We start from the raw sequence: 259,509 nt of genomic DNA, 5'->3' as shown, positions 1-259,509 counted from the left end.
GGATTGGTGTACGGCTTCGAATAACTAGCCAGGTTGTTCCTAACCTAGTTCATGTCCAGTCGGAGGAGGCGACTTCCGGCTACGTATCTCCTCACTATCAAACAAACAGAGAACAAAAGCCTAAAGTTCTACTTAGTCCGGTTCAACAAAGAGCGTATGACCATTGAAGACCAAGATGAAAAGATAACCTTGGCGACTCTCCTTGGGGGGGGGGGTCTAGCCACACTCCCAGTTGATGGCAGAGCTAGCTAGACGAACTCTTGCGACATTGTGAGAGTTCATGGACCAGGCCAACAACTTCATTCACGACGAAGACACTCTCTGGGCGTTGACGAAACCACGAAGGAAGGAAGTGGAGCACGCAGAGAAGAAGGAGAATGTCCCAACCAAGGCCAAGCCCTATGAAAAATGGGAGAAGGGCTCCCAATAGAAGCAAAGAGAGGAAGTCTTGGCATAGGGATACAGACCACGATACGACCGGCCACATTCGCCATTCAAAAGGAAGATGACCGGGGAACAATGCACCGTTACTGCATGTACCAGCGATCCACCTCACATAATACCAAAGATGCTTTTCCTCAAAAGGGTGGAAGGAATATGCAAAACAGCAGAAGCAACGTCACTCCCTGACCAGGAGGTAAGAGCGAGAGAAGAGTGAAAGATTGAGAGAAAGGAATCGAGACCGAGGTGACTGGAATAGGCGGGCGAACAGCCCTCAATGGCAACTAGCGATAAGAGAACCACCTCCAGGTCGCCCCCGTTCACCACCAAAAGAACCCCTAGGGAAATTTGAACCATAGTTGGAGGATTCACAGGCGGTTGTGTTACCTCATTAAGTAGAAAAGCACACGCCAGACGGGCTCGATACCCCGAGGTGTACTCGGCTGAGTATCATCCCGTCAAACAACGGAGGGGTGACCCTACTCCGATAATCTCATTCATGGAGGTCGATGAAGAAAGGGTCATGTACCCCCACGACGACGCCCTAGTGGTCACTATGCCTATCGCCAACTTCACCACCCGAATAATCCTCATCGATAACAGGAGCTCTGCGAACATCTTGTTCTAGGGAGCCTTCGCCAGGATGGGTATTGAGGTCGTCCGATTACAACCCGCCTTTATGCCTTTGAAAGGTTTCTTCGGAAGCATTGTCCAGCCTGTGGGAACCGTCACGCTATCCGTCCTTGTGAAGAGTAGCCCTTGCACAACCCATGTTATGGTTGATTTCCTGGTAGTGAAGACTCTGTCGGCATACAACGCCATCATCAGGAGGCTCATCCTCAACAGCCTAAGGGTCATCACATCAATCTATCACCTCAAAATGAAGTTCCCAACTCCCTAGGGAGTAAGGGAAGTCCGACAAGAGCAGGTCTCAATAAGAGAATATTACGTTCAGGAGCTAAAACAAAAAAATGAAGGGTGCGCCTCCAACAACAGTAACAGAACAAAGTAGGCCGGGCACCACTGAAGAAACTGCGGCGGGCCGCCGTCTACAACTGTCAGTTTTGAGGGGAGAAAAGGACGGTGCACGGCTTTGAAAGGAAGGATGGGCAACGACCTCCCTGAACCGGGATTCCGTGTCCCATAATTTTGTAACACCTTTTCGTCTAGCTTGTACTTTCCCTTTTATTTAATGAAAATGCAATTTTCAGGACAATGCAAAACATATGCTCTACACTTTCATATTACCAGTAAGGCACCAACAATAAAATGCGCGGCTAACAAAATCTACGGCAACAAGGTCATCAACAGATTACCTCCCTGCGGGATACCATAGGGAAAGGCGGCCTAAGGGTTGCCTTATCCCTCTTATGGTGGAGTGTGGGTCAGCCTTTGGTGGCCTGAAGATGAAAACTTACATTCCTTGTAGACGTCAATAGGCGGGTGCGGGTCCAATCACAAACTATCCGAAATTACCTCCCTACGGGACACTATAGGGAAAGGTCAACCCAAGGGTGGCCTTATCCTTTCCGTAGAGGAGAGTGGGATTGGCTTCACGCCCCCTGAATAAATTACCCTAACCTCCATCGCAACAAAGAGTGGGATCAGCACCAGCTTGACTTAACACTTACCTTTCCTGTGATGTCAATGAAAGGGAGCGAGTCTAGTAACAGACTGCCCGAACTACCTACCTTCTTACAGGACTCAATAGGGAAAGACCGACCTAAAGGCGGCTTTATCCAGAGGAAAACGGGTCTTACCTTCAAGGCAGTCCGAAGAACTTACCCTGGCTCCTATCACGATGAACAGCGGTCAGCCAACTCATTTTCCGAACTTATCTCCTCATGGGATACCACATGGAAATGTAAGCTTTAAGGTTACCTTGTCCCTCCCGCAACTAAGTGCAAGTTAGTCCTCAGCTACCCGAAATTAGAATCTATACCTTCCTCGTAAGTGTCAACAAACAGGAGTGGGTACAGTGACAAACTGCCGAATAACTTACTTCCACTTGGGATACAAGGGGAAATGTAGGCCTAAAAGGTTACCTTATCCCCCCTGCGGAGGAGAGCGGGTTTGACTTTGTGGTAACTTGGAAACTTACCCCAACCTCCACTACGAGCGAAGAGTGGGTCTAGAACCAGTCTGGCCCAAAATGTTACATTTCCTTGTGATGCCAACGAGCAGGAACGGATCCAGTAACAGACTGTCCAAACGACTTACCTCCTTGCGGGACTCAACAGGGAAAGGCTGGCTTAAAGGTGGACTTATCCCTCCCACAGAGGAGAGCCGGTCCTCCCTTTTCCAGGCGGCCTAAAGAACTTACCCTGACTCTTATCATAACGAAAGAACAGACTGTCCTAACGACGGCCTGAATAAGTTACCTCTTTGGAGAACCAAAAGGGGCGGGCTAATTTGAGGTAGCCTGACCTCTCCCAGATGGAGTTCAGGTTTTAAGTCCTACGACTGTTTGAAGTAAGAAAAATCTCCAGAACGGAAGTAAGGTCTCGCAAAAAGGCCGCACAAGCATCAACAAGCAAGAAACAGATCGAGGTTGTAAACTCCCCAAATACCGAGACAAAAGATACAAGCAAGAGCAACAACGGCACACAACAGAGGGCAATAAGTGCGGAACAATGCAAAAATGAAAAAAGAAGGAAGAAAAAAGAAATACACGAGAAAAATGTGGAAACCATATTGCCGAGTACAATCAACGAAAAATCATTTTATTAATTATGCAAGATTACAAGGAGCAAGCTACATCATAAAGCTGCATGATTACAAATAATAAGTTACACCGTGAAGCTAATATATTCAACAAAACAAGTTTCAACACCTGACCCTAGACCTAGACCGTAAAACGACTAGGGAACCTAGACCATAAAATGACCAGGGATAATCTAAAAGGTCCAGAAGACCTCACTGTTCTCGGACCCATCTGAAACAGGATACCTCGAAGAATTAGAACATCTTGGAGTTGATTTCAATGTTGAGAACTGCTAATCGGACGAAAGTCATTCACCACCGCAACGAAAGCCATTCACCACTGCAACCAAACCCGATGTGAAATGTTTCATGAGATCAAATATTCCATAGAATTTGCATGATTGGACCACTCCTGAAAGAAAAAGAGTTTCAAAGTACATGTCACATGCATTTTTGGTTGTGTATCATTTTTAAAAGAAAATATCATTATATGTTTTGCGACGACCCCGAATGCTAGGACGGATGAATGTCCTAGTAGAACTCCTCTGTCCATTCTGGAGTGCGTAAATTGGAGTGGTAACCCATGAGTTGACGAAGTACAGTCTTTGAATGGGTCATTTTTAAAGGTTTCCAGAGCGAAGTAGTATCTAATGCTAGTGGGTCCCACATGTGTAAGGTGCGGTGAAGGCATTACGGATTGTCGTACGATAAGATGTATGTAGTGATGGCGAAAGGCAAACTACCGCATAATAAGTACTCTGACATAGTCACCCCCGATCAAATGGGTCGGGTAAGTGATGCGATAACTAGCAGGGAGCCCATGGTGCATAGGGGAGCCGTGAGGTGTCCACCCATATGTGATCAGGATTTAAATGGCTATAAGTGTAAAATGTGAAATGGAAAAAAGAAAATGTTATTTAAATTTCAAACATGATTTTCTATCAAATCAATACACTGTCACTGATTTATGAAAAGTACATGTATGTGTTGAGTTTTTGGGTCAAGTACATGTCCATACATTCATCCTCATGGTTTGCCTCTACATGCTCATGTTATCTGTTTGTGTATTATTAGTTAACTTGTTGAAACTTTCCAAAATCTCACTGTGGTAGTTTCCACTACCATTCTCCCACCCTGAATGGTAGAAATTGTAACAGGACTTAAGACTGAACATGGAGAAACGCAAGAGGGAGGATCCCCTGACCATTAAGGGGGACCAAGGAGTTCTAAGTACTCAGCAGAGCCAACCGTAGAAGAAAGATTAGAGGCAACCGACCAATTTATTTGTGAAATGCTTAATTTATTTGAGGATATGTAGAAAATCATCAACAAGGATAAAGTAAATTAGGTTTTGGTGAAACCAATGTCAAAGTTGTAGACATGGTTAATTGAGAGTCATGGTTTAGAGCCATCTTGTATTTTGGAGATTTGAACACTTATGTTTTATTACGAGATGAGAATGGGGATGTACTTCTTGCAGCAAACAAGAAAGAAATGTCAATTAATGACCTTTTTGAGATTGAATTGTTGGCCATTCTTAGAGGTTTACAACTATGCTTGCATAAAGGTATACCCAACTTGAAGATAGAGACAAATTCATTGATTATGGCTACTAACATTCAAAGTTATAATGATGCATGCTTTTTCCAAGTCTCTGTTGGGTAGTGTCATCAAGGATATTCAAGAGTTGATGAAACGTTTTAACCAGTGTAGCATCCAACATGTTGGCCGTAGCTAACAAGATATGCATGGCATGTTGAAGAGATATGTGTATGGGAATTAAGGTTCTTTCCCTCAATTTATTGAGCCTATTATATGGGTTGAAAAACTTTGTCTGTAATGTCTTTGTTTGATGAATGAAATTCTGGTTATAGATAATATATATATATATATATATATATATATATATATTATCTTGCTAAGGGATCAATGAATAAAGAATTTGATAATGATCTTCCAATTAATCCTCAAGATCGACACTGTCCAATTGCATGCAGTACTATGGGCAAGATCACAAGGCTAGCTTGATTTTATATTATTATATAAAATCAAGTCTTGAATATCTTATAAACAGTCCGGTGTTAAGATAAATATAAATGATTAAATTTATATCATATTATCATCCCACCAATTTAAATTTTTAAGATAAGTGGTGATTTCACATCTAATATAATCAAATACATGCTGCTCAGTCCGGTATTAAGATAAATATTAATAATGAAAAAAAAGATAATGTTATAAATTAAAGGGCCAGCCCTTGCAAAGGCATATGTAACACAAGTATTTTCCTAATGAGTAATGCTACATATAATTGTGAAGTGTGCAAGTGTCGTATAAATACTTTCGAAAATAGTGGGATCTACTATAGTTCCTGAAAAAGCAGTGGTTCTATCCCATACAATACCTAGAGGGGGGTGAATAGGTGCAGTTCAAATTTTCTGATCTAATAAAATTTAATGACAAGAAGCAATTAAAAGATGACACAAATCATACAAATAATCAATACAGAGATTTGGTCACGAAGTGGAAACTCATTTGAAGAACGTCTTCAAAATCTAAAATCACTCTGGGTGTAAGCCACCACATAAAATCTACTATAGAAAAAGTTTATTACAACCAATTTAGAGACACTCACAAAACCTTTGTAGTTCCTAAACTTGGCTTGCAACATCACGAGTGATCCACTCGATCTCTACACGCATGTAGTGTCGGAACTTCGACCTTTCTATAGCATCTCACAAGAACCTCTCGATCTCTGCATCAACAGCAGCTCTGGAAACCTTCCGGTCACAAAACGTCCACTTCAATGGACTTTGAATAAGATTTGATCTTGAGTGTGGTGTGGTGGAGATGTGTTTGTCCAAGAGAGATTCAACAATGTGGAAAAGTTTCTCTCTATGACTCTTGAAGCAACTAGGGTTTTTGCTCTGTTTCTCCACACCAAAGAACAGAAATAACTTGTTCTATTTATAGTCCCAGCAAGACACGGCGCTCAAAATCATGAATTTTAGGTTGTCTTGAGCATTGGCTAGAGCGAGGTGTCGAGCGAAGGTCGAGCACACGTTGTCTTCTGAAACCGCTCGAGTGAGACATCGAGCGCACATCGAGCGAACTTCTCTGGATGAGTTCTGCTCGAGCGCCAAGTCGAGCGTACATCGAGTGAACCTCTCTGGATGGGTTCTGCTAGAGCGCCATGTCGAGTGCACTTTGAGCGAACCTCTCTGGATGGGTTCTGCTCGAGCGCTGATCGAGCGCCAGTTGAACCATGTTGAGCACACTTCAATCTTTTTCATATCACACTGCTTCAATACTGTTACAACTCAATTTTACACAAGTTTTCACAAGAATATGTCAATTAACTAATTTTTCCCTCAAAAGTTCCTTTTACACATGGGTTTTTTTTTTTTTCCTCTAAGTAAGCAAATTCATAGATAAACTAAGTGGTTACATGATACAAGATTTAATAGGGTGGGAGTTCCCAACAATCATTCCAATACAAACAAATGCAACATCAATGAAATAAAAAAAATAAAAGATCTGGAGCCAAAAATTGGCTCCCACCCATTTCCCACTAATGGGAAACCGCTTGAAGCGGTTTTTGTATTGTCTGATAAATAGACTATTAGATTGAAACTAAAAGTTGTAATGAAACGATGTGTGCTGCAGCTTGTTTGTCTGGATTGGTTGTAGGAGTGTTCCATGACCACTTTGTCTTGGTCATTGGTTAGAGAAAGCAGGAACATAAGAACACACGTAACAATCAGAGGATGCGTTGATACACCGGCATAGGACATTCACAGTCTGTGGTACTGCAATGAATTCATACTAGGCTAGCTAGTATATATGCAGTCTTCTTTGAAATCCACAAAATTGACAAAAACAAAGCAAAAAGTATAGCGAAATATTATGCTTAATTCTTTGATTACCATATGCATATGATCCTACAAACAACGATGACTTTTCTTTTTCTTTCATATATATGGACGTACGTATTTTTACGTTCTAATGAAAATCTGCATGGTTTTTGATGGATTTGAATTATTTTGGCAGGTAATAATGGTTTAATCAAAATCATTGTCCTTGCATGCAGATAGTATTATATAGCTAGCCGGCCGTTAAGACTTTTCATTCCTAGAGCGTCGTTCTTGTTTGGTGCATTTACTCGACCTCGCAGGGAAACATATACATACATATATATATATATATACACATTAATATATATATATATATATATATATATAGATATATAGATAGATGCGCATAAAGGTTGGCAAAGTCGTCATTATACTAGCTCGAAATTAGGAAGGGTACTGGCAGTTGCATGCTATAAAGAAGATAGATTATAGGAGAATGGATACAAACGTCTCTGAATTTTGAGTACTAGACAGTCTAGAACTAAGTAATTTTCAAACAAATCCAACCGCGCCAACGTAAAAAAGACAAAATAAGAGCACAATTACAGAAAAATCGTAGTTTGGAGAAGATCAGACTGCACAAATCAACGAGTACTGCATATATATATACATATATATATTATATAAATAAAAGCACAGCTCTTAATTATTTTGGTACAAGATCCATATATCGATTTTCATGCCAAACTCCCAGCAATCATCAGTATATGATCTGGCCATCCCATGAGATGATTGCCAGACTTCCAATCTTGAGGCTGCCTTTAAGACAATATGCTTGTCAACCCCAAAACTACAATTGTTGGAGCTAGATCGACTATATATTTCATCATGAGAAAGGAGATTTTGGAAGATCATGACTACCATGCTCATTAATTTTCGGACGAAAACCCAGTATTTTAGTATTATAGACAGATTAATGGAGTTTTCAGGACAACAAGATGGGGATCGAAAACAAACTGGAGTTTGAGATTTATAGACGTTTGGGGAAGTTAACAAGTACTGATGCAAAACCCGTACGGATAAGCCAAGTTAAAAAAAACCCGAAAAGCAAGTAGAACTAAGTAATTAATTAAGTAGGATCAAATCTCATGAATGGAGCGCAGTAATTAATAGAATATCTGATTAGATAATATAACTTTTCAGAACGCCATAGCTTCCCACTATGAACAACAAGTAAACTGTTGTTTCATGTCCAGATTATTAGACTAGAAGGAATAGAAAGATAACACATGCATCCCCTTACATTACTGCTGTTGTCAAGATCATGGAGATCTTAAAGACCCTTGCTAGCTAGAAAAATGAAATAGAAAAGCCAGACCACACACACACACACACACACACACACACACACACACACACATATATAAAGGATCTATCCAGAAACCAATTCCATCGATGGAATGTGAGAAAGAACATGCACCATCACCATCACCATCATCATCGTCCTCGTCGTCAACCTATTTAAATTCATAACTAAATTTTCGGATCCTTCATTTAATATACAAACTCTTGATACAGTACTTGGTGTTGCTCTTCCTTCTCTAGAATCTCAACAAAGCTATATATAAAGGTAGCAAGACAAGGAGTAAAAGAGAAACTAAGTACAGAAACATTTACCGAATGGAAGGAACTGAATTATAACTAAAATTGCCTGGCTCCATCCTGTCTGCCTTTCACTGTTGCGGGGATTTGGGTGTTCTGCACAGAGACTCACATATTTGAACTCCTTTCACCTCGAACTTGCACGAAAATGACCTTTGATTTACAAAGTAGGGGAATGTCAAAAAAGGTGCCACTTTCTCTCGGCAAGAGCAATTGGGTCATTTCGTATATATAAGATTAAGCAATGGGTGGTTGGGAAAGACGAGAAGTGCTTGTCCACCAAGAGCCATTTCTGACTTTTTGAGCTAGCTAGCTCTATGCCCAACCCCAGTATACCCCACCACTACTTGTAATTCCCTTCTCTTTCTTCTCTCTTCGCAGAAAGAGAGAGAGACAGACAGAGACAGACTCGTCAGGGAGGACAGAGAGGAGGGTGAAGGAAGGAGAGTATGGGGTTTATAAATATCAGAGAGAGGGTCCTCTTTTCCTCTTGGTTCGGCCAAGCATTTTTGTGTTTTTTGGCTTGGAGTGGATGGTGAAATGCCCTTTTCATCAATTTACTCTTTCGTCAGTTTTCTAGTAAGACTCAAACTCTCCCTTTTCTGGTCCCATTTTAACCCATTGGTAATTATGAAAGGGTCACACTACATTAACCCAACAAGTCATGGACTTCCCATGCAGTCTAAGGTCATTTTATGTGGCTGCTGCTTATCGACCACATGAATATTGGATGGTGCTACTACTTATTTATTTCTTATTTACTTCCCATCTCATTTTTTTGCACCCCCTTCTGTTAGGTCAGATCGATCCGGTGGATTAAATTGTTCACTGACCTAAAAAGGTTCAAAATATAATGCATTCTGTTGTGCCCTTGGCCTTGTTCTTAAAGGTGGTAATTTCAGATCAATGGGTTGGAGCAAGGGTTAGAAATAATAATCATCTTGCCAAATACAAAAAATGAAACAGTACTAATGTGTGTGGTGCTTGACATGCACCCTTTGGATCAAGTGAGAAAAGCTAACGATTTAAAAAGATAACAACAAAATCGATCTGGACCATGTTCAGAAAAATGTCTATCTATATATAGTGTATTATGCTCTTAAGAAGGAATTTTCATTACATATTTTGTGATGAAGATCGAAATCTTTTGGGAAAAGGTAAAAAAAAAAAAAAAACCAAATGCAATAATATATTTTCATCCTCTTAATTGTCTGATTAGATCAGCTGTTGGACGGCTCACAATTACCAATTAAGGATCGAATTATTAGTGCAGCTTCTGTTTATCCTAGGTTATGATATATATGTACATTAATTATTGTCCCCTAAACGATATTATAAATCAATGAAAAGAAGTTTTGAAAGAGAGAGTTTGAAGAATCGAAGCATCACCGGGCCAATATATTATATCGACATGATGTTCTTACATGATCATATGTCTAATAATTTGTAGTTTGGCTGCAAGGAGGGAATATTCCCAGATCACCTAATTTCTGGCCACTGTTAATGGTTATATAGAGAAACTTCTGTTAATCATGGCGGGGACAATATGATGATTAAAGAAATACTTAGGATCTCATTTGGATCATGTGTCGTGGAGTACTACTGCATGCTAAGATACGGGATAAGATAGCAAATATATGGCTGTTTGTGAAACTGTTGACCTGTCTGGTATTTATCTTAAATACTGCCTCAAAATGAGACAGCCACAGCTTTTGACGATAAAGGAACGCGGTGTGCTGTGCCTTATATGTCAATACTTCAATATATATTCAACGAAAACAATCAAAGTCTCTTTGTATTATTTAACACCGAAAGTGACATGCCCTCTTCTGGAAACCGATCAATACTCGAATGCTCATAAGTATATATAGAACGAGAAGGCCGACAAAGTAAAATAGTCTACAATATATATATATATATATATATATACACCCACACACACATCACACACACACACACACACACACACATACTACTTTCTCACTACGCACTCACGATCCACCCACAAGAGTTGCTTCGTTTGAAAAGACATAAAGAATTTTGCATATATAAACATATATATATATATAATATATTATCATTTATCAATCTGTTTTAAGAAGTTATGAGATCCCCGAACAAGTTAAGAGATCAGAAGTATTATTGAGATCAAGATGTACTCCTCGATCGGTCATAATCATATCAAACTTATTTGGCCCATTATTCTTATTACAGTCCAAAAGAAGATTCAAGTAACCGGTGCTGATAGGATTGAGTGGAATTTCCCAGTGGCTATAACGAGGAAGCTCGCTTTGATGAGAAATGGGTTAAATTTGTAATGAAATGTGTTAGATCAGTTACTTATTCTGTACCGGTCAATGGCAAACCAGGAGAATGCTTTTTCCCAAGTAGAGGTTTAAGGCAGGGTGATCTACTTTCTCCCCACCTGTTTATCATTTGTATTGAGGCATTGAGCTGTTTGTTATAACATTCTGAGAGAATGAAATTTCTGGTGTGGCAATGGCAAGAACGGGGCCGAGAACTAGCCATTTATTATTTGCAAATGTTTGATTTTTTGCAAGGCTAAATTACCTGAATGGTCTATGTTGCAAGCCATCTTAAGTACATAAGAAAAGGCTTCCGGACAGGTTCTTAATAAACAAAAGACCTCAGTGTTTTTCAGCACAAATACTGAGTACTCTAATATGAGGGATCATATTATAAAGAGGGCAGGAGTAAAGTGATGTGGAAGTTTTGAAAAATACTTGAGACTTTTAGCACTGGTTGGGAAGTCAAAGGATAATACTTTTCGAAGTATAAAGGATAGAATTTGGTTGAAAATTAACAATTGGAAGAACAACTATCAAAGGTAGGCAAGGAAGTGTTGATAAAGGCTATTTTGCAAGCCATCTCGACTTATTCTATGAGTGTATTTCTAATCCCCAAGAGATTGTGTAATGAAGTCTCTACTATGTTAGCTCGATTTTGGTGGGATAATCAACAAACGGGTTCTGTATTCAGTGGAGGAAGTGGTGCAGGTTAGGGGATTCAAAACTATTCCGAGATCTAGAGAATTTTAACAGAGCTCTTTTTGCTAAACAAAGCTGGAGAATCCTACAAGATCCTCACTCTCTGGTAGCAAGAGTGTTTAAAGGAAAGTATTACAAAAATTCACATATTTTGGTGGCTAAGCTATATACTACTCATTCTTTCTTTTGGAGGAGTATATGGCCTTCTATTGAGTTGTTGAAAGATGGACGGATATGGTGGGTGGAGAATGGGAAGAAAGTCAAGATATAGGGGAACAAATGGCTGCCTAATCCTACCTCATATTGTGTTCAATCCTCTGTTAAAGTCTTAGGACCAAATTCAACAACTACTGGATGACGAAACCAAGGAATGGAATGAGACTTTGGTGGATGAGATATTTGATAAAGAAGAAGTAATACAGATCAAAAGCATTCCGAGAAGTAGGCGAGAGGCAGAGGATAAATTCATTTGAGATGTTTTAAAAGATGGAAGATTCACTGTGAGAAGTGCCCATCATTTGGCACAAGGTATTAGGAGACAAAAGGAGAGTGAAACCTCTAGAGAGGGGAGAAATGAAGATAAATGGAAGAAGCTATGGGGCTTAAACATCCCTAGAGTTGCAAAGCATTTCATCTAGAGGGCTGGGAATGACCTTTCCCAACCAAGTACAATATTTACAAAAGGAAGATGATTGATTGTGATACATGCCTATTTGCTTGACTGGAGTAGAAACAATTACTCCTGTTGTAGAGTTATCTAGTAACTTCTTATGCATGGGGAGAAAGGGACATTCCTCTTCAGAAACGGTCAAGTTATGGGGAGAATTACCTTAATTTGTGGGTGGATCTGTGTAGAGAGTTAAAGAAGGATGAACTTGAAGCTACTGTGGTCATAATGTACGCCCCGTCTCAAGAGGTCCGGAGAGTTAGCTCTTGTAACCTAAAATCATCTCCAATAACGTATTTAAATACTTCAATTTTTCATAAATATAACTCATTTATTCAAAACCAAAATTATATGTTCCTCCATCAAGACACCAAATAAATACCTCAATGAAATAAATTTAAAACTTCACAAAAACTCGAAAATATCCATGACTCAATACTAAAATAATATAAAATCATAAACCTACAAAATTCGACTCTCCAATAAATACTTGTACCCCTTTGGCACTTATTCCTCTACGATCATCAAACCTTGCTAACACTTTCTACTCTTGACTTCCACCTGAGGCATTGAAATTATCTAAAAAAATTGTGAAGATAAGGGGTGAGTTATCAACAACTCAATAAGCAAATAACATAGACTGGTATATAAACATGAGCATTTACAGAGTTCAGAATGCAGAACAACACATTTACTTTCAAAATGCGGAATCAAGATATTTGCTTTAAAAATGCGTAATCAAGACATGTTGTCAAAAATATCAAAGTGAAACTTTCATAAACATTCTTATTAAAAAATAAAATTATTTGGCATATCATAAACTGAGACATAATTTTCAAATCATATCAGATCATCACATCGGGACAAAGACTATGTGTAACCCTCATGGTATGATTATAAATCACCATTATACTTGTGATGAGGCCATAAACCACTATTATCACCTATAGTAGGGCCGTATATCACTATTATCACTCCTAACAGGGCCGTATACTACTATTATCACTTGTGGCAAGGCCTTAACTGAACAGAACTGAAAACAGAATCACAAAGTCACTAAAGGTTTTCAAATGCCACATCATATCACAACAGAGTGCGGAAACAGATTCAGATCATTTTCCATATTCAAAAACATATTCAAAATATCTTTATATCACATGCACAAATTTTCACAAATTTTATATTCACTCTTTTTGCGTAGTTCAGAAACAGAATGTCAAAAATAAGCTCATGTCTACACCAATCATAACGAAAATACTTGTCTCTTTCATACAGATTTCATTAGTAATGCCAAACAAATAACTGAGATTGTTTCAAAATTCTTTTCACAACAAAATATGCATATTTTTCATAAAATCAACCCTAGTTCATTTTATTTTATGCAAAATCTAGTAGAGGAACTCCGTTTACCTAAACTTCTTAACTTTCTAAATATTTTCACCTCATTGCTGAACGAAAATTACTCCTCACCTATAACATTACCACGTAACTTACATAAATATCCGAAAGTAACACATTTTTCAATAGTTAAACTTGAAACACTAAGTAACCTATTTTCTCAAAAATCTAAATTTCTCGAAACCCTAAAATATCGTCACCTTCTAAATTCATCAACATCCACTTGATAAGACAAACCTATCTTATTATAATAAAATATATTACAGTAACAATCAAAACTTCCTTTAATAGAATAGACTTAATCCTATCTAAAACGTTCAAAATCATATTAAACACTTACTACTGAAATTCATTTATAAAAATTCTGATATTAAATAATATAATAATAAGTAATATGCTTTAAAACCCTAACTATCTTCTGTAATAATATTCATACTTAAAACAAAGTCTTCACAGTAAATTAAAAATAAGCTTAACATATAACCAATGGTATTTTTGAGAATTCACCGTAAATGTGTATGGGTTCTTTGGGGAGTTGACCTTACAATTGAATTTCTAAGACTACAAAGATAAAACCGTGCAACATATATTTATGTTCACCTAGAAGGAGTGCAACTCGCGACAGTGAGGGAGGAGATCGGCAGATCTGGGTAGTGAGACGAAGACATTGGCGAGCTGGGCGGCTGGGCACTGAGAGAGATGAGTGATGAGAGGGAGAGAGAAATAACGTGAGCGAGAGAGAGAGAGAGTAGCGTGAAAGGAAAAGAGGCGGAGAGACACAATGGGCTTACCGAGAGGAAAAACAATGGAAGTGACGTTCAGTGCTCGATGGCACCTTCTGTGTAGGTGGAGGTGAAGTGGAGGTGTTGGCGACATCGTTGGGCTTCATCAACGTGTTACAGGGCCGAACACTGAGACGTGAGGGGTGTTTTCTTTCTATCTTTTAGTGCTAGTGAGGCAGCGTTTTTGTGTTGAACAACTGAGGAGTATGGGCCAACAGACGTGGGGATGGCGGCTTGTGGTGGCGTTGCTATGTGTGTGGGTGGATGCGGTTTATGGAAGGTGGCCGAGGTGGTTGTCAGTTTTCACGTGGGGCTAGGCAGTGGGGATGGGCAGGCTAGTCTCTTCCATCTTGCAGGGGTTACATTAGCGTGGCCTAGGCAGTGGCATTGGTTTTAAGTAGAGGGCTCGCTCGTGGTAGCAGGTGGTGGCAACTATGTAGAGGAGGTGCTTCACTGAAGTTTTGCAGCTTGGAGTAGTGCTTAAAGAGGGGAGTAGCGTGCATGGAAAGGAAGGCTTCAAAGGAGATTTGTGGCTTGAGTTTTCTTTTCATGCAAGAGGGATAAACATATATATATATATATATATACACACACACACATATATATAGGTGATTGAGAACCAAAAGAAACCCTAGAGATGAGGGAATGAGAGATGTGTATCAAGTAAGAAGGCTAGGCGTGATCTGTGAAATGAAACTTATGAATATATGGTATTGCCGATAACTATAGCAGGACAAATGTGCATGCGGAGTAAGCGGATGCGATGAAGTCGTGCATGCAATAACCAACAACGTGAACTGTGATCGAAACCATGCATGAAGAGGAGTCCGGCATGGTGAGCAGTTTGGCATGGTTCTCACGGCTTGGGCTTTTTGGCCCATTTCAAGTATTTAGGCTCACATTTGGTAGTGTATAAAAGAACTAAATAAGCTTTTTCTCGAATTTTGGCCCTCAACTCAACTTTGGCTTTTTGGCCCACAAAAAGATTTTTAACTAATTATCCACCTAAAGAAAAAATCATATTCCGCCAAAACAAAGATTTTAGGCCTGGAGTATATAAAAGAAAAAGTACTTGCTAACTCAGTTGAACTTTTCATAAGTATAAATCCAAAAATTTTTAGAACCTACGGTTAGCTTAGGCTTGGTGCTCAGTCTATGTGTTACACATAATGAGAAGCATATGGCATGGAAGAAATTTGTTTATCTTTGAAGACAAGTTCTTGGCTCCTCAAAAAGTGTTGTATGTAGTTATGGATAGTTTAGAAGAATTTCATCAGGCTTGGATGGTACAAGAGGAGAAGCAACATAGAAGGGTGATGGAAAGAATAGCTCAAAGCTGGAAGCGACCTGTGAATGATTGTTGCAAAGAAAACTTTGACGTGGCAATTGACATTAAAAACCAAGTAATGGGAATAGGTTTAAATGAACAAAGATAAGGGATATATAAATCTAATGTGGTAGACTGCATGCATGGTAGTACTCTAAGAAACCTAAAACATGAGGGAATCCTTGTTTAATGTGTGTGGAGATTTATAAACATGCAAGTACCCATCCAATTTGCAACATTGTCCATTTATTGATCTGTATGAGATCACATGGTAGTATTTTATATATATATATATATATATATATATATATTCCATCGTCAGTTTGAAAGTATGAACAATAATTATAGAAAATATGTTTCTAAAATGTATGCTTTAGGTATATAAAGGGATTAGTTTCACATCATAGACCCAACAATTAGACTCGATGGTTTCTGGTAATTGAAAGGAATCTTGGATATAAATAATTTTACAATTCCTAATTCTCTTTATGTAGTTATCTTAAAAAATTGAGGATAATGAGTAAAGCTTCGTACTGAAACTTAAGAATCATATGATTTTACTAAACGTCACAACTATATTGGAGTTTTTTCACTGTTATATTAAGAAATTCATAGAAAAAAAACATATGTTGCCTAGTTCGTCCATCCCAAGGATAAAAAGTTAGAACATGAAAAACATTTATTATAAGTCTGTTCTATCTCTTATAATTTTATTTTCTTTGGTAGAAACATATTTGCAAATATTTCATTTTTTGCAAAACTAAGTTACCTGAATGGTCTAAGCTACAAGCCATCTTAAGTACATATGAGAAGGCTTCCAAACAGGTTTTTAATAAACAAAAGACCTCAGTGCTTTTCAGCTCAAATACTGAGTACTCTAATATAAGGGATCATATTACAAGGAGGGTAGGAGTGTAACGTGACGTGGAAGTTTTGAAAAATACTTGGGACTTCCAGTACTGGTTGGGAAGTCAAAGTATAATACTTTTCAAAGTATAAAGGATAGAATTGGGTTGAAGATTAATAATTGGAAGAACAACTTCCTATCAAAGGCAGGTAAGGAATTGTTGATAAGGGCTGTTTTGCAAACCATCTCGACTTATTCTATGAATATATTTCTAATCCTCTAGAGGTTGTGTAATGAAATCTCTGCTATGTTAGCTTGATTTTGGTGGCATAATCAATAAACGGGGCATGGTATTCACTAGAGGAAGTGGTGCAGGTTAGGGGATTCAACAGTATGTGGGGGTTGGGTTTCCGAGATCTAGAGAATTTTAAGAGAGCTCTTTTCGCTAAACAAAGTTGGAGAATCCTATAAGATCCTCACTCCCTAGTAGCAAGAGTGTTTAAAGGGAAGTATTACAAAAATTCACATATTTTGGTGGCCAACCTAGGTACTACTCATTCTCTCATTTGGAGTAATATATTGTCTTCTATTGAGTTGTTAAAAGAGGGCCTGATATGGTGGGTGGAGAATGGGAAGAAAGCCAAGATATAGGGGAGCAAATGGCTACCTAATCCTACCTCATATTGGGTTCAATCCTCTGTTAAGGCCTTAGGACCAGATTCAATAGTAACTAAACTGTTGGATGAGGAAAAATGAATGGAAGAGCATTCCAAGAAGTAGGCTAGGGGCTGACAATAAACTCATTTGGAGTTTTACAAAAGATGGAAGATTCACTGTCAGAAGTGCCTATCATTTGGCACAAGGTATTAGGAGACAAAAGGAAGGTGAAAAGGAAGATAAATGGAAGAAGTTGTGGAGCTTAAACATCCCTGGAGTTGCAAAGCATTTCATCTAGAGGGCTAGGAATGACCTTCTCCCAACCAAGTATACTATTTACAAAAGGAAGATGATTGATTTTGATACATGCCTATTTACTTGAGTGGAGAAGAAACAATTACTCATGTGTTGTGGAGCTATCCAATAGCTTCTTATGTATGGGGAGAAAGGGGCATTCCTTTACAGAAATGGTCAAGCAATGGGAGGAATTACCTTAATTTGTGGGTGAATCTGTGTTGGGAGTTAAAGAATGATCAACTTGAAGCTACTGTGGTCTTAATGAGAAGCATATTGTATAGAAGAAATTTGCTTCTCTTTTAAGACAAGTTCTTGGCTCCTTAGAAAGTGTTGTCTGCAGCTATGAATAGTTTAGAAGAATTTCATCAAGCCCAAGTGGTACAAGAGGAGAAGCAACATAGAAGGGTGATAGAAAGAACAACTCAAAGCTGGAAGAGACCTGCGAAAGATTGTTGCAAAGCAAACTTTGAAGTGACAATTGATATTAAAAACCAAGTAATGGGAATAGGCGTGATAGTTAGAGATTGTAATGGTGATATATTGGCTACTTTGCATGAACAAAGACATGTAGGACTGTTCATCCGGATCGGATTTTTTTCTAGCCTAGTCCGGAATCCGGGAAACTGGATTCCGGTTCGGGTTCATGCCCAAAACAAATCCAGACCGGAACCCAGGTTACAAAACCCGAGTACACTTTAAACTCAATTTTTTTTTCAGTAGACTTGTTTTAGATCTCGTATGTTGACTTTGCTAAGGTGCGACTCTTTAGCGCGCATTTGGTCTCTTGGCTTGAACTGAGAATGCGACACTTTCAAACTCAAACTACTCCCCAAAAAATACAATTCCTCTAATGTGAAAACCAAGGTAGGAGACGTAGAAAGAATTGATAAATGACTGAAAAAAGAGGAGGCTAGAGATCTAGAAGGAAAAATGGGTTTTTGGGAAACTGATCAAAAGAGAATTTCAGTTTTGCAAGAAATCTTAGGAGCTCAGAAATGGTCAACGTTGTACTCCCTCTTTGTACCGATGGGAAATAAATTATTTGCTCTTGCCATAAAAAACTTGATGGAACAACAGAAAAGGAAAGGAGCAGAAATAGAAACGAAATAGAAGATTACAATAAGAATTTTATAATATAGAAGACAAATACTTTAGCTGCAAAATCACAATATACCGGTATTTGACATTAATTAAATTCGTGAAAATACCGAAAAAAGGGAAAATTCAAAAGATGTAAAGAGTGTGAAGAATGAACACATGAAAAGGAAACTTCTGATGTGCAAGTTTTGTGTACAAGGACCTTAAGAGTATTAGTAGTGAACTAGCTACACTTTAGCTAAAATTGACTAGAAAGTTCAAACATCAAAATATTCAAACTGGAAAAAAAAAAAAAAAAAAAAAAAAAAAAAAAAGGTTCTAGGTTTAAAACCCGGATTCATTTGGGTTTCGGCCTGGGTCTAACCCCGGCTAACCTAGTCCGAGTTTTGGCCCGGGTTTGAAACCCAGATTCTCAGACCGAAACCCAGATGAACAATCCTAAAGACAGGGGATATATAAATCTGATGTGGCAGAGTGCATGCATGGTAGTACTCTAAGAAACCTATAACATAAGGGAATCCTTGTTTAATGTGTGTGGAGCTTTATAAACATGCCAGTACCCATCCAATTTGCAACATTGCCCATTTATTGATCTGTCTGAGATCACATGTAGTATTTTATATATAAATATTATATATATATATATATATATATATATTCCATCGTGAGTTTGAAAGTATGAACTATAATTATAGAAAATATGTTTCTAAAATATATGCGTTGGGTATATAAAGAGATTAGTTTTACGTCATAGACCCAACAGTTAGACTAGATAGTTTCTTGTAATTGAAAGTAATTTTGGATATAAATAATTTTACAATTTCTATTTCTCTTTATAGTTATCTTAAAAAATGAGGATAATGAGTAAAACTTAGTACTGAAATTTAAGAATCCTATGATTTTACTAAAAGTCACAACTATATTGGAGTTTTTTCACTGTTATATTAAGAAATTCATAGGAAAAAAAAAAAAACATCTGTTGCCTAATTCGTCCATTCCAAGGATAAAATTTCGCAACATGAAAAACATATATTGTCCTCTTTCCCCTCACAATCGAGGCCAGCTGGCCCACTTTATAATTTAGAGTCAGCCCAAGAAGCCTATTATCATTCCGAAATGGGCTCTAAATGTAATCTTCAAGAGTTTTTGTGGATTTGTTTTGTAATCCGATCATCTTCGTGTCGTGGACCAGAATATATATAATTATTTTATTATTTATTATTAGTCTTTTTTGTCTCTTGTAATTTAATTTTCTTTGGTAGAAACAATTTGGGGAGATAGGATAAGATTAGCTTTTCCAGGCTTCCCGACTTCTCAGAAAAACTTTTACGTCATACTTTATTTTCTTCCATATATTATACATTTTGCATGAATGAGAGGATCCCCGTAGCAAATTCCTTTACTACATCCCCCTCCCCGACACGGTCCTTTCGCTTCGGTAACTTGGAAAACTAGACAAGAAGATGCAGCCCACTACAGATGTCAACCAACGCGTCGCAAGAATCTCTGCACATCTCCATCCTCCTAGTTTCCAGGTTTAACTTTCTTTTTCTCAAGTTTTTTTTGTTTTTTTTTTCTTCTTTTAATTTTACCAGGCACAGCGAACTCTTCCATACAAGTTTATGCTTTCTGGTTTCTAATAATGATTTTGGTGATGTTGGAAACGTATGTGAACTTGTGGACTAAAAGATGGGGGAGACTTCGGGCTTGAGAGCAGCGAATTGCCGGGGCAAAGCTGGGAAACACGGATTCAAGGTGGCCATTTTGGGTGCTGCGGGGGGGATTGGGCAGCCTCTAGCGCTGTTGATGAAGATTAATCCATTGGTTTCTGTTCTTCATCTCTATGATGTTGTCAACACTCCTGGTGTTGCGGCTGATATCAGTCACATGGACACTGGTGCTGTGGTAGAGTTAATTCTTCTCTTTTTCTTTTTGCATTTCAGTGCTTAAACATATAGGGTAATTTTGAAATTGAGATATGACGATTTATATCTAGCTAATTCTAGTGTGCATATTGGATTGTTTAAATGGTGTCGGCGTAATTGATTTCATGAGAGACCAAAAGAAAAATACAAAATTGCGAAACTATTGACAATGATTAACTGAATGCATGTATACAAATATGTATCCTGAGTTCTTATTTGGAGCTCGAAACCTCTTTTCGTGAATATCCGAATGGGGCCAGTAATTTTTAATAGAATAGTCGTTCACCTCGCTATAGCTTTTATTTTAGGCTCTCCAGCTTTATTAGGCAAAAATTTATATATGGCTCTCGGAATTGACTGTTTTCTTCAATTATATAGGTGCGTGGGTTTTTGGGGCCACAGCAATTGGACAATGCCCTTTCTGGCATGGACCTAGTTATCATCCCTGCCGGAGTGCCCCGCAAACCAGGAATGACAAGGGATGATCTGTTCAAAATCAATGCTGGAATCGTTAAGACAATTTGTGAAGGCATTGCTAGATGCTGCCCAAATGCTATTGTCAACTTGATCAGTAATCCTGTTAACTCTACAGTACCAATTGCGGCAGAAGTTTTCAAGCAAGCAGGCACTTTTGACCCAAAGCGACTCTTGGGTGTCACAATGCTTGACGTTGTTAGAGCTAATACTTTTGTGGTATGCACAGATAATGTCCCCGTTTCTATATGCTTCTTCATGTTGGGTATGTGAAGTCGTGTTGTTTACCATTTCATGCTAATTTATAGCTGAGCTCTCTGAAAAATGAAGTATCCCCTGTTCCTCCTTTTATTTTGAATTCTTTACATTGACGATTCATGTTATATTTCATCATCACATACGAGTAAGTTGCAAAATCTTTTTGCTGGGATTTAAGGCCCTGTTTGAGTTTACCATAGGGTGGAACTTCTTTCACGTCATTTTTTTGGTCAGTGTTAATAGAATAATTGTGTCTATGTGTGTACCCAAAAATGGGTACTTTGTCATTACATGGCAATGTTCTCAATTGCAAAAGATATAATCTGGTTGATTTATACTCAAAAGAAGACCTTCCATGATATTTGTGACTTGCTAAGTCAGCCAATGGATGGCTATATTCCATTTAAAAAAATAACTAAATCAATAATTGCATGAAAACCCTTGTTGGAAACCACAGAGGAGGACACTCCATAACTTGAAAGGATGACCTTCAATGATATTTGTGACTTACTATCTCAGTCAGTGTATCTATGTTCCATTAAAAAAAAGAATTAAAACATGGATTGTATGACACCCCTTGTTTTTGGAACCTTCTGCCATCCCCGCACCTGGGGGCTAAGGCAACTTTCACATTATGTTTCTAAACCTAACATAAAACTTACTTTATGTTCTTTTGGGTCCACTGCAGGCTGAAGTTCTAGGTCTTGATCCTAGAGAAGTTGATGTTCCAGTTGTTGGGGGTCACTCCGGAGTTACAATTTTACCTCTTCTATCTCAGGTTCAAGAGTAATAGCAATATGTTTGCATTTAGATGCTTCTAGTACTGTGCTCTAGTGCAGGTCCTTTTTTTTATTATTATTATCTTAATTGATTGTTATTTACATTATATAAAGGTTAAGCCTCCCAGCTCTTTTACCCCGAAAGAGGTTGACTCTCTGACAGATCGCATTCAAAATGGTGGAACGGAAGTTGTTGAGGTATAGAAGTACATATCTTTTCCTGTCCTTTCTGTTTTCTTTCCTTAATTACTACTTACATGGACTTGCATCATAACATCTCGCTGTGATTGTGAACACATGCATGGAATTGTTTCTTCCTGTAGGTCCAATACTGTGGCATGCTTCAGAGATGACTTTGTAGTCTTATAGGAGATCAAATGACAAAGACCATATAAACTCATAACAGACATGCATCTACTTACCTATTTGTTCTTTCAATGACGTGATTGGCTTGTATGTGTTAACCTTGATCTAATGAATATCAATTGACATGGATCTTGGTCTCACAGACCTTGATTTTGTGGGTATAAACATATGTTTGCTGTTGAAGTACACCGTTTTGCATTCATTTGAACAATAACTACCTAAATAAGAAACTGAAGGAAATAAACAGAGGGTTAACAATTACAACACTTGATGGGAAAAGACTCCATATAAACTTTCCATTAATAAAAATATTAAATTTACATATAAAAAAGTCAAATAATAAAAATAACTAAATCTGCAGCAACTACAGCACACTTTCCTGACTCAGAAGGTATCCAGAATGGCTTGAGGTCCATTAGGTTGCGTACTGCTGAAATTGTAAGTCAGAACAGTTAACAAAAAAATCTTTGTTCCATAGGAAAGTTGGAGTTTCTTATGACTTTCTGATGCAGAGAGGAAGCTTTATCTCTCTTCAGACTTGGTTCTGTGATACCCCATATGATTATAAGGATAAGAGTAGGTAGTGTATGGGATTCCGCATTACTTGGAAGGTCATGTGGTTTGGGCTTTCCATTGGGGCATTACAGGTTCTGTATTAGAAATTGGCTACCATGGTTTGTAATAGCAGGACAAGTTGTAAATTGGTGTCTACAGATACTGCCCCATCATAGTGTAGCTTTTGTTTGGAGCGGATTTGGAATTCTGGTTGAGATGAATATATGAAGCCAGAAGAAGCCAGTTGGTTGATTCAATAGTCTCATTTTCTAGATGATTTTGCTTTCATATTGTGAAGTATTTGCTGCCAGATTAATGACATTATGGCTTTTTTTTTTTATAAATAAAATTTACTTTCAGTGTGATTTTCGCACGAGTTCTGATTGGTACCACTTTACTGAACTCTTTTGTACTCCCTTTCTATTGCCATTATGTTTAGAGTGAATTATTTCACTCATGATTGCTGACATTGTGTCCAGGCAAAAGCTGGAACTGGTTCTGCAACACTATCAATGGTTAGTTATTTTATCTTTAAAACTAATTTACAAAAGAATTCCATGCTGATTTTATGATTGGACTTGCTTAAAAAATGACAAGAGTTCAACAATTTTTTTTTTTTTAAAAAATGCAGGCATATGCTGCTGTAAAATTTGCAGATGCATGCCTTAGGGGCTTGAGAGGAGATTTGGGTGTTGTCGAATGTGCCTTCGTGGCTTCTCCGGTATGTTTATGGAGTACCATTACCTTGAGCGAATTCCTCTTTTTCTTTTGATTTCTTGCAGTTTCAATGAACTGATGCATTGCTGTTTTAGGTGACGGACCTTCCTTTCTTTGCATCCAAGGTAAGGCTTGGCCGTACCGGAGTTGAGGAAATATATCCTCTTGGCCCTCTGAGTGAGTACGAGAGGTCTGTATTGTTATTTGTTAGTTATCAGAAGTCTTTAATTTAAGTCCTTTGTTCATTCTATATAATAAGTTTTAAAAAGGGCAATAATTATAAACAGCGCTGGCTTGGAGAAGGCAAAGAAGGAGTTGTCAGCAAGCATCCAGAAGGGAGTTTCTTTCATCAGAAAATGAACAGAGGCGCCAATAATCTGGTTTTATTGGATACACATTCCTTGTCTTATGGATCATAACCTGTTTATTCTAACCATACCAGATGGAAGTTGGTGTCATTACCTGTTGCTAGTTTCAAACAATAAAGAAGTTTCGATCATGTGCAGTTGCTTGTTTGGTGCTCAGATGAAATTCCTGTAACAAAAGATGAACAGGGTATCTGTATAGGACTACTGGGTTTTTTTTTTTTTTTTTCCTTCTGTAACCTACAATATTCATCTGAGTCCAAAGTAATACAACCTGAATGCTTTATCCATTGCATGATCTTTTATGGTGTTCTTACTTGGTAGTTGAAGCATATTCCGGGATCAGTATTTCCTTACCTTGGAAAGTGGATTCTTTTAAATGTTTTTAAAGAAATGATAGTTGCAATCGTGAGTGTGTAGATGCCGCGCAATTACTTTGAAAAATTGAATAAATACGGGATCCACATGAAAAGAAAATTAATTTTTTAATAGTGGATCCTACTCTTTTTAAAGCGATTGCACGGTATTTGTGCACTTCACGACATTATGTTGCATTACTTATGTTTTTAAGAGTTCAATAAGTTCACAAAACCATGAATCTATAATTCTCAAGCTTGTGCCAGGATTAACCAGGATTAACTTTGTAACTGTACCTGTACTAAGGCAGGCCGGCTGTTTCGAGCCCAAGACCACAAAGGACAGACCTCAAACCCAAGCCATCGACACAAACAAAGCAAATACTGTTTACTTGAACAGATGAAATAATAATTTATGAAAAGGTTGGGCATAGAGTAGTTCCTTTGGCCATGAGCAATAGCCATTGCTTTTCATTTTATCTATGTATTTTTGTTCCTTTGGAAGGGTACCGATATAAATCATGTTCTTCATTTTATTTTAAGAACATGATCATGTAATAGCTGATGTAGAAGTTGCCATTGTCAAGTGTCAAACTACTTATCATCCTCACAGTTTTTCATGCAAAATCCTTAGCAATAATCCTGCCTGCAATTACTCTGTCCTAGGAGATGATGCAGGGTGTAGTCATGAGCATGCTATATATCTTTGATTTCCAAAGCAACCGAAGGGTTTTTTTTTTTTTTTCCTCAACAAAAAACCATGGAACACAACAAAAAACAAAAAACAACAGCCAAAACAAAATACTATGCAACAGCCCAATTAAAACAACCGAACCCGAGTCTTAGGATCTATTACTTGGGGAGCCCCAACTTGTCCAATCTAATGATTTCCCGTAAAAGTCTCGGCAGACTCTCATCAGTACCAAACCTATAATTCAAACCCTCCTCACTCCTTCTAGTCAAAAAATCAGCTGCTTGGTTACCTTCTTGCCAAAGCATCCGAAGGTTTTCCATGCATGCGTGCATGCATAATACTCTTCCACTGTTGAAATTTGACTTGGAGGAAGGACTAATTAGTTAATCATTGCAACAATCAATGGTACTTGTCTTGACTTCCGCATCGTAAATTTATTGCTTTCTCTTATTGTTGTTCTATCAAATTAGTTCTCATCATCATGAGCAAACAGTTTAATCTAAATTGAGGAATACTAATTTCATATTTTTCACCGCTCAGTTACAATATGTTCGAACAATATATCGACTTTTAGCATATTTTAATTTGGTATATATATATATATATGAGAAAATTTTTTCTCATTAGTTACTATTCACGATCCACATTTCACATATTATGAAAAATATCCACACACTTTATGAAAAAATTATAAATATAAAATATATGAGTGAATAGTAACTGATGCATAGCACTTCTTGTATCTACATAAGCGCCTAGCTATATATCAAAAGGGAAGGAAAATCCATGATCTCTTCGATCCTTTAGTTTGTTTTTCCATGATCTCTTTCGGCGGACATTCATAATGAAAAATCATGATCTTTTTCGTCAATTCTTTTATTATATTTTTCCATTCATGCTTTGATTGCTTTCCTACCTTTTCTTCTTCTTCAATATTAATCAAGCCAAACAAAACCTATATATTCAAGTCTTTTTGTTTGGCTCAAGGCAGACACCACTCAATTGCTATGGAGACCATTATTAATATCATCTTTAAGGATCCAGTTAATGAGTATGCATACACGTGCGCAGGCACATACAACATGTGTCCGTGCAAAGAGATCGAGTGGATGGGTCTGGTCTGCTTTTAGCTGTTAGGTAAATAAATAAACAAAAACATGAACATAAATTAACACGCATCATCTTGAATCATAATAACCTTCTATTGACTATATAGCTCATTATCGATATTCGACAGGATTAATCATATTTAATAATAACATAAATAAGTGGAGGTTTAATAGAGTAGAAACGGTATGATCATGATTTACGGTCGTAAACTTTCTCTTTATGATATGGAACTCATCTTGATGATCCTCCATCCCTATCCATCGGCAGATTGTTGGTGCTTTGCAATACCTTACATTCACGACGTAGCTGCCTGGCCTCTTCACCAGCTTCCTCAATCTTGCCGTAGCTATGTCTCGTTCAGACCCCACAAACCTCTGTATGTGTCTGTACTTGTGCACAACATCAAGTCTAACTTCTGGGGATGGGACCCCTTCTCTCTCTCTCTCTCTCTCTGTAATATTGATTTGTCGTTTTCTCCCATAGACATGATTCATGAACAAATGCAGGATGATGTAAAATTAATCTTGCTTTATATATAAGTCCACAACTTAGAAAGTAATGATTGATTTGGTTAAATATATAATTATATATAGGAAGTCTTACTTTGTAGGCCGCTTAGTGATCCATCCCACTTTTATCCGCGAAAAAGATCGGACACCATCATTTGATCCCTTTTAGCTTCTAAATTTCCATCTCTATCCGCCTTGCATGCATGGCGTGTATCATCAGTACATGTTAGTATTACATGTTGGAAAGATATATAATTACTAAAAAAATTCTTCAACACATCGATATATATATATATATATATATATATATATATATATATATTCTAACACAATGTCTGATCACAATAATCTCGATCATGACTACTATCTTGATAGTATAATAAAATAAAATAAAATTATGGAGTTTAATTCCATAAAACTAATTAATTATAAGCAGTGAGAGTGGAGTAATTAGCTACATTAGAGGTTACTCTAATTCACCTAATCACCAATATTATCTCATTAAAGAAACTTTTATGGTGGGTCTGAATATAAAATCTCGTTTGGATACAGAAACACTCTTAACTCATCTCATCTTATCATTACAATTTTTTCAAATTCTCATATAAAATATAATAAACAATTCAACTTTTTTAAACCTCAAAATAATAATAATATTAAAAAATAATATTCTAACAATATTTTTTTCATATCATCTTATCTCATCTTATCTTATTTGATATATATACAAACGAGCTTAACAGTAGCCTAGTAGGAGTGGACTAATTTAAAGATAAGTAGATAACATTATTAACATCACTCTAGTGCTAGCTTATGATGTTGGTCCCCCATCTTCCAAATTCCTAGCTAATATATGATATATATTATTGTCCACAGAATTTTATCTTTATAACACAATCTTATCGGCTAGAATTAATATTGCACGTTTACTTACTTCCAAGGCCTTAAGTTCAACTCATGAGGGCAAAGGTTTTTGATTCACTTTACAGCTTTTGTTTGTGTCTCCAGCTACCATGCACTTCCTTATATTACTGAAATTTCAAAGGTCATGAACGTGAAAGGGGCAATCACATCTTCCTTTTGCTTTATCCAACATCACCTCAAATGTCTCTCTATTCCCACTCCTATGCCTCGCATGATAATTTGCATTAAATGCGTTTCAACCAAACAAACAGAGGTGGGCCGGCTTGATAAGTAAAGTTTTCAAACATTTTTCCTTTTTCCATGCTGTTTTTAATAAATAAAATCTAATTAATTTTAAAGAGTCTCAATTTCAATAAAATCTTTTAAATAAAGTTTTCGCATGACTACTAGTTTCTATAGTATGTCAAAGTAATTATACCTACCAAAGTCATAATTAGCAATTTAGTCGGTTTTCTAAACTTCTAGTTAAATCCAATAATCTTTCACAATATATACCGATTATAACACAAAAGGGCAGAGGTTAAGAAAAGTGGCCTCATTTGGATAGCAAAGTCCTTCTAAATCATTATGTTAGAAAAATTAGGTTAGAATGCATAGTAGAAATGACATTACCTCGTCAGAATTATCTCAAAAGATTCTGTTGTCGTTATTCATTTAAAATCTTTACGTATCGATGGTAGAATATTATGCTTTGTGGTAAGTCCAGAGTAACAACCACATATTCCATAACCTAAATGTCGGGAGTAGAGAGAATTATACTAAGAGAGAGATATTCACTTTATTACACATATCATATCATATCATATCATATCTTCTCAATATTCAAATACCACAATTAGATATGTGCTAAGTATTGTAAAAGATTTTATTAAAAAGGTTCAATATATACCATGATAGTATATATATTAGTATTTAATGAAATGACAATATTTAAGATTTAATTTAAAATCATGGGAGAGAAGATAAGAATTGCCAGGAAATAGATCGATGCTGACATAATTTAATTTAAGATTTAGTTTAGATTTTTAAATTGATGCCGACTAATTTGATATATCAAATTAATTTACTATTTTACAATAAAAATGTATTTTATAATCTAAGTCACGACATGGAATTATGTCAATTTATAATTAATTACTTTAGTTTTCTAAAATGTGTTTGTGTATTATGAAATAATTGATGAAACCGACATGCATGGCTTAATTTGTAAAAGTACCAAATATTCCAAGGCTTTTTTTTTCCACGCTGAAGGGCGGACATTTTGGACTACATATATATATTTCTGCCTCGATCTCATCTTTTCCTCGATCTGGTAAAATAATACTAGGTGCAGACGCTTTCAAGAAAAAGCCATCCCACTTTCTCGTGGTCTCTACATCACTATATGGCCGTGATGGGTCCTTTGCTCTCAAAAGTTTAAAAAGAGTAATCATAAATGACGAAAAAGAAATATATATATATATATATATATATATATATATATATTCCTACTCTGAAGTGAAGAAAACGATATTATTGGGAGTTGTTGGACAATCATGTCATCTGCACTTTGATAGATCGATTGTTGTCGTTGAATTAAGTTGCAAAAGTGTTTACAATTCAGCAATGACGAGTACGAGATCATACAAATTAGCAAATTAATTACATATAATAGCCATTTAAATGCTCTAAATAGTTTCAAAGTTATACTAATTAATATCCCTTTTAAATCTCAAGTTATCCACAATTAGTGGCCGATCGATAACGATACATGCATGTAAGTCTGGCAACCACACACTCACAGATTGCTAAAGATCATGTTGACAATTCAAAACCAATAATTCTAAGTTTTGAACCAAAGTCTAGGTCGTGGATGCAGAGTTTTGTGTATATTTTTTAAGATATTGGCATAATGTTTTATGTAGCATGTATGCATCGTACGTGTGCATGCATGTTCTAAATTTACTGTTGTATGTTTGTGAAATCATATATATATATATATGTATATACAGTTTTATTTTTTGATCTGTTGCATTTATGAATTTGGGTGCAGTGTTTTACAAGGCAGTTCTTAATATGTATAAACATAGCTGACATTTTTGGGACCAAAACATTTAATGAAGTAAAAGATCAAAGCAAGAGATCATGGCATCATGGCAACATTAAATTTGGTCTCTGATGTGGGTGCGACATCAAAGTTGCATATACCTACATTGCGGACTCGAACCATCGCACCTATTATTTGCCTTTATTGCTCAGACCAATTTCTTTATGATCTAAACATTGTCCTTGAAAATTACCTAAATTTGAAGGTATCAGAGTAAGAAAGAAGCCCATAGAACCGATATTTTATATATATATATATATATATATATATATATATATATATATATATATATATACACACACATACTGGGGAATGACTTAGGTGCGTTAGCCTCGAGATGTACCTGACATAATAATTTAAATAAAAAAAATGAAAAAGTGATTAGTAGTTTATTTATCGGGAAAAAGAAAATACAAGGATAAAGAAAAACAAAAAATAAGATTAAAAAAAAATTTAAACTTCAGCAAAGTACGAGCATTGGTCTGCATCCATATTGGATTATCTATTTACTCTCTATATAATCATAAAATATTATTAATTTAATAATTTTTTTAATTTTTATTTTTATCACAATTTATAGTTCTACTAATTAAAATATTAATAACAATTATATTCTAATCAAATTAATAATAATTATATTCTAATTAAATTAATAATTAATATTATATATTAAGTGTTTTAAGTATTTTATTAGTTAAATTTACTTAAAATTAAATTTTATAATGAGAATGCTCTAAAATGTTTAGGTTCTAAAGAGTAAAGTCATTTTAATTTTTTTATTTAAAAAAAATTGAAACAAAAAGAAAGGAAAATGTGTACACTGTCAGAACAAAAAAGACATAAAAAAGAGACGTCAATTCATGTGCGCCACGAGGCTATTAAGGATCTCTTGGTAAAACATGATCTTTCATTAAATTCTACAATGGAGCTACACGTTAAACGATCAAGGATCTTAAGAACTTTTTGGTAAAAGAAAATCATTCGTTAAATTCTACAAGGGAGTTACACGTCAAATGATAAAGTATTTTAAGGGTCTTTTGGTAAAACAGAATTTAACGAATTTAACGGAAAAATAACAAAAGTTAATGGAAAAATAACAAAAGTTATTATTCACAGTTAAATAGTTACTTATTATTGTAGAATATATATATATATATAATATATATATATATTGTCCATAAAATTCATAGAGTAACATAAATACGTCAAGAGGTCTATTTTATGTTAATATCTTTTTTACTTGAAACTCTCAAGTTCGGACAACAACTTAAAATGATCTTTTCTCAATCCTTCTAACATCTGACATGCATGCTCCTTCTCAATTAGTCTCAACCCCAGTACTCTTCTCTAGATCGATCGCCGTCCAGCTCGCCTTTTTTCAGCTAAATTTATTTTCTTATGGAAGTGTGGAAGTTTTCCTTCGATCAATGAGAACTGGTACTTAGTAGCTGCATATTAAAACGCAACCTTTCTAGTTGTCTTTAATCATGAACGCCAGATCTGCCACTATTATTACGGGAATGGAAAGGAGTGGCAATACTATATATGGGGTAGTAGTACTAGTGAAATTATATCCATTTGTCTCAAAAATTTAAGTTGATGAGAATATGTAAATTTTATTATTTATTTTATATCTTAATACTCTTCCTCACTTGTGGGTCAGACTCTCTCACAATAGATGACCAAACACGTAGAATATTTAATTAAATGAGGATAGAGTGTAGAGTCAGGCCGGGTCAAATTCAAGACATCTGCTCTGATACTATGTAAGATCGCCACTTGTCCAAAAAATTTAAATTAATGAGAAGAGGTAGATTTTATTATTTATTTTATATCTTAATAGTAGTATGCTTGAGAAACTTGCTAGTTCCATGTGTCATGTTTTCTATGCATGCTTTCATTAATATTTTTATTCCTATCTCTTTTGTGTTCTGTCAATATTTCTGAAAAAGATAACAAAAGACAAGTAAATATATATAGTGAAACGAGCTCGATCATCATTCGAATATGAGAAGAAACATGAGGCTATAATTTGATATGGACATGACATAGTTCCAAGCAAAAAGATCATGTTATGTTTCTTTTAGACAGAAGACAGGTTGGAATCCCATGCTTTCATAGATTTTCTGTAAAAAGTTGTTTGTCTGTTGGGAAATATTTTGTTTTCTTTTCCTTTAGTTATCCAATAACTTTTTAACTTTTACCTTATATATATGCTCTTTTACCCCGAAAGTCGAAAACCTCTCAAAAGGAAGTTAATGCAGTCATCTCTTTTACATGATTTGGATCACCTTCTAAAACATGTTGCTCTTTTCTTTTATTTTGGTCATGTTGTATGTAGAGTTCATCAATCACAAATTAAGCAATGATAGATCCATATATGCAGGGGCTGCTATTTTCTCATTCAAATTTAGGTTAATTTAAAAGAGGTTGGACTTTTTGCTCTAATAATTAATTATCAGTGTACGTGAGTCATAAGAGTAGGTCGAGTTAGGTTTTTCTTCTTAGATTCCACTTTTAATTACTAATAAGCCCGCGTTTAAAGGACAAAACCAGACCCCCCAAAATTCAGATCCCAACATGAGATCTAAGGATAAAGCTTAAAATATTATTGTTGTAGTATGTGGCTCATATTGAGTTAAACACATATATAGAAAAAGTAAGCTGATGTCGGTAGTGAAGCGGAGTGGAGTGAAGGGAGCATAGAGTACCGAGTGGAGCGGAGCGGAACGGCTAAGGTTTAATCTAAATACGTATGATGTAACCATAATTTCATGCATAGTAAAAAATTCAACTCCCGCTTCTGTGGATGTAAGCACACTACCGAACCACGTTAAATTCTTTGTTTTTTTCTTATTTTCTATTTTCTGTACTATTTAGCACAACAATTATAATCTAAAAAGTTTCATGTTCGGCCTCTTATATATATTGTGACTCAAGACAGACAAGAAAAGAAAATGCTGCTTAAATACTAAAATGTCCCATGGTTTAACATTAAAAAAATAATAAAATAAAATAAAACATGCTTGGTTTACTATTTTATCAATTCCTTTCCTGTAATTTGCTAATGACAAATTTGTTGCATCATGGTTTTTAAAATCATGATCACTTGTTTTAAAATTTTAAACTGACGAAAGAGATAGATTCATTTATTTATATTATATTCTTAATATAGTTAATAGATATGAAACATGTCAATTTTTTTGGAACATCGCCACAGTATAAAATAAAAATAAAAACAAATAAAACATTAAGTAAAATAAAAGAAAAGGATAAAGAAAACCCCTTTTGAAAGGGGAGGGCCGGTGATCTTTGAGAGAGAGGCCGACCCTTAAGCTAGCTAGGGTAGGGAATGCTCCTTTGCGTGTAAACAAACCCAAAAAAGAAGAAATAAATTGTACGTGAGTTGATCACTCACTGCACCGTCTGCATGTGGTTGAAATTCTGTGAAATATGATTAGAACATTGAAGATTCCCTCCGAACGCAAAGACAGCATCAGTCAGATACACCACAACACTGATGACTGAACCTCAACCCAATTTTCATGAGCAAGTCCCCAAGCAGTCTCAGAGAGATGGGACACGCCATCATCCTTCTAGGCTTCCTCATACCATGAATCAAACATGGACCTTCCATCTTTCAGCTAGCCTTAATTTGTATAAAAAATCCAATTTTTTAATCTAAAAAGACAAAAGCAAAACCATCACTTTAGAATTCTATATATTCTGATTCTAAAATCCTTCTTTCTATATAAAATTTTTCATAATCATGAGAAAAGAAAAATGGCATGGTTTGCGTTTTTGTTTGAGTTGTAAATTCTATTAAAAATATTTTTAGAATGAGAGAAGTGATTGAAGCATGGGTTTTTGGTACGAGCTGTGAAAGCGCACTACAATAAAATTGTTTATTTGTGATCAGTTATTTTCTGTTAAAATAAATTTATTTTCGTTGCAAATAATTATTCGTATTGTAAATAATCCCTTACAAATACTCGTTTTTCTTATAGTAGCAATCCGAGTATCTAAAGTTTTTGTAAATACTTTTGTTGTATATTTGTATAAATATTTTTGAATTTTTATGAAAGTGTTGAGTATACCCATGATTTTCTTTAAAAGAGGAAAAATATTTTCATTTCAAGTAAAACAGTTAAAATATTATTAAATTGGTGTCTGATAATTATATGGATCTTATATGTATAATCTGAATATTTATAATAATATATTAAAAAATGATAGATATTTTTATTTTAAAATTATAATTACTTATCTAAACAATTATTGAAATTTGAAAGAACTCTTATGTCATGGAAATATTCTAAAAATTAAAGAATATAAATTAGAATATACAATTCAAAGAGAGAGACCGTACCTGACCCGTGAGGCTCACTGTATATTCAGTGAGCAAGTTGCTCCAAAATATCGGAATTTCTTCTCATACGTCATTTTCTAGACAGTAATTAATATAGAAAGATTAACAAATGACCTAAACACCCCCATATGAATGTGTAGCCTAGCTGATCTATCTATTAAAATAGATAGGCATTTGTGACATTATTGGAACGGACAAGTTGCCAAGATTCAAAAGAGCGAAGAGGATGGTGGGCCCCTGTCAATCCAAACGTTTTTGCATTGCATGTGAAACACTGTTGGGTATATGCCAAGTCTCATTTGTGGGGTCTACCTTAGAAAACGTCCCGCAATGCCTACAATTCCTTTATCATTGGCGGGTAGAAGGTTAGTTTAAAAGTTCCTAAGAGAATTTCAAAAGAAAATTATGAACTATTTTTGTACATAATAGGAAGAAAAAGTGTAATACTCGACGTATCTTAAAAATTTATCTTTTATCGTTTTAATAAATATATAGTGATTTCATATATCGAAATTTAGATTCTCAAATTCAAGTATATAGTCTTATTTAGTTCTCGTTTATTTTCACAGATGAATTAAGATTAAAGTTTAAACTTAAATAAAATATTATTAGAATATATTTTTTAATATTTTTTTGTTTTAAGATTTATTTTATAAATATTTTATAAAATTTAATTATTTATTTTATTAGATGAGATGAGATAAGCTGAGAAGAATTGTAAAAACAAACTATTCAAGATATAATAGTTTGGACACAAAACACTCTCAACCTATCTCATCTTATCTCATTATTATAATTTTATCAAATTTTTATTTAAAATATAATAAATAATTTAACTTTTTCAAATATCAGAACGATAATAATATTAAAAAATAATATTCTAATAATATTTTATTTAATTTATCTAAAATCATCTTATTTTATCTCACTATTTAAACGAATTTTAAGAGATACATGTATGAAATAATTCACCATTCATGTTCTTTTTTAGATAATATTAAATTATCAATAAATATTTTAAAATTCACTTCTTGATATTCTAACTTCTGACAAGATATTTTACCATATATTAATGACCAATATGAAACTGTGGCTGACGAAAAAATATATAATATACATATGACCCTTTTAATAACTCTTTACACAATTTTATTTTAAATAAAATATTTTTATAATATAAGTTAAAAAATAACATGGTTATAAAATGGTATTTTTTACTGCCATATTTTAATCCAGACCTTTCGTCGTTGTTCACAGAAGGGCCCCTCGAGGACAGAAGCAGTTTGAACTTTTCAGTTTCCACTCGGTATATGCATCAGGAAAACCCCAGTCTCGGCAATTGAAAGGACTGCTTTGACTGCACCCATCTTCCCCCTTGGGGGGGGGTGTGGTGCGGGTTATCAGTTCATCATTCATATCGACAAACACATTTTACTATACCAAATAATACCCAACCCATTTAAATCATCTTCCGTTTCCCCCCATTCCCACGTCACAAGCACCTTCAAAACGCTCTGGCTTCCTCCACTGGCTTCCTCCACTTGATGTTTACAGTGATGGAGGATCAGGCCCAGAACAGTAACAGCTGTTGCCATACACAAAATAGCAGAGGATGAAGCACCAGCCGGCAGCCAGTACTACTACATGATAAGGAGTAGAGAAATAAGAAAAAAAATACCCACCAATTGCTACTATACACAAACTTCTAAACATTTTGTGAAAAAGTGAAAACTCCTTAAAAGTTAAGACCAAACTGGCCAAACCCACCTCCCCCAGATAACAAAAATTAAAGAACCCTGCAAAATAAAAGCTAATAACACAAATCCTTGAATTCAGAACAAAGACTCCCATCATCTCCAATGAACTAAAAGCACTTCAAATGCTTAGCAGATCGGGTGGTGGTGATTGAGGTGGTGCATGTTGGCTGTCGTTCGAGTCTATGGTTGTTGTGGTGGTCGGAGAGTGTAGGGCAGTGCCTGGTGGTGGTGGTGATAATTCTGTGATTATGTTATTATATGTTGACTCTCCCTGTTTAGAGCTCGGTGGTTTTGGAAGCTCGGTTAGGATCTGAACCACTTCGCGCATTGTTGGGCGCTCCACTGCCTGCTCTTCAACACACATCATTGCAACATAGAATACGTGCATCAGTTCTTGTAGAGGAACTGAGGGTAGCCTTGGGTCGAGAATTTTGATGACTCCCTCCTTTTTTGAGTCTGTGATCTTTCGAACCCATTGGACTATGTCCACACCATCCCCGAATTCCCCAACTGGTTTCCTGCCTGTAACCAGTTCTAAGAGAACCACACCAAAGCTGTAGACATCGCTCTTTTCATCGACCTTAAGAGTATAGGCATACTCTGCATGAAGAAACATTGATTTTTGCTTTAAATAAAATACCAAACTTGAGTAATCTACCATTTAAATCTACAAACTTTCAATTTGTTGTAACAGAAACACTAACGACACTATAACTCAATGCAGCCCCAGAACATTAATGATATATGGAATTGTTTTTTTTTTTCTAAAAAATAAAAAATTATTTATGACTGTCGACAATAAACAGTCTCGACAATAAATAAGATGAGAGAATTATGGTTCCGTGGCTTAAAGAGTCAAAACTCGTATGAAACAGACAGCAACTATCACAATAATGCAGAAACTGAATCAAACCACAATATGAGACAAAAAAAAAGAGTCTTGTTTTTCACTAGCCTTAACATAATTAAGACTTTGAAACAAAAACTAGTACGTATCTAAAGAAACACGATCACAAAAAGAAAAAGGAGTGAATCAAAACTTAATTGAAAGCATACCTGGGGCTATGTATCCGTAGGAGCCAGCAATTGCAGACATGCACTCGGAAGTGCCCGAATCTTGCAGAAACTTGGCCAGGCCGAAGTCAGCAACATGTGCTTCGAAACCGGAGTCGAGCAGAATGTTGTTTGATTTCACGTCTCGATGGACGATGAGTGGCGAGCAGTCGTGGTGAAGATAGCAAAGACCCTTTGCAGCCTCCACGGCAATCTTATACCTAGTATCCCAGAGCAAATGACCCCCTTTCTTGCCGTGAAGAACTTCACCCAAGCTCCCATTTGGCATATACTCATAAACCAGAAGATTGGTCTCGTGGTTTGAGCAGAAACCCAGTAATCTCACAATGTGACGGTGCCTAATTTTTCCCAGGGTCTGAATCTCCGCATTGAATCCATGGTCATGGGAAGAACCCCTGCTCATTACCGGTAGTCTTTTCACGGCGACATGTTCACCATTAGGCATCGATCCCTTGTACACGATACCAGCACCACCTTTGCCTATAATGTTATCCTCCTTCAAGCAATCCAAAACATCATCGGCCGTGAAGTCCAACCGTTGGAATGCGGTCAGTTTCCACGCGCGAGCCTCGCTGGCCTTCTTCAACGACCGGGCTTTGAAGATTGCCGCCACTGCGAAGATAATCGAACAAAGAAGCAACCCAATCCCAAGCAGTAGCTTCAAAGAACCAGAGAGGGGACCTTTCCCGTGCGCCTGGCCGGCAGCATTGGTGACCCCTTCCTTGCAAGGACCCAAATAAGGACCGCAGAGGTCAGGGTTGCCCACAAACGACGTGGAGTTGAAGTAGCTGAATTGGCCAGTGGCCGGAACCAAACCAGAGAGGTTGTTATAAGAAAAATCAACAGAGGTCAAGCTTTGCATAGTCGCTATTGAAGCAGGAACGCTACCAACCAGATGGTTTCTCGAAATGTTCAGGTAATTTAGAATCCTCATACCAGTCATCTCGTTCGGTATCTCGCCGGAGAGCTGGTTTCGGCTAAGATCGATGAATGTCAACGACTTGCATTGGCTGAGTTCGGGAGCAATGGGGCCCAAGAATTCGTTGTGGCTGAGGTCCAGCTTCGAAAGTTGCTGTAACCTCCCAATTTGGGGTGGGATTCGACCTGAGAACTTATTACCATCGAGGGAAAGCTTCTGAACACCGGAGAAGTTGCCAATACTTGGAGGTAACGGCCCGGAAAGCCGGTTGTTGGAGAGGCTGATCTGGCCAAGACTCGCCGGGATCGAATCCGTATCCGGAAACTCCCCTGTAAGATAGTTATTCTGCAGCTCCACTTGGGTCAGATTGGGTAACCCGAAAAGCCCTCTTGGTATTGAACCGTTGAGAAAGTTGCCCCCCATTCGGATCCGACTCAGCGATTGGCATTTCCCGAGTGATTCCGGGATTGGACCGAACAAGAAATTCCCCAAAGAAATCAGAGTCTCAAGACGATTCCCAGAACACATATCTGGAGGCAGAGTCCCAGTCAGTTTATTCGTTGAGAGATCGAGAAGCTGAAGCTTCCCGTTCTTTCCCAGCCCCTGAGGAATCATCCTTGTAAAGTTGTTCTCCCACAACTGTAACACCTCCAGCTCCGGCATGTCACCAATAAACTCAGGAATTGCGCCGTGGAGTTTGTTTCTAAACAAGTTCAGCAGCGTCAAGTTCTTTAGCTCGGCAAACGACGCTGGAATCTCTCCTGTAAAAAAGTTATTCGACAAGTCCAAGGATTTCAAGCTCACCAAGTTCCCAAGCTCGACGGTTAAAGGCCCGGAGAGCGCATTTACTTGCAAAAATAGAGTGTCAAGCTTCTGGAGCCTGCTAATCTCTGGTGGTATCTCACCAGATAAGTTACAGCTGGCGGCGTCGAAACGAACTAGTTCCGATAGGTTCCCGATCTCCGGGGGTATGCCACCTTCGTACATATTGTAGTATCCCATGTAGAGCTCCCTGAGGTTGGTCAAGTTTCCGATCTCTCGCGGTATAGGACCTTGGAGCTCGTTACCGGATAAAGCCAAGTATTCCAGGAACTCCCATTGCCCGTACTGGGACGGGATCCCACCCGAGAAGAAGTTACCACCGAGATGCAAATGGCGTAAGTTGGGCATTTGAGTGACGGCCAAGGGCAAGTCACCGGTCATGTTGTTGTTGTAGAGATCCAACACCTGAAGGTTCTTGAGAAGGGAGAGCTGGGATGGGAAGGTGCCGTTGAAGCCATTGCTGGAGAGATTGAGGACGCGGAGGGCGGAGAGAGAAGAGAGCTCGGCGGGGATGGCCCCGGAGAACCGATTGGATGCGATGGAAAGGTTGGAGAGGAAACGGAGGTGAGCCAGGTCCGGGGAAAGACTACCAGAGAGGTTAAGGCCGGAGAGGTCGAGGACGGTCACCCGGCGACGTGAGGGTTGACATGTGACACCCGACCAGGTGCAGTGGCTGGTGGAGGCGTTCCAGGTAGAAAGAGCTGATTGTGGGTCTTCGGTGATGGAGGACTTGACGGAGAGGAGGGCTCTGTATTCCGGGAAGATGCGGTCTCCTGAGAGGGCCGGATGTATGTGGAAGTGGAGCAGAAGGAGAAGCAAAAGGAGGAGTTGCATTTTGTTTTTCCCTTCCTCGGTTTGGTTGAGAGAGAGAGAAGTAGATGGAGTGGGAGTGGGAGTGGGAGAGGGGCTGGAGAGTGAATTTTATTATTCTTTCTGAGAGCAATGGATCTTATCTTTTAAAATAAATCATTTAATTTAATTTTTTTTATTTTATATAATAACTTTTATAATATATCATATATCAATTTATTTATTTTTTCTTCATATTATTTAAATAATAATTTTTATTCATTTTAAACCTTTCCTTTCTACCAATAAATTTTAATATCCATATATATTTTTATATTTAAAATATATTATTATATACAATATAATATAATTCAGTCATATATACACAAAATAAAAATATATAAGTCAAATAAAAATAAAAAATAAAATCAAAATATGAAAAAAATTGGATAAATAATATTTCTAAGATATCGTTTAGAACAAAAACTAAAATAGAGATGTTTTAGATAATTAACAATAAAAAGAATTTGTATTGAAATGTAAAAGTAAAAGCAAATAAGAGAGTAAATGAAGTATAAACAATAATAAAAATAATTTGAAAAATAAACAGTATTCACTGCATGTAATGAATTATTGTAGTAATTTTAATTTTACATAATCAAATATAACTCATTTTATGAACAATTCTTTAAATAATTTTTGAAAATAGACTAAATAGATTGATTGGCTTTTAGTTCAGAGGAGACGTGAGATTAGAATATGTCACTTTATTAGGTATTTTAGATTGTCTTATTTAAAATAAAAAATGCTAAGCATCCCGCTCTCAACTCTATGATTGCACTATTTTTTGTTTTTTTTTGTTTTATATTTTTACTTTTGTTTTTACTTTGTGATTAAAAAAATATTTTTTAATGACATTGTGAACTTTTTAAAAATATATATATATATTTAAAAGTATTAAAAAAACACATGAAAATAACTAGCGGGAACCAAGAAAATGATACTCTTACCATTAATTCTTATAGCTAGATGTAACCGATGATATTTTTTATTTTTATTTTTAATTCTTCTTTTTACTTAGTGATTAAGAAAATATTTTTTTAATAATATTATGATTTTTTTTATTTATTTAAAAAATATTTAAAAGTATAAAAAAATACATATAAAAAAAGTCAACAAAAAGAAGAAGAACAATTATACCAACGGTAGCTCTCAGCAGTAGCTGGGAGCGGTAGACGTATCACTATCCTTTAAATGATAAGTATTTTTATAGAATAATTAATAAAAGTGATATGGTTTTATATAAATATTTTTAATTTAAAATATAATTATATAAAAAATTATAAAAATGATTGTACGTATATTGTCTTTTTTAATTTTTTTATTAGTTTTTATAAATAAATAAAAAAGCACAAACTAATTGAACTCCAATCCAATATAAATATTTTTAGCATGTATGTTTAGTTAGGAAATTAATACTCATTTTCAATTTATAAAAAAAGGAGCATCTAAGTGAAAAAGAGATAAATAATTTTATAATGTTTATTAATCATTTAATAGGATCTAAAATATTTACATATAAAATGAGTTTTAGAAGAATAAATACTCTAAATTCTATTTTTTGTATCTATTTATCTCCACTTAAAGGCTCTCATTTAAATAAGGACGTAAAAAGGTTTCCATTGCTTTTATTTCTAAATTTTTTAGGAACATTGGAATTATTTTAAATTATAAGAGGATGACCAATTTGAGAGATTGTTTAGATTTTGGGGAGTGCCAGAAAATGTTTCTAATTATTTAAAAGGAGTATACATATATAGAAAATTAAGGCTCTGTTTGAATAGTAAGATGAGATGAGATGATTTTAAATAAAAGTTGAAAGTTTGAATATATAAAATATTATTAGAATATTATTATTTTTATATTATTATTGTTTTAAAATTTAAAAAAGTTAAATTATTTATTATATTTTGTATAAAAATTTAAAAAAATTGTAATGATGAAATGAAATCATTTCTGCATCCAAACATAATCTACATAGATTGTATATGTGGATAATGGAGGTAAAAGTATTAGGTGAGTTTGTGAATTGGGGACTACATGTTTGACTGTCATAATCATGTTGCATTCATGATACCAGAATACTCTGCAAAATCTGGAAAATTAACCCCCCAAAACTACTTTAGTTCAACCAAACTTTGGATCCCCTTTCTCTCTTTTTTTTTTTATTAAGAATTTTCTTTACAGCTTCTACTTTAATTATCATTTGATTTTGCTTTTGGTGTTGTGTAGGGTCGTTTGCAGGGTCAAACAAACTATTTACCAGTCTAATTTTCAGGTCACCATGTAGACAATTTTCATTGCAACACAACTAAAAGACACCAAAAGAACATAAAAAGCAATAAAGAAAAACCATTTCTGCTCATTTAGCTTCCTTAATTAACCATCCCGTTAATTAAACACTGTTGGTTATGAATAAAGCTTTGCTTGATTAATCATGATCAAGTGGTCACATATGTTTTTTCTCTCTCCAAATGCTACACATTACCAACTGTACCGGAACGCGCGAAATGGATGGACAACATTGAGGGTTGCCCCACTTCTACCCATATTTCAAAACTCTTAGCTAGGGGTGTACTCGGTCCGATCAGTTTTGAAAGAGAATTTTGAACATAATCAGATTTTTTAGTCTAACAAAACTTCGGACCGGATTAGACTGAGAAAGCCTTTGAATCGGACCGCTTTGGTTTGTCTGGTCTGTCTTATTGAGGTGTTTTAGTCTGACCTTTTTTTTTTATGTTTTTGACAAAAAAAATTATATAAAATGAAAAAAAATGAATTGAATGATTTAATCTAGGTTGTCTAACTAAGTATATACTAAACTAATTAAGTGTTTTAATTAAGTAAAATAAATTAATAATGTTAATAGCATGTGTATTATCAATAATTAATAATTAGTACCCTATGTTAAAGTTCTTAACCTTTAATATTTTGTATAGTCTAAGAATAAATAATTAGGTTAGAAAGAAATTACATATTACTTATTTTCAAGATATATAACTACTTAAAAAAATTATAAAATATCATATAAAAAAATATTTAAAATGTTATATAATAAAAAAACTCCACTTTAAAAGGGGACTAGACCGAATTTCTTACTTTCTTGGATCGAGACTGACCATTCGGCTTAATTTGAATTCAAAATCCATCTCAACTCATCCCATCTCATCATTACGATTTTTTTAAATTCTTATATAAAATATAATAAATAATTTAACTTTTTTAAATATCAAAACAATAATAATATTAAAAAGTAATATTATAATAATATTTTATTCTACTATTCACAAAATATCTCAACTCATCTCTGAATCCAAACGACTCCTAAGCAGTCTCATCGAAACCGTTCCGTCATGTTGATATTTTTTATCCGAACCAAAATTCTTACACCCCTAACCTTAGCAATCGAGTTTTTCTTATTATTACTTTTTTAAACACCCAAGCTTTTTTCCTTTTAAACATATCTCATTTATATATAGTTATTCATTTATTGAAATTTTTTAATTCGTAAGATGTTTAGATAATCCAATATTTAAATTGGGTGATAATAGGGAACATAGGTAGAAGATTCTTTACTCAAGAGTATTGAAAACAGTAATAATAGGGAATTATTAAGCATTATAATTTTGTTTGGGGTTGGATAAAGCTGGTCAAACAATGTTGACTGACATGGAGAGACACGAGACGGAGTGTTTTGGCATTATCACCGTTCGAAATTACCTTATCAACCTCCAAATGTTGTAAGATTTACATATTTTTCCTGGGTTGGACCCAACGTATTGTATCGTATCGCAGTGTAGTGGGATCAGCGGCTCACAGTGATCAGAGCTGGCTAATGAAGAAGGGTGAAGGCAGAGTCACGCGATATGATGGTCCCGACCGGAATAACCAGTGAATACATAGAAAAGTAGATCAGATGGGTAAAATTCAAAATGACGAAGGAGTCCTTTTACCGCTCCCTCCCCAAAAAGAGGTCGACACAACACAATCGATGTCGTAGGAAGGGTTGTCGTTTAATGTGGTAAGACCATAGGACCCTTTAAATGCAAGTGTCTTTTCTGGTGGAAACAGAGAGCATCTTGTCATTTGGAAAGCAAGCATCCAGGTGGCAGGTCTTTATCAACATCAACACCGCTATTCGGCCCCTCTGCTCTACCCCACTCCACACTACTCAAAGCTACCGATTTCAGCATCTTTCATGCACCGCCCATATCATAAAAATTAAATATTGAAGAAAATATTTTTAAAATATTATTTTTATTTAAAAATTTAAAAATTTAAAAATTATAATGATTAGATGAAAATATTTAAAAATTAAAAATTAAAAAATGTTTGTGTTTTAAATAGTATTTATATGTTGAGATACAATGAGATGAGATAGTTTCAAAGGTTTGTAAAACCAAGACAGACCTAAACCTTAGCCTATTACCAGTTATAGACAAAGACCGTATTTTTTTTCCAACATTTATTCAAAATGTTTTAGCTATAAAAAGATTCTATAAAAATAAATTTACAAACTGATATGATTTGATAAGACTCATTAGATTATAAAACTAATTTTATTATAAAGTAGATCTAACAAATCATATCAAAATATATTAATTTATAAATTTATTTTTATAAGATTTTTTTTTGTGTGGTTATAGCACTCCACTTTCAATAAAGGAATTCTGTATTACAATAATTTATAAGAGTGAAAAGAGGTGTATGCTCAACCAACATATGATTACAGTAGGTATGCTAAGTGTAAGACAAAACTTGTCATTTAAGTTATTTCATATGTCATTTATTTACATAAAAGAAATTACTAAAAAATATATAAAAGATATAACTAAAAATGACAAATATAAAATTATTTAGGGATGACTAAAATATCTGTCTTGATTGACGGATTGCAATATCAAGATAGGAAACTGTATGACTTGGTGAGATTCATTGTAGTTCACTAATTTTGAATGTCTGATGTGGCGGTGAACAATGCTGAAAAGAGTTTTCTTTTTTCATTTTTTTTGGGAAGAAAATGGAGAGAAAAGAAGAAGATGATTTCTAAATAAACGACTGAACGGAGTGATGGCTTGATATAAGTAAGAGAAGAAAAAGCAAAACTCTTAAGGAAAATACTACTTTATCTCTCACTTTGACCGCTCAAAGTGACCGCTTGACTTTTTTTTTTTTTTTTTAATAATTAAGAAAGTGATTTTAAGTGTATTGATGTATTTTTTTTTTATTTTTTAAAAATATTTAAATATATTAAAAAAATATAAAAAAAAATAGAAAAAAGAAAAGGCTGGGCGGTAAGCCAAGTGGTAAGGGTGGGGCGTCAGAGTAGCCCCACCCAAACTCTAATATGGTATTGGAGAGGGAGTTTGTTGTGAAAAATGATAAAAGAAAGTAAAGTAATACAAGAAATCAATCACAAGACATAAAAATTTACGTGATTTGACAACATAGTTATCTCTATGGAGTTATATAAATTTTTATTATTTTGAAAACTGTTAAAGTACACAATGGGGTGAAATTACACTACTTAGAATAGTCATACTATTTATAATAAATATATATAGAGGATTGTATGGTGGAAACTCTAATTTCACAATTATCGCATTATTTGCTCTAACGACTTCTCGAGAAAACTATTTACTTGAGTTTCGTTCGAACGAATTTTCTGTATGATGTTTCTCGAAGTCACAAAACAGGCCAAAAATTTCTCGGCTCAAGCCTGCGCTCTATGGCCCAAGTCTCATTGAAACTCTCCCAAAAAATTGTAACAAATTCTTGTCGAGTCATGTTATCAAATTGGATTGCCACAAGAATAAATCAAATTCCATAGAATGTCGCCCCAGCCGACGGAGATGACTTTGTTTGATAGAAACTTTTCAAAGGATAACCTCTTTGATTTGTAAAATGTTTATTACGAATTTGTTTGATAGTTTAAAGATGTTGTGTCATAATGTGGAGAACGATGTATATGGTACAATATTTTTTTCTAATAACCCTAATCCAAGGATCAACATCATCCCATGTATTGACATTTAGAATCAAGGGCCCATATTTGTTTGGACGTACGTAGTTAGGCCGATAGCATTAAGAGTTTGTATGATAGTGAGAGTATGAAATAGGGTGACATAACTAATTTTGGTGTGAGGGAAGAGGGAGGGAATGAGAGGGTTGAAGGTTGTGGAAGGTCGAGGCCAGGGTGTTATTTTTATAATCTCTTATTGTATAGTTTAGTAATATGTTTTTATGGGGAGTGGGGTTAGGAAGTTGGAAAGAGTGAGTTGGGTGGAGACAGATTCGCTGGTTGTATCTACTTACGTACCATAGTTTTTCAAAACAATTTCACTTACAACTAGTAAAAAACAAAAGCTTAAAGGTGGGTTGGGATACGCAAAAATATCTCATCTTATTTTATTTTATTTCATCATTATAATTTTCTTAAAATTTTATATAAAAATATAAAAATTCAACTTTTTCAAATTTAAAATAAAATAATACTAAAAAATTATATTTAACAATATTTTATTTAATTTTCAACAAAACATATCATCTCATCTCATCTGAACTGTTTATCCAAACTCATCCTAAGACTTTTTTTTTTTGTACAGTAAGCTTAAGAATCTTATAAGTTAATAAGAAAAAGGAAATGAGCAAACCCCCAATCTGCATGCCCGAAGCTCTAATTCCCACCCCTTCCCAGAAATCACGTCGCATGAATTACTATTTAATGTATTGGGTGGTGTTCCTTTTATAAGTAATGCGTAGCTTAATTTTAAATACAGTGAGATTTTACATGTTTTCAGGAATCACCGCATGAAGAGTTTTGCTCGAACTAATTTAGATTCTAAGTACTCTTGTGGGATTATAAAATTACTCATATCTATATTCGGATAATGTTGTAGCTGATTTTCTTATTTAAGCAGGATTTTGAAAGTTTAAATACAAACTAGATTGATAATAAGGATACTTTATCTAGTCAGTTAAGATGCCTTATTCGCATAGACATAATTGATTTTTCTTATTTGAGGTTATCAAAGTGAAGTACTAGGTCTTTGCTTCTCGTTTCTTTATTTTTTTTTTTACATGTGTGATTTTGTTTCGCTTCTTACAGGTTGGTTTCTTAGATTTGTTCTTTTTATTTGGTTTGTAATTTTTTAGCTTTCTTAGTTTATAGTTGAGTCTTTTGATTTTTGATACATGAGTCTTTATGTTTATTTGTAACCTTCAAATGTCTGGTTGTAACTATAATTTTCTTTCGCAAAAAATCAGAGCTATTAATAAAATTGGAATACCATCAATTTTTTTTTTTTCTTTTTAAAATGTACTGCTGTGGAAGAGCCCAAACGCTTTACCCCTTACTATTTCATGGCTTTTTATCTTTTCTTTTTTAAGAAAGAATCTAGTTTTTCCTTTACAAATACAAAAGTATTCCTCCTTTGTAATTTTCTTTTTGATTGAATTTTTTTTTTAACTCCGTCTAATCCGAGGATTGATGAACTGCCTTTTTAAATATGCAAGTACCAGATAATGGCTGATCTCGAGGAGCCACCCTATGGCCACGGGCCACCTGATTATGGGCCTCCACAAAGTGGGTCACAGCTATTGTATATAGGCTTCTTTTTTTTTGTTCTGGAATTGGCCAAGCACATGGGAAGAGGCTTGGATGGTGGCCCGGACCTGACCAATATGTATATATACCACATGCCACAATAGACAGAAAAAAATGAGAGAACGATTCGTGAATTTTTATATGGGTTGTTTGTGACTGGACTGGGTACGAGGATCGGCTTATGGTTGTGGCAGTTGATGCTAGCCATAGTCTTAGCGTGGTGAACGTTACAACTTGATAGGCACACCTATATTTATAAATATATAAGATTCATTTATATATTTAATTATTTTATGCTAACCACGTCTACATTTAGTGGTATATTGGCATTGGATTTTATAAAATATTTAGATAGTGAAAGTTTAAAGAATATTATGGATCAAATTTCATTAGCATTGACTTAGGTAAAAGTTAGCTAAAATAACTTTCAGCTAAACCTCCCAACAAATTTAACTAGCACTGTTGCAGAACTAAATAACTAGCACTGTTGCAGAACTAAATTTAACTAGGCCATATTGCTCCCTGATTTTTCTTATTTTCTCAATTAGGACTTCCCAGAACAACTTTGTAATGATCTATACATCCAGTTCAAGCTGGCTAGCCTGCCATGTAGGAGATCATGCCTTATGAATTTCAACAATATTGCTAATTTATAATACATCACTACGGACAACATTTAATTGCATACCAAAAAATCAATTGGAGACATACCTGACGTCATTGAGCATTGCTCCTCGTAACTGTCACTAATCCCTCCCACCTTGATTCCTTCGTGCTTGTCGTCCTTGATTCCTGTGTGCTCGCCTTCGACGATTCTCTATTCTTAAGTATGTCCGAGGGAACATCTTAAAAACAATGTCGTCGACATGTTTATAGTAGCGTTTCCTCCACCTCTTCCAAAATATAAGAGGTCCAATAAAAATCCCAAAGCCGAAAACAAATCCCAATTCAGCACTTAAGAAGTCCCAATCAATTGAATTCCCAGAATACGAGTGAGATTCTTCAGATGGAGGAAGTGACGGTCCCAATTCTTCATGTATGCATTTTTCTTTTAGAGGAAAGTCACACAATCCTATATTTCCTTCGAATGAACTTTCTGGTAATGCAGTAAATTGCTTGATCTGTGGAATCTTTCCCACCAATTGATTGAAGGAAAGGTTAAGGTATGCCAGGAACTTAAGACCATCTGCAACTTGGAGAGGAATCTCTCCGGTGAGCTTGTTGCTCGACAAGTCTAGTGACTCAAGAGCAGTCAAGTTTCCTAAAGCTTGTGGGATTTGACCTGTAAAAGCATTGTGAGATAAGTTGAGGGCATATAGGGCTTTGAATTCCCCTATAACTGCAGGTATATGTCCGTCAAAACTGTTGCATGACAGGTCAAGTGAGGTGTAGATAGTTAGGATCTTCACTAACTCAAATTCGTGATCTTTTAATGTAACTCTTGCCGTAATTTGATAGCCTATATCGAGATTTGGCTCTATATATTTGAGATCTTCAGTCTTACTTTCGGTTCCAATCATTGCCTTCCAGCTAGAAAAGTAACGTATTGGGAACTTACCAACAAAAAGGTTTGAGGCCAGGTCTAAAATTTGAAGGTTGGACCATGTGGTATTAGCGTCTAGACAATTAACAGACTCATAAAATTGGTTAGATCGCAAAATAAGGACTCTCAATGTGTCTATGTTCTTCAAATAACATGGAAAGGTATCCTGAATGCGGTTGTTCCCGACGTCCAAAACCTCCAAATTTGTATTGCACTTGGCTAGGAATTTTGGTAGCTTTCCTTGCAGTTGATTTCCATTCAGAACCAAAGATTGTAAATAACATGGGTAGTCTGAAAAGGAATCAGGAATTACTCCAGTAAGATTGTTTCCCCCTAAATCCATCACGCTTAGATTTTTACTCATTTCAATTAAGCATTGGGGAATTGTGCCAATCAAGTGATTATGGGACAAGTCTAGAGCATCAAATGTAGCATTGCACAGTGACGTAGGAAGAGTCCCCTCGAATTTATTCCTTGAAACAGATAAGAAAACAGAGTTCGGATTTGGATTGTAGTGGTCCAAATTTGGTTTGAAATTTTGAAAATTCAGTAGGAGAGTTGAAAGTTGCCCTTGGAGCTGGTTGGAGTGAAGGTCTAGGATATACAAGTTGGAGATGTTGGGAGAGTTTAAATTCACATCAAGAGTCTCTAGACAATTATGAGAAAGATTCAAAACCAGAAGATCCGGAAGTCTCCAGAGCCAACTAGGTAGCTCACCATGAATCTTGTTGTCAGAAATATCTAACTTAATTAATTGAGAAACGTTTCTCGAGGAAATGGGAAACTTCCCGGTCAGACAGTTATTCTGCAGCTCCACGTAGGTGAGATTGGGCAAACTGAGAAGGTCACTTGGCATTGAACCGTTGAGAAAGTTGTGCCCCATTCGGATCTCAGACAGCGACTCACACCTCCTGAGTGAGTCCGGGATTGGACCGAACAGTAAATTTTCCTCAGTATACAGATGCTCAAGCCGATTCCCAAAACACATATCAGGAGGTAGAGTACCAGTCAGTTTATTCGATGAAAGATCAAGAAACTGAAGCTTCCCATTCTTTCCTAGCCTCTGAGGAATAATCCCGGTAAAGTTGTTCTTCCACAAGTCCAACTCCTCTAGCTCCGGCATGTCGCAAATAAACTCAGGAATAGCGCCGTGGAGTTTGTTTCGAGACAATTGCAGCAGCCTCATGCTCTTCAGCTCGGCAAACGACACTGGAATCTCGCCTGTAAAAAAGTTATACGACAAGTCCAAGGATTTCAATCTCACCAAGTTCCCGATCTCCGGTGGTATCTCGCCGGATAAGTTACAGTAGCTGGCTCCGAAATGAACTAGTTTTGATAGGTTCCCGATCTCCGAGGGTATGCCACCTTCGTGCTTATTTGAGTACAGTCCAATGTAGAGCTCCCTGAGGTTGGTCAAGTTTCCTATCTCCTGCGGTATAGGACCCCAGAGGTTAGGTCCTGATACATCCAAATATTTCAGGAATTTCCATTGCCCGAACTGGGACGTTATCCGACCTGAGAAGTAGTTACCACCTAGATTCAAATGGCGCAAGTCGGACATTTGTGTGACGGCCAAGGGCAAGTCACCTGTCATGCTGTTGTTAAAGAGATCCAAAACCTGAAGGTTCTTGAGGAGGGAGAGCTGGGAGGGGAAGCTGCCGTTGAAGTAATTTTGGGAGAGATTGAGGATGCGGAGGGCGGAGAGGGAAGAGAGCTCGGCAGGGATGGCCCCGGAGAGCTGATTGGAGGCGACGGAGAGGATGGAGAGGAAACGGAGATGAGCCACGTCCGGGGAGAGAGTACCAGAGAGTTGAAGGTCTGAGAGGTCGAGGACGGTCACGCGACGACGGGAAGGGTTGCACGTGATACCCGACCAGGTGCAGTGGCTAGTGGAGGCGTTCCACGTAGAAAGAGCTGATTGTGGGTCATCAGTGATGGAGGATTTGACGGAGAGGAGGGCTCTGTATTCCTGGAGGAGGTATCCGCCAGAAATGGTTGGATGGACATGGAGGAGGCACAGAAGCAGAAGCGAAAGGAGGAATTGCATTTTCATTTTTCTCTTTAATTTCTTGATTTGGTTTGGAGAGGTAATGAAAAAGTAGATATGGGGCGAGAATGAGAAAGATGTTTGTATTAAGTCAAGTGTGAACTTTGAAGCCTTTTATAAAGGTCATTTGGAAAAAAAAAAAAAAAAAAAAAATTAAACGATTTTTTTAAACAAGACTTTTTTGTGGCCTTTTGATTTTGAAGTTAACTAAAAAGATAATCAAAACTCTTCGATTAATATCAACAAAATGCCCTTGTTAATGGTCATTGCACATGAGTATTTATAGTAAATCTTTAATTATAAAAGATTTTAGTTATTAGTGTTTAACTTATTTATAACTTATTTGTATACTAGACTTATTTCTAATTTCTAATTATATGTTATTATATTTTAGTAAATTAGTATTATGTGTTATTAATTTATTAGTTATTTCTATATTAGTGTCTAGTTTATTTATATTCTAGACTTATACTATAATGTCTAATTACATATTTTTATACTGTGTTTAATTTATTTCTAACTTAATTATATACTAGACTTTGTAATATCTAATTACACGTTATTATACTTTAGTAAATTAGTATTATGTGTTATTAACTTATTATATTAGACTTATCTCAATACTAGTGTCTAACTCATTTCTATACTTGATTATGTATGTTAGTAATACTATGATGTTTACAAATACTATTATCAGTCTATTTATATTATAGTATAAATAAATTATTCTATAATAATTCGCTCATACTAATATATTATTAAATTTAACAATATAAGTTCTAGTTATATAATTATAAAACTATACTAGCATATATGATCAATATATAGATAAATACATATTCTTATAGCATTTATTCAATATTGGAGTTAGATTCGGAGTTGGAGTTGATCGGGTGACGCTTCTAACTCTAACTCTGACTTTAACTAAAAAATTAAAAAAAAAATCAGACTCCGACTCATTTTTATCAGAGTTGGTGCAGAGTCAGGTTTTTAAATTTTTTATTTAATCCTATCAAGATCAATAGTTATGATTGTTTTACTCTAGCTGGGTCGATCTCATCAGATTCTGTGAATTTGAAATTTTTAAACCTTTTCTTTTCCAATTACAAGCAAAAACTATACTAAACATATTTACAACTTATTAAGTTTTGTTATAATAATATGCAAACATATTATTTGTACGTCAATACACCCAAATAACGAATAATAAATAAATAAATAGTTACAAGAATCAAACAACAAAAACAAATAAACAATAATTCACATGTATTTTTGTGGAGATTGACACGATTCTCTTTAGACCACACCATTAGGCATTAAAATATCGTAGTTTTAATTTTTCTGTTTTCTCCCTTTCACACTTGTCTTTTTGACTAACTTTGCATTTTTCTACGTTTACAACTTTTTTTTTTTTTTTTGTTAAAAAAGTGTTCTCCCTTTTAGACTTGTCTTTTTTACTAACTTTGCCTTTCTCTACGTTACAATTTTTTTTTTTAAATCTACAAAGTGGTCTCCCTTTCATACTTATCTTTTTGACTAACTTTGCCTTTCTCTTCATTACAATTGTTTTTTTTTTTTTTAAGGGAACATTATCTGATAGCACCCATTAGGACGAAAGCTCACTTTTTTCTTAAATGAAAATAAAATAAAGAATAATCAAAAGTCGTTTTATAAATTTTATATTTATTTATTTTTTTAAAAATAATTAAATGACATTTACACACTCACAAATTATAACTACAATTATTATTTCTTTTAATTATAATATCTAAATTAATTGTGACCCACGCGGATACCGTCTGCCAAAGTTTATTCATTAAAGTTGCTTTATTTGTTGAATCTTTAACATTTATTGATTGGACTTAAAAGTTAAAGCTTGATTGAAAAATAAAACGCGCTTTGGGGAGGAATCTTTCTATCTAGAGTAATTCAAAAGGACAGTTTTGTTGGTTAACATGGAGATACCTTGTTACGATTGGGTCTGAGGTAATATCTGATATTTTATGAATAATAAAAATAAATAAAAAATAAAAAAATATTAAATAGTAATAAATAGTAGTATAAAATAATAAAAAATAAAAAAAATAATAATAAAAAGAATAGTAATAAAGTATGCTGAGAATAACTATTCAAACTGGCAAGATGGATCTCATTCCTATTGGAACTAATCCGAGTCTCACAAATAATGTCGGTTTCATATTATTTTTATTTGGGGATTGAGGAATCTTCTTTCTTGACAAAGTCTAGTGACTCCCAATAGTCAAGACGATAAGCCTGTTGGATGCTGGATTAACTTATAAGATATATTTTTCATTGACGATCCTAATAATGTTGGAAGATAGGTCTAAAGATTCTTTTACTTTTATTTTTTTACCTTGTAATTTTAAAAAATCATTAGATTGGATCTCATTTCTATTGGAACTAAATCCATCATGTCTCATATTCAATGGGTCCAGTTCCAACAGAAAAGTAAACCCAAGCTTATAAAAACATGTGTAAGTTAATCTTACCATAATAAATCACCTCGAGTTCACATTTTTTTTATGAAAAATGATAGTTATAATCTTGAGTGTACAAGCGTCATGTAATTATTTAAAAAAAAAATAAATAAATACAGTACTCATATGAAAAAAATAATAATTTATTAATAATAGACTCCATTATTTTCAAAATAACTGTATGGCGCTTGCACACTCCACAACTGTATGTAGCATTCCTCTTTTATTATTGTTAGACTTTGAATTAAATAATAAAATTCATCATTTCCAATCAACTTAGGCTTTTGTTACATTTTGACCTGGGCTTAAAGTTTGCGAATACGAACAAGAAATAATGTTATGTTGCGCAAATATCTACGACTCTCACATAAGCTCAGCTGAACTTGCAACCAAATTTCAATTTACCACCGATTGGGACTTTTCAATTGCAACAGACATTTTAGCTCTTCCCTCTCTATCTTAAACAGAAGTATGATCGAAGAATGTAAAGGAAACTTGAGATCGACTCGTAAAACTTGATTTAATTTTGCTCGATTCATTTATTAAACGAGTTGTTTGTTAACATAAATTATGACCAGTTATTAATAAAATTAAATAATAAAATATAAATAATCTATTTATCTAAATGAAACAACTCGTAAAAAGTTCAAACTTGTTCAAATATAAAAGAATTATTTAGACGTTATCAAGACGTTCGGTCGAGCGAGTAAAAGTACTATAGCCAAGCCAACGCATGCAACTTGGTTGGAAGTCGGAACCTCATTGCTCATCATCAGTAGCTTCGTCCTTAATTTCCACGATCGAGGATCATCATGTTATATATAATTTTCTAGTTGTATGTCTTTCTTGCACACTCACTCTACTTTATGCTAATTTCTAAGTCAAGCAGTACTCTCTTGAATTAATAATTAACTATCGAATATCTCTACAGCCTAACCTAATAATCAGGGTCGTATATAAGCACTTTCTGCCAAAGTTTATTCATTAAAGTTGCTTTATTTGTTGAATCTTTAACATTTATTGACTGGACTTAAAAGTATGCTTTTTGCTTTACAACTCTAACGACTCCAGACTACTGACTCATATCTTGATAAAGTCTTCTAAACTATGTATTCAACTTAAATTATAAAAAGACTACTTTCACCCATTATAATCAAATAATCATATAAAAAGAATAAAAGTTAAAGCTAGATTGAATAAAAAAGCATTGGATTGGATCTCATTCCAACGACAAACCAAGCCCAACCTTATAAAAATATCTGTAAGTTAAATCATGTCGGGTTCATATTCTCTTTTTTTGTTAGACTGTAAATTAAATAATTAAACTTTGTGAACAGGAACGAGAAATAATGCTATGTTGCGCAAATATCGACGACTCTCACATGGGCTTAGGTGAACTAGAAAGATAGTTTCTATTTACCACTCATTGGGGCTTTTCAATTGCAACTTGAACTTTGCAAATGGAAGGGCATGCAACATACATTTCAGTGCTTCTCTCTCTACCTTAAACATGATAAGTATGAGAGAAGAAAGAAAAGGAAGCTTCAGATCGACTCAGTCATACACGATTAAGCTCGATTCATTTCTTAACAAGTTGTTCGTCAACACAAAATTATGATAATTTATTAATGATACAACTTTTTTTTTTTTTTTCTTAAAAAGAGTAAGGGCCACCTATCTATGAGTGACCCTTCCCCAATTTTATTACTCTCACTTATGACGGAGGAAAGCCGTAGTTACAAATCTAACCAATCCAACCTAAATCCAAAGAAACCAAACAAACAAGACCAAAACAACAAAACAGACCTATTGAACAATTGACACACCAATTAAGCTCTAATGCTGGGGAGGCAATGTTTATCAGATCGAAGGATACCCCTGACATGACGGGGGAGTAGCCCAGCCTCCTCTTATCTACATGTCAAATTTGCTTCACCTTGCCGAGCCAAAAAATCCGCAACCTGATTTACTTCCCGATATTGATGTCGAATCATAAAGTGAACACCCTGAAGCGCTTTAATCATCTCCTCCCAAAACTCCCAAAGATACCAAACAATACAATTTTTTGAAAGAATCTAGTCAACTATTATTTTAGAATCATACTCAATTTCCGGATTAAAAAATCCCAATTCTTTACAAAACACCACTCTCGCATGTAGAGCACGAAACTCGGCCTCATTATTCGTTCCCTGCCCAAAACAAGCTGAGAAAACACCTTTAACATTATCAAAATCATCTCGGATCACACCTCCTCCCCCACAAGAACCCGGATTGCCCTACAACTCCCATCCACATTCAGCTTCACGTATCCACTAGCTGGCTTTTTCCACGCAACCAGACGTGGCCTGCATCTTTGATTCAGAACCGGTGGAATATCAAGCTTAGCGAGCACCCGTTCATCACTAGGTGAAATGGAGCCTCCCTTCGTATGTTCCATAAACAATTTTCTAAGCCAAAATTTGATGGAAAGCCACACTCCTTCCACCGAGCAAGCAACTCCTTCCATTCACACTTGCACCTACAGTGCCACAGACTCCAAGTAATAATAGTGGGCAATAGACCAATCTAAATGCCCCTTGGAGAAGATTTCTTGGCCTACGAAAACCAATAGAGAACACGTCCCCACCAAGTTCCTGCAAACATAAACCGAAGTCCCATCTCCAGTGTCGCTCTCTCCCAAATCTGAGTTGCAAGCTCTCCGGAGCACAGAACATGCTCAAGAGTCTCCACGTTTCTGGCATTGCAATAATCACATCTAGAAGCCAGTTGCACTCCACAGTTCTATACTCTTGAATCCATTGACAAACAGTGAAACCAAGCTTGCCACATGCACATCGAGATTTGTTTTGGTAAAAGTTTATGCCAAATCCACTCCATACCTAAAATTTTCTCTTGTTTTAAACAGATCACCTCCCATGCACTTGCTGAAGAAAAAACTCCATCTGACATCGGCTTCCAAATGAGACAATCAACCCCTTCCCTTTTTGTTGAAACAGAGCTAATAATCTCCCTTAGAACCTCATTACCCACCAACTCCCCCAACAATTCGTAATTCCAACCAGAATTACCCCAGCACTCCTTAATCTAAAGCAAATGATTTATAATTGTGTGAACATGTAAGCATAATGGCCTAGACTCAAGCCTTTGATCAAACCAAAATGACTTCATGCCCTCTTGAATACGCCAACGAATATTATCACAAACGTCCGGCATAACTCTCATCACCGATTTCCAGAACTGTGAGCAAGAAGGTGCATTTTTAGTGAGAGCCAGATGACCATGTTTCACATATTTAGCCTTTAAGAACCGGGTCCATAGATTATCCAACATCAACAAGCGCCATGCAAATTTCATATGGAGGGATCGCTGCACATCCACAAACTCTCTGAGTCCCAAATCCCCTTCCAGAGTCGGCAAACGCATCTTGGACCAAGGGTACCACTTCCTCTTAACCCTGCCATTGCTCTCCCCCCAAAAGAAAGTCGATAAAATGGAGTTTATTTTTTTCAAAGAAACCAGTAGAACACTAAGCATAGCTAATAAATGAGTGGCCATACAAGAAAGCACATGCTTCAGTAAGATCAATCGACCTCCTTGAGATAGCAACCTAACTTTCTAACCTACCACCTTATCATGAATTTTATTAACTAGTGGCTCAATTGACCTAGCCATGAGTCTCCCAGTCACTAAGGGTACTCCAAGGTAAGTAGCCGGGAAGGACCTTTCCACAAATCCTGAAATTCTCAACAATTCACACCTTCGTGCTAAGTTGATCTGCTTTGAAAAATAAATAGCAGATTTTTCCATCCTGAAGAATTGGCCCGACTAGTTTTCTTATTTCTCTAAGGCCCGCAACAACATCCAAAACAACCTTGCATCACCATTAGCGAAAACCAACAAATTGTCTGCATAGCTTAAATGCGAAACCAAAGGAGCACCTCTTGGATGGTAAAACTTGACAATCCATCCTTCCCCAAATTTAGTCGCTAAAAGTCGAGAAAGAATTTCCTCCATAACAATAAAAAGATACGGCAAAAGTGGGTCACCTTGCCGCAAACCTTTAGAAGGATGAAATTAGCCTTTGTAGGTTCCATTAAGCATAATAGAAAACCAAGGAGATTGGACACACTTCGCAATGAACTTGCAAAATTTATCGTTGAAACCAAAGCTACTAAGGACCTACAAAAGAAACTCCAAGTGAACTTTGTCATACGCCTTAGCCATATCGACCTTCAACATAATATTGCCACCTTGGATCTTTTTGTGTAATGACTGAACCATATCCTGAGTAAGTGTAATATTTTCGAAAATACTACGCCCAGGAATGAAAGCTCCATGTTCCTGTGAAATCAGCTTTGACAGCAAACTAGTCATCCTGTTAACCAAAATCTTAGAAAAAATTTTATAAGCCACAAAGCAAAGAGTAATAGGCCTAAATTTGTCGAAACTCTTTGGGTCTGACACTTTTGGGATCTGAACAATAAAAGAAGACGAGTAAAACCTTGTTAACGTCGCACCACTAAAAAAATCTCGCGCTGCTTCAACCACATCATCCTTCACAATCTCCCAAAAAGACATAAAAACCAGATCGGAAATCATCCGGTCTAGGTGAACTATGCTTCGGAATGGAGAAGCCTGCTGCTCTAACTTCATCTACCGTTGGGCTCTCAAAAATCAAAATATTTTCATCAACCAAAATCACAGGACTTACCAACTCCGAAAGGTCCGCAGGCTGCACAGTCGGCCTTGAGGACAAAAATTCTAAAAGAAATCTGTTGCCTCGTTGTGAATAGCCTCCGGCGTTGACAGCACAGTTCCATCCGTAAGTTTGATGCACGACACAAAAGAATTCTTCCAACGTTGGTTAATAGATGCATGAAAAAATCTGGAATTTTGATCCTCCTCTTGTAACCATTTCTTCTTTGCTTTTTGAGCCAGACTGATTTCTTCCCATGCTTCCCATTCTGCCAGCTTCTGTTTAGCAAGCAAAAATTCTACTTCAACATCTGGATCATGTCTATCCTGTAGTTAGAAATTGAGGAACTCCACCTTCTCCTCTGGTGCCTTAATCGAGAGATCCACACGGCCAAAAATATTCCTGTTCCAAAGTTTCAAAGCAGCCTTCACTTTCTTCAGTTTAGCAACGAGTTTATACAAACCACTATGACCTACTTCTGGTTGAGTCCATACGTCCTTCACACACTTAAAAAATGATTCATGTGAGCACCACATATTTTGAAAGTGAAAAGGAGAAGGACCATACGAGTATCTCAGGAGACACATATGAACCACCATGGGACAATGATCGGATGATTTCCTCATCAGATATTCCATATAAGCCATGCCAAATAAATTAGAGAAAGCAATATTCATCTCCGCTCAGTCTAATCGGGCCCAACTTCGAGACCGACCCTCATGGCCATTACACCAAGACATACTTCTTCCTTGAACTCTCATCTCTACAAGTCCACAATTATCCAAGTTTACATTACAATAAGACATTGCCGACAATGGATGTGGATGCCCCCCAATACGTTCTAAATCCGAGCGTATTGCACTAAAATCCCCTATCACCAACCACTGAGATTCTACAGTACAAATACTTTCAAGCTCACCCCATAAACCATGTCGTTCTAACTGAGTACATTTGGCATAAACAAAGGTCACCAAAACTTGTTTAGGACCCAAACAAAACCAACCCGAAAGGGATTGATCAGTCATATGAAGCACCCCAAACTCATAATAATCATTCCAGAAAAGCCACACTTTACCCTTGAACACTCATTACAGCAATACTTCGAAAACTCAAAGAAAACCGCCAGTTGTTGCATTTTTTATTCCTCGTGAAAAGGTTCCAAAATTGCCACAACTGTCGCCCGATACTTTTTAACTAAACTCTTAAGTCTCTTTCTAGACCATCCTAAATCATAAATTAAGCTTAGAGGTGCGGGTAGTCACCCGCTGCGAATGTCGAACAAAATGGGTCAATTGTTCGTTCCATTTGGTTTTACTCCCAAGAGGCTTCGGGTCAGAATCATAAGCCTTTTCCTTCCTCACCTCATGCCCTTACCCACCACCTCACCATCAGAATAGTACTCCAAACCACTAGCACCGTCAAGAGTATTATCAAAATGCCCATCACGACTTTCCATTTCCAGAACCTCCAACACTACATCACACTGTTCTTTGACTTTAGTCCCAATGCAAGGATTTCCCTTCATTATTAATGATACAACTTCTATACAAATCAGCTCCACTTGTATAAGCTCATATAAATTTGAATAATTTCGCATTTATTTTTTATAATATTAATTAACTCCATCATTATAATAAGAATATTTAAAAAAGACGTATAAGAAATCATGTTCCTAATATTAAACATGTTATTTGAGTCTTTATGAATCTAATTGTTAATATTGGTGTATAAAACTTCAGAAAGATATTAGTAGAAACTCAAAGTTTATTTATCAACATTGCAGATAAAATTATCAAATAAAATATAAAAAATCTATTTATTTAAATCAAACAACTCGTTAACAAGTTCGAACTTGCTCGAATATTAAATTAGGAGTCCGATGTAATCAAAGTTTTAAAATTTGTCCAATAAATATTCTTTTTCATCTTTATCTTTTTACCAGTGCCAAGTTTATGGTTAGGCCATTAGGCAGTTGTCTAAGGCCCTCCAAAGAGCAAGGCCCCTAAAAATTATCAATGTCATAGTGTATTTTGAAAATAAATTAAAATAAAGTCTAAAATAGGATAAATAATGTATGTTTACTATAATGATGATGATAGAAAGTTCGATGAGTGAAAAAAAGAAGTCTTCAATTCTTTCAATAAAAAAATGATTGGAAGGGATATTTCTCCCCTTTTTGAGCTCGGGCCTATACCCATAAGGTCTCTTGCCTTGAGGTTCAGGTGTGCCTACCCTGACCCAACCTTTTGTAAGGGAGATCCAGATCATGGCAGGTGCGGGTGGAGCCCTGCCGATATTACATGTGAAGAGGAAATGCCGCATTAAATACACCGACATGGCATGTGTGTAGGAAATCTTGATAGAAGACCCAGTTGCTGAGAAGGGGTTGCCGCATTGAATGCGATAGTATGGTAGTCTGAGTTGATAGGACCCCAATGAGGAGAGAACATGAGGTCGAGAAAAAGGCATGTTACAAACTAGATCACTCTCTCTAACTTCTCACTACTCTCTTTTTCCCTCTCTAGTTCTAGAGATTCTGACTTGGCATCGGCGACGACACATTCGCACCTAAACACTCTTTCTTCCACCCTCGTAGGTACCTAGAATGTCGTCACTGCAAGTGGCTACAAAATATGCATTCAAAGTTGGCATCGTATGTGTGACACAAAATTATTTTGGTCTAACAGCATTAGCCTGCCTTTTATACTCCAACTGCGACTCGCTCCCGAATGGCCCACAACCAAGAAGATGCACCGGCCGGTCGAGGAGACATAACTGCAGAGACCGAGGAGCATGTGGCAAGGCTTGTGCCTGGAGCAGGGAACAAGCTTTGAGGCTATCAGAGAGACCGATGAGTTATTCGATTTGATATCCCTGGACATCGTGCATTCGGAGAGGAGTGTGAGATTAAGGACGAGGATGAGTAGCGGAACGAGGTCCCAATTAATATGGCTCCTCGCTGAACATCAGGATGTATTTGCTTGGTGCCATGCTGATATGTCTAGGATCGATAGGAACGTAATAAAACATCGCCTGAGTGTGAACCTCGACGCAAGGAAGATCTGAAAAAAGAGGCGAAGCTTCATCGCGGAGAAGTACTTCACAATAGCAGAGGAGGTCGACTGACTACTGGCTGCTGGATTCATCTGGGAAGCCCATTACCCGAAATGGCTTTCCAATGTGGTCTTAGTACAAAAGTTGAATGGCAAGTAGAAGATATATGCAGACTTCACCGACTTGAGCAAGGCATGTCAAAGGATAACTTCCCTTTGCCACACATCAACTTGATCGTCGACTCGACAACCATACACAAGATACTGAGCTTCTTGAACGCCTGCTCTGGGTATAATAAAATTCGTATCGGCCTAGAAGATAAGTAGAAGACTGCTTTTAATATGGACAGAGGTGTGTACTACTACCAGGTTATGCCCTTCGGCCTCAAGAATGTCGGAGCCACCTATAAGAGGTTGGTTAACCGAATGTTTAAAGAATAAATCAGTCATAGTGTAGAAGTGTATGTCGATGACCTACTTGTCAAGAGCAAGGAGATAGAGGGGCACGCCGATGACCTAATGGAATCCTTCGTAGTCCTCTAGAAGTACATGATGAAACTCAATTTTGCAAATTGAGCTTTTGGGGTAGGATTGGAAAAGTTCATTTGGTTCATGATCTCAGAAAGGGGCATTGAAGCTAATATGGAGAAAATCCGAGCTATAATCAACATAAAATCTCATTGGGCCGTAAATACCTAGAGTGCGACACATTCACACCCAGACACGTGTTCTTCAACCCTCCCAGGTACCTGGAGCACCGTCACTACGGGTGGCTACAAAACATGCATTAGTAATGATATTAGGGGCTGATATGTTAAAATATAATAGTCTGGTTTTAAACTTTTATCTTTGATCTCAATTCACATTGAGCCGCCTTTGCTTTTCACTACAATGAGTTCTCGCCATAAAATGAAGCAAAATGACCGACACCTTCGAAGAAAACTCAATTGATTGATGCGGTTGTTGTTAATACTCCGAGATTTCAATTTGGGACTCTTTTTTTTTTTTCTTGTACATTCATATGCATGCTACGAAGTGCTACGAGGCATTCCCAAATCGAATGCTGTAAGTTGGGCTTGGTTTTTAACTTGGTTACCATTTATATGTTTGTGAATAACTAGTGCAAATTGTAGTCTATATATAATACGTATAGTAATTTTTTTTTTATCAATATACGTATAGTATTTGAATTGACTAATTATAATAATAAATGTATTATGTGGGATGGGCAACAAATTGTAGATATCTGAATCTTTTGTTCTCTTATATTAAATTTCTTGTGGGAAATTAATTATATTTGTTAATAACTATTTTTAAAGACAAATTAATCATCACGGAAAAATTAACTCCAATTATAAATTGATTCCAAGTTGCATTTATCTTCAACGGAAACTATTTGTGGCACTAAAAATAGTGCAAAAAGTACTGAATAGCACTGCGAAAAACTATCACCTTCAATTTCTTCTCGCCGCTAATTACGCAACATTATCTCAAAAAATTGTTGTAAGGTATCTCAAATATACAATCCTTCCCAGGAAAAGTGGACGCAAATAACGTATCTCAAAAAGTATATTGCGGCAAAATTATTTAGTCGTCATAAATAATTGTACAAAAAATCAAGAATCTTGAATACACGAATCTTGAAGTCCTCTTTCTGCAGTTTCTACTTCCCCTGTCTCTGTTTTCTTTCTCTGTTTTACAACTAATGAAGATAAAAGCGATTGGCGTTTTGATACCAATTGTTTGGAGAATTGCAATATCAAGATAAGAGATTGTGTTATAATCTGTTGAGATTTATAATAGTTCACTAATTTTGAGCGTTTGATGGGGTGAACTATATTGAAAATAGTTTATTTTTTTTCAAGAAAATGAAGATAAAAGGAGAAGAGGATTTTTTTTCCAATTGAAAATTTTCTTGAATAAACAATTGGAAATACACAAGATGATTTGATATAAGTAGAGAAGAAAAATGAAGACTCTAATATGTTTTTGGAGAGGGAATGCCCGCCACCCATCCCAGCCGAGATGACTCTGTTTCATAGAAACTCTTCAAAGGATAAGCTTCTTTGATTTATAAAATGTATATTATAATTTTATTTGATAGCTTAAATTAAGATGTTATTTGTCATAATGTGGAGAACGATATATATGGTACAATATTTTTTTTAATAGCTAGCACCTAATCCAAGGATCAACATCATCCCATGCGTTGACATTTAAAATCAAGGGCCCACATTTTGGTGAGATTATGAAATAGGGTGACACAATTAATTTTGGTGGGAGGGAAGAAAGGGGATGGGAGGGTCGAAGGTTGGGGAAGATTGAGGCCAGGCCGGTTATTTTTATAACCTCTTCTTGTTTAGTTGAGTAATATGTGAGTCTGATGTTAAAACTCATGAGTGTGATTACAGTAGTCATCTTCTTCTTCTACGTGTGATTTTAGAGTGCTAGCTAATAATGGGGCCTGCATGAGGGTGTTGAAGAAGAATGTGGTGACAGGATATATAATTATGCTGCAGGATGCTTACAAAAAGCACTAAAACGGGGGGAGATTGAAAATTTGTTCTAATTTTCGAACTTGAACGCATTTTATAATTCGAAAAAAACGATAAACACAATATGTGGACTTCACGACTAAATTAAATGTTGTTAATGCATAGCTTAATAGTAAATACAATGAGATTTTACATGTTTTCAGGAATCACCACATGAAGAGTTTTGCTCGAACTAATTTAGATTCTAATCACCACATGAAACCTTTTGCCATAAGTCTGGCTTTGAACCAATCAATTGAACCATCTGCATTTCTTTTAATCCGAAAAACCCATTTGCATCCAATTATATTGCACCCTTTTGGGGGTGGAACAAGCTGCCATGTATCATGACTCATGACGGCAGTTAATTCTAAGGACATGGCTTCACGCCATCTGGGATCAGAAATGGCCTTAGAGACTGTGTTGGGTTCCAATGATGAAGGAATGGGATGTTTGGTGATTTTTTGGTCTGTAAATGTTATTCATTGATCGGGTTACCATAGTGTGTGTGCGCAAATCAACAGTCGAGGGCATCACAGACTCGGTTTGGGTAGGAACTGATGGATGAGGTTCAGAAATCGGAATAGATGAAATTTCTTGTTCAATCAATGGAGATGAGGAAGAAATATTTACCTGAGAAGGATTCGGAGCCGAAGAAGACGCAACCAGAGGCGAGCGATCCACGAAGGTATCCATTTTCAGAATTGTGAGAGGCAGAGCCGAAGGGGATGAGATTTTGGGCAAGGAGATCGGAACATGAGACTGTTTTTCTCTTGAGGGCAGAAATGGGTCTGCATGATTTAGAGAGCTGGGCGAAGCAAAGGGAAAGTTCCCTTCATCAAACAGGACATGGTGAGAGTGATAAAGACGCTGCGTTTTGGGCTCCATACATAAATAGGCATTTTGAGACAGAGAGTAACCCACAAACACACACGGCTTCGCTTTGGGTTCCAGCTTATTATTGTTATAGGGCCTGGTAAAAGGGTAGCATAAGCAACCAAACTGTTTGAGTTTCATGTAATTTGGTGCTTGTTTAAATAGATGCTCAAATGGGGATTTATTTTGAGATATGGAACTTGACATCCTGTTGATAAGGTAGGTAGCAGCTTGAAAGGCGTAGGGCCAAAATGATCGAGGCATGTGAGCATCTGCGGGGAGAGTGAGCCCTGTTTCAACAAGATGGCAATGGTGTCTTTCAGACATGCCATTTTGTTGTGGGGTGTGCGGAGCAGTGGTATAGTGAGCAATGCCATGGACAGATAAATAAGATTTTAACCCAATATACTCTTCACCATTGTCCGAGTATAGACTCTTGATTTTGGTGTTAAATCTATTTTCCACAAGATGTCGAAATTGAGGAAAAATAGTTTGACATTGGATTTATTGTGCATAGGATAGAGCCAAATATATTTGGTATAATGATCAACAAAAATAATATAATATTTTTCCCGAGCACGGATGGGTGTTGTAATCTCACGGAATTTTGGTCCAAGGCCATTTAAAATATAGAGTGTGAGATCATCATCTGAAACAGGATGATCTATGCTTGCGAGTTCATCAGCAAGCATTTTTATGCTTTGGAGAAATTCGGTGACAGATCTATTGCCACGGGTGCTCAATGTCAAATCCTCCTTGAGTTGCATTGCACGTGTTCGAGATTTGCCCGCATAAAGTCGAGTAAGAGTAGACCAAGCATGTTGAGACGTTTTGCAAGAGGCAAGAAGTGGGGTGATTGTCATGGAGGTGGAAGCAAGAATGGCATGGAGGAGAAGTTTATCTTGGCGAACCCAGTGGGAGTACGCGGCTTGGGAGGTGGCAGAATTTGTGGCATCAATGGCTGGACATTGATGTTTTCCGATGACAAAATCAATAAGGTCGTAACCTATGAGTAGTGCCTCAAATTGAGCTCTCCATTGGGGAAATGTGGCAGGGGTAAGTTTTTCATTAATGGTGGTGGCTGAGTTGATTGTGATGATGGATGTTTCGGAGGAAGAGGATTGTGCAGGAACAGCGGCCATGATCGAGATAGAGGAAAGAAGAACAATGTAGGGAAACTCGTTAGAGGACTGGCTCTATTGATACCATAAAGAAACAAGGTATTGCACTTGATTTTATTTTTGAACACACAAATATTGCAATTCTTATTAGCCTTAAATACAAGTTTCTAATGAGCTATCTATGAAAATATACAACGTAAAGCATTTACATAGGAAATCAAAGCTGACAGCATTTACAAATAATTTTCAAACAATCCCTTGATTTACTGCTGGACAGATTTGCTGCTGATTTATTGCTTTGCTACTGATTTGTTGCTTCAGTTGGGATTGTGACAGATCTTCATCATCTTCCTTAATACTGTTGTGGGACTATAAAATTACTCATATCTATCGCGAAGGTAATGCTGTAGCTGATTTTCTCTCTAAGCAGAGTGCTGAGAGTTTAAATATGGACAAGGTTGATGATAAAGATACTTTTTCTAGTCAGTTAAGAGGCCTTCTTCGCATAGACATAATTGGTTTTCCTTATTTGAGGTTATTAAAGTGAGGTATTAGGTCTTTGCTTCTCGCTTCTTTATTTTTTTCTTATTTGTGTGATCTATTTGGTTTGTAATTTTTTGGCTTTCTTAATTTGTGGCTGCAGCTATTGTATAGAGGCTTCTTCTTTTTTGTTCTGGAATTGGCCACTTTTAGTGCATGCAGTGAGCACTATAATAGCAATGAACATATGGAAAGGCTTGGATGGTGGCCAGGGACCTGACCAATCCAATCCTCCTTCTTATAGTTCTCTTTTCTTTCAAGAAAATAGTTGACAACAAAAAAGCTCAAATGGGTTGGGATCCATTTGAAGGAGCGAAAGAGCTATAATATTTATTTATTTATTATTTTTTTGTGTCTTAATGCTTAATTGCAGAGGCCGTTAAATATTCGACAAAATAAAGAACAAGATGGAGGTGTTTAGCAATTAGCATATCTGTTGTTAGGTACTACTTCACAGCTGAAGTCATTACACATTTTGTCTTGCATCTTCTTGTTTTTCACAAGTGGCCGTGCTCTCATCCTAATTGTCTTTGCTTCACATTTCCAACTTCTCTCACTGCAGATTACTATTCGCTCCTCCTATGAGCACTTCCCCAATTCACATTGTGAAAGAGTTGGTGGGACCTTGCGTAATTGTAACATACCGATCGTAAATTTGGGACATACATACAAGATAAATTTAATCATCTAGTTATTATTATTAGTTTTAATTTTTTATTAAATATTGTTATAAATATTTTAATTCAAATTAATATTAATTTTATCATTTCACTATTAATATATAAAAGTGATTAAATAGTTAGTTAAAACTTGCAGTGTTTGATCGTAACACTGCTGACCAAGTCTCACTGATAAGTTGCCAAGTCTCCTCTACATGCGTAAAACATACTCATGTTAGTTTCAGCCACACCGAAACTTACTATAAATAAATTGCTTAAGTCACACTCTTCAATTCACGCCACCTTCCTTTGTTATCCCTTCATTCTCGGTCATCATACCGAGTCTTCCTCTGCTAAAATTCACTGAAACACTGGATTGAACACGTCCAAGACAGTTCCCATCTATTTGTTTTTCCTTTGCCAACTCCTCAACACACCTCCACCAATAATAGAGAAACCCAGCCTTTATTCCCTTTATAAACAAATCGAGCCCAACCAACCATTGTGGTCCTCAGCCGCCGCTCCTTAAACTCAGTAAGCCTCATCGTAAGCTCACCTTCATCTCTCCACGTTACTCTTGATCTAATAGTACAAAGAAATTTTCTCTCAGTATTTCACCACCACGTTCAAAGGAGAAATTTTCTCCATATTTGCTCTGTCGTCCTCTGCCGTTTCTCAGTAAGACCACACCGATTCCTCTTCCTCTTTTCTCCACTGCTTTTTTCTTAGCCAAACAATGACAAAAATTGGGCTTTGTTCCATCAAAAGCTGCTGCTGCAATTGATCTCGATTCGGCCACTCAAAACCATCGTCCCACAGCGTCCCTCGCTTTTGGTAAGCCACACACGTCCTCTTTCTCTTCCTCTACTCTGTTGAACTTCAACGGCTAAGAAAACTGTTCATCTTCCTACTATATTCCAGAACCGTTGGAGATCATCTTGTCGTCGGCATCTCCATTGTAGCTCAGACTCCAAGTGCTGTCGCATTGTCCCTGGAAGGATATTGTCTCTAGACGGTCGTGTGTTCTTTGTGACCTTCCAGATATATTTTTTATCTAAATAGCATGCGATGGTTCTTGCAAAACAAAGAAACAAAGTGAGATATAGAGGGAAAGAAAGAGGATGACAATGAGGGAGAGAAATGGAAAGAGATGGGCTTACTGGCATGCAGATGGTAGTGGGTCACCAAATAGAGCACAAACATAGGCCACCGATCTAAAACCAAGAACAAGACATACATCAAAGAGATGGGGACGGTGATGTTCAATAATGGAGAGAGACGGAGGAAAATCTCACCTCGGCATATTTGGGTGGTTTTTGAAGTGAAGGGTAGCAAGTAAGGTGCTGCGGATGACCGTTCCATGGCAGTAGTATTTCGGTTTGCCATGCACGAATATGAGAGATATAAGCCACTTGGCCTCAAGGTCGGTAGACAACGATATATCTAGGTGGAGGAGCATGTGTTTGATCTGTTTTTCAGCTTGTAGAAAACGTGGTTAGCCATGGATGGTGCTGCTCGCGATGGTTGGGTTGTAGATCGGTGATCCCTTGTGATCGAGTGTTGCCCGTGAATAAGGATCATTATGCCGGTTATTGGAAGCGCAAAGAGAGAGAGAGAGAGAGAAGGTGCATGCAGGGAGGTCACGAGTTGTAAAGAGGGAGAGAGGAGCTCGGGGAGGGGTGTGGTGTAGGAAGGAAGAGGGGGAGAATGAGGAAAGAAGAGAAAAGAGAGGGAGGGGTGTAGCGCATTAGGGTTTCATACCCCCCTTTTTTAGTACAAAATGACGTCGTTTTAGGGATGAGGGGTTGGGCCTTATCATTATAAGACAAATGTCCTTTTCCAGCGATTTTATGTTTGACGGAAATAAAATCGCAGCAAAAATTTTTTTTTTCGACGATTTTGTTGTCGTCGCAAAGTTTTTACATCAAAGTTTGAAATTGGTCTTTTACAGCGATTGTTTTATTTTTTATGACGACTATAATTCGCCGCAATAATTAAATTAGTTTTATCCGGCATTTTTTACTTTTTGCGACGGAAGCATTGCTGCAATAATCAAAAACCAAAAAAGAGACCATTTTCCAATGATGTAAATTTAGTTGTAAAAACTCAATTTTAATCACTCGGCGCCAAAAAAATCTCACTTTTTTTCCCTCCCCTTTCTCTTGCCCCCAGTGTCGTTCTGCTTCTCTCCCTCGATCTATACTCTTCACGCCTCCATGCAGCTGCCACTGAACGCCGCCATCGACCCGCTGTCACCGTCCACCTCTATCGTCGCCGGCCAACCGAGCCAAGCTCCTCCCTCGCAGCTTCTCTCTCTCTCTCTCCCGCAAATTTCCCTCTCTCTTCACCCTCGAAGTCCTTTCTCTCTCGGGTTCCCTGTGCTGCCGCATCCTTAGCCGCCGCACCACCTCCAGCTACCAGCGTAGCTACCCCAAACTGTCCCCAGCCCCTCCACAAGCTCTCCCTCTCTCTCACCATCAATCTGCTCTACCCTGTACGGATCTAGCTCAAGCGCCTCGTACAAGCTCTACGCTGCCTTCCTCCACGGCGCAACACCACCGCAAGTCATCCCTCCACGTGGCCGTAATGCGACCCCCATGCTCCACTGCCTCCCCTTCAACACTGTAAGCCAACCCAGAACAAAGTAACCCTCTGCTTTTGTTTACCAACAATAGGAAAGTTGTTTTTATCTCAAATTAAGCGAAATTCTTAGCGCCTTGAAGGTGGGTTTGGTAGATAGTTGTGCATATAACTCATAAATCTAGCAGCTATTTTGGTTTCTCGGATGTTTATACTCATTTTCCTATTTATATATTTTTTGTTTTCCCCTGATTTCGAATTATTGGTATACCAAAATGCTTGCCAGCTGGTCTACTTCTATCATCATCCATCGATCACATTGTGAAATTCTTGTACTTGATTAGGTAAGAATATGGTCCGTAATTTTTATGGGGTTTTATTTCTTTAACTTTGATTGAGTTTCATGACATGTGGAATCTTTGCTAACAGCCTAATTTAAAATTTAGTTTGTAATGTTTTTGCCTTTAGCAACTATATCAGCTTCATTATTTTGTTTATAGAGTTTTTATCTCATTTAGAATGTAAATGACAAATACTTTGATTATGTATTACTTATTCAAAATGAAATCTTTACTGCTTTTGTATTGATACTTGAAACACTCTTATATTGATCTGTCACATTGTAACATAAATACTCTATGAAATTATGATGCTTGCTTGCAATTTTTCCTGTTTTATTATTATTCGTTAGTGGTGTGGTAGATATCACATTGGTATATTGCATTCTTTTTAGCCTATTGCTTGTATATCTTTTGCCATCTTCTTTTGTGTGTTCCTTAGATTTGAAAATGTACTTTTTGAAATGAATAGAAAAGGAAACGATAAATCAATTTTAGGTATTTTCTGTCATTTGTTTTGTAATGAATGTACTTTTTGATAATGTTATATGTGGCTAATGAGATCATGGTATTTGTTGAAGTTTTCCTTCATTTGGTTTCCCTGTTTTATGCTGTTTTGAATCAAGTCTTTTCATTCAATTCCTTTCTGCTGAATTTTTTATGTGCATAAATGTTTGCAATGGATCTTTTGATGATTTATAATTATGTTGTATTATTGCAGTTCTGTCCCCTCAGTTCTTTGGATGAGAAGTGACTGGCTGAGCTAGCTTCCTCTATGTCATTGGTTATTGTTGGGTTCGCTTCACTTAGTTTCTGCTCCTGTCATTAATTGAGTTCCTGTGTCTTATTAATTTATTGTTATCTCCGATAGAATAAAAATGTGAAACCATTTATGTAATTTATTGGCTTGGAAACTCAATCAATACTTCAATACAAAGCCTTTACAGTATACACTACTAATGCTTTCGCATGGGCTTGAATTTCTTGGAGATAATTGGTTATATGGTCTAACTTGCTAGATTACAATGTGAGAATTATAGTTTGCTAATTCTACAATGTTATAAGGTCTAACTTACATACGTAGATGTAAGCATATATATGGAGCAACTTGCACACACTTCCCAACTTCGAATCTAATTGTAAAGGAAGTTTTTCTTATGCTAATTTTCAAAATCTTTTTCTTTTTATTTTCTACTTAGGTGTTTCTAATGTCTTCATGTCTATTGGAGTAGCGCCCCTTTGATTTCTACAAATATCTCAATAACTTTATTAAAAAAAAAAAAACAATCTCAAAATAGTTATCTGTTTAACCCTTACCATGGTTAAACAGATTTTAGCGGCGAATAATCAGCTATTTTCGGCAAAAAATAATTGTGGCAAATAATATTTCCCAACGATTTTAAGAGCAACCGAAGGGTGTTTTTGTGGTGTTTTTATTCACTATTTGCGGCGATTTCATTTCGCCGAAAATAAGTTTATTTCTAGCAAATCGCTGGTAAAAAGATATTGTATCCGATCTTTGGCGTCCAACGTGTAGTGATTATAAAAACACTGCAAATAATTTTTTGTAGCGTTTTTGTTCCTTTTATTCCTTGTAGTGTATTTTTTTTTTTTTTTTGTGGTCTTGTCTTTTACACTGGCCAAGACTTCACACACACAAACAACAACTAAAAGAAAGAATTGGTCTTCATAGTAGTGATTATGTAATGATTAGATAAAAAAGTTTAAAATTTGAAATTGATAATTGAAAATTGTTGTGTTTGAGTGATATTGGGGAAGAATATTATGAAAGTTTTTGAGATGAGTCTCATCCCATCTAGGTGCCCAATCGTAGCCTAAGTGTAAGTACGGTTTTGATTGCGCTCTCTCCTCTCCCAATAAAGAGATGAATTAATAATAAATTAAAAAAAATTAATGGTATAGAGGATAGTCAGCTAATTCAATGCGGATAGTATTACGTATAGGTTATGCAAACCAGAAAAAAATGTTTCATATAATTTGTTAAATTAGACTAAATTCTTACATAAAGTAACGCCAATACTATTAGAAACTTATACAAATGTAATTTCTTATTTTACTTTCTACCTTACCAGTTAAACATCTAATTTCATTCCCATAACGCTTTCTGCTGGTGGGGATCGAGGCCATATTGGGACTTCCCTGAACGACTTTGTAATGATCTATCCAGTTCAATTTGTGTAGCCTGCCATGTAGGAGATCATGCCTTATGAATTTCAACAATATTGCTAATTTATAATACATCACTTCGGACAACATTTAATTGCATACCAAAAAATCAATTGGAGACATACCTGACATCATTGAGCATTGCTCCTCGTATCTATCACTAATCCCTCCCCCCTTGATTTCTTCGTGCTTGACGTCCTTGATTCCTGGATGCTCGCCTTCGTTGATTTTCTATGCTTATGTATGCCCGAGGTAACATCTTAAAAACAATGTCGTCGACATGTTTATAGTAGCGCTTCCTCCACCTCTTCCAAAATATAAGAGGTCCAATAAAAATCCCAAAGCCGAAAACAAATCCCAATTCAACACTTAAGAATTCCCAATCAACTGAATTCCCAGAATACGAGTGAGATTCTTCAGATGGAGGACGTGACAGTCCCAATTCTTCATGTAAGCATTTTTCTTTCAGAGGAAAGTCACACAATCCTATATTTCCTTCGAATGAATTTTCTGGAAATGTATGAAATTGTTTGATCTGTGGAATCTTTCCCGCCAATTGATTGAACGAAAGGTTAAGGGTTGACAGGAACTTAAGACCATCTGCAAGTTGGAGAGGAATCTCTCCAATAAGCTTGTTGCTCGACAAGTCTAGTGACTCAAGAGCAGTCAACTTTCCTAAAGCTTGTGGGATTTTACCTGTAAAAGCATTGTGAGATAAGTTGAGGGCATATAGGGCTTTGAATTCTCCTATTTCTGCAGGTATATGTCCATCAAAACTGTTGCACGACAGGTCAAGTGAGGTGTAGATAGTTCGGATCTTCACTAACTCCAAATCTTGACCTTTTAATGTAACATTTACCGTAATTTGATAGGTGAGAACTGGCGTTATATATTGGAGATCTTCAAACTCAGATCGAGTCTTATTTTCGGTTCCCATCATTGCCTTCCAGCTAGAAAAGTAACGTATTGAAAACTTACCAACAAAATGGTTTGAGGCGAGGTCTAAAATTTGAAGGTTGGACCAGGTGGTATTAGTGTCTAGACAATTAACAGACCCATAAAATTGGTTAGATCGCAAAATAAGGACTCTCAATGTGTCTATGTTCTTCAAATAACATGGGAAGGTATCCTGAATGCGGTTGTTCCCGACGTCCAAAACCTCCAACTCTGTATTGCACTTGGCCAAGGATTTTGGTAGCTCTCCTTCTAGTTGATTTCCATTCAGAACCAAAGCTTTTAAACTACAAAAGTCTGGAAAGGAATTGGGAATTACGCCAGTAAGATTGTTTTTCCCTAAATCCATCACCTTTAGATATTTACTCTTTTCAATTAAGCATTTGGGAATCGTGCCAGTCAAGTGATTATGGGACAAGTCTAGAGCATTAAGATAGGCAGCATTGCACAGTGACGTAGGAATAGTCCCGTCAAATTTATTCCTTGAAACAGAGAAGAAAAAAAGAGGCCTCGCCATACTGTCGTAACCCGAGCGCGGGACTCGGTGTCGAAAACCCAGTGGGATAGTTGAAAGTTGCCCTTTGAGCTGGTTGGAGTGAAGGTCTACGATATTCAACATGGGTTGGGAAGTCTGAGAGTTTAAATTCACATCTAGAGTCTCTAGACAATTATGAGAAAGATTCAAAAACTGAAGATCGGGAAGTCTCCAGATCCAACTAGGTAGCTCCCCATGAATCATGTTTTCAGAAATATCTAGTACCCTCAATTGAGAATCGTTTCTCGAGGAAATTGAAAACTTCCCGGTCAGACGGTTATTCTGCAGCTCCACGTAGGAGAGTTTGGGCAAACCGAAAAGATCTCTTGGCATTGAACCGTTGAGAAAGTTGTGCCCCATTCGGATCTCAGATAGCGACTCGCACCTCCCGAGTGAGTCCGGGATTGGACCGACCAATAAATTTTCCTCAGTATTCAGAGTCTCAAGCCGATTCCCAATACACATATCAAGAGGCAGAGTACCAGTCAATTTATTCCATGAAAGATCAAGTAGCTGAAGCTTCCCATTCTTTCCTTGCCTCTGAGGAATAATCCCGGTAAAGTTGTTCTTCCCCAAGTGCAACTCCTCCAACTCTAGCATGTCGCACAGAAACGCAGGAATAGCGCCGTGGAAGTGATTATATGAGAGATCGAGGACGCGGAGGGCAGAGAGGGAAGAGAGCTCGGTGGGGATGGCCCCAGAGAGCTGATTGAGGGAGACAGAGAGTTCGGACAGGAAAGTGAGATGAGCTAGGTCCGGGGAGAGAGTACCAGAGAGTTGAAGGTAAACCAGCTTGAGGGCGGTCACGCGGCGACGGGAAGGGTGGCACGTGATACCCTCCCAGTTGCAGTGGCTAGTGGAGGCATTCCACGTAGAAAGTGCTGATTGTGGGTCATCAGTGATGGAGGATTTGACGGAGAGGAGGGCTTTGTGTTCCAGGAGGAGGTATCTGCTAGAGAGGGTTGGATGGACGTGGAGGAGGCACAGAATCAGAAGCGAAAGGAGGAATTGCATTTTCATTTTTCTGTTTAATTTCTTGTTTTGGTTTGGAGAGGTAACCAAGAAGTAGATATAGAGCGAGAATGAGAAAGGTGTTTGTAATAAGTCAAGTGTGAAGCAAGACTTTTGTGTGTGTGTCCTGACTCCTTTTGAATTTGAAGTTTACTAAAAAGATAATCAAATCTCTTTGAATAATACCAACAAAATGCCCCTGTTAATGGTCATTGCACATCAGTATTTATAGTAAATCTTTAATTATAAAAGAAATTAGTTATTAGTGTCTAACTTATTTATAACTTATTTGTAATTTGTAATTTGTAATTATATGTTATTATATTTTAGTAAATTAGTATTATGTGTTATTAATTTATTAGTTATTTCTATACTAGTGTCTAATTTATTTATATTCTAGACTTATACTATAATGCCTAATTACATATTTTTATACTATGTTTAATTTATTTCTAACTTAATTATATACTAGACTTTGTAGTGTCTAATTACATGTTATTATACTTTAATAAATTAGTATTATGTTTTATTAACGTATTATATTAGACTTATCTCAATACTAGTGTTTAACTTATTTCTAGACTTGATTATATATGTTAGTAATACTATGATGTTTACAAATACCATTATCAGTCTATTTATATTATAGTACAATTATATTATTTTATAATAATTCACTCATACTAATATATTATTAAATTTAACTATATAAGTTCTAGTTATATAATTATAAAATTATACTAGCATATATGGTCAATATATAGATAAATACATATTTTTATAATATATGTACAATATTATACATATGTACAATAGATAAATACATATTTTCTACTTACAACAGCAAATAATAACTTCTTTTCCCCGCACTCTCCATTTCATACTTGTCTTTTTGACTAATTTTGCCTTTCTCTACGTTACAATTTTTTTTTTTTTTAATTCACAAAGTGGTCTCTCATAGTTGTCTTTTTGACTGACTTTGCCTTTCTCTCTGTTACAACTTTTTTTCTTTTTTCTTTTTAAATCCACATAGTGGAATAAGGGAACGTTATCTGATAGGAACCCATTAGGACAGAAGCTCACTTTTTCCTTTTTCTTAAATGAAAATAAATATTTACATATAATATCTAAAGTAATTATGACCCACCCGGATACTTTCTGACAAAACCTATTCATTAACAGAAATGTTCGGTACCCAAAAAGTGTCCCGAATGTTTTTTTTTTTTTTTTTTTTTTAATTTAATAATTAAATAAATATTTTTTAATAATATTATGAATTTTTATTTATTATAAAATTTATTTTAAAAATATTTATAATTTTTAAAATAATATATAAAAAATATTAAAAAAAATTTATTATTCGGTAAACTGCTTTAAACTACTTTTTCGACAGCCCTAACAAAAATCATTCATTAAAGTTGCTTTATTTGTTGAATCTTTAACATTTATTGATTGGGCTTAAAAAAAAATAATAAAAAATAATGATAAAATATTAAATAATAATTAATTATAATATAAAATAATATTAAAATAATAAAAAATAATAAAATATGCTGAAAATACTCCCAACTGATCTCATTTCTATTGGAGCTAAATCCGAGTCTCACAAATCATGTCGGGTTCACATTCTTTTTATTTGTTAGACTGTAAGTTAAAATCTTGTCGGATTCATATTCTTTTTAAGTAAACTTACAAAGTGGTATACTTCTTGCTTGACTTTGTCAAGTGACTCCCAAGAGTCAAAACGATCAGTCATCTCTTCGTAAAGCTTGTAATTGGATGATGGATTAACTTATAACCAAAACTACTTCACCCCACTACAAGAGATATGGTCTCGAAAAATCTCAATTTCGTCTTAAATTGGTTTTGGAAACGAAAAATTTCATCTCTAAAAGACCGTCTCAAAAGATTTTTAGAAACAAAATTCAATTTTCATCTCAAAAAATCATTTTTAAAGACAAAATTTGGTGGAACTAGTCGAAACTGTTTGAACGAGAGTTTGTTTTAGACAAACCAATTTCGTCTCAAAAAATTATTCGAATGGAATATTTGTCACTTCGAACCAACCCATCCATTCGAACAAATAACCATATTTGATCCTGTTCAAACGAACAGAGTGTTCGAACCAATAAATTTTGTTCGAATGACTTTTGTTCGAATATAAATTATGTCCGTTCGAATAGACATTTTATTTTATGAAATTATGTCTGTTCGAACGGTGTTTTGAAAATTAATATTGTTCGAAGAAATCTTTTATTGTTCGAACGTCCGTATAGACTGTATTTCTAGTTTGTCGTTCGAATTGGCTATTTTTTATTCGAATGTGTCTGTTTTTGTTTGAATGGATTTATAAATGGTAATTTACCGTTCGAACGATATTAATCATATATAACATAATTTAATTAATTAAAAATACCATACTAGTATTACACAAATTTCAAACATCAATTATTCAAATGTTTTGGAACATAAAAATAGAAAAGACAATAAAAGAAAAAATAAATTTTAAGATTGTGGTGGTGGTATAGAGTTTTGGGACATAATTGATTGCAATTGTTCAAGTACAACTTTTTGTACCTCTGCCCCAGTATCCTCTGCATGTTCTCTTCTAATCTCACCTTAAGATCTTCTGCTTGATCTAATCGGGTCAGCAACTCTTTTTCATTGGACCTCAATCGTTCTATCTCAAGTGTTGCTTCCTCCAATTCCTTAGTCTTGTCGTCATTCAATCTGGCTCGAGAAGACGAGGATGATGTTGAGGATGGTTTCACGCAACGTCCTAAACTCCTCAAATATCCAGAATGTGATCCAAGAACTTGAGAAAGGATCTGAGTATCGTTGACAAATGATGCATCAGATGGATCCGCAACAGTTTCCTTAAGAGATATCATCTTGTCCTACAAAAATAAAAACATTAAAGTTAGTATAAGTAACAAAAATAATTACGTGACAATGGAATTAAAGAAACTTAAACTTACATAATTTGCCTCTGCTTCGGAATTGGCCCAAACACCATCACGATTTTTATATGCTTTAGCATGCAATTGGGTCAAATCATAGTCAGCGGGACTTTCTTCTTTCTGCAAAAGGAAAATCTATATTACAACTTAAAATAAAAAAAGTGTATTATATGTTAATATTTAACGGGGACTAAAATAACTTACCATTTTGTTAGACAAACGATGAAAAGATCGAGAACCTGCATGATGGTATATCGTTAAATTTGATCTATTTGATTTGTTCACAATTCTCCGTTGCTAAAAAAAAAAAAATATTAGTCTATATGTTTAATACATCTATCATATATTATTAAAAAAAGATAGCAGCGAAATTACTTGATAAGCAGGATCTTCAAACATATCACAAACCTTCTTCCATTAGTTTGGTGGCATTGCTTGGAATGGATTTTGGCGTGACTCTATTGTAGTACTGAACTTCTTATACTGTGCATGTCATCGACTTTTGTACCTTCGGAATGCATTCAACATCAGTTCCTCAACCGTTAATCGATCCTCTCGTCAGTCAAAATTAAGCTCAAACTCATCATTTCAAAAATTATAAACAATTAGTATAAATACAAAATAACTTGAAAGTAACATGTTATATACTTAGTTGCTTGAGATGTAACTTATTATTGAGCAACGCTTTTTGATGTGGTCTTTCATATCTTGGGGAACTTTAGACTAAGAGGATGTAGCAATCAGTGCATACGTGCGAGCAAGCGTACTGACATAAGAAGCAAGTCACGCTGTCGAGTCTCCAGAGCTACCGGTATGATCATCAGACACCCTTCGTAGTGCCTCTACCTCGGCACTGACTTACAACAACTATATTACAATAATTAAAAACATGTATTTTAATTAAATTATTTTATTTTATAGATGTATTACTTAAATTGAGCATAAAATGTGGTATTTAATTTGATAAAATATCTTGTTCTAGGTCTGGTGATGTTGGCTCACTATTCATGACAGGTGAACCATACGGAGAGTTAGTAATAGATGGGGATGACACACGTGTTAATTTGTATTTGTGAGACATATCTATTTAAAATTATAACAAAATATTATTCAAATAAACATTACGAATATTTATAAGAATAATGTTTACAAAAAATCATGTTTGAAATTAATTCATTAACAAGATGGATCTCATACGTATTGGAACTAAATCCGAGTCTCACAAATATGTCGGGTTCATATTCTTTTTTAGGTAAACTTGAAAAGGTAGTTGGGGATCGAGGAATCTTCTTGATCATGTCCGGATCGTTCCGGAACTCATGACCGAATATCAAGAAAAAGACTTGCAGGCACCAATGTTGACAAGAACTTGGAATGATGGCAAAATGCATGGAAATTCAGCAAGGATGACGTGTTGCATTTTCTAGCTGTTTGCTTGCCCTTTAGCATGCAATTCTTGCTTTGCGTTTTTTTGTTTTTAAATCTACAAAATGGTATAAGGGAATCTTATCTGATGGCACCCGCTAGGACGGAAGCTCACCTTTTTTCTTAAATGAAAACAAATAATATAAATATTTAAATAGAAATCGAGCATCACTTTATATATAATTTTCTAGTTATATGTCTTTCTCGCACACTCACTGTATCTACTTTATGCTAATTTCTAAGTCAAGCACTCTCTTGAATTAATCCAAAGACTTGGTGGGCAACTCTATGTGCAATGGTCAAAAGCTGTTTGGGGGAAAGCTGGAATTTACTACCTCTCTATGCAATGTGGTGGGCCATCTTCCTGGGCATTGTCTAGTTGAACCTACTCGGCTTAGAGTAATACTATATATAATCGTAGAGTGCGTAAGTACTGTACAGTCGCTTTAAAAAAGAGTGAAGTCTATTATTAAAAAATTAATTTATTTCATATGGATCCTGTATTTATTTAATTTTTTTAAAATAACTGCACGACGCTTGTATAATCACGCCTGCAAGTATCATTTCACATGAACTTACTCAATCACATCCGCATGGAGGGAGGGCTAGTTCAGAAATTCCCAATAAACACCAGTGACCCACTGCCGAAAGCAACTTGGAAGAAGAGAACACGTGACCCAGGTAATAAGTCTGTCCCTCACAGTGAGATTTTGAAAAAGAAACGCAACTGGAATAAAGAGAACACTGAATCTGTTTATATAAAGCCTGGAAAAAAACAAAAAATAAGCTGGAATAGTGCTGACGTTCCTATGGAAGCGGATGCACTACAATATAATTATTTTTTAATGACGTTGGAAAATTATGATAGTTTCCAAATCGTCACTAAAAATATAAGAGTTTTTTTTTTATTATTATTTTTTTATTTTTTTTAAACGTTTAAACGGAGAGTAAATTTACATTCGAATACTGTGGCTACCTACGTGCGAATGTGAAATGTTTTAGCACCAACGTTCGAATGTTAATTGTAAATTTAAATTAAATATGACTTTAATTTAAAAATGAAATGGTTTTTATAGTGCATAATTTGTGAACAAATCTAAAAAATTGTAATATATATTTATATACACACAATTTATAAAATATAATTATATATTTATATCTAATATCTATAAATATATTTATGTTTATATATGTTTGGAGTGCAGTGATTTAGTATTAAAGTAAGAAAATCTAACTTTAAAAAAGATTGAGAATTGAAATTAAAAAACTTAAAAATAATATTGTTCCTTACATATATTAAAAGCAAAATATAAAATATGATAGAATTTTGAAACAACACTCATGTGAACGTGCTTTTTACGAAATTCGTACTCTGTATCTCCTCAGTCAAGCTATTAACCTTCTCGTTGAGGATACCTACACGATGGGCTATCTCGGCGACAGATTCCCCTACAGCCACGATCTGTCAATTGATATGTGTAGTCAACTGTGAGATCGCCGCATTAACTCAAGCAGGCCGCTCATCTCCTGCAGATGTACTCGTCGGCTGCTAACTACTACTCCCCACACTGGGCCCGGGCTGCATTGGAGGAGCTAGATTCGCTATAGGGGGTGGCTGACGTCGAGGATACCCCCTCACAGTTCCAATGCTACATTGATGCATGCTCATGTCGAGGGGGCTCATCTGATCTGTGACCTGCTCCTCTAGCTAGAGTGGCACTCTCCGAGCAAGTAATAGCCGGCTAATGATGACACCGTATGGGAGGTTCTCCGTAGAGATAATGCACGCCTCGTAACGTATCCTCTCGAAGATGAACAGTGGCAAATCGATGGGATTTCCATGTGCCACTCGTATAAAAAATTGTGTCCGAGTCCTACTAAATGTGGTCTTATGTGCCACAGGATCCAGGTTTGTTGCAACAATAAGCTGCAACATGCAGAAGAAAGGTAGCATATGTATTTGGTTGAAGGCGTTCTTCCTCTCGATCTGCCTGCGGTCTCTCCTGGTGAGGATGTAGAAATCCTCGTCTCGGTCATCATCCCGAGCCTCATGGTCAGTACCCTTAGCCTCTGACCGGTCTACATCTCTTGCATCATCTACTGTCCCAGTTGGGCCAGCAGATGATGTAAAAGTGCCTACATATGCATCAAGTGTGCTGTGTGCAGATGTAGATGTGTGAACAACAGCTGCGTCACCAGTCTGAGAGTCAGCTGTAGTCGATGTCTCAACTACTCGACGAATCCTAGGTAACTTGGCGATCACATCTGGTGAAATCTCAAAGGACACACGGCGTACAGTCACGGTGTGAGAGGATGCGTCCTGAGACATATAGCACATCCCCATATAGAACTCCCGAACCATTGAGGGGTATACCTTCCCCCTCAATGTGCAGATATTTCCTTAGCCTCTATTGATGAACACATCTCTAAGGTTCGTCTGCTCCCATATGAGCTCGTCGAACTCATTGATCAGGACCTCTCGCTCCACCATAACAGTACGAGCCCCGATCCGAGCAGTGTCCGAAGTGGCTCATTCCCTCCCTAGTTTCCAGGTATGCAAAAGATGAGCCATATCCTAGAAATAAAAAAAGAAAAGAAATTAATAGTACTCTTGATGCATCTTTCGTATTAATTTTAAACTGCTCTGCATTAAAGTTCGAACATAATATAACATATGTTTGAACGTTTTATCTAAAGATACACGTTTATTAAATAAAAATTATATTAACGTTCGAACATAATATAATATACACGTTCGAACATTAAGGGCATAACGGATAAGAATTTTGAAATGTGTTTTGTTCGAACGTTATGCCTTCCAATTCGACCGTATGGTTTTTACGTTCAAACATCAATAACTTACGTTCAAACGTATGTTTTGTACGTTCGCACGTATGTTTTTTAGTTTGAACGTATGTTTTTACGTTCACACGTATGTTTTTTACGTTCAAATGTAAATTATTGACTTCTGCAACGTGAAAGGCAAAACGGCGGATAAATTAAAAAGTTGTACTTTTGAATGTTAAAATTAAACTTTCAAACGTTTGTGCGTCAAAAAGTAATGTTCGAATGTAGAAAAGATACGTTCAAATGTGGAAAGGCTATGCAATTGTAACGTTCTGTCAAAACGTTTGAACGTTTCGACACAGAATGGCTGAGTCGACTCAGCCACTGTCGAAAATCACGTACCATGGGTCTAAGTGGCCAAATGCCACCATAGAAATGAAGTATACATTTCAAGAAACTTTTCTACGGTGACCATTTGGCCAATGACAACCCATGGTGACCGGAAAATAGAGTTGAAAATCCGGCCACCACTAACGTTCGGTTTACACAAAATCCTACTAAATCTTAAAAAATAAAAAAACATGTAAGAGGATAAAAGAGGGATGCCTACCTTTTTGTGACGGTTGTGGTGAAGTTTGACGGCAGAGGCGACGGTTTGACGGTGGCGTGCAACGGTGGAGAGATAATGGTCTAGTTCTGAGAATGACATTTCCCTTTTTGGTTTTGGGCTTAAATACACGAAACGTTCGAACGTTATTCTGAGTCACGTTTGAACTTTTTCTGATTTAATTCCTAAAAATATATTAATAATAGAATACAATGTATTATATATATATATATAATATTTTATATACTATACTATATATATATAGTATTATATATACAATATATATAATGCTATCTACTATATATAGTATATTGTTGTTGTTAGTATAGTAATACTATATAGAAATGCTATTAGTATATAACATATAATATTAAACTAATACTATACTAATATGTTATACGGTATAATGTTATAATATATAACATAATATATTAAGTATTATATATATTATAGTCTAATATAATAATAACTATATATAATAATTCTAATTCATTAAAATGTCTAGATTATAATTTAATGCTTGGATCAAAACATTTGATGAATAATATAAAAGATTTTAAGAGAAAACAACAATTAATGAGACAAGACTATACAATCCAAAATTTCTAAATATCATATATATCAAAGTAGACAAGCGGCAACAGAGGAATGAGAAGCTGATTGAAACTTCTTAAGAAACGATTGTCTTTTCATATCATATATACTAATACTACACACTAATTCAATTAATTATGCCGTTTTTGCCATTAGTATATCCTAATTCTCGGTTAGCTGTCTAACATTAATATTAGTATTACTATATTAGTACATAATAAGTAATTAGTACATAATACTAATATTAATATAGTAATTAGAAATAGTATTACTATATAGGAATATAGTATTACTATATAGTATAGTAATAATATATAGTAATGCTATTAGTATATAACATATAATATTAAACGAATACTATACTGATATATTATATGGTATAATGTTATAATATATAACATTATCCTAATACTATTAGTACTTATCCTAATACTATTAGATAAATACTAATACTATACACTAATACTATATATATAATGGAAAAACAATTCATAGTATAAGTAAAGGATTGTATGCATTTATAACAAGACATACAATCATTCTTATAATCTATTTGTAGACCATATTTTATTGAGTATAAGTTAGAATATTACTAACAACATTAACATATATTAGTATTGCATATGGTCGGTTATACTGCCTGTTTTATATGCTTTCATGCATATGGTTGGTTATATCTCCTATTATTATTATTATTACTATCATCATCATCATATAATATTATTAGTAGCTATTTATTACCTGGGATTTACGTCTTTGGTATCACAGTCATATGCGATTATTTTGTTATATTATTGTTATATCACATATTATTGTTACAGGCTGGCCAATTGGTCAATTAAAAGGCTGGTGGGATCACTACCTTTCAAATGTAGCCTCTCATTCTCAAGATTACTCACCCTGGCACCCACCTCTCATAATCCTGAAAATGAACATTTTTCTACAACATATTCACAAGTGATTGGGGATGATACCCAAATATACACTTTGAGTAAAGAAGAATTTAAAATTAACAAAGAATATCTCAAACAAGATTATATGAAAGAAGAAAATAGTCACAAAAGTTTAGTATTTTTCTCAACTTTTCAAAAATAAAAAGATATTATATTCAAGAGAAATATTATGAGTATCTAGAAAAAAATACATTTATATAACTATTATATTAATAAATACTAACTACTGAATAATGTCCTGAAGTAACGTTCGAACGTACATTATTTACGTTCGAACGTTAAAAAAATGCGGGTATTTTCCCACTCGATTTCTTCAAATCTATGATGATCTTTCCACGTTTGAACGTTTCAAATTAATGTGCAAACATGAATCGAGATATATGAGAGGAAATCAATTGACGTTCGAACGTTACATTATAATACGTTTGAACATGAGAAGAAAAATGCGGGAAATTTTTCGCTTGATTTCGGCACCCCTGTGATGATCTGAAAAGTTCGGGTGTTAAAATTTTTCGTTCAAACGTTATTCAATGAAATTTACTGGGAATTTATAAACGTCCAAACGTCAAATTTCCGTACGTTCGAACATGAAAATAAAAGTACGGGAAATTTCCCGCTAGATTTCAGGCTTTGTTATAGGAAGATACATTTGAAAGTGTATATTTAATGTCTGAACGTTATCTGCAGAAAATTTAGCTGAATTTTTTAACGTTCGAACATCATGTAAAAATTGGGTGGGATATTTTAACGTTTGAACGTACAACTTAAACGTTCGAACGTTACATCTAATGATTTAATTTTTGCATGAATACACGCACGAGAGGAAGCAGACTCATTTCTGCTGCTTCTCTCGTGTGCGCAAATAACAGAGAGAGAGAGATGATGAGAGAGGGTTGTGGGTTAGAGTGAGAGAGGGTTAGAGTGAGAGAGAGTTGAGTGAGAGAGGGTTAATATTTTGGAACTTTAGTTCCATTGATTTTGGTAAGGAAAAACTATTTTTAATTTGTATTTTTTTGAATTTTATGATATTTGTCTTATGTTTTTTTATATATATGCTACTAATAAGTTAGTATTATATTTTTTTTAAGGATTGGTAGTTTTGGTAATTTGAAAGCTTTTGATTTGTAAGAGGATATTGTGAGTGCTAGGTATATTTCTAAACTTTAGTAATATGTTTATACATATTGTTGTGATTTTATGCTTACTCTTAAAATATTGTGATTATTTTTTGTGAACTTTGTGAATAGTTTTTGAGTTTATAGTGTTCATTGATGAATTAATATGTTTAGAAATATTGTTGTGGGAATATTGTGAATATGTTGTGATATGGATTTGAAATATTGTGATTATTGTTTGTGAATTTTTATTGAATATGTTTATATGGTTAGAAACATATTTTGTTTATGTTGTGGATTTATGTGAATTTTTTTATATAATATTTTTTGGTGTTTTTTGAATTTGTGAGTACTAGGTATATTTCTAAAAGTTTAGCAATACGTTTATACATTTTGTTGTGATTTTATGCTTACTCTTGAAATATTGTGATTATTGTTTGTGAATTTTGTGAATAGTTTCTGAGTTTATAGTATTCATCGATGAATTAATATGTGTAGAAATATTGTTGTGGAAATATTGTGAATATGTTATGATATAGATTTGAAATATTATAATTATTTTTTATGAATTTTTATTGAATATGTTTATATGGTTAGAAATATATTGTGTTTAGTTTGTAGATTTATTTCATTTATTTGATATAATATTTTTTTGTGTTTTTTGAATTTGTTCTTTAACAAGAAAATTATAAATTTAGGAACTTAATTTAAGTAAAGATTAAAAGTATTTAATATACATTTAATATGAGAATTAATATTTAATATGTAATAAGTATATATAATATATTTATACTAATTTAATTAGAATATGATTATTATGAAAATTATAAGTATAGTATATAACTTAATTTAAAAAAGAAAAAGAAAAAAAAGTATATGCCTTAACTATATATAAAGTGTAATATACATATAATAACTATAATTAATAATTCCTTATTAAATATTCTTACCATTGTGAGGTTCCAAACCATTATATTATTAAATATATATATAAATAAAGAAAGTAAAATACTCTTCAAGAAAAAAGTATTGATCCTACCAAATATGTAGAGAGTTGTAATAAATAAATATACTTATTTAAAATAAACTAGAGAGAAAATAAATAAGGATAAAATAAATGCTTATATAGAAATTGTATACTTATTGTCTATATAAATAAATAACTCACTCAATTAAATGTAATAATTAAAATTATAATTTAGGAATGATAATAATTAAAATTATATAATAACATTTAAAATTATATAATAACAATTATAATTACATAGGTATCAATTAACAATGTCCTAAGATATATAATAACAATTGAAATTATAATTTAGGAATAATAATATTAAATGATTGACTAAATTTTAGTCTAATTGCTTGACTGTCGCAGTCTCTCCGACCTTGAGAGTTGTCAAGACCAGAGAGTTTATGACAGTTAGTAAGTAGACTAAAATTTAGACATTTCTTCAAGATCATTCTCCCTCGTTATCTACTCATGATAGGAAACTTGTGAACATATTCTTCTATCTCTCTCTAGTTTAACAATATAACATGCACTACTATTTGTTTGACATTGTTAATTCAAACAATATGGAGATATTATTTGTAGTGTTTTTTGATAGATATGGTGTGATATTGTATAAATAACCTTGGACCCATTTGGGAATTAATGTACATTTATTTCTGAATTGTCCAGTATGGACAGTTTGAGATTATATTATTTGTATTGCACATTTTTGTTACTCCTACTCTCCACGTTTAATATGAAGTTTCGGTGTCTTTCTCTACTATTCTTCGGGTATACTGTTTGTACGGTCACAATCCCTCTATTTGAACATATATACTTAGAGAACTATGGGGAGGTGCTGTCGAAATTTCTACTAACGTGAAAAGTAGTAGAGTGACGAGATTTGTGCAATATGGATAATATAATCTCGAATGGAATAGGACCAACTACCTTATCAAAAAAGCAATGAGAATTGGACCATGACATGCATGTGAATTTTCTATGTACGTGTTATTAATATATAGATGTTTTTAGAAATGGACAAAAGTTGGATGCGTCTAGACAATAAACTTGGAAATGATTACGTACCCTATGCGCGTGGAGTAAGAACCTTCATTGATTTTGCATGGGCATCTGTTGATAGTCGTGGTTACATTAAGTGTCCATGTCGAGGGTGTAAAACTTTGTGTGCGATAGGGTTAGATGAAGTTAAAAGTCATATATTTGTGAACGGTATGGATCTGGGGTATACCCTACGGGTACTGCATGGCGAGCCGTATGAACAGTCAGCAGATGTATTGGTCGATTATCCAAATTATTTGCGGCACATGGATGATGATTATGAGCAGGATGAGATGGAAGAGATGTTGGGTGACATTGGAGCTCAGATGTTTATGGATGAGGTTGACGACAATGTCTCAAGTGGCCGAAGGACTCATTGTGAAAATTTCACTGCAATATGGGAAGATGCAAAGCGCGAGCTTTATCTAAACTGTACAAAACATTCCAAAATGTCGTTTATTGTGCGGTTGCTTCACATTAAGTTATTGTGTGGGATGTCGACGAAAGTAATAAACATGGTATTGGACTTATTTAACGAGGTGCTTCCCGAAGGGTTTGCATTGCCGAATAACTTTTATGAAGCGAAATAGTTGAGAAGGGGATTAGGATTTGAGTACAAGTCCATACATGCATGCAAGAATGATTATGTTTTGTTCTGGAAGGAGAACGAAGAGAAACAAGCTTGTCCTGTATGCGGAGAGTCGAGGTGGAAGGATAAGAAAAACTTGCCAGTTAAGGTGTTGTGATATTTTTCCTTGAGATCTAGGTTGCAAAGACTATATACGTGTAAGAAAACAACTCACGATATGAGGTGGCACGAGGAGAAAAGAGTTAAGGATGACGCATATATGAGGCATCCAGTTGACTTACTTACGTGGCAATCTTTCGATAATCAATACCTAGAGTTTGGCCCGTAGTGACTCACAACCGATGGATTCAACCCTTTTGGAAATATGAGTACAAGTTATAACACTTGGCCCGTAGTGTTGATTCCGTATAATCTTCCACCATGGAGGTGCATGAAGGCGCCCAACTTTTTGTTTACTTTACTTATCCCTGGCCCGAGATCACCTTGGATTGACATTGACGTATTCATGTAGCCGTTGATTGAAGAGCTAAAAGAGTTATGGGAAATAGGCGTTAGAACTTATGATGCATCCACGTCGACATCTTTTCAGATGCATGCTGCGGTAATGTGGACGATAAATGACTTTCTGGCATATGAGAATCTTTTCGGCTGGAGTACAAAAGAGAAGTTAGCATGTCCGACGTGTAATAAAGAAACTATTAGTGAGTGGTTAAAATATTCTCAGAAGTTGTGTTTCATGAGTCATCGACTTTATCTACCAGCAAATCATGCATGGAGAAGAAAATATGCTAAGTTTGATGGGAGAGTAGAGGACATAATTGCACCAAACGAGTTGTCTGGGGAAGAGATGATAGAACAACTGGTACATGTTAGAGCGAACAATTTTGGCAAAGGTCGGGGAAAGAACAAGAGAAAACGAGGCGCAACAGAATTGAGTTAGACAAAGCATAGTATTTTTTTTTCTTGCCGTATTGGTCATCTTGCATGTTGCGACATAATTTGGATGTAATGCACATCAAGAAGAATATTTGTGATAATATACTGGGTATATTGATGAGCATTAACACAAAGATGAAGGACGCGATCAAGACGAGGAAAGATCTTGAGAGAATGAGAATTAAACATAATCTACATTTGTGGCTGGAAGGCAATAGGGTGGTCATGCCGCATGCATGTTTTAAGATGAGGAGGGAGGACATGATGGACTTTTGCAAATGGTTGAAGGTGTGAAGTTGCCAGATGGTTATGCTTCAAATATTGGTAGATGCGTAAGCTCTAATGACTGGAAAATCAGTAGATTGAAAAGTCATAACTGCCACGTATTTTCGCAGAAGTTATTACCTGTGGGAATTCGTGGGAAGCTGACATCTAATGTAGGTGTCATCTTATCCAAACTCTGTATGTATTTTAAGGATTTATACGTTTGGGTAGTAAAATCGAGATATGTTGCGGAAACTGGAAGAAGACATTGCTACTATTCTATGTAAATTTGAGCAGATATTTCCACTATGATTTTTTGATGTCATGGTCCATTTAGCAATACATTTACCTCGAGAGGTACTGTTGGGTGGACCGATGCAGTTCCATTAGATGTATCCAGTTGAAAGATATTTGGGTCGACTGAAGTGCACTGTTGGAAATAAAGCCAGAGCAGATGGTTTAATAGCAGAGGCCTATATAGACGATGAATGGTTAACATTTTGCTCTCTATATCTTCGTGGTGTTGAGACACAATTTAATTGTCAAGAGTGAAATGCTGATCTTACTGCTCCGCCTCCTCGTGAGCTATCAATATTTTCCCAGAATGTACGACCCTTGAGTACACAAACGGGCTACGATTTAATTATTGGAGAGTTGGGTAAAGTTCGGTGGTATGTGTTAAATAATTGTCGAGAGATTAATGACTATCTCAGATATGTCGTTACATGTTTTGAATAATTCTAGTTTTCTTGAAGTTTAACTATAACTGTTGTGCTCAAAATATATTTTTTTTGCACTTATATACAGTGAGCACAATGACAAACTTAGGATGGAAGGCGTAGATAATATAGAGGCAAGACACGAGGAAGAATTTCCCAGATGGTTTGAAGAACGTGTATGAACTAAAATTATATATATGTTATATTTTGAAACTTTTAACTCTGGGTAACTTTTAATAAATATATATTATTTCAATTGTTAGATTTTGGAACAATGTGCTGGTGATCCCGGATCAATTTCTCCTTAATTGTATGCATTGGCCCGTGGTCTTTCAAATAGAGCATTTCGATACACTGCATGCACGGTTCGCGATTATAGATTCCATACTCTGGACCCTGAACGTAATAGAAAGACTCAAAACTCTAGTGTGTTAATCGAGGTGTTTCATGGAGCAGATGATATTGACTATTATAATGTCATATGTGATATTATCAGATTGAAATATTTGGGTAGGTCTGTAACATATGTCTTTAAATGTGATTGGTGGGATTTAGGCGATGGTCGGATTTCGATACATAGGGATAATCATTTTACGAGTGTCAATACTGCATCTAAATGGTACGAAAATGATCCATTCGTATTGGCTTGTCAAGCTACCCAAGTCTATTACTTGATTGATCTAATGAAAAACACTGATGAAGATAGTAGAGAGATAATTTGGCGAGTCGTACATAAATTTGTCCCTCGAAATATATATGAACAGGAATGAGTGCACATTACAATAATAGTGGAGATGAAGATGACACTTCAATTGTAGAGGCATACTAGGAAGATGTAGAGGGTATTAACTTGTTTGTTGACCTCGGTGCACTCGAGTTGCTCCCCTTGTATAGAGATGATGTTCCACCCGTCCGTATTAAATGATCATTCAATTCAAGTAAGTGAGGAGGAAGAAGAAAAAGAAGAGTCAGTACATGAAAACGAATCAGAATCCAAGCAGGAGGTGGATAAGGAGGACGAAGAAGAGGTTGATGATGATATGAAGATGTTATTGAGGGTGATTCTGAAACAAGCATGAAAAATGCATCCGAAGATGAAGAATAAAAGTACTAGATTTTTTTATTCATATATATGACTATAAAATATTATACTTTTCATAATTTCTTCTAATTAATTTTCTTTGATATAATTAATCATTTTCAAGGATACTTCCAAAACGACAACGAAGAAATGTGCCTCCGCCAAGTCCAATGCCTGAACCCATTGAGGACTCCCCACCTGAGGAATCTGCTCCTGAAGATCAAGTTAACACGCAAAAGAACAATAGCCAGTCGACACCTACCAGTAAAGAAATATTGTCGTTGATAATTAATTATATAGTTAATACTTTTGTCTCAATAACCATATAACTATAATTATACTATTATCATATAGGTGATGCATTTGCACGTCGCGGTCATGGCTATACACATGGCATCTCTCTTGAGAAAAATAAAAGGCACGGAAAACTCAAGATTACCATTCCTGATAATTCCACAGGAGGAGTGGATGATAGTGCATCAACACTTTCCTCCTATTTTGGCACAGTAGTTTGAGCTTATGCTCCATTTTATGTGAGCTCATGGCGAGATGTTCCGAATAAGATTGAGAAGTACATTCGAAGTCGTGTGCTGGTGAGTTTACTTTAAGAGTACATTTTTTTTACTAAGATTAGTATATCATATTTTTTACCTGATTCACTTATTAGGATGAATTCGACCTCGACTTTGGTCGTAGCGAGAATTTGAGAATCGTGAATGAGTTGATGGCTACACTATTCCGACATCGCAAATTAATAATCTTACCAAAGATTTAGAAGCTGCACAGCGTGAGAATGAATATATGAGGTCGAGACAGCAAGAGTTAGAGTCTCTCTTAGAGCGACAGTCTCATTTAGAGACACGTTTGTAGGACCAACAGAGAGACCAGGAGGAAAGAATACGCAGTGAAGTCCAAGAGTAAGTGCAGCGGGAGATGATGGTGTAAATGGAGCGTGTTATGTCGTTGCAACAGAATCACGGTGGGCAAGGAAAGAATAAGAAATTAATTTTATCAAGGTATATAACTAATTTTAATATCTAATTTTGAAATTTTATTAGACATTGTTAGTTGTTAATTGATGGTGTGTAATATGATACAATTAATATGTTGTTAAATTTTATGAAATTAGTATTTCTAATCTGTACGTTTGAATGTAAATTAAAAACATTTGAACATTGGTTCACATTCGAACCAACGTTCAAACGTGAATACACAAAATTATATAGTAACATTCGAACATAGGCCTCAACGTTCGAACGTACTCACCCTCAAACCAACAAAACGTTCGAATGATTAAAAGATTAATGTTCGAACAAACCTCCAAACGTACCACTTGCGTTCGAACGCTTCTTCGTTAACATTTGAAATAACGTCCGAACGTTAAACCCGTTACGTTTGAACATTGGTCCGTTAACGTTCGAACGAAAATTTGAACGTTTATTGCAATAATGTTCGGATTCATAAACGTTCCAATGTAAATATGATGCGTTCGAACTAGAATCAATGAATGTCAACTTCTGTCATTCGACCTCCAATTGGTCAGGTTGTCGTTCGAACGTTCAATTGGAGTCTGAATGTTACTTTCTCTGTAAACCATCATCACTTGTTTTTTGTGATGCACATTAGGTGACGATCGTGGTGACGGTTTCAAATTGTTACCAAATATCTTTAGTGACAATTTGATAATTTTTTGTGACGGTTTCTTCTGTCACAAAAGATAAATTATATTGTAGTGATGGTAGAGTATTACATGATTTCATGAGATCGGCAGAAGCTGTTAACCAAACCTGCCGGAATCAATGATTCTCCTAAGTTGGAATTCCCGTAGGCTTGGGAACCCATTGGGAATTAAAGTGCTTCGTGATTTAATCCGAAGAGAAGAACATGACATTTTGTTTATTCAAGAAACACGTTTACAGGCTAAAGTAATGGAGAAATATAAGTATTGTTTGGTTTTTGATAGTTGTTTTGCGGTGAATGGTGAAGGTAGAAGAGGGGGCTTAGCTTTGTTTTGGAATAAACATTTCCGACTTACAATTCTTAATTACTCAAAGTTTCACATTCATGCTTCGGTTACTAATGTGGGGAGTAGTGATCATGATGAGGTTGATTGGTTTTTGACTGGGGTCTATGGTCATCCTGAGGTTGCAAAAAGACAGGAAACATGGGACATGCTTAGCTCTCTACAAATTGATGCGGGTAAAGGATGGTTGATGATGGGGGATTTTAATGAAATATTAAGTAACCATGAGAAATGTGGTGGTAGAGTTAGAGCAGAAAGACAAATGAGGGCTTTTAGACAGATGGTAGATGATTGTGAGATGCAGGATATGGGGTTTAATGGCAATCAATTCACTTGGTGGAATGGTCGGGAAATGCAGAAAAGTATTTGTGAAAGACTTGATCGTTTCTTTGCTAACATGCCTTGGCAGTGGCTGAATCCTACAGCTGAAGTTTACCATTGTGTGGCCCCCAACTCCAATCATGTGCCCATCATTCTAAAGCAGCAGGAAAATAGTAGGAATGTTTTAGCAAGAAGCTTTTTCGGTTTCTACCTATACTATGAGCTGTTTTAAATTGCCCTCTACTTTATGCACTGAATTAGAGAGTATGATAGCAAATTTCTGGTGGGGACAAAGGAAAGATGAAAGAAGAATTAGATGGATAAGCTGGAAGAAGATGTGTGAGCCCAAAAGGAAATGGTGGCATGGGATTCAAAGATTTGCAGACTTTTAACATGGCCCTTAGTGCAAAACAAAGCTGGAGAATTATGACAGAGGAGGGCTCCCTGTTACACCAGCTTTTCAAAGCCAGATATTTCCCGAAGACCAGATTCCAAAACTCAAGAATTGGAGCAAACCCCTCCTATGTTTGGAGAGGATTTGGGAGGCTAAAGAACAGTTGTTGAAAGGCTATTGATGGAGAGTGGGTGATGGTAAGTCTATTAATGTTTGGACTGACTATTGGCTGCCAAAGCATAAGCTCATCCCAACACCTGCAGGAACTGGTTTGGTTCATCACAATGCTACAGTCGAGTGCCTAATTGATAGAGACACAAGATGGTGGAATGTTGCTAAGGTTCAAAGGCTAATTCTAGCACAAGAAGCAGAAATCTTCAAAATTCTATTGAGCTTTGAAGCTTTAGCAGATTGCCTAATTTGGGAACATAGTAAGAATGGGGAGTATTGTGTGAAGAGTGGTTACATATTCTTTCACTCGCTTAAGCACGATGAATAGGTGGGGGAATGCTCCGACGCTCAAAACCAGAGGAAATTTTGGCCAAAGCTATAGAAGATGAATTTCCCTAATAGAGTTAAGATATTTGCATGGAGAGCCTACTGAAATGTCTTACCTACCTTGCTGAACCTGAAATTCTGAAAAGTTGTTGGTGGCTACTTGCAGGTGGTGCAATGAGGAGGAAGAGGATACTACTCATGCTCTACTAAATTGTAAAACGGTAAGAGAAGTGTGGTCTGATCAGTTTCCAGAGGTATTTACAGATGCTCTTAGTACGAATTTGCTAGCTCTTGCAATGCTGATCCAGTATAGAGGTAATAATGGAGACTTGGAGAAGCTATTCTTGATAGCATGGGGCATGTGATATAGAAGGAACAAGTTGTTAAGTGAAGTAGTGGCACTTATTGCTATGCAGGCAACAGAGTATGCATTGGTATCTTGTAAGTCCCACTTACAAGCGCATGATCCTCATGGAGAAAAGAAAGTTTGTCGATGGGTGCCTCTTGATCAAGGGATCCTCAAGCTAAATGTGGATGGGGCAGTGTTTGCAAAGCAGCAGAGTGCTGGGGTGGGAGTTGTTCTTAGTGTTGAAAAAGGTGATGTGATCCTATCAACTTGCAAAAAGGAAAATACGATTATTGATCCTATTGAGATTGAAATGCTAGCAATTTTGAGAGGTTTGCAAATATGCGTACCTCTTGGAATATCACCACTTGTTATTGAGAGTGACTCTTTGCTTATGGTGAATGAAATGCAGACAAACAGAGCATCAAGATCACTTCATGGAAACCTTGTGACGGAGATAAAACAACTAATGCAACGATTTCCAAACTGCATTATACAACACAGTGGCCGTTTAGGCAATGGTGCAGCCCATGGGATCGCAAAACATGCATGAAATATTGATGATTTGATAATTTGGTGGGGCTCTTATCCTAGTTGTGTTGCCCAAGTTATTTGGACTGATTCTATGTTGTAATCTTTATTTTAAAGTATTGAACGAAGGTGTTTCAGTTATAAAAAATAAAATAAAATAATAATAATAATTAACTATCGATGATCTCTACAGCCTAACCTTATAACCAGGGTCATATATAAGCACTTTCTGCGAAAGCTTATTCATTAAAGTTGCTTTATTTGTTGAATCTTTAACATTTATTTATTGGACTTAAAAGTTAAAGGTCGATTGAGAAATAAGACGGGATTTGCGAAGGAATCTTTCCAGTATGCTTTTTGCTTGACAAGTCTAACGACTCCAGACTACTGACTCATATCTTCATAAAGTCTTATAAACTATGATGTGGGAGTTGCTAAGAAAAATTGGCAGGAAAAACGGAGAGTCTTGGATGGTGATCGGTGACTTTAATAAAATTTTGGACCACCATGAAAAATGGGGAGGAAGACGACAACTTGAATGGCAAATCACTACTTTCAGGGAGGCGTTAAATGATTGTGAATTAAGGGATATGGGATTCCGAGGCAACAAGTACACATGGAGTAATAGGAGGGGATAGTCTCATTGCATTTGTGAAAGACTAGATAGAGTATTGGGGAATATGCATTGGTGTGGTTTTTTTCCGAATGCCTCATTTACACATGGCTTGGTGGCGTACTCGGATCATGTTCCTATCTAAGTTTCTACTGAGGGAAAGGTGGATTTTGTTCGTTATAGAAGGAAATTCAAGTTCGAAGAAATGTGGGTAGGGGAGACAGAGTGTGAAAGAACTATTAAGACAACCTAGAGGAGGGGGGTGGATGGAAAAAGTATGGTGAATGTAATGGACTTAATAAAGGATTGTGGGTCAAAGCTGGATAGTTGTTATAGGCACTGTTTTGGCAATGTTCATAAGCAAGTACAAATGGCTAGACAAAAAATGGAGGAGTTAAAGGTCTTCGACCCAACGGGGGAATTCCCTACAGACCATAATCAGGCTCGAGAGAAAATGCAAAAATGGATGGAAAGAGAGAGGAAATGTGGAGGCAACGATCGAAAGTTTTTTGGTTAAAAGAAGGAGATAAAAATTCGAAGTATTTCTATATGAAGGCTTCCCAAAGGAGGAGAAAGAATGGGTTGGTGAAGTTAAAGATGAGGAAGGAGTGTGGCAGTTTGGAGAGGGCAGGGACAGGGTTATACTAGATTATTTTGAGAAACTCTTTAAGAGCTCTAATCCTAGAGGGGACACTGATTTTCTAGAATTGTTGGCTGGAAGAGTTACGCCTTCTATGAATGAAGAACTGAGTAAAGATTATATAGGGAATCTTTAACTCCCCTGTTTACCTCAGGTGACTTCTTTTGTGTAACATTAACTCCACATCGATTCCGATTCCACTCCGACTCTGATAAGTCGGAGTCGGAGTCGGAGTTTTTTTAATAAAAAAAGTCAAGAGTCAGAATCGGAGCCAGAGGTAGCGATGTACCGATTCCGACTCCAACTCCTCTCCGACACTTCGACTTCGATTGTCCGACTCCGACTCTGATATTGTACATATTTTATAAAAATATATCGATTTTTTATATATTAATCATATATAACTATACAAGTAACTATAACTTATTACTTAAATTCAATAATATAGTAGTATAACCAAATTATTATAAAATAATATACTTATACTATAATATAAATAGATTAAATTGACTAATAATAGTTTAGTATATATAAACACCTTACCATTAACTATTACTACCATGTAAGACTAATATATAATAGCAACTAATGTATAATAACATACAATACTAATTATATAATAACTAAAGTATTATAAGATTTAATACTAATCTATAATATATAAACACAAATATATAAATTTATAATAACATGTTTTGTCGACTCCGACCTCCGACAAAATACAGTGAGATTTTACATGTTTTCAGAAATCACCGCATGAAGAGTTTTGCTCGAACTAATTTAGATTCTAACTACTGCTGTTGGAGAGCACAAACACTTACCCCTCACTAGTTCATGGCTTTCTGTATTTTCTTTTTTAAGAAAGAATCCGTCTAATCTCTTGACTGTCTTTTTACTTATGCAAAGACAAAATAGTCCTCCTTCATAATTTGCTTTTTGATTGAATTTTTTAACTCCATCTAATCTTAGGATTGATGAAATCTCTTGACTGTCTCTTTACTTATGCAAGAGTACCAGATAATGGCTGATCTCGAGGAACCACCCTATGGCCACCTAATTATGGACCTCCACAAAGTGGGTAACGAGGGCCAAGCGGACGCTGCTATTTTATATAGGTGTAAAATTGCTAAGAATTGAGAATTGAGAAACTAAAGATATGGAAGAGAATTGGAAAAACAGAGGATATGAAAGAGAAAGCTTTACTTATTCTCATTAGACGATAGTGAAAAATGACTTGATGAAATTAACCTATACAAAGCATCCTATTTATACAACTTGAGATACAATCAAGTAGCTTATTCTAAAGCTAACTAACTTAACTGTCAAGCTGGATGGGGCTAATTAACTTAACTATCAAACTGGATTAGGAATTAATAAAGTCCCTTGTTTGGCTTCTCGGGATTTCCTTTCCAATTCCTTGTTATGGTTTTCTATATTCCAACACCCCCCTCAAGATGAGAATGAATATTTAACATTCCCATCTTGTGGATAAGGAAATGAAAATTCAAAGATCTGAGGGGCTTAGTAAGGATATCTGCTATCTGATGTTTTGAAGGAATATGTATGATGTTGATGAGACCCTCTTGTAACTTCTCTCGAACAAGGTGACAATCAAGTTGAATATGTTTGGTTCTTTCATGGTGGACAGGATTAGAAGCAATTGCAGCTGCTGGCTTACTATCTATGTAAAGCAAAGCAGCTTGAGTGTGCTGGATGTTCAGATCATTTAGAAGATATACCAACTATTGGAGCTCACATGTAGTAGAGGCTAAAACTCTATATTCTGACTCAGCAGAGGACCTACTCACTGTTGGTTGTTTCTTTGATTTCCATGAGATGAGTGAGTCACTAATAAAAACTGTAAAGCCTGTGATACTTCTCCTTGAGTCGAGACAGCCCCCCCAATCACTGTCTGAGTATGCCTTTAAATGCAATGGTGATGCTGCAGCCAAGAAAATACCCTGTCCAGGTGTGGCTTTAATGTACCTGAGTACCATTTCAGCTGCTTGAAGATGTAATGTACTAGGATTAGCCATGAACTGACTCAAAGCTTGGACTGAGTATGCCAGATCAGGTCTGGTAATAGTTAGATATAGAAGTCGACCTACAAGCCTCCTGTAAACACAAGCATCAGTTAAGGGTGGAGAGGAATCATGTGCACTCAATTTGAGGTTTGATTCCATGGGAAATGCCACTAGTTTGGAAGCAGAAAATCCACTATCTTGTAGTATATTGAGAGCATACTTCCTTTGACATAAGGCAATACCTTTCTTTGATCTTGCTACCTCAATGCCCAAAAAATATTTTAATTCACCCAAATCTTTAATTGTGAATGAATCATGCAAATACTTTTTGACAATAGCAATTTGCTCAAGATTATTGGATGCTAAGATCACATCACCAACATAGATCAATAGAACCATGAAACTGTTTGAAGTCTGCTTAGTGAAGAGTGAAGAGTCTGATTTACCTTGAAATAAACCAAACTGGATTAATGAGGCTGACAGGTTTGAGAACCACTGTCTTGACGCCTGTTTTAATCCATACAAACTCTTTTTAAGTTTGCAAACTCGTGGATCACTAGGAGAGGCAAAACAAGGTGGTAATTGCATATAAACTTCCTCATTTAATTCTCCATGCAAAAATGCATTATTTACATCAAGTTGATGTAAATGCCAACATTTTATTACTGCCACAGCTAACAACACTCTAACTATTGTCATTTTAGCTATAGGAGAGTAGGTATAAAAAAAATCTAGTCCTTCTTGTTGAGTATATCCCTTAGCCACTAATCTGGCTTTGTATCTCTCAACAGTACCATCAGCTTTGAACTTAACATGATAAACCCATTTGCATCCGATGGCAATTTTGTTTGGAGGTAAGATAGCAAGATCCTATTTTGTTAATTTCAAGAGCTTTTATTTCTTCTGCCATAGCATGTTTCCATTCAGGTTGAGAGATGGCTTGTTTAAAGGTTTTGGGTTCATATATGGTGGAAATAGCAGATACAAAGATTTTGGGGTTATGAGACAATTTGGAATTAGAAAGAAAGGAAAAGATTGAGTAAGGCTTACCAGAAAACAACTAGGAGATGATTGTGCAGTTGAATGCTTGTGAGTCAGGTTGCCACAATAGTAATCCTGCAAATGAGTGGGAGGATGTCTATTCCTTTCAGACCTTCTTAGATTTGTAGAGTCATTATGTGAGATATTAGAATCAATTATGACAGAATCGATGACATCAGGATTGTGAGAAGAATTATCTGGTGCTGTATTTGATGCTATATGATCATATACTTGAGGAAAGTTTGGAAAGACATAAGGTGTATGATCACTATTAGGAATAGATGGAAAAACTTATTCATAGAAAGTAACATTTCTGGATACAAATGTTTTTAGAGTGTTTAAGTCTAGAACTTTGTATCCTTTAATGTTAGGTGGATAGCCTAGGAAAACACATTTGACATCTCTAGGATGGAATTTACTTCAGTGATTGGTAAGAGTATTTTCAAAGCATAAGCAACCAAATACTTTGAGGTAATTGTAGTTTGGTAGATTTTGAAATAGCAGAAAGTATGGTGTTTGATTATCAAGAATCAATGGAGTTCTATTGATTATATGTGTGGCAGTTAACACACAGTCAAACCAGTATGTTAAGGGTAATTTTGACTTAAATAAGAGAGCTCTTGCAACATTGAGTAGATGTTGATGCTTTCTTTCAACTTTACCATTCTGTTGAGGAGTTTCTACACAAGATGTTTGGTGTATGATGCCATATTTTTGATAAAAATCTGGCATATTGAACTCTTGACCATTGTCAGTCCGAATGGTTTGAACTTGTGTATTGAATTGATTTTGAACATATAAAATGAAGTTGTTAATCAGAACTCGAGTATCTGATTTAGATTTCATAAGATATAACCAAGTAAATCTTGAATAATCATCCACAATAGTAAGGAAATAGGAATATCCAGAATAAGATATTGTGGAAAAAGGGACCCAAATATCAAAGTGCACCAACTGAAAGGCTTTATTAGAATGAGTAGTTGATACAGAAAAGGGAAGTTTCTTTTGCTTGGCTAATGGACATATTTCACATATATGATTCTTTGAAGAGATTACAGAAGAATCGAATGAATTGATGAATTTTATTCTAGAATTTGGAAGATTTCCTAACCTAAGATGCCATATATCAGAAATGGCATTACAAGCTTTAATAGAATTTGAAATAGAAGGTAAACTGATTGGATTAGACTTCTCAATTTTCGTAGCAGCAAGTATGTGTTGTAAGTGGTATAAACCTGACTTGACTTTAGCAAGCTCAATCATCTTCCATTTGTTGAGATCCTGCAAAATACATTTGGATTCGAAGAAGAACAAACCAAGTGGGTTATCTTTTGTCAATCTTGAAGCAGAAATAAGATTGATATTGAATGTAGGAACATAAAGTGCATTATACAGTGTTATATCAGGTGAAAAGATAACATTTCCAGTAAATATAACTGGAACAGATTGGCCATTTGGAATTTGGACTTTGAAAGGTTCAGTGGGCATTTTTATGGAGGTAAAAATATTAGGACAGCAGATCATATGATCTGTTGCCCCGGTATCTAAAATCCAAGTGAAGGTATTCTTTGAATTAGATGCTGTATTATAGATTGGAGAAATACCTGAAGTTGTTGCAATATTAGCAACTGGAGTGGAGTTGATGTTTGAATTGGATAAGCTATTGGCATGAGTAATTAAATTTTAAATTTGCTTTTGAGAAAAAATAGTATTGGGATTATTTGCATCTTGCTCCAAGTGTGAAACATTGTTTGCAATAGGTAATCGTGAAGTTCCATTTCCAGGTTGAACAAAAATGAATCTTTTGCCTCGAGGACCCTTCTAGCCAGGGGATAGCCAATGAGTTGGAAACACTTATCTACTAAGTGTCCAGAATATCCACAGTGGGAACATATTGCATTTGTTTTGCCTCTTGGTTTCTGAAACTTGGTAACATTTGTTGAATTTTGCCTCTGAGGTTGTGTGGCAAACATGGCATGTGAGTCAAGAGAAATACCAACAGTATTTGATAATGATCTTTGGCTTTCTTCTTGCAGTAACAGAGAAAAGACCTTGCTCATTGAAGGTAATGGAGATTGAAGGTAAGAATCATGCAGACCAACCAAGAATTTCATTACATAATCAGCTTGTTGGTGTTCAGATAGATTCTTTAAAATTTCACAAGAACATCTTTCAAGATTTCCACAACGACAAACTGGAATTGGGCGGTAGCTGATGTATTCATCCCATAGGGTTTTGAACTCACTGAAATATTCAGTGACAGACTTTGATGCTTGAGAAATAGAGCTAAGTGATTTTTCCAACGTGAAAACTCTAGGACCATCACTACGAAGATATCGAATCTTGAGTTCCTCCCAAATCTCGAAGGCAATTGTGAAGTAGAGAAGGCTTCCACGAATTTCTTTGGAGATTGAATTCATTAGCCAGGACAAAACCAGATTGTTTGCCCTAAGCCAAGCAACTCAAAGTGTTTGATTCTCAGAAGATGGTTGAGATAAGCTGTCATCAATAAATGCAATCTTGTTCTTCATTGTAAGTGTGATGGAAACAGAGCGACTCCACGCTACATAATTCTCTCTAGTGAAGATTTCAGAAACCAACAAAGCACCTGTATTATCAGATGGATGCAAGAAATAAAAGCTTGAAGAATCATCAGAAGGATTCATGCTTGGAGTAGAAGAACTTGAAGAATTTTGGATAGGAGGATCAGAAATAGAATTAGATTCTACCATAAAAGTAGACAGAGAGATCAAAGTTGCAGCGAAAACTTTATACACGATGATAACATGTAAAATTGCTAAGAATTGAGAATTGAGAAACTGAAGATATGGAAGAGAATTGGAAAAACAGAGGATATGAAAGATAAAGCTTTACTTCTTCTCATTAGACGATAGTGAAAAATGACTTGATGAAATTAAACTATACAAAGCATCCTATTTATACAACTTGATACAATCAAGTAGCTTATTCTGAAGCTAACTAACTTAACTGTCAAGCTGGATGAGGCTAACTAACTTAACTATCAAACTGGATTAGGAATTAATAAAGTCCCTTGTTTGGCTTCTCGGGATTTCCTTTCCAATTCCTTGATATGGTTTTCTATATTCCAACAATAGGCTTCTTTTTTTTGTTATGGAATTGGCCACTTTTAGTGCATCCAGTGAGCACTATAATGGCAATCAACATATGGGAAGGCTTGGATGGTGGCCTGGGACTTTTTTTTGTTCTTATTGTTCTCTTTTCTTTAAAGAAAATAGTTGACAAGAAAAAAGCCCAAAAAGAGCTATAATTGTTTTTTCCGTCTCTTAATGCTTAATTGCAGAGGCTGTTAAATAATCGACAAATTAAAGAACAAGGTGGGAGTGTTTAGCAATTAGCATATTTGTTGTTACATCTTGTTGTTTTTCACAAGTGGGCATGCTCTCATCCTAATTGTCTTTGCTTCACATTTCCAAGCTCTCTCACTGCATATTACTATTCGCTCCCCCTACATATATACGAGCACTTCCCAAGTTCACATTGTGAAAGAGTGGGATCTTCCGTAATTGTAACAAACCGATCGTAAATTTGGGACATATATACAATATAAATTTAATCATTTAGTTATTACTTTTTATTTTAATTTTTTATTAATATTATCATAAATATTTTAATTAAAATTTGTATTAATTTTATCATTTCACTATTAATGTAGAAATGCGATTAAATAGTTAGTTAAGAATTGCAGTGTTTGATCGTAACACTGTTGACCAAGTCTAAATGATAAATTGCAAAATCCTCTCTACATGGGTAAAGCGTGCTCATGTTAGTTTCAGCCACACCGAAGTTTACTACAAATTAACTACTTAAGTCACACTCTTCAATTCACGCCATCTTCCTTTGTTATCCCTCCATTCTCGATGATCATATCGAGTCTTCCTCTACTAAATTTCACCGAAACACTTTAGATCGAACACGTCTAAGACGGTTCCCATCTAATGTTTTCCCTCTGCCAACTCTTCAACACATAGCAAACACCTCCACCAACAACTGAGAAACCCAGCCTCTATTTCCTCTGTAAACAAACTGAGCCCAACCAACCACTGTGGTCCTCGGCCGCCTCTCCTTCATCATGGTAAGCCCTGTCGCAAGCTCACCTTCATCTCTCCACATTACTCTCAATCTAACGGCACAAAGAAATATTCTCTCAGTGTTTCAACACCACGTTCAGAGGAGATCCTAGTCGTTGACGCATCTTTGCCTCAATCCCATATTTGCTCCATTGTCCTCTGCCATTTCTCGGTAAGATCACTCCAATCCCTCTTCCTTTTTTCTCCACAATTTTTCTCAGCCAAACAATGACTAAAATTGGGCTTTGTTCCATTAGAAGCTGCTACCGCCATTGATCTCGGTTCAGCCACTCAAAACAACCGTCGCACGACGTCCCTATTTTGGTAAGCTACGCATGTCCTTTTCCCTTCCTCTGCTTCGTTGAACTCCAAAGGCTAACAAAACAGTTCATCTTCCCACTATATTCTAGAACTGTCAAAGATTATCTTGTCGTCTGCGTCTCCGTTGTAGCTCAAATTCCAAGTGCAGTCGCATTGTCCTTGGAATGGATATTTTTCCCCCTTCAGTGGCCCAGCTTCAACCTGAGGACCTTCAAGGCCCGAGGTCCAAGTGAGCCTAGCTCGGCCCAATCTTCTACCAAGGATAATTGGGTCATGGCAGGTGCAAGCGAAGGCTCGGCCTTAATCATGCGTGAAGAAAGGTTATCGCATTAAGTTCATCGACACAGTATGCGAGTAGAAATCCCATAGCAGTTATCAACAAGGAGGAGGCCCCATTAAATGCGACTGCCTGGCAGACAGAAGGGACAAGAACCCAGAAGGGAAAAACTAGAGAAAAGGAGAGAGGGGGATGGGGATTCGGTATCACATAAATACTCTGATCACATTACAAAACCATACTGCACGAAATACAGTTTCATAATTTTTCCAACTACAATTATTTTTAAAGCTAGACTGAGAACTACTTACCTTTCAGATAAGAAATTTCTGGCGAATCTAAACGTCCTGAACATAGCGATTGATTGTGGGTGTTCCCGTTCACAAGTGACCTGGTTGTTGCACGAGTGGATTGTGGGAGTTGATCTGTTGCTTTGAAAAACAACAATTATGATTCTGAACCTATGCTACATCCATGCAGCTGAAATAGGAACTGAGAGAGAGTGATGACCGAGGCCGAGTCACCGACGGTCTATGTTTATAGAGCGAGGGGCTATGGGTCAGAGAGTGAGTTGAAGGGGTAGAGAGTGATGAGGATTGAAAGGGACAGGGAGGGGTGGTTGGTGGCGACAGAGGAGGTGGTGGTGGGCTAGTATTATTACAATGAATCACAGAGAGGAAGGAGAGAGTGCTAATGTGCTCACCGAGAGGGGAAGAAAAATAGGAAGGCAAGAGAGAGATGGAGGAGCTAAGGTGACGAAAGGTGGCGGACGATGACGACGATGCTCACAGAGGAGCTGAAATAGAGAGGGTGAAAGGGAGAGGAAAGAGAGCACAAGAAAAGAATGAGGGAGAACTGAGGGAGGTGGTTTGTGGTGGTGCTTGGCATGCGACGGTGCAGGGAAAAAGAAGAAACAAAGTGAGATACAGAGGGAAAGAGAGAAGACGACGATGAGAGAGAGAGATCAAAGGAGATGGGCTTACTGCCACGTGGATGGCAGTGGGTCACTGAATAGAGCATAAACAGAGGCCACCGATCTAAAACAAAGAACGAGAGAGACATCAAAGGGATGAGGAAGGTGATGTTCGACGAAGGAGAGACAGAGGAAAATCTCACCATAGCAGATCTCGGTGGTTTTTGAAGTGAAGGGAGGCAAGGAAGGTGTTGCTGGAGGTGTTAGGCTGAGCTCTCACCGATGACCTATCCATGGTGGCAGTATATGGGTTTGTCGTGCACGGTAGAGAGAGATATCAGCCACTTGGCCTCGACGTCGGTAGACAACGGTGGATCTAGGCAGAGGAGGACGTGTTTGATCTATTTTTCAACTTGTAGAACAACAACGTGGTCAGATCGATGATCCCTTGTGACCAACATGGATCACCATGCCAGTTATTGGAAGCAGATTGAGGGGAGAGAGAGAGAGAGAGAGAGAGAAGGTGTCAAGGGTTGCAAAGAGGGAGAGAGAGAAGGGTGCGGTCCATGAGGGAAGAAAGGGCGAAGGAGGAAAAATGAGAAAAGAGAGGGAGAGGTGTGGTGCATTAGGGTTTCATCCCCCCTCCACCCCCCCCCCCCCCCACCCTCTGTACAAAAAGGTGTTGTTTTAGGGGTGAGGGGCTGGGCCCTATTTTGTAATGATTAGATGAAAAATTTAAGAATTTGAAATTGAAAAAGCGTTTTGTGTTTGAGTGTTGTTTGCGAAGAACATTATGAAAATCTTTGAGATGAGTCTCATCTCATCTATGTGCCCAAACATAACCTAAGTGCCAGTATGGGTTTGAAGCCATAAAGAAACATATATTCGCTCGAGAAAACTAGGGGCAGAGAGTTAGAAAGGTCCGAGATTGACCAGAAGAGGAACAGGGTGTGACGAAGTTGGTGGCTGGCCGATATTAGCTACGGGGAAGTTACTAGACTTCCAATTGCAAGTTAGATCGAGAAAATGATGGAGATAAGGAGAAGAGACAGTCGTGGGCTTCTCGAGACGAATGGAAAAGTGAGGGCTATGGCTGGCTGAGCTGGGGGAGGAGATTAGAGAACGCAGTTGCAACCATAAAAGAAACTTCTGGCCATCTTAAGAATATGTATATATACGACATGCCACGTCAAACAAATGAAAAAAAGAGAACCATGCGTGGGTTTTAACATGGGTTGTTTGCAGCTGGACCAGGTACGTGGTGCTGAGGATCAGCTTATGGTTGTGGCGGTTGACGCTGGCCATGGTCTTAGCGTGGTGAACCTGGGATGTGCACAATGTTGCCATTTCGGTCATTGATGGTGGTTTTGTTGCTGAAGATGTGAGGAAGGGGTCTACCTATGAGGATATTACTGTCGTTTTTGGGAAATTTGTGGAAATAGGGGAATTTAAAGATGGGAGTAAGGCTTGTTTCACAAGAAATCCATTTGTGACTTATGCAATCATGGTTATCAAGAAGATAGAGAGGGTGAGAGAGAGATTGATTTGGACTCGATTATTTATCAATCGAGAAGAAAGAGATAATGAAGAAAGTGGTGGTCGTGATCATATGAAAAATTTGAAATTTAAAAATATACTTAGCTGTTCATTTAATGTAGGACTCGAAGTGATGTTAAAATGAGATAAATATAAACTAATGATTTAATCTCAACCAAATATAGCCATCAATCTTAAAGTACTGTAATTAAAAGTCATATTTTGGATTTACATAATTTAATATAGACTATTTTTAGAGTCTATTAACCAAACTCTTCGTTGGATTTGCATTTGTGCTTTTTTTTTATTGGATTATGCAAATGCAAAGTCATAATTTGCATAATATCACATAATTTTGCATTTAGCTATTCCACTCAAAATATATTCTCGCGTTAAATTATCCATCTATTAGCTAAAATAGTAATAAAATATTAATAATTTAATAATATTTTTTTCTTCTAATTTGATAATAATAATTATCTATCACCAAAAATTCCACAATTCGCATTCACAATTCCACATAGAATTCAACAAAATCAGCCCATCACCGGAAATTAAAACATTGCAGAATACACTAAAACAAGGCATGGCCTAATATGTAATACAAAGAAACACAGAGTGCATTTATTGGGGCATCTTTCTACTATAGATTGTCACTTGATCCCAAATAGAAGGCGGCCTGTTTGGACATAAAAGAAACTTCAATGTTGACATCTTCACCTTGAGAATCTGACAATAGCAGAAAAACCAGCAACCTCCCTGTATGAACAATGTTCATAATCAGAAAAAATGCTGAATTAGGAAAAATGGAAGATAAATCAGCCATCAACATTGCAAATCAAAATCAAATTCTCACATCAAAATCTCCAATATCAAGTTACACAAATTATGATTCCCCTTTAAGAGACATACGAAGCAGTCAGAATGGAGGTACAACGTAAAAGTAATAAGTAATATCAGACCCAACACCACATTCAACACCACATTCATAATATAGAAAGAAACCGTAAGATCACATCTACTCATAGCAATATATGCATGGTAGTAGTAGACAGAGATTCATAGGAAAACCCAAAAGATTACAAAGATATTAAGCAATGTGAAATGAAAAGCACTCTTCTTATATGTATTGACCATAGTCAATTTTCTCATAAGTTTTCCACATTCAGACTTCCTTGACTAGCAAACACATCAACGTACTTCCTCAATAAGACGAAATTCAATGAAAAACTATAACATATTTCAGATTATATCGTAACATCTTGAAGTAAGAGTCATTCGAGTCGAGGTCACCAGAACAAATAACATAGAAACATGGCCTGATAATAGAAGCACATCCTTCTTTCTCTATACACACATGATACAACCCAATAAGTTGATCTAAATATATTATTACACAAGTTACATTTCTCTGTCGGGACTATCGCAAGTTACAGAACGTATATATCATTTGTATTTGTTGATTTTTCTTTCTTGATTCCTCCCCAAAGGTACCATTTTGACAACATTTGGCACACCGTTAGCATATCATGAGTTACAAATAAATTCTTTATATTTATCGTGTGAACAAATGTGAAGAGCATTTGATAACTGTAAGATGGTGATGGATGCACTGATTTGATATGAAAGTGTATTTTGATCAAAAAATCATAAATCGATTGAACTTAGATACACTACAATAAATAAGGTTTTTTGGGACGAAAATTTTCATACCAAAGGACTGGAATTTCGTCCCAAAATATATTTTAAGACGAAAAAAAAGGTCTCGAGGTCGTCCCAATAAAATTGTCCTAAAATGTATTTTTGGATGAAAATCACAAATTCATCCCAAAATATATCTTTTGGGATGAAATTTAGCTGGACCGTTCGATCACGTTCGAATGGAATTTTTTTCTAGGACAATTGAAATTCGTCTCAGAAAGTCGTTCGAACATCGGAAATAACGTTCGAACAATATGTCTGTTCAAACGGGTACTTCATGGCCGGTCGATCGATACCAGTCCGTTCGACCAAATACACATGAAGAAACGTTCGATCCAACAAATTGATGGTTGAATGTAAATTAAGCCGTCCGAACGTGTTTGAAACGGAAAAAGTGAATTGCTTGTTCGAACGTGTTCGAACAGGGCGTAACTTTTTTTACCGTTCGAACTCTAACTTGATAGGTTCGAACGGTTGTGTCCGATGTATATATGTTCGAACGTTTGATGAGAGTTCGAACGGTTAATATTTTTATGGACAATACTAATTTAAAATCAAATAGATATTTATATTTCAAAAATACATTACAAATTGTTCAATATAAATGAAACTAATATAATAAGTCAGAACTAAATAAATAAAATATTAATAATACTAATAATGTTATCAATATATATATAATTGTTCAATATGTAAAACACTTCTAACGAAAATCAATTGCTTGGAGGCTTGTGAATTGTTGCATAAGCATCTGCATTTGAAGCTGCATCTGTCGTTGTTGATCTTGCATCCGTTCGAATGGTTAAATATAACGTTCGAATGGTTCTACACATATAAGTTATCCCGGGCAGAGCTTTCTCAAACGCCACCGTCCCCACCGTTTGAAAACGAGAGAAAACATTTGAACGCCCATCAATCGCCGCCGTCTGCCGCCGTAATCACCACATATGTCGAACACTCTTCCACCTAAAGTAAATATATGCTTTTTATAAGTTATTTTACCGTTTATTTTTAGAGTTTTATCCTTTTTTTGGTTTTCTCTAGAAAAATTATATTTTTCCATCAATAGCATCGTAGAACACCACAAATCCACCTTAGGATGTTTAGAAATGAAGACTAGTATGTGTTTTGTCGAAGAAACCCACGGAATCGATGCATTTTTAAGTGGTTTCATGGCCGCTGAGTTGACTCAGTCATGAGCTAGCTCAATCTGTTTTCGTTCGAATGTGTTCGAACGAGTTTAACATTCCGATCGAACACTTTTTTTGACGTTCGAACGGTTTGAACCAAATAAGTTGTTTTCGTTTGACCACTTTTTTTTTTTTTTTTTTTCGTTCGAACGTTATAATTTCCGTTCGACCACTATATATTTCGTTAGAACCATTTACTTTATATTAGCTTATTAAATTATTTTCATCGTTTTATTAAATTGTTCTATCAATTAATATATTGAATTGCTATTAGTATATAATTTTGTGAATCATTTCTCATATTAGATTTTATCACTAATGTTGAATATATATTTTATTTTTAAATTTCAGGTTCATAATAATGTCTTATAGGGGCTGTAAACATAGTACATCAGGGGAACCTTCCATCCTAATAGTTCGAGCGGACTGTTTTACTTGAGCGGCAGGTAAAACTGTTTGATTTTGTGACTCTTTTATAGGAGGGTCATTCTCTCCCATCAATATTCAATGATCGTGGTTGGGCACCAATCTTAGATCAACGAGAAGAAGAAATGAAGCTCATTTTCTACATTGAAATCGTTGCTGAGTTCTATAAAGAGCTCGGTGGTGCCAGCCCAGACAATGGAGGGGCATACAGGATCTGTGTCCGAGGAGCTCCTGTTATATTTTCAGCGGACAGACTCACTGTATATCTCGGTATTCCTAGGCTGGTCGATGCCTATCCGAACCTGCCGCCTAGAGAGTCTGATCCTTCAGGTGATGCAGAGATGGCTCATGAGGGACCAGTTTACATAGATGAGGTCGATACACTTGCTGATCATGAGGTCAGAGACTTGATTGTTAGTCCAGATGCTCCAGTGTATGATGGGACGAAGAACATTAGGCATGCAGATTTATCTTCTTTCTTTAAAATCATAAATTTGATCATCGCCAACAATATTGACCCTCAACAGCACAAGACCGAGGTTGGCATGGATCGAGCGAAATTTATGATACGGGTCACTCGTGGCATTCCGATCGACCTCGTGGGGTATATATTAGAGAGGATTCGATCAGAGGCTCGGTACATTACGATAGATATACTGCCATTTGGGATCCTGATCATTAGATTTTTACTACATTCCGGGGTCGTGCCAAAAGTTGGCGAGCTTGCACGGGAGCCGATGGGACCGATCAACAGCACCACTTTGTCACGGAGCACGGGACATTCGAGACTTCATTTTTGTGGACCTATTCCTAATAGGGCTGATATTCAGAGAGATGCACAGCCGGGAGATGCTGGAGTATCGGCTGGTGAGGCGTCTACACAGGCCGAGGCATCACGGACATTTACTCGTGAGGAGATGGCCAACATATTGTGTGCTGAGATCGACATACACACATCAGCGGTGATCGATGCAGTGCATATTGACATGTCTAAGTTGCATACAGACATTACTGCTAGCGTCTTTGAGTTACGTACAAAGATTAATGCCAGTAATGCAACTCAGGTCACTCTCAATACCCGACTGGCACAGGTAGAGACACGATTAGCTGCAGTCGAGGATGTGTGCATAGACCTCGCATCACAGTAGTTTCTATTTTTTTTGTTATAGTTATGGACATTATATATGGTGTTTTGATAATTTGCTTTAGTTATAAATTAAATATTTTGTCTTTTTTGGAGTAATTATTTATTTATATTATGTGGTGTATGACTGATAATATTTATTTAACTAAAAATCTTATTTAATATAAAAGAAATCATTAAAATATTTTTAAATTAATTACATAAAATTAATTAATGAATTCATATATATGATATATATTTTTTATATTTTGAGTTATGTACCGAGATTAATATTTTAGGTTTAATGTATAAATGTGGTGTTTGAATATGTTAGAACTAAATATGTGAACGGTTTAGAAACCTTCCCATCAGGTTTTGCCACCAAATCTTTTCCGCTAAAACAAACAAATTTATCGCTCGAACGGGTTTGAACTTTCCCTGGCATAATAAATTACATCCTCGCCAAGATTTTACTGTTCGAACGGATTTTTATTCATTCGAACATACAAAACTCGTTGAGATGATTTAATTTGTTATAGAAAATACTGTTCGAACGGATATTTGTTTTGAAAAGTCATCAATTTTTTGGGATGAAATTTAAATTGTCTCAAAAAATTACTTTTAGGGATGAAATTTAGTTCATCCCTAAATAATTTCGTCCCTAAAAATCAAATTTGTAGTAGTTATAGCTTGAAATTATCAGATAACATAGTTCCAAACTAGACAACAAGTATCGACGAATATGAATATTAGAACCAACTGACAATGGAAACTCTAGGGCTCGTACCTGCAATTGATTGAGATCGAGATGGATAAGGCAAATTCTAGATAGAGAAGGAGAGAGAAGGGCTGTGAAATATTAGGGTTAGATTTAGACGACTCCGAGGCGGAAGAGAGAGAGAGAGAGAGAGAGAGGGAGAGAGAGGGTTAGGGGGTGATGCCAACCAAGCAATTTTTTGCCTTTGGTGGCCTTTGATACCGCAAGAGAATGTGCAGGTGCTGCGATGGGAAGGTGGTATGGAGAAATGGAGAAATGAAAGGAAGAGAGGAATGAGGGAGAAGAAATGGAGGGGAAATATCGCGGGAGGAAGAAAGGGAAAATGCGGTCAGGAGGGAGTATTGAAGGAGAGAGAAAATATTTTTTAATCAATTTGGTCAAGCTACAGTGACCACCAAATATGAAAAATGATAATTGCAGTCATAAGTATACAAGCATCGCGTTGAAAAAAATGAATAAATATGGGACCCATATGAAAAATAATAATTTTTAATAGTGGAACTCATTTTTTTTTCCGAGCGACTGCACGACGTTTGCACGCTCCACGACTATATCTAGTATTACCCACCAAATATAACCATCAATCCTAAAATATTGTAGCTAAAAGTTATATTTTTTGGATTTACATAATCCAATGTATACTATTTTTAGGGTCTATTAGCCAAACTCGAGTTGTATTTGTATAATCCAATGGAGATGCTCAAAGAGTATTGGCAATTGCCAAGTCTAAAGTTTGGCTAGAATCTCAACTTTTGGCTAAGTGAATCCACATTGGACTAGCCATCTTAAAGTCAAAATAATAATATAATATTATATATTTTAATAATATTTGACAATTTTTTTTATATATATATATATTTTGCAAATACACTTTAGCCATCTCTGGGACCTTGGGTTTCTTTCCCTTGTCTGCAAACATTTTTTCAAAAACCCATCCCTAAATTATTATTGGGAAGGAGAGGGAGACGAAAGTTGAACAAAAAAGGCGTTAATAGATCGCCCAGGAGACAGAAGTTGGCCAGAGGGTTTTCAACCCTCAAAAGAAATCACTTGTTTGCCCTAGAAGAAGATGGGGAAGAAGACGACCTCGGAGAGGAGAGGAACGAACGAGGAGCAAGGGATGAAGACTCGAGAAGCAACAGAACGAGGAAGCTTGCGGGTTGACGAGAGAGAAAAGAATGAGAGAAAGATAAAGGGGGAGGTTGATGAAAATAATAAAATAATCCAATGGAGGGTGAATAGTGACTCGCCAACAATGGAGAGCTCTCAAAAAATTATTATAGCTCATATGTTGAGTTTTGGACCATTGGCTAGTCCAATGTAGATGTTTTTTCTCGCATATAGCTAAATTATGGACTTACATTGACATTTGGTTATGCCATTGTCAATGCACTAGTGCTGGTAGCATTGAGTTATGCAACTTTCAACTAAAACTCCCAACAAATTTAACTAGTACTGTTGCCTAACAAAATAATAGATTAATATTTTTTCTCTCTCTCTTCCTTAATTTGATTGCACTCTACTATCTCTCCCAATTAATAAAGAGATGAATTAATAATAAATTAAAGAAAGAAATAATAATTAATGGTATAGAGGAAATTAGCTAATTCAATGCGGAGAGTATTACTTATAAGTTATGCAAACCAGAAAAAGTGGTTCCATATATTTTGCTAAATTTGACTAAATTCTTATATAAAGTAACGCCAATACTATTAGAAACTTGTACAAATGTAATTTCTTATATTCCTTTCTACCTCGCGAGTTAAACATCTAATTATGGCTTCATTCCCATAACGATCGAGGCCATTGAGCATTGCTAATTTATAATACATCACTTCGGACAACATTTAATTGCATACCAAAAAATCAATTGGAGACATACCTGACATCATTGACTAGCACTGCTCCTCGCATATGTCACTAATCCCTCCCACCTTGATTCCTTCGTGCTTGCCGTCCTTGATTCCTGTGTGCTCGCCTTCGATGATTTTCTATTGATCTTATGTATGCCCGAGGGAACATCTTAAAAACAATGTCATCGACATGTTTATAGTAGCGTTTCCTCCACCTCTTCCAAAATATAAGAGGTCCAATAAAAGTCCCGAAGCCGAAAACAAATCCTAATTCAGCACTTAAGAAGTCCCAATCAATTGAATTCCCAGAATACGAATGAGATTCTTCAGATGGAGGAGGTGACGGTTCCAATTCTTCATGTATGCATTTTTCTTTTAGAGGAAAGTCACACAATCCTATATTTCCTTCGAATGAACTTTCTGGAAATGTAGGAAATTGCTTGATCTGTGGAATCTTTCCCACCAATTGATTAAACGAAAGGTTAAGGGTTGACAGGAAAATAAGACCATCTGCAAGTTGGAGAGGAATCTCTCCAATAAGATTGTTGCTCGACAAGTCTAGTGACTCAAGACCAGTCAACTTTCCTAAAGCTTGTGGGATTTGACCTGTAAAAGCATTGTGAGATAAGTTGAGGGCATATAGGGCTTTGAATTCTCCTATTTCTGCAGGTATATGTCCGTCAAAACTGTTGCACGACAGGTCAAGTGAGGTGAAGATATTTAGGATCTTCACCAACTCCAATTCTTGACCTTTTAATGTAACTTTTACCTTAATTTGATAGGAGTGAACTGGCATTATATATTGCTGATGTCCAGCCTTATTTTCAGTTCCTATCATTGCCTTCCAGCTAGAAAAGTAACGTATTGGAAACTTACCAACAAAATGGTTTGAGGACAGGTCTAAAATTTGAAGGTTGGACCAAGTGGTATTAGCGTCTAGACAACTAATAGACCCATAAAATTGGTTAGATCGCAAAATAAGGACTCGCAATGTGTCTCTGTTCTTCAAATAACATGGGAAGGTATCCTGAATGCGGTTGTTCCCGACGTCCAAAACCTCCAACTCTCTATTGCACTTGGCCAGGGATTTTGGTAGCTCTCCTTCTAGTTGATTTCCATTCAGAACCAAAGCTTTTAAACTACAGAAGTCTGAAAAGGAATCAGGAATTACGCCAGTAAGATTGTTTCCACCTAAATCCATCACGCTTAGTGTTGTACTCATTTCAATTAAGCATTGGGGAATCGTGCCAGTAAAGTGATTATGGGACAAGTCTAGAGCACCAAGATCGATAGCATTGCACAGTGACATAGGAATAGTCCCGTTGAATTTATTCCTTGAAACAGAGAAGAAAAAAATCTTTCGATCAAAGTCCTCACGTGGAATGAAGTTTTGAAAATTAAGTGGGAGAGTTGAAAGTTGCCCTTGGAGCTGGTTGGAGTGAAGGTCTATGATCCTCAATCTTGATACGGAAGTTTGGGAAGAGTTTAAATTCACATCTAGAGTCTCTAGACAATTATGAGAAAGATTCAAAAACTGAAGATCGGGAAGTCTCCAGATCCAACTTGGTAGCTCCCCATGAATCTTGTTGTCAGATATATCTAGTGCCCTCAATTGAGAATCCTTTCTCAAGGAAATGGGAAACTTCCCGGTCAGACGGTTATTCTGCAGCATCACGACAAAGAGATTGGGCAAACCGAAAAGGTCTCTAGGCATTGAACCGTTGAGAAAGTTATGCCCCATTCGGATCTCAGACAGCGACTCGCACCTCCCGAGTGAGTCTGGGATTGGACCGAACAATAAATTTTCCTTAGTATGCAGAATCTGAAGCTGATTCCCAAAACACAGATCAGGAGGCAGAGTACCATTCAGTTTATTAAATGAAAGATAAAGACGTTGAAGCTTCCCATTCTTTCCCAGCCTCTGAGGAATGATCCCGATAAAGTTGTTATCCCACAACCTCAACTCCTCCAGTTCCGGCATGTCGCCAATAGACTCAGGAATCTCGCCTGTAAAAACATTAGACGACAAGTCCAAGGATTTCAAGCTCACCAAGTTCCCGATCTCCGGTGGTATCTCGCCAGATAAGTTACAATAGCTGGCTTCGAAAATAACTAGTTCCGATAGGTTCCCGATCTCCGAGGGTATGCTACCTTCGTACTTATTTAAGTACCCAATGTAGAGCTCCTTGAGGTTGGTCAAGTTTCCTATCTCCTGCGGTATAGGACCCTCGAGTTCGTTATTGGATACGTCCAAGTATTCTAGGAATTTCCATTGCCCGAACTGGGACGTTATCCGACCTGAGAAGTAGTTACCACGTAGATTCAAATGGCGCAAGTTGGGCATTTGGGTGACGGCCAAGGGCAAGTCACCTGTCATGCGGTTGTGAGAGAGATCCAAAGCCTGAAGGTTCTTGAGGAGGGAGAGCTGGGAGGGGAAGCTCTCACCGGATAAGTTACAATAGCTGGCTTCGAAACGAACTAGTTCCGATAGGTTCCCGATCTCCGAGGGTATGCTACCTTCGTACATATTGGGGTACTGTCCAATGTAGAGCTCCCTGAGGTTGGTCAAGTTTCCTATCTCCTGCGGTATAGGACCTTGGAGCTTGTTACCGGATACTGCCAAGTATTCCAGGAACTCCCATTGCCCGTACTGGGACGGGATCCCACCCGAGAAGAAGTTACGGCCGAGATGCAAATGTCGTAAGTTGGGCATTTGAGTGACGGCCAAGGGCAAGTCACCGGTCATGTCGTTGTCATAGAGATCCAAAACCTGAAGGTTCTTGAGGAGGGAGAGCTGGGAGGGGAAGCTGCCGTTGAAGCGATTTTCGGAGAGATTGAGGACGCGGAGGGCGGAGAGGGAAGAGAGCTCGGCGGGGATGGCCCCGGAGAGTCGATTGGCGGCGATGGAAAGGTTGGAGAGGAAACGGAGATGGGCCAGGTCTGGGGAGAGAGTACCAGAGAGACGAAGGTCTGAGAGGTCGAGGATGGTCACGCGACGACGGGAAGGGTGGCATGTGATTCCCGACCAGGTGCAGTGGCTAGTGGAGGCGTTCCACGTAGAAAGAGCTGATTGTGGGTCATCAGTGATGGAGGACTTGATGGAAAGGAGGGCTTTGTATTCCGGGATGAGATATCTACCGGAGAGGGTTGGATGGACGTGGAGGACGAGCATAATCAGAAGCGAAAGGAGGAGTTGCATATTTGTGTTTTTCTTTAATTTCATGATTTGGTTTAGAGAGGTAATGAAGATGAGATATGGAGTGGGATTGAGAAAGATGTTTGTAATAAGTTAAGTGTGAAGCCTTATAAAGGCCGTTTCAAAAGAAAAATATAATTGAGACCCACCATTTATATTTATGTCTAGTGGCTACAAGCTTTTCTGTAGTCAATGAGAAAGTATCTTGGATTCAATGTGTTTATGGAGGGTTCTTTCAAGGAAGACCACATAGGAGCTATTGTGGCCTCTCTTTTCCCTAGAAGTCATGTATAATGATCAATATATAGTTAAGGTTTCTTTAGGTCATTTAGAAACTCCAAATCCACGTAAAATATCGTTCCCCGCAATGTTCGCTTGAGAAGGTTTAAACGACTATCGAACAAACTTTCTTTCCAGCTTTTTGATTGGTTCAATGTCAAGATGCTTTGGCTTAGTAAACTTCGTAATTTGAAGTGTCTTGTGAAATTTATAGAGAATTTAGTTAGCTTTCAAATGCCATTAAGATTAAGCTCTAATCCAATGTCGTGATTTAGGAGTGAGCACCGATCCAGCTAGAGTTAGAATTCTGAAAATCAGACTCCAACTTGTCGGAACAGAATTGGATTTGGACTTTTTTTTAACCTTTTTAAAGCTTAATATTTAACGAATTTTTAAACAAGACTTTTTTGTGGGCTTTTGAATTTGAGGTTTACTAAAAAGATAATAAAAAATCTTTGAACACTCAACAAAATGCCCCTATTAATGGTCATTGCACATCAATATTTATAGTAAATCTTTAATTATAAAAAGAAAAGTTCTATACATAAGCACCATACTCCTGCACACTATTTATAAAAGACATGTGATTTTACTCTTTTACTTTCATATTTCATGAAATATGAGGATAAAAAAATAAAATCACACGTTTCTAAGTGGTGTGCAAAGTGTTGGACTTCTATGTAGCATGACTCTATAAAAAATATTAGCTACTAGTGTCTAACTTATTTATAACTTATTTGTATACTAGATTTATTTCAAGTTTCTAATTACATGTTATTATACTTTAGTAAATTAGTTTATGTGTTATTAATTTATTGTAATAGAATTATTAGTTATTTCTATACTAGTGTCTAATTTATTTATATTCTAGACTTATACTATAATGTCTAATTACATGTTTTTATACTAGTACCTAACTTATTTCTAACTTATATGTATACTAGACTTATTTCTAATGTCTAATTACATGTTATTATACTTTAATAAATTAGTATTATGTGTTATTAACTTATTAGAATAGACTTATCTCAATATTAGTGTCTAACTCATTTCTACATTTGATTTTGTATGTTAGTAATACTATGATGTTTATAAATACTATTATCAGTCTATTTATATTATAGTATAAGTATATTATTTTATAATAATTAGCTCATACTAATATATTATTAAATTTAACTATATAAATTCTAGTTACATAATTATATAATTATATTAATATATATGATTAATATATAGATAAATATATATATTTTTATAACATGTGAAATATTGTAGTAGATTCGGAGTTGGAGTCGATCGGGCGACGCTTCCCCTCTTTCATACTTGTCTTTTTGACTAACTCTGCCTTTCTCTACGTTAAAACTTTTTTTTTTTAAGAAAAAAAAAAAAATCCACAAAGTGGTCTCCCTTTCATACGTGTCTATTGACTAACTTGGCCTTTCTCTTCGTTATCTGATAGCAGCCATTAGGACGGAAGCTCACTTTATTCTTAAATGAAAATAAATATTTAAATATAATATCTAAAGTAATTAGGACCCACGCGGATACTTTCTGCCAAAGTTTATTCATTAAAGTTGTTTTATTTGTGGAATATTTAACATTTATTGATTGGACTAAAAAGTTAAAGCTCGATTGAAAAATAAAACGCGATTTGGGGATAAATCTTTCTATCTAAAGTAATTCAGAGGGTCAGTTTTGTTGGTTAACATGGTGATGCCTTGTTGCTTTTGCGTTTGCTTTTGGGTACTGAGAATAGTCCTATTAGAACTAAATCCGAGTTCTTTTTTATACGAACCAATTTCGTCTTAAAAAATTGTTTGAATGAAATATTTTTCAGTTCGAACCGACCCGTCCATTCAAACAAATAACTATATTTGATCCTGTTCGAACGAACAGAATGTTCGAACCAATAAATTTTGTTCGAATGACTTTTGTTCGAATATAAATTATGTCTATTCGAACAAACATTTTATTTTGTGAAATTCTGTCTGTTCGAACGGTGTTTTGAAAATTAATGTTGTTCAAAAAAATATTTTATTGTTCGAATGTCCGTACGAATTATATTTCTCGTTTGTCGTTCGAATTGGTTATTTTTTGTTCGAATGGGTCTGTTTTTGTTCTAATGGATTTATAAATGGTAATTTACCGTTCGAACTGGTTATTTACTGTTCGAACGGTATTAATCATACAGAATAGAATTTAATTTATTAAAAATATCATACTAGTATTACACAAATTTCAAACATCAATTGTTGAAATGTTTTGGAACATAATAATAGAAAAGACAATAAAAGAAAAAATAAATTTTAAGATTGTGGTGATGGTATAGAGTTTTGGGACATAATTGACTGCAACTGTTCAAGCACAGTTTTTTGTACCCCTGCCTCAATCTCCTCTGCATGTTCTCTTCTAATCTCACCTCAAGATTCGATGCTTGATCTAATTGGGTCAACAATTCTTTTTCCTTTGATCTCAATCGTTCTATCTCAAGTGTTGCTTCCTCCAATTCCTTAGTCTTGTTGTCATTCGATCTGGCTCGAGAAGAGGATGACGATATTGAGCACGGCTTCACGCAACGTCCTAATCCCTTCAAATATCTAGAATGTGATCTAAGAACTTGAGAAAGAATCTGAGCATCGTTGACAGATGATGCATCAGATGAATCCGCAGCAGTTTCCTTAAGAAATATCATCTTGTCCTACAAAAACAAAAACATTAAAGTTAGTATAAGTAACAAAAATATTATGTGATAATGGAATTAAAAAAACTTAAATTTACATAATTTGACTCTGCTTCGGGACTGGCCCAACCACTATCACGATTTTTATGTGCTTTAGCATACAATTGGGTTAGATCATAGTCAGCGAGACTTTCTTTTTTCTGCAAAAGGAAAATCTATATTAGAACTTAAATCTGAAAAGTGTATTATATGTTAATATTTAACGGAGACTAAAATAACTTACTATTTTGTTAGACAAATGATGAAAAGATCGAGAACCCGCATGATGGTGTATCGTTAAATTTGATCTATTTGCTTTGTTCACAGTACTCCGTTGCTAAAAAAAATATTAGTTTAGATGTTTAATACATCTATCATATACTACTAAAAAAAGATAGCAGCAAAATTACCTGATAAGCAGGATTTTCAAACATATCACAAACATTCTCTCATTCGTTTGGTGGCATTGCTTGAAATGGATTTTGGCGCACCTCTATTGTAGTACTGAACTTCTTATAGTGTGCATGATATCAACCTTTATACCTCCGGAATGCATTCGACATTAGTTTTTCAATCGTTAATCGATCCTCTCGTCGACCAAAATTAAGCTCAAACTCATCCTTTAAAAAATTATAAACAATTAGTATAAATACAAAGTAACTTGAAAATAACATGTTATAGTTGCTTGATATGTAGCTTATTACCGAACAACGCTTTTTGATCTAGTTTTTCACATCTTGGAGAACTTTAGACCAAGATGATGTAGTAATTGGTGCATACGTGCGAGTATGCGTACTAACATAAGAAGTAAGTCATGCTGCCAAATCTCTGGAGCCACCGGTGTGATCATCAAGAATATTAACATTGATTTTACATATGTTCCTTATTTTCTCTATGCAGACACCCCTTTTAGTACCTCTACCTCGGCGCTGGCTTACAATAACTATATATACAGTAATTAAAATGTGTATTTTAATTAAATTAATTATTTTATAGATATATTACTTAAATTGAGCATAAAATGTGATATTTAATTTGATAAAATACATTGTTCTGGATTTGGTAATGTTGGCTTACTATTCATGGCAGGTGAATCACACGGGGACTCAATAATAAATGGGGATGACGCAGGTGTTGCTTTGCGTTTGAGAGACATATCTATTTGAAATTGTAACAAATTATTATTCAAACAAACATTACAGATATTTATAAAAATAATACTTACAAAAATTCATATTTAAAATTCATTCACTAGCAAGATGGATCTCATTCCTATTGGAACTATATCCGAGTCTCACAAATATGTCGGGTTCATATTCTTTTTAAGTAAACTTAAAAAGGTTGTTGGAGATCGAGGAATCTTCTTGGTATACTTCTTGGTTGACAAAGTCTAGTGACTCCCAAGAGCCAAGATGATCACTTATATCTTCGTAAAGTTTGTTGGATGATGGATTAACTTATAATTATAACTACTTCTCTCATCACAACTTCCATGCTCTTATTTTATTTAAGAACAATAAAATTTAATATTTAAGATATATTTTTCATCGATGATGCTAATAATCTTGGAAGGTAGGTCTTACGATTCTTTTACTTTTAGGCTCGTTTGGATTAAAAAATGATTTCAACTCATCTTATCACATTATTATAACTTTCTCAAATTTCTACACAAAATATAATAAACAATTCAACATTTTTAAATTCTAAAACAATAATAATATTAAAAATAATATTATAATAATATTTTATTCAACTCATCCAAAACCATCTCATCTCATATCAAAATCCAAATCATGCTTTATTTTTCACCTGGCAACATTCAAAAAGCATTAGATTGGATCTTATTTCTATTGGGACTAAATCCATCATGTCTCACATTCCATGGGTCCACTTCACTATTTTTAATCTCGTACCGTACCGGTCGGTATGGATGATATTTGCCGTACCGACTGTTGGGCCGATACAGGTACCATATACGTTTCGTACCAGCTCAAATACCGGCCGGTACCGGCCTCAATTTCGGCCTGTACCGGCCTATATTTCGGCCATCAATTTTATTTTATTTTTCATACTACAAGCTTATTTTTTGACTTCCAATTCAGACTAGGCTATTTATAATTTATATATATATGTATTTATATATAATTTATTCATATATCGATTATCCTGAAACGGTATACGAAACGGTACCGGTACCGGTACTGAAATATTTCGTTCCAGTGCTTTGACCGATACTGTTTCCAGTACGGTATTCAAAACATTGGTCCAGTTCCAACAGAAAACTAAACAAAGCTTATAAAAACATGTGTAAGTTAATCTTACTATAACAAATCACCTTGAGCTCATATTCTTTTTTATGAGAAATGATAGTTACAATCGTGAGTGTGTAAACGTCACGCAATCACTTTAAAAAAGATGAATAAATACGGGACTCATATATATTAATAGAAGACTCTACTCTTTTCAAAGCGACTGTACGGTACTTGCACTCTTCACAACTGTATGTAACATTCTTATTTTTTTATTGTTAGACTTTGTTTTAATTTTGCTAGATTCATTTATCACTCCACTTTATGTTAATTTCTAAGTCAAGCAGTACTCTCTTGAATTAATAATTAACTATCGATCTCTACAGCCTAACCTTATAATCAGGGCCATATAAGCACTTTCTGCCAAAGTTTATTCATTAAAGTTGCTTTATTTGTTGAATCTTTAACATTTATTGACTGGACTTAAAAGTTAAAGCTCGATTGAAAAATAAGACGCGATTTGGGAGGAATCTTTCTAGTATGCTTTTTGCTTTACAACTCTAACGACTCCAGACTACGTACCGACTCATATCTTGATAAAGTATTGGTTGGATTCGAAATTCATATAAACTTATCTTATCTTATTATTATAATTTTTTTTAAATTTTCACATAAATATAATAAATAATTTAATTTTTTCAAATTTTAAAATAATAATATTATTAAAATAATATTCTATCAATATTTTATTCCACTAATTTAAAACCATCTCAACTCATCTCTAAATTCAAAGAGGCCTAATCTTCTAAACTATGTATCCAACTTATAAAAAAACCCATTATAAACAAATAATCATATAAAAAGAATAAAAGTTAAAGCTAGATTGAATAAAAAAGCATTGGAATATTGGATCTCATTCCAACAACAAACCAAACCCAACCTTACAAAAACATCTGCAAGTTAAATCATGTCGGGTTCATATTCTCCTTTTTTGTTAGACTGTAAATTAAATAATAAAATTTATCATTTCCAATCAACTAGGCTTTTGCTACATTTTGAGCCATATATGCTTAAACTTTGCGAGCAGGAACGAGAAATAATGCTACGTTGCGCAATATCGACGACTCTCACATTGGGGCTTTCCAATTGCAACTTGAACTTTGCAAATGGAAGGGCATGCAACATACATTTCAGCGCTTCTCTCTCTACCTTAAACATGATAAGTATGAGAGAAGAAAGAAAAGGAAGCTTGAGATCGACTTGGTCAGACACGATTAAGCTCGATTTATTTCTTAAACAAGTTGTTCGTCAACACAAAATTATGATTAGTTATTAATGATACAACTTCTATACAGATCAGCTCAACTTCATGTATAAGCTCATATAAATTCGAATAATTTCGCATTTATTTTTTATGATATTAATTAACTCCATCATTATAATAAGAATATTTAAAAACGTATAACAAATCATGTTCCTAATATTAAACATGTTATTTGAGTCTTTATGAATCTAATTGTTAATATTGGTGTATAAAACTTTAGAAAGATATTAGTAGAAACTCAAAGTTTATTTATCAACATTGCAGATAAAATTATCAAATAAAATATAAAGAATCTATTTATTTAAATCAAACAACTCGTTAACAAGTTCGAACTTGCTCGAATATTAAATTAGGAGTCCGATGTAATCAAAGTTCTAAAATTTGTCCAATAAATATTCTTTTTCGTATTTATCTTTTTACCGGTGCCGAGTCCATGGTTAGGCCATTAGGTAGTTGTCTAAGGCCCTCCAAAGAGCAAGCCCTAAAAATTATAAATGTCTTATTATATTTTGAAAATAAATTAGAATAAAGTCTAAAATAGGATAAATAATGTAGGTTTACTATAATGATGATGATAGAAAGTTCGATGAGTGAAAAAAAAAAGAAGTCTTCAATTCTTTCAATAAAAAAAATGATTGGAAGGGATACTTCTCCCATTTCTGAGATGGGGCCTATACTCGTATGGGCTCTTGCCTTGAGGTTTAGGTGTGCCTAGCCTGACCCAACCTTTTGCAGGGGAGATCTAGATCATGGCAGATGCTGGTGGAGCCCTGCCGATATTACACGAAGAGGAAATGCCGCATTAAATATGCCGACATGGCATGCACGTAGGAAATCTTGATAGAAGACCCAGTTGCAAAGAAGGGGTTGCCGCATTGAATGCGGTAGTATAGTAGTCTGAGTGGATAGGACCCCAACGAGGAGAGAACATGAGGCAGAGAAAAAGGCATGTTACGGACTGGATCACTCTCTCTAACTTCTCACTACTCTCTTTTTTTTTTTCTCTCTAGTTCTAGAGATTCTGACTTGGCATCTGCGGCAACACATTTGCACCCAGCCACCCTTTCTTTCACCCTCGCAGGTACCTAGAGTGTCGTTATCGTGAGTGGCTACAAAATACGCATTCAAAGTTGGCATCATCTGTGGGATACAAAATTATTTTGGTTTAACAGCATTAGCCTACTTTTTATATGCCCATTGTCACTCGCTCCCGAAGCCCACAACAAAGAAGATGCACCTGCCGATCGAGAAGACATAACTGCAGAGACAGAGAAGCATGTGGGAAGGCTTGTGCCTGGAGCAGGGAACTAGCTTCGGGGCTATCAGAGAGACCGATGAGTCCTTTGAATTGATATATGGACATCGTGCATTCAGAGAGGAGGGTGAGATTAGGGATAAGGATGAGTAGCGGAACGAGGTCCCAATTACTCGCTGAACATCAGGATGTATTTGCCTAGTGCCATGGTGATATACTTGGGACCGATAGGAATGTAATAAAACATTGCTTAAGTGTGAACCTCGATGCAAGTAAGGTCCGAAAAAAGAGGCGAAGCTTCATCGCAGATAAGTACTTCACAATAGCAGAGGAGGTCGACTAACTACTAGCTGCGGGATTCATCCAGGAAGCCCATTACCCGGAATGGCTTTCCAAAGTGGTCCTAGTACGAAAGTTGAATGGCAAGTGGAAGATGTGTGTAGACTTCACCGACCTGTGCAAGGCATGTCCAAAGGACACACATCAACTTGATCGTCGACTCGACAACCATACACAAGATACTGAGCTTCATGAACGCAAGCTCTGGGTACAATCAAATTCATATCAGCCTAGAAATTAAGGAGAAGACTGCTTTTAATATGGTCAGAGGTGTGTACTACTACCGGGTTATGTCCTTCGGCCTCAAGAATGCCGGAGCCACCTAACAGAGATTGGTTAACCGAACGTTTAAAGAAAAAATCGGTCATAGCGTAGAAGTGTACATCGACAACCTACTTGTCAAGAGCAAGAAGATAGAGAGGCACGTTGATGACCTAATGGAATCCTTCGTAGTCCTCTAGAAGTACGGGATGAACCTCAATATTGCAAATTGAGCTTTTCGGGTAGGATTGGGAAAGTTCCTCTGGTTCATGATCTCGGAAAGGGGCATCGAAGCTAATATGGAGAAAATCCAAGCTGTAATCAACATAAAATCTCCTTGGGCAGTAAATACCTGGAGTGTGACACATTCGCACCCAGCCACCTGTTCTTCCACCCTCCAAGGTACTTGGAGCATCATCACAACGGGTGGCTACAAAACACGCATTAGCAATGATATTAGTGGATGATATGTTAAAATATAATAGTTTGGTTTAAAATTTTTATCTTTGATCTCAATTCACATTGAGCCGCCTTTGCTTTTCACTACAATGAGTTCTTGTCATAAAATGAAGCAAAATAACCAACACCTTTGAAGAAAACTCAATTGATTGATGCGGTTGTTGTTACTACTCAGATTTCAATTTGGGACTTTTTTTTTTTTTAACATTCATATGCATGGTATGAAGTGCTACAAGGCATTCCCAGAATCGAATGCTACGGAATCGTTCTGGAACTCATGACCGAATATCAGAAAAAGACTTGCACGCGGTATTTTGCCAATGTTGACAAGATCTTGGAATGATGGCAAAATGCACAGAAATTAAGCAAGGATGACGTGTTGCATTTTCCTGTTTGCTTGCCCTTTAGCATGCAATTCTTGCTTTTGTATTATGTGGAATGGGCAACAAATTGTAGATATCTGAATCTTTTGTTCTCTTATATTGAATTTATTGTGGGAAATTAATTATATTCGTTAATAACTATTTTTAAAGACAAATTAATCATCACGAAAAAATTAACTCCAATGATAAATTGATCACAAGTTACATTTATTTTCAATAGAAGCTATTTGTGGCACTAAAAATAGTGCAAAAAGTACTAAATAGCACCGCAAAAAACTATTTCCTTCAATTTCTTCTCGCCGCTAATTACGCAACAGTATCTCAAAAAGTTGTTGTAACGTATCTCAAATATACAATCCTTCCCCGTAAAAGTGGACGCAAATAACGTACACTTTTTGCGGCAAAATTACTTCTAGTCACATATACAACATACATTTGCAGTGATATTTGTCGCCACAAATGTGGGAAACTTCTGCCACAAATACTAAAATATCACCGTAAACAATTGATAAGTTGTGCTAAAAGTCCTTCACAAATTTTGTCTTGCATCTTGTTGTATTACTGCAGCTTACTTACTATTCGCTCCCCTACTTATTTTACGCCCCTACACACAGAAAGAACAAAACACAAAGAATCCACGCCAGTCTTTATCTAGTTTCTAGAGAGAATAAAGAATCTTGCATACACAAATCTTGAAGTTCTCTTTCTGCAGTTTCTACTTTCTCTTTCTCTGTTTTCTTTCTCTGTTTTACAACTAATGAAGATAAAAGCGATTGGCGTTTTGATACAAATTGTTTGGAGAATTGCAATATCAAGATAAGAGATTGTGTTATTATCTGTTGAGATTCATAATAGTTCACTAATTTTGAGCTTTTGATGGGTTGAACTATATTGAAATGAGTTTATTTTTTTTTTTCAAGAAAGTGAAGATAAAAGGAGAAGAGTATTTTTTCCAATTGAATATATTCTTGAATAAACTATTGGAAATACACGAGATGATTTGATATAAGTAGAGAAGAAAAATTAAGACTCTAATATGGTTTTGGAGAGGGAATGCCCGCCACCCATCCCGGCCGATATGACTCTGTTTCATAGAAATTCTTCAAAGGATAAGCTTCTTTGATTTGTAAAATGTATATTATAATTTTATTGGATAGCTTAAAGCTGTTATGTGTTCATAATGTGGAGAACGATATATATGGTACAATATTTTTTTAATAGCTCCTAATCCAAGGATCAACATCATCCCATGTGTTGACATTTAAAATCAAGGGCCCATATTTTGGTGAGAGTATGAAATAGGGTGACACAATTAAATTTGGTGGGAGGGAAGAGAGGGGATGGGAGGGTTGATCCTTGGATCAGTTTCTTCTCCTGTTTTTAAGATTCAGATGATGGATCAGTTTCTTCTCCTGTTTTGTCCTACTTCTAATACAAAATAATACTTAATTCCCACCTACACAAAATAAATATATAGAATACATGAATTAGATGCACCCATAAAATAATTGTTTTGTGAGTCTGATCTTAAAACTCATGAGTGCCATTAGAGTGCTAGCTAATAATGGGGCCTGCATGAGGGTGTTGAAGAAGAATGTGGTGAGAGGATATATAATTATGCTGCAGGATGCTTGCAAAAAACACTAAAACGGGGGGAGATTGAAAATTTGTTCTAATTTTCTAACTTGAACGCATTTTATAATTCGAAAAAAACGATAAACACAACATGTGGACTTCACGACTAAATTAAATGTTGTTAATGCGCAGCTTAATAGTAAATACAATGAGATTTTACATGTTTGTAGGAATCACCACATTAAGAGTTTTGCTCGAACTAATTTAGATTCTAAGTATTGTTGTGGGACTATAAAATTACTCATATCTATCGCGAAAGTAATGTTGTAGCTGATTTTCTTTTTAAGCAAAGTGCTGAGAGTTTAAATACGGACTGAGTTGATGATAGAGATACTTTTCTAGTCAGTTAAGAGGTCTTCTTTGCATATACATAATTGGTTTTCCTTATTTGAGGTATTGGGTCTTTGCTTCTCACTTCTTTATTTTTTTCTTATATGTGTGATCTATTTGGTTTGTAATTTTTTTACTTTCTTAATTTGTGGCTGCAGCTATTGTATATAGACTTCTTTTCTAGTTCTGGAATTGGCCACTTTTAGTGCATGCAGTGAGCACTATAATGGCAATGAACATATGGGAAAGGCTTGGATGGTGGCCCGGGACCTGAACAATCCAATCCTCCTTCTTATAGTTCTCTTTTCTTTCAAGAAAATAGTTGACAACAAAAAAGCTCAAATGGGTTGGGATCCATTTGAAGGAGCGAAAGAGCTATAATATTTTATTTATTTGTGTCTCAATGCTTAATTGCAGAGGCCGTTAAATAATTGACAAATTAAAGAACAAGGTGGGGGTGTTTAGGGGGTCACTCGTGGACAGGTGATTCTCGGCTCTTTAATAATAATAATAATAATAATAACAATAAAGGGTGGGGTGTTTAGCAATTAGCATATTTGTTGTTAGGTATTACTTCACAGCTGAAGTCATTACACATTTTGTCTTGCATCTTCTTGTTTTTCACAAGTGGGCATGCTCTCATCCAAATTGTCTTTGCTTCACATTTCCAACTTCTCTCACTGCGGATTACTATTCGCTTCTCTCACTGCACTTCCCCAGTTCACATTGTGAAAGAGTTGGTGGGACCTTGCGTAACTGTAACAGACCGATCGTAAATTTGGGACATACATACAAGATAAATTTAATCATCTAGTTATTATTATTAGTTTTAATTTTTTATTAAATATTTTTATAAATATTTTAATTCAAATTAAAATTAATTTTATCATTTCACTATTAATGTATAAACGTGATTAAATAGTTAGTTAAAACTTTCAGTGTTTGATCATAACACTGCTGACCAAGTCTCATTGATAAATTGCCAAATCTCCTCTACATGCGTAAAACATACTCATGTTAGTTTCAGCCACATTGAAGCTTACTATAAATAAATTGCTTAAGTCACACTTTTCAATTCACGCCACCTTCCTTTGTTATCCCTTCATTCTTGGTCATCATACTGAGTCTTCCTCTACTAAAATTCACTGAAACACTTTGGATTGAACACGTCCAAGACGGTTCCCATCTATATGTTTTTCCTTTGCCAACTCCTCAACACATAGCAAACGCCTCCACCAATAACAGAGAAACCCAACCTTTATTTCCTCTATAAACAAATTGAGCCCAACCAACCATTGTGGTCCTCAGCCGCCGCTCCTTAAACTCAGTAAGCCTCATCGTAAGCTCACCTTCATCTCTCCACGTTACTCTCGATCTAACAGTACAATGTTATAAGGTCTAACTTACATACGTAGATGTAAGCATATATATGGAGCAACTTGCACACACTTCCCAACTTCAAATCTAATTGTAAAGGAAGTTTTAAAACAACATCATTCACCTTTGGAGGGCTGTTCACACTTGTTTTTCTTATCCGAATTTTCAAAATCTTTTACTTTTTATTTTCTACTAAGGTGTTTCTAATGTCTTCATGTCTATTGGAGTAGCGCCCCTTTGATTTCTACAAATATCTCAATAACTTTATAAAAAAAAAAAAGAAGTATCTCAACTATATGTAACCTTTCCAGGTTTTGAATTGTGTGCATCACCATAATTATCAAAACTATCTCAAAACTATATTTAATCTCAAAACTATATCTCAAAAGTATCATTTGAACATGACTCACCAATCGCATTGCAAAAAAGGCGGCATCCACATAAACAAATGTGGGACAGTCTAGACAAACAGTTCAACATAGGATTCATTTTAGAATACCAGAGTCTCAAGTCTCTCATTTTTTCACTATTCTCTGTTCTGCTGCTTCCTAGAATTATAGGAACTTCTTATTTTTTAATAAGTGAGAATTAGAGGAACTCTAACAAAGACAAACATGTTACATACAAACTCTCAGTTTTCTTGGTAACCAAACAGGGGTTAATAATGATGCTGTATTGGTGGACTGAGGCTTTATTTTCTCTTTAAAAAATAATCAATTCATATATTGTGTGTAATCCTAATGAATTCATATATAATTTTTCACACTCTACTTATTTCAACTAACTCTTAGTTATATGTGGTGTCATGGCACATAAATTTTTTATCTTTATAGCATCATTGGCGCGTAGGAATTATGACTGAGATGGCCCACATTGGTTATGTTGCCATAAGTCCCAAATGCGTCCTCGGTTTTAATAAGGTATTAGCCTCTCTACGCACAAACATTTGTTGGACTGTTATATGTACTTTCCCTTGCTGACTCGTATTTTTGCAGAAGTGGATTTGCATGTGTAGATGTGAGTCTATGATTCTTTCTATTTATAGACAAATGGTCAGTCTTATGTATTTCTATGATTCTTTCTATGTATAGTCTATTATTCTTTTCGGATTCTTTCTATGTAGTTCATACTTTGGATTTTTTCGAGTCTATTTAGTTTAATGCATGTTTTGGCTAAAGAGAAGAGTTTGAGCAAATTGTGGGTGATATTTAGTTGCAAAAAATAGAGATCTAATTTTTTTGATTAAGTTCTGAAAATTAGAATACAAGGATGAAATTTATGAGGAAGTTTATCAAAATTGATAATATGGTTTTCCTAATCTTTTTATCTTTTTAAAACTTGAGCTACTGCCTGCAGTAGAATAGATGGGAGCAGAATATCAGGGAAAATACCCGATTTTGTTGGGAATTGGATCAATCTTACAAGACTCTGAGTCTTGTACTTCCATTCATTCTATCTACCATCTTTCCCTTCTTGGAGTCATAAAAGTTTAGTTTTTTTTGTCCCATCTGAGGATTTTTTTTTTTTTTTTTGGCAGTGATATGCAAGGCACGTCCATAGAAGGCCCCATTCCTTGTAACATATCCAAGTTGGCGAACTTAGAAGAATTGTGAGTATATGTTCCTTTCCTGGACATTAATTGAGTAGAAATGTGAAATTTGAAGGATGGTATATTTGATTTGTACTGATCTATTGTCATGTTTATTAGGAGGATATCTAATTTGAAAGGATCAAGTATTGGATTCTCTCATTTGTAGGATCTGAAAATGTTAAGATATTTGTGAGTTATATATAAATGCTCAATCTTTTAAGCAAACATTAATCATATCATAATAAGCTATAGGAACTTTCCGGCAATTGATCTATACGTTTCTTTATTTCTGAAGTTTTTAACATCTATTGATTGGATGTAAATTTAAGATGTGGTTTAGATATGAAGATGAGATAAAATGAATTGAGAAGATGAATTGAATAAAATATTATTAGAATATTATTTTTTAATATTATTCTTATTTTAAAATTTTAAAATATTAAATTATTTATTATATTTTTTATGAGAATTTGAAAAAATATAACAATAAAATCTAATGAAATAAGTTAAAAGTGATTTTTGAATCCAAACCAGATCTCAAACCGTTGAATCTTCCTAGTATACTTTTTGCTTGACAAAGCCTAGTGACTCCAAGAGTCAAGACGATCAATCATATCTTCGTCAGAATATTAGTAATGACCTAACTAAAATTGGACTAAAATTTGATTAGGAAATTTATTTTTTATAAATTTAACTAATCATTTTTTTAATAATATTAAATAACAAACTCTTCAAGTTTATTAATATTATATTAAAATATTGATTTTGACTTTTTCATTTATTTTAATTCTAAGTGTAATTTGAATATTTATTCGTAATTAAAAAAGTACATATTAATTTAGAGATAAGATAAAATGATTTTAAGTGAAAGATGAAGGTTAAAAAAATATTGTTAAAAAATATTTTTTAAAATTATTATTATTTTTTTATTTGAAAAAGTTGAATTGTTTATTATATTGTACGTAAAAATTTAAAAAAATTATAATAATGAGATAAGATGAAACACTTTTCAAATTCAATCGGATCTAAAACTCCCAACAAATTTAACACTGTTGCACAGCTAAATAATAGATTAATATTTTTTTTCTCTCTCTTCCTTAATTTGATTGCCCTCTACTTTCTTTCCCAATTAATAAAGAGATGAATTAATAATAAATTAAAGAAAGAAATAATAATTTAATGGTATAGAGGAAAATTAGCTAATTCAATACGGAGAGTACTACGTATAGGTTATGCAAACCAGAAACAGTGGTTTCATATATTTTGCTATTAGAAACTTACACAAATCTAATTATGGCTTCATTCCCATAACGATCGAGGGACGCCATATTGCTTCCTCATATTTCTTATTTTATTAGTACTTCTCAATTAGGACTTCCCAGAACAACTTTGTAATGACGATCTACATATCCAGTTCAAGTTGTGTAGCCTGCCATGTAGGAGATCATGCCTTATGAATTTCAACAATCTTGCTAATTTATAATACATCACTTCGGACAATATTTAATTGCATACCAAAAAATCAATTGGAGACATACCTGACATCATTGAACTTTGCTCCTCGTATCTATCACTAAGCCCTCCCACCTTGATTCCTACGTGCTTGCCGTCCTTGATTCCTGTGTGCTCGCTTTCGATGATTTTCTATTCTTATGTATGCCCGAGGGAACATCTTAAAAACAATGTCGTCGACATGTCTATAGTAGTGTTTCCTCCACCTCTTCCAAAATATAAGAGGTCCAATAAAAATCCCGAAGCCGAAAACAAATCCCAATTCAACACTTATGAAGTCCCAATCAATTGAATTCCCAGAACACGAGTGAGATTCTTCAGATGGAGGAGGTGACAGTCTCAATTCTTCATGTATGCATTTTTCTTTCATGGGAAAGTCACATAATCGTATGTTTCCTTCAAATGAACTTTCTGTAAATGTAGTAAATTGCTTGATCTGTGGAATCTTTCCCACCAATTGATTGAACGAAAGGTTAAGAGTTGACAGGAAAATAAGACCATCTGCAAGTTGGAAAGGAATCTCTCCAATAAGCTTGTTGCTCGACAAGTCTAGTGACTCAAGAGCAGTAATGTTTCCTAAAGCTTGTGGGATTTGACCTGTAAAAGCATTGTGAGATAAGTTGAGGGCATATAAGTCTTTGAATTCTCCTATTTCTGCAGGTATATGTCCATCAAAACTGTTGCACGACAGGTCAAGTGAGGTGTAGATAGTTCGGATCTTCACTAACTCTAAATCTTGACCTTTTAATGTAACATTTACCGTAATTTGATAGGTGAGAACTGGCGTTATATATTGGAGATCTTCAAACTCAGATCCAGTCTTATTTTCGGTTCCCATCATTGCCTTCCAGCTAGAAAAGTAACGTATTGAAAACTTACCAACAAAATGGTTTGAGGCCAGGTCTAAAATTTGAAGGTTGGACCAAATGGTATTAGCGTCTAGACAATTAACAGACCCATAAAATTGGTTAGATCGCAAAATAAGGACTCTCAATGTGTCTATGTTCTTCAAATAACATGGGAAGGTATCCTGAATGTGGTTGTTCCCGACATCCAAAACCTCCAACTCTGTATTGCACTTAGCCAGGGATTTTGGTAACTCTCCTTCCAGTTGATTTCCATTCAGAACCAAAGCTTTTAAACTACAAAAGTCTGAAAAAGAATCAGGAATTATGCCAGCAAGATTATTTCCCCCTAAATCCATCACGCTTAGTGTTGTACTCATTTCAATTAAACATTGGGGAATCGCGCCAGTCAAGTGATTATGGGACAAGTCTAGAGCACGAAGATAGGTAGCATTGCACAGTGACATAGGAATAGTCCCGTCAAATTTATTCCTTGAAACAGAGAAGAAAAAAAACTTTCGATCAAAGTCCTCACGTAGAATGAAGTTTTGAAAATTAAATGGGAGAGTTGAAAGTTACCCTTGGAGCTGGTTGGAGTGAAGGTCTATGATCCTCAATCTTGATACGGAAGTTTGGGAAGAGTTTAAATTCACATCTAGACTCTCTAGACAATTATGAGAAAGATTCAAAAACTGAAGATCGGGAAGTCTCCAGATCCAACTAGGTAGCTCCCCATGAATCTTGTTGTCAGAAATATCTAGTGCCCTCAATTGAGAATCTTTTCTCGAGGAAATGGGAAACTTCCCGGTCAGACTGTTATTCTGCAGGTCCACGTAAGTGAGATTGGGCAAACCGAAAAGGTCTCTTGGCATTGAACCGTTGAGAATGTTGTGCCCCATCTGTATACTATGCAGTGACTCGCACCTCCCCAGTGAGTCCGGGATTGGACCGAACAATAAATTTTCCTTAGTATGCAGAATTTGAAGTTGATTCCCAAAACACAGATCAGGAGGCAGAGTACCATTCAGTTTATTAAATGAAAGATAAAGACGCTGAAGCTTCCCATTCTTTCCCAGCCTCTGAGGAATGATCCCGGTAAAGTTGTTATCCCACAACCTCAACTCCTCCAGTTCCGGCATGTCGCCAATAGACTCAGGAATCTCGCCTGTAAAAACATTAGACGACAAGTCCAAGGATTTCAAGCTCACCAAGTTCCCGATCTCCGGTGGTATCTCGCCTGTAAAAACATTATACGACAAGTCCAAGGATTTCAAGCTCACCAAGTTCCCGATCTCCGGTGGTATCTTGCCAGATAAGTTACAATAGCTGGCTTCGAAAATAACTAGTTCCGATAGGTTCCCGATCTCCGAGGGTATGCTACCTTCGTACTTATTTAAGTACCCAATGTAGAGCTCCCTGAGGTTGGTCAAGTTTCCTATCTCCTGTGGTATAGGACCCTCGAGTTCGTTATTGGATACGTCCAAGTATTCTAGGAATTTCCATTGCCCGAACTGGGACGTTATCCGACCTGAGAAGTAGTTACCACGTAGATTCAAATGGCGCAAGTTGGGCATTTGGGTGACGGCCAAGGGCAAGTCACCTGTCATGCGGTTGTGAGAGAGATCCAAAGCCTGAAGGTTCTTGAGGAGGGAGAGTTGGGAGGGGAAGCTCTCACCGGATAAGTTACAGCTGTTGGCTTCGAAACGAACTAGTTCCGATAGGTTCCCGATCTCTGGGGGTATGCCACCTTCGTACATATTAGGGTACTGTCCAATGTAGAGCTCCCTGAGGTTGGTCAAGTTTCCTATCTCCTGCGGTATAGGACCTTGGAGCTTGTTACCGGATACTGCCAAGTATTCCAGGAACTCCCATTGCCCGTACTGGGACGGGATCCCACCCGAGAAGAAGTTACGGCTGAGATGCAAATGGCGTAAGTTGGGCATTTGAGTGACGGCCAAGGGTAAGTCACCAGTCAAGTCGTTGTCGTAGAGATCCAGAACCTGAAGGTTCTTGAGGAGGGAGAGTTGGGAGGGGAAGCTGCCGTTGAAGCGATTGTCGGAGAGATTGAGGACGCGGAGGGCAGAGAGGGAAGAGAGCTCGGCGGGGATGGCCCCGGAGAGTTGATTGGAGGCGACGCAGAGGTTGGAGAGGAAACGGAGATGAGCCAGGTCTGGGGAGAGAGTACCAGAGAGACGAAGGTCTGAGAGGTCAAGGATGGTCACGCGACGACGGGAAGGGTGGCATGTGATACCCGACCAGGTGCAGTGGCTAGTGGAGGTGTTCCACGTAGAAAGAGCTGATTGTGGGTCATCAGTGATGGAGGACTTGATGGAGAGGAGGGCTCTGTATTCCGAGAGGAGATATCCGCTGGAGAGGGTTGGATGGACGTGGAGGAGGCACATAATCAGAAGTGAAAGGAGGAGTTGCATTTTTGTTTTTCTCTTTACTTTCATGATTTGGTTTAGAGAGGTAATGAAGAAGCACATATGGAGCGGGAGTGAGAAAGATGTTTGTAATAAGTTAAGCGTGAAGCCTTATAATGGTGGTTTGAAAAGAAAAATTGAGACCCACCATGTATATTTATGTCTATGGCTACAAGCTTTTCTGTAGTTTGGTAGGAAGAAAATAATCAGTGAGAAAGTATCTCGGATTCAATGTGTTTATGGAGGGTTCTTTCAAGGAAGACCACATAGGAGCTATTATGGACCCTCTCTTTGCCCTAGAAGTCGTGTATAATGATCAATATATAGTTAAGGTTTCTTTAGTTCATTTAAAACTCCAAATCCACGTAAAATCTCATTTCCCGCAACGTTCGCTTGAGCAAGGTTTAAACTACTATCGAACAAACTTTCTTTCCAGCATTTTGATTGGTTCAATGTCAAGCTACTTTGGTCTAGTAAACTTTGTAATTTGAAGTGTCTTATGAAATTTGAATTTATAGAGAACTGAGTTTGCTTTCAAATGCCATTAAGATTATGCTAATTCAATGTGGAGATTTAGGGGTGAGCACCGATCTAATCGGAGTCAGAATTCTCTAAATCTGACTGAAAGTCGTAACAAGTTCGAATCTGAGCGCCACCTCTAACTCTAACTTGTCAGAACAGAGTCAAATTTGGGCTTTTCTTGAGCTTTTTTTTTTTTTTTAAGTTTCATATTTAGATACTTTTTAAACAAAACTTTTTTGTAGACTTTTGAATTTCAAGTTTACGAAAAACATAATCAAACCTCTTTGAAGAATATCAACAAAATGCCCTTGTTAATGGTCATTCCACATCAGTATTTACAGTAAATCTTTAATTATAAAAAATATTAACCATAAATACAATAGGAGTTCAACAACAAAGTAAAAAAATCACAAGTCTACAATTCAGCTACTGCCATGTATACTATATAACTCACTAGTGTCTAAATTATTTATAACTTATTTATATACTAGACTTATTTTTAGTGTATAATTACATGTTATTATACTTTAGTAAATTAATATTATGTATTATTGACTTATTATACTAGACTTATTCGTTCTTTCTATATCAGCGTCTAATTTATTTATATACTAGATTTATACTATAATGTCTAATTACTTGTTTTTATACTAATGTCTAACTTATTTATAACTTAATTATATACTAAATTTTTTAGTGTCTAATTACATGTTATTATACTTTAGTAAATTAATATCATGTGTTATTAACTTATTATACTAGACTTATTTCAATACCAGTATCTAACTCATTTATATACATGTTTGGACGTAATAATACTATTATTTTATTTATATTATATTATAGTATAAGTATATTATTTTATAATAATTAGCTTATACTAGTGTATTATTGAATTTGATTCTATAAGTTCTAGTTATATAACTAAATAACTATATTAGTATATGTGATCAATATATAGATAAATACATATTTTTATAACATATGTACAATATTGCAGTCATATTCGGAGTTGGAGTCGATCAGGTGATGCCTTCGACTCCAACTGAAAAACTAAAATTAAAAAATAAAAATCCAATTCCGACTACGACTCATTTTTATAGAAGTTGGTGTGGAGTTGGATTTTCAGATCAATAGTTATGATTGTTTTACTCTAACTGGATCAATCTCGTCAGATTTTATGAATTTGTAATTTTTAAACGTTTTCTTTTCCAATTACAAGCAAAACTCTACTAAAAATATTTACAACTTATTAAGTTTTGTTATAATAATATGCAAACATATTATTTGTACATCAATACACCCAAATAACGAATAATAAATAAATAATTAGTTAAAGAATCAAACAACAAAAAATAAATAAACAGTAATTCACATATGTTTTTGTGGAGATTGACGCGATTCTCTGCTTCTTTCTGTAATTTTTCTGTTTCAATTCACGTAGTTTTAAATTTTTCCGTTTTCTCCTTCTTTTCTGTAAGTTCTCTACTTACAACAGAAAATAATTCCTTCTTTTCTCCGCACCCTCCCTTTCATACTTGTCTTTTTGACTAACTTTGCCTTTCTCTTCAATACAACTTTTTTTTTTCTTTTTCTTTTTTAAATCCAAAAAGTGGTACAATATTAGGACGGAAACTCACTTTTTTCTTAAATGAAAATAAATATTTAAATATAATATCTAAAGTAATTATGACCCACGCGGATACTTTCTTCCAAAGCTTATTCATTAAAGTTGCTTTATTTGTTGATTGGACTTAAAAGTTAAAGCTCGATTGAAATATAAAACGCGATTTGGGGTGGAATCTTTCTATCTAAAGTAATTCAAAGGGACAGTTTTGTTGGTTAAGATGGAGATACCTTATTACGTTTGGGTGCTGACGTAATATCAGATATTTTATAGATAATAAAAAATAATGATAAAATATTAAATAGTAATAATTTATAGTATAAAATAATAAAAAATAAGTAAAAAATATTGATAAAATAAAAAATAGTAATAGAATATGCTGAGAATAACTATCCAAACTGGCAAGATGGATCTCATTTCTATTGGAACTAATCCAAGTCTCACAAATCATGTCGGGTTCATATTATTTTTATTTGTTAGATTGTAAATTAAAAAGGTTGTTGGGGATCGAGGAATCTTCAGGGTATACTTCTTTGTTGACAAAGTCTAGTGACTCACAACTGTCAAGACGATCAGTCATATCTTCGTAAAGCTTGTTGGATGATGGATTAACTTATAAGATATATTTTTCATTGATGATCCTAATAATCTTGGAAGATAGGTCTTATGATTCTTTTACTTTTATATTTTACCTTGTAACTTTCAAAAAGCATTAGATTGGATTTCATTTCTATTGGAACTTGCTTATTTGTTTTCGGAAATGAAATGAAATGAGTTGAGATTAAAGTTAAAAAGTTAAATAAAATATTGTTAGAATATATTTTTTAATATTATTTTTGTTTTGAAATTTGAAAAAGTTGAATTGTTTATTTTATTTTGTATTAGAAGTTGAGAAAGTTGTAATAATTAGATGAGATGAGATATTTTCTGAAAGTAAACGAGGTCTAAATCCATCATGTCTCACATTCAATGGGTCCAGTTCCAACAAAAACTAAACCCAAGCTTATAAAAACATGTGTAAGTTAATCTTACTATAACAAATCACCTCGAGTTCATATTATCTTTTATAAAAAATGATAGTTGCAATCATGAGTGACTATGTTGCGCATAGGAACGAGAAATAATGCTATGTTGCGCATATATCAACGACTCTCACATATGCTTAGCTGAACTTGCAACCAAATTTCAATTTATCACCGATTGGGACTTTTCAATTGCAACAGACATTTGAGCTCTTCCCTCTCTATCTTAAACAGAAGTATGATCGAAGAATGTAAAGGAAGCTTGAGATCGACTCGTAAAACTTGATTTAATTTTGCTCGATTAATTTATTAAACAAGTTGTTTGTTAACATAAATTATGACCAGTTATTAATAAAATTAAAAAACAAAATATAAATAATCTATTTATCTAAATGAAATAACTCGTAAAAGGTTCAAACGTGTTCAAATATAAAAGAATTATTTAGACGTTTCCAAGACGTTTGGTCGACCGAGTAAAAGTATAGCCAAGCCAACGCATGCAATTTGGTTGGAAGTTGGAACCTCATTGCTCATCATCAGTAGCTTCGTCCTTAATTTCCACGATCGAGGATCACGTTATATATAAGTTTCTAGTTATATGTCTTTCAGCTTGCACACTCGCTCTACTTTATGCTAATTTCTAAGTCAAGCAGTACTCTCTTGAATTAATAATTAACCGTCGATCTCTACAGCCTAACCTAATAATCACTTTCTGCCAAAGTTTATCCATTAAAGTTGCTTTATTTGTTGAATCTTTAACATTTATTGATTGGACTTAAAAGTTAAAGCTCGATTGAAAAATAAGACGCGATTAATTGGGGAGGAATCTTTCTAGTATGCTTTTTGCTTTACAACTCTAACGACTCCAGACTACTGACTCATATCTTGATAAATCATTATTTGAATTCGAAATTCACGTCAATTTATTTTATCTTATTATTATAATTTTTTAAATTTTTATATAAAATATAATAAATAATTCATTACAATATACATAATCTTCTAAACTATGTATTCAACTTATAAAAAAACTACTTTCACCCATTATAATCAAATAATCAAATAAAAAGAATAAAAGTTAAAGCTAGATTGAATAAAAAAGCATTGGATTGGATCTCATTCCTATTGGAACTAAATCCGAGTGTCACATCCAATATATATATGGATCCAGTCCAACAACAAACTAAACCCAATTAACCTTATAAAAACATCTGTAAGTTAAATCAAGTCAGGTTCATATTCTTTTTTTTTTTTGGTTAGACTGTAAATTAAATAATTAAATTTATCATTTACAATCAACTTAGGCTTTTGCTACATTTCGACCCATATATGCTTAAACTTTGCGAGCAGGAACGAGAAATAATGCCATGTCGCGCAAATATCGACGACTCTCACATAGGCTTAGGTGAACTAGAAAGATGATTTCAATTTACCACTCATTGGGGCTTTTCAATTGCAACTTGAACTTTGCAAATGGAAGGGCATGCAACATACATTTCAGCGCTTTTCTGTCTACCTTAAACATGATAAGTATGAGAGAAGAAAGAAAATGAAGCTTGAGATCGACTCAGTCAGACACGATTAAGCTCGGTTCATTTCTTAAACAAGTTGTTCGTCAACAAAAAATTATGATCAGTTATTAATGATACAACTTCTATACAGATCAGCTCAACTTGTATAAGCTCATATAAATTCGAATAATTTCGCATTTATTTTTTATAATATTAATTAACTCCATCATTATAATAAGAATATTTAAAAACGTATAAGAAATCATGTTCCTAATATTAAACATGTTATTTGAGTCTTTATGAATCTAATTGTTAATATTGTTGTATAAAACTTTAGAAAGATATTAGTAGAAACTCAGTTTATTTATCAACATTGCAGATAAAATTATCAAATAAAATATAAAGAATCTATTTATTTAAATCAAACAACTCGTTAACAAGTTCGAACTTCCTCGAATATTAAATTAGGAGTATGATGTAATCAAAGTTCTAAAATTTGTCCAATAAATATTCTTTTTCGTCTTTGTCTTTTTACCGGTGCCGAGTCCATGGTTAGGCCATTAGGCAGTTGTCTAAGACCCTCCAAAGAGCAAGGCCCCTAAAAATTATAAATGTCTTAGTATATTTTGAAAATAAATTAGAATAAAGTCTAAAATAGGATAAATAATGTATGTTTACAATAATGATGATGATAAAAAGTTCGATGAGTGAAAAAAAAGAAGTCTTCAATTCTTTCAATAAAAAAATGATTGGATGGGATATTTCTTCCCTTTCTGAGATCGGGCCAATACCCGTATGGCCTCTTGCCTTGAGGTCCAGGTGTGCCTAGCCTGACCCAACCTTTTGCAGGGGAGATTCAGATCATGGCAGATGCTGGTGAAGCCCTGCCAAGGCCCAATATTACATGCGAAGAGGAAATGCCGCATTAAATACGCCGACATGGCATGCGCGTAGGAAATCTTGAGAGAAGACCCAGTTGTCGAGAAGGGGTTGCCGCATTGAATGCGGCAGTATAACAGTCTGAGTGGATGGGACCCCAATGAGGAGAGAACATGAGCCAGAGAAAAAGGCATGTTACGGACTGGATCACTCTCTCAAAATTCTCACTACTCTCTTTTTCCCTCTCTAGTTCTAGATATTATGACTTGGCATCTGCGGCAACACATTCGCACCCAGCCACCCTTTCTTTCACCCTCGTAGGTACCTAGAGTGTCGTTATCGTGAGTGGCTACAAAATACGCATTCATAGTTGGCATCATCTGTGGGATACAAAATTATTTTGGTCTAACAGCATTAGCCTACTTTTTATACGCCCACTATGACTCGCTCACGAAGCCCACAACAAAGAAGATGCACCTGCCGATCGAGAAGACATAACTGCAGAGAGAAGCATGTGGGAAGGCTTGTGCCTAGAGCAGGGAACTAGCTTCGGGGCTATCAGAGAGACTGATGAGTCCTTTGAATTGATATATGGACATCGTGCATTCGGAGAGGAGGGTGAGATTAGGGATAAGGATGAGTAACGGAACGAGGTCCCAATTACTCGCTGAACATCAAGATGTATTTGCCTGGCACCATGGTGATATGCCTGGGACCGAAAGGAACGTAATAAAACATCGCTTAAGTGTGAACCTTGACGCAAGTAAGGTCTGAAAAAAGAGGCAAAGCTTCATCGCAGATAAGTACTTCACAATAGCAGAGGAGGTCGACTGACTACTAGCTGCGGGATTCATCCAGGAAGCCCATTACCCGGAATGGCTTTCCAAAGTGGTCCTAGTACGAAAGTTGAATGGAAGTGAAAGATGTGTGTAGTCTTCACCGACCTGAGCAAGGCATGTCCAAAGGACAACTCCCTTTGTCGCGCATCAACTTGATCGTCGACTCGACAACCATACACAAGATACTGAACATCATGAACGCCTGCTCTGGGTACAATCAAATTCATATTAGCCTAGAAGATAAGGAGAAGACAGCTTTTAATATGGACAGAGGTGTGTACTACTACCGGGTTATGTCATTCGGCCTCAAGAATGCCGGAGCCACCTAACAGAGGTTGGTTAACCGGACGTTTAAAGAACAAATCGGTCATAGTGTAGAAGTGTACATCGATGAACTACTTGTCAAGAGCAAGAAGATAGAGAGGCACGTCGATGACCTAATGGAATCCTTCGTAGTCCTCTAGAAGTACGGGATGAACCTCAATATTGCAAATTGAGCTTTTCGGGTAGGATTGGGAAATTTCCTCTGGTTCATGATCTCGGAAAGGGGCATCGAAGCTATATGGAGAAAATCCAAGCTGTAATCAACATAAAATCTCCTTGGGCCGTAAATACCTGGAGTGTGACACATTCGCACCCAGCCACCTGTTATTCCACCCTCCAAGGTACCTGGAGCATCATCACAACGGTGGCTACAAAACACGCATTAGCAATGATATTAGTGGATGATATGTTAAAATATAATAGTTTGGTTTTAATTTTTTATCTTTGATCTCAATTCACATTGAGCCGCCTTTGCTTTTCACTACAATGAGTTCTTGTTATAAAATGAAGCAAAATAACCAACACCTTTGAAGAAAACTCAATTGATTGATGCGGTTGTTGTTACTACTCAGATTTCAATTTGGGACTTTTTTTTTTTTTTTTAAACATTCATATGCATGGTGCGAAGTGCTACGAGGCATTCCCAGAATCGAATGCTGTCGGGATCGTTCTGGAACTCATGACCGAATATCAGAAAAAGACTTGCACGCGGTATGTTGCCAATGTAGACAAGATCTCGGAATGATGGCAAAATGCACAGAAATTAAGCAAGGATGACGTTCCTGTTTGCTTGCCCTTTAGCATGCAATTCTTGCATTTGTATTATGTGGGATGGGCAACAAACTGTAGATATCTGAATCTTTTGTTCTCTTATATTAAATTTATTGTGGGAAATTAATTATATTTGTTAATAACTATTTTTAAAGACAAATTAATCATCACGAAAAAATTAACTCCAATGATAAATTGATCACAAGTTACATTTATTTTCAACAGAAGCTATTTGTGGCACTAAAAATAGTGCAAAAAGTACTAAATAGCGCCGCGAAAAACTATTTCCTTCAATTTCTTCTCGCCGCTAATTACGCAACATTATCTCAAAAAGTTGTTGTAACGTATTTCAAATATACAATCCTTCCCGGTAAAAGTGGACGCAAATAACGTACACTTTTTGCGGCAAAATTACTTCTAGTCACATATACAACATACATTTGCAGTGATATTTGTCGCCACAAATGTGGGAAAGTTCCGCCACAAATACTAAAATATCACCGTAAACAATTGATAAGTTGTGCTAAAAGTCCTTCACCAATTTTGTCTTGCATCTTGTTGTATTACTGCAGCTTACTTACTATTCGCTCCCCCTACTTATTTTACGCCCCTACACACAGAAAGAACAAAACACAAAGAATCCATGCCGGTATTTATCTAGTTTCTAGAGAGAATCAAGAATCTTGAATACACGAATCTTGAAGTTCTCTTTCTGCAGTTTCTACTTTCCCTTTCTCTGTTTTACAACTAATGAAGATAAAAGCGATTGGCGTTTTGATACAAATTGTTTGGAGAATTGCAATATCAAGATAAGAGATTTGTGTTATTATCTATTGAGATTCATAATAGTTCACTAATTTTGAGCGTTTGATGGGTTGAACTATATTGAAATGAGTTTATTTTTTTTTTCCAAGAAAGTGAAGATAAAAGGAGAAGAGTATTTTTTCCAATTGAATATATTCTTGAATAAACAATTGGAAATACACGAGATGATTTGATATAAGTAGAGAAGAAAAATGAAGACTCTAATATTGTTTTGGAGAGGGAATGCCCGCCACCCATCCTGGCCGAGATGACTCTGCTTCATAGAAATTCTTCAAAGGATAAGCTTCTATGATTTGTAAAATGTATATTATAATTTTATTTGATAGCTTAAAGATGTTATGTGTTCATAATGTGGAGAACGATATATATGGTACAATATTTTTTTTAATAGCTCCTATTCCAAGGATCAACATCATCCCATGTGTAGACATTGAAAATCAAGGGCCCACATTTTCGTATAGGGTGACACAATTAATTTTGGTGGAAGGGAAGAGAGGGGATGGGAGGGTCGAAGGTTGGGGAAGATCGAGGCTAGGGTTATTTTTATAATCTCTTCTTGTTTAGTTGAGTAATATGTTTTTATGGGGAGTGGGGTTAGGAAGTTAGGGTGCATGCCCGAAGCTCTAATGTATTTGTTTTGTGAGTCTGATTTTAAAACTCATGAGTGCCATTACAGTAGTCATCTTCTTCTTCCACGTGTAATTTTAGAGTGCTAGCTAATAATAGGGCCTGCATGAGGGTGTTGAAGAAGAATGTGGTGACAGGATATATAATTATGCTGCAGGATGCTTACAAAAAGCACTAAAACGGGGGGAGATTGAAAATTTGTTCTAATTTTCTAACTTGAACGCATTTTATAATTCGATAAAAACGATAAACACAACATGTGGACTTCACGACTAAATTAAATGTTGCTAATGCGCAGCTTAATAGTAAATACAATGAGATTTTACATGTTTTCAGTAATCACCACATTATAAGAGTTTTGCTCGAACTAATTTAGATTCTAAGTATTGTTGTGGGACTATAAAATTACTCATATCTATCACGAAGGTAATGTTGTAGTTGATTTTCTTTTTAAGCAAAGTGCTAAGAGTTTAAATACGGACTGAGTTGATGATAGAGATACTTTTTCTAGTCAGTTAAGAGGTCTTCTTTGTATAGACATAATTGGTTTTCCTTATTTAAGGTTATCAAAGTGAGGTATTGGGTCTTTGCTTCTCACTTCTTTATTTTTTTCTTATATGTGTGATCTATTTGGTTTGTAATTTTTTGACTTTCTTAATTTGTGGCTGCAGCTATTGTATATAGGCTTCTTTTCTAGTTCTGGAATTGGCCACTTTTAGTGCATGCAGTGAGCACTATAATGGCAATGAACATATGGGAAAGGCTTGGATGATGGCCCGGGACCTGAACAATCCAATCCTCCTACTTATAGTTCTCTTTTCTTTCAAGAAAATAGTTGACAAGAAAAAAGCTCAAATGGGTTGGGATCCATTTGAAGGAGCGAAAGAGCTATAATATTTATTTATTTATTTGTGTCTCAATGCTTAATTGTAGAGGCCGTTAAATAATTGACAAATTAAAGAACAAGGTGGGGGTGTTTAGAGGGTCACTCGTGGACAGGTGATTCTCAGCTCTTTAATAATAATAATAATAATAAAGGGTGGGGTGTTTAGCAATTAGCATATTTGTTGTTAGGTATTACTTCACAGCTGAAGTCATTACACATTTTGTCTTGCATCTTCTTGTTTTTCACAAGTGGGCATGCTCTCATCCTAATTGTCTTTGCTTCACATTTCCAGCTTCTCTCACTGCAGATTACTATTTGCTCCCCCTACCCATACATGAGCACTTCCCAAGTTCACATTGTGAAAGAGTGGGTGCCATCTTGCGTAACTGCAATATACGGATCATAAATTCGAGACATACAAGATAAATTTAATCATTTAGTTATTATTATTAGTTTTAATTTTTTATTAAATATTATTATACATATTTTAATTCAAATTAATATTAATTTTATTATTTCACTATTAATATATAAACGTGATCAAATAGTTAGTTAAGACTTGCAGTGTTTGATCATAACACCATTTGAGTCATTGCCCAAGTCTCACTGATAAATTGCCAAATCCTCTCTACATGGGTAAAACGTGACCATGATTATTTCAACCACACCGAAGTTTACTACAAATAAATTGCAGTCACACACATCAATTCACACCACCTTCTTCGTTATCCCTCCATTCTCGATCATCATATCGAGCCTTTACTAAAATTCACTAAAACACTTTGGATCGAACACGTCCAAGACGGTTCCCATCTATATGTTTTCCCTTTGCCAACTCCTCAACACATAGCAAACACCTCCACCAACAACAGAGAAACCTAGCCTCTGTTCCCTCTATAAACAAATCGAGCTCAACCAACCACTGTGGTCCTCGGCCGCCTCTCCTTCAACTCAGTAAGCCTCGTCGCAAGCTCACCTTCATCTCTCCATGTTACTCTTGATCTAACAACACAAAGAAATTTTCTCTCAGTGTTTCACCACCACGTTCAAAGGAGACATTTTCTCCATATTTGCTCCATCGTCCTCTGCCCTTTCTCGGTAAGATCACAACCGATTCCTCTTCCTCTTTTCTCCACTGTTTTTCTCAACCAAACAATGACTGAATTGTGCTATGTTCCATCAAAAGTTGTTGCCGCCATTGATCTCGATTCAACCACTCAAAACCACCGTCACATAGCGTCCCTCTCTTTTGGTAAGCCACACACGTCCTTTTTCTCTTCCTCTGCTCCGTTGAACTCCAAATGCTAACAAAACCGTTCATCTTCCCACTATATTTCATAATCGTAGGAGATCATCTTCTCGTCTGTGTCCCTGCCGTAGCTCAGACTCCCAAGTGCTGTCGCATTGTCCTTGGAAGGGATATTTTTCCCCCTTCAGGGGCCCAGCTTTCGCCTGAGGACCCTCATGGTCCGAGGTCCAAGTGACCCAACCCAGCCCAACCCAATCTCTTGCTAGAAAGAATTGGGTCATCACATACACAAGCGGAGCCTTGGCCCAAATCACGAGTGAAGAAAGGTTATCACATTAAATGAGTCAGCACAGTATGCAAGCGGAAATCCCATAGCAGTTGTCAAAGAGGGGGCGCCCCAATTAAATGTGACTGCTTGGCATACTAAAGGGACAAGACCCCAGAAGGGGAAAACTAGAGAAAATGAGATAGCAGGACGAGGATTCGGTATCACATAATTACTCTGATCACATTACAAAACCATATTGCACAAAACCAAGTTTCATGATTTTTACAGCTACAGTTATTTTAAAAGCTAGATCAAGAACTACTTACCATGTGGATAGGAAATTTCTAGCTAATCTAAACGTCCCGAACTCAGCAATTGGTTGTGTGTGTTCCCGCTAACAAGTGACTCGGTGGTTGCATGGATGGATTGTGGCAGTTGATCAATTGCTTTGAAAAGTAACAATTACGATTCTGAACCTATGCTACATTCAAGCAACCGAAACTGGAACTAGGAGGGATTCATGACCTAGGCTGAGTGACCAATTAGATGGTTCAAGGGGCTATGGGTCGGAGGGAGGGTTGAAGGGGTAGAGAGTGATGAGGATTGAGAGGGACAGGGTGGAGTGGTTGGTGGTGAGAAAGGTGGTGGTGGGCTAGAGTTATGACAGTGACTCACAGTGGGGGAAGAGAGAGCACTGCAGTGCTCATAGAGAGGGGAAGAAAAATGGGAAGGTGAGAGAGAAAGACAGAGGAGCTCAGGTGACAAAAGGTGGTAGACAATGACAACAGTGCTCACGAAGGAGCCGAAACAGAGTGGGTGAAAGGGATAAGAATGAAAGCATAAGAAAGAAATGAGGGAGAATCGAGGGAGGCGGTTTGTGGTGGTGCTTGGCATGCGACGATGCAGGGAAAATAGAGAAACACAGTGAGATACAGAGAGAAAGAGAGAGGACGGCAATCAGAGAGAGAAATGGAAATAGATAGGCTTACTGGCGTGCAGGTTGTAGTGGGTTATCGAATAGAGCACAAACAGAGGCCACTGATCTAAAATAAAGAACAAGATAGACATCAAAGGGATGGGGAAGGTGATGTTTAACAGAGGAGAGAGACAGAGGAAAATCTCACTGAAGCAGATTTGGGTAGTTTTCAAAGTGAAGGGTGGCAACGAAGGTGTTGCCGAAGGTGGAACTGGGCTATTGTAGTGGGCCTCGATTCGAGTTGTTGCGGATGTAGTTCCATGGCTGCATTATATGGCTTTGACGTGCACGGCAATGAGAGATATAGACCACTTGGCCTCAAGGTTGGTAGACAGCGGTGGATCGAAGCGGAGGAGCATGTGTTTGATTTGTTTTTAGCTTGTAGAACAACAACGTGGTCAGCCATGGATGGTGCTGCTTGCGGTGTTTGGGTTGTAGATCGGTGATCCCTTATGACCTAATGTTGCTGTCGGTGAATGTGGATAACTATGCCGGTTATTGGAAGTAGATTGTGGGGGAGAGAGAGAGAGAGAGAGAGAGAGAGAGAGAGAGAGAAGGTGCATGCAGGGAGGTCACGGGTTGTAAAGAGGGAGAAAGGGGCACGGGGAGGGGTGTGACGTAGGAAGAGAGGGAGAAGGAGGAAAGAAGAGAAAAGAGAGGGAGGGATGCGGTGCAATAGTATTTCATTCCCTCCCTCCCCGGTAGTACAAAAGGACATTGTTTTAGGGATGAGGGGTTGGGCCCTTTTTTCTTTTTGTGGTCTAGGCTTCGACACTGGCCAGGACTTCACACACAAACAACAACAAAAAGAAAGAAAGAATTGGGTTTCATAGTAATGATTAGGTAATGATTAGATGAGAAAGTTAAAAATTTGAAATTGAAAAGTGTTATGTGTTTGAGTGATGTTGGGGAAGAACATTATGAAATTTTTTTAGATGAGTCTCATCTCATCTAAGTGCCTAAACATAGCCTAGGTGTACGTGTGGGTTTGACGCCAAAAAGAAACAGATATTCACTCGAGAAAACCAGGGGCAGAGAGATAGAAAGGTTCGACTCACCGGAAGAGGAACAAGGTGCGACGAAGCTGGTGGCTAGTTGATATTAGCGGCGGGGCAATTACTCAACTTCCTATGGCAAGTTAGATTAAGAAAATGATGGAGAAAAGGAGAAGAGACTGGCGTGGGCTTATTGAGAGGACATTCATGTACATATTTGGTAATAGCTAAAATGTTACAACTTGAAAGGCACACATATATTTATAAATATATAACATTCATTTATATATTTAATTATTTTATGCTATCCAAGTCTGCATTTAGTGGTACTCAACTTAGAGCGTTGGCATTGTATTTTGTAAAATATTTAGATAGTGAAAGTTTAAAGATTAGTATGGATCAAATTTTAGTATTGAATTATGCAAATGCAAATGCAAAATTTGCATAATATGACATGATTTTGTATTTGACTATTCCACTCAAAACTTATTCCAACATTGGATTATCCATCTATTAGTCAAAATAATAATAAAATATTATAAATTTAATAATATTTTTTTCAATTTTTTTTTTGTTTTATTATTTTTTTTAAATTAAGAGTTACTTGAAAATATTAATGTTATACAATATGAGACTTTGATAAAGATGTGGATGGCCCCTGGAGTGCAACAAATACATTCTAAATATTTAATACAACACCATTAAAAAAATATATGTCTATTACATTTTCACCTCAAAAAAACACCATTGAGAAAAACACAAGTTATCACTATGTTCAACACATTTCAGCCCATTACAAAAATATACACACCTTCAAAAGTTAGCTCATCACTAATGTTACTGTCCATCACAAAAAATAAAAACAATGCCCAATCACAAACTTGATGCCCAACCACATGTATTTACATCACATGTGGCTAGACGGCCACTAAAATCAGACAACATATACGTTAAACATATATTATTGTTAATTACAACGTCGAAATGGGCAATCTCAATAGTCACATAATGCATGTTTTACATCTATGCAAAAAGACCGATAATATAAAAATCAAATTGATTAAGTCTCGCGTACTCTTTTAAAAAAAGTGGTTAGATTTAATAATTTTATAAAAAATATTTTTTAAATAATTGACTCAACTTTTTTTATAATAAATGGACGTGTTATCTAGCAATACTGTTTTAATAATTTGATAAATGTCTTTTCTTTTTTTTTTTTTTAGAAAAGTGATAATACGAAGGAATCAGTTAATAACAGATCGAATAAAGTATAACAGTTCTTCTACGTACGTACAGTCGGGAGTTGTAACCATGGGGGAGTCTCTGCCACATCAGCCTGCCACTTAAAAAAAGGGGGGGGGGGGAACAGACGAAAATAGAAGAAAAAAGTTGGGCATTTGAAAGAAAAAAGTTATAGACAAAAACAAGTGCAGAGCTCTTTGTCTTCGAAGGGAGGGGTCTCTCGATGTGGGTAGATGAACTTCAAGAGAGCATTTTGGTGATCTTCGTGGGTCTCGTCTTCATCTTCATGTGTTCTAGTCTTTGTGGGTCTCATCTTCGCCTTCGTGGGTTATGGTCTTCGTCTGAGCAGCCATTCACCAGTAGAACACCACTGCTGCCCGCTCCTTTCTCTCTCTTTCTCTTTGGTCTTTTATGCAATCTTTGGCCTTTAGTTCCATGTCCGTTCAACGACTGCAACATAACTAGTAGCAGAGACTCACTCCCTCTATCGGTGAAAAGAAAATATAGTTTGCTTTCAAGCATCCAAAAATAATCTAGAAAAGCTCTATTTTTTTCCTTTTTATTTTCTCTTCGTCGGTTTGGCTAAGGAATTTATTTTAGTTCATTCTTCTACGGTTCTACCATTGTTTTCGTCTGTACTAAACGGGTTCGTCCGAGGTATAAATCCAGTTGAAAAATCACCTGTGAATCTGTGGTATGTGGGCTCGGAGTATGCACTTTGTGGAGTACAAGGGTCTAGCAACACAAGTGGGTCGTCATCTTTAGTTTCCCTCTTGCTCTCTCCCCCAGGGTGAAAAGAAAGAAAAATCAGTCCACGATATGCAACTGGCTTGAATCATTTTTATGTATTCTTGTTCAATATATATATGGGATCGAGAATCAATTGCTTGTCTTATTTTTTGGGGTTCTGATGACTTCTCTCGATCTCATAATACAATGGATCAATAGAACTTTTTTTCTTCCTTTTTCCAAAGTGAAGATCCTCACTTGTAACAGAAGAATATCTTTCATACTACAAATTTCAGAGGGAACAAAAATCCGCACCCAATCTTCAAACCTTTAAGCTATCAAGATGAACATTATCAGGGATGCGATATTGGTAAAAAAAAACCATTTTTCCACCACACCTAAAGCATCTCACACACATCCCATTTCCTATTTCAAACAATCGTTGCTCCCTTTTTTCAACACCTGAATCAAGAAAAATATGAACCAGAGAGACGAAGGGAGGGAGAGGTGGAGACAAAGGGAGGGGGAGAATTTTTGGAGATTTTGGATGTCGTGGGTTCTGGTCTTCGAAGGGAAGGAGAGGTGGAGACGAAGGGGTTATGGTCTTGGGAGGGAGACGAAGGGATCTCGAAAGACGAAAGGAGGAGGGCTTCGTGGTGAGGCATAGCAGCTTCGGGGGAGGGAAGATCTCGGAAGACGAAGGGAGGAAGGCTTTGAGAAATCTAAGGGAGGGGGAGAGTTGTTTGATGTGGAGACAAAGAGAGGTCTTCGTGGGAGGGAGGGGGAGAACTCGAAGGGAGGGAAAGGTGGAGACGAATGAAGGTCTTTATGGGTATTGGTCTTGATATGAAGTGCACCATTTTGCAGAAGACACAAAATGGTGTGCTTCATTTTCCACATCAGCTGCTGCTCTCCCACATTTACGCAACCCAACTACATTTATCATTTTTCAAAGTATAATATATCATTATCTTTTTTTCAGCTAGGCCATGTGTTAGATTTCCCCATGGTTTTTGGCATTTGCATTCACACTTGGTCTGACATTTCTATGGCTTTGCTCTCTGAATTCAGGAGAGGGAGTAATGATGAAGTAGTGAGAAAATATTTTTCAATCAATTTGGTCTAACTACAGTTAGAACCAAATATAACCATCAATCCTAAAATACTATAGCTAAAAGTCATATATCTTGGATTTACAATATGGACTATTTTTAGAATCTATTAACCAAACTCCTCATTTGATTTGCATTTGCATAATCCAATGAGGATGCTTAAGAGCATTGGCATTGGATTATGCAAATGCAAAGTAATAATTTGCATAATATCACATAATTTTACATTCAGCTATTCCACTCAAGACATATTCTCATATTGGATTATCCATCTATTAGCTAAAATAATAATAAAATATTATTAAATTACCAAAAATTCCACAATTCGCATTCACAATTCCACATATAATTCAACAAAATCAGCCCATCACCAGAAATTAAAACACCGAAGAATAGTACACTAGAACAAGGCTTGGCCTGTTACGTAATACAAAGAAACACAGAGTGCATCTCTTGGGGCATCTTTCGACTATAGATTGTCACTTGATCACAAATAGAAGGCGGCCTGTTTGGACATAAAAGAAACTTCAATGTTGATACCTTCACCTTGAGAATCTACAAATATTATAAAAACAAGCAACCTCCCTGTATGAACAATGTTCATAATCAGAAAAAATGGTATGTAGAATTAGAAAAAAAGGAAGATACGTCAGCCATCAACATTGCAAATCAAAATCAAATTCTCACATCAAATTTTCCAAATATCAAGTTACACAAATTATGATTCCCCTAAGAGACATAAGAAGCAGTTAGAATGGAGGTAAAACGTAAAAGTAATAAGTAATATCAGACCCAATACCACATTCAAAATATAGAAAGAAACCACTAGATCACATCTACTAATAGCAATATCTGCATGGTAGTAGTAGACAGAGATTCATTGGAAAACCCAAAAGATTACAAAAATATTAAGAAATGTGAAATGAAAAGTACTTCTTATATGTATTGACCATTGTCAATTTTCTCATAAGTTTTCCACATTCAGACTTCCTCAACTAGCAAACCATTAACGTACTTCCTCAATAAGATGAAATTCAATGAAAAACTAGAACATATTTCAGGTTATATCGTAACATTTTTGTTGAGGAAAAATTTAGTTGATTGGCATATTCTTGTGAAAACCTGTGTAAAATTGAGTTGTAATAAGTGTTGAAGCGGTGTAACATGAAAAAGATTGAAGTGTGATCAACACGGCTCGACTGGCGCCCGAGCGGAACCCATCCAGAGAGGTTCGCTCGATGTGCGCTCGATGTAGCGCTCGAGCGAAACCATCCAGAGAGGTTCGCTCAATGTGCGCTCGACGTGACGCTCGAGCGGAACTCTTCCAGAAAGGTTTGCTCAATATGCACTCGACTCAGCGCTCGAGCTGAACCCATCCAAAGAGGTTCGTTCGATTTGCGCTTGACTCAGTGCTTGAGCTGAACCCATACAGAGAGGTTCGCTCGATGTGCGCTCTACTTAGCACTCGAGCAGAACTCTTCCAAAGAGGTTCGCTCGACTTGTGCTCAACACCTTGCTCAAGCCAATGTTCAAGACAACGTGCGCTCGACACCTCACTCGAGTCAATGTTCAACATAACTTAAAATTCAGGGTTTTGAGTGCCGTGATTTGTTGGGACTATATATAGAACATCTTATTTCTGTTCTATGGTATGGAGAAACAGAGCAAAAAAAACCCTAATTGCCAAGAGCCATAGAGAGAAACCTTTCCTCACCTTGTGAATCTCTATTGGACAAACACATCTCCACCACACCACACTTAAGATCAAGTCTTATTCAAAATCCATTGAAGTGGACATTTTTTATTGGCCGGAAGAGTCTGAAGCTACTGTTGATGCAGAAATCGTGAGGTTCTCTTAGGAAGTTATAGAATGTCAGAGTTCCGGCACTACATGCTTGTAGAGATAAAGTGGGTCACTTGTGATATTGCAAGCCAAATTTAGCCACTACAAAGGTTTTGTGAGTGTCTCTAAATTGGTTGTAATAAACTTTTTCTATACTGGATTTTAGGTGGTACCTTACACCCGGAGTGGTTTTAGACTTTGAAGAAGTTCTTCAAATGAGTTTCCACTTTGTGACCAAAATTATTGTGTTGATTATTTGTGTTAATTGATTAACTGTTTATTTGTCTCTTTTATTGAAAAGACCTTCAAAATTGGATTACAACTCTTCACCCCCTCTAGGTGTAGTGATTGGTAGAACCACTGCTTTTTCAGTTGGTATTAGAGCGGGTTCACTTCGCTGGGATTAAATCTTGAGTGTGATCCTGTTGTAGTGGTTCAAATGGATAAGTCTCAATCTCTCACATCGCCACCATATTTTGATAGAAACAACTACGCTTATTGGAAATTTTAAATGAGAGCATTCCTAAAATCTGTGGATGAACAAGTGTGTGTTTCCATAACAAAAGGATGGAGAGAACCAGTTACTATTATTGAAGGAGTTTAAACCCCCAAAAGTGTGGATAATTACTCTATGGATGAAATAAATGAGTGTGGTTGGAATAACAGAGGCCTGAATGTGATTTTCATGGCTGTGTCCCAGGAGGAGTTCAAGCGAATCTCCATGTGTGAGAATTGCAAAGAAGGTTGGGACATTCTTGAGGTTACCCATGAAGGTACCAAGGTTGTAAAGAATTCTAAGTTTCAAATGCTGACCACGAGTTTTGAAGAACTTAGAATGAAGGATGATGAAACATTTGATGCTTTTTATGTCAAACTAAATGATGTTGTCAATTCTCGTTTTAATTTAGGGGACAAAATTCTTGAGAACAGAATTGTTCGAAAAGTCCCCAGATCTCTTCCTGAGAGGTTTCGCCCTGAAGTTACTGCTATTGAAAAAAGCAAAGATTTGGACAGTATGAGAATTGAAGAGTTGGTGGGCTCTCTACAAACATATAAACATACCCTTTCTGTGGACAAGAAACACAAGTCCATAGCCCTCAATACCATTAGAGAGAAGTCAAATGAGTCATCCGATGAGTCGGTTATGAGTGACAAAGAAATATCATTCTATGCTAAAAAGTTCAGGAAAATGTTTGTGGCTAGAAACAACAAGAACCAGAGGCCAGAGAAGAAAAAATTTGAAAGATATAATAGAGGCTCAAGTTCAGCGAACAAAGAGAGAAGCACTGAGAAGTACACTAGAGCAAATAAAGACAAGATACAATCAAGGGTGCAGTGTCATGAATGTCATAGATTTGGACACATTCGTCTGGAATGTGCAAATTACAAAAAGTTAAAAGAAAGAGCTAAGATTGCATCTCTAAGTGAGAGTGAGTAAGAGTCGAGTGAATCATCAGATAACTCTTCTCCAAAAAGAAATCTTAACTACATAACATTCACTGCTTCTGTTAGCAGCAAAAGTCAATGTAGTGAACCAGTGTCTGATGATGGGAGCATATCTAGAAATGAATTTGAATATGAAGATCAGTTGCAAGAAGTCTACAAGAAGTTGTACAAGGAATGTGTTAAATTGAGAAAACGCAACAAAACGCATATTGAGGAGATAGACTTCAGCAAATGAGAAAATGAAGGGCTTCAAGGCAAATTAAATGAAGCCATTGGTCTAGCTGATCAGTTGAAAATGAGGAATATTTCTCTAGAAGAGGAATTAAAAAATCAAGAAAGTGATATGATTTTGCTGAAGGATAAACTAAAATCTTTGTCTACTGGGAAAGAAAAGCTGGATGAAATCCTGAGGTCAGGAAAGCCTCCTGGTGACAAGAGTGGGCTAGGATATGATGTAGAGAAATCTGATGCAGCTACTATCTCAAAAGTCTGCTATAAAAATAGGAGGAAAACTGTGTTTGTTCAGGAAAACTGCTAATCCATCTGACAAGGGTAACAAATCCTCGTATGTAAAAATGGGTATTCAGTCTCACGAGAAGTCAAGAGTTCAAAATACAAGCCCTGTTTGTCACCACTATGGTAAGACTGGTCATGTTGTAGCAGACTGTTTTAAATTGAAGAGATATACCATGTATGATCATACACACTCTCAAAGTAAAAATGTGTACTCTCCAAAAATGGATAAAATCTCATAACTACTCTTAAGTATGCCTCATCTTTCAGGGGACAAAGAGATCGCAAAGAGAACTACGTGTGCCATAATTGTGGTAAGGCTAGTCACATTCAACCAAACTGCTATGAGCTTAGGAGGAATCCCATGAGAGATGGAAATAGCGAATCAAGAAGAGGGCATTTGAATCTTTGGAGTCAAGTCAGGGCCTTAACTAGACAAAATGAGATGCTCAATATCAAGATAGACCAACTGTCAACTAACAAAAAGGACAGCTCTCCAAAAGTTAGAAACACGTGGGTCAGAACTGGAGAAAGACACATGTGCCATGTGGCACACATTGCTCTAAAGACCAGAGACACCTATATGTGGTACCTTGATAGCGAATGTTCTCGCCACATGTTAGGTGATAAAAGTCTATTTAAAACGGTTGAAGAGTACAAGTGTGGAAGAGTAACATTTGGAGATGGTGGAAAAGCTGATATAATAGGAAGGGGTGAAATTGAAATACCTGGACTGCCCAGCTTGAGAGAAGTCTTGTTTGTTGATGGATTAAAAGTAAATCTCCTCAGTATAAGCCAAATGTGTGATAATGGTGCAGAAGTCCGTTTTTCAAAAGATATGTGCATTGTTTCAGATAATAATGGAAATTGCATGATACAAGGAACAAGGACATCTGATAATTGTTATGGCATCTCCCCTAGACCTCAGTAAAGTTGCAATAGTGCTAAGAGTGAGGCTATTGACCTTTGGCATCAAAGACTTGGACATGTGAATCATAAAAATCTGTCTAAGATTGCCAAGAAAGAGATGGTGGTAGGATTGCATGAGCTGGGTAAAGTAAAGACTCCTGTGTGTGGGTCGTGTTAATTGGGAAAACAAGTTAGAACAGCTCACAAGAATACAACGGCTATCCTAACCGAACGACCATTAGAGTTGTTGCACATTAATCTTATGGGACCCTCTAGAACTGAGAGCCTGGGGAGAAAGAAATACATACTGATAATGGTAGATGATTTCACCAGATACTCCTGGGTAGAATTTCTGAGAGAAAAAAGTAAAACTTCTAATGTGATTAGAACTTTGTGCAAGAAACTTCAGAATGAGCAAGGGAAAACAATAGTCAGAATTAGGAGTGATCATGGAAGAGAGTTTGAAAACTCAAATCTTGAGAGTTTCTATGATGAAGAAGGTATCAATCAAGAATTTTCTACCCCTATCACTCTACAACAAAATGGAGTGGTCGACAGGAAGAATAGAGTTATTCAAGAAATGGCACGAGTCATGATACACAGTAAAAATGTACCTACTCACTTCTGGGGAGAAGCTGTGAACACAGTATGTCATATTGTGAATAGAGTCTATCAACGACCAAGTACTTCCAAAACACCATATGAGATGTGGAAAGGAAAGAAACTTAATGTGAAATACTTCCGGGTGTTCGAAAGTAAATGCTACATTTTGAGAGATAGGGAAAACTTAGCTAAGTTTGACCCTAAGAGTGATGAGGGAATATTTCTTGGATATTCCAGAAACAGTCGTGCTTATAAGAGCTACAATCTACGCACCCAAACTGTTATGGAGTCCATAAATATGGTGGTGAATGATGCTCCTGGAGAGAGAGATTGAAAAAGGAAGAGCCAACTCACCCATCGAGTGAAACTGGACAAGAAGATTTTGGTGCACTAAATGAGAACTTAGAGACCTCTTCAAATGAAAAGGTGAGTAACCAAAAGGAGCCTTCTTCAAGAGTAAAGTTAAATCATCCCCAAGATAACATCATAGGAAACATAGATGAAGGGATGAGGCTGAGGAGGAAAGTGATAAATCAGTTGGCTCACTCAAGCTACATCTCACAAATTGAACCAAAAAGAGTCAAATAAGCCTTAAATGATGAGAATTGGTTGAATGCTATGCATGAAGAAATAAACCAATTTGTGAGGAACAATGTGTGGTATTTGGTGCCAAGACCAGAGAATCACAATGTGGTGGGCACTAAGTGGATCTTTAAGAATAAGTCGGATGAGAATGGTAAAATAGTGAGAAATAAAGCAAGATTAGTTGCTCAAAGGTATGCCCAAATGGAAGGAATAGACTTTGACGAGACCTTTGCTCCGGTTGCCAGACTTGAATCTATCCAGATATTGTTAAGCATTACATGCCACATGTGTTTTAAGCTGTATCAAATGGATGTCAAGAGTGCATTTTTGAATGGGATCCTCCAAGAAGAAGTGTACGTCGAACAACCAAAGGGCTTCAATGATCCAAAATATCCTAATCATGTCTATAGGTTGAAGAAAGCCTTATATGGTTTGAAACGAGCTCCTAGAGCTTGGTATGAGAGGCTAACTTCGTATCTAGAAGATCACAATTTTCTGAGAGGAAGTGTTGACAGGACACTATTTATCAAAAAAGTTGGAGAAGACATGACAGTTGCTCAAATCTATATGGATGACATTGTATTTGGATCATCTATTGATGCCCTGGCTCTTGAATTTGGTGAAGAAATGAAAAATGAATTTGAAATGAGCATGGTAGGTGAACTAACCTTTTTCTTAGGACTCCAGGTGAAACAGTTAGATAATGGGCCGTTTATATCTCAATCCAAATATGCAAAAGAATTAATCAAAAAATTTGGATTAGAGGGGAAAAGTCATGCCAGAACCCCCATGAGCACGAGTGTTAAGCTTAGCACTGATGGGTCAGGCAAGAATGTTGAGCAATCCTTGTATAGGAGCATAATTGGGAGTCTACTGTATCTCACTGCAAGTAGACTAGACATCGCTTTTAGTGTTAGGGTCTGTGCTGCCAATCCCAAGAAATCACATTTGGTAGCTGTAAAACGCATACTTCGCTATGTGAATGAGACAATCAATTATGGGACCTGGTATTTTAGAGACTCTAATACTGAGCTTGCAGGCTATTCAGATTCTGATTGGGCAGGTAATATAGATGATAGGAAAAGTACTTATGGTGGGTGTTTCTATGTCGGCACAAACCTTGTTGCCTGGATGAGCAAGAAGTAAAACTCCATATCACTGTCCACAGCTGAGGCTGAATATATTGCTACAAGCAGCTGTTGCACGCAATTGTTGTGGATGAAGCAAATACTATGTGATTATGGCGTTACTCAAGGTGTGATGAGCATTTATTGTGACAATACCAGTGCCATAAAAATTTCAAAAAATCCTGTCCAACACTCTAGGACCAAGCACATTGACATTAGACATCATCTTATTTGGGAGCTGGTAGAAACACATGTTGTGACTCTTGAGTACATTCCCACCGAACACCAACTAGCCGACCTTTTTACTAAACTATTGGATGGGCTTCGGTTTGAATTACTTATAAAGGCTATTGGTATTTGTGCACTGACATGAGGGCTGAAACATGCATAACATGCATTGCATGCTTTACATGCATTTATTTTTGTTATTTTGTGGTTATTCGTTTTCGTATTTCATTTTTGTTATTACTGCATTTACATGCACTCCATGGTTGTGATATAAGTTGTTAGTGCTGTTAATTCTAAAAATCTAGGTGCATATGTCTTTTGAGAATTGTATCATATATCTATGGTTTACAAATGTTTGGAACATGAGTATCTTTTGTAATTTTTGACTAGCATCACACACTTCGCTCCCTGCTTGGTCAATCGACGTTTCACCACTGTGAGTTTTGGGGAGGCAATCAAAAGTATTAGGAAGCTCTACCTGCACACAGAATTGACCACGGGCTAGACAACCTCACCATTGTTCTCTTGTGCAAAGAAAAAGAAAAAGAGATGATGTTGTAAATAAAATAAAAATAAAAATAATAAAAATAATAATAATAATAATAATAATAATAATAATAATAATAATAATAATAATAATAATAATAATAATAATAATAATGATAAAGAAGGGAAAACAGGTATCTTGATATTGATACAGGTAATCAAACAGAAGCATCCAGGTTCTAGCAGCATTAGGTTTGACTTTCTGCATCTTGGAAGAACTTCCCAAACACTTATGGTTTCTTGTACAGCCCAACCCCTCTCACACTTTTCGGTTGAAATTTCTTGATTGAGCAAGGACTTTATTAACACACGTGTCTTTATTACTTATGGTACTTTGTGTTTATTACCTACGTGTTTTATGAGGATATGATGCTCTTCTACATTTGATATATATTTTTTATTTGAAAATTGACTTCATTAATATTTGCATTACATTGAAATTTTGAAGCAGGAAGTGAAAATTTTGGGCTTCCGCTCGAGCGAAACTTAAACTCCGCTCGAGCGAAAACGTTTTAAAAGCCCTTGTTGTTTCCTTTTTCCCTTATTTCTTTTTCTTCCTGCGCCGTTTTCTCTTCCCTCTTTGTGCGATACTTCCCTCTTTTCTCTGTGTGTGGTTTTCACTAGATTTCTCTCAAGAAATCTTATCTTAATCACGGTAAGTCTCTCATCTTTACTTCTTCTCAGTCATTTTTTGTTTTTATTTTCCATTTCCATCATGCATTTCCATAAACATGTATTTTGGTAATTAGGAATTTTGTTTTGGATTTCGAAATGGAGAATTTTTTTGGGGGTGTTTGTTGTTTGGTTGGAACCCTTGGTTGTCCATTGCCTATTGTCTTTGTATTTAGGAGGTTCATGGAACTCCCATGGGGTTTTTCAATTGGTTTTTGCTTGAATGCACTCCAAGTGCTCGGTGAAATGCCTCAATGGTGTTTTGGTTTCACTTTTTCATCATGCATTATCATAGCATTGTTCCCATGCTCATTTCATGTCTATCCTAGTGTTGGGAGGGTGTTTGCCATGAAATTGATTTGTGTTTAAAGATGGTTTGTCTTTAGGAGGGCCATGGGACTTCCATTGGGTTTTAAAACCCAACCTTGGAATTGTTTTTGTTGGGTATTGAAATGGGTTGTGCAATTGTGTTCTTGGTCATGTGCATTGTGCATTTTGAAATGTGTTTGGCAAAGGACATTTGACATGTGCATTGGATCATGCATTGGGCATTTTGCATTTTGGACATGCATAGATCGAGTCTTAAATACCTTTAGCCTTGTCTAACAGTCACTGATTATGTCCACAGCAAAAGTTATGTCTCGATGTGTTCGTCCACGCCAAAATCCTCCTACCCCCGCTCAAGCACATTTCCACAATTCTCGGGCACGAGAGCTTTACACTCAAAACTTCTCTCACCGTTCGCTTATTGTTGAGCGTGAAGTCTCCCTTGGTGAGCTTACTGAGACTTTTATTCCATGTATTTTTTAGTCTTGCCAGTGGCAGGTCTTGTCCACTGGTCATCCCACTCCTTCTGAGGAGATGGTTCAGGAATTTTACTCCAATATTTATGCCATCTCTGATGATGGCTCTTTCGATGTTAGTCTCCGGAATATCGTCTTCCGGGTGACTCTGATCATATTAGCAGACTTGCTAAATGCCCCGCGTGTGTCAAATCCTACGTATCCCTATACACGGACATCTCCTCCCAGTCCGCCAGTCATTGCTCAATGTCTGTATGGTACGCCTACTAGTTGGGATGGTGAGTCACCACTTCTAACTGTGAGATTTCCACCTGAATATCTCATTCTAAGTAGGATTGTCCTTACAAATCTATATCCTACTGGTCATCAGAGTGATGTGGGTCTTGACCGTGCCACTCTTCTATATGCACTAATCAATGATGTCTCCATGGATCTGGGGAGTCATCTGTGCTGGGTTTTGCTTGAGGCTTTTAATTCTCCTAAAACACGATCTGGTTTGCCATTTTCCTACATCATCACTCGGTTAGCCATCTCCCAGTCAGTTACGTTTCTTCCTCATGAGCCTAGAATTCCTCTTAAGGCTCCTATTGGTCGTAGGACCATGCAACTGAGTCGTGCTCACATTGCCCCTCACCCTCTGAATGTTGAGCATCCTCCACCACCCTCATCTCAGCCATCGAGCTCTCGGCCATCCAGCTCACAGCCTCATAGCTCGGCACCATCCATATCGGCACCTGGTTTGACCGAGCCCAACCTTCAGCAGGTCCTTGAGTACCTTGCTCGCCTTGAAGACCAATTTGATAGGCTTGATGCTAAAGTTGAGAGCCTGCAGTTGCTTCTAACTCAACGCTTCAACAATATAGAAGAGCACCTTGATGATAATGGCGGCAGTCAGAGTGATGGTGATAATTAAGACCCTTGGCTTGTTGTGACAAAAAGGGGAAGTAGTATAGATGTAGGGGGAGTAGCAAGAAAGCAGTAGGGGCAGCTTTTGTTTTGTTAGTAACACATTATTTTGTGGGGGAGCAGCTTTTGTTTTTGTATCACATGCTGCTCGTGCTTCTATTGTTTGTCTTATTGAACTCAATGTCTGATTAATTTCTTAATGAAAAGTCTTATGAAAACTGTGCTACAGACATTCTTTATGCTTATGAGATTATTTCTTGCATATTTTTGTTGGTACGTTTAACCATTTGCTAAGTGTTTGCAGAAATATCTCAACGTGTTCAAGACTATACCTGAATCATGGGAATCCTGTTTGGGGTGTGTCAGGATTAGGTCCTATGTATAGTTAGAGGTTTTGTCACATAAATGCCAAAGGGAGAGATTGTTGAGGAAAAATTTAGTTGATTGGCATATTCTTGTAAAAACCTGTGTAAAATTGAGTTGTAACAAGTGTTGAAGCGGTGTAACATGAAAAAGATTGAAGTGTGCTCAACACGACTCGACTGGCGCTCGACTGGCGCTCAAGAGGAACCCATCCAAAAAGGTTCGCTCGATGTGCGCTCGATGTAGAGCTCAAGCGGAACCATCCAGAGAGGTTCGCTCGATGTGCGCTCGACATGGCGCTCGAGCAGAACTCTTCCAGAGAGGTTCGCTCGATGTGCGCTCGACTCAGCGCTCGAGCTGAATCCATCCAGAGAGGGTCGCTCGATGTGCGCTCGACTCAACGCTCAAGCTGAACCCATACAGAGAGGTTCGCTCGATGTGCGCTCGACTTAGCGCTTGAGCATAACTCTTCTAGAGAGGTTTGCTCGACTTGCGCTCGAGCCAATGTTCAAGACAACTTAAAATTTAAGATTTTGAGCACCATGATTTGTTGGACTATATATAGAACATCTTATTTCTGTTTTTGGTGTGGAGAAACAGAGCAAAAAAACCTTAGTTGCCAAGAGCCATAGAGAGAAACCTTTCCTTACCTTGTGAATCTCTCTTGGACAAACACATCTCCATCACACCACACTCAAGATCAAATCTTATTCAAAGTCTATTGAAGTGGATGTTTTTGATTGGCCAGAAGAGTCCGGAGCTGCTGTTAATGCAGAAATCGAGAGGTAGTCCTAGGAAGCTATAGAAGGTCGGAGTTCCGGCACTACATGCTTGTAGAGATAAAGTGGGTCACTTGTGATATTGCAAGCCAAGTTTAGCCACTACAAAGGTTTTGTGAGTGTCTCTAAATTGGTTGTAATAAACTTTTTCTATAGTGGATTTTAGGTGGTGCCTTACACCCGGAGTGGTTTTAGAATTTGAAAAAATTCTTCAAATGAGTTTCCACTTCGTGACCAAAATTATTGTGTTGATTATTTGTGTTAATTGATTAACTGTTTATTTGTCTCTTTTATTGAAAAGACCTTCAAAATTGGATTACAACTCTTCACCCCCTCTAGGTGTAGTGATTGGTAGAACCACTGCTTTTTCAGTTGGTATTAGAGCGGGTTCACTTCGCTGGGATTAAATTCTTGAGTGTGATCCTGTTGTAGTGGTTCAAATGGATAAGTCTCAATCTCTCACATCGCCACCATATTTTGATAGAAACAACTACGCTTATTGGAAATTTTAAATGAGAGCATTCCTAAAATCTGTGGATGAACAAGTGTGTGTTTCCATAACAAAAGGATGGAGAGAACCAGTTACTATTATTGAAGGAGTTTAAACCCCCAAAAGTGTGGATAATTACTCTATGGATGAAATAAATGAGTGTGGTTGGAATAACAGAGGCCTGAATGTGATTTTCATGGCTGTGTCCCAGGAGGAGTTCAAGCGAATCTCCATGTGTGAGAATTGCAAAGAAGGTTGGGACATTCTTGAGGTTACCCATGAAGGTACCAAGGTTGTAAAGAATTCTAAGTTTCAAATGCTGACCACGAGTTTTGAAGAACTTAGAATGAAGGATGATGAAACATTTGATGCTTTTTATGTCAAACTAAATGATGTTGTCAATTCTCGTTTTAATTTAGGGGACAAAATTCTTGAGAACAGAATTGTTCGAAAAGTCCCCAGATCTCTTCCTGAGAGGTTTCGCCCTGAAGTTACTGCTATTGAAAAAAGCAAAGATTTGGACAGTATGAGAATTGAAGAGTTGGTGGGCTCTCTACAAACATATAAACATACCCTTTCTGTGGACAAGAAACACAAGTCCATAGCCCTCAATACCATTAGAGAGAAGTCAAATGAGTCATCCGATGAGTCGGTTATGAGTGACAAAGAAATATCATTCTATGCTAAAAAGTTCAGGAAAATGTTTGTGGCTAGAAACAACAAGAACCAGAGGCCAGAGAAGAAAAAATTTGAAAGATATAATAGAGGCTCAAGTTCAGCGAACAAAGAGAGAAGCACTGAGAAGTACACTAGAGCAAATAAAGACAAGATACAATCAAGGGTGCAGTGTCATGAATGTCATAGATTTGGACACATTCGTCTGGAATGTGCAAATTACAAAAAGTTAAAAGAAAGAGCTAAGATTGCATCTCTAAGTGAGAGTGAGTAAGAGTCGAGTGAATCATCAGATAACTCTTCTCCAAAAAGAAATCTTAACTACATAACATTCACTGCTTCTGTTAGCAGCAAAAGTCAATGTAGTGAACCAGTGTCTGATGATGGGAGCATATCTAGAAATGAATTTGAATATGAAGATCAGTTGCAAGAAGTCTACAAGAAGTTGTACAAGGAATGTGTTAAATTGAGAAAACGCAACAAAACGCATATTGAGGAGATAGACTTCAGCAAATGAGAAAATGAAGGGCTTCAAGGCAAATTAAATGAAGCCATTGGTCTAGCTGATCAGTTGAAAATGAGGAATATTTCTCTAGAAGAGGAATTAAAAAATCAAGAAAGTGATATGATTTTGCTGAAGGATAAACTAAAATCTTTGTCTACTGGGAAAGAAAAGCTGGATGAAATCCTGAGGTCAGGAAAGCCTCCTGGTGACAAGAGTGGGCTAGGATATGATGTAGAGAAATCTGATGCAGCTACTACCTCAAAAGTCTGCTATAAAAATAGGAGGAAAACTGTGTTTGTTCAGGAAAACTGCTAATCCATCTGACAAGGGTAACAAATCCTCGTATGTAAAAATGGGTATTCAGTCTCACGAGAAGTCAAGAGTTCAAAATACAAGCCCTGTTTGTCACCACTATGGTAAGACTGGTCATGTTGTAGCAGACTGTTTTAAATTGAAGAGATATACCATGTATGATCATACACACTCTCAAAGTAAAAATGTGTACTCTCCAAAAATGGATAAAATCTCATAACTACTCTTAAGTATGCCTCATCTTTCAGGGGACAAAGAGATCGCAAAGAGAACTACGTGTGCCATAATTGTGGTAAGGCTAGTCACATTCAACCAAACTGCTATGAGCTTAGGAGGAATCCCATGAGAGATGGAAATAGCGAATCAAGAAGAGGGCATTTGAATCTTTGGAGTCAAGTCAGGGCCTTAACTAGACAAAATGAGATGCTCAATATCAAGATAGACCAACTGTCAACTAACAAAAAGGACAGCTCTCCAAAAGTTAGAAACACGTGGGTCAGAACTGGAGAAAGACACATGTGCCATGTGGCACACATTGCTCTAAAGACCAGAGACACCTATATGTGGTACCTTGATAGCGAATGTTCTCGCCACATGTTAGGTGATAAAAGTCTATTTAAAACGGTTGAAGAGTACAAGTGTGGAAGAGTAACATTTGGAGATGGTGGAAAAGCTGATATAATAGGAAGGGGTGAAATTGAAATACCTGGACTGCCCAGCTTGAGAGAAGTCTTGTTTGTTGATGGATTAAAAGTAAATCTCCTCAGTATAAGCCAAATGTGTGATAATGGTGCAGAAGTCCGTTTTTCAAAAGATATGTGCATTGTTTCAGATAATAATGGAAATTGCATGATACAAGGAACAAGGACATCTGATAATTGTTATGGCATCTCCCCTAGACCTCAGTAAAGTTGCAATAGTGCTAAGAGTGAGGCTATTGACCTTTGGCATCAAAGACTTGGACATGTGAATCATAAAAATCTGTCTAAGATTGCCAAGAAAGAGATGGTGGTAGGATTGCATGAGCTGGGTAAAGTAAAGACTCCTGTGTGTGGGTCGTGTTAATTGGGAAAACAAGTTAGAACAGCTCACAAGAATACAACGGCTATCCTAACCGAACGACCATTAGAGTTGTTGCACATTAATCTTATGGGACCCTCTAGAACTGAGAGCCTGGGGAGAAAGAAATACATACTGATAATGGTAGATGATTTCACCAGATACTCCTGGGTAGAATTTCTGAGAGAAAAAAGTAAAACTTCTAATGTGATTAGAACTTTGTGCAAGAAACTTCAGAATGAGCAAGGGAAAACAATAGTCAGAATTAGGAGTGATCATGGAAGAGAGTTTGAAAACTCAAATCTTGAGAGTTTCTATGATGAAGAAGGTATCAATCAAGAATTTTCTACCCCTATCACTCTACAACAAAATGGAGTGGTCGACAGGAAGAATAGAGTTATTCAAGAAATGGCACGAGTCATGATACACAGTAAAAATGTACCTACTCACTTCTGGGGAGAAGCTGTGAACACAGTATGTCATATTGTGAATAGAGTCTATCAACGACCAAGTACTTCCAAAACACCATATGAGATGTGGAAAGGAAAGAAACTTAATGTGAAATACTTCCGGGTGTTCGAAAGTAAATGCTACATTTTGAGAGATAGGGAAAACTTAGCTAAGTTTGACCCTAAGAGTGATGAGGGAATATTTCTTGGATATTCCAGAAACAGTCGTGCTTATAAGAGCTACAATCTACGCACCCAAACTGTTATGGAGTCCATAAATATGGTGGTGAATGATGCTCCTGGAGAGAGAGATTGAAAAAGGAAGAGCCAACTCACCCATCGAGTGAAACTGGACAAGAAGATTTTGGTGCACTAAATGAGAACTTAGAGACCTCTTCAAATGAAAAGGTGAGTAACCAAAAGGAGCCTTCTTCAAGAGTAAAGTTAAATCATCCCCAAGATAACATCATAGGAAACATAGATGAAGGGATGAGGCTGAGGAGGAAAGTGATAAATCAGTTGGCTCACTCAAGCTACATCTCACAAATTGAACCAAAAAGAGTCAAATAAGCCTTAAATGATGAGAATTGGTTGAATGCTATGCATGAAGAAATAAACCAATTTGTGAGGAACAATGTGTGGTATTTGGTGCCAAGACCAGAGAATCACAATGTGGTGGGCACTAAGTGGATCTTTAAGAATAAGTCGGATGAGAATGGTAAAATAGTGAGAAATAAAGCAAGATTAGTTGCTCAAAGGTATGCCCAAATGGAAGGAATAGACTTTGACGAGACCTTTGCTCCGGTTGCCAGACTTGAATCTATCCAGATATTGTTAAGCATTACATGCCACATGTGTTTTAAGCTGTATCAAATGGATGTCAAGAGTGCATTTTTGAATGGGATCCTCCAAGAAGAAGTGTACGTCGAACAACCAAAGGGCTTCAATGATCCAAAATATCCTAATCATGTCTATAGGTTGAAGAAAGCCTTATATGGTTTGAAACGAGCTCCTAGAGCTTGGTATGAGAGGCTAACTTCGTATCTAGAAGATCACAATTTTCTGAGAGGAAGTGTTGACAGGACACTATTTATCAAAAAAGTTGGAGAAGACATGACAGTTGCTCAAATCTATATGGATGACATTGTATTTGGATCATCTATTGATGCCCTGGCTCTTGAATTTGGTGAAGAAATGAAAAATGAATTTGAAATGAGCATGGTAGGTGAACTAACCTTTTTCTTAGGACTCCAGGTGAAACAGTTAGATAATGGGCCGTTTATATCTCAATCCAAATATGCAAAAGAATTAATCAAAAAATTTGGATTAGAGGGGAAAAGTCATGCCAGAACCCCCATGAGCACGAGTGTTAAGCTTAGCACTGATGGGTCAGGCAAGAATGTTGAGCAATCCTTGTATAGGAGCATAATTGGGAGTCTACTGTATCTCACTGCAAGTAGACTAGACATCGCTTTTAGTGTTAGGGTCTGTGCTGCCAATCCCAAGAAATCACATTTGGTAGCTGTAAAACGCATACTTCGCTATGTGAATGAGACAATCAATTATGGGACCTGGTATTTTAGAGACTCTAATACTGAGCTTGCAGGCTATTCAGATTCTGATTGGGCAGGTAATATAGATGATAGGAAAAGTACTTATGGTGGGTGTTTCTATGTCGGCACAAACCTTGTTGCCTGGATGAGCAAGAAGTAAAACTCCATATCACTGTCCACAGCTGAGGCTGAATATATTGCTACAAGCAGCTGTTGCACGCAATTGTTGTGGATGAAGCAAATACTATGTGATTATGGCGTTACTCAAGGTGTGATGAGCATTTATTGTGACAATACCAGTGCCATAAAAATTTCAAAAAATCCTGTCCAACACTCTAGGACCAAGCACATTGACATTAGACATCATCTTATTTGGGAGCTGGTAGAAACACATGTTGTGACTCTTGAGTACATTCCCACCGAACACCAACTAGCCGACCTTTTTACTAAACTATTGGATGGGCTTCGGTTTGAATTACTTATAAAGGCTATTGGTATTTGTGCACTGACATGAGGGCTGAAACATGCATAACATGCATTGCATGCTTTACATGCATTTATTTTTGTTATTTTGTGGTTATTCGTTTTCGTATTTCATTTTTGTTATTACTGCATTTACATGCACTCCATGGTTGTGATATAAGTTGTTAGTGCTGTTAATTCTAAAAATCTAGGTGCATATGTCTTTTGAGAATTGTATCATATATCTATGGTTTACAAATGTTTGGAACATGAGTATCTTTTGTAATTTTTGACTAGCATCACACACTTCGCTCCCTGCTTGGTCAATCGACGTTTCACCACTGTGAGTTTTGGGGAGGCAATCAAAAGTATTAGGAAGCTCTACCTGCACACAGAATTGACCACGGGCTAGACAACCTCACCATTGTTCTCTTGTGCAAAGAAAAAGAAAAAGAGATGATGTTGTAAATAAAATAAAAATAAAAATAATAAAAATAATAATAATAATAATAATAATAATAATAATAATAATAATAATAATAATAATAATAATAATAATAATAATGATAAAGAAGGGAAAACAGGTATCTTGATATTGATACAGGTAATCAAACAGAAGCATCCAGGTTCTAGCAGCATTAGGTTTGACTTTCTGCATCTTGGAAGAACTTCCCAAACACTTATGGTTTCTTGTACAGCCCAACCCCTCTCACACTTTTCGGTTGAAATTTCTTGATTGAGCAAGGACTTTATTAACACACGTGTCTTTATTACTTATGGTACTTTGTGTTTATTACCTACGTGTTTTATGAGGATATGATGCTCTTCTACATTTGATATATATTTTTTATTTGAAAATTGACTTCATTAATATTTGCATTACATTGAAATTTTGAAGCAGGAAGTGAAAATTTTGGGCTTCCGCTCGAGCGAAACTTAAACTCCGCTCGAGCGAAAACGTTTTAAAAGCCCTTGTTGTTTCCTTTTTCCCTTATTTCTTTTTCTTCCTGCGCCGTTTTCTCTTCCCTCTTTGTGCGATACTTCCCTCTTTTCTCTGTGTGTGGTTTTCACTAGATTTCTCTCAAGAAATCTTATCTTAATCACGGTAAGTCTCTCATCTTTACTTCTTCTCAGTCATTTTTTGTTTTTATTTTCCATTTCCATCATGCATTTCCATAAACATGTATTTTGGTAATTAGGAATTTTGTTTTGGATTTCGAAATGGAGAATTTTTTTGGGGGGTGTTTGTTGTTTGGTTGGAACCCTTGGTTGTCCATTGCCTATTGTCTTTGTATTTAGGAGGTTCATGGAACTCCCATGGGGTTTTTCAATTGGTTTTTGCTTGAATGCACTCCAAGTGCTCGGTGAAATGCCTCAATGGTGTTTTGGTTTCACTTTTTCATCATGCATTATCATAGCATTGTTCCCATGCTCATTTCATGTCTATCCTAGTGTTGGGAGGGTGTTTGCCATGAAATTGATTTGTGTTTAAAGATGGTTTGTCTTTAGGAGGGCCATGGGACTTCCATTGGGTTTTAAAACCCAACCTTGGAATTGTTTTTGTTGGGTATTGAAATGGGTTGTGCAATTGTGTTCTTGGTCATGTGCATTGTGCATTTTGAAATGTGTTTGGCAAAGGACATTTGACATGTGCATTGGATCATGCATTGGGCATTTTGCATTTTGGACATGCATAGATCGAGTCTTAAATACCTTTAGCCTTGTCTAACAGTCACTGATTATGTCCACAGCAAAAGTTATGTCTCGATGTGTTCGTCCACGCCAAAATCCTCCTACCCCCGCTCAAGCACATTTCCACAATTCTCGGGCACGAGAGCTTTACACTCAAAACTTCTCTCACCGTTCGCTTATTGTTGAGCGTGAAGTCTCCCTTGGTGAGCTTACTGAGACTTTTATTCCATGTATTTTTTAGTCTTGCCAGTGGCAGGTCTTGTCCACTGGTCATCCCACTCCTTCTGAGGAGATGGTTCAGGAATTTTACTCCAATATTTATGCCATCTCTGATGATGGCTCTTTCGATGTTAGTCTCCGGAATATCGTCTTCCGGGTGACTCTGATCATATTAGCAGACTTGCTAAATGCCCCGCGTGTGTCAAATCCTACGTATCCCTATACACGGACATCTCCTCCCAGTCCGCCAGTCATTGCTCAATGTCTGTATGGTACGCCTACTAGTTGGGATGGTGAGTCACCACTTCTAACTGTGAGATTTCCACCTGAATATCTCATTCTAAGTAGGATTGTCCTTACAAATCTATATCCTACTGGTCATCAGAGTGATGTGGGTCTTGACCGTGCCACTCTTCTATATGCACTAATCAATGATGTCTCCATGGATCTGGGGAGTCATCTGTGCTGGGTTTTGCTTGAGGCTTTTAATTCTCCTAAAACACGATCTGGTTTGCCATTTTCCTACATCATCACTCGGTTAGCCATCTCCCAGTCAGTTACGTTTCTTCCTCATGAGCCTAGAATTCCTCTTAAGGCTCCTATTGGTCGTAGGACCATGCAACTGAGTCGTGCTCACATTGCCCCTCACCCTCTGAATGTTGAGCATCCTCCACCACCCTCATCTCAGCCATCGAGCTCTCGGCCATCCAGCTCACAGCCTCATAGCTCGGCACCATCCATATCGGCACCTGGTTTGACCGAGCCCAACCTTCAGCAGGTCCTTGAGTACCTTGCTCGCCTTGAAGACCAATTTGATAGGCTTGATGCTAAAGTTGAGAGCCTGCAGTTGCTTCTAACTCAACGCTTCAACAATATAGAAGAGCACCTTGATGATAATGGCGGCAGTCAGAGTGATGGTGATAATTAAGACCCTTGGCTTGTTGTGACAAAAAGGGGAAGTAGTATAGATGTAGGGGGAGTAGCAAGAAAGCAGTAGGGGCAGCTTTTGTTTTGTTAGTAACACATTATTTTGTGGGGGAGCAGCTTTTGTTTTTGTATCACATGCTGCTCGTGCTTCTATTGTTTGTCTTATTGAACTCAATGTCTGATTAATTTCTTAATGAAAAGTCTTATGAAAACTGTGCTACAGACATTCTTTATGCTTATGAGATTATTTCTTGCATATTTTTGTTGGTACGTTTAACCATTTGCTAAGTGTTTGCAGAAATATCTCAACGTGTTCAAGACTATACCTGAATCATGGGAATCCTGTTTGGGGTGTGTCAGGATTAGGTCCTATGTATAGTTAGAGGTTTTGTCACATAAATGCCAAAGGGAGAGATTGTTGAGGAAAAATTTAGTTGATTGGCATATTCTTGTAAAAACCTGTGTAAAATTGAGTTGTAACAAGTGTTGAAGCGGTGTAACATGAAAAAGATTGAAGTGTGCTCAACACGACTCGACTGGCGCTCGACTGGCGCTCAAGAGGAACCCATCCAAAAAGGTTCGCTCGATGTGCGCTCGATGTAGAGCTCAAGCGGAACCATCCAGAGAGGTTCGCTCGATGTGCGCTCGACATGGCGCTCGAGCAGAACTCTTCCAGAGAGGTTCGCTCGATGTGCGCTCGACTCAGCGCTCGAGCTGAATCCATCCAGAGAGGGTCGCTCGATGTGCGCTCGACTCAACGCTCAAGCTGAACCCATACAGAGAGGTTCGCTCGATGTGCGCTCGACTTAGCGCTTGAGCATAACTCTTCTAGAGAGGTTTGCTCGACTTGCGCTCGAGCCAATGTTCAAGACAACTTAAAATTTAAGATTTTGAGCACCATGATTTGTTGGACTATATATAGAACATCTTATTTCTGTTTTTGGTGTGGAGAAACAGAGCAAAAAAACCTTAGTTGCCAAGAGCCATAGAGAGAAACCTTTCCTTACCTTGTGAATCTCTCTTGGACAAACACATCTCCATCACACCACACTCAAGATCAAATCTTATTCAAAGTCTATTGAAGTGGATGTTTTTGATTGGCCAGAAGAGTCCGGAGCTGCTGTTAATGCAGAAATCGAGAGGTAGTCCTAGGAAGCTATAGAAGGTCGGAGTTCCGGCACTACATGCTTGTAGAGATAAAGTGGGTCACTTGTGATATTGCAAGCCAAGTTTAGCCACTACAAAGGTTTTGTGAGTGTCTCTAAATTGGTTGTAATAAACTTTTTCTATAGTGGATTTTAGGTGGTGCCTTACACCCGGAGTGGTTTTAGAATTTGAAAAAATTCTTCAAATGAGTTTCCACTTCGTGACCAAAATTATTGTGTTGATTATTTGTGTTAATTGATTAACTGTTTATTTGTCTCTTTTATTGAAAAGACCTTCAAAATTGGATTACAACTCTTCACCCCCTCTAGGTGTAGTGATTGGTAGAACCACTGCTTTTTCAGTTGGTATTAGAGCGGGTTCACTTCGCTGGGATTAAATTCTTGAGTGTGATCCTGTTGTAGTGGTTCAAATGGATAAGTCTCAATCTCTCACATCGCCACCATATTTTGATAGAAACAACTACGCTTATTGGAAATTTTAAATGAGAGCATTCCTAAAATCTGTGGATGAACAAGTGTGTGTTTCCATAACAAAAGGATGGAGAGAACCAGTTACTATTATTGAAGGAGTTTAAACCCCCAAAAGTGTGGATAATTACTCTATGGATGAAATAAATGAGTGTGGTTGGAATAACAGAGGCCTGAATGTGATTTTCATGGCTGTGTCCCAGGAGGAGTTCAAGCGAATCTCCATGTGTGAGAATTGCAAAGAAGGTTGGGACATTCTTGAGGTTACCCATGAAGGTACCAAGGTTGTAAAGAATTCTAAGTTTCAAATGCTGACCACGAGTTTTGAAGAACTTAGAATGAAGGATGATGAAACATTTGATGCTTTTTATGTCAAACTAAATGATGTTGTCAATTCTCGTTTTAATTTAGGGGACAAAAATTCTTGAGAACAGAATTGTTCGAAAAGTCCCCAGATCTCTTCCTGAGAGGTTTCGCCCTGAAGTTACTGCTATTGAAAAAGCAAAGATTTGGACAGTATGAGAATTGAAGAGTTGGTGGGCTCTCTACAAACATATAAACATACCCTTTCTGTGGACAAGAAACACAAGTCCATAGCCCTCAATACCATTAGAGAGAAGTCAAATGAGTCATCCGATGAGTCGGTTATGAGTGACAAAGAAATATCATTCTATGCTAAAAAGTTCAGGAAAATGTTTGTGGCTAGAAACAACAAGAACCAGAGGCCAGAGAAGAAAAAATTTGAAAGATATAATAGAGGCTCAAGTTCAGCGAACAAAGAGAGAAGCACTGAGAAGTACACTAGAGCAAATAAAGACAAGATACAATCAAGGGTGCAGTGTCATGAATGTCATAGATTTGGACACATTCGTCTGGAATGTGCAAATTACAAAAAGTTAAAAGAAAGAGCTAAGATTGCATCTCTAAGTGAGAGTGAGTAAGAGTCGAGTGAATCATCAGATAACTCTTCTCCAAAAAGAAATCTTAACTACATAACATTCACTGCTTCTGTTAGCAGCAAAAGTCAATGTAGTGAACCAGTGTCTGATGATGGGAGCATATCTAGAAATGAATTTGAATATGAAGATCAGTTGCAAGAAGTCTACAAGAAGTTGTACAAGGAATGTGTTAAATTGAGAAAACGCAACAAAACGCATATTGAGGAGATAGACTTCAGCAAATGAGAAAATGAAGGGCTTCAAGGCAAATTAAATGAAGCCATTGGTCTAGCTGATCAGTTGAAAATGAGGAATATTTCTCTAGAAGAGGAATTAAAAAATCAAGAAAGTGATATGATTTTGCTGAAGGATAAACTAAAATCTTTGTCTACTGGGAAAGAAAAGCTGGATGAAATCCTGAGGTCAGGAAAGCCTCCTGGTGACAAGAGTGGGCTAGGATATGATGTAGAGAAATCTGATGCAGCTACTACCTCAAAAGTCTGCTATAAAAATAGGAGGAAAACTGTGTTTGTTCAGGAAAACTGCTAATCCATCTGACAAGGGTAACAAATCCTCGTATGTAAAAATGGGTATTCAGTCTCACGAGAAGTCAAGAGTTCAAAATACAAGCCCTGTTTGTCACCACTATGGTAAGACTGGTCATGTTGTAGCAGACTGTTTTAAATTGAAGAGATATACCATGTATGATCATACACACTCTCAAAGTAAAAATGTGTACTCTCCAAAAATGGATAAAATCTCATAACTACTCTTAAGTATGCCTCATCTTTCAGGGGACAAAGAGATCGCAAAGAGAACTACGTGTGCCATAATTGTGGTAAGGCTAGTCACATTCAACCAAACTGCTATGAGCTTAGGAGGAATCCCATGAGAGATGGAAATAGCGAATCAAGAAGAGGGCATTTGAATCTTTGGAGTCAAGTCAGGGCCTTAACTAGACAAAATGAGATGCTCAATATCAAGATAGACCAACTGTCAACTAACAAAAAGGACAGCTCTCCAAAAGTTAGAAACACGTGGGTCAGAACTGGAGAAAGACACATGTGCCATGTGGCACACATTGCTCTAAAGACCAGAGACACCTATATGTGGTACCTTGATAGCGAATGTTCTCGCCACATGTTAGGTGATAAAAGTCTATTTAAAACGGTTGAAGAGTACAAGTGTGGAAGAGTAACATTTGGAGATGGTGGAAAAGCTGATATAATAGGAAGGGGTGAAATTGAAATACCTGGACTGCCCAGCTTGAGAGAAGTCTTGTTTGTTGATGGATTAAAAGTAAATCTCCTCAGTATAAGCCAAATGTGTGATAATGGTGCAGAAGTCCGTTTTTTCAAAAGATATGTGCATTGTTTCAGATAATAATGGAAATTGCATGATACAAGGAACAAGGACATCTGATAATTGTTATGGCATCTCCCCTAGACCTCAGTAAAGTTGCAATAGTGCTAAGAGTGAGGCTATTGACCTTTGGCATCAAAGACTTGGACATGTGAATCATAAAAATCTGTCTAAGATTGCCAAGAAAGAGATGGTGGTAGGATTGCATGAGCTGGGTAAAGTAAAGACTCCTGTGTGTGGGTCGTGTTAATTGGGAAAACAAGTTAGAACAGCTCACAAGAATACAACGGCTATCCTAACCGAACGACCATTAGAGTTGTTGCACATTAATCTTATGGGACCCTCTAGAACTGAGAGCCTGGGGAGAAAGAAATACATACTGATAATGGTAGATGATTTCACCAGATACTCCTGGGTAGAATTTCTGAGAGAAAAAAGTAAAACTTCTAATGTGATTAGAACTTTGTGCAAGAAACTTCAGAATGAGCAAGGGAAAACAATAGTCAGAATTAGGAGTGATCATGGAAGAGAGTTTGAAAACTCAAATCTTGAGAGTTTCTATGATGAAGAAGGTATCAATCAAGAATTTTCTACCCCTATCACTCTACAACAAAATGGAGTGGTCGACAGGAAGAATAGAGTTATTCAAGAAATGGCACGAGTCATGATACACAGTAAAAATGTACCTACTCACTTCTGGGGAGAAGCTGTGAACACAGTATGTCATATTGTGAATAGAGTCTATCAACGACCAAGTACTTCCAAAACACCATATGAGATGTGGAAAGGAAAGAAACTTAATGTGAAATACTTCCGGGTGTTCGAAAGTAAATGCTACATTTTGAGAGATAGGGAAAACTTAGCTAAGTTTGACCCTAAGAGTGATGAGGGAATATTTCTTGGATATTCCAGAAACAGTCGTGCTTATAAGAGCTACAATCTACGCACCCAAACTGTTATGGAGTCCATAAATATGGTGGTGAATGATGCTCCTGGAGAGAGAGATTGAAAAAGGAAGAGCCAACTCACCCATCGAGTGAAACTGGACAAGAAGATTTTGGTGCACTAAATGAGAACTTAGAGACCTCTTCAAATGAAAAGGTGAGTAACCAAAAGGAGCCTTCTTCAAGAGTAAAGTTAAATCATCCCCAAGATAACATCATAGGAAACATAGATGAAGGGATGAGGCTGAGGAGGAAAGTGATAAATCAGTTGGCTCACTCAAGCTACATCTCACAAATTGAACCAAAAAGAGTCAAATAAGCCTTAAATGATGAGAATTGGTTGAATGCTATGCATGAAGAAATAAACCAATTTGTGAGGAACAATGTGTGGTATTTGGTGCCAAGACCAGAGAATCACAATGTGGTGGGCACTAAGTGGATCTTTAAGAATAAGTCGGATGAGAATGGTAAAATAGTGAGAAATAAAGCAAGATTAGTTGCTCAAAGGTATGCCCAAATGGAAGGAATAGACTTTGACGAGACCTTTGCTCCGGTTGCCAGACTTGAATCTATCCAGATATTGTTAAGCATTACATGCCACATGTGTTTTAAGCTGTATCAAATGGATGTCAAGAGTGCATTTTTGAATGGGATCCTCCAAGAAGAAGTGTACGTCGAACAACCAAAGGGCTTCAATGATCCAAAATATCCTAATCATGTCTATAGGTTGAAGAAAGCCTTATATGGTTTGAAACGAGCTCCTAGAGCTTGGTATGAGAGGCTAACTTCGTATCTAGAAGATCACAATTTTCTGAGAGGAAGTGTTGACAGGACACTATTTATCAAAAAAGTTGGAGAAGACATGACAGTTGCTCAAATCTATATGGATGACATTGTATTTGGATCATCTATTGATGCCCTGGCTCTTGAATTTGGTGAAGAAATGAAAAATGAATTTGAAATGAGCATGGTAGGTGAACTAACCTTTTTCTTAGGACTCCAGGTGAAACAGTTAGATAATGGGCCGTTTATATCTCAATCCAAATATGCAAAAGAATTAATCAAAAAATTTGGATTAGAGGGGAAAAGTCATGCCAGAACCCCCATGAGCACGAGTGTTAAGCTTAGCACTGATGGGTCAGGCAAGAATGTTGAGCAATCCTTGTATAGGAGCATAATTGGGAGTCTACTGTATCTCACTGCAAGTAGACTAGACATCGCTTTTAGTGTTAGGGTCTGTGCTGCCAATCCCAAGAAATCACATTTGGTAGCTGTAAAACGCATACTTCGCTATGTGAATGAGACAATCAATTATGGGACCTGGTATTTTAGAGACTCTAATACTGAGCTTGCAGGCTATTCAGATTCTGATTGGGCAGGTAATATAGATGATAGGAAAAGTACTTATGGTGGGTGTTTCTATGTCGGCACAAACCTTGTTTGCCTGGATGAGCAAGAAGTAAAACTCCATATCACTGTCCACAGCTGAGGCTGAATATATTGCTACAAGCAGCTGTTGCACGCAATTGTTGTGGATGAAGCAAATACTATGTGATTATGGCGTTACTCAAGGTGTGATGAGCATTTATTGTGACAATACCAGTGCCATAAAAATTTCAAAAAATCCTGTCCAACACTCTAGGACCAAGCACATTGACATTAGACATCATCTTATTTGGGAGCTGGTAGAAACACATGTTGTGACTCTTGAGTACATTCCCACCGAACACAACTAGCCGACCTTTTTACTAAACTATTGGATGGGCTTCGGTTTGAATTACTTATAAAGGCTATTGGTATTTGTGCACTGACATGAGGGCTGAAACATGCATAACATGCATTGCATGCTTTACATGCATTTATTTTTGTTATTTTGTGGTTATTCGTTTTCGTATTTCATTTTTGTTATTACTGCATTTACATGCACTCCATGGTTGTGATATAAGTTGTTAGTGCTGTTAATTCTAAAAATCTAGGTGCATATGTCTTTTGAGAATTGTATCATATATCTATGGTTTACAAATGTTTGGAACATGAGTATCTTTTGTAATTTTTGACTAGCATCACACACTTCGCTCCCTGCTTGGTCAATCGACGTTTCACCACTGTGAGTTTTGGGGAGGCAATCAAAAGTATTAGGAAGCTCTACCTGCACACAGAATTGACCACGGGCTAGACAACCTCACCATTGTTCTCTTGTGCAAAGAAAAAGAAAAAAGAGATGATGTTGTAAATAAAATAAAAATAAAAATAATAAAAAATAATAATAATAATAATAATAATAATAATAATAATAATAATAATAATAATAATAATAATAATAATAATAATAATGATAAAGAAGGGAAAACAGGTATCTTGATATTGATACAGGTAATCAAACAGAAGCATCCAGGTTCTAGCAGCATTAGGTTTGACTTTCTGCATCTTGGAAGAACTTCCCAAACACTTATGGTTTCTTGTACAGCCCAACCCCTCTCACACTTTTCGGTTGAAATTTCTTGATTGAGCAAGGACTTTATTAACACACGTGTCTTTATTACTTATGGTACTTTGTGTTTATTACCTACGTGTTTTATGAGGATATGATGCTCTTCTACATTTGATATATATTTTTTATTTGAAAATTGACTTCATTAATATTTGCATTACATTGAAATTTTGAAGCAGGAAGTGAAAATTTTGGGCTTCCGCTCGAGCGAAACTTAAACTCCGCTCGAGCGAAAACGTTTTAAAAGCCCTTGTTGTTTCCTTTTTCCCTCATTTCTTTTTCTTCCTGCGCCGTTTTCTCTTCCCTCTTTGTGCGATACTTCCCTCTTTTCTCTGTGTGTGGTTTTCACTAGATTTCTCTCAAGAAATCTTATCTTAATCACGGTAAGTCTCTCATCTTTACTTCTTCTCAGTCATTTTTTGTTTTTATTTTCCATTTCCATCATGCATTTCCATAAACATGTATTTTGGTAATTAGGAATTTTGTTTTGGATTTCGAAATGGAGAATTTTTTTGGGGGGTGTTTGTTGTTTGGTTGGAACCCCTTGGTTGTCCATTGCCTATTGTCTTTGTATTTAGGAGGTTCATGGAACTCCCATGGGGTTTTTCAATTGGTTTTTGCTTGAATGCACTCCAAGTGCTCGGTGAAATGCCTCAATGGTGTTTTGGTTTCACTTTTTCATCATGCATTATCATAGCATTGTTCCCATGCTCATTTCATGTCTATCCTAGTGTTGGGAGGTGTTTGCCATGAAATTGATTTGTGTTTAAAGATGGTTTGTCTTTAGGAGGGCCATGGGACTTCCATTGGGTTTTAAAACCCAACCTTGGAATGTTTTTGTTGGTATTGAAATGGGTTGTGCAATTGTGTTCTTGGTCATGTGCATTGTGCATTTTGAAATGTGTTTGGCAAAGGACATTTGACATGTGCATTGGATCATGCATTGGGCATTTTGCATTTTGGACATGCATAGATCGAGTCTTAAATACCTTTAGCCTTGTCTAACAGTCACTGATTATGTCCACAGCAAAAGTTATGTCTCGATGTGTTCGTCCACGCCAAAATCCTCCTACCCCCGCTCAAGCACATTTCCACAATTCTCGGGCACGAGAGCTTTACACTCAAAACTTCTCTCACCGTTCGCTTATTGTTGAGCGTGAAGTCTCCCTTGGTGAGCTTACTGAGACTTTTATTCCATGTATTTTTTAGTCTTGCCAGTGGCAGGTCTTGTCCACTGGTCATCCCACTCCTTCTGAGGAGATGGTTCAGGAATTTTACTCCAATATTTATGCCATCTCTGATGATGGCTCTTTCGATGTTAGTCTCCGGAATATCGTCTTCCGGGTGACTCTGATCATATTAGCAGACTTGCTAAATGCCCCGCGTGTGTCAAATCCTACGTATCCCTATACACGGACATCTCCTCCCAGTCCGCCAGTCATTGCTCAATGTCTGTATGGTACGCCTACTAGTTGGATGGTGAGTCACCACTTCTAACTGTGAGATTTCCACCTGAATATCTCATTCTAAGTAGGATTGTCCTTACAAATCTATATCCTACTGGTCATCAGAGTGATGTGGGTCTTGACCGTGCCACTCTTCTATATGCACTAATCAATGATGTCTCCATGGATCTGGGGAGTCATCTGTGCTGGGTTTTGCTTGAGGCTTTTAATTCTCCTAAAACACGATCTGGTTTGCCATTTTCCTACATCATCACTCGGTTAGCCATCTCCCAGTCAGTTACGTTTCTTCCTCATGAGCCTAGAATTCCTCTTAAGGCTCCTATTGGTCGTAGGACCATGCAACTGAGTCGTGCTCACATTGCCCCTCACCCTCTGAATGTTGAGCATCCTCCACCACCCTCATCTCAGCCATCGAGCTCTCGGCCATCCAGCTCACAGCCTCATAGCTCGGCACCATCCATATCGGCACCTGGTTTGACCGAGCCCAACCTTCAGCAGGTCCTTGAGTACCTTGCTCGCCTTGAAGACCAATTTGATAGGCTTGATGCTAAAGTTGAGAGCCTGCAGTTGCTTCTAACTCAACGCTTCAACAATATAGAAGAGCACCTTGATGATAATGGCGGCAGTCAGAGTGATGGTGATAATTAAGACCCTTGGCTTGTTGTGACAAAAAGGGGAAGTAGTATAGATGTAGGGGGAGTAGCAAGAAAGCAGTAGGGGCAGCTTTTGTTTTGTTAGTAACACATTATTTTGTGGGGGAGCAGCTTTTGTTTTTGTATCACATGCTGCTCGTGCTTCTATTGTTTGTCTTATTGAACTCAATGTCTGATTAATTTCTTAATGAAAAGTCTTATGAAAACTGTGCTACAGACATTCTTTATGCTTATGAGATTATTTCTTGCATATTTTTGTTGGTACGTTTAACCATTTGCTAAGTGTTTGCAGAAATATCTCAACGTGTTCAAGACTATACCTGAATCATGGGAATCCTGTTTGGGGTGTGTCAGGATTAGGTCCTATGTATAGTTAGAGGTTTTGTCACATAAATGCCAAAGGGAGAGATTGTTGAGGAAAAATTTAGTTGATTGGCATATTCTTGTAAAAACCTGTGTAAAATTGAGTTGTAACAAGTGTTGAAGCGGTTTTTTGTAACATGAAAAAGATTGAAGTGTGCTCAACACGACTCGACTGGCGCTCGACTGGCGCTCAAGAGGAACCCATCCAAAAAGGTTCGCTCGATGTGCGCTCGATGTAGAGCTCAAGCGGAACCATCCAGAGAGGTTCGCTCGATGTGCGCTCGACATGGCGCTCGAGCAGAACTCTTCCAGAGAGGTTCGCTCGATGTGCGCTCGACTCAGCGCTCGAGCTGAATCCATCCAGAGAGGGTCGCTCGATGTGCGCTCGACTCAACGCTCAAGCTGAACCCATACAGAGAGGTTCGCTCGATGTGCGCTCGACTTAGCGCTTGAGCATAACTCTTCTAGAGAGGTTTGCTCGACTTGCGCTCGAGCCAATGTTCAAGACAACTTAAAATTTAAGATTTTGAGCACCATGATTTGTTGGACTATATATAGAACATCTTATTTCTGTTTTTGGTGTGGAGAAACAGAGCAAAAAAACCTTAGTTGCCAAGAGCCATAGAGAGAAACCTTTCCTTACCTTGTGAATCTCTCTTGGACAAACACATCTCCATCACACCACACTCAAGATCAAATCTTATTCAAAGTCTATTGAAGTGGATGTTTTTGATTGGCCAGAAGAGTCCGGAGCTGCTGTTAATGCAGAAATCGAGAGGTAGTCCTAGGAAGCTATAGAAGGTCGGAGTTCCGGCACTACATGCTTGTAGAGATAAAGTGGGTCACTTGTGATATTGCAAGCCAAGTTTAGCCACTACAAAGGTTTTGTGAGTGTCTCTAAATTGGTTGTAATAAACTTTTTCTATAGTGGATTTTAGGTGGTGCCTTACACCCGGAGTGGTTTTAGAATTTGAAAAAATTCTTCAAATGAGTTTCCACTTCGTGACCAAAATTATTGTGTTGATTATTTGTGTTAATTGATTAACTGTTTATTTGTCTCTTTTATTGAAAAGACCTTCAAAATTGGATTACAACTCTTCACCCCCTCTAGGTGTAGTGATTGGTAGAACCACTGCTTTTTCAGTTGGTATTAGAGCGGGTTCACTTCGCTGGGATTAAATTCTTGAGTGTGATCCTGTTGTAGTGGTTCAAATGGATAAGTCTCAATCTCTCACATCGCCACCATATTTTGATAGAAACAACTACGCTTATTGGAAATTTTAAATGAGAGCATTCCTAAAATCTGTGGATGAACAAGTGTGTGTTTCCATAACAAAAGGATGGAGAGAACCAGTTACTATTATTGAAGGAGTTTAAACCCCAAAAGTGTGGATAATTACTCTATGGATGAAATAAATGAGTGTGGTTGGAATAACAGAGGCCTGAATGTGATTTTCATGGCTGTGTCCCAGGAGGAGTTCAAGCGAATCTCCATGTGTGAGAATTGCAAAGAAGGTTGGGACATTCTTGAGGTTACCCATGAAGGTACCAAGGTTGTAAAGAATTCTAAGTTTCAAATGCTGACCACGAGTTTTGAAGAACTTAGAATGAAGGATGATGAAACATTTGATGCTTTTTATGTCAAACTAAATGATGTTGTCAATTCTCGTTTTAATTTAGGGGACAAAATTCTTGAGAACAGAATTGTTCGAAAAGTCCCCAGATCTCTTCCTGAGAGGTTTCGCCCTGAAGTTACTGCTATTGAAAAAAGCAAAGATTTGGACAGTATGAGAATTGAAGAGTTGGTGGGCTCTCTACAAACATATAAACATACCCTTTCTGTGGACAAGAAACACAAGTCCATAGCCCTCAATACCATTAGAGAGAAGTCAAATGAGTCATCCGATGAGTCGGTTATGAGTGACAAAGAAATATCATTCTATGCTAAAAAGTTCAGGAAAATGTTTGTGGCTAGAAACAACAAGAACCAGAGGCCAGAGAAGAAAAAATTTGAAAGATATAATAGAGGCTCAAGTTCAGCGAACAAAGAGAGAAGCACTGAGAAGTACACTAGAGCAAATAAAGACAAGATACAATCAAGGGTGCAGTGTCATGAATGTCATAGATTTGGACACATTCGTCTGGAATGTGCAAATTACAAAAAGTTAAAAGAAAGAGCTAAGATTGCATCTCTAAGTGAGAGTGAGTAAGAGTCGAGTGAATCATCAGATAACTCTTCTCCAAAAAGAAATCTTAACTACATAACATTCACTGCTTCTGTTAGCAGCAAAAGTCAATGTAGTGAACCAGTGTCTGATGATGGGAGCATATCTAGAAATGAATTTGAATATGAAGATCAGTTGCAAGAAGTCTACAAGAAGTTGTACAAGGAATGTGTTAAATTGAGAAAACGCAACAAAACGCATATTGAGGAGATAGACTTCAGCAAATGAGAAAATGAAGGGCTTCAAGGCAAATTAAATGAAGCCATTGGTCTAGCTGATCAGTTGAAAATGAGGAATATTTCTCTAGAAGAGGAATTAAAAAATCAAGAAAGTGATATGATTTTGCTGAAGGATAAACTAAAATCTTTGTCTACTGGGAAAGAAAAGCTGGATGAAATCCTGAGGTCAGGAAAGCCTCCTGGTGACAAGAGTGGGCTAGGATATGATGTAGAGAAATCTGATGCAGCTACTACCTCAAAAGTCTGCTATAAAAATAGGAGGAAAACTGTGTTTGTTTCAGGAAAACTGCTAATCCATCTGACAAGGGTAACAAATCCTCGTATGTAAAAATGGGTATTCAGTCTCACGAGAAGTCAAGAGTTCAAAATACAAGCCCTGTTTGTCACCACTATGGTAAGACTGGTCATGTTGTAGCAGACTGTTTTAAATTGAAGAGATATACCATGTATGATCATACACACTCTCAAAGTAAAAATGTGTACTCTCCAAAAATGGATAAAATCTCATAACTACTCTTAAGTATGCCTCATCTTTCAGGGGACAAAGAGATCGCAAAGAGAACTACGTGTGCCATAATTGTGGTAAGGCTAGTCACATTCAACCAAACTGCTATGAGCTTAGGAGGAATCCCATGAGAGATGGAAATAGCGAATCAAGAAGAGGGCATTTGAATCTTTGGAGTCAAGTCAGGGCCTTAACTAGACAAAATGAGATGCTCAATATCAAGATAGACCAACTGTCAACTAACAAAAAGGACAGCTCTCCAAAAGTTAGAAACACGTGGGTCAGAACTGGAGAAAGACACATGTGCCATGTGGCACACATTGCTCTAAAGACCAGAGACACCTATATGTGGTACCTTGATAGCGAATGTTCTCGCCACATGTTAGGTGATAAAAGTCTATTTAAAACGGTTGAAGAGTACAAGTGTGGAAGAGTAACATTTGGAGATGGTGGAAAAGCTGATATAATAGGAAGGGGTGAAATTGAAATACCTGGACTGCCCAGCTTGAGAGAAGTCTTGTTTGTTGATGGATTAAAAGTAAATCTCCTCAGTATAAGCCAAATGTGTGATAATGGTGCAGAAGTCCGTTTTTCAAAAGATATGTGCATTGTTTCAGATAATAATGGAAATTGCATGATACAAGGAACAAGGACATCTGATAATTGTTATGGCATCTCCCCTAGACCTCAGTAAAGTTGCAATAGTGCTAAGAGTGAGGCTATTGACCTTTGGCATCAAAGACTTGGACATGTGAATCATAAAAATCTGTCTAAGATTGCCAAGAAAGAGATGGTGGTAGGATTGCATGAGCTGGGTAAAGTAAAGACTCCTGTGTGTGGGTCGTGTTAATTGGGAAAACAAGTTAGAACAGCTCACAAGAATACAACGGCTATCCTAACCGAACGACCATTAGAGTTGTTGCACATTAATCTTATGGGACCCTCTAGAACTGAGAGCCTGGGGAGAAAGAAATACATACTGATAATGGTAGATGATTTCACCAGATACTCCTGGGTAGAATTTCTGAGAGAAAAAAGTAAAACTTCTAATGTGATTAGAACTTTGTGCAAGAAACTTCAGAATGAGCAAGGGAAAACAATAGTCAGAATTAGGAGTGATCATGGAAGAGAGTTTGAAAACTCAAATCTTGAGAGTTTCTATGATGAAGAAGGTATCAATCAAGAATTTTCTACCCCTATCACTCTACAACAAAATGGAGTGGTCGACAGGAAGAATAGAGTTATTCAAGAAATGGCACGAGTCATGATACACAGTAAAAATGTACCTACTCACTTCTGGGGAGAAGCTGTGAACACAGTATGTCATATTGTGAATAGAGTCTATCAACGACCAAGTACTTCCAAAACACCATATGAGATGTGGAAAGGAAAGAAACTTAATGTGAAATACTTCCGGGTGTTCGAAAGTAAATGCTACATTTTGAGAGATAGGGAAAACTTAGCTAAGTTTGACCCTAAGAGTGATGAGGGAATATTTCTTGGATATTCCAGAAACAGTCGTGCTTATAAGAGCTACAATCTACGCACCCAAACTGTTATGGAGTCCATAAATATGGTGGTGAATGATGCTCCTGGAGAGAGAGATTGAAAAAGGAAGAGCCAACTCACCCATCGAGTGAAACTGGACAAGAAGATTTTGGTGCACTAAATGAGAACTTAGAGACCTCTTCAAATGAAAAGGTGAGTAACCAAAAGGAGCCTTCTTCAAGAGTAAAGTTAAATCATCCCCAAGATAACATCATAGGAAACATAGATGAAGGGATGAGGCTGAGGAGGAAAGTGATAAATCAGTTGGCTCACTCAAGCTACATCTCACAAATTGAACCAAAAAGAGTCAAATAAGCCTTAAATGATGAGAATTGGTTGAATGCTATGCATGAAGAAATAAACCAATTTGTGAGGAACAATGTGTGGTATTTGGTGCCAAGACCAGAGAATCACAATGTGGTGGGCACTAAGTGGATCTTTAAGAATAAGTCGGATGAGAATGGTAAAATAGTGAGAAATAAAGCAAGATTAGTTGCTCAAAGGTATGCCCAAATGGAAGGAATAGACTTTGACGAGACCTTTGCTCCGGTTGCCAGACTTGAATCTATCCAGATATTGTTAAGCATTACATGCCACATGTGTTTTAAGCTGTATCAAATGGATGTCAAGAGTGCATTTTTGAATGGGATCCTCCAAGAAGAAGTGTACGTCGAACAACCAAAGGGCTTCAATGATCCAAAATATCCTAATCATGTCTATAGGTTGAAGAAAGCCTTATATGGTTTGAAACGAGCTCCTAGAGCTTGGTATGAGAGGCTAACTTCGTATCTAGAAGATCACAATTTTCTGAGAGGAAGTGTTGACAGGACACTATTTATCAAAAAAGTTGGAGAAGACATGACAGTTGCTCAAATCTATATGGATGACATTGTATTTGGATCATCTATTGATGCCCTGGCTCTTGAATTTGGTGAAGAAATGAAAAATGAATTTGAAATGAGCATGGTAGGTGAACTAACCTTTTTCTTAGGACTCCAGGTGAAACAGTTAGATAATGGGCCGTTTATATCTCAATCCAAATATGCAAAAGAATTAATCAAAAAATTTGGATTAGAGGGGAAAAGTCATGCCAGAACCCCCATGAGCACGAGTGTTAAGCTTAGCACTGATGGGTCAGGCAAGAATGTTGAGCAATCCTTGTATAGGAGCATAATTGGGAGTCTACTGTATCTCACTGCAAGTAGACTAGACATCGCTTTTAGTGTTAGGGTCTGTGCTGCCAATCCCAAGAAATCACATTTGGTAGCTGTAAAACGCATACTTCGCTATGTGAATGAGACAATCAATTATGGGACCTGGTATTTTAGAGACTCTAATACTGAGCTTGCAGGCTATTCAGATTCTGATTGGGCAGGTAATATAGATGATAGGAAAAGTACTTATGGTGGGTGTTTCTATGTCGGCACAAACCTTGTTGCCTGGATGAGCAAGAAGTAAAACTCCATATCACTGTCCACAGCTGAGGCTGAATATATTGCTACAAGCAGCTGTTGCACGCAATTGTTGTGGATGAAGCAAATACTATGTGATTATGGCGTTACTCAAGGTGTGATGAGCATTTATTGTGACAATACCAGTGCCATAAAAATTTCAAAAAATCCTGTCCAACACTCTAGGACCAAGCACATTGACATTAGACATCATCTTATTTGGGAGCTGGTAGAAACACATGTTGTGACTCTTGAGTACATTCCCACCGAACACCAACTAGCCGACCTTTTTACTAAACTATTGGATGGGCTTCGGTTTGAATTACTTATAAAGGCTATTGGTATTTGTGCACTGACATGAGGGCTGAAACATGCATAACATGCATTGCATGCTTTACATGCATTTATTTTTGTTATTTTGTGGTTATTCGTTTTCGTATTTCATTTTTGTTATTACTGCATTTACATGCACTCCATGGTTGTGATATAAGTTGTTAGTGCTGTTAATTCTAAAAATCTAGGTGCATATGTCTTTTGAGAATTGTATCATATATCTATGGTTTACAAATGTTTGGAACATGAGTATCTTTTGTAATTTTTGACTAGCATCACACACTTCGCTCCCTGCTTGGTCAATCGACGTTTCACCACTGTGAGTTTTGGGGAGGCAATCAAAAGTATTAGGAAGCTCTACCTGCACACAGAATTGACCACGGGCTAGACAACCTCACCATTGTTCTCTTGTGCAAAGAAAAAGAAAAAGAGATGATGTTGTAAATAAAATAAAAATAAAAATAATAAAAATAATAATAATAATAATAATAATAATAATAATAATAATAATAATAATAATAATAATAATAATAATAATAATAATGATAAAGAAGGGAAAACAGGTATCTTGATATTGATACAGGTAATCAAACAGAAGCATCCAGGTTCTAGCAGCATTAGGTTTGACTTTCTGCATCTTGGAAGAACTTCCCAAACACTTATGGTTTCTTGTACAGCCCAACCCCTCTCACACTTTTCGGTTGAAATTTCTTGATTGAGCAAGGACTTTATTAACACACGTGTCTTTATTACTTATGGTACTTTGTGTTTATTACCTACGTGTTTTATGAGGATATGATGCTCTTCTACATTTGATATATATTTTTTATTTGAAAATTGACTTCATTAATATTTGCATTACATTGAAATTTTGAAGCAGGAAGTGAAAATTTTGGGCTTCCGCTCGAGCGAAACTTAAACTCCGCTCGAGCGAAAACGTTTTAAAAGCCCTTGTTGTTTCCTTTTTCCCTCATTTCTTTTTCTTCCTGCGCCGTTTTCTCTTCCCTCTTTGTGCGATACTTCCCTCTTTTCTCTGTGTGTGGTTTTCACTAGATTTCTCTCAAGAAATCTTATCTTAATCACGGTAAGTCTCTCATCTTTACTTCTTCTCAGTCATTTTTTGTTTTTATTTTCCATTTCCATCATGCATTTCCATAAACATGTATTTTGGTAATTAGGAATTTTGTTTTGGATTTCGAAATGGAGAATTTTTTTGGGGGGTGTTTGTTGTTTGGTTGGAACCCTTGGTTGTCCATTGCCTATTGTCTTTGTATTTAGGAGGTTCATGGAACTCCCATGGGGTTTTTCAATTGGTTTTTGCTTGAATGCACTCCAAGTGCTCGGTGAAATGCCTCAATGGTGTTTTGGTTTCACTTTTTCATCATGCATTATCATAGCATTGTTCCCATGCTCATTTCATGTCTATCCTAGTGTTGGGAGGGTGTTTGCCATGAAATTGATTTGTGTTTAAAGATGGTTTGTCTTTAGGAGGGCCATGGGACTTCCATTGGGTTTTAAAACCCAACCTTGGAATTGTTTTTGTTGGGTATTGAAATGGGTTGTGCAATTGTGTTCTTGGTCATGTGCATTGTGCATTTTGAAATGTGTTTGGCAAAGGACATTTGACATGTGCATTGGATCATGCATTGGGCATTTTGCATTTTGGACATGCATAGATCGAGTCTTAAATACCTTTAGCCTTGTCTAACAGTCACTGATTATGTCCACAGCAAAAGTTATGTCTCGATGTGTTCGTCCACGCCAAAATCCTCCTACCCCCGCTCAAGCACATTTCCACAATTCTCGGGCACGAGAGCTTTACACTCAAAACTTCTCTCACCATTCGCTTATTGTTGAGCGTGAAGTCTCCCTTGGTGAGCTTACTGAGACTTTTATTCCATGTATTTTTTAGTCTTGCCAGTGGCAGGTCTTGTCCACTGGTCATCCCACTCCTTCTGAGGAGATGGTTCAGGAATTTTACTCCAATATTTATGCCATCTCTGATGATGGCTCTTTCGATGTTAGTCTCCGGAATATCGTCTTCCGGGTGACTCTGATCATATTAGCAGACTTGCTAAATGCCCCGCGTGTGTCAAATCCTACGTATCCCTATACACGGACATCTCCTCCCAGTCCGCCAGTCATTGCTCAATGTCTGTATGGTACGCCTACTAGTTGGGATGGTGAGTCACCACTTCTAACTGTGAGATTTCCACCTGAATATCTCATTCTAAGTAGGATTGTCCTTACAAATCTATATCCTACTGGTCATCAGAGTGATGTGGGTCTTGACCGTGCCACTCTTCTATATGCACTAATCAATGATGTCTCCATGGATCTGGGGAGTCATCTGTGCTGGGTTTTGCTTGAGGCTTTTAATTCTCCTAAAACACGATCTGGTTTGCCATTTTCCTACATCATCACTCGGTTAGCCATCTCCCAGTCAGTTACGTTTCTTCCTCATGAGCCTAGAATTCCTCTTAAGGCTCCTATTGGTCGTAGGACCATGCAACTGAGTCGTGCTCACATTGCCCCTCACCCTCTGAATGTTGAGCATCCTCCACCACCCTCATCTCAGCCATCGAGCTCTCGGCCATCCAGCTCACAGCCTCATAGCTCGGCACCATCCATATCGGCACCTGGTTTGACCGAGCCCAACCTTCAGCAGGTCCTTGAGTACCTTGCTCGCCTTGAAGACCAATTTGATAGGCTTGATGCTAAAGTTGAGAGCCTGCAGTTGCTTCTAACTCAACGCTTCAACAATATAGAAGAGCACCTTGATGATAATGGCGGCAGTCAGAGTGATGGTGATAATTAAGACCCTTGGCTTGTTGTGACAAAAAGGGGAAGTAGTATAGATGTAGGGGGAGTAGCAAGAAAGCAGTAGGGGCAGCTTTTGTTTTGTTAGTAACACATTATTTTGTGGGGGAGCAGCTTTTGTTTTTGTATCACATGCTGCTCGTGCTTCTATTGTTTGTCTTATTGAACTCAATGTCTGATTAATTTCTTAATGAAAAGTCTTATGAAAACTGTGCTACAGACATTCTTTATGCTTATGAGATTATTTCTTGCATATTTTTGTTGGTACGTTTAACCATTTGCTAAGTGTTTGCAGAAATATCTCAACGTGTTCAAGACTATACCTGAATCATGGGAATCCTGTTTGGGGTGTGTCAGGATTAGGTCCTATGTATAGTTAGAGGTTTTGTCACATAAATGCCAAAGGGAGAGATTGTTGAGGAAAAATTTAGTTGATTGGCATATTCTTGTAAAAACCTGTGTAAAATTGAGTTGTAACAAGTGTTGAAGCGGTGTAACATGAAAAAGATTGAAGTGTGCTCAACACGACTCGACTGGCGCTCGACTGGCGCTCAAGAGGAACCCATCCAAAAAGGTTCGCTCGATGTGCGCTCGATGTAGAGCTCAAGCGGAACCATCCAGAGAGGTTCGCTCGATGTGCGCTCGACATGGCGCTCGAGCAGAACTCTTCCAGAGAGGTTCGCTCGATGTGCGCTCGACTCAGCGCTCGAGCTGAATCCATCCAGAGAGGGTCGCTCGATGTGCGCTCGACTCAACGCTCAAGCTGAACCCATACAGAGAGGTTCGCTCGATGTGCGCTCGACTTAGCGCTTGAGCATAACTCTTCTAGAGAGGTTTGCTCGACTTGCGCTCGAGCCAATGTTCAAGACAACTTAAAATTTAAGATTTTGAGCACCATGATTTGTTGGACTATATATAGAACATCTTATTTCTGTTTTTGGTGTGGAGAAACAGAGCAAAAAAACCTTAGTTGCCAAGAGCCATAGAGAGAAACCTTTCCTTACCTTGTGAATCTCTCTTGGACAAACACATCTCCATCACACCACACTCAAGATCAAATCTTATTCAAAGTCTATTGAAGTGGATGTTTTTGATTGGCCAGAAGAGTCCGGAGCTGCTGTTAATGCAGAAATCGAGAGGTAGTCCTAGGAAGCTATAGAAGGTCGGAGTTCCGGCACTACATGCTTGTAGAGATAAAGTGGGTCACTTGTGATATTGCAAGCCAAGTTTAGCCACTACAAAGGTTTTGTGAGTGTCTCTAAATTGGTTGTAATAAACTTTTTCTATAGTGGATTTTAGGTGGTGCCTTACACCCGGAGTGGTTTTAGAATTTGAAAAAATTCTTCAAATGAGTTTCCACTTCGTGACCAAAATCATTGTGTTGATTATTTGTGTTAATTGATTAACTGTTTATTTGTCTCTTTTATTGAAAAGACCTTCAAAATTGGATTACACCTATTCACCCCCCCTCTAGGTGTAGTGATTGGTAGAACCACTGCTTTTTCAATTTTGAAGTAAGAGTCATTCGAGTCGAGGTCACCAGAACAAATAACATAGAAACACTGCCTGATAACAGAAGCACATCCTTCTTTCTCTATACTCACATGATACAACCCAATAAGTTGATCTAAATATATTATTACACAAGTTACATTTCTCTGTCGGGATTATCGCTAGTTACAGAACGTAGATGTCATTCGTATTTGTGGATTTTTCTTTCTTGATTCCTCGCCAAAAGTACCATTTTGACAACGTTTGGCACTCCGTTTAGAATATCATGAGTTACAGAGAAACTTTTTATATTTATCATTTGAACAAATGTTGAGAGCATTTGATAACTGTAAGATGGTGATGGATGCACTGATTTGATATGAAAGTGTATTTTGATCAAAAAGTCATAAATCGATTGAACTTAGATAGCTTGAAATTATCAGATAACATAGTTCCAAACAGGACAACAAGTATCGACGAATATGAATATTAGAACCAACTGAACAAGGAAACACTAGGGCTCGTACCTGCAATTGATCGAGATCGAGATGGATAAGGCAAATTCTAGATAGAGATGAAGAGAGAAGGGCTGTGAAATATTAGGGTTTAGATTTAGTCGACTTCGAGGTAGAAGAGAGAGAGAGAAGGTTAGGGGTGATGTTGACCAAGCGATTTCTTGCCTCTGGTGGCCTTCGGTACCTTGGGAGAATGTGCAGGTGCTGCAATGGGAAGGTGGTATGGAGAAATGAAGAAATGAAAGGAAGAAAAAAATGGGGGAGAAGAAATGTGGAGTAGAAATATTGCGGGAGGAAGAAAGGAAAATGCGGTCGGGAGGAAGTATCAAAGGAGAGAGAAAATATTTTTTAATCAATTTGGTCTAGTTACAGTGACCACTAAATATGAAAAATGATAATCGCAGTCGTGAGTGTGCAAGCGCCGCGTTGAAAAAAGTGAATAAATACTGGAACCATATAAAAAAAATTAATTTTTTAATGGTAGACCCCACTTTTTTTTCAAGTGACTGTACGGTGTTTACGCACTCCACGACTATATGTAGCATTACTCACCAAATATAACCATCAATCCTAAAACACTATAGCTAAATGTTATATCTTTTGGATTTACATAATCCAATGTAGACTATTTTTAGGGTCTATTAGCCAAACTCCTCATTGGATTTGTATTTGCATAATCCAATAAAAATGCTCTAAGAGCATTGGCAATGGCTAGGTCCAAAGTTTGGCTAGAATATCAACTTTTGGCTAGGTGAATCCACATTAGACTAGTCATCTTCAAGTCAAAATAATAATATAATATTATATCAACTTTTTTAGTTGTAGCTAATTATTAAGGATCAAATTAGAATTTTATGAAGCTAACAAACATATAATGTTAACCTTTCTTCCACCCAACAATCACGACTAGATATCTTTAAATTAACAAACACTTTCACAGCTAGATAGCTAATAACTCATCTTGAACCTCCTGCAACTTCTCGACGGGGAGAAAGCAGACATCGTCAATGTCATTGGAATTCACCACCTTAACCATCTCTGGGACCTTGGGTTTCTTTCCCTTTTCCGCAAACATTTTTCCAAAAATCCGTCCCTAAATTATTATTGGGAAAGAGAGGGAGACGGAAGTTGAACAAAAAAGGTGTTAATAGACCGCCCAGGAGATAGAAGTTGGCCAGAGGGTTTTCAACTCTCAAAATATATCACTTGTTTGGCCTGGAAGAAGATGGGAAAGAAGACGACCTCGGAGAGAAGAGGGTCGAAGGAGGAGCAAGGGATGAAGACTCGAGAGGCAACAGAACTAGGAAGCTTGCGGGTTGAAGATAGAGAAAAGAACGAGGGAAAGATAAAGGGGGAGGTTGATGAAAATAATAAAATAGTCTGATGGAGGGTGAACAGTGTCTCGCCAACAATGGAGAGCCCTAAAAAATTACTATAACTCATATGTTGAGCTTTGGACCATTGGCTAGTCCAACATAGATGTTTTTTCTCACATATAGCCAAATTATAGATTTATATGGACATTTGGTTAAGTCATTACCAATGCTCAATGCTCTTAGGATTGAGTTATGTAAACGTTAGCTAAAACAACTTTCAGCTAAAACTCCCAAAAAAATTAACTAGTACTGTTGCATAAATAAATAATAGATTAATATTTTCTCTCTCTCTCTCTCTTCCTTAATTTGATTGCTCTCTGCATTCTCTCCCAATGAAGAGATGAATTAATAATAAATTAAAGAAAGAAATAATCTATTTAATTATATAAAAGCCAAGTTTTAACTTGCTGAATTGGCATTCCGTCCTCAAAAATCGGCTAAACAATCCAAAAATTATCAGCACATCTTACAAACCAGCAAATCGTTTATTTGTAAAGGTTCAAGCAGTGCAATGAACTAGCAAAGTTGCAAACCGTTTATTTGCAAAGAGTCAAGAGGTGCAATAATTCAGCATATTTACAAAGGGTCAAGCGTGCAATTGTCAACGTGCTCTATAGTTTATTTGCAAAGTTCGTAGTGATAGTTAAAAACAAATGGTGAAGCACTCTGTTTTGCACCTCCGAAACAGAGTAACCTTTCCCCCACAACCAAGCCACCCCACGGCGCCAGACTTTGAAGAACCAAACGTCAATCGCTGGAAAAGATTTAGAGCACGGCTTAGACGTCAATCGATGTAAAAAAAAATAAGAGCACCGCTTAGAAGAATCTGATTCAGGACTACAGTTAGCCATAATTCCTTTTATTTGCAAAGAGTCGAGAGGTGCAATGATTCAACATATTTACAATGGGTCAAGCGGTGCAATTGTCAACGTGCTCTATAGTATATTTCCAAAGTTCGTCGAGATAGTTAAAAACAAATGGCCAAGCACTCCCATGTAGAGAAACAAGAATCAGAGAAACCACTCCCAAGCACACTTCCAGACCTAAACCCGTACCATAGAGAGGAGAGTTCCTCACCGAGAGATCGTTACTTGTGGCGACAGCCTGGGTGACTATCGACGGCAGCACGGCTGGGAGTGGTGGTAGAGCACGAGGAGAAAAGAAGGGAGAGCGAACTGTCATTCACGGCGGAGAGAAAGAGAGAGAGAGAGAGGCAACGGCTTGGGGGTGGCGTGGCGTGCTCGGTGGCGCTGTCTATGCAAGTGGCGACGTCGAGGTGGGGCTGGCGATGTGGCTCAAGCTGGGGAGAAAATTCCTCTGTTTTTGGTGGTGTAAAACAGAGCACCCCGGGCTCGATGTCCTCGGCATTGAGTAACTCCTCGACGAAGAAGACGATGAGGACTGCGACGAAAACGACCTCCCACCCACTCTGCCTCCCGAGGCGGCAAAAGCCGAATTGGGGTCATACATTAACAACAACCCCAACAACACAGCGGCAATCGCCGGTTTTCTCAATGCCTTTATGGCGTTATATACAGTATTGGAAACAATATCAAAGGGCTTCATACAGTTTTCATCATTAATAGACCCATACTGATCAAATCCCGGGTATGCTAAATGCCTGTTCTTTATTTCTCTCTCTCAATATTTTTTTTCCTCACAGATCGTCAACTTCGTTTATGGTGTTCTGGTATTTGGCGAAATAGACTGATTTCATTGACGGGTTTTGCAGGGCAGAGGCTGTTTAAACGACTATGGCATGGTTTTTTTATACCTCCTTCTTTTTCGGGAATGTTGTTGTGTTATGACAATGAGAAGAAGTCGGTGTGGGAGTACTCACTGTTTTCTACGGCGAGAGGCAATATGTCACGATGCCGATGGCGAGAAGCCCTAACAGATGGGGGAAGAAGTCGTGTCAAGGGGTATGTGGAAGAGTGCCGAAGTGTGTGGAAGTGAAGTAGTTCGTGGAATTGAAAGTGACTTTAAGTGTCTAAGAGAGACGACGTCGATCTCATTCAATCAGAGTACAAGGTGCTTTAACACAATACCATTTTCACGCGGTCATGGAGTCACAGAAGTCACTATATACTGCCTGTTTATAAATATGGGATAAGATACTATAGCACATGAATAGAATATAGGTTGAGTTTGTTGTTGCGATCGGCAATGCAGGAACTGAGGCATGGTTCATTGATTCCTTTGAGGAATGACGAAAAGCCAGAAACCTTAGCAACTTTGTATTGCTTGGACATTCATTTGGAGGGTATGTTGCAGCTAAATATGCTCTGAAGGTAATCGCTTCCTCCCATCATTGTTTGAGTTCTAGAATTAATATAAAGTATCATTTCTGAATTCTGATACTAATTTTCTTTTTTTAATCTTTAGCATCCCGCTCATGTTCAGCACTTGATTTTAGTTGGACCTGCTGGATTTTCATCAGAGTCAGATGCCTCTAAGTCGCTTATCGGGTTCAGAGCGACATGGAAAGGAGCAATTCCGAATCATTTGTGGGAGTCTAATTTTACTCCTCAGAAGATCATCCGGTAAATATTTGTTATCCTTTACGGAGTTTCGTTTCTGGATCCTTAAATTTCCAGTTGCGTAGGAATATTTTTTTTTTAGACTTCCTTCCAACTTTTCTTTAAAAACTAAAAAGTGTCGTGAAATTGGCAAGGTGGAGCATATGTTTTCTGTGTCATACTAATATAATCTAATTTACAATTATATACATATATATATATATTACATTTTAATATTATAAATTGATTATGAAATATTTATTGGTAAAGTGAACTCCTTTATATATTCATATTCTATTTTATATATATTTGATATTTTTTTTTTAAAGTTGTGAAAGTGATTATGTATAATAAACTATTTAGAGTTACAAAATTCAGCATAAATAACGTTCCGTGCGTTGCGCGGGTTATAGGCTCGTAATTAATGGTATGGAGGAAAGTTAGCTAATTCAATGCGGAGAGTATTACGTACAAGTTATGCAAACCAGAAAGTCGTTCCATATATTTTGCTAAATTTGTCTAAATTCTTATATTAACGATCGAGGCCATACTACTAAATACAATTTAGTAGTATTTCTCAATTAGGACTTCCCAGAACAACTTTGTAATGATCTATACATCCAGTTCAAGCTGGCTAGCCTGCCATGTAGGAGATCATGCCTTATGAATTTCAACAATATTGCTAATTTATAATACATCACTACGGACAACATTTAATTGCATACCAAAAAATCAATTGGAGACATACCTGACGTCATTGAGCATTGCTCCTCGTAACTGTCACTAATCCCTCCCACCTTGATTCCTTCGTGCTTGTCGTCCTTGATTCCTGTGTGCTCGCCTTCGATGATTCTCTATTCTTAAGTATGTCCGAGGGAACATCTTAAAAACAATGTCGTCGACATGTTTATAGTAGCGTTTCCTCCACCTCTTCCAAAATATAAGAGGTCCAATAAAATCCCGAAGCCAAAAACAAATCCCAATTCAACACTTAAGAAGTCCCAATCAATTGAATTCCAGTGAGATTCTTTAGATGGAGGAGGTGGCGGTCCCAATTCTTCAGGTATGCATTTTTCTTTCATGGGAAAGTCACATAACCGTATATTTCCTTCAAATGAACTTTCTGTAAATGTAGTAAATTGCTTGATCTGTGGAATCTTTCCCACCAATTGATTGAACGAAAGGTTAAGGGTTGACAGGAAAATAAGACCATATGCAAGTTGGAGAGGAATCTCTCCAATAAGCTTGTTGCTCGACAAGTCTAGTGACTCAAGAGCAGTAATGTTTCCTAAAGCTTGTGGGATTTGACCTGTAAAAGCATTGTGAGATAAGTTGAGGGCATATAGGTCTTTGAATTCTCCTATTTCCGCAGGTATATGTCCGTCAAAACTGTTGCACGACAGGTCAAGTGAGGTGTAGATAGTTAGGACCTTCACCAACTCCAATTCTTGACCTTTTAATGTAAGATTGACCCTAATTTGAGAGATGTAAACTGGCACTGCCTTCTTCGTGGAGGCATAACTTACATAATAGTCAAGTCCAGCATTATTTTCGGTTACTATCATTCCCTTCCAGCTAGAAAAGTAACGTATTGGAAACTTACCAACAAAATGGTTTGAGGCCAGGTCTAAAATTTGAAGGTTGGACCAGGTGGTATTAGCGTCTAGACAATTAATAGACCCATAAAATTGATTAGATCGCAAAATAAGGACTCGCAATGTGTCTATGCTCTTCAAATAACATGGAAAGGTATCCTGAATGCGGTTGTTCCCAACGTCTAAAACCTTCAAATATGTATTGCACTTGGCTAGGGATTTTGGTAGCTCTCCTTCCAGTTGATTTCCATTCAGAACCAAAGTTTGTAAAGAACATGAGTAGTCTGAAAAAAGAATCAGGAATTAATCCAGTAAGATTGTTTCCCCCTAAATCCATCACGCTTAGATTTTTACTCATTTCAATTAAGCATTGGGGAATAGTGCCAATCAAGTGATTATGGGACCAGTCTAGAGCATCAAGATTGGTAGCGCTGCATAGTGACGTAGGAATAGTCCCGTCAAATTTATTCCTTGAAACAGTGAAGAATTCATAGACGTTTAGAAAATGCAATGGGAGAGTTAAAAGTTGACCTTGGAGCTGGTTGGAGTGAAGGTCTAGGAGGCTCAACGAGGATTGGGAAGTGTTGGGAGCATTTAAATTCACATCTAGAGTCTCTAGACAATTATGAGAAAGATTCAAAATCTGAAGATAAGGAAGTCTCCAGATCCAACTAGGTATTTCCCCATGAATCATGTTGTCAGAAATATCTACTGCCCACAATTGAGAATTATTCCTTGAGGAAATGGGAAACTTCCCGGTCAGACGGTTATTCTGCAGCACCACGATGCTGAGATTGGGCAAACCGAAAAGGTCTCTTGGCATTGAACCGTTGAGAAAGTTGTGCCCCATTCGGATATCATTCAGCGACTCGCACCTCCCGAGTGAGTCCGTGATTGGACCGAACAATAAATTTCCCTCAGTAAACAGAACCTCAAGCCGATTCCCAAAACACATATCAGGAGGCAGAGTACCATTCAGTTTATTCCATGAAAGATGAAGAAGCTGAAGCTTCCCATTCTTTCCCAGCCTCTGAGGAATGATCCCGGTAAAGTTGTTCAACCACAACTCCAACACCTCCAGCTCCGGCATGTCGCCAATAAACTCAGGAATAGCGCCGTGGAGTTTGTTTCCAGACAATTGCAGCAGCCTCAAGCTCTTCAGCTCGGCAAACGACGCTGGAATCTCACCTGTAAAGTTGTTCCGCCCCAACTCCAACACCTCCAGCTCCGGCATGTCGCCAATAAACTCAGGAATAGCGCCGTGGAGTTTGTTTCCAGACAATTGCAGCAGCCTCAAGCTCTTCAGCTCGGCAAACGACGCTGGAATCTCGCCTGTAAAAACGTTATTCGACAAGTCCAAGGATTTCAAGCTCACCGAATTCCAGATCTCCGGTGGTATCTCGCCGGATAAGTTAATACGGTTTCTGGCTTCGAAATGAACTAGTTCCGATAGGTTCCAGATCTCCGAGGGTATGCCACCTTCGTACATATTGTATCCAATGTAGAGCTCCCTGAGGTTGGTCAAGTTTCCAATCTCCAACGGTATAGGACCTCCGAGACAGTGATGGAGGATTTGACGGAGAGGAGGGCTCTGTATTCCGGGAGGAGGTATCCGCTAGAAAGGGTTGGATGGACATGGAGGAGGCACAGAAGCAGAAGCGAAAGGAGGAATTGCATTTTCATTTTTCTCTTTAATTTCTTGATTTGGTTTGGAGAGGGAATGAAGAAGTAGATATGGAGCGAGAATGAGAAAGATGTTTGTAATAAGTCAAGTGTGAACTTTGAAGCCTTTTATAAAGGTCATTTGGGAAAAAAAAAAAAATTAAACGATTTTTTTAAACAAGACCTTTTGATTTTGAAGTTTACTAAAAAGATAATCAAAACTCTTCGATTAATATCAACAAAATGCCCCTGTTAATGGTCATTGCACATCAGTATTTATAGTAAATCTTTAATTATAAAATATTTTAGTTATTAGTGTTTAACTTATTTATAACTTATTTGTATACTAATCTTATTTCTAATTTCTAATTATATGATATTATATTTTACTAAATTAGTATTATGTGTTATTAATTTATATTCTAGAGTTATACTATAATGTCTAATTACATGTTTTTATACTAGTGTTTAATTTATTTCTAACTGAATTATATACTAGACTTTGTAGTGTCTAATTACATGTTATTATACTTTAGTAAATGAGTATTATGTATTATTAACTTATTATATTAGACTTATCTCAATACTAGTGTCTAACTCATTTCTATACTTGATTATGTATGTTAGTAATACTGTGATGTTTACAAATACTATTATTAGTCTATTTATATTATAGGGTAAATATATTATTTTATAATAATTCGCTCATACTAATATATTATTAAATTTAACAATATAAGTTCTAGTTATATAATTATAAAACTATACTAGCATATATGATCAATATATAGATAAATATATATTCTTATAGCATATGTACAATATTGGAGATAGATTCGGAGTTGGAGTTGGTCGGGTGATGCTTTTAACTCTAACTCTGACTTCAACTAAAAAATTAAAAAAAATAAAATCAGACTCCGAATCATTTTTATTGGAGTTGGTGCGGAGTCGGATTTTTAAATTTTTTATTCATTCCTATTAGGATCAATAGTTATGATTGTTTTACTCTAACTGGGTCGATCTCATTAGATTTTGTGAATTTGAAATTTTTAAACCTTTTCTTTTCCAATTACAAGCAAAACTATACTAAACATATTTACAACTTATTAAGTTTTGTTATAATAATATGCAAACATATTATTTGTACATCAATACACCCAAATAACGAATAATAAATAAACAAATAGTTACAAGAATCAAATAACAAAAAATAAATAAACAATAATTCACATATATTTTTGTGGAGATTGACACGATTCTCTTTAGACCACACCATTAGGCATTAAGATATAGTAGTTTTAATTTTTCTATTTTCTCCTTTTCTGTATTTTTTATACTTACAACAGAAAATAATTTCTTTCTTTTCTCCGCACGCTCCCTTTCATACTTGTCTTTTTGACTAACTTTGCATTTCTCAACTTTCGATTAATTCAAAGGGACAGTTTTGTTGGTTAACATGGAGATACCTTGTTACGATTGGGTATGAGGTAATATCAGATATTTTATGAATAATAAAAAAAATAAGAAATAATGAAAAAATATTAAATAGTAATAAATAGTAGAATAAAATAATAAATAATAAATACTAAAATAATAATAATAAATAATAATAAAGTATGCTGAGAATAACTATTCAAACTGGCAAGATGGATCTCATTCCTATTGGAACTAATCCGAGTCACACAAATCATGTCGGGTTCATATTATTTTTATTTGTTAGATTGTAAATTAAAAAGGTTGTTGGGGATGGAGGAATCTTCTTGGAATACTTCTTTGTTGACAAAGTCTAGTGGCTCCCAATAATCAAGACGATCAGTCATATCTTCGTAAAGCTTGTTGGATGCTGGATTAACTTATAAGATATATTTTTCATTAATGATCCTAATAATGTTGGAAGATAGGTCTTAAGATTCTTTTACTTTTATTTTTTACCTTGTAACTTTAAAAAATCATTAGATTGGATCTCATTTCTATTGGAACTAAATCCATCATGCCTCATATTCAATGGGTCCAGTTCCAACAGAAAAGTAAACCCAAGCTTATAAGAACATGTGTAAGTTAATGTTACCATAACAAATCACCTTGAGTTCATATTTTTTTTTTTATGAAAAATGATAGTTACAGTTGTGAGTGTGCAAGCGTCTCGCAAACATTTTAAAAAAGATGAATAAATATGGTATTCATATGAAACAAATAATAATTTATTAATAGGAGACCCTACTCTTTTCAAAGCAACTGTATGACATTTGCATATTCCACGACTATATGTAGCATTCCTCTTTTTTTATTGTTAGACTTTTGAATTAAATAATTAAATTCATCATTTCCAATCAACGAGATGTTTGGATTCGAAGATGACTTGAGATGACTTGAAATGAGTTGAGATGAGTTGAGATAGATTGTGAATAGTAATGAGATGAGTTGTGAATAGTAGTAAGATTTGTGAGTTAAAGTTGCTGAATAGTGATGAATAGTAGTGAGATGAGCTACGAATCCAAACGTCTCTCACGAATAGGAACGAGAAATAATGCTATGTTGCGCAAATATCGACGACTCTCACATATGCTTAGCTGAACTTGCAACCATATTTCAATTTACGACCGATTGGGGCTTTTCAATTGCAACAGACATTTGAGCTCTTCCCTCTCTATCTTAAACAGAAGTATGATCGAAGAATGTAAAGGAAACTTGAGATCGACTCATAAAACTTGATTTAATTTTGCTCGATTCATTTATTAAACGAGTTGTTTGTTAACATAAATTATGACCAGTTATTAATAAAATTAAATAATAAAATATAAATGATCTATTTATCTAAATGAAACAACTCGTAAAAAGTTCAAACTTGTTCAAATATAAAAGAATTATTTCGACGTTTTCAAGACGTTCGGTCGACCGAGTAAAAGTATAGCCAAGCCAACGCATGCAACTTGGTTGGAAGTCGGAACCTCATTGCTCATCATCAGTAGCTTCGTCCTTAATTTCCACTATCGAGGATCACGTTATATATAATTTTCTAGTTATATGTCTTTCTTGCACATGCACTCATTCTACTTTATGCTAATTTCAAAGTCAAGCAGTACTCTCTTGAATTAATAATTAACTATCGATGATCTCTACAGCCTAGCCTAATAATCAGGGTCATATATAAGCACTTTCTGCCAAAGTTTATTCATTAAAGTTGCTTTATTTGTTGAATCTTTAACATTTATTGACTGGACTTAAAAGTATGCTTTTTGCTTTATAACTCTAACGACTCCAGACTACTGACTCATATCTTGATAAAGTCTTCTAAACTATGTATTCAACTTATAATAAAACTACTTTCACCCATTATAATCAAATAATCATATAAAAAGAATAAAAGTTAAAGCTAGATTGGAACTCAATCCGAGTCTCACATTTATATATATATATATATATATGGATCCAGTCCAACAACAAACCAAACCCAACCTTATAAAAACATCTGTAAGTTAAATCATGTCGGGTTCATATTCTCTTTTTTTGTTTGACTGTAAATTAAATAATAAAATTTATCATTTCCAATCAACTTAGGCTTGTGCTACATTTTGACCCATATATGCTTAAACTTTGTGAGCAGGAACGAGAAATAATGCAATCATGTTGCGCAAATATCGACGACTCTCACATGGGCTTAGGTGAACTAGAAAGATAATTTCAATTTACCACTCATTGGGGCTTTTCAATTGCAACTTGAACTTTGCAAATGGAAGGGCATGCAACATACATTACAGTGCTTCTCTCTCTACCTTAAGCATGATAAGTATGAGAGAAGAAAGAAAAGGAAGCTTGAGATCGACTCAGTCATACACGATTAAGCTCGATTCATTTCTTAAACAAGTTGTTCGTCAACACAAAATTATGATAATTTATTAATGATACAACTTTTTTTTTTTTTTTAGAAAGAGTCAGGGCCACCTATCTACGAGTGACACTTCTCCAATTTTATTACTCTCACTTATGGCAAAGGAAAACCGTAGTTATAAATCCAACCAATCCAACCTAAATCCAAAGAAACCAAACAAACAAGACCAAAACAGCAAAACAGACCTAGTGAACAATTGACACACCAATTAAGCTCTAATGCTAGGGAGGCCATATTTATCACATAGAAGGATACCCCTGACATGACGGGGGAGTAGCCCACCCTCCTCATATATACATGTCAAACCTGCTTCACCTTGCCAAGTCAGGAAATTTGCAACCTGATTTGCTTCTCGATATTGATGTCGAATAATAAAGTGAACAACACCCTGAAGCACTTTAATCATTTCCTCCCAAAACTCCCAAAGATACCGAACAGTACAATTTTTTGAAAGAATCCAGTCAACTATTATTTTAGAATCATACTCAATTTCTGGATTAAAAAATCCCAATTCTTTACAAAACACCACTCCCGCATGTAGAGAACGAAACTCGGCTTCATTATTCGTTCCCTGCCCAAAACAAGCTGAGAAAGCACCTTTAACATTACCAAAATCATCTCAGATCACACCTCCTCCCCCACAAGAACTCGGATTGCCCCTACAACTCCCATCCATATTCAGCTTCATGTATCCACTAGCTGGCTTTTTCCACGCAACCAGACGTGGCCTGCATCTTTGATTCAGAACCGGTGGAATATCGAGCTTAGTGTGCACCCGTTCATCATTAGGTGAAATGGACCCTCCCTTCATATGTTCCATAAACAATTTCCTAAGCCAAAATTTGATGGAAAGCCACACTCCTTCCACCAAAAAAGCAACTCCTTCCATTCGCACTTTGCACCTACGGTGCCACAGTCTCCAAGTAATAATAGTGGGTAACAGACCAATCAAAATGCCCCTTGGAGAAGATTTCCTGTCCTACGAAAATGAATGGAGAACGCGTCCCCACCAAGTTCCTACAAACATAAATGGAAGTCCCATCTCCAGTGTCGCTCTCTCCCAAATCTGAGTTGCAAGCTCACCAGAGAACAGAACATGCTCAAGAGTCTCCACGTTCCTGGCATTGCAACAATCACATCTAGAAGCCAATTGCACTCCACAGTTCTATACTCTAGAATCCACTAACAAATAGTGAAACCAAGCTTGCCACATGCACGACGAGATTGTTTTTGGTAAAAGTTTATGCCAAATCCACTCCATACCTGTAATTTTCTTTTGTTTTAAACGGATCACCTCCCATGCACTCGCTGAAGAAAAAACTCAATTCGACATCGGCTTCCAAATGAGACAATCAACCCCTTCCCTCTTTGCAGAAATAGAGCTAATAATCTCCCTTAGAACCTCATTACCCACCAACTCCCCCAAAAATTCGAAATTCCAACCAAAATTCCCCAACACTCCTTAATCTGAAGCAAATGATTTATAATTGTGTGAACACGTAAGTATAATGGCCTAGACTCAAGCCTTTGATCAAACCAAAATGACTTTGTGCCCTCTTGAATACGCCAACAAATATTATCACAAACGTTCGGCATAACGCTCATCACCGATTTCCAGAACTGAGAGCAAGAAGGTGTATTTTTAGTGAGAGTCAGATGACCATGTTTCACATATTTAGCCTTTAAGAACCGGGTCCATAGATTATCCAACATCAACAAGCGCCATGCAAATTTCATATGGAGGGATCGTTGTACGTCCACAAACTCTCTGAGTCCCAAACCCCCTTCCAGAGTCGGCAAACACATCTTGGACCAAGGGTACCACTTCCTCTTAACCCTGCCATTGCTCTCCCCCCCAAAAGAAAGTCGATAAAATGCAGTTTATTGTTTTCAAAGAAACCAATGGAACACTAAGCAGAGCTAATAAATGAGTGGCCATACAAGAAAGCACATACTTCAGCAAGATCAATCGACCTCCTCGAGACAGCAACCTAACTTTCTAACCTGCCACCTTATCACACCTTATCACAAATTTTATTAACCAGTGGCTCAATTGACCTAGCCATGAGTCTCCCAGTCACTAAGGGTACTCCAAGGTAAGTAGCCGGGAAGGACCTTTCCACAAATCTTGAAATTCTCAACAATTCACACCTTCGTGCTAAGTTGATCTGCTTTGAAAAATAAATAGAAGATTTTTCCGTCTTGAAGAATTGGCCCAACTAGTTTTCATATTTCTCTAAGGCCCGCAACAACATCCGAAACGACCTTGCATCACCATTAGCGAAAACCAACAAATTGGATGGTAAAACTTGACAATCCATCCTTCCCCAAATTTAGTCGCTAAAAGTCGAGAAAGAATTTCCTCCATAACAATAAAAAGATATGGCAAAAGCGGATCACCTTGCTGCAAACCTTTAGAAGGATGAAAATAGCCTTTGTAGGTTCCATTAAGCATAATAGAAAACTAAGGAGATTGGACACACTCCGCAATGAACTTGCAAAATTTATCGTTGAAAGCAAAGCTACTAAGGACCTGTAAAAGAAACTCCCAGTGAACTTTTTCATACGCCTTAGCCATATCGACCTTCAACATAATATTGCCACCTTGGATCTTTTTGTGTAATGACTGAACCATATCTTGAGTAAGCATAAAATTTATCGAAAATACTACACCCAGGAATGAAAGCTCCATGTTCCTGTGAAATCAGCTTCGACAACAAACTAGTCATCCTATTAACCAAAATCTTAGAAAAACTTTTATAAGCCACAAAGCAAAGGGTAATAGGCCTAAATTTGTCGAAGCTCTTTGGGTCCGGCACTTTTGGGATCAGAACAATAAAAGAAGACGAGTATAACCTTGGTAACGTCGCACCACTAAAAAAATCTCTCACTACTTCAACCACATCATCCTTCACAATCTCCCAAAAATACATATAAAAACCAGATCTGAAATCATCCAGTTCAGGCGAACTATGCTTCAGAATGGAGAAGATTGCTGCTCTAACTTCATCTACCGTCGGGCTCTCGAAAATCATATTATTTTCATCAACTGAAATCACAGGACTTACCAACTCCGAAAGGTTCGCAAGCTGCACAATCGGCCTTGAGGACAAAAAATTCTGAAAGAAATCTATTGCCTCGTTGTCAATAGCCTCCGGTATTGACAGCATAGTTCCATCCATAAGTTTGATGCACGACACAAAAGAATTCTTCCAACGTTGGTTAATAGACGCATGAAAAAATCTGGAATTTTGATCCTCCTCTTGTAACCATTTCCTCTTTGCTTTTTGAGCCAAACTAATTTCTTGTCGTGCTTTCCATTCTGCCAACTTCTATTTAGCAAGCAAAAATTCTACTTCAACATCTGGATCATGTCTATCCTGTAGTTAGAAATTGAGGAACTCCGCCTTCTCCTCTAGTGCCTTAATCGAGAGATCCACACGGGCAAAAATATTCATGTTCCAAAGTTTCAAAGCAGACTTCACTTTCTTCAGTTTAGCAATGAGTTTATACAAACCACTACGGCCTACTTCTGGTTGAGTCCATACGTCCTCCACACACTTCAAAAAAGATTCATGAGAGCACCACATATTTTGAAAGCGAAAAGGAGAAGGACCATATGAGTATCTCGGCAGACACAAATGAACCACCATGGGACAATGATCAGATGACTTCCTCATCTGATATTCCATATAAGCCATGCCAAATAAATTAGAGAAAGCAATATTCATCACCGCTCGGTCTAATCGGGCCCAACTTCGGAACTGACCCTCATGGCCATTACACCAAGACATACTTCTTTCTTGAACTCTCATCTCTACAAGTCCACAATTATCCAAGTTTACACTAAAATCAGACATTGCCGACAATGGATGTGGATGCCCCCAATACGTTCTGAATCCGAGCGTATTGCACTAAAATCCCCTATCACCAACCATTGAGATTCTACAGTACAAATACTTTCAAGCTCACCCTATAAACCACGTCGTTCTAACTGAGTACATTTGGCATAAACAAAGGTCACCAAAACTCGATTAGGACCCAAACAAAACCAACCCGAAAGGGATTGATCAGTCATATGAAGCACCTCAAACTCATAATCATCATTCCAGAAAAGCCACGCTTTACCCCCTGAACACTCATTACAGCAATACTTCGAAAACTCAAAGAGAACCGCGAGTCGTTGCATTTTTTATTCCTTGTGAAAAGGTTCCAAAATTGCCACAACTGTCGCCTGATACTTTTTAACTAAACTCTTAAGTCTCTTTCTAGACCATCTAGATCATAAATTAAGCTTAGAGGTGCGGGTAGTCACCCGCTGCGAATGTCGAACACAATGGTTCAATTGTTCGTTCCATTTGGTTTTACTCCCAGGAGGCTTCAGGTCAGAATCATAAGCCTTTTCCTTCGTCACCTCATGCCCCCTACCCACCACCTCACCATCAGAATTGTACTCCAAACCACTAGCACCATCAAGAGTATTATCAAAATGCCCATCACAACTTTCCATTTCCAGAACCTCCGACACTACATCACACTACCCTTTGACTTCAGTCCCAACGCAAAGATTTCCCTTCATTATTAATGATACAACTTCTATACAGATCAGCTCGACTTGTATAAGCTCATATAAATTTGAATAATTTCGCATTTATTTTTTATAATATTAATTAACTCCATCATTATAATAAGAATATTTTAAAAAGACGTATAAGAAATCATGTTCCTAATATTAAAGATGTTATTTGAGTCTTTATGAATCTAATTGTTAATATTGGTGTATAAAACTTTAGAAAGATATTAGTAGAAACTCAAAGTTTATTTATCAACATTGCAGATAAAATTATCAAATAAAATATAAAAAATCTATTTATTTAAATCAAACAACTCGTTAACAAGTTTGAACTTGCTCGAATATTAAATTAGGAGTCTGATGTAATCAAAGTTTTAAAATTTGTCCAATAAATATTCTTTTTCATCTTTATCTTTTTACCAGTGCCAAGTCCATGGTTAGGCCAATAGGCAGTTGTCTAAGGCCCTCCAAAGAGCAAGGCCCCTAAAAATTATAACTTTCTTAGTATATTTTGAAAATAAATTAAATTAAGTCTAAAATAGGATAAATAATGTATGTTTACTATAATGATGATGATAGAAAGTTCGACGAGTGAAAAAAAGAAGTCTTCAATTCTTTCAATAAAAAAATGATTGGAAGGGATATTTCTCCCCTTTCTAAGCTCGGGCCTATACCTGTAAGGCCTCTTGCCTTGAGCTTCAGGTGTGCCTAGCCTGACCCAACCTTTTGTAGGGGAGATCCAGATCATGGCAGATGCAGGTGGAGCCCTGCCGATATTACATGCGAAGAGGAAATGCTGCATTAAATACACTGACATGGCATGCGTGTAGGAAATCTTGATAGAAGACCCAGTTGCTGAGAAGGGGCTGCCGTATTGAATGTGATAGTATGGCAGTCTGAGTGGATAGGACCCCAACGAGGAGAGAACATGAGGCCGAGAAAAATGCATGTTACGAACTAGATCACTCTCTCTAACTTCTCACTACTCTCTAGTTCTAGAGATTCTGACTTGGCATCGGCGGTGACACATTCGCACCCAGCCACCCTTTCTTCCACCCTTGCAAGTACCTAGAGTGTCATCACCGCAAGTGGCTACAAAATATGCATTCAAAGGTGGCATCATATGTGTGATACAAAATTATTTTGGTCTAACAGCATTAGCATGCCTTTTATACTCCAACTGCGACTCGCTTCCAAATGGCCCACAACCAAGAAGATGCACCCACAGGTCGAGAAGACATAACAACCGTAGAGATAGAGGAGCATGTGGCAAGGCTTGTGCTCGGAGCAGGGACAAGCTTCGAGGCTATCAGAGAGACCGATGAGTCCTTTGAGCTGATATCCCTGGACATCTTGCATTCGGAGAGGAGGGTGAGATTAGGGATGAGGATGAGTAGCGGAACGAGGTCCCAATTAATATTGCTCCTAGTTGAACATCAAGAGGTATTTGCTTGTCGCCATGCTGATATGCCTGGGACCGATAGGAACGTAATAAAACATCGCTTGAGTGTGAAGCTCGACGCAAGGAAGATCTGAAAAAAGAGGCGAAGCTTCATCGTAGAGAAGTACTTCACAATAGCAGAGGAGGTCGACTGACTACTGGCTGCGAGATTCATTCGGGAAGCCCATTACCCGAAATGGCTTTCCAATGTGGTCTTAGTACAAAAGTTGAATGGCAAGTGGAAGATGTGTGTAGACTTCACCGACTTGAACAAGGCATGTCAAAGGACAGCTTCCCTTTGCCACGCATCAACTTGATCGTTGACTCGACAACCATACACAAGATATTGAGCTTCTTGAACGTCGGCTCTAGGTATGTACTACTACCAGGTTATGCCCTTCGGCCTCAAGAAAGTCGGAGCCACCTATAAGAGGTTGGTTAACTGGATGTTTAAAGAATAAATCGGTCATAGCGTAGAAGTGTATGTCGACGACCTACTTGTCAAGAGCAAGGAGATAGAGGGGCACGCCGATGACCTAATGGAATCCTTCGTAGTCCTTTAGAAGTACAGGATGAAACTCAATATTGCGAATTGAGCTTTTGGGGTAGGATTGGGAAAGTTCCTTTGGTTCATGATCTTAGAAACTCACGACTGTAAGTATTATTTCTCTTAGTAATGATATAGGAGCTGATATGTTAAAATATAATAGTCTGGTTTTAAACTTTTATATTTGATCTCAATTCACATTGAGCCGCCTTTGCTTTTCACTACAATGAGTTCTTGCCATAAAATATTAAAATGAAGCAAAATGACCGACACCTTCGAAGAAAACTCAATTGATTGATGCGGTTGTTGTTAATACTCCGAGATTTCAATTTGGGACTTTTTTTTTCCCCCCTTGTACATTCATATGCATGGTACAAAGTGCTACGAGGCATTCCCAAATCGAATGCTGTAAGTTGGGCTCGGGTTTTAACTTGGTTACCATTTATATGTTTGTGAATAACTAGCGCAAATTGTAGTCTATATATAATACGTATTGTATTTTTTTTTTATCAATATACGTATGGTATTTGAATTGACTAATTAGAATAATAAATGTATTATTTGGGATGGGCAACAAATTGTAGATATCTGAGTCTTTTGTTCTCTTATATTAAATTTCTTGTGGGAAATTAATTATATTCGTTAATAACTATTTTTAAAATCAAATTAATCATCACGGAAAAATTAACTCCAATTATAAATTGATCCCAAGTTGCATTTATCTTCAACGGAAACTATTTGTGGCACTAAAATAGTGCAAAAAGTACAAAATAGCGCTGCAAAAAACTATCTCCTTCATTTCTTCTCGCCGCTAATTACGCAACATTATCTCAAAACATCATTGTAAGGTATCTCAAATATACAATCCTTGCCGGGAAAAGTGGACTCAAATAACGTATCTCAAAAAGTATATTGCGGCAAAATTACTTCTAGTCACATATACAACATACATTTGCAGTGATATTTGTCGCCACAAATACTAAAATATCACCGTAAACAATTGATAAGTTGTGCTGAAGTCCTTCACCAATTTTGTCTTGCATCTTGTTGTATTATTGCAGCTTACTTACTATTTTACACCCCTAATACGATTTTTTTTGTTTTTTGTTTTTTGCTTTTTCTTATTTGTATTTTTTAATACTTCTAAATATTTTAAAAAAAAATAAAAAAATATAATATTATTAAAAAACACATCCTTAATCACTAAGTAAAAATAAAAAATGGGAGCGGGAGCTACCAGCGGTAGCCCCAACAGGAAGTGTATCATTTCCCTATATATATTCATTTTGTCGTCATAAGTAATTGTATAGAAAATCAAGAATCTTGAATACACGAATCTTGAAGTCCCCTTTCTGAAGTTTCTACTTCCCCTTTCTCTGTTTTCTTTATTTGTTTTACAACTAATGAAGATAAAAGCGATTGGCGTTTTGATACAAATTGTTTGGAGAATTGCAATATCAAGATAAGAGATTGTGTTATAATCTGCCGAGATTCATAATAGTTCACTAATTTTGAGCCTTTGATGGGTTGAACTATATTGAAATGAGTTTTTTTTTCAAGAAAATGAAGATTAAAGTTGAAGAGGATTTTTCCCTATTGAAAATATTCTTGAATAAACTATTGGAAATACACGAGATGATTTGATATAAGTAGAGAAGAAAAATTAAGACTCTAATATGGTTTTGGAGAGGGAATGCCCGCTAGCCATCCCGGCCAAAATGACGCTATTTCATAGAAATTCTTCAAAGGATAAGCTTCTTTGATTTGTAAAATATTGTATATTATAATTTTATTTGATAGCTTAAAGATGTTGTGTCATAATGTGCAAAACGATACATATGGTACAATATTTTTTTTAATAGCTCCTAATCCAAGGATCAACATCATCCCATGTGTTGACATTTAAAATCAAGAGCCCATATTTTGGTGAGAGTGTTGAGGGTTTAAATACGGACTAGGTTGATGGTAGATATACTTTTTCTAGTCAGTTAAGAGGCATTCTTCGCATAGACATAATTGGTTTTCCTTATTTGAGATTATCCAAGTGAGGTATTAGGTCTTTGCTTCTTTATTTTTTTTATTATATGTATGATCTGCTCCTCTTCTTGCAGGTTGGTTTCTTAAGTTTGTTCTTTCTATTTGGCTTGTAATTTTTTAGATTTCTTAATTTGTGGTTGCAGCTATTGTATATAGGCTTCCTTTTTTTTGTTCTGGAATTGGCCACACTTTTAGTGCATGCAGTGAGCACCATAATCCAATCCTCATTCCTATAGTTCTCTTTTCTTTAAAGAAAATAGTTGACAAGAAAAAAGCCCAAATAGGTGGGGGTGTTTAGCAATTAGCATATTTGTTGTTAGGTATTACTTCACAGCTGAAGTCATTACACATTTTGTCTTGCATCTTCTTGTTTTTCACAAGTGGGCATGCTCTCATCCTAATTGTCTTTGCTTCACATTTCCAACTTCTCTCACTGCAGATTACTATTTGCTCCCCCTACCCATACATGAGCACTTCCCAAGTTCACATTGTGAAAGAGTGTAGCCATCAACTCATTCACGGTTCTCAAATCCTCGCTACAGCCAAAGTCGATGTCGAATTCATCCTAACAAGGGAATCAGGTCAAAAATATAATATATTAATCAACTCATTCACGGTTTTCTTTCTCTTTAGTTTATAATAAATAAGTATATTTACATATTCAAACTCTACTTATTTAGTAGGTTCAAGACTTTTTTATTGAAGAGTATTTTAAAGGTTATGTTATAATTTTAATTATTATCATTCTTAAAATATAATTTTAATTGTTATACTTAAATTGTAAAAGAAGTATAATATAATTTTAAATATTATAATTCTTAAAGAGTTACTTTTATTTGTTATTACTTAATTTCAAATATTATTATAAATATTTAATTATCATACTTAAATTTCAATGGTTATATAATAATTTTAATTATTATAATTCTTAAAGAGTTACTTTTATTTGTTATTACTTAATTTGAAATATTATTATCACAATTTTTCAAATCCATATCACAACATATTCACAATAACTCACAAACTATTTACAAACTATACAAATAATAATCACAATATTTCAATTGTAAGCATAAAATAACATGCCACATGTGTTAACAAAGCTTAAGGACAATATATTTGTAACAATGTAAACATATTCAAACATCATTCACAAATAATAATTTAAATATTTAAAGTCCATATCACAATATATTCACAATAACTCACAATATATTCACAAAATAACATGCCACATGTATTAACATATTTCTAAACTTGAGTAAGCAATAAACATGTATTAACAAAGCCTAATGACAATATATTTCTAATAATAAACACAATATTTCAAATTCATATCACAACATATTTACAATAACTCACAAACTATTTACAAACTATACAAACAATAATCACAATATTTCAAGAGTAAGCATAAAATCACAACAACATATTGATAAAGTTTAGAAATATACCTAGCACTCACAATATCCTCTTACAAATCAAAATCTTCCAACTTCCCAAAACAAGCAATCCTTTAAAAAAATACAACACTAACTTATTAAAAATATTCTATAACAAAAACACATTATATTAATATCATAAAATTCAAATAAAGACAAGAAATAAAAATTTTTTCTTACCAAAACTCAACTCTCTCTCACTCTCTAACTCAACTCTCTCTCACTCTAACCCTCTCTCTCTCTCTCTCTCTCCAGCAGGACCCTCTCTCTCTGTTGCGCGCACGGGAGAAGAAGAAATGATCTGCTTCCTCCCATGCGCGTACTGATTAAGTTCTAAAATTATTAGTTTAAACGTTTGAATGTTTAAGTTGTACGTCCGAACGTTATATTCTAAAATTATAACCGCCCAGAACGTTCGGACGTTTACAGTACACGTTCAAACATACCCTTCTTATGATATAACATAAAATCTAGCGGGAAAGTTCCCGCACTTTCCTCATATATGTTCGAAAGTATTACAATTTTTCGTTCGAACGTTCGTAGATTTACAGATGAACGTTCGAACATTTAACTTAAACGTCTGAACGTACATTTCATCAAAGTGTTACCATATTTGAGCTGAAAATTTCCCGCACTAATTTAACTAACATTCGAACGTTAACAGATTTGGTGTTCGGATGTACATAATTTTCTGGTGATTTTCATCAAATGACGTTCGAACGTATAGTATAAACGTCCAAAAGTCTGAATAATCACACAGATACCTTAATCGAGCGGGAAATTTCCCGACTATAATATATATACTACATTTTATATATCTATAACTATATACTACATTTAATAGTATGATAGCATAATACTTTAAATGAGAACATAAATGTAACTAATATATAAACTATACCATATATATAAATCAATAATATATATGAAATTGTTACTTATTAAATTCTTTATTATATACTAACTTATACTATAATATATATACTACATTTTATATATCTATAACTATATACTACATTGTATAGTATGATAGCATAATACTTTAAATGAGAACATTAATGTATATAATATATATAAATTATACCATATATATAAATCAATAATATATATTAAATTGTTACTTATTAAATTCTTTATTATATACTAACTTATACTATAATATATATACTACATTTTATATATCTATAACTATATACTACATTGTATAGTATGATAGTATAATACTTTAAATGAGAACATAAATGTATATAATATATAAACTATACCATATATATAAATCAATAATATATATTAAATTATTACTTTATAAACACTATAAACTCATAAACTATTCACAAAATTCACAAACAATAATCACAATTATTTCAAGAGTAAGCATAAAATCACAACAACATGTATAAACATATTGCTAAACTTTAGAAATATAACAAGCACTCACAAAAAAACCAATAATCTAATTGTTAATAATATTATATAACATCCTAATATATAACATAAACATTTATAATATAATATATTATAGATAAAATTTTGGAAATTAAATTGAAAAACGTTCGAACGTAATAATAAGTACGTTCGAACGTTCTGTGTATATAAGGCCAAAACTGAATGTCGAAACGACATTTCCAAAACGTATCCATCGTCTACTCCGTTGCACGCCGCCACGCCTCCGTCACCGCTGCCTTCAACTCCGCCACAACCGTCACTAAAAGTTAGGCATTCATCTTTTATTCAAATAACATGTATTTTATTGAGATTTGGATTGAGTTTTGTTTAAAACCGGATAAGTGGTTACCGGATTTTCAACTTCATTTTCTGGCCACCACGGCCAGTCATTGGCCGAATAGTCACCGTAGAAATGTTTCTTGAAGTGTATACTTCATTTCCACAGTGACATTTCGACATTTAGAACCTTGTAGAGAAATTTTTGAGATTTCAATAATGGCTAAGTCGACTCAACCATTCTGCATCGAAACGTTCGAACATTTCACCAAGACATTCGAATGTACGACGTTTAAATTACAGAGCCGTTACGGCTTCCACGTTCGAAAGTTAATTGTCTTACATTCGGACGTCATATTCATCAATTTTCGGTCTAAACGTTTATTGTCTACGTCAGGACGTACTACTTTTTAAATATTATTAAACGACATACGTTCGAACGTGAATATTTTACTTTCGCACGTAAATCACATACGGTCGGACGTTTAATTATAACATCCGAACGTAGTGATTTTCTACATTATTCATGCTTCGACGTTTGGACGTTCATATTTACGTTCACACATAAAACAAATACGTTCGAATGTATTTGTTTTAACGTCTGAACGTACGTCAGCCAATATTTATTTACTGCTTATGTTCGAACGTACATTTTTACATTCGAACGTATTTGTTTTACGTTCGAACGTAAATTTATTTACATTATTTTATGTGCGAACGTATAAATAAACGTCCGAACGTTTTATCTTTAACGTTTGATACTGCAGAGCAGCTTAAAATTAATATAAAAAAATGCATTATTGTGAATAATTTTTTTTTTCCTTTTCTATTTTCAGGATATGGCTCTTCCACTGCATACTAGGAAACGAGGGAGGGAAGGAGCCACGTCGGACACTGCCCGTATCGGAGCTCGTACTGTTATGGTAGAGCGGGAGGTCTTAATTAATGAGTTCGACGAACTCTGTTGGCAGCAGACGAACCTGAGAGATGTTTTTCTCAGTAGAGGCTGGGAAAATATCTGCACATTGAGGGGGAAGGTATACCCCTCAATGGTTCAAGAATTCTATATGGGGATGTGTGACATGCCTCAGGATGCATCCTCTCACACTGTGACTGTACGCGGTGTTTCCATTGAGGTATCAGCAGATGTCATCGGCGAGCACCTCAGGATTCGTCCAGGAGTTGAGACATTTGCACACTCGACACCCCGTGAGGATGTAGGCACTTCTACATCATCTACTGGCCGCCCATTTGAGCCAGCCTCAGCCAGAGATGCAGGCCAGTCAGAGGCTAAGGATACTGGCGTCGAGGCTCGGGATGATGACCGAGACGAGGATTTCTACATCCTCACCGGGAGGGACTGCATGCAGATCGAGCGGAAGAACGCCTTCAACCAGAACCATCTGCTGCATTTCTTCCGCATGTTGCACCTTATTGTTGCAACAAATGTCGATCCTGTGGCTCATAAAACCACATTTAGTCGGCTTCGGGCACAATTTTTGATACGAGTGGCACGTGGAGATCCTATAGATTTGCCACTTCACATCTTTGAGAGGATTCGTTACGAGGCGAGCATCGTCTCCACGGATAATCTCCCATATGGTGTCCTAATCAGCCGACTATTACTTGCACGGGGAGTGCCGACCCAGCCAGAGGAGCGGATCAAAGATCAGATGAGCCCCCTCGACATGACCACGCATCGACGTAGCATTGGACAGGCGAGGGGACGTCAGCCACCCCTGTAGAGGATCTAGTTCCTCCGACGCAGCCTAAGCCAGGTCATGTCGGGAGTAGTAGTCAGCATACGCCGAGTATATTTGCAAGAGATGTGCGGCCTGCTTGGGTTGATGCGGTTATCTCACAGCTGACTGCGCATATCAATCATAAGATCAATCGATCGCTCGAGGCTATATCGGCGTCTGTTGCCGAACTCACCCATCGTGTAACTATCCTCAACGACAAGGTTGATACCTTGACTGAGGAGGTACAGAGTTCGACTTTTGCGGATAACGTTATCATCTGACTGTTGTTTACTACATTCTATCAAATTTTGTATTTTATTTTTAATATTTGTAACGAAAAATATTATTTAATATTTCTATCGTTTTTTAATTTCAATTTTTAATCTTCTTTGATGTTATATTTTCCAACTTTAATACTAAATCACTGCATTTCAAATATATATAAATCAATAATATATATTTATATATTACAAAGTGTGTATATATAAATATATACAATTCAATTTTTTAGACTTGTTCACAAATTATGCACAATAAAAACCACATAATTTTTAAATTAAAGTCATTTAATTTAAATTTACAATGAACATTTGAATGTTATTACTTAACGTTCGAACATTGGTGCAAACATTTTACGTTTGAACGTAAAATTAATAACATTCGAACGGTTGCGCCAAAACATTTTACGTTCAAACGTAAACAGACATAACGTTCGAACGTATATATGACGTTCGAACGCATATTTCCCATACGTTGGAACGTAAAAAAATCTCATTCTATCTTTAGTGACGGTTTCCAGAAACTGTCACAGAAAATGCCTTTTAGTGACGGTCTAGGGACTGTCACAATTTCCCAACCGTCACTAAAAAGCAATTGTGTTGTAGTGTGGTGATAGTGCACCATGAGATTGAGAGACAGGACCTGGAATTAATATATTTGTTAGATCTGTTCAAAATTTGGCTCTATTCTAAGATCTTAAATTTTAAATTGATAGGAAAGTGTAAATCCCAATAGCGTTTGTACCATGATATAGCACTTTGACCCCCAAATGCTTAGGTTTGTATGGTAGTTCCTTGGACACTTTATGACACTACTCCCTAATACAATAGCAGTTGGTTGGTTTAAAATTATAATATGGAATCTGCCTAGGTATCCTTTTATAAACCTTGCTAGCTGTTATTTGGATTTCAACAGTGGCTAAAGGAAAAAAAAATAAAAAACAATAATAATTCTTTTATCTGTACATTCAATTCATTAACGTAACTAACGTTCTGCATATTCGATTATGTTACAATTGGACTAAGTTTCAAAAGAATAAAAGTATTACCTTTTAAGTTAGTAGCACTTGCTATTCATCTTCATTTAGTACACCAAGTAATTATTGACTGCTTCTTGCTATTCATCTTCATTTAGTACACCAGATTATTTGAATCCTTTCCATGCATATGATCATGAGGGCAACCTTTCATGGTGGTAAGTTTTCCAGCTTTATTCTAATTAAGCTGGTTAATAAGACCATCTCATATTTTATTTATGTTAATTGGTCAATGCGCGCAACGAATGCACTGCTCCTCTATAACTGGTATAATGTTCATGTACTAATGCATTTTATGTATAACTACCAGATTGGAGTTGGAGAGATGGAAATATGAAATCTGCCAAAAGTATAAGGGTATTGATGCAGTCATGTTGAAGTTGTTCTACCCACCCCTCATGCCAAGGTGCATATTGTTATAGCTGACTAGATATAATTTTTAAATATAGAGGAGCAGCACAGTTAACAAATTTGAATGAATGTGCACATTTTCAAATATATTCGTCGCATAATGTGTTCTCAATATTTAGTAGTTAAGTTGTAGGTTCTGGGTTTCAATTGGTCCACCCCAGTGTATAGCCCATAACTACATTAGTGTGAATTTCTAATTGAGTTTGGATGAATGAATGTCTTTAATTTATTAAATTAGATGAAAATGGTGCTCAAAGATTTGAACATGGGAATCCTACATGTTCATCTGTGCATATAATGAAAGTTCAATCTTTTTTCTTTATGTTTTCTATTTCTAAGTATTAATATTATATTTCAGGTGCTGGATAAACACTCCTAGAAGTCAATTTATTTCAAGAAAAATTTAGATGAAATAGGATTGAAAATTAACACATAATATTATGAATGAGAAGTGTGCCACAATGAATGACGAAACAATATTATTTTACATAACTTAAATATTTAGTGACTGACCTGAAATGTGATAAATAACGTGTTAATAAGATAAACATTATTTAGATGAAGTTTTAATTTAAAGCCCAGCCACCGTCTTTGGGCTAAGGAAAAAAATAAATAAACCAAAGCATCTTTTGTGGCGATTCATGATCGCAGAAAATAAGTTATAGAGGCTATGTGGCTATTGCGGCGACGTGAATAATCGATGCAATTCTGCTATTCCGGCGATTTGTATGCGACATAACAAGTGGAATATATAATAGCAACAATGTCTCTATATCGCTGGAAAAAAGAAGACACATTTTTGGCGATTTATTAATTTTTTGCGACGATATATATCGCCGTAATTGAGCTTTTCTCAACGATTTAATGTTAAACGGAAAAACCATTTCCGTCGTTTTTTAGGACATTTGCGATGAACAAAAATCTCCTGTAATTTTAGTCTTTTCTGATTTTTTTGCCTCTCACTATGTTAACTCAGAAGTGAAGCAGTAATTTTGTCGAAACTGCACCGAACTAAAAATCGACGAAAATGATCAAATGCAGTGACTATATGGAGTTTTTGCGATTTTGAGCTTTGGAAAAACCCTGATTTCTTGTAGTGATATGTTTGTGAATAACTGGCACAAATTGTAACGTATCTCAAACATACAATCCTTCTCAGGAAAAGTGGACGCAAATAACGTATCTCAAAAAGTATATTGCGGCAAAATTAGTTCTAGTCACATATACAACATACAGTCCCAGTGATATTTGTCGCCGCAAATGTGGGAAACTTCCGCCACAAATAGTAAAATATGACCGTAAACAATTGATAAGTTGTGCTAAAGTCCTTCACCAATTTTTTCTTGCATCCTTTTCTATTACTGCAGCTTGCTTACTATTTTCTCCCCCTACTTATTTTACACCCCTACACACAGAAAGAACAAAACACAAAGAATCCATGTCGGTATTTATCTAGAGTCTAGAGAGAAACCAAGGCATATATATAAATGAACTGGCTGTGCCTGGAGCAGGGAACAAGCATCGGGGCTATCAGAGAGACCGACGAGCCCTTCGAACTAATATCCCTAGACATCGTGCAACTGGAATTTGACAGTTTTTTTATTTGATAATACAACTGGACAGTTTTGTATTAGATGGAATGACTGGACATTTTTTATGGACTTTCTTTTGATTAGATACTACAACTGGACATATTTTGTATTTGAAATTGTTAATCAAAGTGACATGTTCAGTATTCTAATGTTAAGTTTGGAAATGGCATGTATAGTGGGTTGGATTTATGTTCTCAATTGTTTTATATTTGCATTGAGTTTGGAAATGACATGTATAAGTTTGGTTTGGTTTGGGAATGGCATGTATATCTTTTTTCTAGCAAAAAGAGGATGAATGGCGTATTTCTTATGATGGAGTTCATGATGAATTAAGATATTTTTTTTAAGTTGGGAATGTGTATATACTGGACAGGAATGTGTATGCATTCACATTATTGGACATGATAAACGTGTATGAATTGCTATTAGAAGACAAAGACATTCCTTACAATAATTGTAAATGTGGTTTGTGTTGGATAATTAGGTTAAAAAAATAGTTGGGAAATAATAAGTTAATAAAAAATTAAATTATTAATTAAGATATGGTTAATATAATTGCAAAATATGAAAAAAAAATTAAAATTTTATTATTAAAAAAATAATATTATATTATTATTTTGGCTTATAGTTACCTAGTCTAATGTGAGGTTATACTTGAATGGTTTTGGCATTTAAGCAAAACATCTAGTTTTAGCCAAATTTTGACTTCGACTTTGGCTAGACTATTGCTATACTTGTCCATTCAAGTCCAACTTTATGATTGTATCCCGACAGATAGATGAATTCTAAACTTAAAGTCCACAAGCAAATCTTTATTTTTCAATAAATATAAATTTGTGTTTATATAGAACCAGAGAGAAACAGATCAGCCTATATATGAAAATGGATTGAAGAATTATTTTTAGAATTTAGATCGGAATCCCGTAGATCCAAATTATCCAATCGCGAAAACCAAGACAGTCATGTACATATTCGACAATAGCTGAAATGTCACAACTTGATAGCTACACCTATATTTATAAATATATAAGATTCATTTATATTTTTAATTATTTATGCTAACCAAGTCAGCATTTAGTGGCACAACAAGAAATCTGTCCTTTTGCGGAGAGGGAAGTTCACCGCAAAAAGCATGTAAATCGCCACAATATATTTCACTCGGCCTCAATTTGTTTGCGGCAAATTGGTCGAGAAAAATAAGTCTGGGTTGATCAATTGCGATGAACTTTCACTTTTGTCGCATGGAATATGTTTTATAGTGAATAAATTCTATCGAAAATAATAGTTTCAACTGAGGTATAAACAGTTTTGAGATAGTGAAAGTTTATGGATGGAGCATTGAGATTGACATTGTAAAATATTTAGATAGTGAAAGTTTATGGATCAAGTTTCATTAGCATTGACTTTCGTAAAAGTTAGCAAAAACAATTTTAAGCTAAGGGCCGGTTTAAATTTAGAGATGAGATGAAAAGTAAAAGTTGAAAAAAATATTGTTAAAATATTATTTTAATATTATTATTGTTTTGAGATTTGAAAAAGATGAATTGTTTATTATATTTTATGTAAAAATTTATAAAAATTTATAATGATGAAATAAGATGAGATGAAACACTTTTCGAATCCAAACTTACCTAAAACTCCCAACAAATTTAACACTGTTTTGCAGCTAAATAATAGATTAATATTTTTTTCTCTCTCTTCCTTAATTTGATTGCCCTGATCTACTCTCTCTCCCAATTAACAAAGAGATGAATTAATAATAAATTAAAGAAAGAAATAATAATTTAATGGTATAGAGGAAATTAATGCAAACCACAAACAGTGGTTTCATATATTTTGCTAAATTTGACTAAATTCTTACATAAAGTAACGCCAATACTATTAAAAACTTATACAAATGTAATTTCTTATTTTACTTTCTACCTCGCGAATTAAACATCTTCTTATGGCTTCATTCCCGGCCATAACGATCGAGGAAGGCCATATTGCTTCCTCATATTTCTTATTTTAGTATTACTTCTCAATTAGGACTTCCCAGCTAGAACAACTTTGTAATGATCTATCCAACTCCAGCTCAAGTTGTGTAGCCTGCCATGTAGGAGATCATGCCTTACGAATTTCAACAATCTTGCTAATTTATAATACATCACTTCGGACAACATTTAATTGCATACCAAAAAATCAATTGAAGACATACTTGACATCATTGACTAGCATTGCTCCTCATATCTATCACTAATCCCTCCCACCTTGATCCCTTCGTGCTTGCTGTCCTTGATTCCTGTGTGCTCGCCTTCGATGATTTTCTATTCTTATGTATGTCCAAGGGAACATCTTAAAAACAATGTTGTTGACATGTTCATAGTAGCGTTTCCTCCACCTCTTCCAAAATAAAAGAGGTCCAATAAAAATCCCGAAGCCGAAAACAAATCCCAATTCAACACTTAAGAATTTCCAATCAATAGAATTCCCAGAATATGAGTGAGATTCTTCAGATGGAGAAGGTGACGGTCCCAATTCTTCATGTATGCATTTTTCTTTCAGAGGAAAGTCACATAATCCTATATTTCCTTGGAATGAATTTTCTAGAAATGTACGAAATTGCTTGATCTGTGGAATCTTTCCCACCAAATAATTGAACGAAAGGTTAAGGGTTGACAGGAAAATAAGGCCATCTGCAAGTTGGAGAGGAATCTCTCCAATGAGCTTGTTGCTTGACAAGTCTAATGACTCAAGACCAGTCAAGTTTCCTAAAGCTCGTGGGATTTTTCCTGAAAAACAATTGTGAGATAAGTTGAGGGCATATAGGGCTTTGAATTCTCCTATTTCTGCAGGTATATGTCCATAAAACCTGTTGCACGACAGGTCAAGTGAGGTGAAGATAGTTAGGACCTTCACCAACTCCAATTCTTGACCTTTTAATGTAACATTTACCGTAATTTGATAGGAGTGAACTGGCATTATATATTGGCCAGCCTTATTTTCGGTTCCTAACATTGCCTTCCAGCTAGAAAAGTAACGTATTGGAAACTTACCAACAAAATGGTTTGAGGCCAGGTATAAAATTTGAAGGTTGGACCATGTGGTATTAGCGTCTAGACAATTAATAGACCCATAAAATTGGTTAGATCGCAAAATAAGGACTCGCAATGTGTCTATGTTCTTCAAATAACATGGGAAGGTATCCTGAATGCGGTTGTTCCCGACGTCCAAAACCTCCAACTCTGTATTGCACTTGGCCAGGGATTTTGGTAGCTCTCCTTCTAGTTGATTTCCATGCAAAACCAAAGCTTTTAAACTACAGAAGTCTGAAAATGAATCAGGAATTATGCCAGCAAGATTGTTTCCCCCTAAATCCATCACGCTTAGTCTTGTACTCATTTCAATTAAGCATTGGGGAATCGTGCCAGTCAAGTGATTATGGGACAAGTCTAGAGCAACAAGATAGGTAGCTTTGCACAGTGACATAGGAATAGTCCCGTCAAATTTATTCCTTGAAACAAAGAAGAAAAAAGAGGGCAGCAGGTGTAGATCATAGTCCCAACGTGGAATGATGTTTTGAAAATTAAGTGTGAGAGTTGAAAGTTGCCCTTGGAGCTGGTTGGAGTGAAGGTCTATGATCCTCAATCTTGATACGGAAGTTTGGGAAGAGTTTAAATTCACATCTAGAGTCTCTAGACAATTATGAGAAAGATTCAAAAAGTCAAAACCGGGAAGTCTCCAGATCCAACTAGGTAGCTTCCCATGAATCTTGTTGTCAGAAATATCTAGTGTAAACAATTTAGAATTGTTTCTCGAGGAAATGGGAAACTTCCCAGTCAAACGGTTATTCTGCAGCGTCACGTGGGTGAGATTGGGCAAACCGAAGAGGTCTCTTGGCATTGAACCGTTGAGAAAGTTGTGCTCCATTCGTATCTCAGACAGCGACTCGCACCTCCCAAGTGTGTCCGGGATTGGACCGACCAATAAATTTTCCTTAGTATTCAGAGTCTCAAGCCGATTCCCAAATCACATATCAGGAGGCAGAGTACCAGTCAGTTTATTCCATGAAAGATAAAGAAGCTGAAGCTTCCCATTCTTTCCCAGCCTCTGAGGAATGATCCCGGTAAAGTTGTTCTCCCACAACCTCAACTCCTCCAGTTCCAGCATGTCGCCAATAGACTCAGGAATCTCGCCTGTAAAAACATTAGACGACAAGTCCAAGGATTTCAAGCTCACCAAGTTCCCGATCTCCAGTGGTATCTCGCCTGTAAAAACATTATACGACAAGTCCAAGGATTTCAAGCTCACCAAGTTCCCGATCTCCGGTGGTATCTCGCCTGTAAAAACATTATACCACAAGTCCAAGGATTTCAAGCGCACCAAGTTCCCGATCTCCGGTGGTATCTCGCCAGATAAGTTACAGTCTCTGGCTTCGAAAATAACTAGTTCCAATAGGTTCCCGATCTCCGAGGGTATGCCACCTTCATACTTATTTGAGTACCCAATGTAGAGCTCCCTGAGGTTGGTCAAGTTTCCTATCTCCTGCGGTATAGGACCTCCGAGTTCGTTATTGGATACGTCCAAGTATTCTAGGAATTTCCATTGCCCGAACTGGGGCGTTATCCGACCTGAGAAATAGTTACCACCTAGATTCAAATGGCGCAAGTTGGGCATTTGGGTGACGGCCAAGGGCAAGTCACCTGTCATGCGGTTGTGAGAGAGATCCAAAGCCTGAAGGTTCTTGAGGAGGGAGAGCTGGGAGGGGAAGCTCTCACTGGATAAGTTAAGACAGTCGTTGGCTTCGAAACGAACTAGTTCCGATAGGTTCCCGATCTCTTGGGGTATGCCACCTTCGTACATATTGGGGTACTGTCCAATGTAGAGCTCCCTGAGGTTCGTCAAGTTTCCTATCTCCTGCGGTATAGGACCTTGGAGCCTGTTACCGGATACGGCCAAGTATTCCAGGAACTCCCATTGCCCGAACTGGGGCGTTATCCGACCTGAGAAGTAGTTACCACCTAGATTCAAATGGCGCAAGTTGGGCATTTGAGTGACGGCCAAGGGCAAGTCACCTGTCATGCGGTTGTGAGAGAGATCCAAAGCCTGAAGGTTCTTGAGGAGGGAGAGCTGGGAGGGGAAGCTCTCACTGGATAAGTTAAGACAGCCGTTGGCTTCGAAACGAACTAGTTCCGATAGGTTCCCGATCTCTTGGGGTATGCCACCTTCGTACATATTGGTGTACTGTCCAATGTAGAGCTGCCTGAGGTTGGTCAAGTTTCCTATCTCCTGCGGTATAGGACCCCCAAGTTTGTTATTGGATACGTCCAAGTATTCTAGGAATTTCCATTGCCCGAACTGGGACGGGATCCCACCCGAGAAGAAGTTACGGCCGAGATGCAAATGGCGTAAGTTGGGCATTTGAGTGACGGCCAAGGGTAAGTCACCGGTCAAGTCGTTGTCGTAGAGATCCAAAACCTGAAGGTTCTTGAGGAGGGAGAGTTGGGAGGGGAAGCTGCCGTTGAAGCGATTGTCGGAGAGATTGAGGACGCGGAGGGCAGAGAGGGAAGAGAGCTCGGCGGGGATGGCCCCGGAGAGTTGATTGGAGGCGACGCAGAGGTTGGAGAGGAAACGGAGATGAGCCAGGTCAGGGGAGAGAGTACCAGAGAGACGAAGGTCTGAGAGGTCGAGGATGGTCACGCGATGACGGGAAGGGTGGCATGTGATACCCGACCAGGTGCAGTGGCTAGTGGAGGTGTTCCACATAGAAAGAGCTGATTGTGGGTCATCAGTCATGGAGGACTTGATGGAGAGGAGGGCTCTGTATTCCGAGAGGAGATATCCGCCGGAGAGGGTTGGATGGACGTGGAGAAGGCACATAATCAGAAGGGACAGGAGGAGTTGCATTTTTGTATTTCTCTGTACTTTCATTATTTGGTTTAGAGAGGTAATGAAGAAGCACATATGGAGCGGGAGTGAGAAAGATGTTTGTAATAAGTTAAGCGTGAAGTCTTATAATGGTGGTTTGAAAAGAAAAATTGAGACCCACCATGTATATTCATGTCTGTGGCTACAAGCTTTTCTGTAGTTTGGTAGGAAGAAAATAATCAGTGAGAAAGTATCTCGGATTCAATGTGTTTACGGAGGGTTCTTTCAAGGAAGACCACATAGGAGCTATTATGGCCCCTCTCTTTGCCCTAGAAGTCTTGTATAATGATCAATATATAGTTAAGGTTTCTTTAGTTCATTTAAAACTCCAAATCCACGTAAAATCTCATTTCCCGCAATATTCACTTGAGCAAGGTTTAAAGTAGTATCGAACAAACTTTCTCTCCAGCATTTTGATTGGTTCAATGTCAAGCTGCTTTGGTCTAGTAAACTTTGTAATTTGATGTGTCTTCTGAAATTTGAATTTATAGAGAATTGAGTTTGCTTTCAAATGCCATTAAGATTATGCTAATCCAATGTGGGGATTTAGGGGTGAGCATTGATCTAGTCGGAATCAGAATTCTCTAAATCTGAATCAAAGTCGTATCGAGTTCGAATCTGAACTCCACCTCTGACTCTGACTTGTCAGAACAGAGTCAAATTTGGGATTTCTTGAGTTTTTTTTTTTTTTTTTTAATTTCATATTTAGCTACTTTTTAAACAAAAGTTTTTTGTGGACTTTTGAATTTCAAATTTACTAAAAACATAATTAAACCTCTTTGAAGAATATCAACAAAATGCCCTTGTTAATGGTCATTCCACATCAGTATTTACAGTAAATCTTTAATTATAAAAAATATTAACCATAAATACAATAGGAGTTTAACAACAAAGTAAAAAAATCACAAGTCTACAATTCAGCTACTGCCATGTATACTATATTAGTCACTAGTGTCTAAATTATTTATAACTTACTTATATACTAGACTTATTTTTAGTATCTAATTAGAGCATTGGCATTGGATTAGCCAAATGCCTTTTCATCTTTATATTTGACTAATTTTAACAATAACTGGCCCACATTGAATTAGCCAAAGACTTTTCATCTCAAATATGAGTTACAGTAATTTCATTTTACTTTTCAAATATGAAAAGTCCTGTAGCTTGTCTAAACCCATTGTTTATTATATTTTGTCTCCTTCTCTCTCCCACGGCTCTTTTCCTTGATATTGTGTGATGAAATTTTATTTATTAGATTGTAAAAATGAAAGTGAATATAATTATTAGAGATTATAGGAGGTTATGAAAATATAATTAATTAATTATAAAAATATAAAAATAAAAAATAATAATATTTTATTATTATAGAGAGTGTGATGACTAATCCAATGTAGACTTTAAGTTTTGAATGATTAGCTAAAAGTGAAAAAGTTACATATTAGTCAAAATTTGAAGAATAAAATAGCCAATCCAATGCCAATGCTCTTACATATTATTATACTTTAGTAAATTAATATTATGTATTATTGACTTATTATACTAGACTTATTCGTTATTTCTATATCAGCGTCTAATTTATTTATATACTAGATTTATACTATGAAGTCTAATTACATGTTTTTATACTAATGTCTAACTTATTTATAACTTAATTATATACTAAATTTTTTAGTGTCTAATTACATGTTATTATACTTTAGTAAATTAGTATTATGTGTTATTAACTTATTATACTAGACTTATTTCAATACCAGTATCTAACTCATTTTTTGTAACACCCCGTATTTTAGTGTATTTTTACTGAAGGAATTATTTTTATGTAATTAAAATAATTTCTCTTATTTTAATTTGGTTGGATTTTAGTGAGTTTATTTCTATGATTTTTATTTGGTGAAAATTAATTTTTATGTGCTTTCTTAATATTTATTTATTGTTGTGCATTTACATTGCTTTTAATATTTAAATTAATTACCGTGGGATTTAATTATTTCAATTTGACTTTACCATTACGTTTAAATTATTTTATTTAACTTGTGGTTTTAAAATCGTTTCCGTTGGATCATTTTTGTGACCTAAGTTATGAGGATTGGACCTCATTTCTTTTTCCCTCTTTTTCTTTCCTCTCCTTTTTCTTTTCCTCTTTTTTTTCTTTTTTCTTTTCTCCTTATTCCTTCCTCTCCCGCGCGATTCCTCTCTCTCCTCCCCTCTCCTCCGCCCGTTTCCCTTATCCACTCCCAGCGCCGCCGTCCGCCGGCGGTGGTCGTCACCGCCCAGCCCATTAGACTCCCCAGCCGCCGGCCGTCCTACCCCACCAGTATCACCGCCGTTCGTGCCGCCGTTAGCCTCCACGAAGCCCACGAAACCCACGACGCCGCGGCACGTCTTCCTCCATTGCGCCGCCGTCGCGCCACCTCCGGCCACCATCTTCCTACCACTTCATCCCCGGCCTCTTGGCAACCCATTGGACCCAACCCCAGCTCCGATCCGTCACCGGTGAAGCCCCACCAAGTCCATCTCCGATTTGCACTTTTCGGGCCTAAAACCGCCCCTTGCGCCGCCACCCACGGCAAACCACCACCACCACTAGCTTCACCGACCTCCCTAGGCCCTACCCTATCAATCTTGGGTCTTCGTTTGTCCTCGTTGGAAAGTTGGTAATTGTGACCCACGGCCACAGTGTATTTTACACTGTGGTGTTGCTCAAACGTCGCTTTTTTTCAACTTCGCGATCCTCGGAAAATTATTATATTGCACTGTAAGTATTTCTCCAAAGAACTTTCGTAATTTAAATGTATTTTTGCACTAACCCATTTCACTGTGTTTTTGGCATGCCGGACTGAGTCCGAGGAGTTCGGGGGTCGGATGGATTTGTGATTGGAGTTGTTTGGTTGATTTGGTTGATTGGATATTTGTTGTTGATGGGTTGTTTGGATATTGTGTTGGTACATGTGCATTTCATTATTTCATGCATGATCATGTTTGTAAAAGAAAACTGGGTTTTCGTGTATTGCATTCATGTTCATGTGCTTTGAAAAGCTATGATTTTATGTGAGAATAATTTTGGTGCGTGTGTATCACGACCCCAAGCCGAGATGGGGCATTAACTCGGTGGAGCTCCTCTGGTTACTCGGGAGCGGAATATACTGAGTAACGTCCCCTGGGTTGTCGCCGGGCGACAATGGGATCGGACGAGATGGTCTCGTGCCGACTCCGTGGTCCTTCTGCTGGCGGGGACTAGAGGATGTCTGGCCACGTACGCGCTGGGCGCGGAACTGGGCATCGCTCGTTGCGTAGTGTGAGTGCTTGGCCACGTACGCGCTGGGCGCGGAACTGAGCACCGCTGCGAAGCCAGGACGTGCGGATGGTCCATAGGGGAGACCATGGTGCATATGGAAATAATGCATGGTGCATTTGGTATTAATGCACTATTTTCTGGGAAAATAGTGCGAGTTGATTTTTTGGGTAAATCATTTTCTGGGAAAATGTTTTACGGATATTTTGGGCCAAATGGGATTTTGGCGTGTGTTGGAAAATTATCATTTTCGGGAAAAATAATGTTTTGTGGAAAATGCATGTTTTCATGTGCATGCATGTTAGTTGCATTTAATACATTTTGTATTATATTGTTGTTTGGGTTATACTTACCTGCGAGACCATTTTGTGGTGTCGCAGATTTTGATGCTGAGGAGGAGGAGGGCGAGCCGGAGGAGACGGCTCCGCCTGAGGAGTGATCTAGGATCACTCGTTTGTACATTTAGAACTATTGTAAAAATATTTTCAGGGATGACTGTATAACTGCTATTTAAATCTTTACTGATGTTTGATTGTAATTAAATTCTGGTACTTAGTTGACTATCCGCTGCGATATTTTATTTGAACACTGTTGCATTTACACACACTGGCACTTCGTTGGGATGTGTGACCGTGTTGTCACCATCCTGGCGTCTCGATCCCTGTGTATTTTTATAAGGGGGATTGGGGGCGCCACATTTTTATACTTGTTTGGATGTAGTAATACTATAATGTTTACAAATACTATTATTAGTTTATTTATATTATAGTATAAGTATATTATTATTTTATAATAATTAGCTTATACTAGTATATTATTAAATTTGACTCTATAAGTTCTAGTTATATAACTAAATAACTATACTAGTATATATGATCCATATATAGATAAATACATATTTTTATAACATATGTATAATATTGCAGTCATATTCGGAGCTGGAGTCGATCAGGTGATGCCTTCGACTCCAACTGAAAAACTAAAATAAAATAAAATAAAAAATATCCGATTCCGAGTCCGACACATTTTTATAGGAGTTGGTGCGGAGTTGGATTTTCAGATCAATAGTTATGATTCATTTACTCTAATGGGATCAATCTCATCAGATTTTATGAATTTGTAATTTTTAAACCTTTTCTTTTCCAATTACAAGCAAAACTCTACTAAAAATATTTACAACTTATTAAGTTTTGTTATAATAATATGCAAACATATTATTTGTACATCAATACACCCAAATAACGAATAATAAATAAATTCCCATAAAAAAATAATAAAAAAATAATTAGTTACAAGAATCAAACAACAAAAAATAAATAAACAATAATGCACATATATTTTTGTGGAGATTGACGCGATTCTCTGCTTCTTTCTGTAATTTTTCTGTTTCAATTCACGTAGTTTTAATTTTTCTGTTTTTCTCCTTCTTTTCTGCCAAAGCTTATTCATCAAAGTTGCGTTATTTGTTGATTGGATTTAAAAGTTAAAAGATCGATCGATTGAAAAATAAAACGCGATTTGGGGAGGAAATAGGAATCTTTCTATCTAAAGTAATTCAATGGGCCAGTTTTGTTGGTTAACATGGAGATAGGTTGTTGCATGCGGAGATAGTATAGATATTTTGTGAATAATAATAAAATAATAAAAAAATATTAAATATTACAATATAAAAAAATAAAAAATAGATAAAAAAAAAATGTCAAAATAATATAAAGTAGTGGAGTATGCTGAAAACACTCCAAGCTGGCAAGATGGATCTCATTCCTATTGGAGCTAAATCCGAGTCTCACAAATCATGTTGGGTTCATATTCTTTTTAAGTAAACTTACAAAGTGGTATGCTTCTTGCTTGACAAAGTCAAGTGACTCCCAAGAGTCAAGACGATCAGTCATCTCTTCGTAAAGCTTGTAATTGGATGATGGATTGATTTATAATCAAAACTATTTCACCCCACTACAAGAGATATGGTCTTAACAAATCTCAATTTCGTCCTAAATTAGTTTTGGAAATGAAAATTTTTCGTCTCTATTTTATCTCTAAAAGACCGTCTCAAAAGGTTTTTGAAAACAAAATTCAATTTTCATCTTAAAATATCATTTTTAGGGATGAAATTTGGTAAAACCACACGGGAAGTCAGTAATAGATAGGGATGACAAACGTGTTGCTTTACGTTTAAGAGACATCTCTATTTAAAATTGTAACAAATTATTATTCAAACAAACGTTACAGATATTTATAAGAATAATACTTATAAAAATTCATGTTTAAAATTCATTCAGTAGCAAGATGAATCTCATTCCTATTGGAACTAAATCCGAGTCTCACAAATATGTCGGGTTCATATTCTTTTTAAGTAAACTTTAAAAGGTTGTTGGGGATCGAGGAATCTTCCTGGTATAGTTCTTGGTTGACAAAGTTTAGTAACTCCCAAGAATAAAGACGATCAGTCATATCCTAGTAAAGTTTGTTGGATGATAGATTAACTTATAATCAAAACAACTTCTCCCATCACAACCTTCATGCTCTTATATTATTTAAGAACAATGAAAATTAATATTTAAGATATATTTTTCATTGATGATGCTAATAATCTTGGAAGATAGGTCTTCCCATTCTTTTACTTTTAAGGTCTCGTTTAGATTGAGAAGTGATCTCAACTCATCTCATCATATTATTACAATTTTCTCAAATTTACACACAAAATATAATAAACAATTTAAAATTTTCAAATTCTAAAACAATAATAATATAAAAAAATAAAATATTCTAACAATATTTTATTCAACTCATCTAAAACCATTTCATCTCATCTCATCTCGAAATCCAAACTAGCCTTTATTTTTTACCTTGTAACTTCCAAAAAGCATTAGATTGGATATCATTTCTATTGGAACTAAATCCATCATGTCTCACATTCAATGGGTCCAGTTCCAGCAGAAAACTAAACCCAAGCATATAAAACCATGTGTAAGTTAATCTTACTTCAACAAATCACCTCTGGTTCAATTTTTTTTTTTTTATTGTTAGACTTTGAATTAAATAATTAAATTCATCATTTCCAATCAACTTAGGCTTTTGCTACATTTTAACTTGGGCTTAAACTTTGCGACCAGGAACGATAAATAATGCTATGTTGCACAAATATCGACGACGCTCACATAGGCTTAGGTGAACTTCCAACCAAATTTCAATTTACCACCGATTGGGGCTTTTCAATTGCAACAGACATTTGAGCTCTTCCCTCTCTACCTTAAAACAGAAGTATGATCGAAGAATGTAAAGAAGCTCGAAATCAACTCGTAAAACTTGATTTTGCTCGATTCATTTATTAAACGATCGAGTTGTTTGTTAACAGAAATTATCACCAGTCATTAATAAAATTGAATAATAAAATATAAAAGAATTATTTAGACGTTTTCAAGACGTTCGGTCGACTGAGTAATAGTATAGCCAAGCGAACGCATGCAACTTGGTTGGAAGTTGGAACCTCATTGCTCATCATGATCAGTAGCTTCGTCCTTAATTTCCACGATCGAGCATCACTTTATATATAATTTTCTAGTTATATGTCTTTCTTGCACATGCACTCACTCTACTTTATGCTAATTTCTAAGTCAAGCAGTAGTAGGGTCATATATAAGCACTTTATGCCAAAGTTTATTCATTAAAGATGCTTTATTTGTTGAATCTCTAGCATTAAAGTTGCTTTATTTGTTGAATCTCTAACATTTATTGATTGGACTTAAAAGTTAAAGCTCGATTGAAAAATAAGAAGCGATTTGGAGAGGAATCTTTCTAGTATGCTTTTCTCTTGACAACTCTAACGACTCCAGACTACTAACTCATATCTTGATAAAGTATTGTCTGGATTCGAAATTTACGTTAACTTATTTTATCTCATCATATAATTTTCTTAAATTTATACATAAAATATAATAAATAATTCAATTTTTTTTAAATTTCAAAATAATATTAATATTAAAAATAATATTCTATCAATATTTTATTCAACTCATCTAAAATCATCTCAACTCATCTATGAATCTAAACGGTCCAAGTCTTCTAAACTATGTATTGAACTTATAAAAAAACTACTTTCACCCATTATAAGCAAATAATCATATAAAAAGAATAAAAGTTAAAGCTATATTGAATAAATAAAAAAGCATTGGATTGGATCTCATTCCTATTGGAACTAAATCCGAGTCTCACATTCAATATATATATATATAATATATGGATCCAGTCCAACAACAAACTAAACACAACGGCCTTATAAAAACATCTGTAAGTTAAATCATGTCGGGTTCATATTCTTTTTTTTTTTGTTAGACGGTAAATTAAATAATTAAATTTATCATTTACAATCAACTTAGGCTTATGCTACATTTTGACCCATATATGCTTGAACTTTGCGAGCAGGAACGATAAATAATGCTATGTTGCACAAATATCGACGACTCTCACATAGGCTTCGGTGAACTAGAAAGATAATTTCAATTCACCACTCATTGGGGCTTTTCAATTGCAACTTGAACTTTGCAAATGGAAGGGAATGCAACATACATTTCAGCGCTTCTTTCTCTACCTTAAACATGATAAGTATGAGAGAAGAAAGAAAAGGAAGCTTGAGATCAACTCGGTCAGACACGATTAAGCTCAATTCATTTCTTAAACAAGTTGTTCGTCAACACAAAATTATGATAAGTAATTAATGATAACACTTCTATACAAATTGGCTCGACTTGTATAAGCTCGTATAAATTAATCGAATGATTTTGTATTTAATTTTAATAATATTAATTAACTCCGTCATTATAATAAGATTATTTAAAAACGTATGAGAAATCATGTTCCTAATATTAAACATGTTATTTGAGTCTTTATGAATCTAATTGTTAATATTTAGAAAGATATTAGTAGAAACTCAAAGTTTATTTATCAACATTGCAGATAAAATTATCAAATAAAATATAAAAAATCTATTTATCTAAATCAAACAACTCATGAACAAGTTTGAACATTAAATTAGGAGTCCGATGTACTCCGAGATTTCAATTTGGGACTTTCTTCTTCTCCTTTTTTTTTTTTTTTTTGTTTTAATTATTATTACATTCATATGCGTGGTAGGCATTCCCAAAATCGAATGCTGTCAGGATCGTTCCGGAACTCGTGACCGAATATCAGAAAAAAGACTTGCACACATGGGTATGTTGCCAATGTTGACAAGAACTTGGAATGATGGCAAAATGCATAGAAATTAAGCAAGGATGACGTCTTGCATTTTCCATGCCACCACAATTCCATATCCGAAATAGACCAAGCATGTCTTGCTAGGTGATGAGCTGCTGCATTAGCCATACGGGAATTATGTTAGATCTAACAGTGCATAAATATGAGCATAAGTCTTCTAATTTCAGTGCTAACAGTTCTTCTAGAAGAAAAAGGTGAATCAACACTGTTTATTTCCTCTATTAAGTGTAAACAATCACTCTCAATAAGAAGATTGTGAAAGCCAATCTGAAAATATAATTTGAGACCCCTCAAGACAGCCATAGCGTCCACATTTTCTGGTTCTAAGAATTCATCTTCAACTTTGCTAAGTGACATGATCACCTCACCACAATCACTGTGCATATTAGCTCCAATTCCAGTTTTATTGCAATCAAAGAAGAGAGCCCCATCTACATTTAGTTTAAACCAGTCTGATGGAGGAGGAATCCATCTATAATTCAGGCTTTTGACCTAAACCTGCTATTGAGAACATGTGGATTGAAAACCTTTCAAGGAGAGAGCATGGCTTATAACTTGTTGAGGGTGCAGCTTCACACTTTCATGAATCATTTTATTCGTTCTAAACCAGAATCTCCATGCCATAAGAATAAAATCTGTGAAACATTCAGTAGACTGTGTAGAAAAGATGTCCATAGCAGTTAGCAGAAAAGATCTGAAGAAATCCAGTTTCTATAAAATAGCAAATTTGGATACCCAATATGCATGTATATCTAGACAAAAGATCAGTGCATGGGCTATATCTTCCATTGAGTTATCACAGAAACAGCAAGAGCCATCCACCATCACCCTTTTCCTGACTAGATTAAATTTTTTCGGAAGAATCTCTTTACATGCCCTCCATGCAAACATTCTGACTTTATGAGGACTTTTTGGTCTCCACATGGCTTTCCAAAACTTCTTTCTTGAGGCCTCAGCTGATATCTCCCTTGTATTAATGGTAGTTAACCCCTTAAAAAATATGTATACACTTCGAATAGAAAAAGCTCCACTCCTTTCATGTTCCCATATCCATTTGTCAGGTTCATTTGTAAAACTGGGATGAATCCTCAACACTGCCTTAGCTATTTTTGGATTGAAGAGAGTCCTGATCTTAGGTATATTCCACCAATGTGTACTACAATCAATTAAAGAAGAGACTTGATCATCCAATTCTGTCTGTGCATTTCTGTGTTGGTTATACATAACAGAAACATCATTACTCAGTTTTTGAAAACCAGGAATCCAAGAGTCATTAAGGATATGTATACTGCTGCCATTACCCACACTCCATCTCCCTCCTTTGATCAATAGATTTTTAGCCTCCCATATCCCTCTCCATGCAAAAGAGGGTGAATTACCAAGAGTGGCCTAAAAAAGATTAGAAGTAGGGAAGTATCTGGAACTGTAAATCTTATAGAACAAACTATCTGTGCACTGCAGTAGCCTCCAACTTTGTTTGGCTAGCATAGCCATATTAAATGTTTCCAAATCTTTGAAGCCTAAACCTCCTACGCTTTTAGGCTTACACATACTATGTCAACTTACCCAATGGATCTTTTTTTCTTCTTTCTTCTATCCCCATCAGTAGCTTGCCATCATTCCTTCAAGATCAACACATAACTTATGGGGGAGTTTAAAACAAGACATGGCATAGAATGGAATAGCTAAAGCCACAACTTTGAGCAACACCTCCCTTCCCCCTTGAGAAAAAATATTGTCCTTCCAACCTTGTAATTTCAACCATACTTTATGCCTAATCTTTGCAAATGCAGTCAACTTTGATTTACCAACTAAAGGTGGTAAACCTAAGTATTTGTCATAGTGCTAAATCTGAGAATTTCCCCATAGATTCATAATAGCTCTCTTCTTAGTAGCCTCAGTATTCTAACTAAATACCATGGCAGTCTTGTCTTGATTAATTAATTGTCCTGAAGCATCCCCATAACATTCAGAAGCTCAAGTAATCTGCCATTAGTTTCAACACTAGCAATACAAAAGATGAGGCTGTCATCTGCAAACAACAGATGATTCAAGCTTGGGGTCCCTCTATAGAATTTGATACCATGATGGAATTTAAAATTGATTCTCTTCTCAGTAAACCAATTAAACCTTCAGTACACAACAAGAATAGATAAAGAGAGATGGGGTCATCTTGTCACAATCCTCTAGAAGGAATAATATGTCCAGTAGGAGTTCATTGGTTAGAACAGAAAATGAGGCACTTTGAACACATTTCATAACAAGTTTGGTTAAACTCTCATGGAATCCAAGCTTTAACAAAACTGCTTCAAGAAAGGGCCATTCCACCCTATAATAAGCTTTACTTATGTCTAGCTTTAATGACATATAACCCTTCTTAGCCCTCATTTTCCTTTTTAAAAAATGAAAAACCTCATGAGCAACAAGGACATTATCCGAGATCAATCTACCAGGTAAGAAGGCAGATTGTGTTTCTGATACAACAGTAGGTAAGACATTTTTAATCTTATTAGCAATGACTTTGGGTATCAAATTGTATATTACATTACAAAGACTTATGGGTCTAAAATCATTGACTCTAACATGATTTTTCTTCTTAGGGACCATGGTAATAAAAGTGTGGTGCTTGAGGAAAATCACCAGAATTTAAAGCATAAAGGACAGCAATAGATATAGAATTACCAATTTGAGGCCAGAATTGTTGACAGAATAAAGGGGGCGTTCCATCAGGACCTGGTACTTTCGCCGGGTGCATTTCTTTCAGAGCTCTACTATCCACAGAATATGGCTTAATAAGATCTGCATTCATCTCCACTGTGACTTTACTGTCTATGTTATCCAGCACATAAGACATATTATGTGTACCTACAAAGGAAAACAAAGAAGAAAAATAGTTAATGATGAGGTTATCACAACATTCTCCTTCATGCCAATGACCTTCATCCATGAGTTTAAAGATTTTGTTCTTGTTTTGTCTTTAAGATGCTTTAGCATGGAAGAACCTAGTATTTTGACCACCTTCAGCTAACCACAGGGCTCGAGATCTCTACTTCTACACCACTTCTTCCTTACTCAGCCATTTATGAACTTCATCAGATGCTGCACTAACTTCCGTAGAGTTTAGTTCAAGGGGGTCTCTTTGTTGCACCAGTTTCAGTTTCTGTCGTGCTTTCTGCATATTAGAATGCACTTTACCAAATTGAACTTTATTCCATAATTGTAAATTAGTAGCACAACCAAAGATACTAGACATAACATCTTCTAAGTATGACTGATTACCAAGCAGGTTCCAATAGTTAGTCACAATCTGTTTACACCCATCTTCCCCTAACCACATAGCCTCAAATCTAAAAGGCTTAGGGCTTCATCTTCTAGGTTGGACACCCCAAACATCAATCCACAATGGTAAGTGATCTGAGGAACTGGACACCCCATGAAATACAGCAACCTTTTCAAACATATGACACCAAGCTAGATTCCCCAAAAATATGTCCAATCGTTCAAAAACTAGTGTTGAGTCTTCCCACTCGTTACACCATGTGTATCTTGCGCCACTAGACCCAAGTTCCTTCAAATTGTAGTAAGATAATAACAGGCAGAAGTCCACCATTTGTTGGCAGGTCTATTCCGCCCTCCCCATTTTTCTCCCTGAGCTAGGATCTCATTAAAGTCACCAAAGACAAGCCAAGGATCTGAGGGGGCACTACGTAATCTTCTTATAAGATTCCAAGTTTACATTCTTCTTGAGGCTTTTGTTTGGCCATAAATACCAGTTAGGAACCATTGTTTTGCATCTTCATCTACAAGAGCATCAATATGAGAACAAGAGTAACTAATCACTTCCAACATTACATCATTTTTCCATAAAAGAGACAATCCACCACTACTGCCTGAGGCATCGACAGTTAAGCGATTAGCATACTTTAATTTCACTCTACATAGTTTCATTTTAGTAGCTCTAAGTCTGAAGAAACAAAACTTCAGGATCTTCTCTCCTGATCAAATCAGCAAGAGTTTGAATACCACGAGGGTTCCCAAGCCCTCGGATATTCCAGCTTTGGATCCTCATGGGGCTTGGTGGGGCTGAATAACAGCCACCACCAAATCAACATGATTAATACCAGATACTTCCTCATCCAAATCCCCCCTATTTTTTAATCTTTTAGACACTCTAGTAGCCTTTACACCAGGACTTGGACCAGAAGCCCTTTTAGCACCAATCTGAGAGCCAATCTTTATTTTATCATGCATGCAAGGATGCTTGAGTCTTTTTCATTTACGTGACTCAGTTACTTGAGACTTGAATTTATCTAAAGCTTCATCAGACCCACCAACTTTATTAACAAAACCAACATCCTCAGTAATTGGTAACAAACCACCAAATGCAACAAAATCCTCAGAGACCCCCATCAAACATGTATCATTCAAAATTCCTTTATTAGCATCAGACATCCTATATAGACCAGAACCTGAATTTTTTTCTTCACCATTAACTGAAGATAACTGCTTCGTGGAACTTACTTGATTAGGATTGGCCTCATAGTTTAACTGCATTTCTGAACCTGCATGATTTGGATTGGACCCCTGGTGTAACTGCTCTGAAACATACTTAGAACTTAAATGATCCCCAGTAACTTCCATCTGACGGTTACTCTCAGATTCACTAGAGACTTTGTTCCTCAGGATGCACTGATGCACTTCGCTGATCAAGCTTTTGGTCGAAATGACTTAAAGTAGGTAGGACTATTATCACCCCTACACGGAGCTAAGGACTGTAGGGAAATTCAGAAACTTTCAAAGAATTCATAGACTCCTCCCAAACTTCATAGTCACAATGGCTATGTCCAATCAATCCATAGAGATAACATAGAATTAGAAGGCGTTCATACGTTAAATTCACCTAGATAGGCTGAGATGATCCCACACAGACCTTCTTTCCACGTAAAATAGGCTTCGACACATCCATGCCCTTATACGCATAAACTCACCACAGGACATTTCATCAGGATCTAAATCAATTGCCACAACTTTGCCTATAGCCTTCCCAATGATGTTTCCCATAGTAGCGTTTCGTGCCATGACTGGTAGGTCATGAATACGGACCCAAAACAGTGCCTTAGTAAGATGAATTTGGTGAGTTTGTTTCAATCCGTCCACATCACTTGCTAAAACAAGTTGCTTACCAAAGCTCCAAGGGCCATCATGTTTAACACGATCTTTATCTTTCATATCTTCGAATTCAATATTAAACAATGTTGGTTCTAAATCACGAACGGTTCATGCATGGGTAGGGTGCCAAACCTTCTTCATGGTAGACTTAAGCACTTCCTTGTTGAACTGTTTGAAAGTTAACAACTTGAACAACAAACATCTTTCACTCCTAACAAGAACATCCCCCAACGAATGCTCCTCACCCTTCAGAACCTCTTCCTCCTGTTCGGTTAACGACAGGTGCGCACACAATGAATCAAGACTCGGATCCATACTGTGTCAAGTATGCACCGAGAGCAAAAAAATAATGTTGAATCAAGATGATTGATGAGATCCTACACTCGACTGGAGAGAAACCTCTACCCCAGGGAGGAGATTAATTAGCCGCATTTTCTAGCTGTTTGCTTGCCCTTTAGCAAGCAATTTTGCTTTCCTTTTTTCTTTTTCTTTTTTTAAATTTCGTTCTGGGCCAAATTGGGCTCAGGTTTTAACGGGAAACTTGGTTACCATTTATATGTTTGTGAATAACTAGCACAAATTGTAGTCTATATATAATACGTATAGTACTTTTTTTTTTTTTAAAGAGACTGAGATCACATGTCTACAAGTGACCCCTTCCCAAATTTATTAATAAAACCATCACTTTCGGCGGAGGAATACCATCATTACATAAGAAGCCTAAAAAGAATAATCAACACTGCACATGTTTAAAAAACTCCCCAAAACTTACCTAAACAAAATAAGAGAAAGAACATTTTATTGCCCTCTCTGATATGGTAAAGACATTTTATCCATACGAATCAAACCTTTAAGAAATCTAGGCACATGCAAAAGAGATCTCCAAACACAAGTCGAACCTCGAGCTCCCATTTTAACTAAAAAATCAGCCGGCGCATTTCATTCTCGATAGACATGAGCAATAACAAAAATTAACTAATACGTATAGTATTTGAATTGACTAATTATAATAATAAATGTATTATATGGGATGGGCAAAAAATTGTAAATATCTAAATCTTTTGATCTCTTATATTAAATTTCTTGTGGGAAATTAATTATATTCGTTAATAACTATTTTTAAAGACAAATTAATCATTACGGAAAAATTAACTCCAATTATAAATTGATCCCAAGTTGCATTTATTTTCAACGGAAACTATTTGTGGCAATAAAAATTTTGCAAAAATACTAAAGAGCACTGCGAAAAACTATTTGTTGCATTTATTTCTTCTCGCCACTAATTACGCAACATTATCTCAAAAAATTGGTGTAAGCCACTCAAATATACAATCCTTCCTGGGAAAAGTGGACGCAAATAATGTATCTCAAAAAGTATATTGCGGCAATATTAATTCTAGTCACATAGACAACATTCATTTGCGGTGATAATTGTCACCACAAATGTGGGAAACTTCCGCCACAAATACAAAAAGATCACCCTAAACAATTGATAAGTTTTTTTTTTGAGAGAGAAAGGTAACTTCATATTAATAGCTCAAAGGAGAAGGTTGTGAATACAATGAGGATAATCCTCTACATGAAATGAGTCCTCAGATAAGTCTAGAGAACTTTTAGCTAGGCAATGCGCCACTAAATTGGCTTGTCTAGGTACATGACAAACAGACCAAGAAAGGTAAGTGCCAAGTAATTTCTTGACGTCTTGATAAATCAACCCCACTGTACTCCAGTCTTCAGTTGAACCATTAATGCCATTTACCACTTACTTTGAATCCCCTTCGAAAATGACATTGTTGAGACCCATCTCAATGCCAAATTGTACTGCTCGAAAGGCAGCAAGTGCTTCTCCCTGAAGTGGATCAGGAAAAGAAGGGCAGGGCTTCTAGGAGTTGCTGTCACAAGGCCAAGCCAATCTCTGATTGACACCCCGATACCCACCCTGCAGTTAACCTTGTCGATGGCTGCATCCCAATTTAATTTGTTATAGTTGGTTGAAGGTTTACACCATTTGGCTGGAGGTAGATTCTGAGGACATATCTTTTACTAGTTCCTTTCTAGCTCATCCAACTCTGTGATGCTAGTGGAGACAAGCTTTAAGACTTGTTGAGGTGAAGCGAATTTGGAATCAAAGATAAACTTGTTCCTTCTGTACCAAAGTTCCTTAGCTGTGAGAGCTAACTTAGTGTGTTCCTCTAGTGGGAGAGTTGATAGAAGCTCTGTAAGCATTTCATAAAAGGGTACCTCCTTAGTCCTACACTTCTGTAACCTTCTTGAGCTAATGCTCCATACATCCTGGGCTGCTTTGCATGTCCATAGTACATGAGACACGGTTTCAGGATGAGATAAGCATATTGGACACATGGGTGAATAAAGGATCTTCCTTTTGTGCAAGTTTACTCTAGTGGGAAGGATTTCCCTAGCTGATCTCCAGTGAAACATTTTGGTTTTGTTAGGCACTTTAAGCTACCAAAGCAGTTTCCATAGGACCTCATGTTTGGTTGGATCTGAGGCTTGCCCCTTATTGAGATCATTCACAGGGACTTGGAGATGGTATGCTGATTTAACTGAGAAGATCCCATTCTTAGTGCACCTCCACACCTATTTTTCATTATTGTTGCAGGGACTGATATGAATTCTAGAGGTGATAGCAGCCTCCTCAGGGATGAAAACACTTTGAACAAGGGGTAGGTTCCAAGAGTGAGAGTCTTGGTCGATGAGAGAGTTGACAGTTGCTTCTGTACTGAGCACCTTGGGAGGAGGCCGAGTCTTGTATGACGTTGGAATAGGCAGCCATCGATCTGACCAAATCTTCACTTTGTTTCCATTACCAATCTTCCATAGAAGTCCCTCATAGAGTAATGGTGTGGCTGCTGTAATACTTTTCCACACAAAGAAATCACTCCTTCTAACTCTTGCTTCAAAAAAGTCAATTGAAGGGAAGTATTTGGCTTTTAGGACTCGAGAGGCCAAAGATTGGGTGTTGGTGATGAGTCTCCACCCTTGCTTAGCTAACAAAGCTATGTTGAAATCTTCGAAATCTCAAAATCCCAAACCCCCAACTTGTTTGCCCTTTTCAAGCCCCTTCCAATTTAACCAATGCATCTTGGAATTCTGGTTTCTAATCCCCCACCAGAAGAACTGCATCAGTTTATTCATATTCCTCAAGATACCCTTGGGAATTAGAAAAATGCCCATGCAGTATGTTGGTATGGATTGAATGACTGATGTCAACAAGACTTCCTTACTTGCTAGGGATAGTAGGTTTGTTTTCCAGCTGCTCATTTGAGCTTTGATTCTGTCAAGGATGGGAAAGAAAGCCCTTGACTTAATCTTGCCTATGTAAGAAGGTAAACCCAAATATATTTTAAAAGGCCTCGGAGGCTTTAATCCCAACAGTAGACAGGATGAAATTTTGGATCTCTGGCCTTGTACTCTTGCTAAAGAAGATTGAAGACTTCTCAAGATTTAGCCTTTGACCCGAAGCTGATTCGTATGAAGAGAGGATGTTATGTAATCTGTCCCATTCCTGCTGCTGTGCTTTTCAAAAAACTAGGCTATCATCTACAAAAAAGAGATGATTAACAAACAAAGAGCCACTAGTGATAGGGAATCCAGAGATTAGGCCCTTCTGTTCAGATTGATTCAATGTAAAAGTGAGAACTTCTGAGCATTGAATAAACAAATAGGGTGATAGGGGTTTCCTTGACGTATACCCCCTGAAGGCATGAAGGGTGATTGAGGTGAACCATTTAGTAAGATTGAATAAGATACAGTGCTAGTACACTGCATAATTAACTCAATCCACTCCTTAACAAAACCCATTTGTTGATGCACAAGCTGCACAAAAGACCACCCTAGTCTATCATAGGCTTTGCTCATATCTAGCTTGAGGGCCATAAATCCGTCTTTGTGATTCTTCCTTTTGTTCTGCATTGAGTGCATTAGTTCATATGCCACTATGGTGTTCTCAGAGATCATCCTCCCTGGAACAAAAGCACTTTGGGCGTCTGAGATTATTAGAGGTAGAATGGTTTTTAGATGATTTGCAATAACCTTTGCAATGATTTTGTAGAAAACATTACAAAGGCTTATGTGCCTATAATCTGTGACAAATGAAGGGGATTTCTTCTTGGGGATGAGAGTGATAAAAGTATGGTTGATACCTTGGAAGCCTGACTTGGTTTTGAGGAATTCTAGAACAGTAGCTACCACATCATCACCAACGATATGCCAATGATTTTGGAAGAAAATAGCAGGGAAACCATCTGGTCCCGGGGTGTAACACCCCGCATTTTAGTGTATTTTTACTAAAGGATTATTTTTATTTATTTAAAAATTTATTCTCTTATTTTAAAATTGGTTGGATTTTTAATGAGTTTATTTCTATGATTTTAATTTGGTGAAAATTATTTTTATGTGCTTTCTTAATATTTATTTATTGTTATGCATTTAAATTGCTTTTAATATTTATTTAATTACTGTGAGATTTAATTATTTCAATTTGACTTTACCATTACGTTTAAATTATTTTATTTAACTTGAGGTTTTGAAATCATTTCCGTTGGATCATTTTTGTGAACCAAGTTATGAGGATTAGACCTCATTTCTTTCTCCGCATTTTCTCTTTCCTCTTTTCTTTTTTTTTCCTTTTTCTTTTCCTCCTTTCTTTTCTTTCTTTCCTGGCTTTCTCCCGCGCGACGTCCAGCTCCCTCACTCTCTCTCCGTCCGTTCTTCCTCTCCCCCATTCCGCTTAATCTAAACATCCCGAACTCAATGACTAGTTGTGGGTGTTCCCATTTACAAGTGACCCGGTGGTTGCACGGGTGGATTCTGGCAATTATCTATTGCTTTGAAAAGTAACAATTACAATTCTGAACCTATGCTACATTCATGCAGTTGAAACAAGAACTGGGAGGGATTGATGACCAAGGCCGGGTGGCCGAAGGGGCAATGGGTGAGAGAGAGGGTTGAAGGGGTTGAGAGTGATTAGGCTTGAGAGGGACAAGGAGGGGTGGTTAGTGGCGACAAAGGTGGTGCTGGTGGGCTAGAGTCATGATAGTGACTCATATAGGGGGAAGAGAGAGCACTACAGTTCTCACAGAGAGGGGAAGAAAATGGGAAGGTGAGAGAGAGACGGAGGAGCTCAGGTGACGAAAGGTGGCAGACGATGATGACGGTGCTCATAGAGGAGCCAAAATAGCGAGGGTGAAAGGGAGAGAAAATAGAGCATAAGAAAGGAATGAGGGAGAACCGAGGAAGACGGTTTGCGGTGATTCTTGGCATGCGATGGTGCAAGGAAAACAAAGAAAAAAAATGAGATACAAAAGAAAAGAGAGAGGACTGCAATCAAGGAAAGAAATGGAAGGAGATGGGCTTACTGGCGTGCGAGTGGTAGTGGGTCGCCAAATAGAGCACAAACAAAGGCCACCGATCTAAAACAAAGAACAAGATAGGCATCAAAGGGATGGGGAAGGTGGTGTTCAATGAAGGAGAGAGACAGAGGAAAATCTGACCGCAGCAGATTTTGGGTGGTTTTTAAAGTGAAGGGTGGCAAGGAAGGTGCTGCTGGAGGTGGAACTAGGCTATGGTAGTGGGCCTCGATTCAAGTTGATGCGGATAACTGTTCCATGGTGGCAGTATCTGGGTTTGCCGTGCACGGCGGTGAGAGATATTAGCCACTTGGCCTCAAGGTAGGTAGATAACGGTAGATCTAGGCAGAGGAGCATGTGTTTGATCTATTTTTCAGCTTGTAGAACAATAACGTGGTCAACCATGGACGATGCTGCTCGCGGTGGTTGGGTTGTAGATAAGTGATCCCTTGTGACCTAGTGTTGCTGCCGGTTAATGTGGATCACTATGCCAGTTTTAAGAAGTAGAGAGAGAGAGAGAGAAGGTGCATGTAGGGAGGTCACTGGTTGTAAGGAGGGAGATAGGGGTGCGGCGTTGGAAGGGAGAGAGGGAGAATGAGGAAAGAAGAGAAAAGAGAGGGAGGGGTGCAGCGCATTTTCATGCCCCCCCCCCCAGTACAAATTGGCACCGTTTTAAGGCCCTAATTTTTTTTTTTTTTTTGTGGTCTAGGCTTCTACACTGACCAAGACTTCACACACACACAAACAACAACAAAAAGAAAGAACTGGGTTTCATAGTAACGGTTAGGTAACGATTAAATAAAAAACTTAAAAATTTGAAATTGAAAAGTATTTTGTGTTTGAGTGATGTTGGGAAAGAACGTTTTGAATATCTTTGAGATGAGTCTCATCTCATCTTAGTGCCCAAACATAGCCTAAGTGTAAGTATGGTTTTGACGCAAAAAAAGAAACAAATATTCACTTGAGAAAACCAAGGGCAGAGAGACAGAAAGGTCTGAGACTCACCAGAAGAGGAACAAGGTGCGATGAAGCCGGTGGCTAACCGATATTAGCGGTAGGGCAGTTACTCAACTTCCTATGGCAAGTTTGATCGAGAAAATGATGGAAAAAAGGAGAAGAGACCGGTGTGGGCTTATTGAGAGGATGGGAAAAGTGAGGGCTATGGTTGGTCGAAGCCAGGGGAGGAGATTAGAGAACGCAGCGGCAATCATAGGAGAAACATGTAGCCATCTTAGGAATATGTATATATACCACATGCCACAGCAGACAAAAAGAAAAGAGCACCACTCGTGGGTTTTTACATGGGTTGTTTGTGGCTGGACTGGGTACGGGGTGCTGAGGATCGGCTTATGGTTGTGGCGGTTGACACTAGCCATAGTCTTAGCATGGTGAACGTGGGATGTGCACGTTGTTGCCGTTTTGATCGTTGATGGTGGTTTTGCTGTCGAGGATGCGAGGAAGGGGGCCTATTATAATGATAGTGCTATTGTTTTTGGGAAATTTGTAGAAAAAGGGGAACTTAAAGATGGGAGTAAGCCACGACATTTATGTACATATTCGGTAATAGCTGAAATGTTACAACTTGATAGGCACACCATGCTACTTGAATCGATAAAAGTTACCGATAAAAGTGATCGATTGAATTTTTTATTTTTTATTTTCTTTTACTTAAGAATTAAGGAAGTGGCTATTAGTGAATTGATATATTTTTTTTAAAAAATATTTAAAGATATATAAAAAATGATTGAAATAAATGGAATAAAAATGAATTTGCACTTATCGGTCAAATTTTATTAGTTCATCATTGGTCTCAGTAGCATTACCCTATTTATAAATTTATAAGAATCATATTATATATTTAATTATTTTATTCTAACCACATCTGCATTTATTAGTACTCAACTTAGAGCATTGACATTGGATTTTATAAAATATTTAGATCGTAAAAGTTTAAAGAATATTATGGATCAAATTTCATTAGCATTGATTTATGTTCTCTATTGTTTTATATTTGCACTGAGTTTAGAAATAGCATGTATAAGTTTGGTTTGGTTTGGGGAATGTCATATATTTGCACTGAGTTAAGTTTCATTTTTTTATACTGAATGCGGCTTGGATTTTTTTTTTTTTTTGGCTATCAAAAAGAGGATGAATGCCATATTTTTTATGATGGCGCTCATGATTAATTAAGATATTTTTTTAAGTTGGGAATGTGTATGTATTAGACAGGAATGTCTGTGCATTTACATTATTCCAATAATGATGAACGTGTGTGAATTGCTATTAGAAGATGAAGACATTCCTCACAAAATTGTAGATCATGTGGTCTGTGTTGGATAATTAGGTTGAAAAAAACAATAGTTAGGAAATAATAAGTTAATTAAAAATTAAATTATTAATTAATATATGGTCAATATAATTACAAAATATGAAAAATATAAAAAAAAAATTATTATTAATGAATTATGTTTAGAATTTGGATCGGAATCTCGTAGATCCAAATCTAATCAAGAAAACCAAGCACGAGTCATGTACATATTGGCGCGATAACCAAGTCAGCATTTAGTGGTACTCAACAAGAGCATTGGCATTAAGTTAGTCAAATATCTTTTCATCTTTAAATTTAATAAATATTATCTATATTTGCTCCATATTGAATTAGCTAAATTGTTTTCATCCAAACTATAAGCTACAGTAAATCCATTCTTATTTTCAAATATGAAAAGAACTATAACAAGTCTAAAAATACTTTTTAAGATTATTATATTATAGATATAATATTTTTATTCATATGAGATTTTACCATCTATATACATATGTGATTATTATATTATAAATTGTTAGATTGTGAAAATAAAAATGAATATGATTTGTCATTGGAGATTATTGAAGATTATGAAAATAAAATAAAAATTAACTAAAAAATATAAATAATAATATTTTATTATTATAGAGAGTGTGATGACTAATCCAATGTAGATTTCAAGTTTTGAATGATTAGCTAAAAGTGAAAAAGTTACATATTAGTCAAAACTTGAAAAATAGGATAACCAATCCTATAGTAATGCTCTTGACATTGACTTTGGTAAAATATTTAGATACTGAAAGTTTATAGATCAAATTTCATTACCAGTGACTTTCGAAAAGTTAGCAAAAATTTAATAATAATACAAATTTAACTAGCACTGTTGTACAGCTAAATAATATATTAATATTTTTTTTTCTCTCCCAATAAAGAGATGAATTAATAATAAATTAAGGCAAGAGATAATAATTTAATGGTATAGAGGAAAGCTAGCTAATTCAATACGGAGAGTACTACGTATAGGTTATGCAAACCAGAAACAGTAGTGGTTTCACATATTTTGCTAAATTTGACTAAATTCTTACATAAAGTAATGCCAATACTATTAGAAATACATATACAAATGTAATTTCTCATATTACTTTCTACCCCACAAGTTAACCATCTAATTATGGCTTCATTCCCATGACGATCGAGGCCATATTGCTTCCTCATATATCTTATTTTAGTACGTAGTACTTCTCAATTAGGACTTCCCAGAACAACTTTGCAATGATCTATCCATGAGTTCAAGTTGTGTAGCCTGCCATGCATGTAGGAGATCATGCCTTATGAATTTCAACAATATTGCTAATTTATAATACATCACTTCGGACAACATTTAATTGCATACCAAAAAATCAGTTGGAGACATACCTGACATCATTGACTAGCATTGCTCCTTGTATCTATCACTAATCCCTCCTACCTTGATTCCTTCGTGCTTGTCGTCCTTGATTCCTGTGTGCTCGCCTTCGATGATTCTCTATTCTTATGTATGCCCGAGGGAACATCTTAAAAACAATGTCATCGACATGTTTATAGTAGCGTTTCCTCCACCTCTTCCAAAATATAAGAGGTCCAATATAAATCCCAAAGCCGAAAACAAATCCCAATTCAGCACTTAAGAAGTCCCAATCAATTGAATTCCCAGAATACGAATGAGGTTCTTCAGATGGAGGAGGTGACGGTCCCAATTCTTCATGTATGCATTTTTCTTTCATAGGAAAGTCACATAATCGTATATTTCCTTCAAATGAACTTTCTGTAAATGTAGTAAATTGCTTGATCTGTGGAATCTTTCCCACCAATTGATTGAAGGAAAGGTTAAGGGTTGACAGGAAAATAAGACCGTCTGCAAGTTGGAGAGGAATCTCTCCAATGAGTTTGTTGCTCGACAAGTCTAGTGACTCAAGCTGACTCAACTTTCCTAAAGCTTGTGGGATTTTACCTGTAAAAGCATTGTGAGATAAGTTGAGGGCATATAGGGCTTTGAATTCTCCTATTTCTGCAGGTATATGTCCATCAAAACTGTTGCACGACAGGTCAAGTGAGGTGTAGATAGTTAGGACCTTCTCCAACTCCAATTCTTGATCTTTTAATGTAACTCTTACTGTCATTTGATAGCCGTCATAGAGATTTGCCCCTATATCTTCGGGATCTCCAGTCTTATTTTCAGTTTCAATCATTGCCTTCCAGCTAGAAAAGTAACGTATTGGAAACTTACCAACAAAATGGTTTGAGGCCAAGTCTAAAATTTGAAGGTTGGACCACGTGGAATTAGCGCCTAGACAATTAATAGATCCATAAAATTGGTTAGATCGCAAAATAAGGACTCTCAATGTGTATATGTTCTTCAAATAACATGGGAAGGTATCCTGAATGTGGTTGTTGCTGACGTCCAAAACCTCCAACGTTGTATTGCACTTGGCCAGGGATTTTGGTAGCTCTCCTTCTAGTCGATTTCCATTCATAAGCAAAGCTTGTAAATTACAATTGTCTGGAAAGGAATCAGGAATTACGCCAATAAGATTGTTTCCCCCTAAATCCATTACCGTTAGTCTTGTACTCTTTTCAATTAAGCATTGGGGAATCGTGCCAGTCAAGTGATTATGGGACAAATCTAGAGCACGAAGATCGGCATTGTTGCACAGTGACGTAGGAATTGACCCGTCAAATTTATTCCTAGATAAGAAAACAGAGGTGGCAGGCAGACGAGTGTAAGCGGACGGTGGGAGAGTTGAACTTACGCTCTGCCGGACTCCAAATTCCTGCGGAGAGTTGATCTTACGCTCTGCCGGACTCCAAATTCCAGTGGGAGAGTTGAAAGCTGCCCTTGGAGCTGGTTGGAGTGAAGGTCTAAGGTGCTCAACGAGGATCGGGAAGTGTTGGGAGAATTTAAATTGACATCTAGAGTCTCTAGACAATTATGAGAAAGATTCAAAGCTTTAAGATTGGGAAGTCTCCAGATCCAACTAGGTAGCTCCCCATGAATCTTGTTGTCAGAAATATCTAGTGTAAACAATTTAGAATTGTTTCTCGAGGAAATGGGAAACTTCCCAGTCAAACGGTTATTCTGCAGCGTCACGTGGGTGAGATTGGGCAAACCGAAGAGGTCTCTTGGCATTGAACCGTTGAGAAAGTTGTGCTCCATTCGTATCTCAGACAGCGACTCGCACCTCCCGAGTGAGTCCGGGATTGGACCGACCAATAAATTTTCCTCAGTATTCAGAGTCTCAAGCCGATTCCCAAAACACATATCAGGAGGCAGAGTACCAGTCAGTTTATTCCATGAAAGATAAAGAAGCTGAAGCTTCCCATTCTTTCCCAGCCTCTGAGGAATGATCCCGGTAAAGTTGTTCTCCCACAACCTCAACTCCTCCAGTTCCGGCATGTCGCCAATAGACTCAGGAATCTCGCCTGTAAAAACATTATACGACAAGTCCAAGGATTTCAAGCTCACCAAGTTCCCGATCTCCGGTGGTATCTCGCCGGATAAGTTACAGTCTCTGGCTTCGAAAATAACTAGTTCCAATAGGTTCCCGATCTCCGAGGGTATGCCACCTTCATACTTATTTGAGTACCCAATGTAGAGCTCCCTGAGGTTGGTCAAATTTCCTATCTCCTGCGGTATAGGACCTCCGAGTTCGTTATTGGATACGTCCAAGTATTCTAGGAATTTCCATTGCCCGAACTGGGGCGTTATCCGACCTGAGAAATAGTTACCACCTAGATTCAAATGGCGCAAGTTGGGCATTTGGGTGACGGCCAAGGGCAAGTCACCTGTCATGCGGTTGTGAGAGAGATCCAAAGCCTGAAGGTTCTTGAGGAGGGAGAGCTGGGAGGGGAAGCTCTCACTGGATAAGTTAAGACAGCCGTTGGCTTCGAAACGAACTAGTTCCGATAGGTTCCCGATCTCTGGGGGTATGCCACCTTCGTACATATTGGTGTACTGTCCAATGTAGAGCTCCCTGAGGTTGGTCAAGTTTCCTATCTCCTGCGGTATAGGACCTTGGAGCATGTTACCGGATACCGCCAAGTATTCCAGGAACTCCCATTGCCCGTACTGGGACGGGATCCCACCCGAGAAGAAGTTACGGCCGAGATGCAAATGGCGTAAGTTGGGCATTTGAGTGACGGCCAAGGGCAAGTCACCGGTCATGTCGTTGTCGTAGAGATCCAAAACCTGAAGGTTCTTGAGGAGGGAGAGCTGGGAGGGGAAGATGCCGTTGAAGCGATTGTCGGAGAGATTGAGGACACGGAGGGCGAAGAGGGAAGAGAGCTCGACGGGGATGGCCCCGGAGAGTTGATTGGAGGCGACGGAGAGGTTGGAGAGGAAACGGAGATGAGCCAGGTCTGGGGAGAGAGTACCAGAGAGACGAAGGTCTGAGAGGTCGAGGATTGTCACGCGACGACGGGAAGGGTGGCATGTAATACCCGACCAGGTGCAGTGGCTAGTGGAGGCGTTCCACGTAGAAAGAGCTGATTGTGGGTCGTGAGTGATGGAGGACTTGATGGAGAGGAGGGCTCTGTATTCCGGGAGGAGATATCTGCCGGAGAGGGTTGGATGGACATGGAGGACGAACATAATCAGAAGCGAAAGGAGGAGTTGCATATTTGTGTTTTTCTTTAATTTCTTGATTTGGTTTAGAGAGGTAATGAAGAAGAGATATGGAGAGGGATTGAGAAAGATGTTTGTAATAAGTTAAGTGTGAAGCCTTATAAAGGCCGTTTCAAAAGAAAAATATAATTGAGACCCACCATGTATATTTATGTCTAGTGGCTGCAAGCTTTTCTGTAGTTTAATAGGAAGAAAATAATCAATGAGATAGTATCTCGGATTCAATGTGTTTATGGAGGGCTCTTTCAAGGAAGACCACATAGGAGCTATTGTGGCCTCTCTTTTCCCTAGAAGTCATGTATAATGACCAATATATAGTTAAGGTTTCTTTAGGTCATTTAGAAACTCCAAATCCACGTAAAATATCGTTCCCCGCAATGTTCGCTTGAGAAGGTTTAAACGACTATCGAACAAACTTTCTTTCCAGCTTTTTGATTGGTTCAATGTCAAGATCCTTTGGCTTAGTAAACTTCGTAATTTGAAGTGCCTTGTGAAATTTATAGAGAATTTAGTTAGCTTTCAAATGCCATTAACATTAAGCTAATCCAATGTCGCGATTTAGGGGTGAGCACCGATCTAATTGGAGTTAGAATTCCGTAAATCAGACTCCAACTTGTCGGATTAGAATTGAATTTGGACTTTTTTTCAACCTTTTTTAAGCTTTCATATTTAACAAATTTTTAAACGAGACTTTTTTGTTGGCTTTTGAATTTGAAGTTTACTAAAAAGATAATAAAAAAATCTTTGAACGCTCAACAAAATACCCCTGTTAATGGTCATTGCACATCAATATTATAGTAAATCTTTAATTATAAAAAAGAAAAGTTCTAAACATAAATCCTACACTCCTACATTCCACTTAAAAACATGTGATTTTATTCTTTTACTTTTATACTTCATTAAATATGAGGATAAAAAAATAAAATTACATGTTTTTAAGTCGTGTGCAGAGTGTTAGGCTTCTGTGTAGCATAACTCTATAAAAAATATTAACTACTAGTGTCTAGCTTATTTATAACTTATTTGTATATTAGATTTATTTCAAGTTTCTAATTACATGTTATTATATTTAGTAAATTAGTATTATGTGTTATTAATTTATTGTACTAGAATTATTAGTTATTTCTGTATTAGTGTCTAATTTATTTATATTTTAGACTTATACTATAATATCTAATTACATATTTTTATACTAGTGCCTAACTTATTTGTATATTAGACTTATTTCTAATGTCTAATTATATGTTATTATACTTTAATAAATTAGTATTATATGTTATTAACTTATTATAATATACTTATCTCAATATTAGTATCTAACTCATTTCTACACTTAATTTTATATGTTAGTATTTCACACGTCTTCTTTTCTCCGCACTCTCCTTTTGATACTTGTCTGTTTTACTAACTTTGTCATTCTCTACGTTACAACATTTTATTTTATTTTATTTTTAAATCCACAGAGTGGTCTCCCTTTCGTACTTGTCTTTTTGACTAAGTTTGCCTTTCTCTTGGTTACAATTTTTTTTTAAAAAAAATCCACAAAGTGGTATAAGGAACGTTATGATCTGATAGCACCCATTAGGACGGAAGCTCACTTTTTTCTTTAATGAAAATAAATATTTAAATATAATATCTAAAGTAATTATGACCACGCGGATACCTTTCTGCCAAAGTTTTTTCATTAAAGTTGCTTTATTTGTTGGATCTTTAACATTTATTGATTGGACTTTAAAGTTAAAGCTCGATTGAAAAACAAAACGCGATTTGGGGAGAAATCTTTCTAATCTAAAGTAATTCAAAGGGTCAGTTTTGTTGGTTAACATGGAGAGACCTTGTTGCGTTGCGTTTGTGTTTGCGTTTGCTTTTGGGGTACTGAGAATATTCCTATTAGAACTAAATCCGGTCTCACGAATCATTTCGGGTTCATATTCTTTTTATTTGTTAGACTGTAAATTAAAATCATGTCGGATTCATGTTCTTTTTAGAAAGGTTGTTGGGATCGAGGAATCTTCCTATTCTTTCTAGTGACTCCCAAGAGTCAAGATAGGTCTTACAATTCTTTTACTTTTATTGGATCTCATTCCTATTGGAACTAAATCCATGTCTCACATTCAATGGGTCTAGTTCTAACAGAAAACTAAACCCAAGCTTATAAAACATGTGTAAGTTATCTTAGGTGAACTTCCAACCAAAATTCAATTTACCACCGATTGGGCTTTCCTTTGTTGAATCTTTAACATTTATTGACTGGACTTTAAAGTTAAAGCTCGATTGAAAGAAAAGACGCGATTTGGGGAGGAATCTTTCTAGTATGCTTTTTGCTTTACAACTCTAACGACTCCAGACTACTGACTCATATATATCTTGATAAAGTCTTCAAAACTATGTATTCAACTTATAATAAAAACTACTTTCACCCATTATAATCAAATAATCATATAAAAAGAATAAAAGTTAAAGCTAGATTGAATAAAAAAAAAAAAAAGCATTGGATTGGATCTCATTCCTATTGGGGCTTTTCAATTGCAACTTGAACTTTGCAAATGGAAGGGCATGCAACATACATTTCAGCGCTTCTCTTATCTCTGCCTTAAACATGATAAGTATGAGAGAAGAAAGAAAAGGAAGCTTGAGATCAACTCGTCAGACACAATTAAGCTCAATTCATTTCTTAAACAAGTGTTCGTGAACACAAAATTATGATCAGTTATTAATGATAACACTTCTATACAAATTGGCTCGACTTGTATAAGCTCGTATAAATTAATTCGAATAATTTTGTATTTATTTTTTAATAATATTAATTAAACTCCGTCATTATAATAAGAATATTTAAAAACGTATGAGAAATCATGTTCCTAATATTAAACATGTTATTTGAGTCTTTATGAATCTTAATTGTTAATATTGGTGTACAAAACTTTAGAAAAAATTAGTAGAAACTCAAAGTTTATTTATCAACATTGCAGATAAAAATTATCAAAATAAAATATAAAAAATCTATTTATCTAAATCAAACAACTCGTGAACAAGTTTGAACATTAAATTAGGAGTCCGATGTACTCCGAGATTTCAATTTGGGACTTTCTTCTTCTTCTTCTTCTTTTTTAATTATTATTACATTCATATGCATGGTACTAGGCATTCAAGAATCGAATGCTGTCGGGATCGTCGGAACTCGTGACCGAATACAGAAAAAGACTGCACACATGGGTATGTTGCCAATGTTGACAAGAACTTGGAATGATGGCAAAATGCATAAAAATTAAGCAAGGATGACGTCTTGCATTTTTCTAGCTGTTTTTTTTTTTTTGATAGAAAAGAGATCTTTCATTGCAAATAGGCACAAAACGCCTTAAGAGTGCTTACAAGAAATGAAATCTATGTAAACAATATTATCAATAAAGTGGGGAACTCCATGCCACCACAATTTCACATCAGAAATAGACCAAGCATGCCTGCTAGGTGATGAGCTGCTGCATTAGCCATACGGAAATTATGTTAGATCAGACAGTGCATAAATCTGAGCATAAGTCTTCTAATTTTAGTGATAACAGTTCTTCCAGAAGAGCAGGTGAATCAACACTGTTTATTTCCTCTATTAAAGTAAACAATCACTCTCAATAAGAAGATTGTGAAAGCCAATCTGAAAACAGAATTTAGACCCCTAAAGACAGCCATAGCCTCCACATTTTCTGGTTCTAAGAATTCATCTTCAACTTTGCTAAGTGACATGATCACCTCACCACAATCACTGTGCATATTAGCTCCAATTCCAGTTTTATTGCAATCAAGAAGAGAGCTCCATCTACATTTAGTTAAACCAGTCTGATGGAGGAGGAATCCATCAATAATTCAGGTTTTTGACCAAAACCTGCTCTGAGAACATGTGGACTGAAACCTTTCAAGGAGAGAGCATGCTTATAACTTGTGAGGTGCAGCTTCACACTTTCATGAATCATTTTATTCGTTATAAACCAGAATCCCCATGCCATAAGAATAAAATCTGTGAACATTCAGTAGACTGTGTAGAAAAGATCTCCATAGCAGTTAGCATAAAAGATCTGAAGAAATCCAGTTTCGATAAAATAGCAAATTGGATACCCAAATGCATGTATATCTAGACAAAAGATCAGTGCATGGGCTATATCTTCCATTGAGTTATCACAGAAACAACAAAGCCATCCCACCATCACCCTTTTCCTGACTAGATTAAATTTTTCGGAAGAATCTCTTTACATTCCACCAATGTGTACTACAATTAATTAAAGAAGAGACTTGATCATCCAAATTATGTCTGTGCATTTCTATGTTGTTATACATAACAGAAACTTCATTACTCAGTTTCGAAAACCAAGAATCCAAGAGTCATTGAGGATATGTATACTGCTGCCATTACCCACACTCCATCTCCCTCCTTTGATCAATAGATTTTTAGCCTCCCATATCCCTCTCCATGCAAAAGAGGGGAATTACCAAGAGTGGCCTAAAAAAGATTAGAAGTAGGAAGTATCTGGAACTGTAAATCTTATAGAACAAACTATCTGTGCACTGCAGCAACCTCCAACTCTGTTTGGCTAGCATAGCCATATTAAATGTTTCCCAAATCTTTGAAGCCTAAACCTCCTACACTTTTAGCTTACACATACTCAGCTTACCCAATGATCTTTTTTTCTTCCTTCTTCTATCCCACCAGTAGCTTGCCATCATTCCTGCAGGATCAACACATAACTTATGGGGAGTTTATAAAACAAGACATGGCATAGGATGGAATAGCTAAAGTCACAGCTTTGAGCAACACCTCCCTTCCCCTTGAGAAAAAATATTGCCCTTCCAACCTTGTGATTTCGACCATACTTTATGCCTAATCTAGCAAATGCAGTCAACATTGATTTACGAACTAAAGGTGTAAACCTAAGTATTGTCATAGTGCTGAATCTGAGAATTTCCCCATAATTCATAATAGCTCTCTTCTTAGTAGCCTCAGTATTCTGACTAAATACCATGCAGTCTTGTCTTGATTAATTAATTGTCCTGAAGCATCCCCATAACATTCAAAAGCTCAAGTAATCTGCCATTAGTTTCAACACTAGCAATACAAAAAATGAGGCTGTCATCTGCAAACAACAGATGATTCAAGCTTGGGTCCCTCTATAGAATTTGATACCATGATGGAATTTGAAATTGATTCTCTTCTCTGTAAACCAATTAAACCTTCAGTACACAACAAGAATAGATAAAGAGAGATGGGGTCATCTTGTCACAATCCTCTAGAAGGAATAATATGTCCAGTAGGAGTTCATTGGTTAGAACAGAAAATGAGGCACTTTGAACACATTTCATAACAAGTTTGGTTAAACTCTCATGGAATCTAAGCTTTAACAAAACTGCTTCAAGAAAGGGCCATTCCACCCTATCATAAGCTTTACTTGTGTCTAGCTTTAATGACATATAACCTTCTTACCCCTCATTTTCCTTTTTAAAAAATGAAAAACCTCATGAGCAACAAGGACATTATCCGAGATCAATCTACCAGGTAAGAAGGCAGATTATGTTTCTGATACAACAGTAGGTAAGACATTTTTAATCCTATTTGCAATGACTTTGGGTATCAGTTTGTATATTACATTACAAAGACTGATGGGTCTAAAATCATTGACTCTAACATGATTTTTTTCTTAGGGACCATGGTAATAAAAGTGTGGTTGACTGCTTGAGGAAAATCACCAGAATTTAAAGCATAAAGGACAGCAATAGATATAGAATTACCAATTTGAGGCCAGAATTGTTGACAGAATAAAGGGGGCGTTCCATCAGGACCTGGTGCTTTCGACGGGTGCATTTCTTTCAGAGCTCTACTGACTTCATCCACAGAATATGGCTTAATAAGATCTGCATTCATCTCCACTGTGACTTTACTGTCTATGTTATCCAGCACATAAGACATATTATGTGTACCTACAATGGAAACAAAGAAGAAAAATAGTTAATGATGAGGTTATCACAGCATTCTCCTTCATGCCAATGACCTCCTTCATCCATGAGTTTAAAGATTTTGTTCTTGTTTTGTCTTTAAGATGCTTTAGCATGGAAGAACCTAGTATTTTGACCACCTTCAGCTAACCACAGGGCTCGAGATCTCTGCTTCTACACCACCTCTTCCTTACTCAACCATTTATGAACTTCATCAGATGCTGCACTAACTTCCGAAGAGTTTAGTTCAAGGGGTCTCTTTGTTGCACCAGTTTCAGTTTCTGTCGTGCTTTCTGCAGATTAGAATGCACTTTACCAAATTGAACTTTATTCCAAAATTGTAAATTAGTAGCACAACCAGAGATACTAGACATAACATCTTCTAAGTATGACTGATTACCAAGCAGGTTCCAATAGTTAGTCACAATCTGTTTACACTCATCTTCCCTAACCACATAGCCTCAAATCTAAAAGGCTTAGGGCTTCTTCTTCTAGGTTGGACACCCTAAACATCAATCCACAAAGGTAAAATGTAACTCCCATATTTTAGTGTATTTTTAATTGAATGATTATTTCTTATTAATTTAAAAATTTATTATCTTATTTTAAAATTAGTTGGATTTTTAGTGGGTTTATTTTATGTTTTAATTTTAGTGAAAATTATTCTGAAATGCTTTCTTACAATTGATTATTGTAATACATTTAAATTGTTTTTCATATTAAATTAGCTTATTATTGGGTTTAATTATTTATTTTCATTTTAATCACTGCGTTTGAATTTTTTATTTCACTTGCTGTTTTAAAATCGTTTCCATTGGATCATTTTTGTGACCAAGATGTGAGGACTGGATCTCATTTCTTTCCCTACATTTTCTCTTTCTTCTTTTCTTTTCTTCCATTTTCATTTTCTTCTTTTCTTTTCTCTTCTTTTTTTTCTTTCTTCTTTCTTCCCTGGCTCTCCCGCGCGCTGCAACCCCCCTCCCTCTCTCTCCGTCCGATCCTCCTTCTCACCCAGCGCCGCCGTGCGCCGGCGGTGGTCGACACCGCCCGGCTTCCCAGCACCCCCACCCACCAACGACCACCCCCTCGGTTACCAGCCCTAGCGGCGCCGCCGTTAGCCTCCAAGCACCACACGAAGCCACGACATTCCTTGTGCCGCTGCGCCACCGTCGCGCCACCTCCGGCCACCATCTCTTCACCACATCATCCTCGACCTCCTAGCAACCCAATGGACCCAACCCCACCTCCGATCTGTCACCGGTGGAGCCCCACCATCAATATTTCCATTTTGGGTGTTTTTGCACTTCAACCGCCTA

At 36.6% G+C, this 259,509-nt stretch overlaps 8 protein-coding genes across 9 annotated transcripts; 1 reads left to right on the top strand and 7 right to left on the bottom strand.

Annotated features, from left to right (window-relative positions):
- The first annotated feature begins 20,026 nt into the window (after positions 1 to 20,026).
- On the top strand, positions 20,027 to 24,469 carry LOC121263467 (malate dehydrogenase, glyoxysomal-like). The gene is made up of 9 exons (XM_041166375.1): positions 20,027 to 20,276; positions 20,431 to 20,646; positions 21,045 to 21,359; positions 22,087 to 22,176; positions 22,292 to 22,375; positions 23,578 to 23,613; positions 23,730 to 23,819; positions 23,911 to 24,005; positions 24,103 to 24,469. Exons 1-9 carry the CDS (start codon positions 20,205 to 20,207, stop codon positions 24,173 to 24,175), a joined length of 1,071 nt encoding a protein of 356 aa, XP_041022309.1. The 5' UTR covers positions 20,027 to 20,204; the 3' UTR covers positions 24,176 to 24,469.
- Positions 24,470 to 35,802: 11,333 nt separating this feature from the next.
- On the bottom strand, positions 35,803 to 39,728 carry LOC121262346 (leucine-rich repeat receptor-like serine/threonine-protein kinase BAM1). Its single transcript, XM_041164789.1, has 2 exons — positions 37,042 to 39,728; positions 35,803 to 36,585 (listed from the first exon to the last, which is right to left on the bottom strand). The coding sequence occupies exons 1-2, from the start codon at positions 39,632 to 39,634 to the stop codon at positions 36,104 to 36,106; spliced, it is 3,075 nt and encodes a 1,024-aa protein (XP_041020723.1). The 5' UTR covers positions 39,635 to 39,728; the 3' UTR covers positions 35,803 to 36,103.
- An 8,273-nt stretch (positions 39,729 to 48,001) lies between these two features.
- On the bottom strand, positions 48,002 to 50,892 carry LOC121262158 (leucine-rich repeat receptor-like serine/threonine-protein kinase BAM1). Its single transcript, XM_041164564.1, has one exon. The coding sequence runs from the start codon at positions 50,849 to 50,851 to the stop codon at positions 48,002 to 48,004; it is 2,850 nt and encodes a 949-aa protein (XP_041020498.1). The 5' UTR covers positions 50,852 to 50,892.
- Positions 50,893 to 72,465: 21,573 nt separating this feature from the next.
- On the bottom strand, positions 72,466 to 73,913 carry LOC121263820 (receptor-like protein Cf-9 homolog). The gene is made up of 2 exons (XM_041166901.1): positions 72,787 to 73,913; positions 72,466 to 72,623 (listed from the first exon to the last, which is right to left on the bottom strand). The coding sequence occupies exons 1-2, from the start codon at positions 73,879 to 73,881 to the stop codon at positions 72,603 to 72,605; spliced, it is 1,116 nt and encodes a 371-aa protein (XP_041022835.1). The 5' UTR covers positions 73,882 to 73,913; the 3' UTR covers positions 72,466 to 72,602.
- Positions 73,914 to 106,506: 32,593 nt separating this feature from the next.
- Positions 106,507 to 226,429, bottom strand: LOC121262559 (leucine-rich repeat receptor-like serine/threonine-protein kinase BAM1). Of its 2 annotated transcripts, none has more exons than XM_041165082.1 (4): positions 225,554 to 226,429; positions 199,222 to 199,449; positions 197,043 to 199,077; positions 106,507 to 106,859 (listed from the first exon to the last, which is right to left on the bottom strand). In XM_041165082.1, exons 1-3 carry the CDS (start codon positions 226,203 to 226,205, stop codon positions 197,987 to 197,989), a joined length of 1,971 nt encoding a protein of 656 aa, XP_041021016.1. In that variant the 5' UTR covers positions 226,206 to 226,429; the 3' UTR covers positions 106,507 to 106,859; positions 197,043 to 197,986. The 2 variants fall into 2 exon arrangements, with proteins under 2 accessions (XP_041021016.1, XP_041021015.1); XM_041165081.1 differs by lacking the exon at positions 199,222 to 199,449 and adding an exon at positions 224,510 to 225,378 and having other exon boundaries at positions 225,751 to 226,429.
- On the bottom strand, positions 113,239 to 135,533 carry LOC121262157 (receptor-like protein 33). The gene is made up of 4 exons (XM_041164563.1): positions 134,604 to 135,533; positions 133,555 to 134,165; positions 130,561 to 130,577; positions 113,239 to 114,796 (listed from the first exon to the last, which is right to left on the bottom strand). The coding sequence occupies exons 1-4, from the start codon at positions 135,412 to 135,414 to the stop codon at positions 113,239 to 113,241; spliced, it is 2,997 nt and encodes a 998-aa protein (XP_041020497.1). The 5' UTR covers positions 135,415 to 135,533.
- Positions 152,031 to 252,290, bottom strand: LOC121262558 (leucine-rich repeat receptor-like serine/threonine-protein kinase BAM2). Its single transcript, XM_041165080.1, has 3 exons — positions 250,400 to 252,290; positions 248,974 to 250,346; positions 152,031 to 152,310 (listed from the first exon to the last, which is right to left on the bottom strand). Exons 1-2 carry the CDS (start codon positions 252,209 to 252,211, stop codon positions 249,012 to 249,014), a joined length of 3,147 nt encoding a protein of 1,048 aa, XP_041021014.1. The 5' UTR covers positions 252,212 to 252,290; the 3' UTR covers positions 152,031 to 152,310; positions 248,974 to 249,011.
- LOC121262156 (receptor-like protein 20) lies at positions 196,907 to 197,859 on the bottom strand. Its single transcript, XM_041164562.1, has 3 exons — positions 197,269 to 197,859; positions 197,020 to 197,148; positions 196,907 to 196,933 (listed from the first exon to the last, which is right to left on the bottom strand). The coding sequence occupies exons 1-3, from the start codon at positions 197,857 to 197,859 to the stop codon at positions 196,907 to 196,909; spliced, it is 747 nt and encodes a 248-aa protein (XP_041020496.1).
- Positions 252,291 to 259,509: the final 7,219 nt, after the last annotated feature.

Source organism: Juglans microcarpa x Juglans regia, chromosome 4S (assembly GCF_004785595.1).
Source record: "Juglans microcarpa x Juglans regia isolate MS1-56 chromosome 4S, Jm3101_v1.0, whole genome shotgun sequence".
Taxonomy (NCBI): Eukaryota; Viridiplantae; Streptophyta; class Magnoliopsida; order Fagales; family Juglandaceae; genus Juglans; species Juglans microcarpa x Juglans regia.
Note: the sequence above shows the minus strand (reverse complement) of the source record. Positions and strands in the feature narration are given on the sequence as shown.

Coding starts and splice junctions, on each gene's coding strand:
- LOC121262157 (XM_041164563.1), bottom strand. CDS start 135,414: ATGTGCTTCTTCATTACCTCTCTAAACCAAATCATGAAAGTAAAGAGA. Junction 134,166..134,603: donor CAACAGCTGTAACTTATCCG/GTGAGAGCTTCC, acceptor ATGTTTTTACAG/GCGAGATACCACCGGAGATC.
- LOC121263820 (XM_041166901.1), bottom strand. CDS start 73,881: ATGTGTATTGGGAATCGGCTTGAGACTCTGAATACTGAGGAAAATTTA. Junction 72,624..72,786: donor TTCTCACCTATCAAATTACG/GTAAATGTTACA, acceptor ATGCTTTTACAG/GTAAAATCCCACAAGCTTTA.
- LOC121263467 (XM_041166375.1), top strand. CDS start 20,205: ATGCAGCCCACTACAGATGTCAACCAACGCGTCGCAAGAATCTCTGCA. Junction 21,360..22,086: donor TTAGAGCTAATACTTTTGTG/GTATGCACAGAT, acceptor GGTCCACTGCAG/GCTGAAGTTCTAGGTCTTGA. Junction 23,614..23,729: donor GTTCTGCAACACTATCAATG/GTTAGTTATTTT, acceptor TAAAAAATGCAG/GCATATGCTGCTGTAAAATT.
- LOC121262158 (XM_041164564.1), bottom strand. CDS start 50,851: ATGAAAATGCAATTCCTCCTTTCGCTTCTGCTTCTGTGCCTCCTCCAT.
- LOC121262559 (XM_041165081.1), bottom strand. CDS start 226,205: ATGTGCTTCTTCATTACCTCTCTAAACCAAATAATGAAAGTACAGAGA. Junction 225,379..225,750: donor CGCTTCAACGGCAGCTTCCC/CTCCCAACTCTC, acceptor TGAGAGCTTCCC/CTCCCAGCTCTCCCTCCTCA. Junction 199,078..224,509: donor GTCGTATAATGTTTTTACAG/GCGAGATACCAC, acceptor ACAACTTTACAG/GTGAGATTCCAGCGTCGTTT.
- LOC121262558 (XM_041165080.1), bottom strand. CDS start 252,211: ATGCAACTCCTCCTTTCGCTTCTGATTATGTTCGTCCTCCATGTCCAT. Junction 250,347..250,399: donor CTCTCCCACTGGAATTTGGA/GTCCGGCAGAGC, acceptor GTCCGGCAGAGC/GTAAGTTCAACTCTCCCACC.
- LOC121262346 (XM_041164789.1), bottom strand. CDS start 39,634: ATGCAACTCCTCCTTTTGCTTCTCCTTCTGCTCCACTTCCACATACAT. Junction 36,586..37,041: donor CTACGGATACATAGCCCCAG/GTATGCTTTCAA, acceptor TTCTTCATGCAG/AGTATGCCTATACTCTTAAG.
- LOC121262156 (XM_041164562.1), bottom strand. CDS start 197,859: ATGATAGTAACCGAAAATAATGCTGGACTTGACTATTATGTAAGTTAT. Junction 197,149..197,268: donor TAAGTGTTGAATTGGGATTT/GTTTTTGGCTTC, acceptor ACTTAAGAATAG/AGAATCATCGAAGGCGAGCA. Junction 196,934..197,019: donor TGTCTCCAATTGATTTTTTG/GTATGCAATTAA, acceptor CCTACATGGCAG/GCTAGCCAGCTTGAACTGGA.